The 244,520-nt window shown below is 37.5% G+C and overlaps 14 protein-coding genes, 1 long non-coding RNA gene and 1 other non-coding gene across 35 annotated transcripts; 8 read left to right on the top strand and 8 right to left on the bottom strand.

The window, feature by feature from the left end:
* Positions 1–5,099: 5,099 nt before the first annotated feature.
* Positions 5,100–44,959, bottom strand: LOC139980031 (L-aminoadipate-semialdehyde dehydrogenase-phosphopantetheinyl transferase-like). 3 transcript variants are annotated; one of them, XM_071991387.1, is made up of 6 exons: positions 44,769–44,959; positions 37,628–37,793; positions 33,870–34,089; positions 24,293–24,414; positions 22,047–22,268; positions 5,100–8,265 (listed from the first exon to the last, which is right to left on the bottom strand). In XM_071991387.1, the coding sequence occupies exons 1-6, from the start codon at positions 44,894–44,896 to the stop codon at positions 8,116–8,118; spliced, it is 1,008 nt and encodes a 335-aa protein (XP_071847488.1). In that variant the 5' UTR covers positions 44,897–44,959; the 3' UTR covers positions 5,100–8,115. The 3 variants fall into 3 exon arrangements, with proteins under 3 accessions (XP_071847488.1, XP_071847490.1, XP_071847489.1); XM_071991389.1 differs by having other exon boundaries at positions 44,749–44,907; XM_071991388.1 differs by lacking the exon at positions 44,769–44,959 and adding an exon at positions 38,564–41,875.
* On the top strand, positions 21,605–21,676 carry Trnac-aca (transfer RNA cysteine (anticodon ACA)). The gene has a single exon. It is a non-coding gene; the product is annotated as a tRNA-Cys (tRNA).
* Positions 44,960–47,999: 3,040 nt separating the features above from the next.
* On the top strand, positions 48,000–60,961 carry LOC139980030 (alpha-N-acetylgalactosaminidase-like). 5 transcript variants are annotated; one of them, XM_071991385.1, is made up of 8 exons: positions 48,000–48,116; positions 48,989–49,160; positions 54,177–54,351; positions 55,386–55,563; positions 55,726–55,808; positions 56,670–56,831; positions 58,307–58,504; positions 59,464–60,961. In XM_071991385.1, exons 2-8 carry the CDS (start codon positions 48,997–48,999, stop codon positions 59,758–59,760), a joined length of 1,257 nt encoding a protein of 418 aa, XP_071847486.1. In that variant the 5' UTR covers positions 48,000–48,116; positions 48,989–48,996; the 3' UTR covers positions 59,761–60,961. The 5 variants fall into 5 exon arrangements, with proteins under 5 accessions (XP_071847486.1, XP_071847487.1, XP_071847485.1 ...); XM_071991386.1 differs by having other exon boundaries at positions 48,066–48,121; XM_071991384.1 differs by having other exon boundaries at positions 48,077–48,191.
* A 430-nt stretch (positions 60,962–61,391) lies between these two features.
* On the bottom strand, positions 61,392–74,783 carry LOC139980029 (asparaginyl-tRNA synthetase-like). Of its 3 annotated transcripts, none has more exons than XM_071991380.1 (12): positions 74,669–74,783; positions 72,856–72,965; positions 71,928–72,048; positions 71,136–71,357; positions 70,633–70,730; positions 70,317–70,449; positions 69,433–69,531; positions 68,540–68,577; positions 63,878–63,944; positions 62,949–63,083; positions 62,681–62,805; positions 61,392–62,065 (listed from the first exon to the last, which is right to left on the bottom strand). In XM_071991380.1, exons 3-12 carry the CDS (start codon positions 71,970–71,972, stop codon positions 61,921–61,923), a joined length of 1,107 nt encoding a protein of 368 aa, XP_071847481.1. In that variant the 5' UTR covers positions 71,973–72,048; positions 72,856–72,965; positions 74,669–74,783; the 3' UTR covers positions 61,392–61,920. The 3 variants fall into 3 exon arrangements, with proteins under 3 accessions (XP_071847481.1, XP_071847479.1, XP_071847480.1); XM_071991378.1 differs by lacking the exon at positions 74,669–74,783 and adding an exon at positions 74,349–74,483; XM_071991379.1 differs by lacking the exons at positions 63,878–63,944; positions 68,540–68,577; positions 74,669–74,783 and adding an exon at positions 74,349–74,483.
* Positions 74,497–80,006, top strand: LOC139980027 (uncharacterized). Of its 2 annotated transcripts, none has more exons than XM_071991375.1 (2): positions 74,497–74,626; positions 76,453–80,006. In XM_071991375.1, the coding sequence occupies exons 1-2, from the start codon at positions 74,624–74,626 to the stop codon at positions 78,778–78,780; spliced, it is 2,331 nt and encodes a 776-aa protein (XP_071847476.1). In that variant the 5' UTR covers positions 74,497–74,623; the 3' UTR covers positions 78,781–80,006. The 2 variants fall into 2 exon arrangements, with proteins under 2 accessions (XP_071847476.1, XP_071847474.1); XM_071991373.1 differs by lacking the exon at positions 74,497–74,626 and adding an exon at positions 74,793–74,946.
* Positions 79,675–93,755, bottom strand: LOC139980028 (E3 ubiquitin-protein ligase RNF14-like). 2 transcript variants are annotated; one of them, XM_071991376.1, is made up of 7 exons: positions 93,559–93,755; positions 92,836–93,055; positions 91,769–91,917; positions 85,487–86,065; positions 84,644–84,872; positions 82,522–82,694; positions 79,675–82,103 (listed from the first exon to the last, which is right to left on the bottom strand). In XM_071991376.1, exons 2-7 carry the CDS (start codon positions 93,014–93,016, stop codon positions 81,849–81,851), a joined length of 1,566 nt encoding a protein of 521 aa, XP_071847477.1. In that variant the 5' UTR covers positions 93,017–93,055; positions 93,559–93,755; the 3' UTR covers positions 79,675–81,848. The 2 variants fall into 2 exon arrangements, with proteins under 2 accessions (XP_071847477.1, XP_071847478.1); XM_071991377.1 differs by having other exon boundaries at positions 92,836–93,051.
* Positions 93,756–96,454: 2,699 nt separating this feature from the next.
* Positions 96,455–117,430, bottom strand: LOC139979456 (uncharacterized). 2 transcript variants are annotated; one of them, XR_011797164.1, is made up of 6 exons: positions 117,025–117,430; positions 107,698–107,851; positions 107,093–107,299; positions 105,903–106,043; positions 97,167–103,986; positions 96,455–97,125 (listed from the first exon to the last, which is right to left on the bottom strand). XR_011797164.1 is itself a non-coding variant. In XM_071990254.1 (5 exons), the coding sequence occupies exons 1-5, from the start codon at positions 117,108–117,110 to the stop codon at positions 103,510–103,512; spliced, it is 1,065 nt and encodes a 354-aa protein (XP_071846355.1). In that variant the 5' UTR covers positions 117,111–117,430; the 3' UTR covers positions 96,455–103,509. The 2 variants fall into 2 exon arrangements, 1 of the variants encoding a protein (XP_071846355.1); XM_071990254.1 differs by having other exon boundaries at positions 96,455–103,986.
* A 7,989-nt stretch (positions 117,431–125,419) lies between these two features.
* LOC139980222 (E3 ubiquitin-protein ligase RNF14-like) lies at positions 125,420–134,365 on the top strand. The gene is made up of 8 exons (XM_071991729.1): positions 125,420–125,577; positions 126,290–126,507; positions 127,053–127,201; positions 128,174–128,384; positions 128,828–129,117; positions 130,517–130,745; positions 131,569–131,729; positions 132,818–134,365. Exons 2-8 carry the CDS (start codon positions 126,333–126,335, stop codon positions 132,986–132,988), a joined length of 1,386 nt encoding a protein of 461 aa, XP_071847830.1. The 5' UTR covers positions 125,420–125,577; positions 126,290–126,332; the 3' UTR covers positions 132,989–134,365.
* Positions 134,366–135,961: 1,596 nt separating this feature from the next.
* Positions 135,962–146,555, top strand: LOC139980223 (E3 ubiquitin-protein ligase RNF14-like). 2 transcript variants are annotated; one of them, XM_071991732.1, is made up of 9 exons: positions 135,965–136,117; positions 137,123–137,212; positions 137,692–137,909; positions 139,414–139,562; positions 140,534–140,744; positions 141,200–141,489; positions 142,936–143,164; positions 144,107–144,243; positions 144,754–146,555. In XM_071991732.1, the coding sequence occupies exons 3-9, from the start codon at positions 137,735–137,737 to the stop codon at positions 144,928–144,930; spliced, it is 1,368 nt and encodes a 455-aa protein (XP_071847833.1). In that variant the 5' UTR covers positions 135,965–136,117; positions 137,123–137,212; positions 137,692–137,734; the 3' UTR covers positions 144,931–146,555. The 2 variants fall into 2 exon arrangements, with proteins under 2 accessions (XP_071847831.1, XP_071847833.1); XM_071991730.1 differs by lacking the exon at positions 137,123–137,212 and having other exon boundaries at positions 135,962–136,117.
* On the bottom strand, positions 145,533–150,988 carry LOC139980220 (uncharacterized). Of its 3 annotated transcripts, none has more exons than XM_071991726.1 (2): positions 150,820–150,988; positions 145,533–149,232 (listed from the first exon to the last, which is right to left on the bottom strand). In XM_071991726.1, exons 1-2 carry the CDS (start codon positions 150,835–150,837, stop codon positions 147,118–147,120), a joined length of 2,133 nt encoding a protein of 710 aa, XP_071847827.1. In that variant the 5' UTR covers positions 150,838–150,988; the 3' UTR covers positions 145,533–147,117. The 3 variants fall into 3 exon arrangements, with proteins under 3 accessions (XP_071847827.1, XP_071847828.1, XP_071847826.1); XM_071991727.1 differs by having other exon boundaries at positions 150,829–150,988; XM_071991725.1 differs by lacking the exon at positions 150,820–150,988 and adding an exon at positions 149,508–150,036.
* A 319-nt stretch (positions 150,989–151,307) lies between these two features.
* On the bottom strand, positions 151,308–162,456 carry LOC139980219 (protein arginine N-methyltransferase 9-like). 2 transcript variants are annotated; one of them, XM_071991723.1, is made up of 11 exons: positions 162,320–162,450; positions 161,551–161,870; positions 161,109–161,342; positions 159,801–159,968; positions 159,049–159,160; positions 158,151–158,242; positions 156,805–157,009; positions 155,773–155,959; positions 154,382–155,033; positions 153,421–153,574; positions 151,308–152,871 (listed from the first exon to the last, which is right to left on the bottom strand). In XM_071991723.1, the coding sequence occupies exons 2-11, from the start codon at positions 161,847–161,849 to the stop codon at positions 152,509–152,511; spliced, it is 2,466 nt and encodes an 821-aa protein (XP_071847824.1). In that variant the 5' UTR covers positions 161,850–161,870; positions 162,320–162,450; the 3' UTR covers positions 151,308–152,508. The 2 variants fall into 2 exon arrangements, with proteins under 2 accessions (XP_071847824.1, XP_071847825.1); XM_071991724.1 differs by lacking the exon at positions 161,551–161,870 and having other exon boundaries at positions 162,320–162,456.
* Positions 162,457–162,610: 154 nt separating this feature from the next.
* LOC139980221 (mitochondria-eating protein-like) lies at positions 162,611–170,979 on the top strand. The gene is made up of 11 exons (XM_071991728.1): positions 162,611–162,920; positions 163,473–163,578; positions 163,858–164,092; positions 164,753–164,848; positions 165,950–166,084; positions 166,637–166,838; positions 167,182–167,340; positions 167,561–167,736; positions 168,201–168,330; positions 169,104–169,209; positions 170,184–170,979. Exons 1-11 carry the CDS (start codon positions 162,834–162,836, stop codon positions 170,252–170,254), a joined length of 1,503 nt encoding a protein of 500 aa, XP_071847829.1. The 5' UTR covers positions 162,611–162,833; the 3' UTR covers positions 170,255–170,979.
* A 21-nt stretch (positions 170,980–171,000) lies between these two features.
* LOC139980224 (telomeric repeat-binding factor 2-interacting protein 1-like) lies at positions 171,001–184,248 on the bottom strand. The gene is made up of 10 exons (XM_071991733.1): positions 184,088–184,248; positions 183,853–183,905; positions 182,676–182,786; positions 181,819–181,884; positions 180,630–180,738; positions 179,137–179,311; positions 178,592–178,648; positions 178,290–178,375; positions 176,538–176,652; positions 171,001–175,667 (listed from the first exon to the last, which is right to left on the bottom strand). Exons 1-10 carry the CDS (start codon positions 184,208–184,210, stop codon positions 175,528–175,530), a joined length of 1,035 nt encoding a protein of 344 aa, XP_071847834.1. The 5' UTR covers positions 184,211–184,248; the 3' UTR covers positions 171,001–175,527.
* A 2,583-nt stretch (positions 184,249–186,831) lies between these two features.
* LOC139979856 (acid-sensing ion channel 1C-like) lies at positions 186,832–215,098 on the top strand. Of its 3 annotated transcripts, none has more exons than XM_071991012.1 (11): positions 186,832–187,540; positions 194,918–195,092; positions 197,527–197,734; positions 199,090–199,293; positions 204,295–204,438; positions 205,108–205,206; positions 206,988–207,135; positions 209,357–209,437; positions 210,616–210,766; positions 212,240–212,331; positions 213,357–215,098. In XM_071991012.1, the coding sequence occupies exons 2-11, from the start codon at positions 194,974–194,976 to the stop codon at positions 213,473–213,475; spliced, it is 1,365 nt and encodes a 454-aa protein (XP_071847113.1). In that variant the 5' UTR covers positions 186,832–187,540; positions 194,918–194,973; the 3' UTR covers positions 213,476–215,098. The 3 variants fall into 3 exon arrangements, with proteins under 3 accessions (XP_071847113.1, XP_071847114.1, XP_071847112.1); XM_071991013.1 differs by having other exon boundaries at positions 186,833–187,540; positions 194,953–195,092; positions 209,381–209,437; XM_071991011.1 differs by having other exon boundaries at positions 186,836–187,540; positions 194,953–195,092.
* Positions 215,099–216,765: 1,667 nt separating this feature from the next.
* LOC139979421 (acid-sensing ion channel 1C-like) lies at positions 216,766–241,342 on the top strand. Of its 3 annotated transcripts, none has more exons than XM_071990191.1 (11): positions 216,767–217,094; positions 226,274–226,427; positions 228,005–228,209; positions 230,355–230,549; positions 231,146–231,283; positions 231,596–231,694; positions 233,000–233,150; positions 233,802–233,858; positions 235,410–235,560; positions 236,013–236,104; positions 239,154–241,341. In XM_071990191.1, the coding sequence occupies exons 2-11, from the start codon at positions 226,306–226,308 to the stop codon at positions 239,357–239,359; spliced, it is 1,416 nt and encodes a 471-aa protein (XP_071846292.1). In that variant the 5' UTR covers positions 216,767–217,094; positions 226,274–226,305; the 3' UTR covers positions 239,360–241,341. The 3 variants fall into 3 exon arrangements, with proteins under 3 accessions (XP_071846294.1, XP_071846292.1, XP_071846293.1); XM_071990192.1 differs by having other exon boundaries at positions 216,772–216,924; XM_071990193.1 differs by lacking the exon at positions 226,274–226,427 and having other exon boundaries at positions 216,766–217,094; positions 239,154–241,342.
* Positions 225,005–226,265, bottom strand: LOC139979425 (uncharacterized). The gene is made up of 2 exons (XR_011797153.1): positions 225,612–226,265; positions 225,005–225,524 (listed from the first exon to the last, which is right to left on the bottom strand). It is a non-coding gene; the product is annotated as an uncharacterized lncRNA (long non-coding RNA).
* Positions 241,343–244,520: the final 3,178 nt, after the last annotated feature.

Raw genomic sequence — 244,520 nt, 5'->3', positions numbered from 1 at the left:
AAATGAACAAAACCCGAAAACTCAATTATGACACGAATGAGTTTGACCTTTATATTAAAGAAACAAAACCGACGTTCATCAAAACTTGTCATTGTTTTCGAGTAAGGTAATTTCCTCAATACAATTAACAACAAAACAAAATAGTTAATGATAAGACTACGACACAATTGATCATTATACAATTAGCATAATCTCGTTTGTCAACGATGTTATTATGAATTCGATTTAATTCGAATGAGAAAGATGAGGCAAGAATTTAAAGGGAATGACTAATCATACCGTCAACGATGTGACGCCTAAGGCCAAATACACAAAAGAAAGAAGAAAAATAAAAACATGGTTTCTGAAAAAGGAAATAGGTCCCTTCTCTTACTGATTTTCCAGAGGCCGTTATGTTTAGGATGAGGGGCCTATCTGTCCTTCAAATCCTCCAGTAAGTTTTGGAAAAGCATTTACTGACGGAAATACGTTTATGCTCCAAAATTTTAATTTATTTATATCAACCTCATTTTGAGAGGGTAACTCACTCGGTTAGCCGAGGCTAATCTTTCCCGAGGCTCTTATCTTAAATATAATTATTATCAAAACACATAGATGTAAATGCAATTATAATTTTGAATGTAAGAACCAACATGTAAAATGATCACAAAAAGAATTAAGTAGATTACACGAAGCTAACTCTTATTGTTGTAAATATACAAGGTTATGTGCGTAACGTACGTACAATAAACTATATTGGTGTAGTATACAATGTTGCGAAAGGCATTGACTAACACTGAATATGTATAAACCTAGGCCAGTAGCCAGGAATACTCAGTTGAAGGGGCACTTTCAACTATAAGAAGTTCAAAGTACCCGTGTCCTGTAACGTGAAGATTCTTTTTTACAAGATGTTGGCGCCGTTGTCGGAACAGTTGCCCGCACAGCGGACGTGTATTACTCCTGCACCAGTTAGCTGTATCGGTAATATGGTACATATCCAGACCTGCTACGAAGGTTATCTGAACCGCCGGGGAGGAGGAGCACAGTCCCGTGTCCCGACGTGGCTACAGCGGGTGGGGCGGCAGGGGGGGGGGGTAGATATGCAACTTATACTCAACAGAAACCATTATGCAGGTTTCGATAGAGTGTATGACGCGCAATGACGTCAAACACACGTATGAGGACACTCAGTACGTAAGGATGACGCGCGTGTACTGACATCCCACCCCAGGCATGCAGATATCACCATGCCACACGAACGTACGGATAGATCGCACAAGTATAGGGATTACCAAGTACCCCATACATGGATGTACACTTTCAAATTCAAATCCGTAGTAACGTGACTAGTATTATAGTAGCCTACATTATTTAATCTATGCGAAATACTAATTCAACGTACAAAAGTATCGCACATGAGTAAAACATTAATCAGGTGCGTATCCAGGGGGGGGCGTTGGGGGCGCGCGCCCCCCGGGTAAGAAAAAGAGGAGAGAAAAAAAGGAGAAGAAAAAGGGAAAAAAGAGGGGAAAAAGAGGGGAGGAGAGGAAGGAAGGGAAAAGAAAAAGAAGAAAGAGAGAAGAAGGAGAAAAGGAGGGAGTAAAAGAAATACGCGAAGACACCGGGAAGAGAAAGAGGAACAGTGACATCATTACAGCGCTGAAGGGTAGCCATGCAGTGACGGATCAATGATTTCGTAAAAGTGTGCCTCACCCTACCCCTTACACCGACAACTCCATTTTTTTGACGTTTCCATTTTCCTCTCTCACTAATGATCTATATATATATATATATACTATATATGGTCTATCATAACGCGTGTGTAGAATTGTGCTATGAAACCAACTGTGGCTGGTCTCGAACTCGACCGTGTCGTCGGGGAACATGACGCATTTTGGGATGGGGGCGACCGCCCCCCCCCCCATTCAGCATTTTTTAAATGATATCGCTAAGTAATTTCAAAATAGAAAGTGCTTAGATGCAACTTACAAGGCCTGGGAAGTGTCATTTCCAGCGATCTGGGAGACATTTTCGGCCAAAATTTGCTTGTACGCTTCGCGCTAACAAATGATCCTGGGTAGTGCCATTTCCAGCGATCTGGGAGGCATTATCGGCCAAAATTTTCTTGTACGCTTCGCGCCAACCTATGGTGGCGCTACGCTTAGATAATTTGCCTACAGGCTTCGCCCCTCCCTTGGCAAATTCCTCGCTACACGCCTGTTCGAATTTGTAACGCAAACAGCAGATATCACATCATATCAGTGAGCATGAAAATGGCGTTCCAGGATGAAAAGCCTCAAAACTGTCCGACTTGCCTGAAAAAATAACCAAACATTTTCGCGCGCGAAGCGCGCGTTCAACGCGTCAATGTCAATATCATATAAGCAAGCATCGGTTATTACATCGCATGCCATCATGTACCGTACGGTCCGTTCAAATTGCGCAGTATACCGCGGGATGCTAATGTAAACAACGACATGTCTCATGTAGATGTATAAAAAGCATGGAGGTCCAATTATGTCAAAAGTTTCTTTTACATTAGTAATGGCGAATTAGGGGTTGCACCCCCGCCGCGCAGTGGCGGAGCGTCCATACGGTCAGGGGGCGGATGCGCCCCCTGACGGACTCAAATGGACTGCTGGCGCCTTTTTCAGCTCTTTACCACTTTTTACTTATTCTAGATTATTGACTTTTTTATTGCGCTCTCATCTACTTATTGACATTTGTCACATTTTGTTGGTGTAATTTGGCTATGACACCCTATTCTTCGTTTATCTGCAAATTAGCCAGGCCCTGAAAGGGTCATTTCCGGCGATCTAGGGAGTATCTTTACTCAAAATTGGTCTGTGCGCTACGCGCCAACCAGTGGTGGCGCTCCGCTTAGATAGTGTCGAAAGCGCCCCTACAGACCATTCTCGCCCCTCCTGACCAATACCCCTAGCTCCGCCATTGCCGCCTCGCCTCCTACGCCTATGTGTGTAGTGTTCGGTTTCGGAAATATCTGCTATTTTTTCATTTCCTTCAACCAAGTTTTATAATAGCCGTTATAAGAGGTTTAATATTTGTACACCAATAAATTAACTGTGTCTGAATTTTCGAAAATTTCTGACCAACATTCTGCATCACACTTCCCTCTACTCGTGCAATTTTGACCGGTCTGTTAGGGGTTGAAGGCAGGTAGTTTTTCTATATTGGTTGTCCATAGATGAAATTTTGTACAACATTATGGGTATGTTTTGAAGTGAGTTTATTCACGAGAAATGTGAATTTTCAAATTCTGAACAAATTTGGGGCTTAAAACCTTGAAAAGTGGGGCTGACGGGTATTGTGGGCCGCGACGTAGGATCACTGGCGGCTCCAAGGGGGGGCCAAGGGGGCCAAGGGGGCCATGGCCCCCCCCCAAAGGTGAGCCAAAAAGTGTTTCCGAACATCCGCTAAATCATATGATTGGAAATTAAAAAAATCGAGAGGAATAGCAGTGGTAGACTAGTCTAAACCTTTTCGTTTTCTGGTTTAAAATTAAATGCAGAGCTCCCAACTGACCCGCAATTCGCGGGAATTAGACCCGCATTCTAACACCCAAACCCGCTGACCCGCACAAGCGTCCGAAAAAAACCGCATTGTAATTGTCAAGTATACATAAAAAAATTGCATCAAATTTTGACTTAGCAACCATCATTTCCTTAGCATTTAGCATAATAGAGTATAAAACCTCCTTTACAGCATCATTTGAACCTCAAATTAGCCTATAATTCTTTTCATTGGGGCGAGCAGCGAACATTTTCATGCCACGGGAAAGAATGAATTATCACCTACTATTCAATTTATTGATGTTACACAAAAAAAAAATGCATATTTCTCAGAAAATTTGGGGTTACAAAAGCCTTTCTAAGTGCCACCATTTTACATGTAGGCATCACCAGGATTCCAAAAAAAATCAAAAGGGGAGGGGGACACCCCCTCTCCTTATACCCCTCCCCCAGGACGGCGATTCGTGGCATGGACCAGCATTTGCCTTCTCAAGAGTTGGGAGCTATGTAAATGTATGAGCATGAGGATTTACAGTTTAATACCATTTTGCAGTTACAGACTGGTTGTGAGAAATTTATAACCTATGAGAAATAAAATTTCTTGAGAAAGATGATCCAACTTTGTTTTATAAATATTTTAGAAAATTACACCTGGGAAACATTTTTTTTAGAAGTAAATTAACATCACCATTCTACACTTTTGTCGCACCAAATTGCATCTGAGGGCATTCAGCAATAGAAAACCCCCTCCCCTTAGACCCCTCCCCCATATCACTCTAATGCCACTTTGGCCCCTCCCAAACAAAGGCCCTGGATCCGCCAGTGCGTAGGATCACCTACAAAAGCAAAGACCCACAGGACATGCGATCAGGTCGAACATGACGTGTGCCGGGTTGACAATCTTCAAAAAGGTTATGGATGGAAAATAAAAACTATTAGGAAATACTTGGTTCTCAGGCCAAAAGTGTACATCTGGTTGGTCATTTCAAGCCCGAGAAGTGCCGTTTCCGGTGATCTGGGGGGGTATCAAAACCAGAAATTTTCTTGTACGCTGCGCGCCAACCGATGGTGGCGCTCCGCTTAGATAGTAATTCGCGCCCCCCGGGTTAGAAAATCCTGGATACGCGCCTGTTAATGGACCAGAAATTGAGTCATACAGGTTATCAGTATGGCCACGAAGTAGCCTAGAATGTCCCAAAAATGTTCACCCACGTTCAAACGTCACAGAGCATGTAGTTGCCGCCCACTAAGCGTTTTCCCTCAATGAGATTCTTCATTGCCTGTTTTAATCAGACTCCTGGTATATATCCTGGTACAGTGTGAAGTGTTTGAACCACCCAGGTATAAATTTTTGAAAACCTCTAGCAAGTTTTAACATGTTAAACTTAAGAGGAATTGATGAAGATTTTCAAAAAGTCTGACACCTGAAAGGTAAATCATCCCTTTAATTTAAGGGACCACATATACGAAAAGTTCGGCAAGATTGAGGGCGACAATATCTTCTTGGAACGAACGGTAATCTGTTTATCTTACGATAACTTCCTCTATCTTAGATTCAATAAAACAGACCATCAGACGAACACAAAATTTTCAATATTTTCTGTACCTGTATTTTATGCCAAAGTTGCTACAAAAGCTGTCCCGATTTTTGCTCTTAGTGCGACCTACATACAATCAAACCCTAATGAACTTTATAACATATAGGATACCTTGCGGAGTAACTTCTCTCCGTGAGAATAATCAATTGTTAACACCTTTAAGCTATGTCTATTGTTAATTCATAGTACATGTAAAGGTGTCATATCGATCAACCATATATGTAGCTAATTTGTTATCTATGATGTGATGTACAAACACAGCCAACATACTTAATCCCCTCCCCTCCCCACCCCCACCCCACCACCTCTCTCTCTTACCCCTCCCCCCTCCCTTCTTGACGATCATCAGTACCTTTGAAATACAAATAGGAAAATAGAAATGATAACATATAACATTTAAACCAAAGGAATTTTTCCCGCCTAAACTTCTAATAACTAAAAAAGGTGCCTAGAAGATAAATTTGTAACACATTTTGTAGAAAGCATCATTCCATTTGATGACGACATCCCAAATCTAAATAAAGAAATATGAAAACCAATTAAATGTCAGACAGAGTCTGGCTTAACGTGTCTAGGGCCTAGGGCATGTCAACTTATAACATTTAATTGGTTAAGGGCCATGTACAGTATGCCGCTCTCGATCGATAGATTAAACTTATATTTCATACGGAGATCAGCAAAATATGAATCAATTGAACGTCTACATGCAAAATAATTCTTCCGCTCATAAATTGATGAGACTTCCACACAAAACAGATCAAAATGTTATATTTTGTCAGCCAGTATCATAAAATGCTTAATAATCTTGATGGCCATAAAATAACTGCAATACGATTATCATAACTATAGAGTCTAACCACACTTAAAGCTGTTTCTATTCTTCTGCAAGTGTGCTCTACCAAAAAACTAAATTTATCACTGTGATTAAGAATTATTTCCATTTGCATTATTGGCATTTATTCATTTTGCATCAACATACTTTTCTGGAAACAGTGATAACCATGCAGTCTTTACTTCGAATGTCTGTCAATTCTAACAACAGCATAACTTTTTGATTCACATTCTTTAATAAGCGGTTATCATAACACTGACATAACTTTATCATTCACATTCTTGAATGAGCGGTTACCATTTCTAACCAAGACATAACTTAATCATTCACAATGTGATGTTTAGCCATACTATCACCAAGAGAGCTTTCTGATTGTATGAAACTTTGTATCATGTTAATTATTCTTTGTTCATCCATCCTACTACACCAACACACTGTGAATACTAGTAATATTACCAGCCATCAATGTATGTGTTTCTCCAATATATCGCCAACACACATTTATGATTACAGTGATTAATGGGCATATCATTCTATTCTAATATTCAATGACATGCTCATATTTCAATAAGTATAGTTTATTAAATCTACCAGTATGATATCGCTCCACTAATAGTAAATGAGGGTTGGGTCTTGTTAAAGATGAAAATTGCTCCATTCTTTCAAGCACCCACTAATCTGTCTCAAGAGAGTGATTAATTAACATTAAAATTTTAAACATAGTATCACAATATTGCACAAACAAATTTGAATTCAACTGATAACTGAAGATTCCACCAGTTCTATATCCCAACTTGACAACAAACTGAATAATGTTAATGTGATCTCTGAATTGGCCTTTTTTAGTAAAAATTACGTTTTTAGTAAAAACGTAAAATCTCATGACACATTTCAGGGATATAATTAAGTTTCCCTCTATAGAGTGCATTGAAACCCAAAACTTTTGATATACGACTGAATTTCTAAGACCAACATCTGGTGCGGAATCCAATCCTGTGTTATGGCAGTGATCCAGTGTACACACCATGTGATCCGTGACAAACTACTGTGCCATAGATGCTAAAATTAAATCTGAAATTAGAGTTTGATTCTCACTAGCAAGTTAACCATGACATGTGGGGGGAAGGGGGAAGGGGGGAGAGGAAAGAAAATGAGTAGATGGAAAGTTTGTTTGAATTTTGGTAGTTAACAGAAATAAGCAATTTGGTAAATACACTGTAAAAGCTCACAAGTAATTGTATCAAGTTTTTGGTTGCTTTAGCAAAAAATTGTATACTTTGAATAAATCTAAATATGTTCTTGATTCATTTCGCCATGTTACATATGACCCTTTTCTTGAAGGTAGCTAAAGCAATGAATCCTCCTAATTAATCTCTACATTGATATTTTACAGTGATTTTTCTTCCAATCAAGCTCATGCATAACTTCTCAGAGTTCAGTTTATCGCAAAATCAGTACAAACTAAGTTCCCAACCAAATTAAGAAATGCAACTGGTCACAATTTAATGTTTTCAGGGAAATACCATTTTAGTGGACTTCAAATTTTGTGCAGCAGTTTTGAAGGTTCTAAATTTTATCTTTGGCTATAAAATATCATGTGTTCCTGTGTACAAAGCTGCGATGCAACTTTTGCACAGTTTGATCATATTGCATAGCATTTTCCAGTGGGATACCAGATAAATTATACCCTGTTTAATTTCAAAGAGACTAGCAGTACATGGAAGGTGTAAAAGTTTGCAGTTATATGACCTACTTTAGCATGCATAGGAGGCAATTCTAATGTACTCTTAACTTGTTCCTTAGCAACCAACATTAAAAAAAACATATATCAAAATGGACAAAGATTTCTGACAGCAAATTAAAGGACACTTTTTATGATATAAAAGCACACAAATCCACAGACAAAAAACCCTGATTGACTTCTGAATAGAATCCACCTTGTATACTAGGGACCATCCACAGTCATAGAAAACAGAAAAATTGTATACGATATATATGTCTTCATCAGACTCAGCAAGGATAAGAGTAGGCCATTTTCAACATAAATGTCTCATGCAACACATTCAAGTTTAGTGATACCATATATGTTGACATCTCTGGAGCAGAATGTTAGTATATGTTTCTTATTTGGTCTTTGGCAATACCCCCCTCTATTCTTTGGCAATACCTCCCTCTATGACTTCCGGGCATTTGGCATTTCATCCTTTGCATCGAATGCCAGCCAGTAATCCAGGTCAGGTGGTGTCAGAGGCTGGGCTGATGCCAACAGTTCTTGCAAGGTTAATACTTTGAATGGAACTTCCTTCACCTTCTCTGTCAAGTTCTGTAAATTTCAAAGAAATATAAACAACGATTAATTGAAGAAAATCTTTAAATTGCTCTTGTTTACTCAGGGTTAATGATCAGAGTTGTTTTCTTTTCAATTAGAAAAACAGAAGTGATACTAGTTAGATTTGATAGCCACAATCTGGTCACCAATACTAATACTACTAGAGATGAACTTTGCTTTAAAAATGTAAAATATTGACCAAGGTGTAGTAATAGTCATACATAACCACTTGTCAATCATAAATAGTACCCTAATTCAATCTAATTAAGAGACCTTCATAATTACAACAAGATTGCCTGCTCCTTATTAGCCATTTCTTAAGCATTTAATCCAGAAATTAACAATACAGATCAATGCGTTTGTTCCAATTTTTTATCGAATCATTCTAGAAATGTTACAACTAGCTGTGTGCAGCCACACATCCATGTGGCGTCAGTTTCTCAAATCGACTGTCTAACCCAACGAGACCACTTCATACTAGACATGAACATAAAAAACAAATTAGTTATTCAGTACCGACTACGCAGACAGCCTTAACACCCAATCATGACAACAACAAAACTGCTTTTCCACATCCCACCACGATCTCTGACGAGACTTTTATACCAAATTTTGTGACTTAGTGATTTCTCTCGGTTGTCTGTGGAGGTGATAGGAGCTAAACACTAACATGTATAACTCCTCGATATGATTAAACTTTCCTTAAGGAGAATTGTTGATTTCGCTCACGGCTCATGACAAATTTCCCCACGTGATACCGACACTGCTCCATAAATTAACAGGAAGCAAAATTAAATTTTGATACATTGTAGGCATTTATTTTGCCTTCAAACCCTTCCGGTGACATACACATCATTCTACTCCTTCCCATATTCTGGATTCATCACTTACAGTCAGAAGTAGCTATAAACATGATCTTGTTTTTGTTGCATCTTCAAAGATTTGAGCAGACCAAATGTGGGAAGCACATTAATATGCAGAGGTAGTATAGTTACTCTCAGGCCCACCATCTGTGATGAAAAGGTCTTACAGATATACAACCTATGGGTCACACTTTATGTATCATGAGAGAGGCTCTATAGTGTGCCATCTTTGAAAGATAAAATTTCAAACTAGATTCTTGACCAGTATCCCTCAGCAATTAGTTAGTTCTGGTAACCACTCACCACCAATTCAGAGGTTAAGGGGTTTACTCAGTTGGCTGAGCACAGGCAGCCTTTCGTTCCAAAAATCAATTTTTGAAACACCCTTCTAGCCAAACATTCTTTATTCTTCCATAAATTTTGTTGATATTTTGATCATAAGGTCTTCTGTTTATCACTTTCATAAATTGTCTGGTATATTACTGAAAATGCTTCAACCTTTTACAGAACTTAAAGTGACAGGGGGCTAGGAGCACTTAATTGCCTCCTCAGTATTGTAAAACCGCTCTTAAGTTTCCCAGTTCTTTCAAAGTGCTCTTTATTTAAGAAATGATTTTTGTCCACAAAATTACAAACAATCGTATTTAGAAAGTGCACTGTAGTTGTAGGTTAAATATTGGAATTTGTGTTACTGAATAATCAAGGAATCCACTTAAATGGAAAGGTTTGAGGTTCCCCCAGTTCAAGTCAGTCGTATGTTCTACTGTCTTCCAGGTTTGTGCCCTCTGACCCCCTCCCCCTCCCACTCCCCCCTCCCCTCCCCTCCCCCTTACATTGAGCTTAAATTATCTGTAGGTAATTTGTACAAAAGTAGACTCAGCCAGCCACTTCTGTTCTTTACAATGATCTGTAGAAACCATCAAATAGTCTGTAAATCTGGACAAGCATGAATGCAGGATTTAAATTGCTTACCTAAAGAACAACCTGTACATTGACCTTTAAAATCTGCCATAATTTAACCTTATTCAACCTTATTCGCCATCGTCTTATTACTCAGCCTTCGCCCCGTCTCATAGACACGTCACCACTGAACAACACACCGAGTCCCAAATCTATGCATGTGCATCGGGCGGCCTGGCAAGTTTCAGAGAATAATAGTTTTCATAAGTCCTGCCTTAATGGTAAAATTCTGTACTTTTAAGTAGTACCAATTTGCTGCTAAAATGATTCTTCTCCTTGTAGCTTAAAGCAGTTTCTACCTAGTTGAATTCCCAAAGAATTCTGGGTAAATTGCCAACAAAGGTTACTGTCCTTTGATTCTAGTAAGTACAGGTCATCAAATTACAGAGACAAGCAGAAAAGGATGCAAAAAGAAAAAGGGAAATTGCAAAAGACGAAAAAAAAAACTAGCTCTCTTAATAAAATCCAATCACAGGAGGTGTGTCTTGATTTACTCTCAGGTTTATTGTTTCTCCAATTTTCCTCACTTCATTAATTAATAGACCTTGACCTTGTTCCTTGATTTAATTTCTCTCCTGGAGAAACAATAAAAACAAATCAAACAAAATTCAATGTCGGAACTGCCTCAGTTTGGTCTTTTGCAGTCAATTCTGCAATTCATAAAATATAAGGAAACAATCCGTTCCGTAAATGCTTAGGACTCTCTTTCTTTTTTTGTTATCTCTCTGATGAGAGTAATCAAAGGAAATTTGAGACCGTGGTAGTATTTTATAGTCGCCATACTTTCTGCTCTCGCTGGGAAATCAGTTATCATCCTGCCAACAAAATCCCGCAATCTAATCAGTTTAGGTCATATTTCCACTTTAATTGAATTAAATTTTTGATTTACAGTTTTCTTGTTGTCACCCAATTTGGTTTCCCTCTCTCTTTTTTTTATTATTCCATTTTCTTTCCTTTTCCTATTTTTTTTTCCTTTTAATCCTTTAACCACTCACAATTGCTGGATATGGCATATCTCCATGTATCTGATTGAGATTGAGAAACATGAAAATCTAGAACATACCGAGAGTGATCAACGGCACCATCTTTTTAAAGAGTGATAGCAGGAATTTCAAATGAATCATGATGGTTTTAATCCCCAGAGACAGCGGGATGCTGAATAATTCCATCTGTTCGTTATCTGATTTTTTATTCAGGAAATTAAACGTAGATATGATTAATTTTCTTCAGTTCCGTATGGTAACTCCACTGAACATTCTGTAATGAATTTACACAAAGTAATTTCCTATAGTGCTTTTCCATCTGTACTCATAGTGCAGGGAATTTAGTTGAGTTTACCTCCCTCAGATCATGAGACTTAATCCCAGCTGGAATCAGATCAATAGATACACTCCTGGTAGAGTTTTTGTTTCAAGGAAGGGAAAAAAAGTGTAATGGCATGAAAATCTCATTTACTGTTTGTTCACTTGATGGAGTTTGTTGAAGGTGAAATTATGACATTTAAAACATACGGGCAGCTAGTTTAAGAAATTGGGTTTTTATCAAAACTTTATTTTTCAGATGTTATTTGTGAATATTGGCAAATTGATAATCCTTCATTGTACAAAAATAGGTTGATAGAGATATTAAGCATGTGTATGGGTGTATGTACACATAAGTTGATTCTTCTGAGCTGTAGACCTTTTCACTGAATACAGCTTCCAAACTATTTAAGCATCTACTTAATTTCACTCCCCATCCCCTTTCCTTACTTACTTACTTAATCCCTTCTCCTCTCTTCAAAAACCAGGATTGTGATCTGTAGAATCTGATTTGAAGAGCAAATTTTATGCCTAAATGTGTCATATTTTGTATCTTTCATGCAAAACAGAGAAAGACCTCAGGATCATCCATTCATACATGACATGAATAATTTATCGGGTTAACAACACAGAAGGGAAAAAAAACTTACTGAAAGCTTTTCCAATTGAACGAAAAAATTTTTCCTACTAAATAGAAAAAGATGAAGTCATGTGATCAGTTCCTCACAAAATTCTGATTAGGCAGAAGAACTATGGGGTAGCCGCCTCATATTTATTTTCATTCTAATATGCCTGTGAATATTACTGCTACAAAATACATAACAGTACTAATCCAAAAAACATCTCCTCGAAACAGCAAAGAAAGAAATGAATAACATCTGTCTGTTCTTGTATGCTCGTTCATGAGTGTTAATAACACAATGATTCTGGCATGCATGGATGATTTTAAGGTGTCAAAATTAATTTGTTATGACATTGGAAGACAAGCAACCTAATATACATCTCGAATAGCATTTCAAAAATGTGTCAGTTGAGGTTGTCACTGGTTAAAAGACTTTTCCATAACTGTTTGAACAGGAGCTTCTTTCTGTGATAGATATGAAATTGTTATTAAGAGTTCATATTCTGTTGTAGTTGAAACCACTTCTGTGCACTTTAGTGGCGTTCATTTCGGTTGGAAACATTAAGTTTTTGCAAAATTGTACATCATTTGTTTAAACAAAAATTAAAAAATTAAACAGAGGCACAGATGAATATTGATAGCTACATTAGATCCCCTGAAGTAAACAATCGAGCAAATACAGATAATCAAGAAACGAGGCCCTAAATAGCATACAAAGTGGTATATTTATATTTCATTTTTCAGCATAGTCAGTTGTACAGTGATACCTGAGACCGAGTATGGACGATTAATACAAGGCATATTACACACTTATATTTGGGTAAACTGTACATAAAGATGGGGATATATATAATGATGGCTCCAGTGTATATTTAATCAGGATATTATTGTTCCTTTTACACATGTATTTATGTATGTATTTTAGATCCTCCTACAATCAGGAACTCGCGAAGAAGCCTCATTGGCTTATCAAAGCCGCATGCTGACCGAGGTCAGTCTCTTAGATTCATATTAATCGTCCATGATTATGAATTGTCAACAACTCTGTAACTGGACGACATACATTAATCTTGGAGTGACTCGAACTAGGGACCTTATGATTGGAAGGCACCGGCATTAACCACTGAGCTAACACTCCACTAGTTACATCAGTATTTGCTGTAAGAACAGCATTTTATTTCTTGAGATCTACGATTTGTTACAACACTCCGCATGTAAGCACCAGTATGCCAGTTAACCTTTCAGGATTTCATTTTATTATTTGAAGTTTGTCTAGCAGATTTGTAGTTGGTATTTAGCCTTAAGTTGTATAAATTATTATTGATCCCTATCTACAAAACTTGCTATATTTTGCATATAATTCATATAGCAACTTGACCATTTTGTTTAAAAAAAGCATTTTGTAATGTAAATATCAGATAATTTATCCCTGCCTATGGTGGAGAAAGGTTGGGGATAATTTGGTTGTTGGGGAGGGAAAGGGGGAATAGGTAAACTTCTGCTATACACTATAGCACTTATGTTAAAGGGTGTGAAGACTCGCGCAAAAAGAAACGTCTATAATGCCGGTAATTTGACCTAGTTTCGAATGAGGTGTAACAGAAGTGTTAAACACCACCATCGATCCCAGAAAGTACACACACAGTTTGCTACCGTCGGTAATTAGACACTAGTGTACAGTCAGTACAAGCAGCTGCGGTCAATACCCACAGCACAGTATACAAACGATACAGTGATGGACATCTCAGGTCCAGCTGAAGATAACAAGGTATCACGTTTCATTACTGTCTGCATTTTGTAGCGGCACGAACAAAACATCACTTGCAAGCAACAGAAAGTTAACTTTTTCAGAGGGCCGCACAAGGTTTGGGGCGAGTCTTCAATGCCTTTAAGTGTTCTCAATATTTCATACTGCATATGACTATGTTTAATTTTTTCATACATTTTGTTCCAGGAGAATGATGTATCAACCTGTAAAGGGTAAGGTTGATGGACACAGACTAATGAATCATGAGTACATACCAATACCAGATGGATGCAGTCCAGAGCTTCAGGAGCTACTACTGGTTTAAGTCAAACTTTGGAAAACAGAAAAGATATTTACAGCTAGAACAGTCTGATTTGGACCTTTGACCTCTAGGCTTGTAACCCTGAGTGGGGTCACTGATTTGAAACCTGTTCTAGCCACAAAATTCTTTGCTCGATCTTTTCCATAATTGTTTGCGACTTCCTAGCCAGTGTTTCATCACACATTTAATTGTTAAAAGTAAACATTGTTAAACATATTTCACTATTGTAAATTACCTTGATCTTGCACGTTATAAAACCATTGAAGTAAATTTTTGCTTTTCTTAATGCTATATAAGAAGTGTTGTATGCCCACATGTAGTAAATCATCACACACTAGCACTCACTGCACGTTAAAAGGCAGTTCTGAGTGGATGTTCACTGTAATTCAATCCTGAGATTCTATTTCAGAGACCCTGGAAGATTTGGAGTCATAATTAAACAATTTTCCGACGTAAGTGACACCAAAAATTGGCACAAGATGTATGTACCCCCCAGTAGAGTAATATAGAATGACCCACATACATACCATATAGCAGTCACACCGACAAATTTTTACCTATAACCACCACCCTCAAGGTCCTTGCTCAACAATTCCATTATTTAAAAATGCAAATTTGTACTTGCTTCAGTGGCACATTGGTCTATATACATCTGATACATGGGCTGTAATTTCATAGGTTTTTATGGGGTTGTGGTTGTTTGTTGTACAACTTACGGTTAGCATACAGGCTCGTCTGTACAGACTCAAAGTAACACACACAAAAAATACTGTTAATGCCTTACGCATTATCGGAAAACTGACACCAATCCTTTCAGAAGGGACAGAGTTTTCGGTATGTTACAGCTTGCTGATTTATAATAAACGCATTCTGGGAGATCATTGATTTTGGAGTTTCTTCATAACCTGTTGCAAAGAGCCTTCACCTACGAACCTTAACAGAAATTCTAGTTATGATGAGGTCCTTTGAATGCATTTAGTTCTCTAATTTGTGATTACATAGGCCAAACTGCAATCTTTCATACAGTGTTCTGACACTACAGGGTTACCTTATGTTTAGTTTATAAATAAACCCTAATTACCACCCAACAATACTAACAACCTGATTGCAGAGCTTGTCTGTTACTTGCATCTCTGTATGTATGTTTTAATTTCACTGTCTGTAAGAATTTCTAACTCTTTAATGTATGTCATTCATTCCCTTCTGAAGACTGGGAAGTAACTACTTCAGCATTCTCAACTTTCTTCAGTCCCATTAAACATACTCACCCCTGGGTGGCATTCACCTATTTCTCCAAACTTCAAAGAACATTTTTGATATGTTCATATAACCACAGTTCTTTCCTTTCGATTGATTGACTTTAATATAACTGTATGTCTGTGCTCTAGATTGATTGATTTCCATCTAACCGCATGTCTGTTCTCTTGATTGACTTTATAAAGTGAAAATCATCAACTTTGACTTATTTTCCAAACAACTGCTAAAATATTTACAAGACATTTCCATGAACTTGACTAATTTTCTAAAGCTACATCATTTGAAGTGAAAGTAATTATTTGCGATTACTCAGGCAGAAATGCCTCTCGCTGAGCAATGAACCGAATCAGACATTTTATTAAAAAAACGATTAAGTCTGATCAAGCGCGAAACAGTTTGCCCTCAACCTTTATGAAGTGACACACTTTTGTGTCAAAAGGAGTGTTAATAGCTTTAACAAAACAATCTGCAATTGTTTTTAAATAACTTAATGACTTGGCCATAAAAAAAAAGTTTCTATAGAATAGATCCATGACTATAACACTTGTCAATCAACTTACTTTCTGGCAACCTTCGGGGCTCTGTTCAAAATTTTAAGAACAGCTTAAATTCACTCAATGGTAATTACACTGAACAAAGCAGTTCAAAGCTGCTCAAAAAGGATTGAAAATAGATATAAAATGTAACCATTAAAGAGATCATCAAACAAACAATGCCTATGACTATAATGACTCCTATAAAATAAAAACTAGAATGTGAACTTTCTCAAAACTGGCAGGTTTAAATAAAATCATTTTCATCTGAGTGAGTCTCTTTATAGGGAATTTTCTACAGATTCTTTCATAGTTTTCAAAGTATAACTTTGCAGGTAATATGAAATAAATTAGCCTCTATTACTGCTATTTTTCTCCCCTAGTTCAGTAGTTTAATGTGCTACTTTCCAATGGATGGACTACCATAACAATTTCTCATTTATCCCATCTGGCCCATTTTCACACCAAAAAACATAATTTTTAAATTATGAAAAATACAAGATTGAACAAAAGCTCTTATTCCAAAACAGACTGCCAAGATATAAATGGAGTCTACTACATATCATACTAACGTAATTACATTTTGGTGATAGAGCTTTGCCTGGTATATGTTACCATATGACTTTCTTAATTCATCCAGCTGTTTTATCCTCTACGAGTATAACTAAGTTCCTCCTCCCATCACAATGCTCCCCCACCTCCCCCTCCCCCACCTCCCCCTCCCCCCGGCCCCATCTGCCACCTCCCGTTCATCCCATCCACTATCAGAAATGTATCACATTCCCAACTGGACCTCCTTCTTAATCACAAAATTTTGTCTGACATATCACGAGAGGAAAGAGGTGCAAGGTGATTAAATTTTTTTTCTTTTTTACGAATTAAAAACTTGCTTTTGTAGTGAAGGAGGACATGTATGTGTAAGCTGATACACTGCATTTTGTGTGCATTATTTCACTGGCTCTCTGAGGTCTTGTTTCTGGAAAATATGATATGGAGTGGGGATTTTATTTAAGAACTTGGGGTGGGGATGGGAGAGAAAAGAAGAGACAGGGAGGGAGAGAGGTGGAGAGAGAGGGAGACATGAGGGGAAGTAGTTGTAAAATATCAGGCCTCATTGTGTCTACTTAAGTGGAGAAGGAGGTACATATTTTTCAAATCAAGTTTGAGAAAATCCCCCTCTGCGTCTTCTCCAACAAACTAGAGACTATGAACTTACGATGAGAACTTTCCATTAACCATAGCGTTGTTATGTTTGACTTTGTCTAGAGAAGATGCACTGTGACCTGATCCTTATAAAAAGGATATCAGATACATTAGCCTAATGAACCATTCAGCTTCAACACAAAAGTACAATAATTAAGGAGTAAATGTAATCATGAGAGTTGTCAGCATTACTACTGCCATATTCAAAAGTCGTCAGTGCTATTTATTCAAAATATTTTCTTACCTATCAGACAAATTGGTAAATTTACAACCATACGAGCATAAAAAATATTAAAAAAACGTTCATTTAAAGTAATATTCCAGTCACCACCAGAATGACTTAAGTGACAAATCCATTATAATTGCTAGCTGAGTCATAGCACATCCCACAACTGACTGTAGAGCCTAGTGGCGATATAAACTTGACTACCGGCTTCCTCGCTTTTCACTAAGAGCAAAACGACAGATAGAAAGAAATATTTAAAAGCATCCCAGCATCTCTCTCTCTCTCAACTGTTAATGATACCCAAGACAATAGGAAAGAAAAGATGGGCTTAAAAGCACAAGGAGTATTTCCTTTCGATAAAAAGTTTGACATCACAATATTAATACAGCTATTCATAGAAGACAAAAATTACTGCTCAAGAAATATGCACAAACATGATTCTTTAGTAACACATGTGGACTTTATAACGTCAACTCTTTAAGGCTATGCATCGTCTTACAGACAAATCAGCTTTTGCCTGACAGCGGTGAAGGTATATATATATACATACATGTGTGTATCTGTTTTATAGCACTCCGTTGCTATAGCAACGATACATGACCACTAGAATCGATGGAAATAGAAATATACAATCCATCAATTTGCAGACAAGATGTAAACATCTAAAGCAAAAACAAAACGAGACATCGTGCATATTTTCAAAACATGCAAATATGAAAAATATTTCTTGTACGAATGTATCCTCTTACTAAAATACTGAATACTTCTACCAAAAGGTTATAGTGCGGATTAAAATTGGAAGGTCTGTGACTAATATCTTTGGGCACTTGTACTTTAAATCCCCTTTGATTCCCCCATCCAACTGTGTACTATCAAAGCAGCTTGGGTTTGGTGGACAAAGCTTTTGATCTACCGAGCTGTGATGTGACTGGAGATTCCATATTTTGTATGGGTGGGCTGGGTACTACACTTTTAAGGATTTTTTGTCCCTCCAGACAACCAGCTCTTACTTTTTGGTTCTGCTGAACAGCAAATTTAGTTGTCTGCAAAAATATAGCAAAATAACAAAGAATGAACAATATCTACAAGGTAGGAGATGTATAGAGTTTTGGTGAATAGAACCCCAGTGTGGGTCAGTAAAACTCCCATTCAGGTGGATAATAAACCTACCATTTTTTGGTTTATTTCAGTACCTCTAAAGTGAAGGAATAGAATATAGATTTTTTTTTTTTACCTATTTGGGGGTATTTTATTACAATGCAATTTGAATTTGATGTAAACAACTATTTGACCGCTGGGCAGCCTACAAAGCTATTCATGGTCGTTAAGACAATCATTAATAATGTGCCCTTAGGTTAGGTTACCTAAGGGGAGGGAATCCTTAATTGGTTCTCTCTTCAACTCATATCAGCATTTTGCTTTGGCTGAGTGGATAAAGGCGGTGGCATTTAAAGCAATGAAGGAGGTTCGGGGTTTTGATTCCCGGCCAAGTAATATTAAGGTGGGTTTTCCAATCTACGGTTTCCCCATCTGTAATGACTTTCTAAATTAAAAACATTCCAAATCTGAGTTAAAATGTTGAGTTGGTAGCCACCTGACGTGTCAGTTGTATTCCATAAGCCCTTGCGGGCTTCTCCCACATTTGTGGTCGCGTAAAAGCGTTGTAAAAATAAATGCTCCTTATTATTACTATTATTATTACCTTTCTTAAACAGTTGCCTTAACATGAAGACTGCATTTACTGGCTAACATGTAGGCACGTGTGCATTCTCCTATTTATTGATCTATTGATCTATTTATTGATCCCTCGATACATGGTTAACTGTCAGCATCAAAGCTGATCCCTTCATTTAGATATTAGTTATCTAGCCACTCTTCTCATTATCTGGGAAAAAATTTAAGGATCAGGAGCTCTGAGGAATGAACACTTTTAGGAATTTAAGCTTGTGTTTTATGGAAGGGGGTAGGGTAGGGGAGGTTGGGGCTACACTGAGGACCTTTAACATACCTCCAGCAGAGTTTGCCTTAGAAGTAGCTCTCTTCCCTATCATGTACGGTACAGATATCAACAAAGTATATGAGGATGCAACAATAATGGTAGCATCGGTCGCTATCGATATGACCTAGCTCTGTACCTGGCATAGAACAAATACCTAACAATTCAAACTGCAAACTTTAAATTATGGATTGCCTCACATAGCATCACATACATCAAATATTCATCTGAATTGAACAACTAACCCATGCATCAACAAGTACTCCCTGTAAGAAACTATGGGGTTAGCAACAAACAATACTGAGCATACAGTACTGAATATATCTTGGTTTTTGTTCGGGACCTCTACAAATAGACTCTCCTCTCTATGTTTCTGCTTCCATTTTTTTTCTTTCATCTTTCACATATTTTCAATTGATTTTATTTGGTGTTTTGCTGGTGAACATTCAAATCTGACAGCGAACACAGTTAACATACTTAAAGTCAGTACTTACAGGATGACAGAGGGAAAAGTTCACCAGAAAAGGTAGCGTACAACATTTTTCTTTTATCCTAGAATTTGGATTGCCATAGCAACTATCAGTTTTACATAATGAGAACGAGGCCATGACAGACAGAGTCATTGACTTCATAATAACCTATGTGATTTGTCACTTCTATTTGAGCAGAAACGCCATCAAAAGAGATAAAAGACAATAAAAGTCTCATTTAACATTTGTGATAAATTTTGCTGACCTATATCATAGCCAGATTAAATTACATTCAAGTTAGGACACTACACTGATAAGGCACTCTTCTCCAAGAGAGGGCAGCATGCAAGAATAGTACTAGGATGCTGGAATTCAATGTGTCTCGCAACTTGACACCGTATTATAAAATATACAAAGCATGTTAGCAGATCGAGATACAATGCACCAAAGAAGACAACTGTCACCACAAGAACAAAAAAGTATCAGGATTATTGGATGAAATGAAAAAAAAAAACTGCCGTACTTTCAGAATATGCTTATGAATTGCATTTATATCATAATAAGTTCCATCAATTTATTGCACAGAAAGCATGAGGGAGAGTGATGTCTGCTTGATAGAAAGAATCTAACACTCTCTGGGGAAATTTGAATGTTGTCAGTTTCATGAAGAAAATCAAGTCTAATTATAACCATGGCAACATCTTGTCTGGCCGATACCTTGAATATACCTGTACCCCTGTAATGCATGAACATCCCAACAGACAACTAGGGCTTCAAATACATACCTGGGTCTATGCAATTTATTTTCTACAGGACAGTATTAGTATCAACACTAACACATATTGAGTCACATTTAACCGTTCCAGCAAATAATGGGAATTTTATGACCGGGACCAGTTTACCCACAAAATCTTAAAAAAGGAAATTATACCTAAAATCCGTAAACAAAATGATTTGCTGTGAAAAGCAAAACCTTATACAAAAGAGTACAGAACATTCAAAACTTTGGAAGCAAAGATAGAAAATAGGCAGAGCATAAAAGATCATTAATGAATTTGGTAGGCTAGACATGATTGTAAAAATAGAATATTTATAGATTTATAAAAAATTTCTTTGCCATTGGGTATGAGTAGGGTTAATTTGCCATCATTTGTCATCAAATATTTTAAGCCCAAACTTTAAATATTGAATTTTCCTTTATTTGAAATATTTTAATTATTTATTTAATTCTAAAACATATTGCATGTTGACAACATTTTCTTGATTTTGCTAGTGTGCCTAGTAGACCGTGAAATCAAGTTTTGTGTGAAACTAACTTCAACTGTACGACAAACCCCTCAATATGTAGATGATAAGAGCCAGCAGGCAGACAATCAGACTATGACATAATCAAATGATTCACAAAATATCTCACTAACTTTCAGTTGGAGAACTTTTTCAAAACTTCAAAAGTATTTATCAGCACAACTTTGTGTTTAGATGTAATTATAGACCTAATTTATAGTCTAAATATGCATTCAACCAACCCACAGCCCCAATTAACCCGCATTCATAAAAATATTTCTCCACCTACAGCCCGTCCACAGAGGTTCATGCCCCTACCAAAATCATTTGGGTGGAAAAACATATATATATATATATATACATATATAGGAATATATATATATATATATATATATGAAATTGTAATGAGTTGGAAAATTCAGAATAGTGAAAAAACTTCCAGCCTCCACCGGGATTCGAACCCGGCCTCCCTATATAAATATATATATATATATATACAGTGGAATAACGACCTTCCTTACCGGTTTCGAACCTCTGGACATACAATCAGCGTCCATAGCCTAGTGGTTAGGGTGTCCGCGTACAGAGCGGAAGGCCCGGGTTCGAATCCCGGTGGAGGCTGGAAGTTTTTTCACTGTTCTTGATTTTCCAACTCATTACGATTTTCATTTATATATATATATATATATATATATATATATAAATATATATATATATATATATATATATATATATATATATATATATATATATATATATATATATATGTTCCACTCCCCCACCTTTGAAATCCTGTGTACGACACTGTGCGCAACTATGTAACAATATGACATTGTGAAGGCACACCTATTTGTGACATTGTTTAAGGGCTATGATTTCTCACAATTTTTAAAATTGTGGCAGTAAAATAACTATTACTTCCCCGGTTTACTACCCAGCCTACCTGTAGCCTAAGCTTTAATATGATACAAATTGTGTGTAATCTCCATACCTGTCTTATCCTTTCAAGACCAACAGCAACATAGTAGTTCTCACTAAGCCTCGTCTCCTGAAAGATCCATTTTGGTGATACCAGCATCCCATCTACATACAGCTCTGTGTCGGAGACGGTTTCGCCAACTTCTAATCTTTGTGATTTCACATGGAAGTCCAATCTAGCCAAATCAAATCCAAGTCCAAGTCCAATGGTCTTTATGTAGCTTTCTTTTAGGCACTATTGAAAGATAATGGCTCGTACAGTAGTTCTGTAATATTGAACACTCCATTACCATTACGAATTCAACCTGGTTATAGCCCTCACTTGGTTTATACCCGGAAAAAAACAGCAATTTACCAGGTATATCACATGATCAACGAAGTAACCAAAGCTGTCTTCCTTATTTTACTCCTCAAGCTCTTTTGTGAAAGTTTTTTTCTGCTGCAGCTGCTTCATTAGCTAAGAAAAGGCACACAGCTTTGGTTACTTTGTAGACCATGTGATGTTGAGAAGATCTCTGTTTCTCTCCGGGTATAATCCAAGCGAGGGCTAACCAGGTTGAACTCGCACTGAAAACCACCAAGTATTATGGATATATGTATCATCCTATCATGTCAGTCTAACAGATACCAATCCTGCCAACCTTACCAAATCCAATGCAGCCAGCACATCCTAGGCGCAACACAGAGCCATTTAAATGAGCAGGTTTGGCTGCCCGAACTGCCTGGGGGGGGGGGGTGGGGGAGTGGGCATAGTAACTAGCCTAAAGAAAAATTAGTTACCCATATAACACTAAATCTTATCCTCAACAAATTGGTGCCAATGAGAAGTAACAGTACTTTTCCATACCCTACAAGATGGAAATCACACTTCTTTTTTTCATTGATGCAATTAACCGACTGAGGTAATGGATTTCAATAGAAACTCGCTCTTTGTTGCTTTTCTTGGCTCTTATGTGGAAATAAATGACAGAAAACTGACTGGGAAATTATAAACAAACCTGATGAGAGCAAAGAAACTTTGGGCTAGGGTGTCACTCGACTCAGCTACCTCAGGTCAGTGGCGTAGGAAGGTTCTATTGAGTGTGGGGGCTGAAGACTGATGGCCGGCCTGGGGGAGGGGTCTAAGGGGAGGGGGTGTCCCTCTCCCCTTTGGATTTTTTTTGCATTTCCAGGTGGCCTCAGATGCAATTTGGTGTAATATAGCACACTTCAACCCACCCACTCCATTTTGTATATAATTTTGCATTTTCACCTAGCCTTAGATGCAATTTGGTACTCCAAATGAGATTTTTTTCTCATTTGGAAATGAAAAAGGGGTTTTCTGACTTGCGAAGCGGGGGGCGGAATGATACTTCCGCCCCTCCATATTTTTCACCCCCCAGCCCCCCCGGTTCCTACGCCCTTGCCTCAGGTTATATGTTCAAGCTGACTTAGTCAGATGTTGCCAGCTAAACCACATGCTATCCTGCAGCCCTAACCGAATCAAATGCTGTCAGCCTAACAGATAGTCTTCCTGTATAAAGGACATTATAAACAAACCAGACAATGTCTGCCTAACCATTTACCCATCCTCTTATATTAACAGATACTCACCTTGTCAGGCTGACTAGCTTCGCTACTATAAGTGTAATTCACACTAGCAATGTCGATATAACATTGAGATGTCAACATAAAGACCAATGTATCTTTAGTATTTTTTATTAAGCGTGGGCTGCAACATTGACATTCAACACCTTCATCCACCAGTTAGTGGAAAATGAACAATAAAAAGTAACTGATATATAAGATGCCATGATCAATATAGTCACATTCTGTTAGGAGAAGATGTTTATTTTTCTATTCCTATATGATAATCATGCTCTTTAAGTCTTTGATATCACTGTCAAGCTTGTCACACTGACTGACTCTACTATAGCCTACTGTATATATACAATTGCAAAATCTTGAGCTGTCAATCCTATCCATTTTGATATTAACAGCACTACATCCAACAAGACTCTGTTGATATCAAATTCATGTCACTTTTATCCTTTCAAAAATGCTTCGTTTCAACAAACGTTAACACATATATCTTTAAATTTGCATAATTATGCATATATTGTCACCCCAGTTCTGAAATTTTACATTGTTCATTTACATAATGCCACTGATCTATTAGCACTTCTGCATATCCAGCTATTTGTGCACTACAAGTTTATTTATCATGTGTAATTTACACTTTGTTGGTACAAAGAATTGGAAACAAGGCATTTTAATTACCCAGTGTCTAAAATACATCTCCAGTTGTTGTTGTTCTGTTCCAGCAGACTTAATCGTGCTCCACTCATAAGGATTAAACTTCCTCTTCATCAGATCAAAGTAATCTGGTAGACTACGGGATCCTGTGGAGAATATCGATATATTGACACATTGGGCAACACTTTTAAGCAGTTTGTGTGATATTGCAGCATAATATTCTATGCTTTGAACCCTTGAGAAACCTTGTTAATTCTCCAAATAAACATTGACACGTCCACTGGACTAAATCACACTTTCATGACAGATGCACCTGGCCAATAGCCTACTCTAAATATACTTTGGGGCTGAGGTTGTTATTTTCATTACTGTCAAGGACGTTTAAGAGGTAGTTTCGGCTTTATAGGGAAAGAAGAAATACTTTGTATGGTTAGCAAAGGCCATTGCACAAATAATTGGAGTGAATGAAGCAGGAAGTGTAATATGGAATTATAACAAACTGACGTATAATATTTTAGTAAATATGGTGTATGGTTAAGAAAACCAATCTGCTGGCACAGACCATTGTACTTGTCAAATGAGTGAATCTGGTGAAGAGTGAAGTATGGTTCAGAAAAACATTCCACTGGCACAGACCATTGTACTTGTCTAATGAGTGAATCTGGTAAAGAGTGAAGTATGGTTAAGAAAAACATTCCACTGGCACAGACCATTGTACTTGTCTAATGAGTGAATCTGGTGAAGAGTGAAGTATGGTTCAGAAAAACATTCCACTGGCACAGACCATTGTACTTGTCTAATGAGTGAATCTGGTGAAGAGTGAAGTATGGTTCAGAAAAACATTCCACTGGCACAGACCATTGTACTTGTCAAATGAGTGAATCTGGTGAAGAGTGAAGTATGGTTCAGAAAAACATTCCACTGGCACAGACCATTCTACTTGTCTAATGAGTGAATCTGGTGAAGAGTGAAGTATGGTTAAGAAAAACATTCCACTGGCACAGACCATTGTACTTGTCAATGAGTGAATCTGGTGAAGAGTGAAGTATGGTTCAGAAAAACATTCCACTGGCACAGACCATTCTACTTGTCAATGAGTGAATCTGGTGAAGAGTGAAGTATGGTTCAGAAAAACATTCCACTGGCACAGACCATTGTACTTGTCAAATGAGTGAATCTGGTGAAGAGTGAAGTATGGTTCAGAAAAACATTCCACTGGCACAGACCATTCTACTTGTCTAATGAGTGAATCTGGTGAAGAGTGAAGTATGGTTCAGAAAAACATTCCACTGGCACAGACCATTGTACTTGTCAAATGAGTGAATCTGGTGAAGAGTGAAGTATGGTTCAGAAAAACATTCCACTGGCACAGACCATTCTACTTGTCTAATGAGTGAATCTGGTGAAGAGTGAAGTATGGTTCAGAAAAACATTCCACTGGCACAGACCATTGTACTTGTCTAATGAGTGAATCTGGTGAAGAGTGAAGTATGGTTAAGAAAAACATTCCACTGGCACAGACCATTCTACTTGTCTAATGAGTGAATCTGGTGAAGAGTGAAGTATGGTTCAGAAAAACATTCCACTGGCACAGACCATTGTACTTGTCTAATGAGTGAATCTGGTGAAGAGTGAAGTATGGTTCAGAAAAACATTCCACTGGCACAGACCATTCTACTTGTCTAATGAGTGAATCTGGTGAAGAGTGAAGTATGGTTTAGAAAAAAAAAAAATTCCACTGGCACAGACCATTGTACTTGTCTAATGAGTGAATCTGGTGAAGAGTGAAGTATGGTTGAGAAAAACAATCCACTGGCACAGACCATTGTACTTGTCTAATGAGTGAATCTGGTGAAGAGTGAAGAATGGTTAAGAAAAACATTCCACTGGCACAGACCATTGTACTTGTCTAATGAGTGAACCTGGTGAAGAGTGAAGTATGGTTCAGAAAAACATTCCACTGGCACAGACCATTGTACTTGTCTAATGAGTGAACCTGGTGAAGAGTGAAGTATGGTTCAGAAAAACATTCCACTGGCACAGACCATTGTACTTGTCAAATGAGTGAATCTGGTTAAGAGTGAAGTATGGTTAAGAAAAACATTCCACTGGCACAGACCATTCTACTTGTCTAATGAGTGAATCTGGTGAAGAGTGAAGTATGGTTGAGAAAAACAATCCACTGGCACAGACCATTCTACTTGTCTAATGAGTGAATCTGGTGAAGAGTGAAGTATGGTTCAGAAAAACATTCCACTGGCACAGACCATTGTACTTGTCTAATGAGTGAATCTGGTGAAGAGTGAAGTATGGTTCAGAAAAACATTCCACTGGCACAGACCATTCTACTTGTCTAATGAGTGAACCTGGTGAAGAGTGAAGTATGGTTCAGAAAAACATTCCACTGGCACAGACCATTGTACTTGTCAAATGAGTGAATCTGGTTAAGAGTGAAGTATGGTTAAGAAAAACATTCCACTGGCACAGACCATTCTACTTGTCTAATGAGTGAATCTGGTGAAGAGTGAAGTATGGTTCAGAAAAACATTCCACTGGCACAGACCATTGTACTTGTCAATGAGTGAATCTGGTGAAGAGTGAAGTATGGTTCAGAAAACATTCCACTGGCACAGACCATTGTACTTGTCAATGAGTGAATCTGGTGAAGAGTGAAGTATGGTTCAGAAAAACATTCCACTGGCACAGACCATTCTACTTGTCTAATGAGTGAACCTGGTGAAGAGTGAAGTATGGTTAAGAAAAACATTCCACTGGCACAGACCATTGTACTTGTCTAATGAGTGAATCTGGTGAACAGTGAAGTATGGTTCAGAAAAACATTCCACTGGCACAGACCATTCTACTTGTCTAATGAGTGAACCTGGTGAAGAGTGAAGTATGGTTTAGAAAAACATTCCACTGGCACAGACCATTGTACTTGTCTAATGAGTGAATCTGGTGAAGAGTGAAGTATGGTTAAGAAAAACATTCCACTGGCACAGACCATTCTACTTGTCTAATGAGTGAATCTGGTGAAGAGTGAAGTATGGTTCAGAAAAACATTCCACTGGCACAGACCATTCTACTTGTCTAATGAGTGAATCTGGTGAAGAGTGAAGTATGGTTCAGAAAAACATTCCACTGGCACAGACCATTCTACTTGTCTAATGAGTGAACCTGGTGAAGAGTGAAGTATGGTTTAGAAAAACATTCCACTGGCACAGACCATTGTACTTGTCTAATGAGTGAATCTGGTGAAGAGTGAAGTATGGTTAAGAAAAACATTCCACTGGCACAGACCATTGTACTTGTCAAAGGAGTGAATCTGGTGAAGAGTGAAGTATGGTTCAGAAAAACATTCCACTGGCACAGACCATTGTACTTGTCAAATGAGTGAATCTGGTGAAGAGTGAAGTATGGTTAAGAAAAACATTCCACTGGCACAGACCATTCTACTGTCATATGAGTGAACCTGGTGAAGAGTGAAGTATGGTTAAGAAAAACATTCCACTGGCACAGACCATTGTACTTGTCTAATGAGTGAATCTGGTGAAGAGTGAAGTATGGTTCAGAAAAACATTCCACTGGCACAGACCATTGTACTTGTCAAATGAGTGAATCTGGTGAAGAGTGAAGTATGGTTCAGAAAAACATTCCACTGGCACAGACCATTGTACTTGTCAAATGAGTGAATCTGGTGAAGAGTGAAGTATGGTTCAGAAAAACATTCCACTGGCACAGACCATTCTACTTGTCTAATGAGTGAACCTGGTGAAGAGTGAAGTATGGTTCAGAAAAACATTCCACTGGCACAGACCATTCTACTTGTCTAATGAGTGAATCTGGTGAAGAGTGAAGTATGGTTAAGAAAAACATTCCACTGGTACAGACCATTGTACTGTCATATGACTGAATCTGGTTAAGAGTGAAGTATGGTTGAGAAAAACATTCCACTGGCACAGACCATTCTACTTGTCAAATGAGTGAATCTGGTGAAGAGTGAAGTATGGTTGAGAAAAACATTCCACTGGCACAGACCATTGTACTTGTCATATGAGTGAATCTGGTGAAGAGTGAAGTATGGTTGAGAAAAACAATCCACTGGCACAGACCATTGTACTTGTCTAATGAGTGAATCTGGTGAAGAGTGAAGTATGGTTAAGAAAAACATTCCACTGGCACAGACCATTGTACTTGTCAAATGAGTGAATCTGGTGAAGAGTGAAGTATGGTTCAGAAAAACATTCCACTGGCACAGACCATTGTACTTGTCTAATGAGTGAATCTGGTAAAGAGTGAAGTATGGTTAAGAAAAACATTCCACTGGCACAGACCATTGTACTTGTCTAATGAGTGAATCTGGTGAAGAGTGAAGTATGGTTCAGAAAAACATTCCACTGGCACAGACCATTGTACTTGTCTAATGAGTGAATCTGGTGAAGAGTGAAGTATGGTTCAGAAAAACATTCCACTGGCACAGACCATTGTACTTGTCAAATGAGTGAATCTGGTGAAGAGTGAAGTATGGTTCAGAAAAACATTCCACTGGCACAGACCATTCTACTTGTCTAATGAGTGAATCTGGTGAAGAGTGAAGTATGGTTAAGAAAAACATTCCACTGGCACAGACCATTGTACTTGTCAATGAGTGAATCTGGTGAAGAGTGAAGTATGGTTCAGAAAAACATTCCACTGGCACAGACCATTCTACTTGTCAATGAGTGAATCTGGTGAAGAGTGAAGTATGGTTCAGAAAAACATTCCACTGGCACAGACCATTGTACTTGTCAAATGAGTGAATCTGGTGAAGAGTGAAGTATGGTTCAGAAAAACATTCCACTGGCACAGACCATTCTACTTGTCTAATGAGTGAATCTGGTGAAGAGTGAAGTATGGTTCAGAAAAACATTCCACTGGCACAGACCATTGTACTTGTCAAATGAGTGAATCTGGTGAAGAGTGAAGTATGGTTCAGAAAAACATTCCACTGGCACAGACCATTCTACTTGTCTAATGAGTGAATCTGGTGAAGAGTGAAGTATGGTTCAGAAAAACATTCCACTGGCACAGACCATTGTACTTGTCTAATGAGTGAATCTGGTGAAGAGTGAAGTATGGTTAAGAAAAACATTCCACTGGCACAGACCATTGTACTTGTCTAATGAGTGAATCTGGTGAAGAGTGAAGTATGGTTCAGAAAAACATTCCACTGGCACAGACCATTGTACTTGTCTAATGAGTGAATCTGGTGAAGAGTGAAGTATGGTTCAGAAAAACATTCCACTGGCACAGACCATTCTACTTGTCTAATGAGTGAATCTGGTGAAGAGTGAAGTATGGTTTAGAAAAAAAAAAAATTCCACTGGCACAGACCATTGTACTTGTCTAATGAGTGAATCTGGTGAAGAGTGAAGTATGGTTGAGAAAAACAATCCACTGGCACAGACCATTGTACTTGTCTAATGAGTGAATCTGGTGAAGAGTGAAGAATGGTTAAGAAAAACATTCCACTGGCACAGACCATTGTACTTGTCTAATGAGTGAACCTGGTGAAGAGTGAAGTATGGTTCAGAAAAACATTCCACTGGCACAGACCATTGTACTTGTCTAATGAGTGAACCTGGTGAAGAGTGAAGTATGGTTCAGAAAAACATTCCACTGGCACAGACCATTGTACTTGTCAAATGAGTGAATCTGGTTAAGAGTGAAGTATGGTTAAGAAAAACATTCCACTGGCACAGACCATTCTACTTGTCTAATGAGTGAATCTGGTGAAGAGTGAAGTATGGTTGAGAAAAACAATCCACTGGCACAGACCATTCTACTTGTCTAATGAGTGAATCTGGTGAAGAGTGAAGTATGGTTCAGAAAAACATTCCACTGGCACAGACCATTGTACTTGTCTAATGAGTGAATCTGGTGAAGAGTGAAGTATGGTTCAGAAAAACATTCCACTGGCACAGACCATTCTACTTGTCTAATGAGTGAACCTGGTGAAGAGTGAAGTATGGTTCAGAAAAACATTCCACTGGCACAGACCATTGTACTTGTCAAATGAGTGAATCTGGTTAAGAGTGAAGTATGGTTAAGAAAAACATTCCACTGGCACAGACCATTCTACTTGTCTAATGAGTGAATCTGGTGAAGAGTGAAGTATGGTTCAGAAAAACATTCCACTGGCACAGACCATTGTACTTGTCAATGAGTGAATCTGGTGAAGAGTGAAGTATGGTTCAGAAAACATTCCACTGGCACAGACCATTGTACTTGTCAATGAGTGAATCTGGTGAAGAGTGAAGTATGGTTCAGAAAAACATTCCACTGGCACAGACCATTCTACTTGTCTAATGAGTGAACCTGGTGAAGAGTGAAGTATGGTTAAGAAAAACATTCCACTGGCACAGACCATTGTACTTGTCTAATGAGTGAATCTGGTGAACAGTGAAGTATGGTTCAGAAAAACATTCCACTGGCACAGACCATTCTACTTGTCTAATGAGTGAACCTGGTGAAGAGTGAAGTATGGTTTAGAAAAACATTCCACTGGCACAGACCATTGTACTTGTCTAATGAGTGAATCTGGTGAAGAGTGAAGTATGGTTAAGAAAAACATTCCACTGGCACAGACCATTCTACTTGTCTAATGAGTGAATCTGGTGAAGAGTGAAGTATGGTTCAGAAAAACATTCCACTGGCACAGACCATTCTACTTGTCTAATGAGTGAATCTGGTGAAGAGTGAAGTATGGTTCAGAAAAACATTCCACTGGCACAGACCATTCTACTTGTCTAATGAGTGAACCTGGTGAAGAGTGAAGTATGGTTTAGAAAAACATTCCACTGGCACAGACCATTGTACTTGTCTAATGAGTGAATCTGGTGAAGAGTGAAGTATGGTTAAGAAAAACATTCCACTGGCACAGACCATTGTACTTGTCAAAGGAGTGAATCTGGTGAAGAGTGAAGTATGGTTCAGAAAAACATTCCACTGGCACAGACCATTGTACTTGTCAAATGAGTGAATCTGGTGAAGAGTGAAGTATGGTTAAGAAAAACATTCCACTGGCACAGACCATTCTACTGTCATATGAGTGAACCTGGTGAAGAGTGAAGTATGGTTAAGAAAAACATTCCACTGGCACAGACCATTGTACTTGTCTAATGAGTGAATCTGGTGAAGAGTGAAGTATGGTTCAGAAAAACATTCCACTGGCACAGACCATTGTACTTGTCAAATGAGTGAATCTGGTGAAGAGTGAAGTATGGTTCAGAAAAACATTCCACTGGCACAGACCATTGTACTTGTCAAATGAGTGAATCTGGTGAAGAGTGAAGTATGGTTCAGAAAAACATTCCACTGGCACAGACCATTCTACTTGTCTAATGAGTGAACCTGGTGAAGAGTGAAGTATGGTTCAGAAAAACATTCCACTGGCACAGACCATTCTACTTGTCTAATGAGTGAATCTGGTGAAGAGTGAAGTATGGTTAAGAAAAACATTCCACTGGTACAGACCATTGTACTGTCATATGACTGAATCTGGTTAAGAGTGAAGTATGGTTGAGAAAAACATTCCACTGGCACAGACCATTCTACTTGTCAAATGAGTGAATCTGGTGAAGAGTGAAGTATGGTTGAGAAAAACATTCCACTGGCACAGACCATTGTACTTGTCATATGAGTGAATCTGGTGAAGAGTGAAGTATGGTTGAGAAAAACAATCCACTGGCACAGACCATTGTACTTGTCTAATGAGTGAATCTGGTGAAGAGTGAAGTATGGTTAAGAAAAACATTCCACTGGCACAGACCATTCTACTTGTCTAATGAGTGAACCTGGTGAAGAGTGAAGTATGGTTAAGAAAAACATTCCACTGGCACAGACCATTGTACTTGTCATATGAGTGAATCTGGTGAAGAGTGAAGAATGGTTAAGAAAAACATTCCACTGGCACAGACCATTCTACTTGTCTAATGAGTGAACCTGGTGAAGAGTGAAGTATGGTTAAGAAAAACATTCCACTGGCACAGACCATTGTACTTGTCTAATGAGTGAATCTGGTGAAGAGTGAAGAATGGTTAAGAAAAACATTCCACTGGCACAGACCATTCTACTGTCATATGAGTGAACCTGGTGAAGAGTGAAGAATGGTTAAGAAAAACATTCCACTGGCACAGACCATTGTACTTGTCATATGAGTGAACCTGGTGAAGAGTGAAGAATGGTTAAGAAAAACATTCCACTGGCACAGACCATTCTACTTGTCTAATGAGTGAACCTGGTGAAGAGTGAAGTATGGTTAAGAAAAACATTCCACTGGCACAGACCATTCTACTGTCATATGAGTGAACCTGGTGAAGAGTGAAGAATGGTTAAGAAAAACATTCCACTGGCACAGACCATTCTACTTGTCTAATGAGTGAACCTGGTGAAGAGTGAAGTATGGTTAAGAAAAACATTCCACTGGCACAGACCATTCTACTGTCATATGAGTGAACCTGGTGAAGAGTGAAGTATGGTTAAGAAAAACATTCCACTGGCACAGACCATTGTACTTGTCATATGAGTGAATCTGGTGAAGAGTGAAGAATGGTTAAAGAAAACATTCCACTGACACAGACCATTCTACTTGTCTAATGAGTGAATCTGGTGAAGAGTGAAGAATGGTTAAGAAAAACATTCCACTGGCACAGACCATTCTACTTGTCTAATGAGTGAACCTGGTGAAGAGTGAAGTATGGTTAAGAAAAACATTCCACTGGCACAGACCATTGTACTTGTCATATGAGTGAATCTGGTGAAGAGTGAAGTATGTTTAAGAAAAACATTCCACTGGCACAGACCATTGTACTGTCATATGACTGAACCTGGTGAAGAGTGAAGTATGGTTAAGAAAAACAATCCACTGGCACAGACCATTCTACTGTCATATGAGTGAACCTGGTGAAGAGTGAAGTATGGTTAAGAAAAACAATCCACTGGCGCAGACCATTCTACTGTCATATGAGTGAACCTGGTGAAGAGTGAAGTATGGTTAAGAAAAACAATCCACTGGCGCAGACCATTGTACTGTCATATGAGTGAATCTGGTTAAGAGTGAAGTATGGTTCAGAAAACCAATCCACTGGCACAGACCATTGTACTTGTCTAATGAGTGAATCTGGTGAAGAGTGAGGTACTGTATGGTTCAGAAATGCAACCAAGTGGCTTACATAGGGTCACAAATGCAACTAGCAGTTAGAAAGCAGCTTTGAAGTTCATTTTTGTGCAAAAAATAGTTTCAACAGTATTAAAATGTCAAAACCATTTGTTACACTGTTCTTGTTTCCAAAAAGAATGAATCAATGATTAATCAAACTATGCTCTAAACTGGAAAAGAAAAATGAAATTAAGCCTTTCAATTTGACTCATAAAAGGTGTTATTTTCACTATCTGATATGTAACAATTTCTCCCCAGCCATATCCAACATACTCACCACCCCCCCCCTCACCCACACATCGCCCCCTGCCTCATCCTCCCATCTTATGAAGGTTGGATGGTCTGATGGTCTTATGGCTGATATCACATATTTTCCTATTGTTCCTGCAATGCTCAGGTTACCTGGTCTTCTGACTTCCATGACATCAATTGCACAATTCACTTCCGGCTCTGCTGCTAGAACCACATAATCGCCTTGATGTGCTACATTGAAACTCAGAGCGTTGTTCGCTGCCAAGCCTTTTAAGACGGGTTTGCCTTTCTCTGTTCTCGTCAAGTTGAATGAGTTCCATGCAACACCTAACTCATCTGAGATAACTTTCCTCAGCATGCACCTTCCGACCTAATCAATCAACCAATAGGAAACAGACATTTTACACAAGATTACTATATGATGATTATATTATTATTAAGATTACTATGAACATGTAAACCAAATGTCTCTTTAGTCAAAGAGAAGAACCTACTGTATAATAAACTAACTGAAACAATCCTGTAGCCAGAGAACCACCCAGGCAAACAGACAGTGGAGGGAATTCTATACGTTCACTAACAAATGAAAAAATGCTGATATCTTCGAGAAATATGAGAAAGGATGGATGTACAATTCACTATCCCTTACCGAAATCCCAGATCTGGCTTTATATCTGGTTTAATCTGGCAAGATCAAGTTTTATCTGGCCATACAAAGCCAGATATAACTGGATATAGAGTCAATCAGGCACGTAGCCAGGAATGTGCCAAGGGAGGGGCGAAACTGCAGATTCGGCATTGTAAACTATCTAAGCGTAGCGCCACCATGGTTGGCGTGAAGCGTACAAGAAAATTTTGGCTGCAAACGCCTCCCAGATCGCTGGAAATGGCACTTCCCAGGCCTTGTAAGTTGCATCTTAGCATTTTCTCTTTTGAAAATACTAGCGATATCATAAAAACATTACAAAATTTTTTTTTAAATATGCTCAAGGGGGGGGGGCAGCTGCCCCCTTAGCCCCCCCTTGGCTACGCGCCTGGAGTCAATCCAGATATGCTGATCAAGTTTTATCTGGCCATATAAAGCCAGATATAACTGGATATAGAGTCAATCCAGATCAAGTTTTATCTGGCCATATAAAGCCAGATATAACTGGATATAGAGTCAATCCAGATATATGCAGATCAGGTTTTATCTGGCCATATGAAGCCAGATATAACTGGATAAAGAGTCAATCCAGATATGCAGATAAAGTTTTATCTGGCCATATAAAGCCAGATATAACTGGATATAGAGTCAATCCAGATATATGCAGATCAGGTTTTATCTGGCCATATGAAGCCAGATATAACTCGATATAGAGTCAATCCAGATATATGCAGATCAGGTTTTATCTGGCCATATGAAGCCAGATATAACTGGATATACAGTAGAGTCAATCCAGATATGCAGATCAAGTTTTATCTGGCCATATAAAGCCAGATATAACTGGATATACAGTAGAGTCAATCCAGATATGCAGATAAAGTTTTATCTGGCCATATAAAGCCAGATATAATTGGATATAGAGTCAATCCAGATATGCAGATCAAGTTTTATCTGGCCATATAAAGCCAGATATAACTGGATATACATTTAAGACTGTATGCTCTTACATAGTGTATTTTCATAGAGATTTACATTGCCCTATATTGTGGTACTGCACATGAATATATATTTCAATGGTAAATCACTTACAGTGCACACTTAGTCAAAGGGGGGGGGGGGGGTACTTTGACTAGGTTACTTGTTCTATCTGGGTTGCTAGGGTCTCAACCACAGGGTCTTAGCTGGGAAAAGGATGACTCAGAGGGTAATTAAGTGTGAAGCCTGCTTGTGAGCATAGGACATAGATGTGTATTGTTACTCTGGGAGTGAGATAGGAAAGGGAGTGTACACATGGTATTAGTAGAGAGCAGAAGGAAGTTTAATAGAAAGGATTGGTACATTAAGAGAAGGTGATGGAGATTCGTAAACAATAACCTTTTGATGTCAGGACATTAGCAAAGGATTCTATAGTGAACTGAACAGTCAGAAGTAAGGAAGAATTTTTGGAACGGATGGAAACAAGGAACATATTTTGGGACTGAACTTTGATACTGAATGGAACATTTATCGCCCTCCTGGAACTTATTTGTCAAAGCAAATATATTAAATAAAAGAATAGCACAACGCAATTTAGTATCAACATCTACATGTAGATATTGATACTAAATTGCGTTGTGCTATTCATTGCAGGAAAATATCCAGATGAAGTGCAATCTGGCCAACATATGGAAGCCATAAACTTCAACCATATAAAATTTTACATGGGCCATAAAAAATTTTATCTGGATATTCTTTATATCAACCAGATAAAGTTTTATCTAGCCCACATATGGATGCAATAAAATTTAACCATATACAACTTTATATGGGCCATATAAAATTTTATCTGGATTTTGCTTTATATCAACCATATAAAGTTTTATCTGGCCCAGATATAATAAGCAAATATTTATAGAGCGCTCTATGCAAATTAGGCCTCAAAGCGCTTAAACAAGTACACAAATATGCAAGTCAAATCAATGTAAATTTTGGAATAAATGAGTTTTTAAGAGACGCTTAAAACAGTCAACCGATGGTGCATTGCGAACTGAAGATGGTAGATTGTTCCAGAGATGAGGTGCAGCAGAGATGAAGGCTCTTTCTCCATAAAATTTTGTGTTTGGGGTATGGCTGGTGGCAAGAAGACACTTTGTAGACGAGCGAAGTTGGCGTTGAGGATGATACTGAGGAATTAAATTTGTAATGTAACCAGGGGCAAGGGAGTGTTGTGATTTGTACGTTAAGAGGAGGAGCTTATAAATTGACCGTTGTTTTACTGGAAGCCAATGGAGTGATTGAAGCACTGGAGATATGTGATCATGACGCGATGAACATGATATTAACAGATATGGATTCAATAAAATTCAACCATGCCTTAAATTGGACTCTCTACTCACTACATCTGGCTGAAACTCTGCTCTGGAAGGAATCATACATTCAAAAGACAAATGAGCCTTGTAAAGCAGCCTTCCATCGGTTAATTCCAGTTATTGTAGCTTCCTGCTTTGCTGATTAAACGAATGGAACTGACCAATGATATTGACCAATAAGTTTATGATTTGAACTAAAAGATTTCATTATTTGTTATAAAAATTCACAATATTCGAAATAAAGCCTTTTGCTATGAATGTTTCAAAAAGTTAACTAAGTCTATCCTTATATGCTTTCATATGACATATAGCTAGTCCACACTCCACATGCACTGCCTTAAAACACGAAAGAGACAATGGGAAAATGTCCCTGTCTTCTTGCCTAATATTTGCAATCCACCTCCACCCATAGGTGTAGGAGGCGGGGGGGTCTAGGGCTGCATCCCCCCACCAAAAATTTTTGTGAAAATTTGGGCGATATGATGAGAATTTTTCAGGCACCTACTGAAAGAAAAATAATTTGCAATGTGTTTTTCAATGGTTAAACTGATATTATTATCATTATTATTGTACTGACTTCCCCAATAATTCTAACCAATATGGAAGGGTAATAACACGGGAAATTATTGTATGTTATTTGCATGCGATGTAATAACCGAAGCATGCCTATATGATATGCACAATAAGATGTTGAATGCACGCGTAGCGCGCAAAAAGTGTTGGTTATATTATTCGGGGAAAGTCGTTACAGCCCCCACAAATCTAATTGGGCTCCTATGCCTATGCCTCCACCCCCTCATCTCCGCCTCCCCTTCCTCTTACCCTCTTACCCCACCTACTCCTCCTTTGAATCCAGACTGAATCCAGCTGTGTGCCAGAGACTGTCTTCATTCCCTACTATGTTAAGTTCTTACCATACTAGACTTTGCATCTCTTTGGAAGTAAAATTGTCCAATTCTTGTTTTTTCCTCCGGTTCAATACACTGCGACATTAGCAACCACTCAGACTGTGTTGGTTTCCAGGCCTTGGCATTGAAGGCCCATCGAATACTGGTCATAGCGCTGTCATTTCCAGCTGGGCTTTACATGACAAAAGAAAGAAAAATCTATATATTGACAAATATCAGCTGTAATTACAGTAGGTCAAAGGTCATCAGTACCAGCTACCTTTAAACTTCAGTGACCTTTTAGAGTTACCATTCCCACCCAAAGTGACCAACAAAATTGACCAACAAAATCCATAGAGCAAACCAGGGCGAAATTCCTAGTCTGAAAAAAAATCAGTTCATATGTAAATAAGACCCACATAACAATTCCAAGTTCCAAAGTAAATGCTGATAATTGTATCAAACTAAAAGTTTAGTCCTTCCAAGGAAAAACGGAAATACGACAAGTTATTTGTCTTTCACAACTTTCCTTTGTCTTGCGATACGTCTTGGAACCCAATGTGTGTTACAATTTATACTACAGACATACCTTGTTGTTTTCAACACAATACGATTTATGTATTACGAATGTGTCACTATCACCTCCGGCCCCCTGCCCCTTACTACAAACATTATACTGTATCACTTTCCTTGGTTTGACACTGTATGAGGCCAGAAGTCAACGATGCTTGTTGCTAATACCGTTCACGAAACGATAGACTATAAATACACTGATTTCATCTTTGGTATTAACCATAAACCTGACCTTTGTTTCTTGTATGCAAATCTCCACCACCTACAATTCAATCAGTCAAAGTTAGAAATTAAATTACATATTTATTATTGTAGCTCCATCTGCTTCATTTCACAGCCCGATTACCATTTAATTTTAATTGAAAAAGCAATGAAACACAATCGTCTTACCTCATTTTCCTTTCACAAACCAAGTAGGATCAATTTATGATTCATAAATTTGAACAGACTCAAATATACTAAGGCTATGAGCAAGACTGGAGTAGTAACGAATATATCAGATATATATATAAATTCACGAACTTGCAAGGTCTCTATATACAAGGTCAAGATGTTAATAGACAATAAAAAAACAGAAGCCATGTGCTGCGCTTAATAAAGACTTGTAATAGGATCTGAATTCCCTTTTATGATCTGCTTTACTAAACTCAACAAAAACTACACATATGGTGACTGTTGGATGCTTTAAGCTGTTCTTAATTATTTCGACTGGTACTGAGTTTGTTAAAGGTCCCATGAACTCTCTTATAGAATTAAAAAGACCATATGGTGTGCTGTTTGCCTATTCACCAGACAGGAAACTACCTAACCAGAAGAACTTGGATAACCTAAACATTACTCTATAGAGTAAGTAAGTAGAGTCAGTAAGTATGTAAAACTTAAGCTAGTGGCGCAGCCAAGGGGGTTGTGTGTGGGGGCGATAGCCAGTCGCCCTCCCACTGGGATTTTGGGTGTCGAAAAAACAATTACATGTGCGAAAAATATATCATTGGTATGAATGGTCTCGAATCTCCATGATGACCACTCATGAACGACCATTCGACCGCGGACCAGCAGTAGGCTATTATTCTAAGTCTGACAATACATGCGCAGGTGTGAGGTCCTGAAAATATAATTAAAATGGTTTGTCTTGCCATCCTTGTTTCAAATTTCATAGAAATGTATTCTCGTAGACCTAGCAATACATTTAAACTGACACAGTCCCATTGGACATTGGTGGTCATTGGTCATTGGTGGTTTAACATGCTGGCGTATGACGACTTTTGGTCAAATTTGCGCTAAGCTCATTATACAAACTCGGATCTGGACTATGCCTAATTAGTTACTTATTTAGATTATTAATAATGGCGTATTAGGAAATGCACCATTTTGTGGTATGTCTCCCAGGAAGGCAAGTCAAGAAACTCACATACAGTCGCGGCGGATAGCTTCCTTCGCCTATATGTCCGGGGACACTTTGGGACAACGTTCCTATAGGCCTATATCTGAGGCCCTGGGGTCATTCCTTGACAGACTTGGTGCAATATAATGTGCCCATTTTGAAGTAAATTTATTCACAGATTGTTAGTCATGGGTTTGAACAAATGAGGGGTATTCTATCCTGAATCATAGGGCAAAATGGGGCTGGGGTTTCCAGTTCGCCGCATCAATTGTCAACTTGTTCTGGGTTCTTATGTTCATGTCAATTGGAATCACTAATAACAGAAATAATCTACCAAAAATTAAGGCCGCATGAACTTGATTGCAGATTTCCTGAGTGAATAATTTGTAATTTTCTCCCAAAATAACGCAACTACCTGTAGATGGCTGCTGTCCAGCCTGGCAAGTGCCATCTCCAACGATCTGGCAGGTATTGAAATCTGAAATTTTCTTGATAAGCTGCGCACCAACCGATGGTGGCGCTCCGCTTTGGTAGTACTTGCTGCCAGTATACTCTAATCAATTACGTCCCCCTTCCCCCCCCCCCCCCACGTTTCAAACAGGGTTGGGTTTTGACCGGTCAAAACCTGTTTTGACCACAAAGCAGTTTAAACCTGATTTAAACCGGTCAAAACTAGGTTTAAACCGGTCAAAACTCAAAAATAATTCGGAAGCTCTCGACAAAGTTTTGCAGATGGTCTTGGTAGTGTGAAGTATAATGCATACCATTGGAGTGTTCATAATATCTGTACTAAGGTATTCTCTCTGCGGGGAAGGGGGCAGTATCAATGAAGTTCCTAGCATGTTTTTCTTCCATTTTCATCTAAAATCAAGACTTCAATTGATGTCAATTCCTCTTCTGGTAGCATACATCATTTCTGTAGTATTATCAACAGTTGCTTGTAGTGTGAATGATTTTGAGAGTGGCCACTGGCCAGCACTATTAAGTTGCTCAGAATATAAACTAATTTTTCTTTTTAACTTGTGACCCAAGTGGATGGCAGTTCAGGGGATTGAGGCAATGTGTTCATGGTAATGATTCATTAATGTGCTGGGCCCGGGCAATTCCGTAATTCTGGACAAACATTTCAGACAATTTTGGAAGGTATTGCTCAGTTGAAGACGATATGTTGGATTTTTGTTTTACTTGGCTGTAATATATCACCTGACTATGCCTATCAATCCATATCGAGGAATAATTCATCAACCTTACTTACAGGGGGCATGGGGTTCACTTAAGTGCTCAGTGTCGAACTCACTCAGTCTCGCATGAACTGCATTGTCAAGAACAGAAAAACTAATCTCAGATATCTGTTGGGTGTGAACAGTTTAGTTTTTAAGTCATGTATAATTAGTAAACACACTCAGTATTACACTACAGCATACAATTATCAGCATGGTTGCAATTCCAAGAAATCACCTTTATATGGTTGGTGTCAGATGTACAGGTACCCGTGCAAAATATTTGAACACCAACCAACAAATGTAGCGGGAATATGCCAAATGTAATTAACATGTTGATAATTAGTATCAGACATATTAGTTGTATCTTTTCACTAATTGAATGATGCAAGTTAAGTACTGTAGCTCAATTTGGAACAAGTGTTGAGAAACAGATGTTTTAAAGTTGGCATTTTTGGGAGATGTACTGTTCGTCCGACACCAATTGTACTTTTTGACCAAATTTCATTTTTTTTTTTGCCAATAGGGGGTTTATACCTATTAGCAGAATTGCACTGCACTGATAAATCAACAGAAGTCTTGACATGCCTTTTTTGAGCTGTAGTAAATTAGTTGTTCCAAGTTCAATTTCATTTTAACTTTAGACTGTAGATTGTACTTAGGAAGTTTCATGGCAATCAAAGTTCTTCAATTTATATGTGTCAGTAGGCCTACTTTTTAATAATACTGTATATCTGTATTCCACATGTGTCCTTTGAACATTGCTTGATTGGGGCCTTCTTGGTTTAGATACTTACAGTACTGTAGATGTAAATCTCTTTTGGGATGACAAACTTGTCAGTTTATGCACAAAATTAATTTTGACCAGTTTTGACCACTTTTGGGTGGTCAAAACCCCCGGTTTAAACCAGGTTTTAACTGGTTTAAACCGGGCGGTTTAAACTGCCCCGGTTAAAACCGGCCAAGCCTGGTTTCAAATCGGATTGATGCCCCTGCTTACAAGGCCTGGGAAGTGTCATTTCCGACAATCTAGGAGGCCTTTTTAACTAAAAATTTTTGTACGCTGCGCGCCAACCCATGGTGGCGCTCCACTCAGATAGTAACAAGACGCCCTCCCAGGAAATGGTCAAGCCCCATAGCGCCCCCCCCCCACTGCAAAAATCCTGGCTACACCACTGTTTATTGCTCCATAAAATCAGAAATTTTGATACTCGCACATTATAAGAAATACAAAAATATATATAAAACTATATTCATATTAAAATTAATAACTAAAGAACGTAAGATCAAGTTAACTTGTTAAGACAGAGAGCCTACCCATCCAAGGACTAGGCAACCACCTAACGATTCAAATTGCTGTTGTAAAGTTTTATTGCACGAGGGATAAATGAATAGCTGTGCCGGTTAGTCTTAAGTTGACGAAGACTTAGTCTTCCAATAACCCTATCTATTAATCTATCATTTGAGTTGAACATGAAATGGGTGACTACAGTCGTCCCAAACGGAGTTGAGCTTGGACAGTAGGAGACACTGGTAGACAAAATCAACAGCAGACTGAGACCCCCCTACTTATATTTCAGCTTTTTTAATGATGTTGTCAACACAATCCCTTTCTGTCTTACTAACGTTACCACCCCAACAAATGAGGCAGTATCTCCAAACCCCACAGATGGTAACATTATAGAACATATCTAAAATTTCTGTATGCACATTAAAAAGTGACATTTTTTCACACAATATCATCTCTAATTCAACTTTCTAACCAGGACGTCAACATGATCCGTCCAAGTCAATTTATTGTTGAAAATCACTCCCAGATATTAATAGGTAGACACACGTTCTTCTTCATTCTCTTTAATAATTACAGTCGGTGGTGGAATAACATTATGTTTAAAGTCGATGACCATTTCTTTTGTTTTAGAGACATTTAATTGTAAAAAGTTGGAGTCACAGTAGTCCATGAATGATTGCATTTGGCGGAGGTATGCCCTATCATCATTTCCATGAATGAGTCCAGCTATGGCGGTATCATCGGCAAACTTGATGAGAGGGCACCTCTTCGACAGAGATCTGCAATCAGACATGTATACTGAGAAAAGAAAAGGATCCAGGACAGCCCTTGAGGGGCCGATGTATGGGACATAATAGTATCTGAACGGCAGGTGGGACTAAGTTTCACAAACTGCAGTGTACAGATACGTCATAATCAATTTAATTAAACCATCAGGAATGTCCATTTTTAAGAGTTTAGATACTAAATTATGGGGTTGAATAGTATTAAAGGCAGAGGAAAAATTGAAAACATGACCCGTGCAGAATTACCAGAATGTTCTAAGTGAGAGTATAGCCTGTCAAGGATCACATGGATGGCATCTTCACAGCTGCGACCAGAATTGTATGCAAATTGTAAAGCTACTAAAGGATTAAAATGTTTTAAAAATAAACGCTCACATACCTTCATTGGCACGGACGTGATCGAGTGCTACAGGGCGCAAGTCATTCATACATGATATTACTGATTTTATAGGAATAGGTTAAGGTGACCATACTTACCTGACTGGAATCAGGGGCATTTACTGCGTGACTGATATGGGGAGGGGTCTAAGGGGAGGGGGTGTCCCCTTCCCGTTTGGAAAATTTTCAAGTGCCTAATTGGCTTAGATGTAAAATGGTGATACTTAGAGGCAGTTTTTAAATCAATTTTATTTTCAAAAATGTAGCTTTTTCTTAGATGAAATTTACTTACTTTACGAAAGATTGCTAGGCTAGATCGATCTAGCATATTCCACTTTACACTGGCCCACCTGAAATACTGGTTAGTTCTGTTCTGCGACTGCACACATGACTAAATTTTGTTTTTACAATCATTTTAATAATAATGTGGGATATTTTCAAAATTCCTGAACATTTTGACGAATCGGGGACATTTTCGGGGACACTTGTTCATCAGGGACAGCACACTGTAATCGGGGACTGTCCCCGAAAATCGGGGACATCTGGTCACCTTACAATAGGTAAAACACATGATTGTTTCCATAAATAAGGAATATGTTCAAACATAATATTGTTAGTGTTCTTCAAATCAGAATGGAAATGTTGCAAAACTTTGCATACTCCAACCTTCCATTATGTTAGCATAATAGTACTGTAGCAACTGTGCCAGCAGAACTGATAGTGCCAGCCGTGGGCGGCGATCCGTACTTCCGAGTGGGGGGATATGACGTTGTTGACTATCTAAGCGTAGCGCCACCATGAGTTGGCGCGAAGCGTACAAGAAAATTTTGGGATTTACAAACCCTCTAGATGGCCAGAAACGGCACTTGCCGAGGTTTCCAAGCGGCATATACCCAACTTTAAAATAGGGATTTCATGTCCGAAATATCTCATAATCAGGATCCAAAATACTTTTTTTTTAACTTCGGGTGTTATTTTGGGAAAATTGCTCCTGTCAATCTTGTTTCAGGCACTACGTTAGAATGTTCGAGAGCCGCCCACGGTGCCAGCCGCTCTCACGCAATACCAGCAAACAAGATCACATGTGATCAAGTGCACTTATGCAGTCACATGATGGATTCCAAATAAAGATGGAGCATTGAAGCATTATATACCACAGACTAATGCCTGTTCAACCTTGAGGTTGAGGAGTTTTCATTTCTAGGACCTGTCGAACACAACCAATGACTTGGCATCAACTCTGACGAAGGCTTAGACTTACACAGTTAGGGTGATGCTGTTCAATATACCACACACTCCCCTGGGGCCTACCGTAGGCCAAACTTAATCCAGTAAGCCTAAGTTAATGACTAGCCTAACTTTTAAATAGTGTTATGTGGCATTGTCCTAAGTTAGAGTATAGGCCTACTGACTAAATTTAGAACCGTAGGCAATTCCCCAAAGAACATAATGTTACAGCTAGTCTACAGGTCGACATGAATTGGTGAGCTTATTCAAGATGCAAGCTTAGTTAACCAAACCGTGGTAAAGCTGACTCTACTTCCAACTATCCGCTCGTAGTCGTACGTCCGCACACCAGCAAATGAAAGGTAGCAGACCACGGAAGTAATAAGTCACTTCCGTGTAGACAACAACAACAACAGAAACAGTACAAGAAAAGGTTGGCATATTATAGCCCCAACACTGGACACGAATTAAAAGTTTTCTTGTTATTGGTAACAAAACCTGTTTGAACGTAGCAGCCACTAAGAGCAGCCACTAACAGCAGCCAATAGTGTATACATCAACGTTACACGCCGTTGGCCACTGATGTTTGTACACTGTGACGAGCGCTGGGTACGCTGTGGCGGGAAAGTGGATCCCCAGCAGCCACTAAGGGCAGCCTAAATTAGCGGACAATAACAAGACTGCTACTTTTTCGTACCTGTTTTAAAGCGATAATAATTAACGCTATGAATACTGTAAAATGCCAATAATTGCACCATATGAGAGATGAGTTGTTGCTCTTTCATGTAATATAATTTTGGAATTTAATGGTGGACGAAATCTGCATCCATATTGAACTGAAACTTGTGATCCTACCAAATCTTGTGGAGAAAGGCGTAAATGGCGGCAATTTTTATACCATTTTTTTTTCTTTTTTTTTCAAATGTCTAAACAATTAATTTATGAGAATATGCAACAGTCAAGAGGGGTACAATGACGATGTTAAGTTATTCCTCTTACACGTGGTATGAAAAAACAGCCAGTAACACTTTGATTTATTGAAATTCGATGGCTACAAACCGTTCGACCCTGCAGGAGTGGGATGCAAATGGGAAAATTAGCTCGAAACGCGCGGTAATGTGTTATGATCCAAACGTATTATTATTTCAAAATCGGTTAATTTGAGTTATCGACGTAGTTAGGAGGTCCGGTTAGAATCAAATCAAAGAAAACAATTTCTTCTTTCACGTGTAATACCTACTATCGGTAACAAAGCCGATTTTTTTGACCAAAAGTGGCCTAAACGTTTTAAAATATTGATATTTTTTTTTTCTTCTTCAAAATCGATTAATTTTAGTTATGGCGCCTACTGGCATGTCTGGTTAGCACCACATTAAAGTAGACAGGTTCATCTTTCACGTGATATACCTCTACTATCGGTAACAAAAATGATTTCTTGACCAAAAATTCCCTTAAAGTTCTAACCCCGATACGGACATCTCTAAACGTGCTGAATATACGTTATGTGTAATGATCAGAAAAATGGTTAATTTTTATTTTTTTCAAAATCGATTAACTTTAGTTATGGAGCCTACCAGCATGTCCGGTTAGCACCACATTCAAGTAGACAGGTTCATCTTTCACGTGATATACCTCTACTATCGGTAACAAAAATGATTTCTTGACCAAAAGTGGCCTTAAAGTTCTAACCCCGATACGGACATCTCTAAACGCGCTGTATATACGTTATGTGTAATGATCAGAAAAATGGTTAATTTTTATTTTTTTCAAAATCGATGAACTTTAGTTATGGAGCCTACTGACATGTCCGGTTAGCACCACATTAAAGAAGACAGGTTCATCTTTCACGTGATGTACCTCTACTATCGGTAACAAAAATGATTTCTTGACCAAAATTGGCCTTAAAGTTTTAACCCCGATACGGACATCTCTAAACGCGCTGTATATACGTAATGTGTAATGATAAGAAAAATGGTTAATTTTTATTTTTTCAAAATCGATTAACTTTAGTTATGGAGCCTACTGGCATGTCCGGTTAGCACCACATTAAAGTAGACAGGTTCATCTTTCACGTGATATACCTCTACTATCGGTAACAAAAATAATTTCTTGACCAAAAGTGGCCTTAAAGTTTTAACCCCGATACGGACATCTCTAAACGCGCTGTATATACGTAATGTGTAATGATAAGAAAAATGGTTAATTTTTATTTTTTCAAAATCGATTAACTTTAGTTATGGAGCCTACTAGGATGTCCGAATAGGACCACATTAAAGTAGAAAGGTTCATCTTTCACGTGATGTACCTCTACTATCGGTAACAAAAATGATTTCTTGACCAAAAGTGGCCTTAAAGTTTTAACCCCGATACGGACATCTCTAAACGCGCTGTATATCTAATGTGTAATGATCAGAAAAATGATTTTTTTTTTTCCAAAATCGATTAACTTTAGTTATGGAGCCTACTAGGATGTCCGAATAGGACCACATTAAAGTAGAAAGGTTCATCTTTCACGTGGTATACCTCTACATACGGTAACAAAATAATTTCTTGACCAAAAGTGGCCTTAAAGTTTTAACCCTGATACGGACATCTCTAAACGCGCTGTATATACGTTATGTGTAATGATCCAAAAAATGATTAATTCCTGTGTGGGCAATTGGGCCTTTGAGGTTGCTGCATGGGTCCCGTTACAGTTAAAATATGAAGTCGTTGGTATTTTTGGATACCGCAATGTCCAATAGGGCCAACACCTCTAAACGAATTATGTTACATAACGTATATACAGCGCGTTTAGAGATTTCCGTATCGGGGTTGAAACTTTAAGGTCACTTTTGGTCAAGAAATCAGTTTTGTTACCGATAGTAGAGGTATATCACGTAAAAGAGGAACCTTTCTACTTTAATGTGGTGCTAACCGGACATCCTAGTAGGCTCCATAACTAAAGTTAATGGATTTTGAAGAAAGAAAAAAATCATTTTTTGGATCATTACACCTTAGATATACAGCGCGTTTAGAGATGTCCGTATCGGGGTTAAAACTTCAAGGCCACTTTTGGTCAAGAAATCATTTTTGTTACCGATAGTAGAGGTATACCACGTGAAAGAGGAACATTTCTACTTTAATGTGGTGCTAACCGGACATCCTAGTAGGCTCCATAACTAAAGTTAATCGATTTTGAAAAAAATAAAAATTAACCATTTTTCTGATCATTACACATTACGCATATACAGCGCGTTTAGAGATGTCCGTATCGGGGTTAAAACTTTATGGCCATTTTTGGTCAAGAAATCATTTTTGTTACCGATGGTAGAGGTATACCACGTGAAAGAAGTACCGTTCTACTTTAATGTGGTGCTATCCGGACATCCTAGTAGGCTCCATAACTAAAGTTAATCGATTTTGAAAAAAAAAATCATTTTTCTGATCATTACACATTACGTATATACAGCGCGTTTGGGGTTTTATTTTCGCCAATCTAGCGTTTTTTCGTCAACTGTCGCTGGTAACACTGGTTATAACAAACACACACGACCGCAGTTGTAGTACTGTGTGTCATGTCTTACTGTCCTTCTTTTCTTAGTGGCTGCTGTTAGTGTCTGCTCTTAGTGGCTGCTACCTTCAATGAGGCGTAAACAAACAAACGATAAGGTTTAATCAGGTGAGGTTAGTTAACACTCACGGGCAGTCAATCTAGCTACTGGGTTTGTCTAAAGACTGATTATATACTTACTGGGTAACAAGTAATGAGGAATATTTTAATAACGTAATTTCGTTCTCAGGTTACAGTTCTGTTGCCCAGGTCACACACATCCCATCCCAGGTGATTCCAACTGTTGGAGCTAGGCCCTAGCTCGGAACGTGCTCCTAACGTCAGGCCTAACAATTGCTACATAACAGTTATGTAGGCTAGCCTAACTTAGAACTAAGCCTACATAAACAACAAACATAAGGTCTAGGGACCTAAGCTATAACGATGTAAGTGTAATGAGTGGGCCTGTTCTCCTAACATTATACAAAGTGGCTATTCTTACGACTATTCGTAAGAATAATTTCCGATTACGCATGCGCAGTTGCTATTTTTATGACAGGAGTACTATTTTTACGACCAGGAGTAACAATAATTTTCGGTTAGTGTTAGGGTTAGGATTGGGGTTTAGGGTTAAAGTTAGGGTTAGGTTACCCCTACTACATGCGCAGTTGCTTTATTTACTTTACTGCGCTTGAATTCGCCTTTGTTGTAAGAATAGTTTATAAATAATTGTTACAACTAGTTGTAAGAATAGCCACGGCCAACATTATACGTGTAGTCCATGCTTAACATGACTTTGTTGGCTGTAACAATTCAGCAAGTTTGAGCATTTCATTTTACACAATGTTAAACGACTACAAATAATATGAAGTATTAAAGTTAAGACAAGGCTTATCTAGTATAGTTTATTGGTAACTATGTACAGCCTACAGGTGTCCCCCTGAGGCTATGTTCCATGATTCATCAGCTTCCATAAAGTTTACTGTATGTTTGTATTCCAGATTTCAAGATGTCTTTCAGAATGTTACTAAGTATTGTGTTAACCTTGATGGTCGCTAGGTTAACACTTAGTTTAGATAATGGTTTAGCAAGGCTACCACCGATGGGATTTCAAGCTTGGGTGAGATTCAGATGGCGAACTGATTGCGATCTGGACCCAAAGAATTGCTTGAGGTATGTTTTTCAGTTGAACTGTAGAGAGCATGATTTCCATCCCTGCCCAGATTCCTTTACTCTTAATAATACTCAGATCTGTAGAACAACTTGTGCCAAATATTGATGATAAACTGACCTTCTTATTGATGATAACTGACCTTCAAGCCACATGACCTTTGCAACAGCCTTATCATGTACACAGGCATTTTCTATCGCCTTAGATGTTCACCTCCACTCACCGTCGCTCTCCAGATAAATTTACTATGCACTAGTCTACTCTAACTCTAGGATATCCTACAGTATGGAAATGTATGGTATGACCAATATTTCCGTTCTAAAGCCTTTACAAGTTCTACAAAATAAAATTTTAAAAATTATCACATTCAACCACTGGCGTTTTCCTACTAATACTCTGCACAGTACTCTTGGTGTCCTCAAAGTCAATGATGTTCATATTTTCAAAATGTGTACTTTTGCTTACAAATACAGTACCGCCCAGATTAAATCGGCCGTGGCATCGTGTATCGTAACAAAATATGAGGAGTCTATCGTAATATCGTTTCCATTAGACCTATAGCAAATACCTAATGTAATATCGGGCGTCGCATCGTGGTCATAATATCGTGATGGTGTGTTAATCATTTCACTGGCACTTTATACTAATTGTAATGTTATCGTTTTAGTGTGAATTACTTTGCAGAAAGATCAATCGTTTCATCATGACTTGAAAGAATTGGGGAAGACTTCATTCCGCAGTAAATTACATCATCAATACAACGCTAGATTCATTTCAAATTCTGATCAAAAAGTTTAGTGTGTCACCAAAATTAAGTGTCAATCAACATACAAGTTTCATAATCGCAAAACTAGTACGATAGACCTAATGAACAAACTGTAATCGTCCAAACTCCTTCATACAAACTCCTTCTTTAAAAACAGAGCGATCACAAAATATTCTCTATTCAAAAAAAACATTCCGTTCTGAACTTCTTGTATGCATGAATATCAGCCTAGGCTTTAATTGCACTAGCAAATCGTCCCAAAATGCTAGGATAGGGTTAATATGCATTGTAACGCTGAATATGCCTAGCTTTTTCACCGTCCGGGGATAACAGCCTGATATTCATAAGGTTCTATATTCATAAGACCTGTTCATTGTTCATAAGGTTCATCCATAAGGATTCATTGTTCATAAGGTTCGCTATTCATAATGAGCAAAAGGTTCATTGTTCATAAGGTTCGTTATTCATAATGAAAAAAAAGGTTCGTTGTTCATAATTGGTAAAAGGGTTCGATATTCATAATGGTGAAAAGGTTCGTTGTTCATAATTGGTAAAAGGGTTCGATTATTCATAATAGTTCAAAGGGTTGGTAATCCATAATAGACAAAAAGGTTCGTTATTTAGCGGGGCTGACACCCCAGTAATCGATGGGATCATGATGTCAACCCGTATTGACGCGCACATTAAAAATTATACAAAATAGGTCATAACTTCTGTCAGAAGCTTTTTTACTTAAATTTCATGAAGTCATTTACTTGCATTTGGTCGGACAGTTTTGTATGGTAGCAAACTTATTTTCTAAAAATACTCTATGGTCAAGTTGATCACGAACCTCTTAGAATTTTCAAACAGTAATCAGTTCAGACATGTATGGTTTCACCAAATCCTCCATTACATGCAACAAAAGTATATTTTTTTTTTGAATATTTATGTGGTAATACTTGAAATTTTCATTTTGTTCAAACATGTGTTTAAGTATCATATAACGTAGTTAAATACACATTCGCCCAAAATGCAATGATAAGGTTTAGACCTAGTACTTCTTAAAAAATTGAGATTCCAATTACTAGTCAAAAATAATTTCTGAAGAAAAACCTTATGATATTTTTCACAAATATTGATGCTTAGATAAGTGCTTCCTCACAATCAACGAGCCGCCCCGAAATTCGCTCCGCTTACGTAAAACTTCTATGTAGTTTTTTACACACATAATTCCCATTAACATTGGTCACGGAACTTAAGTCATCGACATTCGAACTTGCCCAAGTTTCATTACATGGTGGTACATTTTCCGGCCATCTGGACGCAGAGTGTAAGTTTTTGTGTAATATGGAAATTATTAATGGTACTGTGCTCTGCGGTTAAAACTTAACCTAGTGCGACCTATTGCGACAAATTTTGTAAGCTGTTGTAGAAGAAAATTTTGTATCAAATTTAAAGTACTGTATGGTACTATAATTTACAAAAGATGGTTTTCCTTAGGTGGTAGGGAAACAGGGTGTTTCAAATAATAATAATATTCATCAGTTATTTTTTTTTATCTCTTTATTACGACGCTTAAGTGACCACAAATATGGGAGAAACCCGCACAGGCTTATGGATTACAACCTATTGCGACAAATTTTGCTAAGCTGTTGTAGAAGAAACTTTTGTATCAAATGTAAAGTACTGTATGGTACTATAATTTATAAAAGATGGTTTTCCTCAGGTGGTAGGGAAAAGGGGTATTTCGGTGAACTCAATCTCTTTGTAAAGTATTTGGATACTTAAAATGACCATGTACATGCAGTTTCTATTTCTCTTTAGTAAGCTCTACGAAGCATCTTTATCCTTTGTGGATCTTTATTGGAATAAATACGAAATGTATTTTTTGACGACAGTATTTAACGGTAAGCATTTTTTAAGTTGTTGACTGAGCTTCAAAATCCATTTTCAAAAAAGTTTGTTTTCATGAAGATCGACATATAGCTAGGGAAGGGAAATATTTATTTAACCACATCAACGAAAGTTGTTTAATTATCCAAATAAAATACATGTTTCTCGTACTGAGATCTGAAAAAAAAGGGCTGCCATTTTTCTTCTTTTCATGCGCTAATAAATACTGGTAGGAATATGTGGCAACCTTTACAAAATAATTTTTAAGGATAGTAAGATTTCTTGTAATCCGAATAGAGACTCAGGAATCAGGAAAAGGGAGGCCCCTTGCGCGGTCGAGAAACATGTTTTGTTTTAACCGGCCCTGCTTCAAAGTTGTTGGGTGGATTTTATTCCTTTTCATTCTGTTGGAACCAACGATATATTATATAAAAACTTCACACAAGAAAGGCTTAGTAATACTTTATTATTTCTTCAAAATGTTGCCAACTATTCAAAGTAAACTTATCCTCCGTGGAACATAACCTCTACAACTAACAAAAAAGTTGGGAAAAGAAACACTGAATAGAAACCCAATTAACCAAAAACAGTTGTTAACTAATATGTAAATGTTACTTAAGTTGTGAGCTGACTTCAACAAATTTTCAAGGCGAAACTCCTGTAAAGATCGATTCTCGCACAGTACCGTAGGAACTTCCTGATACACGATATTAGGATTGGTTCAGGTGTTTGACATGTCTATTTTGTATGAAAGAGCACAAAAGGACAAAAAGAACAGTGAAGAAACTACCATGATAGCATGCTCTGTTAAGGAGATAGTACACTTTGAAGATCAAAATTTCTTTGAAAATGACTGGTGTAGAAAGACTAACTGTGAGGGTGTGATGTCACATCCTCACTTCCTTAACATGTGTGAATATATTTCTTTAAAAATTATTTACATTTTTTAACACATTTGAAAATAATATAATCAAAAATTCTTCAGATGTTTAATCTCAAATACTTCCTTTGACAAATATGAGATCTCCTGACATATCTTTTGGTTGAAAGTCATGAAATCTCACAAAATACTTAGGAAAAAAAACAAAGACTTTTCAGGAATGTGAGGATGTGACATCACAGCTAGTCAGATTTCAGCAGTTTCTACACAATCTGATAAAACTTTACACTTGAATATCTCTTTAACCGAAAAAGATATTTGAACAGTTTTTTCACCATTGTGTTTCTTTTATTGTCCTCTTTGATATAACATAAACACGAATGACAATTGAACCAATCATTTAACGAAATAGCGTGCATAATAAAAACCCAAAGCCCAAACGAAGTTCCGAATCGTGACGCACTCAGCTTGAAATCACAATATTACGTATAAGCGTGAATGTAGCAGTCATGTTTGCTATCGGGAAGGCTTGGTATCATGATATAGCGTGTGATCGTGGTGTATCGTATATAGTTGTAGCGTTTACAAAACTTTACAGTATTCAGGTTTCACGATAGAAAACTATAAGGGCATCACAATACACGATGCCACGGCCTATTTAATCTGGGCGGTACTGTACGTTAACAATGCACTGCCTTATGTCTTTTTCGAAATATTGTACACTCAAGATTTGGGTCAGATATCCCAAACGTCACAAGAACAAATGCACTTTTCTCTGTCACTAGACACTGCTCTAAACATGGAAAGTTTCTGCTAAACAATTACTGTTGTAAAATATGGAATAATCTCCCAACTGGTATTAGACATTCGAAATCATGTGCTTCATTTAGGTATCGACTAAAGAGTTATCTAACTTCCAAGTACCGTGATTGATATTATTGTCAATTTTGTTTTGTACATTTTGTTTTTCTTTCTTACTTTGTTCTGTTATTTTCTTTCTTTTTCTTTAGGGTTACTAGCTTTGAGAAACATTTTGTTTTTTCTAGTTTCCTGTATATACCATTACTGCACTGTTTTTGTATGTATATATGTGAAATATATTAACTGAACTGAACTGGCTGTTTTGATTGTGTATATACTGTGCATCTTTATGTGATAGGTGTTGTTGTATTTTGCCCTGCCTCGTTTAATGCTGAAGATTAGTTTAGGAGCTATTCACGCTTTTATGTGTAGATACGTCTGTTTATCTCAGACTTCCATTTAAAATTGGATATGAAACAAAAAAATGCAATGATCTGCTCCTCATCCACACAGCATATTTTGTGTTTGACACAAAAAGAAATGTTAAATCATTCTGCAATAGAAACATGATGAGAGTACCAAAGGTTTCAGAAAACAATCAGCATTTTTTTACTTTTTCATTTTAACAAAACAAGATTAATGTGGCAACAGGCCCCCAAATATTTATATTTGCCATTTTCTCTTTCAAAAATGCAGTGAAGCTTTGATCCGCACAATGGCAGACCTGGTGGTAGAGAAAGGTTTCAAGGATGTTGGCTACGAGTATGTTAACATTGACGATTGTTGGATGGCCACGGAAAGAGATCCGTCTGGGAAATTGATCGCTGACCCCATACGGTTCCCAAATGGGATGAAAAGTTTAGCAGATTATGTAAGAAATTTCATCTCATTTTTTTACCTTGAAGCTTTATGGTTTTGATTTGTCTACAAATTAAGTTCTTCCCCATTAGGATTATGCATAGGATTACCCTGTTGATATCACTTCCTGATGCATCAGTAGTGAAAGTGGCTGATATTAGAGTCTAGTTGACAATGGTTGTCGCCCTACCTCACTCATTTGTCTGTGTTTTCTAGGTTAGAGCTAGAGTTGGTTTCAGTGCCATTTCGGATTAGCAGTGTTAGAATAATAAACATTGCTGTAAGTCTTGCAGAGAACCCTCCTGGATGTTGTGACTTCCATACTATTCACAGACATTGCAGAACTTTCTTGTAGCCAAAATTATGTTTTGAGGATGGCAAATTTCTTTCAGACATGAAATCACATGAAGACAAATGATTGTTGAAGTAAGAGCATTAGTGACCAATATTTGACATTTTCTAGCATAATTGTAATTTCGGATAAATGCTGATGATATTTGAAGCTTTGGATTCACTTGGACAATTTTGAATATTTATAATGATAATTGATTCCTGATTTATAGAGATTTATTGAACAGTTTGAAAACTTAGGTCATTTATCACCATTTGTAATTTTTTTTTGATCAAAATGGTATTGTGGTGTAGGAGGAATTACCGGATGAAGCCAAGAAAAGCATTGCCTTCCTCAGTCTGTGTTATATTGACACATTATTTGAAACCCGGTGTTCACTTAAAGATATAAATATTACAAAACGAAAGGTTATAAAACAAACTAAATTAAACAATACAAAGTAAATAGTGGTGTTTATATCTCTAATGCGTTATGAATAACTTCAGTCTAGCCATATTGGCACCATCATGCAATAATGTAGGCCTGTAGAATCCAGTATGTATTTTCCAATGACATAACCAAATCAAGCGAGGTTAATGTTCTTTGGGCTTATGATTAATTATTGTTTTATTTTCACTTTTGCTTCATAAGCTTCCTGACCTCCTGACTATAGTATACATTTAATTTATTTCTGTCCATACTGTTATTTTTGGTAGGTTCATTCCAAGGGACTCAAAATTGGAATCTATGAGTCGATGGGCTACCAGACTTGCCAAGGGTTTCCAGGGACATTCGAGCACATAGATGATGATGCAAAGACGTTTGCTGAATGGGGAATTGATTTTGTTAAGATGGATACCTGTCATACACCAAGAGGTCAGCTTGTCAGTGAAGGTATGTTGGTCTGCAATGTATGCATACGTTGAAATAGAAACTTTTTGCATAATCTCATTACATAAATTTGCATAAATGAGAAAGTCTTAAGGTTCAAAAGTTTCAAGAGATACATTGACTTGTATTTATAAAGAGTTTTTTTCTCTCTACATTATGTTGCAGGCTTCAAAAACTTTTCAAGGGCTCTTAATTCAACTGGACGGCCTATTGTGTTTTCCTGTGAATGGCCCCACGTTGGTCCTCATGTGAGCAAGTGTTCTTCCTAACATTTTGTTTCTGTACGGCACAATACTTTCAAACTGACTTATAAGTATGTGATTGGACACACCAACAGTTCTTCAGCAGTGATGAATAACACAGTAGCTGTTACCTTTCTGTCTGCACATTTTGCCCAAAATATTGAGAGTATGGAATTGGGAAAATGGGAAAATCCTTCCAAACTGTTTCTCTAAAAGACTAATGAATTAGCACAAATTTTGCCCAATATTGACATTCATCACCCTTCCAAAATAAAGTCATCCATATGGCACCTAACCTAACTGGGGATGTGGAGTAGGTCTGCCTGTAGTAAGAATGTTAACTTTAATAATGTTACGGGTATGGGCAAGGGTGGGCGGGAGAAACTGTGTCCTGGATGGGGGCACTGACTCTTTGAGCATAGAGGTCTCATGACCTGTATACTCTTGCTAACCTCGCAAGCCAACCAGTCTAGTAGCGGACTTTACTGAGTTTGATTCCTGCATCACATACCAGTGTTATTTGTACTGTATGTAATGCACAGACTCGTCAACCTACCCCCTACCATGCTGAAGAGATTTTCATTGGAATTAGACAATAGAATTAGACAATCTTCTATTCTCAAAGTAATCATTTTCACTAATATGTTCAATTTGGTCACGCAGCTTGTCTTAATGTGAAGATTGTTAGGTACAACATCTTTCTGTCATTTTTGTTACTCTGCCACAGTGCCACCTGAGTGTCACCTTTTAATAGCCATGAAAACTATTCCGCCATACCCCTAGAAGCTCAACTGGTGTCTGAAACGTTTAGATGTAAGTAATTAAAGACAGCTTCTCCACATTTTGCCCTCCATTTGATCTCTGCAGCCAGACTGGGATACCATGTTCAACTACTGTAACACCATAAGAAACGGTCGCGACGTGCAAGATTCATGGGATGCAGTGACGTCTATTATCGAAAACTTTGCCAAAAACCAAGTCATCTTTAAAAATGTATCTGGCCCTGGAAGGTACAATGACCCTGATCAGGTAAGAAATTTATTTCTTCAACAGAAACTTTTATTTTTTTATTTTTACATTACAGATATGGAGTGGAAGGGGTGATTCATTTCACTGTAGTTGTCATTAAATATTTAATATGTAATGTTTATTACCTACATAATGTCACCAAACATTGAAATCTCTCCCCCAAAGTGTACCCCTTCCCCTACTCTCTGTCAACTCATCACAGCTCCACTGCTCTCTCTTTTTTATGTAAAGCTTTGAAACATTGTTGATTAGTTTTGTTCACAGTTAAGGAATTTTGACCCGCCTGCATTTTTTGAGACATTTTCACTTTATAGAGCCAGTGCAGTAACTTCTCTGCATTAAAGACCAATGACATAATCTGCAGTATGCACTGTAACAAGCTCTTCAACGATATCATGTTGGGATTGCCAAAACCTGATGAGCAAAATGCAGGACACTTTCTGAATTGCACAGATGTCCCCCAATATAGTTGGGGCTGAGCTTAAAAAAAAAACCCTAGATGGCTGGAACTTACTTCCAGGCATTGTAAATGATTTTTAACTTTTTCAAAAAACATTGTTTTTATTAAGTTTGAACTGAAACAAAAAATGTGTCAAAAGATAAGAAAACAAGTTAAATTTCTTCGTATGATACACTTAAATTCTCGTAAAGGGGCCCTGAGTCTGTGATGTCACTGCCAGTCTGTAACAGCTGGCAACCTTTCATTTTGTTGGTATGTTGATGAACTCCACTAGCCGTATGTGCCATATGTTAATTTTCATAGATCGTTTCATTGTTTTTATCAAGTTTGAACTGAAACAAAAAATGTGTCAAAAGATAGGAAAACAAGTTAAATTTCTTCGTATGATACACTTAAATTCTCGTAAAGGGGCGCTGAGTCTGTGATGTCACTGCCAGTCTGTAACAGCTGGCAACCTTTCTTTTTGTTGGTATGTTGATGAACTCCACTAGCCGTATGTGCCATATGTTAATTTTCATAGATCGTTTCATTGTTTTTATCAAGTTTGAACTGAAACAAAAAATGTGTCAAAAGATAGGAAAACAAGTTAAATTTCTTCGTATGATACACTTAAATTCTCGTAAAGAGGCCCTGAGTCTGTGATGTCACTGCCAGTCTGTGACAGCTGGCAACCTTTCATTTTGTTGGTATGTTGATGAACTCCACTAGACGGATGTGCCATAAGTTATTTTTCATAGATCGTTTCATTGTTTTTATCAAGTTTGAACTGAAACAAAAAATGTGTCAAAAGATAGGAAAACAAGTTAAATTTCTTCGTATCATACACTTAAATTCTCGTAAAGAGGCCCTGAGTCTGTGATGTCACTGCCAGTCTGTAACAGCTGGCAACCTTTCATTTTGTTGGTATGTTGATGAACTCCACTAGACGGATGTGCCATATGTTATTTTTCATAGATCTATTAAATGTAACCATAATATCAAGTCTTTGTGGTTTCCTTTTTCATTCCAATTTTAGCTGATTATAGGTGACTATGCCCTGAGCTATGAACAATCCAAAACGCAGATGGCATTGTGGGCCATTATGGCAGCGCAACTGTTAATGTCAAACGATTTGAGAGATTTACCAGCGTGGGCCGAGGACATCTTAAAGAACAAAGAAATCATCGCAGTGGACCAGGATCCTCTCGGTATAATGGGGCAGAGAATTGTGAACGTGAGTAACTATGGAAACACATGATCTGCCAGTTGAGACATTTTGAAGAAACAATATAAATTAGATTTTTCAACAACTTACTCAACTGTAGTTTGGTGGCAGATTGAGGGAGGGGGCTCTTCTGAAATTGTTTTATGATTAATAAATTAGTTGCAAATATAATCTTGCTCAATAGCAGGTAAATTGTGAAAAAAAAAAACATATTGGCATGATTCATAGTTGGGCATCCATGACTTTTAACCGATGCAGTTGTATGTTCACATACAAGTCATGTTGTATGTTCACATACAAGTCAAGTATGTTCACATACAAGCCGATGTATGTTTACATACAAGTCAAGTAAGGATAGGCTATCCTGATACTATCAATTTCTGGTATGCTTTCATATTGGTTCTGGAATTAAACATAGAATGCTGCTTTGAAGGAGCTTAAACTATGTCCTAGTTTGATCTGGTGGGTCACAGTGAAATTGTCTACCCAATCCAAATGCTGAATCACTTAAGGATGTGCCTTCTCCCATGACAAGTACAGACATATGACATAACATGGGAAATTAAAGGCCACTGTGAAATTGTTGGATGGTATACCTGTAATTTGCATTATTGGCTTGAACAGGATTAAAAGCAGTGACATCATGATTTCAAGCCCTGCTGTTTACCAACTGTCCAATTGTTCAGTCCATAGTTGGTGGCAATCCCTTACTAACCATATCTTTCCTATGGGACACCAGTCAGAAACCACCAAGCTCCTTCCTTTAGGTGTAACCAATCATCATACACCAGGATTATCCATTGAAACATTACCAGGTTTATCCATTGAAATCCGAACCAGAAAAGTGGCAGGTGGATAAAAGGATTTCAAGAAACTTTTTGCTGATTGATAAATATTTTTTTCTGACAGATTTTTCATAGTTTCTTTCTTTCACAAGAAGCTATTTGTTTTTCTGTTTTTGTCCACAGGAGACCAGGATGCAGGTGTGGACAAAACCACTCGCAAACGGATCGTTTGCAGCAGTTTTCTTCTGCCCATTTCATGGCATACCGTATGACTACACAACTACACCCAGAAAACTTGGCTTTCATACAGGGACCATCTACAAGATAAGAGAGTTATTTGAGCACAAGGACCTGGGAACCTTTCAGACGGATGATAGCGTGACAGTTACCGTCAACCCATACGGTTCAGTAATGATCAGAGCCGATCCAGTTATGAGTAGCCACAAGCCTGGGACTCATTTCAAGATTAATCCACTTTAGGAAGTACCACCAATGTGGTGAAGTTCTAAACTTCACTGCTTTCTTATAATTTGGCACTTTTCACCTTATTTTTTATACTGTGAATTCTTAAAAAATTTGTCTATTACCAAAAAAAAGTGTGCCTTAAACTGTGACCTGACTGAAGTCAGAAACGTTAAGTGAAAGTATAACTTTCTTTATAGCAATCTGTCTTTCAATATTAAATGAGTCTACACATTCCTGCCATTTGTCCTTCTTTTGTTCTTGCTTGTTTGGATTTTTATGTTTTTGTTACTTTGAAAATAATTTTGAATTTGCCATTAAAAGGCAGTGTTATATTTTATATTTGTTACTTTGTAAACAATTTCCAATTTGCTATATGAAGGCAGTGGGATTTTGAGCTGCTTGGAAGGAAGTTGTCTCGGGTGAGAACATCATTTTCCTTATATTCTTATAGTTGTTTAACACTTTATAATCATGAAAAACTGATTGTCTGAAGTACCAAGCTTATTGCCTGTTGTGTTATTGGAGTTTGGAAAAATAATGGCAGAAATTATGATTTATGTTTATAATTCTATGTACTGGAAACTAATATATATCTAGTTTTATTTTTATTTAAGCAGAGCAAACTACTAGAATGTTAAGTGTTTTACAAATTGTCAGTAGTCATTGCAAAAATAATGTAATTTATTTTTGCATACAGAATCTTCAGTAGTTTGAGCATTTAATAATAAATGTTGAGGGAAAAACACATAGATATTAAAGCTGTACTAAAGAATGAAACAAAACACCATTTCTACTGTTTGTCAAAGAATTGAAATGCAAAGTAAGTTTGTAAATACAAGACCAAAAAATTGTCTCATTTTCCCTTATTGATGTGTCTGGCCTTCCAGTTTCCAGAATAAAATGTCCACAGACAAACTTTTGTGGTATTTCTTGAAATATTGAACATTATGTTACATCCAATAACAAAAGGTGTTTCTGATGTCTGTCACATGATGAAAGCAGCTGTATGTATGCCTAAACTTAACGGTTGATAGTTCAGGCATTCTGTGCTTATTTTCATAGTGTGCTCTGTCGAAATGTTTAATGTTTCATGTTGTAGAAGTAGAGACTGCTTTCATCATTTTGTCAGCAAAGTTAGTAACAAAGTCCAAAAGGCTGGGATATATTTTGCACTTGAAGCTTGTCGTGAAATAAATACAATTGATGTAAATCAAAATCACCTATTATATTTATTTCTTTTGTTGCAGTAACAAAACAATAGTCTTTGTTTATTTTTTGTTTCAGAAGTGATTGATTACCTTGTTGTTTATATACTTTATATCACACACTATACTGTGCCTTAACCTAGTCATTTTATCTGGCTTTAATATATATAGTGATACAACCTTAGCTGTGGTGTGGCTAACATGATGCAACAAATCTGTCTTTATTTTATGCTAGATTCCTAAATTACCCCCTAATGTAGCAGGCACAGATATGGGGATGACCCTCGCTCCTCCTCCTTTTGAACCCCCACCCAAAAAAAAGTAATAGTTACTACCACCTTTCATGTAGCCCTAATTATAGCCAAAATATGCCTCAAAATTCACCATCTTTCGCTCAAATACCAATTGCTTCTGGTTGAGGACCTCTACATGAGAAGAGTGATAAACGACCCTAGAGCCACACCCCGTTCCTTGGTAGGCTAAAATTATGCAAATCACGTACTGGATCCGCCCTTGGTAGGCTAACATTATGCAAATCACGTACTGGATCCGACCTTAGAAGGCTAAAATTATGCAAATAACGTACTGGATCCGCCCTTGGTAGACTAACATGAAGAATATAATGTACTTGCAGTAATGATTCAATGTTTTAAAGTTCCTGGCCTTTCTGGAAGGTTGGTTCGAAAAACCCCTTTGAAATTCAGATTTATAGCAAAAGGTGGGGCAATCTCCAAATCCAAAACTCAGAGTCAAATTCAGGAGGGCTGCATATATCCACAGGTAATTTGAAAAGTTCCGAGTCCAAACTTGTCATCTTGAATTCAAGCATCCAAGCTATTAGATATTGCAGCTTAAATCTCTCCAGCACTGTGGCCGTTTTGTTGTACAAAAAGGATGCTGCCCGACACAGAGTACCTATCGCTGCAGTTTCATTTTTAAAATAGTTTGTTTGCAAGTCTTCCGGCGATGCTTACAAGACACAAGAATGTGAGAACCTTGGGAATGGAATAACGTCTCTGATGTTGTCAACTCCCAACAGAAATAAAAGATACCTCTCGAAACCAAGTCCAAAACCTCCATGTGGGATACTCCCAAAGCTTCTTAGATCTAAATACCTAGACAGAAAAAAAAATATGGTCAAACAATCAGTGACATTAGAGGTAGGTGGCAGTTACAGCAAGTTTGCAAACAAACTCAAATATTTCAATGAAAGCTTTGGTAAAGTCATTATTCTACACAGAATTTCTCAGAAAAGGAAACTTCTCCAAGCCTCTCAAGCCTTAAATATCTTAGCCAAAAAGCGTTGCACCATTAAAATATTTTGCAGATTTTTTTGTGTCGTTTATTAAAACATAAGATAACTAATGTCACATAGTTGCAAAAATTAGAAATTCAGGATAAAAGTAAGTTAAACATTAAAAACCCTGGTTCCAAAGATTGTAGACCAATGGTGTGAAAGACATAATCAAGGCATTACCATCAAAATATAAACACCTGTGTCGTTTGCTTTTCTGGAAAATCATTAGCCATGAAGATTGAAATAAATCTATTCATTGTATCATGAGATTGTGTCACATACCCTCATTCAACTAATGCAACCCTCATAATTGTCTAAGTACTGTGAATGAAGACCTTGAAAAGTTTGAAGAGTATTACTTTATTGTCTGCTAAACGTAACTTAAAATGCAGCTTTAGAAACAGACAGAACAGAGTCTTCTGTCAAAACTTACCACTGATATTCTTTCTCAAGACCAAGAGATGCTAATTTGTGTTTTAGTAAATGCAAGCGATGTTCCCTGAGGCTGCCACCTATCAACTCTCCGACCCCTGGTACCAGAAGATCAACAGCTGCAACCTGAAAGAAGCATGGATATATGGTATGAATATATGAATATTTAACAGTATGTATGCACAAACATTAACGTTATTACTAATAATGGTAATATAATAATAATATAATCAATAAGAAACAAAACAATAAGATTTATAGATACTTGCCGTTTCATTTTTATCGTCATTGCTGAGAGCATAAAATGCTTTCAGACTTTGAGGATAGTCGATAACAAAGACTGGCCGATTCCCACAATGCATCACTATGTATTTCTCATGTTCAGACTGTAGATCGGCACCCCACTGATGGTAAAGGAGAATGAAATGCCCATGAAGTAGAACATAGAAAGAAATTAACAATAAATGTTGCACAATCTCTATAAACATGTTTATGCAACTTCTACTCATCCACATTATGTTCTTCACAGCTGTGCAATGGAACAAAGAAATGATTAGATTTAACACATCTTAGTAAAAGTAAGTAAATAAGTTAGTAAGTAGTATTTTATTAAATCTCATTGCAGGGTTGGTTTTTAACGTTAATCTTAAAGGTGTCCGAGCAACTTCCAAGTTATAAAAGGTTTGAAGACTCGCGCAAAAATCTAATGCCGGTAATCTGACCTAGTTTCGAATGAGGTGAAACAGAAGTGTTAGACACCACAATCGATCCCAGAAAATACGCACACAGCTTGCTACCTTCGGTAATTAGACACTAGTGTACAGTCAGTACATACAGCTGTGGTCAATACCCACAGCACAGTGTATAAACGATACAGCGATGGACATCTCAGGTCCAGCTAAAGATAACAAGGTATCACGTTTCATTACTGTCTGCATTTTGTAGCGACAACAGAAAACTTCACTTGCAAGCAACGGAAAGGGTCTCCTCTACTTGACCCACACTTTGAAACTCTCTCTATATCAAAAACAGAAACGAATATCACTGGTTTCAAAATGTGATTTATTACACATCACTGTTTAATAGCATATTTATAATTTAATTTAATTGATAGTGCCACTGAGAATTGCATACCATTGCCTTATTAACTGACAGATATCATAATTCATATTACCATTATATGTAAAATAATTCTCACCTTTGGCTCAAATTCCCAAGACTCTTTAGAATTTTGTAAAATATTAATTGCTTCTGCGTACGAAATTCTGAAAGCAGAGACAAAAGGGGATCAAGGTATGCAAATTTGGTATTCTTTTGATTTGTATACTTTCAGTGCTCTTTATATTCATTAACCTCCAGGTGAACAGCATTCACTACACTTTTAAATAGACAAATATGTCCTACTTCTGTAGGAGGAAACTTGCACAGGTAAGCAACACACTTCAAGTTTTTTGTGATTGCATTAGCATGTTTATTCCTTTTTTCCCTTCTTGGTGTGGGGGTGGGAGGGGGGAGAAGGGCAAGGTAACAGAGCATCTGTTACAATATCATAGGCAACAAGCTACAAGTAATTCTTTGATTGTGCATTTCCTTATGGTAGAGAATGTGACCTTTCAAACACAACTTAACTATTTAACCTCAGTTTAACTATTTATTCCTTGTTTCCTTTTTTCCCCTTCTTGGTGTGGGGGTGGAAGGGAGAAGGGCAAGGTAACAGAGCATCTGTTACAATATCATAGGCAACAAGCTACAAGTAATTCTTTGATTGTGCATTTCCTTATGGTAGAGAATGTGACCTTTCAAACACAACTTAACTATTTAACCTCAGTTTAACTATTTATTCCTTGTTTCATTTTTTCCCCTTCTTGGTGTGGGGTGGAAGGGAGAAGGGCAAGGTAACAGAGCATCTGTTACAATATCATAGGCAACAAGCTACCAGTAAATTCTTTGATTGTGCATTTCCTTATGGTAGAGAATGTGACCTTTCAAACACAACTTAACTATTTAACCTCAGTTGAACTATTTATTCCTTTTTTCCCTTCTTGGTGTGGGGGTGGAAGGGGGGAGGAAAAAGTAACAGAGAATATGTTACACTATCATAGGCAACAAGCTACCAGTGAATTTTTTGATTGTGCATTTCCCTATGGTAGAGAATGTGACCTTTCAAACATAACTAAACTATTTAACCTCAGTTAAACTATTTATTCCTTTTTTCCCTTCTTGGTGTGGGGGTGGAAGGGGGGAGGAAAAAGTAACAGAGAATATGTTACACTATCATAGGCAACAAGCTACCAGTAAATTCTTTGATTGTGCATTTCCTTATGGTAGAGAATGTGACCTTTCAAACACAACTTAACTATTTAACCTCAGTTGAACTATTTATTCCTTTTTTCCCTTCTTGGTGTGGGGGTGGAAGGGGGGAGGAAAAAGTAACAGAGAATATGTTACACTATCATAGGCAACAAGCTACCAGTGAATTTTTTGATTGTGCATTTCCCTATGGTAGAGAATGTGACCTTTCAAACATAACTAAACTATTTAACCTCAGTTAAACTATTTATTCCTTTTTTCCCTTCTTGGTGTGGGGGTGGAAGGGGGGAGGAAAAAGTAACAGAGAATATGTTACACTATCATAGGCAACAAGCTACCAGTGAATTATTTGATTGTGCATTTCCTTATGGTAGAGAATGTGACCTTTCAAACATAACAAAACTATTTAACCTCAGTTGAACTATTTATTCCTTTTTTCCCTTCTTGGTGTGGGGGGAGGGGGGAGGGGAAGGTAACAGAGCATCTGTTACAATATCAAAGGCAACAAGCTACCAGTGATTTTTTTATTGTGCATTTCCTTATGGTAGAGAATGTTGCCTTTCAAACACAACTTAACTATTTAAGCTCAGTTAACCTATTTATTCCCTTTTCCCCTTCTTGGTGTGGGGGTGGAAGGGAGAAGGGCAAGGTAACAGAGCATCTGTTACAATATCAAAGGCAACAAGCTACCAGTGAATTTTTTTATTGTGCATTTCCTTATGGTAGAGAATGTTGCCTTTCAAACACAACTTAACTATTTAAGCTCAGTTAACCTATTTATTCCCTTTTCCCCTTCTTGGTGTGGGGGTGGAAGGGGGAGGGGAAGGTAACAGAGCATCTGTTACAATATCAAAGGCAACAAGCTACCAGTGATTTTTTTATTGTGCATTTCCTTATGGTAGAGAATGTTGCCTTTCAAACACAACTTAACTATTTAAGCTCAGTTAACCTATTTATTCCCTTTTCCCCTTCTTGGTGTGGGGGTGGAAGGGAGAAGGGCAAGGTAACAGAGCATCTGTTACAATATCATAGGCAACAAGCTACCAGTAAATTCTTTGATTGTGCATTTCCTTATGGTAGAGAATGTGACCTTTCAAACACAACTTAACTATTTAACCTCAGTTGAACTATTTATTCCTTTTTTCCCTTCTTGGTGTGGGGGTGGAAGGGGGGAGGAAAAAGTAACAGAGAATATGTTACACTATCATAGGCAACAAGCTACCAGTGAATTTTTTGATTGTGCATTTCCCTATGGTAGAGAATGTGACCTTTCAAACATAACTAAACTATTTAACCTCAGTTAAACTATTTATTCCTTTTTTCCCTTCTTGGTGTGGGGGTGGAAGGGGGGAGGAAAAAGTAACAGAGAATATGTTACACTATCATAGGCAACAAGCTACCAGTGAATTATTTGATTGTGCATTCCTTATGGTAGAGAATGTGACCTTTCAAACATAACAAAACTATTTAACCTCAGTTGAACTATTTATTCCTTTTTTCCCTTCTTGGTGTGGGGGGAGGGGGGAGGGGAAGGTAACAGAGCATCTGTTACAATATCAAAGGCAACAAGCTACCAGTGATTTTTTTATTGTGCATTTCCTTATGGTAGAGAATGTTGCCTTTCAAACACAACTTAACTATTTAAGCTCAGTTAACCTATTTATTCCCTTTTCCCCTTCTTGGTGTGGGGGTGGAAGGGAGAAGGGCAAGGTAACAGAGCATCTGTTACAATATCAAAGGCAACAAGCTACCAGTGAATTTTTTTATTGTGCATTTACTTATGGTAGAGAATGTTGCCTTTCAAACACAACTTAACTATTTAAGCTCAGTTAACCTATTTATTCCCTTTTCCCCTTCTTGGTGTGGGGGTGGAAGGGGGAGGGGAAGGTAACAGAGCATCTGTTACAATATCAAAGGCAACAAGCTACCAGTGATTTTTTTATTGTGCATTTCCTTATGGTAGAGAATGTTGCCTTTCAAACACAACTTAACTATTTAAGCTCAGTTAACCTATTTATTCCCTTTTCCCCTTCTTGGTGTGGGGGTGGAAGGGAGAAGGGCAAGGTAACAGAGCATCTGTTACAATATCATAGGCAACAAGCTACCAGTAAATTCTTTGATTGTGCATTTCCTTATGGTAGAGAATGTGACCTTTCAAACACAACTTAACTATTTAACCTCAGTTGAACTATTTATTCCTTTTTTCCCTTCTTGGTGTGGGGGTGGAAGGGGGGAGGAAAAAGTAACAGAGAATATGTTACACTATCATAGGCAACAAGCTACCAGTGAATTTTTTGATTGTGCATTTCCCTATGGTAGAGAATGTGACCTTTCAAACATAACTAAACTATTTAACCTCAGTTAAACTATTTATTCCTTTTTTCCCTTCTTGGTGTGGGGGTGGAAGGGGGGAGGAAAAAGTAACAGAGAATATGTTACACTATCATAGGCAACAAGCTACCAGTGAATTATTTGATTGTGCATTTCCTTATGGTAGAGAATGTGACCTTTCAAACATAACAAAACTATTTAACCTCAGTTGAACTATTTATTCCTTTTTTCCCTTCTTGGTGTGGGGGGAGGGGGGAGGGGAAGGTAACAGAGCATCTGTTACAATATCAAAGGCAACAAGCTACCAGTGATTTTTTTATTGTGCATTTCCTTATGGTAGAGAATGTTGCCTTTCAAACACAACTTAACTATTTAAGCTCAGTTAACCTATTTATTCCCTTTTCCCCTTCTTGGTGTGGGGGTGGAAGGGAGAAGGGCAAGGTAACAGAGCATCTGTTACAATATCAAAGGCAACAAGCTACCAGTGAATTTTTTTATTGTGCATTTCCTTATGGTAGAGAATGTTGCCTTTCAAACACAACTTAACTATTTAAGCTCAGTTAACCTATTTATTCCCTTTTCCCCTTCTTGGTGTGGGGGTGGAAGGGGGAGGGGAAGGTAACAGAGCATCTGTTACAATATCAAAGGCAACAAGCTACCAGTGATTTTTTTATTGTGCATTTCCTTATGGTAGAGAATGTTGCCTTTCAAACACAACTTAACTATTTAAGCTCAGTTAACCTATTTATTCCCTTTTCCCCTTCTTGGTGTGGGGGTGGAAGGGAGAAGGGCAAGGTAACAGAGCATCTGTTACAATATCAAAGGCAACAAGCTACCAGTGAATTTTTTTATTGTGCATTTCCTTATGGTAGAGAATGTTGCCTTTCAAACACAACTTAACTATTTAACCTCAGTTAATCTATTTAAGCCCAAAAAGGTTTGATTTCTTCGGGTGTGCATATGAAATAAACGTAACTAAATATTGTCAAAACTAAAGACCTTATACAAGTACAAAAATTAAAACACAGCACATGGCTTCACATTGTTTTACATACTTGTTGAATACAGAAACAGGCTACAAAAATGAAATGACTAAGTTAAATTTGATATTTTGTAACTTCTGGGGAAACTATATTGAATAATCAAATCAAAAGGAAAGTACAGAATTAAGGGAAACATCTCAGACATGAACAAAACAAAGATGATGACATTGACTTACATAAGAAATGGTTGATTTATGCAGTTTTCAACTGTATCCTAAACCAAGAAACAAAATGGAGAGGGCAACCTGTTAAAAAGTTGTTACACCACGGTAAGCAAATTTATTCAAACCTCAATAAATATATATATATATATATATATATATATAAATATACAGCTTTAATAGTTGTGTTCGGTTCAAATTCTACTAATCTGTTATTTAAAAAGAGAAACCAACCAGCTGCAGTGTCAGTATGCATCAAAATATGAAAATTAGAAGTAAGAGATTATTGTTCAAAATGAATCTATAAACTGAGTGAGAATCTGATCAAAGGTTTTTCTGTTAATTGAGTGGTACAAACTATGACGTTTCAGTCTCACATTTAACCAGTTTAAATACTAGATATTTTGCCAATATTTCGGAGTAGTTGTACGTATAAGATGCTTCCAATTCAAATGCTATTTCTTAGTTAAATTCTAAGAAGATTTTGGCATCAGGGGATTAGCAACTATCACAAAAACTTCAGAAGAATGAAACAATCCAAGCCAGATTTGTGTAAGGGTTTTAATGTCTAAATTTCGAGAGAGAAAGAAACAAAGATATCTGGCAGTTTGATTGACTTTTTCATCTTTTTACCGACAGAAATGACAAGAACATGAATCAATATGCATCAGCAAAGTTGTCAATTCCACACTGGTTTGTACATGAACACCAAAGATACTGCCAAATATATATTTTTATGTAACCAACCATGTTGAAAATAGAAACTAATAGTGAGTAAGTGAAAAAACCTAGAAATTATCCCCAAAAGTTAAAACACCTTTTAGTAGTATAAACAACTCCATTTATAAAAAGGCAAATTAAGTTTGAATGCAAGGATGAAAATAAGCATATTGCTATGAAATATTTACCCTATGACCTTTAGCTATCCGATCATTGAATAACTGCACATCATCATTGCTTTGTGTGTAAACTTCATCTGTCACTGTCCTCAACATGGATTCCATGCACTGAAAGTAAAGACAACATAACAACACTTCTGTCTATACTGGTCAGTGAAGTAAAGAAATTCATACTCTTAAATTACTTATGATCCCAAGATTGGCTGTTGCCCAACCATTTCTTTAAGCTAATAAGATATAGATAATTATATCCAGAACAACACCATGTACCATGCACAGGTGTATGTGCACCTGTGCAGCTCCCATATGTTGAAACTGCATCCTGATTGTCATACATCTAATGTTGTTAATAGCATTAAAACTATCATTGCTTTCATGGGGATACAGCTCATAGTAGTGTTGAGTGCTTGGCCATTGCCTACCTACACTATGAACTTGTTTTACCAATAGAACAGCACAAAAGGTCAAAGGGCAGAGCAACCTAGAACTTCTAATAATGTGAGGCAGAATGAAAATTTGCATTACTGTTGAGTAAGATTTAGGTTTTAATTGGTCTTCAGTTTAAAGAGACCAGTTTCCGTCCTCCTGCTTAAAAGAAGCAATAATCCTGAATAAGTGGTTTCTTCAAACAACACTAAGCAAAGTAAATGTTCCCCCAAAAAATACAATGTTTTGTACAAAAGAAGAACTTCATCAATTAAACTTGATCTATATTGGCTGAGACAAATGTTCTGGACACAGTAACAGGCATGTGAATTCAATGGCACATTTCAGAACACAAGTACTAGAATTTGCAAGAAATGTTGAAAGTTTCATTCATCTTACCTCAATTCATTCTGAATTATTATTGAATATTATATATACTGATGCAAGTAAAGATGAAGACCCCTAACCTTTGTTAAGTCTGTTATATCTCTTGTGAAAGGTAGTTCTGCCTCCACCATTGAGAACTCTGCTAAATGTCTTCTACTTCTGGAATTCTCTGCCCTGAAGGCCGGGTTGAATGTGTACACTCTACCGTGAGAACTGTAGCAAAAGATGAGGAACACTCATGAAGAAACACAAAGCTAAAAATCATCCTAAGCTTAGGTCAAAGAGATACTTGTGTAATAACAGTTTGCAAAATATTAGAGTAATTTTATAGTTCAAGCTGGTATTTTTGAGATTGTCGAACTGTGTCAGTGTCATGATAGAGACAATAATACTTGCCAGCAAACTATTTCCAGGTGAAGCTGTCCAGAAACCGTCAAATACGCATCTTTGTCGAAAAAACCTTCGGTGGTCTCTGAAAGACTTTCATCATCCGGCTGAAATATTGTTCATAAATAGTAAATATTGACAAAAAATTAAGAGTTGACATAAATTGCTATTTTTTGGGGGGTAAGACACTCCAAATTTTGACAAGTTTCAGAGGTACCGGTACATATCTCAATTGATCAGTGCTAATGACAACTTTTAAATAAACTTGTACATTTAATTGCATGTCAAGATCATCCTGCAGTCCACACATTCACAACTTTCAAGAAGTAAAAATGCGGAAATAATGTTCGCAAAAACACAAACATTTAACCAATTTAGTGACGTGAATATTCAGAAATGCTAGTCACACCTAAAAATCTTAGTTACATTAATAATTTCAAGATACACAAACATTGGTCACACAGCTACGCACATTATTTACATTAAAGATGTCCACATGCTGAAACACTCACTGTTACTTTAAATAAATCCCCAGCACCTTCACAGTCATTGGACGTTAGCACAGGTGTCTGGACATTCAAAAATCCTTCCTCTGTGAAGAATTTGTGGAAGCCTACGGTAACAGCGTGGCGAATTCTCAACAAAGCACCAAAGGCATTTGTCCTGGACCTCAAATGAAGATATTGTCTGGTGTATTCCATTGTGTGCCTAGTCTTATGCTTCAAAGGATATGTCTGTAAATGCAGCACAGAAAGAAAAAAAAACAATAGAATTTTACATTCATATGGCATGCATAATGTGACTGCTATTATCCTTGCTTTCGCCATGTCTTGTGCCTATAAAGAACAGCTTCTTCTATCAGCAAACAAACAACACTAACACTATTAATGATTTTCAAGCTGTGGACATATCAAAGTTACACACAGTAATTTCTAACCAAACATCTTTGTTTTTGTTCAGGGCACTAGAATCATGTTTTCTTCTTTAATATATTCCATACACTTTCCAAGGAATTTTTTGCAATAAATGCAGGTTCCATTATTACAATCAGAAGATGTAACCACAAGACAGAGGCAATAAAAAGATGCCATAATTGTAACTGGCCACTTACAAAAGTGAGATAACAATGCTAGTGGAATTTGAGAGTCATGTTGCCTGACACAGAATTTTTAAACATAGTTTCCAATATACAAGTATATATGCCAAGCCTATAATGTTTATATCCTCTTCTTTGGGAAGGAGAGGGGTAGAGTGGGAGGATCTGGAAGGAGTGGGCAGTATATCGATAATGAACTTTGACTCACAGAATTGTCACAGGTACCGATTACTTCTATTGCAGTTGCTTGCATTTCAAATTTTTGCTGCACTGCATCTCTCTCCTTCAACTTTCCCTGTATATGCACAGATGAACCAAAGGTTACATCTCTGTTAGAAGGAAAACAAAATAAAAATGGAACGTAAAAGAGCAGCTGGAATTTTTTAAATCTTTCAAGTAAAACAAAACAATGAGCACCCTTCCAGGTGGATATGTGTGCTTTATAAACCTCTATTATTATTATTATTGTTATGTATACTTCTCTTTGTTTTTCATCCTTTTCTGTTCTTGTTCTGACAAAGTTTGTATATTAAGGTTTTCTAGATACTACTCTTACTACTAAATATTAAGTAAGTCATCTTCATTATTATCCTTTAAGTGCATATTCATTTCTTAGTGGGAGGGGAGTGGGACATTGGCCTAACACTTACCCCTCCACAGATGGCAACCCACAATGGATGCATCAATAATTTCCACCTATCAAATGAACCAAGTTCAACCATTTAACTATATTTAACATATAGTAACAAAATATTTCAGAAGTGTGCAGAGCTAACAGTATGATTCAAAGTTTGGATAATCTATTTCATATTTCAGTTGTCCATAGTATTCCTAAACTCCAATGTAACAACCAACATCAGTGGTTAAAAAAAAAAACTGACCTGTTTTGGGAATGTTTGGTAGCTTAGGTAATTTCATCTTATTTTGCACTTTCCCCTAATTTGGAATACTATATACAGTAAAACTGTACATTCTTGTATGATACTGCCATAATAGTGTATCCTTATGAGCAATATTCTTGAACCGAAATAAAGACTCTCAAATTTCAGAAAGTTGCAAGTTATGAATTTATTAAGGCAAAGGAATGAAGAACAATGAAATTAAACATATTATGGTGATGAAGATAATGATCTTACGTTGGCACTGTGTTTGTTGCTGCAACGACTTGCAAGTTTTTAATGCTAGATCCATCATTGACATCCAGAAAGGTAACATCTTTGTACTTCCTTATTCCTCTGATCCATCCCTTCCAAGAAAATAAGAAAATAAAAATAATATGGTGAAAACTTTACACATCCAACTTAAACAGACGCTTGAGAAGTTCATATTGTTTAGATAACATGGCTATGATATCTATGAAAGTAACTTTCATTTTTGGAATCTTATCAAGAAATATTCAAACATAACAGTTTGCCAGTTAAACATATGCATAACAAATGCTTTGAGAATTTACTCTTAGAAATGTATCACTTACACCAGGTTTTGCATACTTGCCAGACACTATTTACTACAATGTCAGGAGGGATAGAAATATGTCCATTGTTGACACATCTTGTGTGTTCATACATGCCTGAACAGACTGCAGATTAAATTAACTCAAGACACCTGCTAGGCCTACAGTGTAGGCCTGGGCTAATATAGGTCGATAACATAAACTTAGTCTTTGGCTTAGTCTAAGCCTCTTACTAGCTTAGGCCAGAGTATTCTTAATATTTTAGTGGTATCTGTAAGTGTAAAAGACCTGCCAACTCTTCTGGTGTTACTGTGAGTCTCACAGTTTATAAGTCAATCTCACATTCTGCAACTCTTTTGTGGTTATTTCCTGCCAAACTTTTGTTGTTAATTTGTTCTCAAACATGATCAGATATAGCTGTGTATATGTTTTTATCTCCACTGGAAAATGTGGGCAAAATCTAATTTGTTTTCAGAAAATAATTGTAAACATTGCCTAGGCTATATCATTTGTTCTGCAGTGCTTTAGTTGATATGATTGATTCACCCTACAGCAGAATGAAGTAACCAGGGTAGTAGCCCTTATTTGCCTGGCTGCCGGTTGAATAAACTGTTATATCTTTGCTTATTCGCCCAGCAGTGTTAGTCCTTACTCATCCAGCTGATGCATCTGCCTGCCGGGCGAATAACACATTGCATCCCTCTTATTTTGCTAGCTGCGAGGCAAACAGGTACAAATTTTACTATTAGTTGGATTCTTCCCAATCCTTCCTAGGCCTATGTAGGCCAAAGGTACTGCCTAAGTTAGGCCTACTGTATTGACTAATCTGCCAAATTGTGGAATGGAATTTTGTAAACCTTCATGTATCATATAAGACAGGTTGGAAACATTTTTTAGAGTTCTAGAACACTCTGAGAAAAAAACGATGGCACGATAGACCAAGAGGAGTAAAGTGTCACTGCTTACCTAATCACAATAAACAGTTCGATTAACACTGGGCCTTGGCCTATGTATATGAAGTAGGCCTAGAATTAAAACTAATACTAGTGTAGTGAAACCAGTACCACGTAACATTAGTGTTGATAATAACTTGACCCATATGTGCAGACAAACAAGGTTACTACTACTAGTCTATGCCTACAAAATGTATAAAAAACAATCAAAAGAAACCCTTACATTTATACCCTGATTCCCTTCGCATTTTCTGATTCCATATCTAACAATATCTTTAATAGATACATTAGAAGAAAATCGACGAGCGGCACGACAAAGATTTTGCACCTTTACGCCGATCATTGTCTCGCACGGAATTAAACATTGGCCGCTAATGTGACTTGTAAATGTTTTGTACACCCAAGCTAAAGAATCCAGTTTTTCCACAACGACCTTCCAAGAAGACATTGTCATTTCCCTTTAATGTCACGAAATAGTCGGCAAAGATTTTAAGAAAAATGGTAAGAAATATTTAAGATGTTGTTTTCTTAATTTAAGCTTACCAAATATTGCTAAAATAAATATGATCATAAATGAACATAACTTTTATTCATATAGCGAAACGTTTTTCACTTCCAGCTCTTCTATAGATAGTCTATGTACATTGTAAATTTTGATTCTGTGGAAGGGCTATTTTCGCGACAGAATTTAAAAGTGTACACATCCAGAACCATCAGTAATAGTAAAGATCCACCTTGGTGGAAATCTCTGGTAATATCAATCATGTGTAGGCTTAGACGTACGGTACATGGGAAGAGTGACGGAGTACCGGGGATTTGAAGTGAGATGTTTATACAAACGATTTAACTAAGACACTATGCTCATTGATAACAAATTAAGGACTGGATAATCTTTTTCAACTTTCAAACTTCTGATTGACAGGTTTTGAACATCAGTCCATAAGCATTTACTTAGCCTTTCATGCATTCAATTATACGAACAATCAATCTATTTATGGAAATTATGGCATTTGAAATCAGTTCAGACCAACCACTATCGTGTCGAAATTGCAAATTTGAACTAGAGCATTAAGGATTATCTACTGTACAGTAAACCCCTGCCAATTTGGGTCTTCTACACCACTATAAAATTTAGCAGACAAAGTACTGTAGGGCATTTGCTGATGACACTAAGATCTACATGGCAATGAAGATTGAAATGGACGCCAAGCTTATGCAGAAAGACCTACAGTAGATACCCTACAAAACTGGGAAAGAAATGGATGATGGAATTCCACCCCGAAAAATGTGAAGTCATTAGTATCAAATGCAACCAAAGATTTTTTGCCTACACCCTCCATGGTTTTGAACTTAAGCACGTCCAGTTTATCAAATATCTGGGAGTTCACATCACTCACGATTTAGGTTGGGATAAGCAGGTAGACTACCTCACCTCTAAAGCAACAGACGTCCTCAATTTCCTTTGTCGCAATATTAACATCAGAAATACCAGTGTCAAACAACAAGCTTACAAGGCACTAGTTAGGCCAATCCTGGAGTACAGCAACACTGTTTGGGACCCTTATATCAATAAACTGATACATAAAATTGAAATGGTTCAAAGACGTGGTGCAAGGTTTGCCCTCCATCGTTACCACCCCACTTCAAGTGTTGGGACGATGCTCCAAGATCTAGGTTGGAAACCTCTTGCTGAAAGACGTAGAATATCGAGGTTGACAATGTTCTACAAAATGCAGAACCAGTTGGTAGCCATTGATCCAGCACAATATCTTACTTCAAAGAACCATCAAGTTCAAACCAGATGTAAAAACACCCAAGCCTATCATAATCCACATTGTTCTAGAGACTATTATAGGATGTCTTTTTTCCCCGGTACTGTACGTGATTGGAACTATCTATCTGAGGAGTCTATTAGGGCCCAATCTGTTGAAGCTTTTAAAAACCTAATCCAGTTAGACTAATGTCCACATAGCCAACCTGTCAATCAAGTGCATGAGTCTTCAAAGTTGAAGTTAGCACTATACTGGAAGAAGAAGAAGAAGATTGTGTCATAACCTAAGTCTTATATGATGAAGAATACCATTAAGAGCTAATAAGTTAGTTAACAAAGACGGTGTCCTTTGCGGCAACAAGTTCACTACAAAGGGAATCTGTTTCATTGGAAAGCCTTCTCATTAGCACATCTGTGGTTAGACATTGGTTTTGTATCTGCAGAAAGTGTGGGATGAAGACCAGAGGCCAGGGAATTAAAATGTTCACAAAATAAATGTTATTTGCATATTGATTATGCATTAAATTGATTTTGTTGGTTTTCTATCTTTATTCAGATGGAAGATTGTTCACTAGATCAGCAGCTTGCATCAGACATTATTGAACAGTTGGCTGATGAAAATGTAGACCAGATTGAAATAACCATCGTGCAAGCTGAAGATGGTAGTTATGGAGACCAGAACCATCCATCAATTATTAACATTCAGTCAGCAGAAAATACTGAGACCTTGAATGTTCAAGGACAATCTGATCCTGAATCGTCTACTACAAGACTGAAAAAGAAGCCTGCGAGGTCATCTAAGAAGTATCGTAAAGAATGGGAAATGGTTCCAGAATACGAGTTATGGTTGACAGAGAGTACTAACGATGGCTATGCATTTTGTATGGTATGTGAATGCGACATTAGCGTAGACAAAGGGAAAGCCCAACTGACCCGTCACTCTATGCGTCAGAAGCACATAGAAAATGAGAAAGCCATGAGAAGAGGTGAAGCCAGCAGGATAAATAAAGAACTACAGGAGTTTATCCCAGTAGAGAGAATACAAGACAGTGCTGGTACCTCTGAAGAGAATAAGGGTGTTGCCTTGTTGGAAAAATTTCACCGTAGGGCAGAGAAGCCTGATCTTTCCCTGCAGACCCAGCTAGCTGAAGCTCAGATTGTAGCTTTCATTGTTGAATACAATCTCCCTCTTAGTCTTGTTGATCGTCTTGTCGCTATGATCAAGGATCTACCAGCCGTGGGAACTGCTATCAAGAAGATTCATCTTGGTAAACAAAAAGCCACAAACATGGTCAGACAAGGCTTTGCGCCTTTCTTTAAAGATATTCTGGTAGAAAAATTAAAAACGACTCTTTTCTCTGTGGTAATTGAGGAGGCTATAGACAAAGCTAAGAAGAGTAAACTTGCATCTATCTTTGTTTCTTTCTCTAATGAGGATTTGAAGATGGAAGTCGATCTCTTAGAATTTGTAGAATGCGATACTTCACATCACAACGTTTATGGTAAATTTAAGGACTGCATGAAGAAGATTGAGCTGGCAGGTGTCCCAATGAAGAATTGGATAGGATTTCGTAGTGACATTTCCAATGCCGAGGAAGACTCGCAGTCACTAAGTGGCATGATTAGGGAAGATTACCCGTGGGTGGTGTCGATAAAATGTCCGATTCACATGATCAAACTTTCCACCTCTACTGCCTGTGAGAGCCTGCCAAGCAATCTTGAAGATTTCCTACATATTATTCATCATCATTTTGTCACCTCATTGTCATCAATGACACAGGCTCCTTCTCTTGTGACTTTTGAAAAGTTCTACACATCCGATGTGGATAAGAGGCTCACACCCGGTCAGACGCTGTGGCTCTCAGATCAGAGCATAGTGAAACTAGTCGTGAGCAAGTGGCCTGAACTACAGGTTCACTTCACCAACGTTGTCATGGAGGAGTCCAACAATGGCCATGACCTAGTACTCGAAGTCTTACTCAGTCCCATCATGAGAGTCATGGCATTGTTCATGGACTACGTCCTGGGTGTCATCGACAATTTCTGTTCCATCTTTCAGAAAGAAGAGCCACTGTTTTATCACATAGAGAAAGAAGTGCAAGAACTGGTTTCGCTCCTCGCAAAGTCTTTCATGACTAAAGAATACCTGGATGTACAGACTGATTTTCTTAAACTTCAGGTGAACGAGGAAGATGCCTACTTGCCCCTCTCCCAAGTTTATATCGGTTACGAGGCCACAAGCGCTCTGACGTTGCACATGCAGGAACTCCAGTTAATGTTCGATGACTCAGATGTGGTTTTTGCTCTCAATTCAGCTCGAGAGTTTTATAAAGCACTCATAGTTCAGATCCAGTCCAGGTTTGATTTCACTCATCCAATCTATAAGTTTATCAATATCATCAATCCTGTTAACGCCTACAACACTGATCCTCCCTCACTGATGGAGTTCTTTGCTAATTTCCTGCACCCAGACTGGTCAAAGAGGTCGATGGAGGAAGAGTGGCGGTCAGTTTGTCTTCTCGGATTGCCCAGTGATGACATTTTGCTCTCACCGTCGTCTTTCTGGAAGTTTGTGCTGAGCAGAAAAACTCCGACCGGGATGAACAGATTCCAGCACCTCCACGAGATCCTACGTTTCTTTCTTTCATTACCGTATTCCAAGACTGCCTCCGACAAGATGGTGACACTCATGAGGGACGTCAGGACCAATTCGAGGAGGTATTTAAAGACAATCACCCTCTCAGCATGCCTGAGATCTCACTGTGGATTAAGGAGAGTTCCTAATGCTCTTATTAATCCTCACTTGAGGAAGAGACTGGAAAAGGTCAAGTCAAATGCAAAGTCTGGTGAATGCAATGACATGCCAATTTTAGAAGCTAGATAAATCACTTTGCATATGAATTTACATCTTGTTTTGTATTTCTTATTGAAGACTTCAAAGTAATATGGCTGACTTATCTACTGTATTGGGAGACAACAGTTTATATCACCAGTTTATGCACATTTGGTGCACTCAGCATTCAGCCATCCGGCTGTCTGTACAGTAGGTCTTTGATTTCCTAACCACAATCAAAAGGCATGTCAGCAATTATTGCAGTTGTGTTAATGTGATACCTTGAATTGTAAGACTAGTTGAATAATTCACAATGCAAAATTTGGATGAATGTGTACTTGGTGTGCGAGTACCCATTACTCAGTTCTCAATGGAGATGCGAGATAATTAGTCAAAATATATTATAAAAACAAGGGAACTCAACAAATACAACCATACATGGGTACTGAATTCCCCTAAATGAGTTTTCACTATTGGTTTTTGGTGAAAGTATACCATAGGTTTGTCAAAGGTTATGTGATGTTTTGATAATGTTAAATAATTGTTAGTCATTAGTTGTCAAACTTTTTCCTCACAACTTTTCCTTGCTACTTGTGGGAACATTTACAGTAGGAGAAGAATGAAGTGTTGAACACCTTTTTATAAACGTCTTCATCTTTCATTGAACCCCAAGCCAAAAGCTTCAGTACCTACTATAAAAACTATAAGAAATAAATTTATACTATGTTTCAATGTTTTATAAAGCTGATTGCCATTAATTGGATATGATGGATGAGGCTGATAAGCATTTCCGAGAATGTTCATGGTTGGAAACTTATCGACACCTGAATTTAATTTTCGCCAAGATCAACACTAGTCAGCTTTGCAGGATTTATCGCATGTAAAATGTTACTATTAAACCTTTGTGGAACCAAATGACAAATAAAGTACAAATATTGTATTGCCTTGTGATTACATGAATATATTCTCTCTTTAACATGTCTTAAAACCAACATAAAATAAATGACACCGAATACATCAGCGCAAATTTTACCTCTTGAATAATAATTAAATATTTCGAACAGTTCCAGTACTTTCTTAGAGCTGCATATTCAGTTGGGTTGACTTGTGTCATTCTATCCAAACGATGGAATAGTCACGTCCAATTAAATACCACTCATGTTAAGTAAGCGGTCCACCAGATTAGACTTATTAGATAGCTCCTAATAAATGAGGGATTAACGGTTAAGTCCTGTACAGAAAAGTTTGCATCAAATTGAATAAATGAGTAATCTTGATTCATTGCAAACCTTGTGCCTTATTTCTTTATACCATTCCAATTTTGGTATTAAACTAAAGTAAAAGATTTTTCTTCAGGTAACTAGATTATGACTTCAGTGACCTGGTCTTCCATTTAGCAGTTGAATATGGCACCATCAGATCGCAGAAATTCTACAGAAAATGCAGCTTTCATTCAAAATGGAGAAAGACATTGTGAGCCTTGATTACAGCTAATATTAGGATTCTGCTAAGGTTTACCTGTGTCTAAGCCCACCAGTTCGATTATACATTGCAACTTCATGTTAGGTTAACCAATGAACGGTTACCTTTTTTACGGATGCACCAGACATGTCCTCTTTTTTTCTTTTGCTTGGGTGGATTTAAATTATGTCCAAAGTTTTAGCTACTTCTGGCATGTAATTAATAATGTAATTAACAAAGAGGAAATCTTCCTTGACAGTGATTTGGCCATGATTTGGCAGTTCATTTGGCCATGAACCTACTAAACAATTTTCAGATAAAATATCCTTTACTCCACTTATCAATTCACCAACCTAAATCCAGCCTTTCAGTGCTGAGTAGTAGACTTCAGTAACATTATTGCAACTGTGCTTCTGTTCCCGAATATTGAATGTTGCAGCAAGGACAAGCATATCTTATAATGCTTTTGTTTATAAACTGCAAGTCATTGTATTAATGCATTGCAAAAATGCTTTGAAAATGCCACAGCTCTCAGTTCATAGACAAAGCCTGTAGTTTGGACTTATTGCGTATTTTATTCATGGTTGTGAAATGCAAGGCACGGCTCGATCAGGAATTTTCATTCTGACCATGTTCTTGTGAAACTAATCGAGAATGGTCAGAATGAAAATTATTGATCGAGCTCCTGAAGGTTCCACAATCGACAATTAATCACTCATAGGGCTTATAAAGTCATCAGTATTAACTACCAATCTTAGTATGATAATAATTTTCTAGAGGTTTCCAAAACACTTCCAAGGATGTGATTCTACAAATAAAATGATTTCCATACCTGGAGCAACCTGGCTCAATTAAAGTGAGATAATATTGTCATGGTTTGATGTAAAGGAAAATAAAATATATCTCTGCCAATTAACCAGATACCTCAAACATTCCCAAGAGTTGAAATGATCAATGCTTCAAGCTCACTTGTTTCCCGAAAGATGACAGAATCAAAATGATGAATGTGAAATTAGGAAACTCATGTCTTAATGATTCAACATTGTATGACAAACATACCTGGGTGTGGCCTTTTCGGAGAAATTGAACACTTTCACTTAAGGTTGGTCCTAAGGATACCGAAAACTCCAAGCATGTCTACAGCTGAAGAAGTATTCTACAGTTCCTACAAGTTTTGGTCTACAGACATGAGTGGTTAGCTGAGTCGCCACACCTTGCACACCTTTTATTTGTATAAATACTTCTTGTTACTGATATAATTTCTTTTAGTACAAACTGCCACCGTTAATTGACGATAACCAGAGAAAGTAAGTCATTGTCTTTCAGACGAGTTTCAGTGCTATCTAAACAATTCATCTCAAAGTCAGATCCTGGAAGTATTACTCTACTAAGATATTATGTTTGGCCTGAGGAGTTGGGGAGGGATAATGGTAAACTCGGTAGGCAGTGTACCACGTCAATTTACCATAAATGCTATTAATGGCTGATAATAAAGTTGTCCCAAAGGTGGGAGACATCCCCTCCCCTTCTCCCCCTTCCCCAGGCTGCACATTCCACCTTCAAAGTTATCACCACGATTCCTATTACAAAAATATGGTCAACATAATTTAATCTCATTCACACCTTCCCTTCCAACCTAACTGATAAAAGTCTGTCTCTCACAAGAGCTGAATCAACTGTTCTAAATTTTCTTCTACATCCAGCCAATTGTCACCCAAAAATTCATCATCCTCCTCCTCCTCATTGTCTTGCCTTCCCCCATTTTCGATCCCTTGAAATAAGAGATTGTGACACGGTGAGTTGATTGTTTGGAAATGAAGATATGGGTTAGCCTTGGAGAGTCTCTTCATGCACAACCAACAGAAGTAAGAGTGACACTTTGAGCATGTCATCTTGTTACAGCCATCAATTTTCTATCGGAAAGAAAGAATAGCAAAATGAGAACATATTATTAAAAGAGCAGCTTGCCATTGGTCACTAAGTTTATACAGTCTACTAGATTGATCATAAACCAAATCAATCTGAATAAAGAAATCTTAACAAAGCCTTCCAAAATGCTTAACATTAATTTATGTCAAATTTTATTTCCTAAATTTTTGTCAGTTGTCTTGGATACAAGGTACTGTAAATGTGCCGTTGCAACTGTAGATTAAATTGATTTGATAGGAATGCGAAAGTGAGATTTGTAAAATCTCAGGCTTTTCAACATCATGCAAGCAAACCTCACAGCGGATCGATGATGATGCTAGTGGGCCCGATGCTGCACTGGGCCCTCAGGGACTCTCGGATTTGTGCAACCACCAACCAACCACCAAGTAGTGATACACTCACCTGAATGCTGCTACCACAAGAAGGACAATTTTTGCTGTTCTTAAAAATCCACATTTCGCTGCAACTGTCTTCAAAGAGCCGTCTGAGGTTTTTCCTGCCATATTTCTTCTCCAGGAATTCTTTGGTTGCTTCATCACCATTATCATACTCCGCTTTCATTTTTCGAATGTCCTCTGGAACACAACAACAAAATATGTAATTTAACAATGTCCAATACTTCTGCTAAAAATATATCTGTGGAATGTATCCTAACAACAGAAAACTAGAGCAGCAATGCTGCAGAATCTGAATACATTGCACAGTGGAAGGGATATTCCAATAGCAAAAAATATACTGTATATTGCTTATAACAACCAGAAAGCCAATTGGCTGACTGATTCCTTGTCAAATTTCACATATCAACATTTAATGTTAACTGCAGACAAAGTTCTTGTACTTAATAAGGGTGGATCACTATACCAAGTATGAAGTGAATCCAAGTTATTCTGGCAACCTCAAGTAAGAAATAAAGCTGTTGTTGTACTCAATAGTATGGACCCACACATTAGGTATGTACATACAAGCTTTACTTTTGTTATTCATGTGTTTACAAAGTTCATAGAGTTTGACATATGTCGACCTTTGACCTTCACCAACTTCAATGAGTTACCTGTACTTACTAAGGGGGATCCACATAATAATTTTTAAAATTTTATCAAAATAAGGTTCATGTGATACTCAATTCTATCACAGAACTGACAGCAAATCTCATGAAATCTCATCATCATCATCTCATGATTCATTTTCCAGCCTTTTATCTAGTATAACATAGCAACAAACTAATGTAATGTAAAGATGGCCAACTTGCAAAACAAAAGGGAAAGTAGTACCTGCAGCAGCCTTTGACCGTACAAAAGCCTAGTCTTATATGATAAACAAACCTCAGAAATTACACTCCTTGTTATACAAAATGTCAATATTAAAATGTTCATTTCCTTCTCATCAACTGATATGAAACTTGTCTAATCAAGCTAAGGAACTGCAATGAGGAACCAAACTTAACATAGATAAGTTTACTACTATAGTGTACTGTACCTCAAAAGAACACCTGTTTACACTAAATTCAAATTGATACTCTGTCTACACATACAAGACTTCCACCATAGATCTGTCTAACACCAGTGTAAATGCATAGAGACCAACTGGGCTGAAATTGTTACTCTTCAGCAAGTTATTAGGATGATCACCGCATAAAGAGACCATTTTAAACAAACCAAAGTAGGTGTAAGGTGAGATTATGACAGCTATCATTGCTTTTGCATTTAGTCAGCAATCTTACCAAAGCAAAAACTAGAGTTTTAATCAAAACATTGAAGTTGGAATTTTATATTTCATTCGTAGTATTCCCACACAAATAGGTAATTAGATTACATTAGATTCAAACCTCAATATTTTTGTCACTCAAACACTTTGAGTACCACAAAATATTCAAATAATTTTGCAACTAAAACCTTAAACTTTAAGCTTGTCTTTCCAAAAGAAGGTTAATGAGTGATTAACAGATTAATATTTAATCCTCAACAGTTCACCGCTGATAAACTTTTCAAACTACCACTTTTCATTCATCACATATCAATTCCAAACTGAGAAAAGGTTAAATTTCACAAGTCAAGCTAATAACCTGCAATGTTATGCAAGTCTAGTATGAAACATAACTAAAATGTTGATCAAGGTCTACTCAAATAGCTGTTGTATGCATCCTACACTGTATTAGGGCTAATTTTAAATGGTCGACAGGCCATCCCAGAAGATCAAATCTCTGTTTGGACTAAAAAAATCAGCCATGGAAGTCGTCCAATGAACAACTTGTTATAAACACCAAATTGAGACTGCACTGTAACTAAAATCATTTGGACAAGTATTGGCAGACACTGAAATTACTGAAATAAGGTTGCATAAGAAAACACATGTAAACAATAAGGAATACTTCTGTGCAAGGCATGCTAACTTTTGCCACTATGTACCTTGTTCTGGGCAAACTTGTGCTTGCAGATAATTTTAAGTGCCAATCAAATTTAAGAAGGGAAGGGGGGGGCACTGGCTCAGCCATGAGTTTTGTCAGATAGCTTTCTGTCAGACTGACCTTTCTTGATACGACAGGGGGACACCCCATGGTAGGCCATGTTACAAAGAGTGCAGAAGGCCAGGTGACAGGTTGGACACACAGCCATTGTGCTGTCTTCTTCCTTCATAACAGGACTTTGACAGGCGTTGCGTGGACACCTGGTGACGTCCTCCATACCGTCCAAGGAGAGCTGCAGAAGAAGTCGATCGTACCTAGCGAAGAGTTCCTCACTCACAAGGGATCGTACCTGATGGAATAAAACAAGAGCCCACATTTTTTTCTTTCCGTCAGTAATACACAGCTACTGTGAGAGCTGCTCAGATTAATTTTGTCTCACTTAAAAGTTTTAAAGTTCTACTACAAGCACTTACCCAGTTAGAATCATTGTGGGTCTGATTTTAATCTTGAACTTAAAACACACTAATAAGTACTGTAGAAGACACATGAGTGAATTTACAAGACATCATACACAGACCGCATGATGTGAGAGGGAGTTGGAGGAACAAGTGGGTGGTATAATAGTAAACAACAGACTGAATAAAAACAATGGGATTTTTCAGACTAGATCTTAATGAGCAAGAAAACTCATTAACCAAATAACTGTTCCATACAATGTGACCACTAAATGATTCCCTGAAGTATAACTGAGAACTTACCAATAGCAGCTGTTTTACAAATTTTACAAGTTTTACAAGCTATTTCCTTGACACAAAGAGAAGACTGTGCTGTGAATTCTACCTCTGGGCTCCCACCAATCATAAGGTGGGCAGTGAATAGACAACAACAAATATAGTCAGGCTGTACATTATACTTAAAGACAAAACTTGTTTTAATACAGTAACAAAACTCATGTCTACTCACCTGAGTTTGAGATGCTTGAGAGTCACACTTCTGTTCGGGACATGTGAGAGCCTTGACATTTCCGTCGGTGATCTGCACGTTGAAATACTCTGTGATACAGAGTTTACAATACACATGTTCACAGTGGGGGAAACGGAGACACTCTGTGCCCATCTTCTCCTCAAAGCAAATTTGACAATGGTAGAAACCAACATCAAATGCATGCTGCTTCTCTTCAACATCATGATGAACCAAAGACTGGATTAGGTTTGTAAGAGATGCAACATCCTGGATGGCTCTACTGTCAGTACTTTCCATTGACACCGCGCCATCAGCCTCCACCCTGTGTACCCGTGCTTCACCATCTTCGGTACCAGAGGCATTGCCACCGTGAGCGTCAGGCGTTGTTTCCACTTTTCCGCCACTGAGCGATGCATTTCGAGCAAAGGTGCGGACATAGGAGTAGTCCAATTGAAGGTGGTTTTTAAGGTTCAAAAAAGTAAAGGTTTCATCTTGCAGGAATTGAATCCATTGAAACAAAATGACTTCACCTTTACTCTCCTCCCACAGCTCATCCAGATTACAGCACAGCTTTGTTATCTGTCAAGAATAGCATATCACAACATTAACAGGTCATACTTAGTCATAAGAATGGCATAAAACAACATTAACAGGTCATACTTAGTCATAAGAATAGCAGAAAACAACATTAACAAGTCATACATAGTCATAAGAATGGCATTAGACAACATTAACAGGTCATACATAGTCATAAGAATGGCATATCACAACATTAACAGGTCATACTTAGTCATAAGAATAGCATATCACAACATTAACAGGTCAGACATAGTCATAAGAATGGCATAAGACAACATTAACAGGTCATACATAGTCACAAGAATGGCATAGATTAGACAACATTAACAGGTCATACTTAGTCATAAGAATAGCATAAGACAACATTGACAGGTCATAAATAGTCATAACAATGGCATAAGACAACATTAACAGGTCATACATAGTCATAAGAATGGCATAAGACCACATTAACAGGTCAAACAACAAACATAATCATAAGACAACATTAACAGGTCATACATAGTCATATGAATGGCATAAGACAACATTAACAGGTCATACTTAGTCATAAGAATGGCATTTATAAGACAACATTAACAGGTCATACATAGTCATAAGAATGGCATAAGACAACATTAACAGGTCAAACAAAAACATAGTCGTAAGACAACATTAGCAGGTCATACATAGTCATAACAATGGCATAAGACAACATTAACAGGTCATACATAGTCATAAGAATGGCATAAGACAAAATTAACAGGTCATACTTAGTCATAAGATGGCATTAGACAACATTAACAGGTCAAACAACAAACATAGTCATAAGACAACATTAAAAGGTCATACATAGTCATAAGAATGGCATAAGACAACATTAACAGGTCAAACAACAAACATAGCCATAAGACAACATGAACAGGTCATACGTAGTCATAACAATGGCATAAGACAACATTAACAGGTCAAACAACAAACATAGTCGTAAGACAACATTAACAGGTCATACATAGTCATAAGAATGGCATAAGACAACATTAACAGGTCAAACAACAAACATAGTCGTAAGACAACATTAACAGGTCATACTTAGTCATAAGAATGGCATTAGACAACATTAACAGGTCAAACAACAAACATAGTCGTAAGACAACATTAACAGGTCATACATAGTCATAAGAATGGCATAAGACAACATTAACAGGTCATACTTAGTCATAAGAATGGCATATCACAACATTAACAGGTCATACTTAGTCATAAGATGGCATTAGACAACATTAACAGGTCAAACAACAAACATAGTCATAAGACAACATTAACAGGTCATACATAGTCATAAGAATGGCATAAGACAACATTAACAGGTCAAACAACAAACATAGTCGTAAGACAACATTAACAGGTCATACATAGTCATAAGAATGGCATTAGACAACATTAACAGGTCATACATAGTCATATTAAGAGGTCATACATAGTCATAATTGTGATATGCCATTATGACTATGTATGACCACATTAAGAGGTCATACATAGTCATAATGGCATATCACAACATTAAGAGGTCATACATAGTCATCATAATGGCATAAAACCACATTAACAGGTCATACATAGTCATAAGAATGGCATAAGACAACATTAACAGGTCAGACATAGTCATAAGAATGGCTTATCACAACATTAACAGGTCATACATAGTCATAAGAATGGCATAAGACAACATTAACAGGTCAAACAACAAACATAGCCATAAGACAACATGAACAGGTCATACGTAGTCATAACAATGGCATAAGACAACATTAACAGGTCAAACAACAAACATAGTCGTAAGACAACATTAACAGGTCATACATAGTCATAAGAATGGCATAAGACAACATTAACAGGTCAAACAACAAACATAGTCGTAAGACAACATTAACAGGTCATACTTAGTCATAAGAATGGCATTAGACAACATTAACAGGTCAAACAACAAACATAGTCGTAAGACAACATTAACAGGTCATACATAGTCATAAGAATGGCATAAGACAACATTAACAGGTCATACTTAGTCATAAGAATGGCATATCACAACATTAACAGGTCATACTTAGTCATAAGATGGCATTAGACAACATTAACAGGTCAAACAACAAACATAGTCATAAGACAACATTAACAGGTCATACATAGTCATAAGAATGGCATAAGACAACATTAACAGGTCAAACAACAAACATAGTCGTAAGACAACATTAACAGGTCATACATAGTCATAAGAATGGCATTAGACAACATTAACAGGTCATACATAGTCATATTAAGAGGTCATACATAGTCATAATTGTGATATGCCATTATGACTATGTATGACCACATTAAGAGGTCATACATAGTCATAATGGCATATCACAACATTAAGAGGTCATACATAGTCATCATAATGGCATAAAACCACATTAACAGGTCATACATAGTCATAAGAATGGCATAAGACAACATTAACAGGTCAGACATAGTCATAAGAATGGCTTATCACAACATTAACAGGTCATACATAGTCATAAGAGGGCAGGTCCAAGCTATTGTATCCCTAGAAGCCAAATTTCAAACTTTACTGAAGCACCCTAAATGTGGTGTCATGTTAAAGCTGAATTATTGAAGTTTCAGATTTTCATAATTTTTTTTAATTGTTTTGCCTATTCGAACAATTACAGCTGGCTAATTTGCATAAATTCAAATTGCAGTGTGACGTACGGGACATTTGGAATCCTATTTCCCTGCCAGCAATATGAATTTAGTGAATATAAGTTATGTGGGACATGATACACCCTTCCTTCCAATTATTTTGACATATTGTTTGGGGGTTCATCAATTAAATATGCTTATTAGCTAGTGTCCAAATACTGATGTCCCGTACGTCACAATTTTCAGCACTTTTTTTCAAGTTTTGATATGGACGAACAATTTTTTTTTGGTGATATTCTGTCAAGTTCTAATTAAGAACATTGTTCAACAAAATCCATCCCAAAAAAATTGAAATAATATTCACAGCAAATCTAATTATCAAAATTAAAAATGTGACGTACGGGACAAAATGTGACGTACGGGACATAGTGTGGGGGAAACCCTGTATTTATACATAATAAACATGCATGGGCTCCAATGGGGACCTCTACTGGAAACCTTCCAATGCTTACAAATTTATTTTGTTGAAAGATGGTAGCTTCAAATAAACTATTGACCGATGACCACCAACAGCCCAGGTGTTGTTCAATATACTATCGGGAAGTCAATTGTGTGTGTGTGTGGGATACAGAATCATCTACAATGCTTTTCAACATTTGCATTGAATGAGGACGACTTCAAGAATGTTGAGTTTGCATTTCAACATTTCCTAGGCCTATTGTGAAAGGTGACTATCATGACTGTGCAACAATGTTCTTGTGTCCTGAACTTAGATAGTAGACATTGAGATTTTTAGTTACAAGTATAGAGTTTTGCTCGCCCAATTTTTGCAGAGGACAATCACTCATGAGTTTGTTCAATAATCAGTATTACTGTAGGTCTATAGAGTTTTCTTTGTTGTACTAGTGTCATAGATGGACATTATGTGGCGTTACTGTGGAGATTTTGATATGTTTTGAATGGGATGGATCATATTTCAACTTCAGGGTCAATAGTGGGAGTATGATACAGTGTTGTACAGTATAAACCAAAACAGTTTTGCACCAAAACTTGCATCTTGAATCATTTGTGGTCTAACAAAGCTAGAATTGATGTTATGAGTATTTGGTCTGGTAACCAGTGTTAGGTCTATAGAGTTTTCTTTGTTGTACTAGTTTCATAGATGGACATTATGTGGACGTTACTGTGGACATTTTGGTATGTTTTGAATGGGATGGATCATATTTCAACTTCAGGGTCAATAGTGGGAGTATGATACAGTGTTGTACAGTATAAACCAAACAGTTTTGCACCAAAACTTTGCATCTTGAATCATTTGTGGTCTAACAAAGCTAGAATTGATGTTATGAGTATTTGGTCTGGTAACCAGTATTAGGTCTATAGAGTATGCTTTCTTGTACTAGTTTCATAGATGGACATTATGTGGACGTTACTGTGGACATTTTGGTATGTTTTGAATGGGATGGATCATATTTCAAATTCAGGGTCAATAGTGGGGAGTATGATACAGTGTTGTACAGTATATACCGAAACAGATATGCACTAAAACTTTACATCTTGAATCATTTGTGGTCTAACAAAGCTAGAATTGATGTTAAGAGTATTTGATGAATGTGTAGAGTAGATTTATACTTTACGCATTCCATGTTTAATGTAGTGGAATGATCTCACAAGTACAGTCACTGCTCTTTTCGATCCCAGAAAGAAGGAAATATGGCATGAAATTACCAATGACATTGTTCTGGCATATCCAAATTGTTTTTATGTAGAAATCAGCTTGTTATGGTATATTCAGGAATAAAAATATGAGTTTTGAAGTTTTCATAGTCAATTTTTATTTGGACAAATTGTCCCGTATGTCACATGTCCCGTACGTCACAGGACAATTTTCATTAGTGTAATCACTGAACTGGAATGGCTTCATATTTTTTTCTAATATGTTACAGCTTAGCCCTTGGAAGGTTAGGCTATTCACTAGTTATAACAGCTTGATCACTGCCCTCCTAATTTCAGAGCGATTTCAGCTTTGCTCTTTAGTAAAAAAAACACAAATTTCTCTGGTCCCGTACGTCACACTATACATTAATTAAGATGGGACCTAATTAAAGCAAGTGTAGGAAATCTTCATGAGTTTGCAATACAGTAGCAGCAATAACAAATATGAAAACCTGAAAAAGTTTCTGGAAAATAGATTTTTTTATAACTTTTAGACACATTTAAGTCTCTGAAATGTCCCGTACGTCACAGTGCAAATAGCTTGGACCTGCCCAAGAATAGTGTATCACAACATTAACAGGTCACACATAGTCATAAGAATGGCATTAGACCACATTAACAGGTCATACATAGTCATTAGAATAGCATATCACAACATTAACAGGTCACACATAGTCATAAGAATGGCATTAGATAACATTAACAGGTAATACATAGTTATAAGAATGGCATATCGCAACATTAACAGGTCATACATAGTCATAAGAATAGCATATCACAACATTAACAGGTCATACGTAGGCATAGTGTCTTTCCATTCCTTGCTACAGTAGGCAACCCTCCCATATCTTGGGACATTTGGTGTACTATTACATAGTTTGTCTTAACTCTTATCTCATCTCCTTACATGTCGATATACAAACAATTTGGGTAACAAGATAATGCAAGCAATTAGCAGTTTGTTCAGCCCAACTTCTCAGTCTGGTTCCAAACCCAAAATGGATGAATTTTCAAAGTGTCACTTTGCCTGTAATGTGATCTGGCACCTCTGTGATCATGTCCAGTTGTACATTTAACGTACATCAGATGCCACAAAATTATAAACCTGGTCTGGGGCAATACCCACATATCAAAACAATTTCATATCAAGAACCAAAGGTCACCTTAGTAGATTTGTTAGGATTAACATTGCTACAGTTCACAAAGCTCTATAATAAAGTGCACAAGGCATCCTGTAAAGCAATGTCTTCAAAATTTGTAAAAGAGGAGAAAAACTATAGACACTGAGAGAGTCAACACTTCCATGAAATTCAATGTACCAACCTGCCTTGGTGAAAGCCATTTACATGACAGAGTAAATTGAGGTGATTTGCATGATGGGTAATCAGCAGGATATTGGAAGTGCAGCATGACTGGGGGCAGGAATTCTAGAGGGAGCAGATGTACTTCATCCTTCTTGAATGGTCTGACTCCTGCAAAGAGAAAAGGATTATTCTTTCAAAGTATCAGCAAGGGAAGAAAGTCTTCACTAGTCTCTCTGTACTTGGGGAGTCGAGTTGACAATTAATTATCATGTGAAATTGCATTTCTTTCCAGTTTTGCGGGGAATGTACTGGAGATATGGCAGTCAATTTAGCGATGTTTATAGAAAAGATATGTAACAAGTCTAAAAAGATATGTGATTAAATCAATTTGCAGTATGTAAGATATGATTCAAGAATTTGTTAAACAAATTCTCAGCTCTTCATTGACACTTGACAGATACCAAAACTTTGAAGATTACCATCAAATGAAACATACTGCTTTAAAATTGAAAAAAATGTTGTTTCTTGTTCATAACACATACAATAAACTACTGAATGTACTGTACTAGTGGCATAGGAAGGAGCAACCTGGCCTGTGTAGCAATAGAAATGGGCCTCCAAAGGAGAGTCCACTTTCACCCAATCCCAGTCATCATTTGGGCTTGAGTGATAAAGTATATATTTGGCATCTTGAGATGCTCAGACAAGGCCGCACTCTCAGGCTTTCTCTGTTTAGGACAGGGTTGCATTTGAATTTTCTTTTTGGTGGATATCGGGAGAGAACTAAAAGACTGTACTGAACAGTGTTAAAGATGGACAAAAATATAATTAAAATTTAAAATGAATAAAATCTGATTTCAAAACTTGTCTTTAGTCAACTTGTGGTCATATTTCTTGGGTCCTCGACATCAGGTCCCAGTTTGCACCAGCCACGCCAGCCTAGTTATGCCACTGTACTGTCTAATTGACACTGATGTCAGAATCAAGTAATAGAATATTATTTCTACAGAAATCCTACTGCAGTTTGACATGAAATCACCAAAACAACTCTTCCAATCTTCAATCAACTTCGATTGTTCTCTGTACCTGCTTTCAGGGCAACACTGACACAAACTGGCCCATCTAACTGTACGTGGAAATTCTCTGGCAAAGTCACATTAACTACAAACTGCCCTCCCTTTTTATCATCTGCTGCTGTAAAGACTCGTTCTTCGTAGATACTGGACAGAGCTGTTATCTCATCTTCTTGGTCATCACTGTCGGACATATTGTAAGTCAGGGAATGTTTCTGTGTTACCTCATCTTCCTTAGAAAACAACAAAAGGTAATGCCAAAGATAGGAATATGACTGTTCAGGCTTCCTGAAAGTAACAAAACTATCTGATACTTGAAAGACTTTAAGCCTCAAGACAAGGCCTTATAGACTGAGTATCACTGGCAATCATAACACTCACACACTTCCAGCTTGCGAAGAACGACAGTACATTGTTTACTACTGTATATCCCTTTACACTGTACATCGAGTATCGATATAATAGTCTGTGAGATTCAAGAGTTGCTAGGTATTCTGTAATTAAGCAGAAGCTTACATCAACGGTTGTGCAATTATGTTGGTTAGGCCTAACTTAGCCCTTAGTTACCTAAGTTGCCCAAGTATGCTTAGCCTGGCGTAGCCTAACTGAACTTAGGCTTTGCCTAGTAAAGGCCTAACCTAGTAGCACTCACCGCACTGTCTGTACAGTGTTAGGCATGTTACATTGACAAACTAAATTTTGTTATGTAACCTTAGTTTGCTTTATATATAAATACCTTTGTCTCTAATTAGTTCTCTTCGTGCACTTTATGTTGGAGTAGAAGAGAAACATCAGGCAAAGCTCAAAAGTAAGGGCCAGTCTTTTTGTTGCTCTCTGCTAGTCCACGTATATCGTGCACATGACAATTGTCATAGCATTCCTACTGTAAGGACAGAATCTTGGCTAGCCTAAATTCAACCTTTGGTGTTAATATACATTTTGCGATAGCTATTACGCAAGAGATTGAAATCCGAAGACATTGACCTACGGAAGTCCGGAAAGAACTTGATAGAAGTAAACTTTTACTGCGTAAAAATTATAAGGAGGCATATAATTCTTGAAAATAATTTTGAGTATTCAAGGTGCTATCTTCTACTTTGCTTAAAAACAGTGCAATTACAGAGTTGTTAATCACACTGTACAATTACGTACGTCTTTCGACAAAACGTCAATTTTCAGATTTTTGACGTCATGACAATTTGGTATGATGTCGTCAAACGTCGATTGTCAACTTCTTGTCGTGTTGACGAGTTGTTGTGCATCATCAAAACGTCTCCTACGCTTCCGTAGAATGTCAGTCGAGATCCCGAGTATGGTGAAAAAAATGTTGGGTTGTGACTTGTCAAGTTACATTAAGATGACATTTTGACAAGATATATCACTTTCCGCTTGGGTACAAAATGGCAACATTCCTTGTTTTAATTATGTGTAGCGTTGCAGGCGGGTTCCGTGATTGGCTCCTTGTTGTCTTCTGCCAATCAGCAGCTTGAGGTCATTTGGGTAGTCAGCCTGGTTGGGTCGCTTGGATCTCATCCCAGCTAGCCCACATCTTCAGTCGAGTCAGTTTTCATTTTATGAAAATGAGAATATAGTATTCTGTTTCTATATATATTTTCACGGGCTTCCTACTTGACCTGACCCGCTGGGTCAGTGGCTGCCATGCCAGCTTCAACACGTTTTATCGTTCAGGATTTTGCATTGAGTGGTTTCTTCTAATTATCTTTTTAACAATGGACAGAAGCAAACATGTTCATTGCTAAATCGGGATTCGAACCAGTGATCTTTGCGTTACACGGAGAGAGGTCAATGGTTCAAATACCGTTCAACTGAAGCTATCAGTATCTTTGCTCCTTTTCCATTGCTTATAATTTCAGTCAGTTTTCAGTTCTTCATTTAGGCTTACCTGTATCATTTCATTTTAACGAAACTATACTCTTGTGATCTTGTCCTTTTATATTCAAATTCTCCCTGTTTTTGCTTTATTTGCAAGACTTTTGATATTCTCCGTGTTGTCATTTTCGATCTCTAGTTTGCCTAGGCAAAATTTTAGCTAAAATTTTGTGTCTGTCCATCTGACATTTCTTTGTTTTTATTCTACCTGTTTTTATTTGTGTCTACCTGTACTTACATATCTCTCCAAGCGATGGACCAACAGGGAGATGATCAGTTCTGGCTTATTGAATGACAAGAAGAAAAGATCATTCTGTAATTGGTAACACAACCGGCGGCCACCATACAAATCGCGATACTCTCATCGACAGTTCTACGTAGTCTCCGCCTTCGCCCTTCGGAATGGGAGAATTTCTTCAAATTGACGGTTGAGCTGCATCCCCATCACCCCAAATCCTCCCCTCCCACCCCCCACACACCTTTCGCATGAAAAAGCGACAAGTATACCGTAGCCATTTAAACATCCTAAGCCAGTCAACAGGTAAAGATGAAAGGCCGAACGTATTATGGAATTTGATGACAGCACCGGATTTTCCTGTAACATGCTTTTTGCAAAATATTGAGTGGTATGAGACGTTCTTAAAGGGCACAGGCCCCGACAGAGGGATCCCCCACTTTTGAAAGTATAGAGGCAGGAATATGTTTCTGCCCGCACACATCATTTTCCATTCCATATGATTTACTGTTACTCCTGCAAATCACTCTCTCTCTCTCTCTCTCTCTTGGACGATAACAATCGGCTATTGGATCATCTACATGATCACTAAATTCATTTAAATCAATTAATTAAATTCACAATTTTGCTAAAATTGTCTGCTTTGATAGCCTATTATCCACCACCCACCCCTGCTGGATCTACTGATCTTCGATTCCGTATGGGAACTTCCTTATTCTCCATATAGTCCCCATGGAGACTATTACATTCAATTTGGTAATTTGGAACCTTTTAATTAATTTTACTAATTGTTTCACCTAGTTCTAGTAATGTACATAGTTTTAACGCTTTCTTGATGTGCAATGATTTGAACATCTTATCTATCATGGTTTTCATATTTATTTATTTTTAGTTTGACATGTGTACTCCTTTTTATAAATATGCTATATTTATACTGGTTTCAATAAATGAAAAAAAAAAATGGGTTACACACGTTCGTCTATTAAAGACGTTGTGTCATAGCGACCTCTACTTCCAATTTTCGTACACCATAACTTCGACGATTATCAACGGGACCGTTGTAGCACCATTTTCACCGTGTAAATCATTGTTTTGAAAATTGTGCATTTATGTGAGAGATGGGGGTGGGTGGGGGGGGGGGTGTGAGGGAGGGAGACAGATGCACTGAGACAACTAATTTGAAAGTAACCAAATAAGATAACGATGTTAAATATAATTGGACTTGTCAATTTTAGGGTTTCTGTATATCGACTTCACTATTGACCCAGTTTCAGTTCATTACCTTTGTGAATCATTGAGGAATCCTGGTTACCCCCAAACTTTACCAATGTCCCCTACCCTTCCTTCATTCCCCAACCGCTTTAATCAATACAGAAGATAATTCACCCTTCCATCATCATATCTATGTACCACTGGTGCAGGTAGAGGCTTCCACCATCTAGTCGAGGCATCTGCTACATTATAAACAAGAGTACAAAACTGTCAGAAATAACAAAGAGGCATGGTATTCTGTTTCTGAATTCTATTTTAATTCTGACTCTTTCTAGAATCTTCACAGAGACAACAATGAACACACTTGAGGACAAACACCAATAGATACTATGTATACTTTCAACAGAACAGAAAACCCAACAGGTAAAGTACTAACATTTAATCAGTGGCACATAATCTAAACCTTCCATTTGAGACTAACAGATTTTATCTGTGTTATAAAATGTCCACATTTCCACCCAAATCTTTCTTCCCCATTTGATATTTTGTATGATCTATTTTGCCTATACATGGAAGGAAAGCAGTGTTGATTCCAAGTCATTTAAAGCACCATTAACCCAAAGAAAATTTAGAAATTGGTTCAAACGAGATTAAAGAATGTCATTGATCCTGAATATTCATCAGAGCTTAAATTGTTTCCAGCTCCTGATTGCTCTATGCCACCTCACCCCCCCACCCCCCAATCCCTCTCATCATTCCACTCCTCATCACACCTCTACCTAACTTCGGTGGTGTCGAGAGCTAGACCAAGAGACAGTTATGTCACCAGCCCCCCCCCCCACTCCAATTTTGAAGCCTTCAGTAATAATTTGGTATATTATTATGAAAACATACAATATTCATCATCCCACATTTTTGCTGGCACCCTAACCCATGCTTCCTGGGGGCTGCAGCCTGCCCTAACTCCTCCCCCTCACAACCCCCCCCCTCTCTTGCTCTCGTTAGGCCTTCCCCTCACAACCCCCCTCTCTTGCTCTTGTTAGGTAGGAGTGTCTAACTCCTTCAGGACCTCAATCGATTAATCTGCAGACTGTTAAAAAGTCTAGACCAAGGTGAATATCTTTTGTTGGGTTCTGACCCAGTTGAAATTATAACACTAGAACGAATAAATAATAATGATAGACCCTACTAATTGGGTCATGAGAACAAAACCACCAAGCTGTATATCCATACATGAAACTTCTCAAATATAAAAAAAAAAACAATTGGAAAAGAAAATCATGCTGACTGTACATTCAATATACAACATAACTTAGAGGAGTTTACAGTTTATATACAATATTTTACATATCGGTGTAGAGAAACAATGAACCAATGTATAAAAAAAAAAGACTAAAAAAGAAAAGAAATATATATCTATGTCTGTAGACATTATTCGGATATAAGTCAGTTAATTCCCAAGTATATGAAAGCTTTCATCGGTCAAAATATTTCATCACAGAGATAGATTCTCCCCCCGAGTCATTTATTAGCAAATTGAGACTTCCAATTAGGACAAGGACGAAGAGGTCAAGAGAAATACAGGACAAGAGTTCCAACTTACGAGCAGGTATAGTGTGCTTTCTATCTTACTAAGGTCAGCCCATCAAAGACAAGGTATTTTGAAATTAAATTCCTTGAGCTTTTGTTTATGTTGTTCTTTTAATATCAAAAAGTTGTGTAACTAATTAAACGGTTTGTTGACGATGATGATGATGTAACTTGTTGTTGATGCCTGTAAACACAGCCATTGTCTGTATGTATACATGTGTTAATATTTTGTACTACAATATGGAGTGTGTATATACCAGCTTGTATTGATAAGCAGTGTTGGTTAATTTAAATATATAGGTGTCTTTGTTTTATCATAATTTGACAGGTATGGTTTGATTCACTTACATCATAGAAACTGCTGGGCACGGAGGATATGTCCATTGAACGACCATTGTTTCAATAAATTAAGTATCTTGGTAATTTGAAGATATATCAGCATATAAGATCATGTCTTGAAATGAGTTGGAAGGGATGAACACAATTAAGTTACATGCTGTAACTTAAATCCGATAGGACATTTAGCTTGAATAGTTTCATTTCAAATAATACAGAACAACAAACTTACAGACCAAAACACAAAAAAGCTGCTTTAAGATAACAGATGGGCTAAGCACTCCAAGAAACCTCAACAAGAAGCAAAGATGGAACAGAAATGAAAAGAAACAACTGAAAATGACATTTCACTGAAGACTTCAGGTAATCGACTTAAGAGGAACATTACGCTTACTACCACATAAATCTACATACTAATTACTATCCTATCCTAAAGTCAATGCAACCCATAATCCTATTAATCACAATGAAAGAGATACTTATTGCCTCCAAACACCTGGAAATGTCACAACAAGCATTTTTTTCCCTCAAATTTTGCCCCTTTGCATTTTCTTATCGAATTACGTTTTCTCATTTTCACACATCAACATATTACTTCATTACAGTAGCACTAGGATGCTAGTGATAAGTCATCAAAATGGAGAACACATCGACTTCTCCAGCCTATGACTTAGAATTGCTAGTTAGGAACCATTCTTCAAGGCTTGTGGCATCTCTAGGTCACATATCTCTTGGTGATCATACAAATGAACAAATTAAGTCAATTTCGATACAAAGATCACATAAAGTGTTATGAACCGTCGTCATTGTTTGCAGTGGTAAATACATATGCATATATGTTAATTCACATACTAGCATACATAAGAGGCCTAGTCTTAGGACAAAGTGTTATATCAAACATCCATTATTTAGTTCCTGCTTCTTATTATTCTCTCAGAAATGCCGGACATGGAGGCCAGAATAAGCAGCAATTAGGTGGAATGATACATTTCTATGAAGTGGCAAGAGGTGTTTGAAAACAATTCATTACAGAAGCTAATAGTCATACCAACAGACCAAATAGGACAACAAAAGATAAATTAACAATGAAAGCAACAGTATGCCCTAATTAACTAAAACAAAAACAAAAAACATATTATCTGGTTAAATGTAACCCAAAAGTTGAATAATGAAAACAAAAAAACTGAAATGAATTCATTTTTGAACAGTTCTGAACACAATGTACATAATGGTATTAACAACCAAGCACGACAATGCGTCATTTCTGTACAAATTGATATAATTGCTTTCGATTCTGCAAAAATAAAACTATGTTGATAGAGACTTCCTGGCCATACATATACAACTGTAAATCTTTGGAAATAATTACTGTTTTTCTAGTTGTTCATATCTTATGATGAATACAACATAGCTAATATCCTATACAAACTATACACATCCAATTATTATCCTTTTTTTTGTGTCAAATTTTTAGTAAAACTTTAAAGTATCTTCAATATTTAGTCATGTAGCATTGAATCAGAATTCCAATCTTGGTGATATTTGACAAAAAATTATCATTCAAATGTGATAAACTTTGAAGCACATAAAACCCTGTCCAAGCTTTTCCATGCCAAGATCACAAAAGTGTCAAAGAGTAGGTTCCTGAAAGGCTGCAGCATCCTGCAGCCTTGCTAAGACAATACCTTTTGTTTGATACTGATTCAGCTTTGCTGCAGGAGAGGCTGCAGGAGAGGCTGCAGTCTTGCTTAGACAATACCCATTGTTTGATACTGATTCAGCTTTCCTGCAGGAGAGGCTGCAGCCATGCTAAGGCAATACTTATTGTTTGATAATCATTCAGCATTGCTGCAGGAGAGGCTGCAGCCTTGCTAAGACAATACCCATTGTTTGATACTGATTCAGCTTTCCTGCAGGAGAGGCTGCAGCCATGCTAAGACAATACCTATTGTTTGATACTGATTCAGCTTTGCTGCAGGAGAGGCTGCAGCCTTGCTAAGACAATACCCATTGTTTGATACTGATTCAGCTTTCCTGCAGGAGAGGCTGCAGCCATGCTAAGACAATACCTATTGTTTGATACTGATTCAGCTTTGCTGCAGGAGATGTTGCTGTTGCTACAGCTTCCTATCTGACAGTGCCTGAAGGAGGAACTAGTTAAGAATTCTACTCACATCTTGCACCCCAACCTTGAGTCGGATATTAGTATTAATTACATGCAAGCCCCAACTGAATGTTTGATCAAAATACATATCAAATTTAATTTGAAATGTAACTTGAACAGTTTAAGCCATTGAGCTGCATAGTACTTGGATCTTGGCTGGGCAATATCTCTGGATTCAATGCTACAAAAACACTGCATTTTAAGTTTATCTGGCCTTATAATTTTCAGGTGGATTAATTTCAAATATAGGTTACTATCTTTTAGTAATAACTGATATACTGTTGGCACACATGCAATTGTTCCTTATAACTTTGGGAACTATATAAAACAAACTCTAACTAAAATTCTCTATTTCGCTGACAAGATGTCAATGGGCAAGATCATTGTGATCAAACTGATGTTTTTGAAAGGAAAACCATAATAACCCACTCAAATAAACGAAGAGTTAAGGATGATAGGCTAGGTCTAAAGGAACCAGTCTAGCATGGGGCTATGAAAACTATCTCAACTGGACACCACTCAATGTGTTCTGGTTTGAACGTTAACAGCCGTTCTTCATTATTCATGTATGTATCACACAATTAATATAAATCGCAATGTCCAACTCATTCAGGGATTGAAAACTAACAGACTTGCTACTGGCAAAAAAACGGTCATTTCCTAAGCATGTTTCTCTGAACATCAAAATTACTTATTAAATGGTACAAACAAAAATCATATGGTACTGTTAGATTAGCAGACGGTCGATCGTATTATCTACGATAAGCTGCTTGTGGTATTCCCCCTTGCATGGCTTGAAACCTTCATCATTTAACCAAGGTGCATTAACTTCTTACGTTACACTAAAACAGACATATTTCTCCTATTTCTTAAATCTATTTATCTCTTAATGAAAATGTAAAAAAAAAAAAAAAAAATTAGTATTAATTTTGTTGGCATTTAATGCTGATGTCTACAAACCATTACTGTGAATCACCCAGCACTGGCTTTGCCACAATACTCTGCCCTTTTTTTATGATTTTTTTTTTTTCACATTTTTTTTTCTTTTTGTAGTTTCCATATAAAACAGGAACACAATTTTTAGTATTATTTTACAACCCCTATAGAGAGGAATGGAATGTTCTTACAGTTGGATACACCCACGAGATCATATATAGAAAAGACATTATTTGGCAGTAATGCTTTATAAATATGACGTACCTTGTTTACAGTTCACTTTATATTACAAAAGATACTAGAATTGACCAAAATCCATGACTATCATCATTACCCTGACAGAGATATGGAAAGGAAGGATTCTTCCACACCTTGACATGACTGTACCTTGTTGTAGGTTAAGCAATATCACACTACAGTACTATGACTGTATACTTAAGTGTAAACAGGTTGCAGAATAGAACATTTGAGCCTCAGGAAATTGACCCCCGATTTCTAGAATGAAACAATGCACTACTTCACTACTCTTCTAGATCACACAAGGGAGAATAAATGCTGATCAGAATCGCTGCTCGCAGTTAACAGTGATGGACACCTTATTTTCCATGTTATGTCAAAAAACACCTTATGCTTTATGAGAGGTCTTGTCAAAAATCATGAGTGTGTCACCAAGCAAAGAAAGTGAAAACATTCTCCTCCCATATACTACATATTGTCAGTTTATGTGGACACTCTCACAGAGATTGACCAGCAAGACCACTCACGAAGATGCTGACTAACTGAGGGTATGCACCTCAAACAAATGTTAACCTTTTGACCTCTGGTAGGAAATCAAAAGCATCCTCTTATTTGTACACATACAGGATATGAGTAGGAACTTCAGAAACCTTCCCACAGCTGTTAGCCGTTACACCTCGCAATCCATGGCTTCGATTCAATACTGAGTTAACCGGATGACTAAGAATTGACAACTTCCAATCATTAAGTCATCTAACAAAAATTATACTTGTCAATGACATAGCCCCACTACTACATATGGAGGGGGGGGGGGGGGGAAGCTGTGCACCAGAAAATCATTGACATGAATGTGCAGTACTACACCTGGTGACTGAAATGACCTAATTATGATCATGCCTTTAAGACAACCTAAAGGAAACCTAAAGAGGTGATATGTTATTCTAATTTTGTCTTATGGGATATCCTTGTTCTCACATTGCCATTGGTAATCATTTCAAGGAACCTACAAAGTGAGACAACAAAAGATTGGCTGATGTCACCAAACTTGAGTAAAAGATAGCCCTTACTCAGGCTGCTATGCAATAACAACAATGTCAACACACACGGTATTTTTTGTCTCTTTCAAAAGTTAAATATCACATAAATGTGTGTATGACATATCTTCAGGGTTTGGTATTATACTTTCAGTCTGGCAGTGATGTGTAACAAAGAAAGAAGACTAAAAACGGTCCTTACAATAAAAAACTTGGGAATTAAGCCACTAAGGAACATAGTGACTGTGGGGCTAAACTTAAACTGATTCCGTCCTTCCTTACTGGAACAACGCATGATGATGCATCAGCAATGAAATGCTAAACTAACAGCAGATTGGACACAATATGCCTACTTTATACTGAAAAACTGAAAATGTATCATGAAAGGCAATCAATTGCTCCTTGATGCCACCCTGCTACCCCCTTGCCTATATCATTCCATCAAACTCTTTTTGAATTTTATTAGCTCTATCTTTAACTCCCTCATCACTGACTGACAGTGGTAATGAGCTGACAATCACCGCCAATTTCCAGCTCTGTAATTAGAATGAACCGTGTCACCATATACGGTCTGGTTAAATCCCTGTCTTACTGTTAATATTGCACAATGCCACCATTTCCTATCACAGTTCTTTGTACACCTCTGATATGATGTTCATTTGTTTAGGGGCCATCTGCCACTTACATGTTTGTTTCTTTGAAACTAAACATTCAAGAAGAAGGGAAAGAAAGGGTATAAGGACCACATAACATGGTTTCAAAGTTGGATGGTCCACAAAAAGTGATCATTTTTTCATGGCAAAATGAAGATACAGGAAAACGGGAGAGTCGATCTGATGAGACTCCTTGAGCTCTACCAGCCATGCAAAAATTATAGGGTGCTGAATGAAGGGGAAGGGGGGAGAAAACAGCCCTTTTGAATAATACCCGTATCGCAAGTTGCTTCCAGACTTTAGGAAAAGCTGTTAGGACACCGACTGTACGGAAAGGATTTCATGAATAAGTAAAATATACAAAGGAAGGTCTACCTAAGATACGTGTGACCGCAGGTCATCATGACACAGTTATACTCGTCGGTCGAGTGGTCAACATGTGAAGCGGGTGAACCAGTTGGACTTTTATCCTCTGTCGGTCATTACCGGCATCGTGCACGCTAGCTTCTATATCCTCTACTTGACGGATCACTCTTATACTGCCCTCGGGTTCTCCCTCCTCCATCTCCCGTCTCTCGTCCTCTGGAGTTGGAGTAGGATTGGGCGTCTGGACCGGTGTGGCTCCCTCTACGTGTCTTATGGCTTTGTAGATGGTCTCTAGGTTTTGTCTGATAGCTGCCGTGGTGGTAGGTTGTGTACAGCTGACGATGGTGGCGGTGTTGTTCACACCGGCCGAACAACTCTCCAGGGCGGCTGCCGCAGCGGCCAGGGTTTGCTCCTCCAATTGGAGCCGTTCTCTTTCTTGAATTTCTTCCAGTCTGTATTCTCTGGTAGATTTGGTGGAATCTTCTACTACGACTTCCTCTTTGACTTGTATCTGTGCAAAGATAACAAAGATAATGGTCAACTCAAGATAAGAAACAAAAACATGGGTAAAGCTCACAAAATGTTTGAAGAGAGTTGGAAGACTGACACTAGTGATAAAGATAGTTGTCGAGAACGGCATTAGTTGTTGATAATAGCTTGTACACTGAAGCAGATAGACAATACTCTAAACTGTCATTCATTTGAAGGCTGGCTTGTATTAACATGTGCGTGGAGGGAGGCAAAGGATAAGGAGAGCTGTGAGTAACATGTTTGGAAGCTTCATCACAAACAAGTTGATGATTAATCCTTATTCTATGTTTTTGGTCCTAGTCTGGTGGAAAAAAAGTCACAGATAGTGCCTTGGGGTACACTGTCTTGACTTTAACGCCACAGTACAGCCCTGCCAACTAGTGGAAAATTAAACACCAACTGTAGCGTGTACATGCAGCTTTAAACAAGAATCTCACATACAAACGAACACACTCAAAGGGGCAATCTCTACAAAAGTTATCATTTGGCACTGTGCCATTCAACCGGAGAGATTCAACCTAATTGCCAGTCTCTGGGTGGCCATTTACTTTCCCCGTCACAGAGAGAAGCTAGCTCTAAAATTAGCATAAATTTGCGATTGTTAAGGAGACCTGATTCTAGGCTAAGAATTTCACTCAGTTTATCCATGATATAAGAACACTTTCATGACCTTCGAACTAGAACGCTCCATGATCCAGTAGAAGAACTTTTGACATTTCATTGTATGCTAAAATAAAATCGGCTGACTTTGACATTGTGTTATAAGAAATAGTTTGACAGCTTACACCGTCAAATGCTACCATTTTGTATTCCCACATTAATGAGAGTCTCTACAACCTTCCATTTCTGTGATTGAGGTGGTGGGGGGGGGGAGGGAGTGTTTAGGACCTGGTCATGGTATGGTGGCTTAGAGCGCAAGGCCCTCCCTGTGTAAAAGCTACACAAGCTAGTTTGCATTGTCACACACGATCAAAAATATAAGAGATAACTGTACATCAAGGGTAATCCTTCTTCTTTGTAGTTATGTCAAACTGAATGTAGGGCTAAGGCTTCTAAAGTACTAATTACTGGCCCTCTCTGTCATGAATATATTTTACATTATTTTCACTGAATAATGTACTTCTTACATGGGTGACAGCATATATACTTTTACAGTGAAACCTTTGAATGTCATATTAGTATGAAACAACACTACATCCGTCACAACGATGAAATGTTTATTCCTCGCTCATGTAAACTTACTTCCTTTAATCCAGACAGGGATATCCACTTAGGAGTCTACTAGGCTGCTAGTACTATATGCAACTGTTTCAGGGTTGCCCGAGCATAACCAAACCGTCTTGATTTATGATGTTCAACAAACTGTTTACTTATTAGTTTACATATGAGCGAACACAACCTGTTTTTGAATGCTTTTCAAAACACATTGTGTGCTTCAAAGGTGGTGTAACCCATTCCCGGTGATAAATGGTAATGCAAGATTTGAAAGATGTTTACAAATGGAAGGAAAAATTTCCCGAATTATATTCCATATACAGATAACCAACTGTTTTACGCGGTTGATTCCCATTCAGATTGCTCATTGACAAAAATCAGTTCACAAGTTAAACTTGTTTCAAGTTTGCCTAGGTATTGCTTTCATCATACTGTGAAATGTTTGCAATGTTCAAAAGTCTTAATACTTTTAAGGATTTGACCAACCCACCGGTCATTTCGACAAAATGTTGAGCGTGGTGCATTTTCTATTCACAAAAACAAAATACTTCTCGCCAACGGCATTGGCAAGCATATTTGTGAAGGCCTGATGGTTACTTTATACAACAGTTGCCATAGCTACTGATAAACAACTGTTTCTATCGTTACGAAGGCAATTTGCCAATGACTCCTCCTCCTCACCTGTCTCGTCAGCTGTTTGAGCTTCTCCGGGTAAAACTTTGCCTCTAAGACCCTGTTTTTATCCTCCAGCACTTTGCGATACTGACGTTCTCTGTCCAGCTGAGACCGCAATTCCAGTATGCTCTTCTGCATTTCTTCCATCTACACAAAAAACAGCAAAAAACAAGAAAAGTTTAGAAATTTTCTAATTCCCACCAAAGGTACTGAAAATAAAACCCAACAACTACGTACAATGGGTTGGGTAATAATCCAATAACAACATTTCACAGAATTCAATGCATACTGTAGGTGGTCTCATCTGTGACATCAAACAATGTTTATTTTCCTTTTATGACTCTTAGATGGAATGACAAACACATTTCACTCATCCTGAATATGCCCCAAATTTGATCCAGACTAATGCTCAATGAAAATGTATGCTTCAAAGTTCCACTTAGCCCATTCTGACAGCAACCTACAGTTGGCTACCATCATTTAAATATGCATTTTGGGGTTTGTTTCTAAATTTGTTTTATTCTGACCAAGCCCTGCCAGATTCTTGACAATAGCACACTACTCAAAAATACACAATTATGTTTCTTGATGATCAATTTTTCCCATAATAATTAATGCATACATTTTTCCATAGCAAGGTCTCCCCACCCCCCCTTCTTGACTTACTAATCCAATCCTCAGAGACGGCTAAATTATTGTTCAGGACAACCAAAAAAATACCTTGCTCAAGGGAGAAACAGTCAATTTGGTTGTTTGACCTTCGTTGATTATGTCCTGAGATAATTATCCAACCTTTCTGATCAGATATCATAAATTGAATACATCCACAAATACTCTGCCAAACGTCATATTTAATCAGCTCTATCTAGGCGGGCATTTTGTAAGTGTTATTACACTAAATCAAGTTATATTGAAGCCCTTGCATATATGACTACTGTATTTACTGAATAAAGCTACTTGTCCACACACATAAATTATGTCATTAGATAACCTGCAAAAGAATAATTTGAAACCACCCAGGATACCATGTGCTCCAATTCAAATATGTTTTCTCTGACCCAGTAGGCTGTAAGTTGAACTGGATTTGGATCAGCAAGGGGGAGCTTTTAAAGGCAGGAAATATTCCTGTAGATCCTTTACTTGCACTAGTTAGGATAATATGAAGATATAAATATATTTCACTAGTACGAACTTACGCTAGACTCTTCCATGCCCTCTGGACTTCCGATGCCCTCATCCATCATACTGTCGTTACGTTTCCGCTTCTTGACCCCCGGGGAGTCTGGATCCATCTCCCCACCCTTTCGAATCATTCTTTTCAAGCCAGCGATTTGATTTAGTAGCTGTGTCTTCTCCTGCTCCAGTCGGTAGATCAGGTTGGTCGTCTGCTGCAAGATTGCTGCCTGCATAGCAACGGAAAAAAACACAGAGCAATGAATACATAATTTACAAATTAAGTATTCCAATGATATCTCCAAAAAAAATGGTTTAATCATATCTAGAATCAAAATTACGAAAAGCATCTAAAATAGTTGCAATGTTTCGCAGATTGACGAGCGTTTTTTGCGCAGATTGAACCACATTTTTATAGCTAGAATTTAGTGTCTAACCTTCACCACTTAGGTAAAAACTGATCTTTGGCAATATAGAGACACATAGCAGCACCATCATGACTTGCTCACATCTTTAAACACTTAGGGTCGTTCCGAGAAGAACAATGGTCACTTCTCTGAATGACCTATGTGCTCTATGTGTCGTAACCAAGCATATAGGCTGAGATGCCTCGTATTAATCCACTCACCTTGCTTAATTTCTCTCCATCTGGTATCGGCAATAAGTTGCGAAGAGACTGGAAACCAGCATTGATGCTCTGCATACGCCTGCGTTCATTGCTGTTGGCGATTTCTCTGCGAACACGTTTTTCTTGCTCTTTTACATTTGGTGGTGAAGAGGACCTGCAAAATATGAAATAAACTTGATTGAAGACATTGTTATGACCAAGTTATTGTTAGATCCAGCATCTGAAGGAAACCCTATGGCAAATAAACATTCTTCCCCCTCCCCACCCCCCCTGCCTCTCCCCAATTTCATATATACAGTAGCGACAGTGCTGTTTCACTTTTAATAAAAGTTAAACATGTTGCTTTTTTGGACCAATAGCTTTGCACACCTAGCTATCAGCACACGTAACCTTCGGAGGGAAAGTCCCACCTTCTGTTGAACTAACGAAACTAAGTACAGAACGGCAAGTGAAAGCTTAGTTGAGACATGAAAGTTCACACATTTCCGAGAAGAACAATGTAAACTGAACCAAGGCGCGCACTGTGTACAAATCAGATCAAGATTATGAATTACATGTGAACTTCTTGTACAGACTGAATTCAATTCTTGCTTTCGATCTCCATCCTTTGGTTTATCATGAAAGTGTACATGAAGACACCTGAACAATCCACCAACTGTTCAATATAAAAATTCCAAATTTTGCAGTGACCTGTCCAAATATGATGAATTTAAACATGTATTATTTAACTGCTCTTATTTTAATTCCAGAATTCCCAGCGTACAACGCCGCAACTTAGAAGGCTACAAAAACAATCTAGCTGTTTAAGTTTACGAAAAGTTAATCAAGATCTTCCTTCATCTGGCCACCTTTGAGAAAATCGGAATCATTTCCATTTTACTTCACGTTGCGGTAAATGCCTTCTAATCAACTCAGATCTCAAAAGTCAAATAAAGTATTCCTACAAAGATCCTTGCTAGAATGCTAGTACTAAGTAGAGATACAGCTGTTAGCTTACAAGTAGCTCTCCAGTCTCTCTTCAACGCAAACCTCCCAACAGTATAGATCTTTCAAAGTAACAAAATGAACCACTTTTGAACCATTCATTGTTCGAGAAACATACAGCCAGAGTAAAGAACCCCTCAGTGGTTACTTGCCCTGACAGTATATGAAGAACAAGCTGTCAAAAAGTGGAATTATTCTAATATATTCTTTATAAATATCTTGCAGAATGTTATATGATGGAACTACTACTTGGGAAATCCTGATTCTTCTAAGTCATCTTTTGTTTAGGGAAGGATTATAAACACAAAACAGTCAACAAGATCATTATCAGTGACCCAATAGCTCTAGGAACCAGTTTACTCCCTGGAGATCATAGCAGTTATGTCAAGTTTGTCATTAACGCTATAACATGAAATCTGCCACCAGAATAAACATCCCATTTCTACCAGTTTGAAAATATTGTGACAATTTCTGTCACTACATCTACAGATGATCAGATAATGGTTGACCTATTGTTCAGGTCAACTGGTGGAAATTGATAAACTGACTTCAGCTTACTGCCTGTATTTAGTTGTCAGAAATCACCTTTTAATGGTACTTTGCAAATCTTCAACCTCTTGGTTAGCTGAAATTAGATATTTTCCTTCACTTTAAAGGTAGCCTCTATAGGCCCCAAATTATAGCACAATATAGTATAATTGCTAGAAGTTTTCAAGAGTACTTTCCCGGCAGTCTTTACTCTCCAAATTGTTCTCAGACATTTTTAAGGAACACACAAGATGACTGAATGACCCAGTGAGGAAAATTTCCTCGAAGGTTGAATATAATCAGTTTAAGAATTTTGACCATTTAAGGTGACCATATTCGAATATCTAGCATATCTGGGGCTAATACGGCATATTTATGTACAATAGGAGCACAAAAGGACAATGTCATGGCCACAGCCACAAAATACAAATGTTATAATTTTTTGGTGGATTCTACAATCCCTATGTAGTGATGATTCATAATATTTCATATTGGTAGCAGGTTTGCTTTACTGTGTGGGACCATGGATTTGACTTTGCATAGGTTTGTTTTATTGTATGGGACCATGGATTTGACTTTGCACATGTTTGTTTTACTGTGTGGAGCCATGGGTTTGACTTTGCACAGGTTTGTTCACTGTGTGGGGCCATGGATTTGACTTTGTACCTGGTTTGGTTTACTGTGTGGGGCCATGGATTTGACTTTGCACAGGGTTTGGTTTACTGTGTGGGGCCATGGATTTGACTTTGCACAGGGTTTGGTTTACTGTGTGGGGCCATGGGTTTGACTTTGCACAGGTTTGTTTTACTGTGTGGGGCCATGAGTTTGAGCTTGCACATACATTGTGTGTTAATGTAGCATTTGACAATGAGCCAACGAATTACTGGATTGATCTACCAATGAAGCAACTGTGTTAACTGTAGGTCATTCCCGGTTGAGGGATTTTACTGCATCAATTGAGTCAGAAGTTCAAGGTAGTAATCACATGATTAATACAAACATGTGCTTGGCACGATGTTAGCTGTGCTATCTGCGTGATGGTATCGATTCAAATGGTTGCCGACACATTATGATTTAGCCTCACATGATAAAAAATTGAGCGTTTCTATAAATAGATCTGTTTTCTCATATTGGGGTTTAAAATGACCTTCACAAAATATAACGATGCAAGTTAATCTTTTTTTTTTCCTTTTTGGATAGGAAAATAAGGGCTTTGTAAGGCCTTAACTTGGCAAGATAATTTTAGTACACAAGTGTGTAAATGTTGTTTCTACTTCCCGGAAATACACTACGACAAAAAGTGGTGACCACTGACCAACTGAATGATCACAATTCTTAAAAGCCAGACCCTCGACTTCGACTATAGATGACCCCGATATACTGATCTCATAACTGAAATTTTTCAACTGACAGCTTAAATCAATTCTTTTTTTTCCTTTGTATTTGCTTGCTTTGTTTCTATTTTCCTTTGTTAAGGGCTTAAAATTGTTTGTATTAGGCACTATATAAATGTTAATTATTATTATTATTGTTATTATAATTGCACAAAAGGCATAAGGTGCATACTGTAGGTCCGTGACATTGACAATTATACACAAAAATATTGTAAATATACAAATCAGGTACAATTTTGACTACCATAAAACACAAATTACCCTCACTACCAAGTTGAAAATTCATCATGGAAGGGACCCCTTGCGTACCCCCTCCTCGGTTTCTCCCAATCATTGGTGGTAATCCGGACTACACTCTGATACAACCTTGACAAAGTCAGGAGAGCCATCTGCAGGTTTTCACAGTACTGACAGTTACTCAAATGTCACCATCTTTTGATACTTCTTTTAAAAAAGGTCACCCAACAAACAGCCTGAGCAAGAAATTCACACAACCTCATCCACCACATCTAAACCCCCGTCCCGCCCTCACATTGACACTGTCACCATGGGATCATGGATGGCCATGATGGGGTGTTCATGATGGTGTCACGTCAGGTGAGTTGTCACAAGTCCCCTTTTTACCTTCTGCTACTGTACTGTATACAGAGCTAAATTAAACATCTCAAGTACTGTAGTAGTACTGTACTGTACTTAAGCAGGGTGTATCCCCTTGCTTGCAGTGTGTACACTACTAGTCCATTGACAACAACAGTGCATGCCACAAATTTATTCATGCACTGCACTTTTGTAGGTCTTATTGACCAGAAATACCAACCTTTGAAAAGAGGTATTATTGGCACAATGCTAAAGAAACTTGGCCAATAATCCATGGATTGACTGTGTGAAAAGGACTTCATGGAGAGTGGGTGTAATGTGGTTTCCATTAGCTGGAAATTGCCAAGGCAAGGTTAATTTCTGCAACAGCTGGGCTCATCAGACACACTTTACTGGACTTGTAGCTGTTCTTAGAAGCCAGAGAGCCATATTTCTTTTGGATATTAATTTATTTCCACCCTACTGTACCTTCCCCCTTCCTCACCCTGTGAAATCCCTAAACCTCTCTTCCCCAACCCAACAAAATAAGCTAATTCAGGTAAATTACCCGTGGTATTAAAGATGATCAGTATTACCCCACAATATGCTATTCAAGTCAAGTTCTGGTCACCCACGCTCAAATTTTAACATGCACTTTTAATGCCTAGCTAATGTAATGTGGTGCTATGTGTCAAGAATAATAGTCATATGTCCATGTATCTGAGATTTCTGCAATACATTCTATAAAACCTGGAAAGTTTTCCCCTTGAAATTAATATTATTCTGACATGGGAATGATTAGTGATAGTACATGAAAATAAGGGGACCGTCCCCAAAAATATGGGACGTATGGTCACCTCGCTGTAGTATACAGGGCCCGTAGAACTACTAAGTTCAAATCAGAAAACCACTTTCCAAATGAAATTTGGGTACCATCAAGCTATGTTCCTCATTGCATCACATTATAATCATGTTAATTCCAGGTGTAGTATACAGCTACTATAACCAAGAACAAGAATACAACACCATGTTTTAAGGTAAATGTACTATGTATGATACAAGTTAACCCTGCAAGATTTCAACCTATTGGAAAGAGCATGCACTCGAGTACAGGCAACATAATATCGTCTGAGACTGAATGACTTAAAATACTGTTCAAGTGTGTAACCTTGGTGTCATGAATGACACAGTGGTGGGCTTATTGTTTTTTGTTTTCAGTTGTTAGTTGGAGCAATCTGTGTAATAAGTGTAAATAAGTGAAAGAGTAAACAGACATTTTCTGGCCCAGCTGAGTACAGATAGCAGATTAGTAATGATTATTTAACTTTCAGTCTGTAGATATATCCCTTGTTAGTTGTTACTTGTTACCAGAGCCTGCGAGGTACAGTTATATTGCTTATATGGTTCAGCGTTGTAGCATTTAGAATAACAGTATATCGTGAGAAAGGGTAACAAAATAGTATATCCGTTTCTTTGTGTTTGTGTCTTCATTGTGAATTTGTGAAGACCTGACTCAGCAGTTGTTATAACATATTAAGCATTGAACCGCTTGGACCTGGAGACAATTTTATCCTGTCTTGAGGCTTAGGGACACCTGGTACAAATATTGCAGACCCATCATCTTTATATCCCTGACACAAGGAAAGAAGGGTCAGAAGTATGAAGTGTGCTGATTACCTACTGTACCTACAAAACAGGGAATCCTCAAAGGACATTCTAAACATTTGAACCGATTTCTTCAGGCAGCTTCATAATAACTCAAATACACCAGCAGCCGTTCTAATGCCTTTCCACAGTTGGAATATATCATCTAAGCTTTACTGCTCATTCAGCACACAAAGCCACATTAATTTGCTTGCTTTCAGTTTTGAGAAAATCTAATTTTCCCAGTCCCACCAGTTACTGTAGGCTGCTGATTGAGGTTCTCCTGTCCCTTCGACATTTGTTTTCATCCACACCTGCCTGGGCCAAATTAATCCACAATGTCAAAAATTATGTGTTGTCAATGTAATTACTGTAAATATCTAAATTGCACTGAGGTGACTGGGGAAAGTATAAACATTGCCAGCAAGTCAGTTGTTCAAGATCTTCACATAAATTTGCTTGCACTGACCAACACAAGTAATGTCCACTTTAAACTTTAATTGCTAGTAAGGTAAATTTCAAATCAGCTGCCTGGGTGATACTTGTTGACCTGTCCTAGATAAATAGTAGAAAAAAATAGCAGTGAAACCTTTTGACAGTGTAAATAATAAAAGGGACAAGGGAAATCATTTTACTCCTCTGCTCTATCTCTCTAAACATTGTTTCAGTTTAAAAATAAATAAACAAATAATATATCAATAAAAAATCCCTACAAACTTATAAAAAAAAGGGCCATTATTCCCAGGAGTTTTGTGTTTGAATTAAAATTACAAATACAGTACTGTACACGTACAGTGCTTAGTTCATTTGCCAAGCTTCCTTATCCAGCCAGTACCATTAAATACCAGATGTATGTATTCCATACTTGTTAGACCTCCGAGATCCAGGTGCGTTTAAAACCGAGTGGCTAATCATCAGTGCAGACGTATTGACATTTAAGCTCGATCAAACAACGAATGCTTTCTAAATTGGAAACTATTTTAGACTAGTAACACTTACAGCGGCAAACTAAAAATAAGAAGCTTCAACACCTCTTGAATTCAGTTTCAATAGCCAGGGTTTCCTCCTCCAGTACAGAACCAAAGAATGCTCCCAGAGAAGGTCTCCAATATCATGGAAACACTTGCAAGAACGTGCAAAACACTCAAATCACACGGAAATGGTAAAGGCTGGTCCCCAGGAAAACACACTTCATTTGGGGAAGGGTGGAGGGAAATAATCATGTGGAAAATTAAACTAAACAGCCTTAATAAATGTATCATTACTTTGGTCAAAAATGTTCAGAAGTGTAACATTTTTCTAATTGAGATCTTTTTCTCTCCATATAATTTAGTAAGTCTATTCAGTAATTTGTTTCAAATCAAACAATTTTCTTTCCTGGATATACAACCTGTATGCAAACTAGCTACATGTATCTTACACTGTACATATAACCCAACCCAACCCAACTACAACAGATGAAATCTCATTGTATGCTATTTACATTCAGCACCCAGCATAGTTTACAACAACAACATACTAGGAATTGGTTTGGCAATGTTATAGTAATGTAATATACCATATGATTTGTTCTGTGATTCACACCATAACAACTCAGTTTCCATATTTTGAGACCTTGATAAAATTTGTTTTTCTTTTTCCTTTTAAACTATACACTAACCCTTCCTTTGCAATGCCATTCAGTACTGCACTGTACACAGGCCGTCTATGTACTGTAGTATGTTACGTTTTACACACAGCTTGTACACTGGGGCTGTTTTGATCTGTGAATGTTATTTACATCAACTCACATATAAACCCTGTCTGTTATAATGGAACACTCTGTCTGTATTGATATGAATATTTATAGGCCCAGTGAAGTTGGCATGGTGCCAACTTCCTGGCAAGCTGCCAAAAGGTGAGGTTCTAATCATGCAGTTGTTTCCAGACTGTTCGATTGCAGGTACTGCCTTGGTTAAGTCATATGGATGTAACAGTTTCAAGTATATATATAGAAATGCCCACAATAGCAATAAATTTTACAACGTTGGCTAAAGTAAATTGTAAACAGTCTTCCAAAATTTGTCAACACAATGTAGCAATTTGCATTTGAAGACCAGTTGCAGCAGGTAATAATGAATATTGCATGTGCCTTAGGGACATCATTTAACACTTACAAATTTCATACCCCTTTTGACTTGATTAATGGATGCTCTTTCTTCTGTTACTGTTTCTTACACTACAGCTGAAGTGATACAATTGAAAAATACAGTCATATCTTAGGAAATGCTGAGATATTGAACAATTGTTTTGTAAATGTCAGCTGTCTCTCTTCATCTTCTTATTTTTTTTTTTTTTTGATCTATGAACTTGCAATTTACAAACTAAAGGCAGCCATTTCTAGGATTACTTCCTGAAAAACATTGATAAAGTCCAAATAAGTAAAGAGCTATGTATGCTTCTGTGCACTTCATACTGTACTATTGGGATTGCATCATATGGGACTGTCCCTATGAGTGGATGAAATCATCAGAATGTTTTCAATTGCTCATGCAAAATTGAGGATATAATCTGACACAATGGCTATTCCTGGCTTGAAGGATGGATAAACAAACTGCTGTCAAATTAATACAAGTTTTTAGACTCCAAATAATCCACTGGTTGACAAAGTACAAAGAAAGCAAAAAATACTTTGACACTTAGATGTGGGAATAAATGCAGACACCTTTTTGTGGTGTAAGCCATAGTTTCCAAAGGGCATAACTGCAGGGGCAGGGAGGGGGGGGGGGGGCGGAGGAGTCCACAGCTACAGACGAATACATTGGACAGATCTTGTCTACTCAACCTAAGGTATTAAACACAAAAAGGTCTGACAACTGATTGTTTCAAAGATAAATGTTTCTAATCATTCTAGATCTTATCATTTGTCTTTCTAAAGGATGAAATCAAAAAGCTTAGAAGACTGGTAATGGCTAGAAATTTTCTTTCCCCCATACACCCCCCCCCCCTCCCGAAATACTAATCCCAATTCTACTAGTCTAATAGACTATGGCAATTAAAAAGCACTTTTTGTTCAGCTTCCCAATACTGTATTTTTTACATTATTTAAAAGTTTCTAGAAAAATGTGAAATTGGGATTTGAAACACATTTTACAGCTCTATTGTGTAAAGTTAATTATCCATAACATCCAGAAAAATGTAAAGCCTGGACTCATAATCATGCATAGAGTGGACTACTGTGGTCTAAAATACATTTCATATTATGAACTAGCAAGCCAACAAGAATGTAATGGCTCTGCAAAATCTCCATGGACAAGAAACCACCATCCCGGATGTTTTGAATTTTGTGTTACTTGATAAACTTGTCTTGCAACAGCTGATATTTGGCGCGGTACGAAACGTTCCCGCGTTTACTCATAACATCGAGACGTCTATTCCGCTTCACTGTCTAGCTCATTTACATATTGCCCGCCTACGCATTTTTCTTCACTGGCTAACAACGAATTGTAAAGATTTAAATGGATCAAAAATTATTTTAAAAATATTGCACGAAAGAAGATGACACAAACTTCGTTGATGTATCACACATTTCCATTCCCACCATATTCAAATTACAAGAAATACGTTCATCCAGACGAACATCCCTTAAATAAGGTAAATCGGACGACCAGACAACCATGTGTGCACAATCGTAAACAAACCACGCCTGAAACGTATTCAGCATGCACAAAATAGACAGCCTTGTAAACGACGAAGCACACAGAAACGCTTCAAGATTATCGTTCATATCCCACATTTATTTAGCGTTTCATACTAAAAACATGCTGTAAATGAATGAAAATGAAATTTTACGCCTACTAAGAGTAAGTAATGCTGATGAGATAGGCTATTTGCAATGATTTGCTCACCAGGAGAAACACAACATTCGAATCAGCTGATCGAGGGTTGCTCGCTAACTATCATGACACGTGGTATACCTAGGCCAAGTGATTCGAGTATTATGTCGTTTTCTCCTTTACAGCAAAGAATTTTTATGAAATTTCCGCATCCTATTTCATTTAATTTATTGCAAATCTACCGTATTGTATAGGAGCATGGGAATATCTCTTAGAGAGAAGAAGAGTTGAGCAAGCTGCGAGCACAAACAAAGAACTATCCTACTGGAGTTAGACCTAGTAACGTTAACGTGAGTCCAACAAGAGACGTGTAAAACCTTCCTTACCTTTCTTGGGTTATAACAACTTCATTTGAAGCGTTCAGAGTCACCGGAATCATATCATGATCCATGCCAGGTATAAAGACAGCCATTGGGATAAATTACACTCAAGGAGTCCGACGATAGAAAGCTTGAAAGTGGAATAACTGTAGTGTTTTGTGATGATGAGCTAGAACACGGCGTGGTCAAAACACAAATTACGAGAACATGTGTGGCGGGAATCAGCTGTAACGATCAGCTGCTCACTAAGTCCGTTCTACGTAATGAATACTATTGTTACAGGATGAGAGGTGAAAGCTTCGAGACTTTCCGGAACCTACTTTAATAATTATTAGGCAAATATTTAATGCTCAGATCTCAAGATATACACCTTAAATACAAAATATATCAAGTTTATTTCCTGTTTAGTGGATCTATATTAGCTATAGGAACGATTATTTGTAGTAAGATGCTCTCAGTCTCATTAATCAGCTGACAGTATGTAATAGAGCAGGTGCGGGGAAATTCCAATAAGGGGACTTAAGAGAATTTTTTATTCAATCAACATAACAAATAAGCAATTCTACAACTATGTTTGTATGGTTTACAATAATTATGCTGATATATATCACTTGGCTATATTAAAATTCAAAAAGTGTAAAATAAAGGCAATTAGTACATAATGTAAAGAAATATTTATCAAAGCTTTGAAGATCAACGTAGTATTCTTCATGTTTGTGTTGCTAGTGATGCTTCATGAATGGTATGCTTTATCAACCAATCATATGCCATATTTTGCTTTCTCATGTCAATCATCTCTAAATTTAGCTCCAACGTAAGTGACTCACTGCAAAGAGGGTATATGTGATTGGTCAAACTGTGGAGGCGTTACGAATAAATTACTGCGGTATATAACTGTTCATACATCTACAGCTATATGCAAATTAGAGACTGTGTAGTAAACGGCGCAATTCCTGTTAATCGCTGGTGCAGAACGTATAAACAAAACACTGGCCTGGTAACCTCAAGAATGCACTCCAGTTTTCGTGATTTCCGGTTTGGAATGTGAGGTTTAGTAAGATCTTGAAATATCGAGAGCAGAGAGGGTGCTTTGCCCATCGGTTTCCGCGAAGGAAACTACTTTGTATGTTTCTTTAAATTGACCAATCGTCGATAAGACTTGAACAGTACTTTTGTCATCATAATTATGAAAAAGCAATGACTTTGTGCTTTGCCGTTTTTGTCCACCAAATTTGATTGGTACTTGACCCGGAGAGATATGAGCAGTCGATATCGATCAGCAGGACCCGCCCTTTTCTCGGATAACTGGACTAGTCTATAGCCCTGATCCATATTCAGTACCAGACTTTTCATACCCACACAACCAGACTCTTCCCTCTGATGTTTATACTCGTGAAAAGAGGGCTGGAGAAGGAGCCTAAACGGAATTCGTACCTGGACTCTCCCCGTAGTATGTCATGCAGACCCGTAGTCAGGAATTTAGTTGGTGGGCACATTTTTAGGAGGTGCACACTTCTCGTTGCATGTACTTCTACACACGGTGGTATCACATATAGGGGCACAGTGGTGGGCAAAGTGGAGGGGTACGAGCCTGCCGTCATGCGGTGTATACCAATCTGTTTACGCTATATATAATTCATTTGCAGACGTTAATTCAAGGGAGTCAGTGCGAGTCTTAAGAACCAAGACAGTGTAATAGTCGTGTCAATACACTATGAAGATGACATTACACACTATATCCATCAATACAAGCAAGTATAACACCAGGACCTCGACATGGCCGGAGATGGGGGAGAGGAGGGGAGGATGCCAACCTTAAAATACTTTTCATACCAAACCGATCGACAACAGGAGGGATGCCGTCGCAGGCGGAAACTTAATACATTGTCGCCCACTACCCCATCGCCCCACCCCCCCCCTTATCCAGGGTACCTGCATACCGTCTGTAAAGGTCATCGGTACATCCCCAAAATGTGCTGTAAAGGTAAATAATTATGATATGTGTTTTGACTGCAACACGCATATACCGCCGTATAACTTCACAAAGCATTCCTCCTTAATGCACCAAGATACCACATAGATATGTCCATATACAGGGAAATGGAGTGTTTGGATCACCAGGACAGTACACTTAAACGGCAGCAATTCTTAGCTATATTGTATACCCGGAATGTAGGAATAGCTGGGAAATTATGCAAAAACAGAACAATCTTTTCCACGAAAATGCGTAAAATACATAACACGGCCATGTTTCATGTATCGATCCTGACCTATTGATTATCGTCGCATTATGCAGTCTGTATTGTGCCAGGGATTTTAATTTACGAGCCATATTACGCGGCATGTCTATTGTTGGCTGTTTGTCTTTTCCAGCTTAAATGAACCATTTTCATAAGAAGAGATGGAAATCCACTGAACTGAACCTATAATTCATGTCAAATATGAATTTACGAAAGTTGATTGGATTGGTACAAATGACAATTGCAATATATGCGCAGTGAAGTAAGAAGAATGACACATCTGTGAATCGTGTATATGCAGTGAACATCCGAGGATAGAATTACATGTATCCATGTTATATCTCGGTATTCATATCTGCGTTGGGGGAAGGGGGGATGGAATGGGGGTGGGGATTAACTAGTGGCTGGTGAGTACTCAGTTGGGAAGCGCTCTCCACCACATGCGTACTTTGCAGAAATGTATTTCGGCGGTAGATTTTATTTTCATGAAAATGTACCAAAAACTTACATTCTTCGGGAAGAGAAGAAATAGTGCTACCTCCACGATTGGAACAATGCATAGCTTACAGCTTAATTCTCGGACCCCCTCCCCTCCCCTCCCGCCACTTTGGGACGGTGTCGGCAAAGGGTGTTTCTGAGAGATGCACTCCACGGAGGTGTTGGATCATTCAGCTTGATCCTTTGCATTCTCAAAACTAGTTTCAGACAATTAAAATGTTCCATTTTTGTTTCATATAGCCTATCCCATAATCCTTCGAAACATAAGTAAGCCTGGCCGAAAATCTAAGGAACAAAGCTAAACTTGGAGATAAAATACTCGTACTTCTGAGAACAAATCGTGACCATTTCTGCGTCCTACTTGGGCAGCCGTAGCATGTAACATTTTTCTGGCGCAGTTTCCAAACTGGCCTGACCAGCTTTCTGTCCCACTTTGATAGCTAGTACGCCCCCCCTAGTACGTCCCCCTAGTACGCCCCCTGTACTTATGTAGTCTGTGACATGAGGTACAGTGCCGGAGTAGTAGAAAAGTCCAGTGAGTCGTAGCCCCATGTTCAAGGGCCCTACAAGTTCAAGTGGCCTCCTTAAATACTTTCAGGCAAGAAATACTGCCGTCAATTTCCATTTTCGTGGTAAGAAATGGAGGGGAACATATGGTACCTTGGGGCTCCAAATGGTGTCATTCTGGCACAAATAGGGGGGGGGGCAGGTTGGACGGGCATTGTGATCCTTTCCCTTTCGAATAAAGGTGCCATGGTACAATGTACGCTTCACGAAATGTTACATGTCTTCATCAATAGTTACGGATTACGCTCGATATAGCCTATCATGGAAAATAAACGTCATAAAGTATTTATTGGTTGACTCGTACACGGCACCGTTCTATGGTAGCCCATAAACGGCAATCTCCAATGCGCATAGGCGTTTATGTTGACAGTGCATTACGCATGTACACTGTCCACAGGCGCATCCGTATACTTGACCATATACATGCACCACGGTGGGGCTTGATTTAATGATTCCAATATAATCCCTCGTCCAAAATTGGTACGGTCCTAACAAACTTGATTTACTACGAATCTTCTACCCCTCGCCCCCCCCCCCCCTTCTATACACACCCACACACAAATGCACCTCTGGAGAAGCAAAACGTTCCATGTCACTAATATGACAATCTAGTTTGGTTTCTATTTGTCCTAAGTGTTTTGATGGGGTTTATATTAAAGGTACCTTTGCTTATAAGAAAACCCTTTAAATTGTGTTTAACTTTATGATGTAGTAAAGGATAGCCTAACTGCATGTCAAGAAGTTGAAAGTATCATCTATTTCTGCCCTTCTAATGACATGCAATTACTTGACATGACAACATTTTCAAAATATGCGCAACCATGTGTCCCAAGTCACGTCGAGACGTGAGAATTGGGATCTGCGAGAGAGTTATCAGCATATATCAGTCGCAAGGAGTTTGCCACCAGTCAACGACCATTAGCCTCAGATCGACCTTTGCAATTTCATAATCACCAGCCAGCCGTCCAGTGGTGCGTAAATAGACGCGAGGTGTCCTCAGTTATCAAGATGAACATCTGATGACCTGATCGTGAACTTGGAATTATGAGAACCTTGTCATTTCATTACCAGGGATATATCTTTAATTGGATACCGTATATATATGGAGGCCTGAATATAAGTGAACTGTGTTCATTTATTTGACAAATATTTGTCATGTTAGTACGAAGAGCACATAATAATGTGATATAATTTTTGTGATGTAATATTTTGAAAAGGATCAGTTACTTTCTCTGTTTCTTTCTCGATTTTTTTTTTTTTTTGCACCTGGTACTGATGAAGTGGTGTACGGTTACTTGGCGAGCCATAAATAATAATATAAATGAATAGCATATATTAAAGTGCTGTTATCATGCAGTAAAGCATGCTCAAGAGCACTGCACAAAAGAACCAATATACCTGGGATATATATAAAATTACCAAACTTAAGAAAACCTAAAATAATAATAACAGCAATAAAAGGAAAAACTGATAGGGTTATAAACCACAATAAAGAACATAAAAATATAAATATACATAAAAATGGGCACAGTAATGTGTCTCAAATCGTTGGGAATCGACATATACCGATTTAATTCGGCATATCATCGATTTAAGATGGTAGATGTCGATTTAAAAGGACATACACAGATGTATTTGACATACCATCGATTTAAATTAGTATATGTCGATATAAACTGGTATATAAGTCGATATGTCGATTTAAAATGACATATACCGATTTAATTTAACATATCATCAATTTCAACTGGTATATGTCGATTTAAATTAACATATATTGATATATTTTACATATAGTTGGTATATGTCGATTTAAATCGATGATATGTCGAATTAAACTGGTATATGTCAATTTATATCGGTAATACAAGTCAATTTAAGCTGCTAGAAACTGGTATAAGTCGAAGAAATTGGTATATGTCACTTAAATGTCGATTCTCCACGAATTGAGACTTTCATGATGGCCCGCCATAGTAGGGTGTTGTATGGGATATCTTCAACAGCTTGCAGTGAACGGTTGCTATAAATTTGTACATGAAGTTGCAGCCTCTGGAATTGTGTCCATGGTATTTCAAGGTCACGGTTCAATGTATAGCCAATTGGCTAATTGGAAGTGTTCCATAACAAATCCATGTTTGGAGGAAGCTAACCATATTATCACCTTCACCTAAAAGGGATATTCCGGTGTCAGACAAGCGAGTTGTCAAAACAACTACCTGGTCAGACCATGGAGGTAAAACAGGTCTTTTTGACCTCCATGGTCAGACCAGTTCCCTGGTCAGACAACGGATATCAATTATTAAGGAGAAAATATTGCACATTATAGTTGAAAACCCCATCTCAATTTGAGAAAAATGGGTGATAAAATATAACTTGTTTGGACTGGCTAAGCCATGTATAGATTCTACAGGGAGTATGCATGGAGATGTGTGTGAGGTTTTCTCTTTAAAAGTATTACTTTTCTATATAATCTTTTTGTTGGTTTATCCTTTAACTGTGACTTATTGGGAATGTCTGCTTATAGCTGTCAATTGCTTTGTACGTTAGGGTTAGAGGTTAGGGTTATATAGTTGTTGTTGCTTTCTGTTGTTGTAAAAATATGATTTACTCCGTGAAGAAGTGAACAAACAATCATGCAAAACCATACAAGAAGCAAGTCACCCCACAATTGCCATGACGACATCATTTGCTCTGTCGTTGCCGGATGCATTCACTAAATATAACCAAATATTAAAATATTGGTATCATCGCCAGACTTATAATACATATATGAGGCAGTATCTGGTTTTGACAATTACAAAGGTTTTCCTGCTTTTTTAGTCAGGCAATCATGATTCCAACCACAAGAATATCCCTTTAAATAACAGAGACGAGAGACGATCAGAACATTTCTTGATTAATTTGCTAGTACATATAAATCAATGGATTAATAGTTCTGGACTGAGGTGCCAACGTCATCATCGATTTAGCCTTAAATGAAGGGATATATGAATGATCTCTCACAGGCTGAAATATTCCCAAAGTTTCAAATACCTATAACAATTTCATACCTTTCTTTCTAAAGTTTTATTTTGTATGTTTCTATTGTATTTCACAAGTTTGTGACAACCTTGTTGTTCCTTTATGTTCTACACAGTGACTGAAACAGGACGAGTTTGTTGAATGTGAACATTCTTGTATCTCAATATTTCAACATCTCAGTAGATACTGAGATATTAAGATCTTGTATCTCACTATTTAATATCTTAATGCACAAATATTAAGAGAAATTCACCTAAAATATATTAATATCTCGTCGGCACTTTAAAAGCTCCATATTGATGCACTACTAACTCGCTCCACTGCTAGTGACTAAGAAACATAACGGTTCCACTAAAACTGAAGTGGGACTGAGGGATAGTGGGAGGGGGAGGGAGACGTAAGATATATGTATTCCCCCCCCCCCTACGTCCATATACATGAACGGTGAATCGGTTATGCCACTTATACGCGCCATGGAGTTCCCGTTTATGGACGCCCATGAATGCACGTAGTCTCTGTGTCATGGACACCGTTTTATAATTCATCACAATAAAGAGACCCACAGACGCGTCAACAAACTGTCACACTTGTGTTCATGGAAGGAGGATCTAAATGGGTCACTGTTTGTGCAGTCGACACGGCTTCCAAAGGTTAAAGATTGAATGCAAAGTAACTATTGACTCACATTCCATTAAAGTCTTTGTCAATACAGGAATGCCTTTCGGAAATACTTGCCTTTTGATTATACCAAAACAAACATGGCATTGTCGCACGAACTTTGTCGGTACTTTTTATTACTGCTATGTGAACACAACACTATAAGGAAACCTACATACTTCGACAGACAAACCAAGTCACATGCTGTTGCTATACTTATCGTCAGTAAAATTTTCAAGTTGAGCTCCAGTAAAAAATATATTGTGAACTCGATTATACTGCAAGCCTGTACCTGTATTTTATTTCTTACATTGGCATTCGGTTGAATTCTTTTGGTAATCGCAATTTTAGGCTCTCGCCTAACTTGTGTTTTACTTAATTATGGACGAGACGCGTAATTTTTTCCTAGGACGAATAAGGGCATCGGCCAATCAAATCCCTGGATTCCTAACATGTGACGCTTTTTCATAAAACATGTTCTGAACCCTTTTTCCTAGTTTTGACCCCAGATTATGAACGACAATCCTTCATTTCCTAACAAGAGCTATCCCTAACCCACTTTCTAAACCCTAACTCTGATTTAAAACGAATTTGTAAATTCCTGAAAAATCTGAAACCCTTGTTCGTCCTAGGAATAAAAATTAGGCGGACGGGACTTACTCATTATTATATAGCCTATATAATGCTAATAAGAAACTTAGTGCAGTCATCTGTTGCTTCATTGAAGAAGAAGTCTGAAACTCCTGATATACTTACGTGACACCCGGGCCATTTACCTTCTCCACCTCTGCGATCGAAAATACCAAGCAACTTGCCCGAAACATCAAGTTGCCGTTGTGAGTATGGGTTGGTAGATTGTCGCCGAAATCAGCTTAGCAAAAAAAAAAAAAGAAAAGAAAAGAGAGAGGTAGAAAAATGGAAACCGACCCTAACCCCCCCCCTCCCTACACCCCTCCTACATATATGACTTCAGGAGTGCAAATAAGTAGTATGAATGAAAATTAATAATAATTTATTATTGCGTTGCGCAAATATTGGGCCTGCATTGCCCAAAAACTTAGACAGAAAATTTCGAATTCTAAACCTCCACAATATGTTATAGAATGTAGGTTCTGTCTGCTCCCTCCCTATGATATTACATTTTTCAGCCATTATTTGTCACCTTGGCAGCTTGGATCCAAAACACACATACACACACGAATAAAAAAATAGAATTTATACAGGTAAACAATAAAAGGCTTTTTTTAACTTGTAGTATTTGGCATTTAAAAAGCCAGCATTTCCAATCCTGGTTGTGATTGTGAGCACTTTGAGAATACAACCAGAGCCGTAGATATGAATGTTCACGCCCTCAATCCATTACTATAAATAGAAATTACATCAGATCAACTTACGACAAATTGCATCAGTTTTCGTAACTATGTATGTACACATACGATATAGCAGTGATATATATGTACCTTATTCTAACAGAAAAACCATTATTGTGATCATGACCAACAAGGAAAGCTACGAAAATAGGTGACAGTAAAACCAAGATAGAAAACAATCCTCGGTGGACGACGGCAAAAACAAGGTACTTTCTAGCATACTCCATAATGATCCATAATAATTTCCTGGTTGTGTTGTACTTGTACTTATAGCTGTACAACTTAGTTGTACTGTACTTGTAAGTTGTAGCCTACTTGCACAAGTTGCAGCCTGCCTTTGCGTTGAAACTAGGCTAAGCTTAACCTTCATATTATTATTGTAACTGAGTAGCTTTGCAGTTGGCACATCTTAGGCTTAGCTACATGGAGAATGTAACAGGTAATGACCTAGGCCTACACTGAGATATATGGCGTAGTGTCAATCGTAACATGTCCTTTGGCGTAGAGTAATTAGTATCAAGGCCTTGCCCATTACCTTTCAAAGGGGCTCATGATAGGCATACCCACTCGACTGGACAGGGGCAGGGGAGAGGCAAGAATCTGGGTTTGCAAAACAAATTCAATGATAGGCTTACTTAATGATTGCTTGGAGGTGAACAAACATGAAATTTGGAACATGCCATCTATTTCAATAAACATTGTTTCCCAAGCTAAATGTAGTGCATGGCATATATAAGCCTGTTTGCTTTCTGATTTGGACTTCTTTTTCTCTTCTACTTCACCCTCCAATCCTCTCATAACTCTTTGATTGAATTCACAGCCAATTTATAATTCTGTACCTTACCTTCAAATTAAGCACATGGTATGTTATTATCTTTGTTAGTATGTCCATTTTCCCCTACTTTTCTTTTACCACAGGTGAAAACCATTAAATCGATAACAGTTGTCAAGGATACGTGGTATGTCAGATACTGAAGCCAGAAATGACGAACTTCTTGCGCTCAACGGTATCTTTGACGAAAATGTGTTCAAATCAGACTTGGACAAAGGAGGAGAAATTCTCATCCACTGCAAACTTCCTGAAGATTTCCATCTTTTTCTCAGGAATGAAGAATCCAAGTTTGCATGTCAAGCAGGTGATGATCACATTTATTGTTACATCCATAAATCTTAATATCTTTTGACATATTTCATTGAAAGTAATACAAGTGTTAATTGTCACTAACAAAGGTATAGGTATTTGACCAAAATGAGTTACAAGGGGGAAAGAAAAATTCCAGATCAAGAATGTTTCAGGCTTCGCCAATAGTTTTTGTCATCAAACCAATTTCATAACATGAAAGAAAGAGTGGATGGTATAGTTTTTTATATTAAATACTGACTCTAGAGAAAAATTTATTGTAATTCTTACATTATTTTTTACTTAATCATATTTGCTATCCTTTTTCAAGCCAGATAAGTTCCCTGTCACTAGCTTTCATCATGATCATGTATTGACAGGAGTAATAATCAACAGTCTTGCTATTGGTAATCTTATCTAATTTAATCTAATCTAATCTTATCAAATCTAATCTATATTGTTTGTAAAAATTGTTCAATACATGGTGTAGTTCAAGTGGAAAAGGAAAAAAAAAAATTTCATAAGATTAACTTTCTTCATTCTTAACGTTTTCTGTTTTAGGAGCAAGGCTAGAGGAGAAGGAAGGGAAGGTACTGATACCTATCAGTTTCCTCCCGCCTCTTGTTTTGAGGTTCGACTACCCCGAGGATTACCCATCATGCTCTGCTCCTCATTACTCAATATCTTGCAGGTGGCTTTCTCAACAACAGGTACAGTTGTCAAAGACAGCCACTTGTACATACTTACAGGCAACCATTACAATGGGCCCCTAGAAACTAGCAATACAGAAATTAAAACGATAAACGTGATGGATTCCCTACAAGACCCACTATTAAAGAACAAAGGGATATACATGATGTGTGTGTGTGAATGCCAGAGAATAATGTTTTGTTCTCTTTTTGTGTAGCAGTCTTGAAGCTCTGAATTTTGTCTGTTGTGAAATACTGTTTCCCGTTTAAAACGAAACTGCTATGTATCGTCTGTACACTTTTGTAGCAATTTGACCATTTTGCGTAGCATATCCCGATGGAATACTGGATACATCATTCCCTGTATGTGTGTGAATGTGTTTGTGTAACACCTTGGCTTGTAAATACAATACCTTTCTCATTCCTTAGAAGCTATCATGCTGCAAATCAACTGCATGAGTTCATTTGAACCAGTAATTGGTTTTCGAAAAGGTAGCTTAGTCAAGAATATAATAGCATATCTTCCTACTCGAATGCATCAACAAAGAATGCATGACATTTTGTTTAAAGGTCTGCTGTATAGACCCCAACTATAGCACGCTGTTATGGAAAAGTTTCTTGAGATTATCATTACGTAATCGACCTGCCTTGGTCGTAAAATGACCTCTTTTACCAATTAGTCTGCAACGCCTGCCATATATTTGTTCTTGTACGAGGGTCTTTGTGTGAATGCTGTATGATTAGCTTAACTGTAGACATGAACTTATTTCCACACAGTGTTCACACAAAGAGCCTAATGGTGCTAAGAAGCTATGCAGGCTAATGTAGAGCCTGAGGTCGATTCACGACCGTGGCAGGTCGATTACGTAATCACAAAACTTTCCAAGCTATAGCCTGCTATAATTGGAGCCAATAAACCAGATCTTTAATGTTCCAAACATAACCAGCTGGTTTGGGTTCATTTCAAATTCAATTTGGTTCATCTTGTTACAGATTAACGTTATCAGACAGTCTCTGGATAATATCTGGAAGGATAACAAGGGAGAGGTCATTCTATTTCTTTGGGCAGATTATCTGGAGAATGAATCCCTAAATGACCTTGCGTTGACCGATGCAATGACCATAGAGTATGAGAAGGGTGAGCCACGGTTCAGCTTCAACCCTCAGTCTGGTGGAAATGGAGTGATTGTACCCAATGTTAAAGGTGAGGATTACACCCAACATGTTTTCACCCCTAACATCCTTGATAGAGACCAAAATTATCAGGATTCTTTTTGTCGGGTCATTTTCTAAAATGTATTCATATATAGACATATCTTTGTAATAAATAATTGATTTCCTGCTACATTAATGGATTAGGTGTAAGAAAAAATAATAACCTGTGTACAAGACAGGTTCCTTCAACCCTTCAAATAAATGTCCATAATGAAAAGAAAAAAATATTATTCCATTTCATTGAGTTTATGATAGCCAGAAAAACCAAAGTTAACAGGGTATGCTTTTATGTAGATTAAGTAACTACCCATTTTAGCCATCTATTCAGCACACATTTAACAGGGCTACAAACATTGTCTCTTTAACCATCTTCCAATTGTGATATATGAAATAAGTCTTTCAATTAAGTCTCTCTCTCTCTCTTGCTTACAGGATCTCACAGAGATCAGATATTTTATGCTTCTAGTCCAGAGTCCACCATCACAGAGATTGTGAACTTTGACCTTGCACACAAAGCAAAGATCTTTAAAGCAACTGTATTCTCATGTGGGATCTGTTACTCTGATGTTCAGGGCATTGACTGCGTGGCATTCATGCCATGTCAACATGTTTACTGTAAGGAGTGCATCACTGAGCACTTTTCAGTTAACATCAAAGAAGGAAGGGTACTTGGACTCTGCTGCCCTGAAACAGATTGTGAATCGATGGCAATACCCAGCCAGGTTAGTACAGGAATCAGGTTATACCTTGAGTTAGCAGACTTGCAGGGGATCTGTGACAATATTAGGGGGGGGGGGGTTAGGGCACAGGGATCCGTAGGGAGGCCACAGCACAATTGGGGTCTGTAATAGCCAGCCAACAATTTACTGACTAATATGTGCTCATGCTGGCTATTAATCCTGAGAGTGCCATCTCGGTCAAGGAATATTGACATTTTTCTAGGCCCCAGCCCAACGATGGTAAGAGTGAGGTCTTGGTGATACGCACTGTCTCTTGGGGGACCCGGGAGCATTTCTTCATTGTCCCTCAGGGTCTGTAGATGAGAGAAGGTTGAGTTTCTTTGCCATAGAAATATATACAACTTTATAGAGAATTCTGTAATCAGGACCTGACTTGTATTTCTGTTGTTATGAATCTTCTAAATTTAGATACTGTCTAGGCTGTCTATTAAGACAGTTAGAAAGGTTCAAACATTTCCAATAATTTAAAGGTTCAACACAAGTGTGAAGCTCTTGAGGTGTTGTATAAAGTAGACTCCACACTCTGTGTCTTAAGGTCTGACTGTGATTTGCCTCTGAATCGTAGAAAACAGTGATCAACAGTTATTAAAAAACAGACAAAAATAAACACATCCTGTCACAGATCTTTACTGATTCAGTGGGGTCTCTTGTTGACAGAAAATTAATGAATTTGGTTCTGCATAAATTTCTTCACACAATAAGTGTTCGATTGTATAAATTGTCTGTCTGTTCTGAAGTGAATTGCAGTCGGAAGCAAGGGAAAATGGGACACTGCTGGAAGAGCAAAAATTATGATTTGCTCGTTAATGGCTGTAACTTGTTGTATTTGTGTCAAAGTAAACAGAGATATACAGTTTGTTTGTGCTGTGACCTTCTATTTACTACAGTGGAATGGATAAGAGAGATGGCATGACTCATGAGAAGCAATGAAATATAGGATTTGGGTGGTTGTGGCTAAGAGCTATGAATAGTTAAATTACCTGCCAACCGAATCACTGATTTGCAATATAGGATTGTGGTAGGTTGTGGCTACAAACTCTGAATAGTAAAATTATCTGCCTATTTTCCATCTGGGGAGGATCACTGAGCTTCTAGTCATTAGGCTTTTCCCAATATCACATATAGCTGCTTCACAGTGTCGCATAATAACCATCCATGCCTATATATGGACAAAAATATTCTTAGTTCAATAAAAACTGTCAATTATAGGTTAGTATTTGTTTTGTGCACTTCAGGTGTGCATCTTGTATCTAATCACAGAAATGTTGCAAATTTTGCTCATTTAAAACAGATGATTGATTTGGCAAGATCAAGGAATTAATTACATGGGTGGATGATATGCAAACGAGTCATTATGAATATTCATTGTACATACATACAGGTACGGGACCTGGTTGATGAGAGCCTGTTTCAGAGGTACGATAGCTTGCTTCTCCAGACCTCATTGGATAGCATGGATGACATCTTCTACTGCCCTCGCCCTGGTTGTGGAGAAGCTGTTATAAAGGATGAAAGCGGTCACCTAGCAACCTGTTCCTTGTGCCGCTATGTCTTCTGCACACTTTGTGGCAAACCAAATCATGGGGTGTTTGACTGCCAGCGGGCCAAACGTAAGTAGATCTTGTGTTAGTATGGTTAGATTGGAATGAATCCAAATTCTCTACCTCACCACAGCTGCTTTTTGTGTACCATGAATAATGTATATCCTTTGCCATACATAGAGATATTAAATAGATGTTACTATAACAGATATGACCTTATGAGTAGGTGGTGGGCCACCTGTGATTCTTGTCTCATGTTTTCTATTTACAATGTCAGCTTCATAAATATTTTGGTGTTTCATCTCTTCTGTGTTCAAACTTGTTCAGACTTGACTGGAGCTAAAGTTTGAGTCTCTTTTCAAGATATCAACTGCACATTGAATTAAAGGTGGCAGTAGGCCTGTATAACCATTAAGTGTGTTAACCAGATACAACCATGTTTAACCAATGACCCATGAAGTGTGAAAAACATATGTAAACATGCCTTGCTACATTATTATTCTAATCTATGGCTTCACCTTACCGTGGGTAATTGCCATATTGGGTTAAGTCTTTCCTGAGATATTAGATCTGTGGAAGGGTCTTTCAAATTGTGGTTATTGATAAATATTAAAAGATGGTCACACTTTTCTCGACCCTAGTACTCTTTCATTCAGTTCCCCCTCAAGTAACAAAATTGTTTCATATTGTGCTACATACTGCACCCCCCTCCCCCCCCCCCCCCCGGCACTGGCTTCGATGGTGACACCCTTCTTATCCCGTATGATGGAGTCAATTAGCAGTCAGTCAAATTGCTTGTAAATGACAAACAGCTTTTGATGAATTTTATTCACAAATAATGTCTGGCCTAGATACATTTGATGTTAAAATTCAAGATCTGTTACTCTTACAGGAGAGATGATAGAACGGATGAAGAGAATGAAAAGGGAAGAGGCAGAGAGAATGGAGCAGGATGCAGAAGAATTCTTAAAGAGAGAGTTAGAAGAAATAGCCGGGGAAGAATACGTCTTGAAGAAGAGCAAAAGATGTCCAAGTTGTGGGTTCCATATTCAGGTATGGATATTATTGTTATCCTTACATGAGAGAACTTAACTGAATCACCACAAAGTCATGCTAAAAGTGATAAACATTTTCACTTTAAGGCACTATGTTGTTACCAAAAGGCATCTTTGTCAATGTTTTGATCTTACCAACCCCTGCAGTGTATACTGGCAGGGTAAAACATCTCAGAGCAACTTGCTTAAAGGATTGGTTCAGGTGTTTGACATGTCTATTTTGTATGAAAGAGCACAAAAAAACAAAAAGAACAGTGAAGAAACTACTATGATAGCATTCTGTTAAGGAGATATGACACTTTGAAGATATCAAAATTTCTTTGAAAACGACTGGTGTAGAAAGACTTAGGCCTACTGTGAGGGTGTGATGTCACATCCTCACTTCCTTAACATTTGTGAATATATTTCTTAAAAATTATTTACATTTTTTAACACATTTGAAAATAATATAATCAAAAATTCTTCAAATGTTTAATCTCAAATACTTCCTTTGACAAATATGAGATCTCCTGACATACCTTTTGGTTGAAAGTCATGAAATCTCACAAAATATTTAGAGAAAAAAACAAAGACTTTTCAGGAATGTGAGGATGTGACATCACAGCTAGTCAGATTTCAGCAGTTTCTACACAATCTGATAAAACTTTACACTTGAATATCTCTTTAACCGAAAAAGATATTTGAACAGTTTTTTTCACCATTGTATTTCTTTTATTGTCCTCCTTCATATAACATAAACATGTATGACAACTGAACCAATCCTTTAAATTGCAAACAGCAAGAAAACCTTGTAGGTGCCTGTAGCAACTTTAATTGTAGTTGACGATTCATACCCAGTTATAGTGTATTGTTTGGATATTGATACAAATGGAACTTAAATCAATGAATTGATACATATTTTGACACCTAAAATGATATAATTTGCAGCATTCCATTTTGTTTTGGTAACCAACATTCTGTGGTATAGTCTAATGTTCCTCATATAAACAGTACATTGGAGAGTCCAATGAATATTTTCTTTGGATTGAATTTCAAACTTAGCCAGAAAAGAGACAATGCCTATCATATACTTCCTTTATTTGACAGAAATCTGGTGGCTGCAACAAAATGACCTGCTGTCGGTGCAGGACCTACTTCTGTTGGGTTTGTACGCAATCCCTGAATAACAACCCCTATGACCACTTTGAAGACCCAAAATCCAAATGTTTCCATCACCTCTACTCAGATCTTCATGATGATGACGAATGGCTAGATTGAAAATAAAATTGCTTCCCTTTAGAGAATTTCCATGAATGCGGTTGTCCAGTTCCATCTTTCTCAACTTGAGATATGCAGACCACTAGTGGTTCTTTAAAACCTTCTGGGGTGGGGGGGGTCTTCTTGGTTTCACAGAGGATCAAAGGAACACAGTTTAAGTCTGTAAATGCTGAACAGGTCTGTCAACAGTTTACTGACTTAAATGCTCTCTCAAGAAAGGCAGAACAAGTTTGAGAGTGACCATCTCGGCACATTTTCCTGACCTCAGATCCAACCATGATGGAACTAAGGTCATTACTGATACTCCATATTTCTGGATGACTGTGAATATTGCGTGTAGGTGTTCTTGGATAATGGTCGAAAGAAGCTATGCAGCCAGAGGTCAAAGGTTATCATATCACATAGTTCTCAGGGTCATGAGGTCACAGGTTATTATATCACAGCATTCACAGGGTCATGAGGTCACAGGTTATCATATCACAGCATCCAAAGGGTCATGAGGTCATATAACTGTATTTGTAGTATGTTTAAGTAGAGTATGTAATATTCACTCCCAATATTTGTCTGCACATCCTCTTTGCTTCCTCTCGGGCACACCATGTAAGCCTGGAATCCCATGCATGACGTCACATCTACAGTGTGACATCACAAATGCCCTTCCTCTCATAGGCAGCATATTAATGTGAAATTCTTTTATCTCTTCCTTAAGACTTTGGGATGTCATTAGTAATGGCCAATGAAGCCATTTCTTTTCACCTCTTAATATAAAAATGTAACCAAACAAGAATAAAGAGAACAAGCTGGAACACAAGAAGGAAATGTGTGAAATTATGAAATTTTCTTGCCAGTAGGTTTGTTGTGAAAAGATTTGTAGTGTAAACAGGTTTCTGATCATACAGCAGTCTCACTGAGGTTAGTTAATGACTGTGAGTGAATTAGCTGGGCAAATGTGATTTTGATAAATTATCATAAACTTTAGCAAACATTTTGATGACATTTTCCTGATAAGTAAATTTGGAGCAAATAGATTACATAAAAGAAATTTCAATACATACTATGCTAATAATACACATTAATACAGGAGACGGTTACACTCTGGCATTGGACTAGGAAGCTTGTGTCTACATGTATGTTCTTTAGTACCCACGCTTTGGAACCTCCGGTATTTTTTAGTAGATAGAAAACTTCAAGGAGTGAACATCTGTAAAGAATTTCAATCTGATTAATATCATTGATATGCATTGATCTAAGGTCAATGCAATTAAATAGTTGTTACATTTACATATTTAAGCTAATTCAGATAACTAAATGTTATTATTATATTTGTGTACATGTGAGATGATTCAATAATAAGTAAAGAACTTAACAATACTCCAAGCATCACTCGTCTAGTTCTATGTTTGTGTTTCCTTGTTGTTCCCATCATATCCGAGTCAAACATTTGCCTGACAAAATAGCTTACAAAAAGCTTTTTGTCACACACCTGAAATGAACCTTGCTGAAGTCCAGTGACAAATATTTTGGTATGGAATTTCGGCCAGAGGGACAGAAGAATCAATTTGTAATCGTAGTTGCAATTTGTATCTCAGTCTATCTAGAATAAATAAAAGGAAAGCATTCAGGTAGGGCATGAGCAAGGGACAATTTGGTGTAGCAAAGCAAACTGCTATGCAAAAATGATCAAATTGCTACACAAGATATGCATCTATCATTGTTACTTTTTGTATACAAAACAAAGCTTCAATCGGCTGAAATCATTATTAAAAATGTTAATACTTTTGCAGGAAGGGTTTGGAGCCTTTATATGTTGATGTTTTCACAGTGCCAATAAAAGGGGGTGGAAGGGGTGTAGGATGGGCGTCTGTGCGTTCTGAGGGCAGTAAACCTTTTTATCCAATGCTAACCTATTTAAAATGTCCCCCTTTGTGAGCCGTGTCACATCTGCACTGCGTCTTTCTTTACGTTTTTCCGTCTCCTTCTCTGTTAGTGTACACCGTACACATCAGTTCCACTTTGAAGTTTGGCATATCCATCCAAATCGGCATGCAGCAAGTTTAACCTACCACCGATATTAATGCGTTTCAAAAATCTGGAAACTTTGGCCTTATCGTCAGTAAAATTTTCAAGTTGAGCTTCAGTAAAAAATATATTGTGAACTCGATAAAACTGCAAGCCTGTACCTGTATTTTTTTCTAACATTGGCAATGAGTTGAATTCTTTTGGTAACCGCAATTTTTAGCTCTCGCCTAAATTGTGTTTTACTTAATCATGGATGGGACTCACTCATTATTATATAGGCTAATGCAACTAAGAAACTTAGTGCAGTCATCTGTTGCTTCATTGAAGAAGAAGAAGTATGACACTCCTGATACTTGCGTCACACCCGGGCCATTTCAAGTTGCCGTTGTGAGTTTGGGTTGGTAGATTGTCGCCGAAATCAGCTTAGCCACAAAAAAAAAAAATAGGGAGGTAGAAGAATAGACCCTAACCCACATCCCTACCCCCCCCCCCTCCTCAATATATGACTTCAGGAGTGCAAATAAGTAGTAGGAATGACAATTAATGATAATTTATTATTGCGTTGCACAAATATTGGGCCGGCATTGTCCAAAAACTTAGAAAATTTCGAATTCTAAACCTCCACAAAATGTTATAGAATGTATATAGGTTCTGCCTGCTCCCTCCCTATGATATGACATTTTTTAAGCCATAATTTGTCAGCTTGAATCCTAAACACACATACACACACGAAACAAAAAATAGAAGTTATGCAGGTAAACAATAAAAGGCCTTTTTTAACTTGTAGTATTTGGCATTTAAAAAGCCAACATTTCCAATCCTGGTTGTGATTGTGAGCACTTTGAGAAGACAACCCGAGCCGTAGATATGAATGTTCACGCCCTCAATTTACATTACTATAAATAGAAATTACATCAGATCAACTTACGACAAATTGCATCAGTTTTCATAACTATGTATGTACACATACGATATAGCAGTGATATATATGTACCTTATTCTAACAGAAAAACCATTATTGTGATCATGACCAACAAGGAAAGCTACGAAAATAGGTGACAGTAAAACCAAGATAGAAAACAATCCTCGGTGGACGACGGCAAAAACAAGGTACTTTCTAGCATACTCCATAATGATCCATAATTATTTCCTGGTTGTGTTGTACTTGTACAACTACAAGTTGTAGCCTACTTGCAGCCTGCCTTTGTGTTGAAACTAGGCTAACCTTAAAGTTAAACTTTGTATCATTATTGGAACTGAGTAGCTTTGCAGTTGGCACATCTATAGGCCTAGCTACATGGAGAAAGTACAGTAACTGGTAATGACCTAGGCCTACTCTGAGATATATGTGCGCAGTGTCGATCATATCGTAACACGTCCTTCGGTGTAGGGTAATTAGTATCTAGGCCTAAGAACAAACTAAAACGAATGACCGAATGACAATTGACTTTGTACAGGGTTAATTATCATTTGCGAATGACACCGAATAACAACGAAGGACAGTGGTGAGAAGAGATAGAATGATTAACGGAGTGGAGTAAATGCGGTTATTGGCTTTCTGCGCAAAAATGATTGGAGGAAAATCGCATGTTACGAAGTTGCAAGGGGGGGGGGGGAGGCTATAAAAACAATAACAATAATTTTTTTACAGTTACAAATTTTTTTAATTCCCCTAAGTTCATGGGGTAAAATCCCACAGGGCAAGTCAAACATCTTGCTCAAGAATTTCCGAAAACATCGGTCACTGTCGCAAAATGTCAACTCGGATTTTTGCGATTTTAACCCCGATTTTTTGGGGGAAATTTCTGCCAGGGGGGCGCCACCTTGCCCTCCTTCCCTACGCCACTGTTACAGAGTAGCTCCATAACTGGCGCAAATTTTCTCCTTTACCAGTCCCTTTTGCAACCCCCCCCCATTAAAAAAAAAATCATTTTTTTTTCATAAAAATGTCCAATATAAGGTCTCTTACTGAAATTTTTAGCCGTTTCAAGATTATAATGTTGTTAGTTTCTAACAATTAGTATCAGAAAAATGACGTTAAATTTACTTTTTAAAATCAGACTTACAATTTTGCTTACTATAAGGTGCGTTTGTATCTTGTTTGTACTTTACTAGATCTGTTAGCCACGCACTTGGCGTCCACTTGGTTTGTGTGGCATTAATATACCCACGAAGTCTGAATTGTGATATCCGGTTGAAGCAAAGGTCTGTGCTGTCATTCACTGTCATTCGTTTTAGTCAACGCAATTTTTTAGTGTGTACAACATATATTGTCATTCATTATGTGTAATGCAATTGTCATTTGTTTTTAGTAACATCCTAGGCCTTGCCCATTACCTTTCAAAGGGGCTCATAATAAGCATACCCCACTCAACTGGCCAGGGAAGAGGCAAGAATCTGGGTTTGCATACAAATGTAATGATAGGCATGATCGCTTGGAGGCAAACAAACATGAAATTTGGAACATTGCTTCTCAAGCTAAATGCAGCATGGCATATAAGCCTGTTTGCTTTCTGATTTGGACTTCTTTTTCTCTTCTACTTCACCCTCCAATCCTCTCATAACTCTTTGATTGAATTCACAGCCAATTTATAATTCTGTACCATACCCTCAAATTAAGCACACATGGTATGTTATTATCTTTGTTAGTATGTCCATTTTCCCCTACTTTTCTTTTACCACAGGTGAAAACCATAAAATCGATAACAGTTGTCAAGGATACGTGGTATGTCAGATACTGAAGCCAGAAATGATGAACTTCTTGCTCTCAACGGTATCTTTGACGAAAATGTGTTCAAATCAGACTTGGACAAAGGAGGAGAAATTCTCATCCACTGCAAACTTCCTGAAGATTTCCATCTTTTTCTCAGGAATGAAGAATCCAAGTTTGCATGTCAAGCAGGTGATGATCACATTTATTGTTACATCCATAAATCTTAATATCTTTTGACATATTTCATTGAAAGCAATACAAGTGTTAATTGTCATTAACAAAGGTATGTATTTGACCAAAACGAGTTACAAGGGGGAAAGAAAAAATCCAGATCAAGAATGTTTCAGGCTTCCCCAATAGTTTTGTCATCAAACCAATTTCATAACATGAAAGAAAGAGTGGATGGTATAGTTCTTGGTACTAAATACTGACTCTAGAGAAAAATTTATGGTAACTCTTATGTTACCTTTTACTTTATTATATTTTGCTATCCTCGTTCAAGCCAGATAAATTTCCCTGTTAGCTTTCATCATGATCACGTATTGAAAGGAGTAATAATGAACAGTCTTGCTATTGGTAATCTAATTTAATCCAATCTTTTCTAATCTAATTTCCTGTCTCTAGCTTTCATCATGATCACATATTGAAAGCAGTGGCGGAGCGTCCATACAGTCAGGGGGGGGGGGTGGATGCCCTGTGACGGACTCAAATGGACTGCTGGCGCCCTTTTCAGCTTTTTACCACTTTTTACTTATTCGCAATTATTGTGCTCCTCTCATGTACCTATTGACATTTGTCACATTTTGTTGGTGTAATTTTCTGACAAAATGCTCTTACTGCGGTCTTTAATTAACGGCACTTCCATTGTTCGAAACTATTTCCAAGAACTGTACAGGGTTTTCGATCTATTTTTAGACGAAACCCCATGCGCAGTGGCTGAAATAGTAATACAACAAAGATGCCAAAGGGATTGTGATGAAGCACATGTACTTTCAACACCCATATAAACTTCTGAGTTGTCACAAGTGGCGATGACACCTATTTATTCTTCGTTTATCTGCAATTAGCAAGGCCCGGAAAGGGTCATTTCTGGCGATCTAGGGAGTATCTTTACTCAAAAACTTTCTGTACGCTCCGCACCAACCTGTGGTGGCGCTCTGCTTAAATAGTGTCGAAAGAGCCCCTACAGACCATTCTTGCCCCTCTGACCAATACCCCTAGCTCCGCCACTGATTGAAATGAGTAATAATCAACAGTCTTGCTCTTGGTAATTTGTAGTGCGTAAAGTAATGCTTATTTTGCTCTTCAAAGCTATCACAACCCTCCCAGTTTTAATTGTGTGTGATCAATTGCAGTATTTTATATTTTCAAGCTGAAGTTCATGTCTCAGATATAAAGATAAAGATATAATTGCCTACCCTGATTTTGGTTATTAAACATCTAAGATTCTAAGGTTCATGTTGTTTAACTATTCCTTAGAATTTTCCTTCTTTTCAAACATGGTTTTAGTCTGTTATAAGATTCTTTCCTCCAAATGACTAAATAGCTGTTACTATATTGTTTGTAACAATTGTTCAACACATGGTGTAGTTCAAGTGGAAAGGATAAAATAAAGAAATGTATTATACAACTTATACAACAAGCCACATTTCTTAAGATTAACTTTCCTCATTCTTAACTTTTTCTGTTTTAGGAGCAAGGCTAGAGGAGAAGGAAGGGAAGGTACTGATACCTATCAGTTTCCTCCCGCCTCTTGTTTTGAGGTTCGACTACCCCGAGGATTACCCATCATGCTCTGCTCCTCATTACTCAATATCTTGCAGGTGGCTTTCTCAACAACAGGTACAGTTGTCAAAGACAGCCACTTGTACATACTTACAGGCAACCATTACTATGGGCCCCAAGAAACTAGCAATACAGAAATTAAAACGATAAACGTGATGGATTCCCTACAAGACCCACTATAAAAGAACAAAGGAATCTTAACATGATGTGTGTGTGTGTGTATGTCAGAGAATAATGTATTGTTCTCTTTTTGTGTAGCAGTCTTGAAGCTCTGAATTTTGTCTCTTGTGAAATACTGTTTCCCGTTTAAAACGAAACTGCTATGTATCGTCTGTATACTTTTGTAGCAATTTGACCATTTTGCGTAGCATTTCTGATGGGACACTGGATACATCATTCCCTGTATGTGTGTGAATGTGTTTGTGTAACACCTTGGCTTGTAAATACAATACCTTTCTCATTCCTTAGAAGCTATCATGCTGCAGATCAACTACATGAGTTCATTTGAACCAGTATTTTGTTTTTGAAAAAGTAGCTCAGTCAGTCAAGAGTATAATTGCTTATCTTGCTACTCTAATGCAACAACAAAGACTGCAAGACATTTTGTTTAAAAGTCTGCTGTATAGACCCCAACTATAGCACACTATTATGGAAAAGTTTCTTGAGATTACGTAATTGACCTGCCTCGGTCGTAAAATGACCTCTTTTTACCAATTAGTCTGCAACGCCTGCCATATATTTTTCTTGTATGAGGGTCTTTGTGTGAATGCTGTATGATTAGCTACACTGTAGATTAGCATGTTTCCACACATTGTTCACATAAAGTGCCTAATGATGCTAAGAAGCTATGCAGGCTGATGTAGAGCCTAAGGTCGATTCACAACCATGGCAGGTTGATTACGTAATCACAAAACTTTCCCAGCTATAGCTTGCTATAATTGGAGCCAATAAAGCAGATCTTTAATGTTCCAAACATAACCAGCTGCTTTGAATTCATTTTAAATTCAACTGGGTTCATCTTGTTACAGATTAACGTTATCAGACAGTCTCTGGATAATATCTGGAAGGATAACAAGGGAGAGGTCATTCTATTTCTTTGGGCAGATTATCTGGAGAATGAATCCCTAAATGACCTTGAGTTGACCGATGCAATGACCATAGAGTATGAGAAGGTTGAGCCACTGTTCAGCTTCAACCCTCAGTCTGGTGGAAATGGAGTGATTGTACCCAACGTTAAAGGTGAGGAATTACACCCAAAATGTTTTCACCCCTAACATCCTTGATAGAGACCAAAATTATCAGGATTCTTTATGTCGGGTCATTCTCATAATGTATTCATATATAGACAAATCTTTGTATTAAATAATTAATTTCCTGCCCCACAAATGGATTAGGTGTAAGAAAAATAATAACCTGTGTACGAGACAGGTTCCTTCAAATTCCTTCAACCCTTCAAATAGATGTCCATAATGAAAAAAAAAAAAAAAATCACATTTCACTGAGTTTATGATAGCCAGAGAAACCGTAGCTAACAGGGTATGCTTTTACGTAGATTAAGTAACTACCCATTTTAGCCATCTATTCAGCACACATTTAACAGGGCTACAATCATTGCCTCTTTAACCTGCTTCTCATTGTGATATTTGAAATAAGTCTTTCAATTAAGTCTCTCTTTCTCTCTCTCTTGCTTACAGGATCTCACAGAGATCAGATATTTTATGCTTCTAGTCCAGAGTCCACCATCACAGAGATTGTGAACTTTGACCTTTCACACAAAGCAAAGATCTTTAAAACAACTGTCTTCTCATGTGGGATCTGTTACTCTGATGTTCAGGGCATTGACTGTGTGTCATTCATGCCATGTCAACATGTTTACTGTAAGGAGTGTGTCACTGAGCACTTTTCAGTTAACATCAAAGAAGGAAGGGTACTTGGACTCTGCTGCCCTGAAACAGATTGTGAATCGATGGCAATACCTGGCCAGGTTAGTACAGGAATCAGGTTATACCTTGAGTTAGCAGACTTGCAGGGGATCTGTGACAATATTAGGGGGGGGGGTTAGGGCACAGGGATCCGTAGGGAGGCCACAGCACAATTGGGGTCTGTAATAGCCAGTTACATCTGTCAACAATTTACTGACTAATATGTGCTCATGCTGGCTATTAATCCTGAGAGTGCCATCTCGGTCAAGGAATATTGACATTTTTCTAGGCCCCAGCCCAACGATGGTAAGAGTGAGGTCTTGGTGATACGCACTGTCTCTTGGGGGACCCGGGAGCATTTCTTCATTGTCCCTCAGGGTCTGTAGATGAGAGAAGGTTGAGTTTCTTTGCCATAGAAATATACAACTTTATAGAGAATTTTGTAATCAGGACCTGACTTGTATTTCTGTTGTTATGAATCTTCTAAATTTAGATACTGTCTAGGCTGTCTATTAAGACAGTTAGAAAGGTTCAAACATTTCCAATAATTTAAAGGTTCAACACAAGTGTGAAGCTCTTGAGGTGTTGTATAAAATAGACTCCACACTCTGTGTCTTAAGGACTGACTGTGATTTGCCTCTGAATCGTAGAAAACAGTGATCAACAGTTATTAAAAAACAGACAAAAATAAACACTTCCTGGAGATGCATCCTGTCACAGACCTTTACTGATTCAGTGGGGTCTCTTGTTGACAGAAAGTTAATGAATTTGGTTCTGCATAATTTTCTTCACACAATAAGTGTTCGATTGTATAAATTGTCTGTCTGTTCTGAAGTGAATTGCAGTCTGAAGCAAGGAAAAATGGGACACTGCTGGAAGAGCAAAAATTATGATTTGGTCGTAAATGGCTGTTGTATTTGTGTCAAAGTAAACAGAGATATACAGTTTGTTTGTGCTGTGACCTTGTATTAACTACAGTGGAATGGATAAGAGAGATGGCGTGACTCATGAGAAGCAATGAAATATAGGATTTAGGTGGTTGTGGCTAAGAGCTATGAATAGTTAAATTACCTGCCAACCGAATCACTGATGTGCAATATAGGATTGTGGTAGGTTGTGGCTACAAACTCTGAATAGTAAATTATCTGCCTGTTTTCCATCTGGGGGGATCACTGTGTGAGGCTAGAGGTTCTAGTCATTAGGCTTTTCTCAATATCACATGTAGCTGCTTCACAGTGTCGCATAATAACCATCCATGCCTATGTATAGACAAAAATATTCTTAGTTCAATAAAAGGTTCGAATAAGCAAATTTTAAAACTGCCAATTATAGGTTTGTATTTTTTTTTTTTTGTGCACTTCAGATGGGCATCTTGTATCTAATCACAGAAAGGTTGCAAATTTTGCTCATTTAAAACAGATGATTTATTTGGCAAGATCAAGGAATTAATTACATGGGTGGATGATATGCAAACGAGTCATTATGAATATTCATTGTCATACATACAGGTACGGGACATGGTTGATGACAGCCTGTTTCAGAGGTACGATAGCTTGCTACTCCAGACTTCATTGGATAGCATGGATGACATCTTCTACTGCCCTCGCCCTGGATGTGGAGAAGCTGTTATAAAGGATGAAAGCGGTCACCTAGCAACCTGTTCCTTGTGTCGCTATGTCTTCTGCACACTGTGTGGCAAACCAAATCATGGGGTGTTTGACTGCCAGCAGGCCAAACGTAAGTAGATCTTGTGTTAGTATGATTAGATTGGAATGATTCCAAATTCTCTACCTCACCATGGCTGTTTGTTGTGCATAAATGAATAATGTAAATCCTTTCCCATACATAGAGATATTAAATAGATCATACTATAACAGATATGACCTTATGAGTAGGTTGTGGGCCACCTGTGATTATTGTCTCATGTTTGTCTATTTACAATGCCAGATTCATAAATATTTTGGTGTTTCATCTCTTCTGTGTTCAAACTTGTTCAGACTTGACTGGAGCTAAAGTTTGAGACACCTTTCAAGATATCAACTGTACATTGAATTAAAGATGGCAGTAGGCCTATATAACCATTAAGTGTGTTAACCAGATACAACCATGTTTAACCAATGACCCATGGAGTGTAGAAACCATATGTAAACATGCCTTGCTAAATTATTAATCTAATCTATGGCATCACCTTACCGTGGGTAATTGCCATATTTGGTTAAGTCTTTCCTGAGCTCTAAGATCTGTGGAAGGGTCTTTCAAATTGTGGTTATTGATAAATATTAAATATTAAAAGATAGTACTCTTCCATTCAGTTCACCCTCAAGTAACAAAATTGTTATCTACTGTGCTACATACTACATACCACTCTCCCCCCCCCCCCCCTCGGCACTGGCTTCGATGGTGACACCCTTTTCTTATCCCGTATGATGGAGTCAATTAGCAATCAGTCAAATTGTTTATAAATGACAAACAGCTTTTGATGAATTTTATTCACAAATAATGTCTGGCCTAGATACATTTGACTTGGAAGTATTGTAAGAGTAGGCTGAGCAATGATATTCCTTTTGTAAAAGTAACAGTGTTTCTGGTAGTGTAGAACTGTATTTCTTAGTATGAAGCCATAGATGAATACACACATGGCCGGAAAATGTTAAAACTCAAGATCTGTTACTCTTACAGGAGAGAAGATAGAACTGATGAAGAGAATGAAAAGGGAAGAGGCAGAGAGAATGGATAGAGAGTTAGAAGAAATAGCCGGGGAAGCGTACGTCTTGAAGAAGAGCAAAAGATGCCCAAGTTGTGGGTTCCATATTCAGGTATGGATATTATTGTTATCCTTACATGAGAGAACTTAACTGAATCACCACAAAAGTCATGCTAAAAGTGCTAAACATTTTCACTTTAAGTCACCATGTTGTTACCAAAAGGCATCTTTATCAATGTTTTGATCTTACCAACCCCTGCAGTGTATATTAATAGGGTAAAACATCACAGAGCAACTTGCTTTTGCAAACAGCAAGGAAACCTTGTAGGTGCCTGTAGCAACTTTAATTGTAGTTGACGATTCATACCCAGTTATAGTGTAATGTTTGGATATTGATACAAATGGTTTAATCAATAAAATTGATACATACTTTGACACCTAAAATGATAAAATTTGCAGCATTCCATTTTGTTTTGGTAACCAACTTTCTGTGGTATAGTCTAATGTTCCTCATATAAACAGTACATTGGAGAGTCCAGTGAATACTTTCTTTGGATAGAATTTCAAACTTAGGGCTCCAGAAAAGAAACAATGCTTATCATATACTTCCTTTATTTGACAGAAATCTGGTGGCTGCAACAAAATGACCTGCTGTCGGTGCAGGACCTACTTCTGTTGGGTTTGTATGCAATCCCTGGATAACAACCCCTATGACCACTTTGAAGACCCAAAATCCAAATGTTTCCATCTACTCCACTCAGATCTTCATGATGATGACAAATGGCTAGATCGAAAATGAAATTGCTTCCCTTTAGAGAATTTCCATGAACATAATTGTCCAGTTCCAGCTTTCTCAACTTGAGATATGCAGACCACTAGTGGGTCTTTAAATCCTTCTGGGGTGGGTGTCTTCTGGGTTTCGCAGAGGATCAAAGGAACACAGTTTAAGTCTGTAAATGCTGAACAGGTCTGTCAACAGTTTACTGACTTAAATGCTCTCTCAAGAAAGGCAGAACAAGTTTGAGAGTGACCATCTCAGCACATTTTCCTGACCTCAGATCCAACCATGATGGAACTGAGATCATAACTGATACTCCCTATTTCTGGATGACTGAGAATATTGCGTGTAGGTGTTCTTCGATAATGGTCTAAAGAAGCTATGCAACCAGAGGTCAAAGGTTATCATATCACAGCATTCTCATGGTCATGAGGATGCAGGTTATTATATCAAAGCATTCACAGGGTCATGAGGTCATATGATTGTATGTGTAGTATATTTAAGTAGAGTATGTAATATTCACTGGTAATGTTTGAATTAGCCAATGAAGCCATTTCTTTTCACCTCTTAATATAAACATTTAACCAAACAAGAATAAAGAGAAAAAGCAGGAACACAAGAAGGAAATGTGTGAAATTATGAAATTTTCTTGCCAGTAGGTTTATTGTGAAAAGATTTGTAGTGTAAACAGGTTTCTGATCATACAGCAGTCTCACTGAGGTTAGTTAATGACTGTGAGTGAATTAGCTGGGCAAATGTGATTTTGATAAATTAACATGAACTTTGGCAAACATTTTGATTAGCATTCCTGATAAGTATATTTGGAGCAAAAGAGATTACGTAATAGTATACAAATAATGAATGGTTATGAGTGCAATAGTGCAAATATTTCATGAGTTGAAAGATGGAATGTTCCATTCAATGAATGAAATATTTGCACTATTGCACGAATGGAAACCATTCATTATTTGTTTTATACAACACCTTCAAAATTGGATATTTGTATTATAGGCCTACGTCCAGGCCTAGGCGTCTGCTATATATTTTGTGAGAGTAACACTACCGTCGGTGTGTGTAACTCACTGTTGTATTAAGATGGGTAAAATGCACTCATGCAACAGATTGTTTGGAACAGACAGGTTTCTCTGCTCTCTTACCATTGAAAAAAGTGCTACCAAGAAAAAGTATAACCCATGGTTCTATTTCATAGAGTGGAACAGAGCGGATTTTGCATGCAATCAATGAGCAATTGACCAATCAAATGACCAGAATACAATTAGGTGTTGTATAAAAAGTTCTATACATACTATGCTCATTAATACACATTCCATTGTATTGTAACTCTGACCTGATAGAAAATACAGAAGACAGTTACACTCTGGCCCTCGACTAGGAAACTCGTGTTTGTGTACGTTCGTTAGTACCCACGCTTTGGAACCTCCGGTATTTTTTAGTAAATAGAAAACTTCAAGGAGTGAACATCTGTAAAAATTTGTCAATCTGATTAATATGGTTTCATTGATCTAAGGTCAATGCAATTGAATAGTTGTTACATTTACATATTTAAGCTACTTCAGATAACTCAATTTTATTCTTATTTTTGTGTACATGTGTGATGATTCAATAAGTAAAGGAACTAAACCATACTCCAAGCATCACTCCTCTATTTCTATGTTTCCTTGTTCTTTCCGTCATATCTGAGTCAAACAAACATTTGCCTGACTAAATAGCTTATAAAAAGCTTTGTCACAAACCTGAAATGAACCTTGCTGAAGTCCAGTGACAAATATTTTGGTATGGAATTTCGGCCAGAGGGACAGAAGAATCAATTTATAATCGTAGTTGCAATTTGTACCTCAGTCTATCTACTGGGAAGAATACATAAAAGGAAAGCATTCAGCTAGAGCATGAGTAAGGGACAATTTGGTGTAGCAAAGCAAACTGCTACATAAAAATGATCAAATTGCTACACAAGATATGCATCTATCAATGTTAATTTTTGTATACAAAACAAAACTTCATTATTAAAAATGTTAATATTTTTGCGGGAAGGGTTTGGAGCCTTTATATGTTGATGTTTTCACAGTGCCAAAAAAGGGGGGGGGGGGGGGGTGGAAGGGGTTGGGATGGGCGCCTGTACGGCCTGAGGATAGTAAACCTTTTCATCCAATGCCAACCTATTTAACATGTCCCCCTTTATGAGCCGTGTCACATCTGCACTGCGTCTTTCTTTACGTTTTTCCGTCTCCTTCTCTGTTGGTGTACACCGTACATATCAGTTCCACTTTGAAGTTTGGCATATCCTTCCAAATCGGCATGCAGCAAGTTTAACCTACCACCGATATTAATGCGTTTCAAAAATCTGGAAACTTTGGCTCCCACAACGGAAGAAAAGGGAAGGGAGAGAAAAAAGAGAACTACCTGCTGGAGATTACTGAATTTGAAGTCGCCATTCGCTGTTCTTTGAGATAAAACATACCTCCAAAAGAGGAGAGGTGAATGAAGTATTTCTCTTTCCGATGGTAACTTCAGGTTGCTCACAGCTCGCCATTCTGATTCTATCTCGTTCTTGTTCCACTCTGGATGATCGTAATTTGCAAAAAATTCCGAGAGCGTTGCAGGTTTGAGGTCGAGGGCATTCTGGGGGTTGATGATACTCGCTAGATGAAAGATTGGGTGACTAAAATCAAACCTGGACTGAATTTCCACAACTATATCTTTGTAAAAGTTCTGACATAATTCCAAGAGCTCCAAGACTTCCGAACTTTCGTACGAAAGCTGAGATTGAGAGATGAGAGCTGCCAGAGTCGAGGAAGCTTCCAAACCGAGATAAACTTGGGATAGAGGAAGAAAGTCTGTTGCCAGTAGTGGAAAGTCCATTATGTCCGAGATGGACTGCACCACATCCCTCCTCATAAAAGACAAGGTAAGTTTACGTATTAGTTCTACCGTTTCTCTTTGGAGCTGAAAGAAAAATGGTTCCTCCATCTGGAAGGTTTTGTTATAAGTGCTGATTGTACAAAGCACATGCTCAACAAATTGGAAGAGAACTTTCATAAGTGAATCCTGCAGTATTTTACAGATAGTATCATTTTCAACATCATTCACACTGTCTGTAATCAACTTGGAAAAGTAAGAGTTCAAAGTGTCCCACTGATTGACAATTTGTTTAATGAAGTTATGAACAGACAGCCAACAATCTTGACCAGGGACAAGTACCTTGTCTTCCTTCAACCGACAAAATTCTTGAAACTCTAAAAGAGGCGCAAGTTGGTTCGGGTTAGTTTTGAAGTGGGCATGGAGGAGTTTACAAACGTTTTCAAGTTTTGTAGGGAGTCTCCCACAGGCTGAGGAAGCTGCAAGGTGAGTCATGTGACATGGTGATCTGATGGGGATAACCCAGGGGTAATATTCATTGATTAAAATAGCTAGATGGTGTGTTGTTTCATAAAGGTCATTGGTGGTGTCAATAAGGAATCCAACCCAATTTTTTGGAGGAACACCAGCTTCTTCCATTTCTGTGAGAGTAGCTCGTAGTTTATCAAAAAGACTTTCCACAGAGTTCCCTTGGACTTCAAAGATGTCTAACACGTCCACTTGTAATTGCAGTTTCTTGTCGCAAAAGGTGATGCACACAACCAAGTGTCTGTTGTCATGTTTATCATGAGCAACATCCAGAACCACAGAAAACACAACATTTTTCAGTTTTTCAAACACATTCTGTTTGAAGTAACAAGAGAAACCTTGGGTAACCATACTAGTAGCTTTCTCTGGCGAGAGCATCAGTCTTTGGACTGGGTCTCCTATGGAAGGTAACATCTGTACCATGCCGGAGAGTGGATCCGTTAAACTCAGTGGCAAATTGTTTTCCACCAAAAAAAATATCAACTGAGCCTCTGCATGTTGAACTTGTTGTCCCAGAAATTTACAAGATGATTTCACCACTGCTGCTGCCGTTGGTTGTGATTTCAGCGGTTTCCTATGCCAAAGCCTCTCATTTTTCCGATGTTTTATTCTTTGGCAATGTCTACTGAGCTGAGTTTTACCTTTATCAATGTTGATATCAACATTGCAGTATAGGCAGTGGGCTCTACGTGTTTTGGGGTTCCTGGTCAACCATGCCTGATATTCGGGTATTCTCTCCCACTTAGGTATGTACTTCTGTTTGTACCTGTTACTTTGTGCCACTTCACCTTCATCTGCAAATGTTTTCTTTCTTCTCTGTCTTCGCAGTCTCGTCTCAATGACTGAATCACCATTGATAGTACTCTTCTCTTGGGGTGCATGCACACTGGGCTCATTGTCTCCTTCTGTATTCTCCATCTGAGCAAAAAAACAACAGGTTTCCTAAGATTATCAAATCGAAATTTAATACAAATGAACAAAATACTGTAAATATGAGGAAAACGGTAAGTCAAATCAAATAGTACAACTACATTATCCATTTTTACATCAACGTGACTTGGTTACACTTTTTAAAGGCATTGAAGACTCGCCCCAAACCGCGTGCCGCTATCTGAAAAAGTTAACTTTCAGTTGCTTGCAAGTTAATTCTCTGCTTGTCTCTACAAAATGCAGACAGTAATGAAGCTTAATACCTTGTTATCTTTAGCTGGACCTGAGATTTCCATCGCTGTATCGTTTGTACAGTGCTGTGAGTATTGACCGCAGCTGACAGCTGTATGTACTGACTGTACACAAGTGTCTAATTACCGAAGGTTGCAAGCTGCGTGCATATTTTCTGGGATTGATGGTGGTGTGTAACACTTCTGTTACACATCATTCGAAACTAGGTCAGATTACCGGCATTAGACGTTCTTTTTGCGCGAGTCTTCACACCCTTTAAAAAAAGCACAAGCAAAATTGGCAGAGCACCATTTTGTAGAAAGGCCTATGGTATGCAACCAACTACCTATTATAAGTAAACAATGTTGCCTAAATTTAAATGAACTGAAAATATCAGCACAGTAAATGAGTCTTTGTAATTTATATCACTTGGCGGATGTTACACTCACGCAACATGTGGATGATGAGTGCTAGAGTTCAGAAGTGACCCATTCACAGAACTTATATATTATTAATGTAAGGCCATGGCTATTCTTACGACCAGGCGTAACAATTATTTATAAACTAGTCATACGACATCGGCGAATTCATGCGCAGTAAAGAAAGAAAAAAAACAACTACGCATGTAGTACGGGTAACCCTAAACGGAAATTATTGTTCCTACTGGTTGTAAAAATAGTACTCCTGGTCGTAAAAATAGCCACGTTAAAGCAACTGCGCATGCGTAACCGGAAATTATTGTTACGACTAGTCATAAAAATAGCCACTTTGTTAATGTAAACAACTAATGGACTTTATTCATAAAGGGTATGTATGTACAGTATCTGCATGATAAGACTAACATGCAGAGAAACAATGGGGCACAAATATTGTTGCATCTACTGTAGCCTAGGCCTAGAATGGAAATGTCATGTTTGTATGAGAACTGTAACAATATTGGATCCCAAAGGCTAGGTCTACGAAGTATGATCTTGGACTGAGTTAATTTTCCACATGAATGTCCATCAGAATGCTTTGAAATTTAGTCTAAAATAATAAATACCATCAAAAAAATAGGCCCACTTGAAGTATATGTTAACTAGCCTAGCCCTTACTTGGCTACGCAGATTAATAATACTAGAACCCGCAAAAGTGGCATGAAACTTGTAAGTTACACTACTCTATAACTAGTTATATAGAGACATTGTCACCGTAGTGCAGGGTACTATTAATCTTAGTACAACTTACAAGCATAGATTGGTATTGATACTGTACTAATACTACGTTAACAAACTTTACAACTTACTGCGAAGTTGTGAACCAGACTATAAACATTCATCATGATAGAAAGACAAAACATCTTACCTCATTTACCTGTTCCATTGTCGTAGTTCATCTTTTCATGTAGTGGTTAAAGTTACACAGTTAGGGCTTTTCTTTCGCTAAGGTTCTTCCATGAACGACCAGCGATCGGCCATATCGCGATCCGCGAAAGCGTACGATAGCGATAGCCCAGCCGAATCGCGAAGTAAACGTTGAAGCTAGAAGAAAGCTCACCTTCACAGTGAGCACCAGATTCATACTTGGATCCAGGTGGTCCTAAACTGCTTTTGGACTGAGTCGGAATTACAATTACACAGTAAAAAGGAGTTTATACTTGCAAGGAGTGAAGTCAAACTAATCATCACTTCTAATTGTACACTTGTAATTCAAAAATTTACATGAGAAACAGTCAAGAAACCTGTATGTTAATACACACTCAGAGGTATGGGGAACAAGGTCGGGCTGGTTATGCCATCCCTCTTTGCACTTTTTCCCTTATTTATATTATGTAAATGAATGTGCACTATTCTGTATCCCGTATTTGTATGTACCCCGTAAATGTCCCCAGGGCTGCAGCCCCAACACCTCTCCCTCTCATCAGGCATGGCTGGATCTATTACACTCAAGCAAGGTGTGTTTTAGTTTATACCTTTGTAATACCAGCATGGTTTATACTTCATATCATGCTATGGAAAAGCTGTAATGGCATGGTAGTACAGCCTGCAAGCATAATCTTAAAGGTACATTTAACAGACCAAGTTCTGACTTTGTTTTTTGTGGATTTATTTCTCTCTTTCCATTAATTTGATTATAATTACACAATTGGCATGTCAAAAAGTATTACAAAATGACTGTGAAAACCTCACAGCCGTGTCAGAAGACTCTGAATGCCGTTGTGTGTTTATGACACACCACCAAATATCTCCAACTGCCAGGTCAAAGGTGAAATTGGAAATATCCCAAAGGACACTATGCCAATGAGTGCCTGCCATAACAAGACTGTTGGAAATGTTAAATCATGTCTTTTAACAGTTAAAGCAATTAAGGAAGCTCTTAAGTTATAGTTTATCTTTGATTATGGGAAACTATGAACTGAACCACTCGGTCCCACAGTCTTATATGACAATTTTCCTAAGTGATCGGGTACAAAAACTGTGAACCGTTCAGAATAATGAAGTCATTAGGACTTATATATAATAGTCCGGTTCTTATCTGCATGATTATTTTCTTCTGAAGTACTTCCATATATAACCATCCATAATTAATGCTATTGTAAGGCTGATTTTTTATAGTTCCAGGTATAAGTTGGTAACGGTAAGCTGGGCCTTTCACTAATAACGTTAAACCGAGCGTAAACATGAAATTCTTCATAAATAGTCTTCAAAAGCGGATATTTGATTATAAGTTCCTTTTCATTATCTCTTGGTTTATAAACTCAACAATGAATACAACTATAACTTTGGATGGTTAAAATACACAAGCATAAATGCTGATTATAAATATAAATTACGGAGCCCTCTGTTATAATCTATGATGCCACCAGGTCTATTCCTTCTCCAGCAATGACTTAATTCCCAATTCACAATCACGTTTACTCCGTTCCAAGTCGGTAAGTAATAAGTATCTTCCATGTTTAAATCACTATAGCTTATAAGCAGTCAACCATCTGTCCATTAGGCATGAAAGTCATTCAATAAACTCAACCAAACAGTCATTTCTTGAAGTTGTTCATCAGTATTTTCTGACAACAAATGACAAGGAGTTGTTCCTGAAGTGAGCTGTAACTTGAATTTTATCTCCAGGTTGAACCAGGACCTCCTTGTCTATCACAAAAGCAGCTTGCATCCAGTGGTTGTCTTCATCAAGAGTATTTAGGCACACTCCACTCGACATCGTCATCTCAAACCAGTAAACTATCGCACTTATTCTTCCAGAGGCTGTGGCTTCTAACGTGAACTCTCTGTCCTGTATAAACACTTCCATGGGATTTTTACACTTCACAAGTTGATTGATGTCGATGCTAAATGTTGTAAAGGGATCTGATAATGCTCTGTGAGGCAGCGTGGGAAGATAGACGTCAAGTTGTGTATACGTCTGAAAGAAAGATAAAATATAAGGACTTCTTGAGTTATCTATGTTAATGTTTAAGTAATTCATAATTCATCAATGCAAACTAAAGTATATTCATTACATAATAAACATTTGTATTCATTTAAATGACAATAGACAGTCACACTTTCTTAGTACCTGACCAACCAGAAATCATCATTAAACATATTAAACAATCACAAACTCAACATATTTTAACTTCCTTAACTCATTTATTCCATCTCACACTTAGTCAGTGAAATTCCATATCCCCCCACCCCCACCCTTTCCCAAACCATCTGGATCTCAGGATGGTCAAGTCTAGCCATGGGACAAATTTCTCTAGCCTACAAGATTTTCAAAACCCCATTAACATTGCAAGTGGCACCTTATAATATTTATCTAGCATTTAAGCTAACTGAACAAATGAATTTCACTGAAATGCCAGACAGGAAAAAACATGAAATTTGTTCACAAAAAGAAACCACATTTTCCCCACGAACCGTGAGAGACATGAATAAGTCAGAAAGCCCATACATTCACCTTATGGCTTACCTTGAATTTGTTAATCTTCTCAACATTGACTCCTAAAGTTGGGTCACTTCCTATCACTCTGGTGTTCCTAACTAATTCCTCTGATTCCACACAGACAGCATGAACTTTCAAACATCCTGGAATCGTGAATACACTGCCATGAGAACTCCTCGTACTTAAGGTGGAGAGGAATTAAATGAGTAATTTAAAACAAGAATCCGCTGAATCTGTAGTGTATTAAAATAGTTCTAATTTGCATAATATATCCACGTCACCATTGCTTTGATGTTACTTTGACTGTGCATATAATACATCAGTACACATGTTAACTCCAAGCAGACCACACGTGTATGTGTTCTCTCTTATACTTATAGTTGTGTTAGTATAGTAAAGCCCTAGTGAGACACAACAGAATCTTTTTCAAAAAACAAAACATGGTTAAAATCCATAAATACCACATCACAAACAGACACATGAGCATATCTAAAGATGGCCAATAGTTTCATCCGGATGGTCGAGGGTGTCTGCCCATAATTGTGATTAATGATTTTGAGTTTACTGTGAATATCAGTTTATGCTATATTTCTGTTACAGCCCAGTTCATTATACTAGTAGATAAGCTAGATGCAAGTGTTATTTTATTTTGCCTAGGACATCTATGGGTATCCTGAGATGTTTTGCCTGTATGGGTTTTCATAATAATAGATATACTGCAATCCATTCAAGACTGAAAGTTAGAGAAAGATATATTAATTCTTTCTTGTTTGCCTTAAGGTTGTGTGTTTCAGTTTTGTTTTACTGGAGGAGGGTAGGAGGCAATAGGCAAGGGATAGTAAGCATCATGATGGGGGGGGGGGGGGATGGGGGACTCCATTGCATTATGTACTGTGCTTATAGCCCTCTGGCCATGAAAAATGATAGTGTATTTCACCAAGTGAAATGTTATTTCTAATTTCAACTAATGACAGATTCATGAGCTTACCCATAGACATAAATATCTTCCAGTGCATTTGCTTTAAGGATTCCTCCAGTTTCGACTGGATCGGCAATGATGATGCTCACATCCTCCAGCGTACTGATCTCTGTACTCTCCAAGGTGCATCTTTTAAAATATTGCAAGTCTTCCTCTCTGCTTTTAAATATTTCCTCCACAAGATCTTCTCCATCCGACTGAGAGATAATTCCCACTAACTGGTTTTTTAATATGTCCATCGATTTAAGGGCAAAGAATGATATTCCCATGCCAGATAAATCCAAAACTGTCAGCTTTGAATTTGGATTCGATATTCTGACTGACAACTTTTCTTCTACCGATTTGTCTCCTTGTGTTGCCATGCTGGTTAGAGTTTGCATAGACTCTCTTAGATGGTTTAGATATTTTCCATCATTCAGAATTGCTAATTTATTACTTGAAATGTTTAGAGAGATCTCCATTCTCGAGTCTGCATCAGTCACTCTATACTTTGACTTTAAGTCTTCTTGTTCCGTTGTCTTTGGTTTACTTAGAGATTTAGAATATTCTTGCCGCTTAGATTTGATATCCTTGACTCTGAAAGACATCCATGTTGGGTGGCATCTACATACTATATCTACCATATCTTCTTGAGTAACTTCCAAGACAGTTCTATTCTTATCTAATGAACAAAGTGGAGAAATTAAAAGGTCAATTCTGAATTTACAAGTTCAAACACTGACATGAAGGAATGGGCCCAAGTGATCGATGTTTTATTAAGTAGCAATAGGTAAGTAGGGAAAGCGGAACAATAGGGAGTGAGTAAAACCCAAATATTGATCATTTTAACAAACACAGGAATTGTCATAAGTCAGAACAATGGATACAAGTGGGTAATTGTTCCACCCATTTGAGTGTGTAAGGGTTTTGGGTACGTTGTAACATGAACACTCATAGCATGGATAAAAGCTGACAGTGAAAAATGGGAAAACTCTGGTGTAAACAGGATCGGATCGATACCAATAAAGAGGAAAAATTGGCACATGGATGGCGTTTGACCTAAATTAAATCTTATAGGTAGAACACAATAAGAGCTGGTCATTGGGAAAGGAGTTATTAAACGAAGTAAGTAATGACCGCTGCTAAGAGGACCGACAAACATCAAGGTAATATCAATGCTTACTCTGCATTCACACCCAACTTATAGCAGGCTAAATTTACATCTCAGAAAACTTTTTCTGGAATGTGGATATGATCAAGAATATTATTAATTTTGCATATAAACTTGATATTAATGGGAGACTGTGAATTAGTGATTAATTATTCGACCAGCATTTGCAAAACTGGTACAGTTAAAAGTTCTTTCATGAATATATAAAGAGACTTTCTTATCTCCATAGATACTGTTGTTATTGTAATACCTTGAAACTGTTCAGCACAGATGGGATAAACAGCTTGCTCCCAGCAGCTCCCAGAGGCAGGAGATGAGCTTAGACTGCTCTCTTCATCAAGATGGAGGTCAAACCAAGAAATAATTGCATCCGGCCGACCAGAGCAGATGATAGGCAATGATAAGACACTATCTGTCTGATGATCTTGATCAAGAACCTATAAATAATTGTCATACATGAATATTCACATAAAATGAACTCACAAAAAAGAAAAAGAAAAGAAAGGGAGAACACTGACATAGATCATGTTAAACAAATTGAAAACACTTTAAAGGGTTAGTGAAGCTTATCAAAAGTAATTGCTGTTAGCAGTTTCATACCACTTTTAACTTTGGAGACCATGAGCTATTAAATCATAGGCTCATCCATCAAAGTGGCTGGGCTACTGAGACTAACAGATGAACATGTCACTTAACTTTCAGCAACATTTCAAGATACTTGCTTGATAGAACTTAAACTTTCTTATGACACATTAACCAGTCACTCAGTAATAGTACCTGCTTTACTTGAACCGATTTAATTTACAATCCCTGATGTCCTCAGCATGCATCCATGAGTTTTAAAACTTAAAGAATCGGAAGGATTGAACTAATAATTATTTCAACTATGCCTAACACTTTCATAAGTCATCCAATAAAATGACAATTCCCAAGTAAATCTATGAATGGTAAAATACATTGCAATAATTCAGTAGAGGAAAATAGTTTAGGTGGTTTTTAAACTCAATTTATGTGAACTCACTAAAGTCAATTGATATCCAGGCCGATTGTTTCCCTTCAACTAAAAAGATCGACAACATACTTCAAAAATATTTGATTTATAATCCCCCAAACATCATACAGAATATTGTTGAGACAAGATGCAGGTTAGCAGTAACACTACGAGTATCATCAATTGATGTCTGTCTCTTCTGAAAAATCTGAGCACACATTTAAGGACAACCCTTATCAAAGCTGAATGCTGTTCTACAAATAATAATGAATGTCCTTACTAACGTCTTACCTCTGACTGACAAAAGTTAAATTTATAGACTAAGGAGGGTGAAGTGAGAGGTTTCCAGCCACCTGGTAGTTGAGAGAGATTCTCTGAGGAATATGGCTCCGTATCACCATCAATGATAGAAGATGATGATGATACATCAAGGGTCGCCTGAACACTCTTACTGGTAACATTCACCCCACGAAGAATATCAACTGCATTCACCTTCCTAAAAGGAAAAGTACACAGGTTGAAGAAAAACGTAAATGGTGCCAATGATTCTCAGAATAGGAGCAATTTGAAGGATTTCACTGGTCTCTCACTAGTCAAGTTAACAAGGAGATGAAAAAACTGTTAGCAAACTGCTTATCTAAGAACTGCAATAAGTAAACGCTAGAAGGCCTGACATTTCGATCCTAGCAGGATCTTCACAGAGAAGATTTATATAGATGGAGAACTTTTACATAGTCCGAGATAACAAAAGACTGTTTTTCATTTAATCCATTCCTGTTCTTTTCCCATTCAATGTGTAGTAACTTGTTCTAGAAGCTGCAGAAGGCAATTGTAAATTATAACCTGCTTCAACCACAACCCCTATCACCTTCTCCCCTGTCACCCCAATATGTATATGTCCATTCCCAAGTCTCAGAAATAAAAGAGAACATGTACGCAACCATTCTCATCAATAGAAATGCTTTCATTATTGTGTTACAGACTTGAAGTGAGTCCATTTATGAAACTCACATGTGATTGTACTCGCTCTTGTAGAATTGTACTCACACCCGTACACATGTTGGAAATCTTGTATAGATCCTAGCACAAGATTAATTACTCACACTCACCCTCAGAGCCATGTACTCACATCCTTTCTTCTCATAACAAGCGGACTTGTCCTCTTACTGTTGTACTCAAGCTACGAGTCTGTTGCGTTTCTAGTTCAAAGAACGCAATTATGTTTTCATTGTATTTAACTATTCCCACCTATGCTGCTTCATGACTTCAACTGTTTTCTCATTGTTTTAAACTATTCCCACTTATGTTACTACGTGACCACAACTTAAATAATAACTGTTTCTCCTTGATTTTGACTATACCCACCTACTGTTTGGGGCTTGTGATAACAAGTTACATAAATAACATTCCTCAATGCGGTTTAACTATGTCCACGTATGTTGCATGTGATTTGCCTATACCCACCTATGTTGCTCCATTTGATTTAACTGTACCCACCTATCCACCTATGTTGCTTCATGTGATTTATCAATACTTACCTATGTTGCTTGATGTGATTTAACTATACCAACCTATGTTGCTTCATGTGATTTAACTTTACCCACCTATGTTGCAACATGTGATTTAACTATACCCACCTATGTTGCTTCATGATGTAATCACTTTCAATAAGTTGAATGAAAACACTAGCACCAGCTGGAATGATTTGCTTCTGTGGTAAATTATTATCCTGCAGAAAACAGACACAAAATAAGCAAATATATTCATTATCTTGGAAAAGTCTACTACAGTTACAGAGATTCAAGATAATTGGTTTAACTACTGATATAACTCAGAAGAACAAACCATCTGTTACTTAAAATGCAGCTTCCTCTTTGAGGAATGTATCTGTTTAAGTTATCCAAACTGGGAGTATGTAAATGAAATGCAAATGCTTTGTGGAAAAATATTAGAAATATTGCAATAGTATAGTTAAAGCATCAACTGTGTCAAGGATAAAAAGGGAAATTGACTCAATCCACCAATGATTAATAATTATAGCTTAAAATAACTGCTTGCATTTAATTTCTAAAATTATACATAACTTATCTTTTTTAACTCAAGGTCCATTTATTTTCATTTCAGTAATTCATGCATTGTTTTCAGTGTAGGTTGGAGTATGGTATACCAACTTCAATTGTTCTTTACTCGTTGCATCCGAAGCAGTATCCTTGCATTGTAGGAACTGAATGCTTGGAATATATTCTCATTTCATCAGGCAGTAAAAAAGTAACACCTTTAGAGTGACGAAGGCCTAACAGAATTTTGAGAATTGTTTTGAACAGAAATGTATATTTTGACATATCAAAACATCTACAAACAAAACATTCTGTGCTTGTAGGTATCATACAGCAGGCAATAAAGACCACCAGCTGTTTTGGAATTCAATAAATTAATACAGACTTGCACCAAATACAGCTCTTTTACAATATGAGCTGGTGTCAGAAGGCAACTAGCTACTTCATGAGTAGATATATCTTTAATGACCTTCCTAACCTCTCTACTTTTATTTTCTTCGAGTAGATGGCTCCAGGCATGTTGAAGGGTTGGTATGATTTCCTCACCAAGGAGACCGGCATCTGCAATTTCAGTGACAACCAACGAGAACCTGAAATTGATGATATTTATATCCATCAATTATCTACATCTATATCTGAACTGTCGTTATAGTGTAACAAATTCATGAAATTTATTATCAAGTTTTTCAGTCTAATCATCAATGGGCAACTATCATAGTCATATATCAGAGCTGGACTTAACATGTACTGTATATCAATACCACAGATACATTACATATTGTAGATATTCATAGCATATTGTAGTTATTCATAGCATATTGTAGTTATTCATAGCATCTTGTAGTTATTCATAGCATATTGTAGTTATTCATAGCATATTGTAGTTATTCATAGCATATTGTAGTTATTCATAGCATATTGTAGTTATTCATAGCATATTGTAGTTATTCATAGCATATTGTAGTTATTCATAGCATATTTCAAGTACCGATGCTTCATTAGTGAACCAATTAATTTCCACTATAATTGTATAAAGCATGTGAATACGTTAACAACAGTTATCCCATTCACTGCACCCCTCCCCCTCTCCTCAAATAAAGTACCACCTAGGACAGGCTATATCGGGTTTATGGGGCCAAAAAATATTACAGCAAATTATTTCAAAGATTTTTTCAAAATATACAGATTGTAGTCTGTTACAGTGACACTCTCTACATTCCACATTATTACCTGTCTTGACTGGAAGATGCTGGTTCCATATCGGTTGACTTCAAATTCTTCATCTCTATGTGCTCGTCCATATTATTCTGTGTAATTATAGCCTGGGCAAGATCACACATTGCTGTACTCATCTCACAGGCAGTTACTCTGCTGGCTCCAGCCTTGATGGCAAGCATGCTGGAACAAAGCAATAATAAAATAAAATAATGTATACTATTAATTCATTAATCATTTGTTTATAAATGTGACCCTCAGTACTTCCATTTATCAAATCCCAAACTCCATTCAAATTTGACTATCCGTTTCATTGTCAACAACAGGCGAACAAATAATCATTCTGTGAGTCTGAACTCTACCCATCTGAACTGGTGGTTAAAAGATGATATAACTGTAGGCGTCAAAAAGGACCGAGTCTTCTACGGAAGGTTGCTCTTTATTTATTCCGTATCCACGTCTCATTTTCTTTGTTTAGGCACAAAATAAATATACATATATATATATATTAATCATATTGATATGTTGTAGACTGACAAAAAACCAATTCCATCAGTCCAGGTTGTATTAATAGTACAATTTAAATTGTTTTGAGAAATGACCTTCGAAGCAGATGAGGTGCATCAGTTAAATTGACTGGACTCTTTATTCTAATATAAGGGCAATTAGGTCAATTCCTCAGATGCAACATAAAATTCAATGGGACAACATAAGACTTTTAAATGATTTGTTTTATAAATTTTATAATTTCGTTAAGGAAATATGGTATCTGAACATCATCAATGGATGATCTGTTGTTTTTATGAGAGTAAAAGAACATGCTTTGGTTAAATAGGAAATGATTTCACAGTGGATTAACATTAACATTAAGGCATGCACTGAGGAGATGATGTCATCAACATTTTAAACCAAGCAAGGAGTATTTCAGAGATTTAGCATATTTTAAAGGTGAATATCTTAAAAACCAGACTGTCTAGAGTAACATACATATAGCTTGTGCTGTTAAAGAATTTATTTTTTATCTTGTACTTTAGCATATCAAGTTCCATCTAAAGTCATCTCTTAATGGTTCTTATTGGCAACTATATGTTAGTATCGTCCATGAAAATCAGCCTACTGTAGGTGTTTAGTGACATTAATAGGCATAGTTTGAAAATGAAACAATGAAACATCACACACTAAATATTGTGGGACTCAAGAGCAGGTAAAATTGTTGTGATTATGCAGATGCCTTAGTTAGGTTGATTATTAATCAGTATTAAGTGTAAATATTACATGCTTTGATAAGAATGATACAGAATTTCTAAACTCTTGAAGAGTTACCTCAATAAACCAGTACCAGAACCAATGTCCAAGACTTTCTGATGTCCCTTTCTAACTGCCCGTTGCAAAGCATCATAGTACCCCTGGTTCCTTTTACGATCATTCAACATTCGAAAATGCCATCTTTCAACCAATGAGGAGGAGGCGTTCTGTAAGTCCCACAACCAATCTGGTTGCGCCTTGACCTGGACAGCTTTATGGAGGAGTGTCACAGCTTCTTCTGGGTGACCAGATCTGTATGAAATTTTATAAACCATCTAATGAATTCAAATATAGCCTGCATATATACACATACATAAAAATGTCATTTTTCAAGTGGATCTAAGATAAATTGACAGCCTGTTGCACCATTTTGAAGAAAGAACATTCATATCAATGTTTGCAAGGTTGTCAAATTATAGCAAAAGCAAAGTTGACAAGTTGCATCAAACCTAAAACTTACTGGAAAAGAAATTTTCCTGTAGAATGCAGAGTACTACCACTCTCAGGCCAGACTTCACAGGCTTGCTCATAGCACCAAACAGCATTCTCGGTTCTACTTAACGAGACCAGTTCTGTTGTCCAAGACTTCAGACAATCGACAAATCTTTCTTCCACATTGCTTTTCTCTTTCAAAGTTGGCTTTAGTGTTAAGGCAAGCAGGAAATGAGCAAACCCTTTCCCATAATTGTGTGCAGCAACCAAATCATACGCAGTATGCAGAGCTGTATCAGCTTGTTGGTACTGAGTTGCATCCTGCATTGCAACCTTAGCAATGTCTGCCTGTAAAAGCAAGAACAGTTATATAAACTTTGGGCACACAATGACCTTCCCATCAGGCTTAAGTTCTTGCCAAGAACCTTGTAGACAGTGATGCACTGCTAATTTTGGTGCTGGAGTTGTCACATGGTTATGATGTTAAATATTGAAGCATTTAATTAAGGTCATATTTACATAAAATATGGTTGTAATTTGTAAATCAAACAGGTGCTAGCCTAGAGTAGTCCTTTGGTATTATTAGTCAGAGTTATACTAAGTCAATGTTGTACAATTAGTGTACAACAGCATGTCAGCAACCTGACTTAGGCCCTAGGTCTTACAATTACATTAATACAACTATATAGCTACATAACATAGGGGAGGCTACGTGTCTAATTTTTAAACTCTGTCCCTACTTTCTAAATTCTGCTACCTTTGAAACGCGAATCAGACTTAATTATGTTTAACCTCACCAATGTGTGTGAAAGCCCCTTTAGTTTGTTTACATGTTCGGATCAGTGTGTATTGTTGACCTCAAGTACACCAGCGAGTCTGAGCAGTTCATACATAGTTGACTTCTCGATAGGTAGCATTTGCATGCATGCATGTCATGTTCACTCGAGTACTCCAGTGCAGTCACTAGCAAGATGTGTTGACTTTGTCTAATGCGCATGCGTGGCGTCCCCGGACCACGGCAACAGTAAACTAACTAAAGTAACTTTACCGTGTGTACCTATTCAGCTACTCGTATTACCCTCTGTGTGTGGGACCTTTGCTTACATGACGCGGCGCACTATTCTGTTTTACCTCCATGATATAACTAACTTGCTTCACTCTAGACTTTTCGAGAACGGCCAGCCAATTACCAATCCCTTCCCCCAAAGAACTGAAATCATTTTGGGATTGTGCACTCAATTGGTTTGAAGAACTCCCTGTTTGAATCAACTCAATTTGCTGCAGGGGTTTGACTGAGTGCAAATCGTAAAAATGGCAGAGACGTTAAGAAGGCTCTCGGAAGCTGGTGCATTCAGGCTAATGCAAGACAAGGTTGAGAAATGGAATGATAATTATAAGGTATGAATTTACTTCTTAAGTAATAACGTTATTAGGCGTACACAGATTTAGCCTACCAAATTGTTGGAAGTGCCTATTATGTGGAAAAATTTCTGGCATAAAGTCTGCTTAGTTGTAGATACGGGTCACACTAATTAGCGTCAACAGGCCGATTTCACGACAACTCACGACAACTCAAGACAACAAGTTTAAAATACTATCAAATACAATTGATGTTATCAGAGTATATCTGGAAACACGTTTAAAACTGACTGGAACCAGCGTGCATACATATTTTTCACGGGAAAAAATGTTTTTGTCGTAAAATTCAACTTTTTCATATACCAACATACCAACACCAACATATTTGATGGTATTTTAAACTTGTTGTCTTGAGTTGTCGTGAGTTGTTGTGAAATCGGCCTGTTGACGCTAATAAGTGTGACCGGTAGATACTTTTACTAGTTTATTTGTTTCACTAACAGGACTAACTCTTACTGTCTTAGTCTTACTCTTCTTAGTGTTATGATAGCAATTTTTATGAATTTTACCGTTATTATTTATCCTCAACAGCTTAATACTACGGACAAAAACATATCGTCTTGTGTGGAACTGATAGAGTTGATATCTCGGCTTCAAGGGCAGATGTTTTCTCTTCTTAACTTGTGTGCCATGGAAGGTACGGTAATAATAAATAAATTGCATATGATTCACTGGTTTTGCAATCATCTTTCATTGAGCAAATTAATGTAACTCTTTTGATACTATTCCCAACAATTATATTTTAAGTGGCGTTTCAAAATATAAATAATTTTTTTTATAATTATTAAATTGTGGGCCACAAGCAAGAAACTTACCTTCAAGGAGTTACTTTTGGAAAGTATAGGTTTAGCACTACAATTTAGGTCCAGTTGATTAATAATTTCCATCTTTTTTTTATATTTTGTTACATGTGTAGGTGGTGAATATGCTGGTTGTGATGCCCTGAAGAAACGACTTCTTCCCTGGTTGTCCAATGGGTTTGTTGCATCCTCAGGGCGTCTGTCTGCTGACACCAGCTTAAGCATCATTGCTGAGTCCACAGAGAAGGAGAGGCAGCTGGAAATTCTGCAGGAGGACTATGAGAAGCAGCTGGATGTTATGGAATCAGACTTGAACAAGTCTAAAAGCCTTGCAGATGATCTCAGTTCAGAGTAAGAGTTAAAACTCCAAAACAATACATTTCTGAATGAATATAAAGGATATAGCAAAACTGGTTAATTAATTAATTAAATGACAAAGCCATTAGTCTAGGCTCAACTGTTATGGGTAGCAGGTTTGACTAGTTTTATTTTGCAAAATTACCTCGTCTTGGTGGGAAACCTGTATGGGAGAGGAGTGGTTATAAGAGTGCAGTGATAATTTGCCATCAGCATTGTTAACTTTAAAGTCTGAAGTCTGACTCTGTAGACTTTGAAGTCTGTTTGAAGAAAAGTTCCTACTCAACCTTCCAATTCTATTTGTATTAATAGTGTAGTTATAATCTCACATCATGGTTTTATTTCTGAATATGTAAGTTGCATGGATCCCAAGATAGTATGTAAGATTTCTGACATTCATCAAACCTTTTTAGAGAATGATGTTTTACATTTTTTTAAACATGCATATATATATATGTCATTTTAATACTGTAATTTGAAGATATTTCCTAAGTTGCATCCCTGCTTACCTGTCTCATCACAACCTTAGCACTCTTGCTCAACTGTGCCTAGAGCCATCTGGCATTATAGAAATATTAGTTACCAGTTAAACTCTGTTGTCATTCTGATGCATACTGCATTAGGCTCATAATGATTATTTCCTCTCCTTGATAGACTTGATAGAGCTCATGCACAGCTGAATGCAGAGAGGGAGTTGTCTGTCGAGGATAGTCTGACTAAAGACGATCAAGTGATATCTCTTCAAGCAAGGTCAGTATCGATCACAAATGTCTTAAAGGTAGTCAGTATAGGCCCCAAATTATAGCAGGCTATAATTGCTAGAAGTTTTCAAAAAGTGCTTTCCTTGAGGTCTTTACTCTCCAAATTGTTCTCAGACATTTTTAAGGAACACACAAGGTTATTGAATGTCCAATGAGGACAATTTCCTCCATGGTTGTAATAAATACAGTTTAAGAATTTTTACCAAAGTTGACCATATTTGAATATCTAGCATATTTGGGACCAATACAGCATAACTTTAAGATAGCACAAGACTAATGCATACATTGCGATATTTCTTTCATGTATTAAAGCAGCATTTTGCGTCCTTTTCTATGATTTTCCTCAACCTCACTGACTCCACTATGCCATATAACGACATATATAACTAGCTTCTATTTAAATTTATATCTATTTATATCTATTTAAATTTATATCTATTTAAATCTGACTTCAAATGGTGGCATTAAAGTCGAAAAATTTGCAACTTTCAACTTTGTTTTTCTCAAAGATATTTCCGTTAGAACCCAAGAAACCTCGCCAATAATATGAACATTTAAACACTACGAATGTCATTGACCAATAGGCCTATGTAATACAACACCATGCTTGTGTACAGTCTATAAGGTAGTTGTACCAGGGAGTTCCATACATCTCCCTGGTTGTACCAACGCAAAGTCTTGAATCTATTTTTAGCAACGGCTCATAACTAAACCTGCATCTCTGATTGGTTGAATTTAAACTAGTGGGTTTTGGGGGAACTGTATGCGATTAATTTTAACTGTGGAATTTGTCATGGACACTCTTCTCATTATCTGCAAATATCCTTGATTACTCGCCAATTAACGTTGTAGGCAGGGAAAAACTTGGCTATTTTCTTAGTTTGCTGTTTTGTGATTGATATATGTAAAAAAATCGATGGACATGTCAAAAAAGTAGAAAACGGCGACCAAACGCAAAATGCTGCTTTAAGTTATAATAATAAGACTTAGAACAAGAATGATGACAATCTGCTATGACAAATGATAGCGCTTATTTCATCTGTGTGTTACTAATTTAAGGAAAAGTCAATCTTAAATTGTTTATGCGCAGGATTGGAGCTTTGCAGGATGAAGTCAACTTTTATAAAAACCAATCTGGTGTAATAAGTGACTATGAAATTGAGAGAAGACGACTCCAAGATGAAATAAGTCTACTGCGAGAGGAGAAGGCCATTATGAACGGCACGTAAGTGTTTGTAATTGTCCAAATATACTAAACTTAACCAGCTGTGATAACCTTCAATTGTATGGCAATTAAAATGGAAGAAGTTGGTTTTGCTGTCAGTTCAAATAATAACTTTCAAGAAATAATGAATGAGCACTACATTGATTGGTGAGTTTGTTGTTTGGTTGTAAAGTTAGTGTAAAAGTAAGTTGGCCTGACGTTTCGATCCTAGCAGGTTGTAAAGTTACTACCTTGCCTGGATGGTCTCCTAACATTTATGAGAATTCCACTGAATGGCTATGACACCAACAACTACTTGACCAATTGCATTTCCCCTTCCCCCTGCCCCACAATTTCCTCCACAATGAAGAGCCTTATTTGACTTGCAAACATTTTCTAAATATCTTCAGATTTTGGTCTAATCTTTAGGATTTTGTCGAAAATCTCTAGCTTCACTTTGGGGAAGAGGAGGTACAGTAGGGTGTGTTGGCAGGTCTCATATACATGTTATGATAGCAACTTCATTGATCTCAGAATTATAATTTGTATATTTTGTCTAATTTTTTTTGAAAGGAATGACTTCATTGTAACTACCAGTCCTTCTTCCAAGCTGAGCTCTCTCAGCACAGATGTCTTTCAGCGAGTCAGACAAGCTTCTCTGGTCAGCAGGTTTGGGGATCTCTTCGCCAGGGATCGTATGGACGGCATGGATGTTCTTTATAACCACTGCGATGATCATGAACTCAACCAGAAGATTGTCTTTACATGTGTTCAGGTATTAATCTAACCAGACCCTAGAGTTACCAGGCTGAGAACGGTGATTTACATGTGTATCGAAAATGTACTGAAGGAGTTAAACCCCCAAAATAATGTCATGTCATGTTAATGCAAATGTTTTTTATCAATTTTTCTTCATACATGAAGTATAGAGCATAAGCAAAGTTCCATCAGTTTCACTGAGAAGCTAAGTAAAAGGTCATTCTTTCTTTAACCTATCATTGAGGAGAAAACAGTTGTGCAATACTGTACTTTATTCACAAGTTTGTGCTTCCTATCAGTAAAACCTTGAAACACCATAAGAAACAGTGAAACATTTGGTATTTTCTAACGTTCTGCAGGAGGCTTTCCATGCGGCTAAGTCGGCTTTCAACCGCTATCGTACTAAAGTCTTCTCAGCTCTACAAGACACTCATACTGGACCCGAGAGCCTGTCTGATGCTGTCCAGAAATACATCAACAAGAACGGACAGCTACTTGATGTTCACAGTATTGTTGAGGTTGGTTGAAGAAGCATGATCACTATTACTTTATACTATACGGTAGAAGTTTCAAGTGCTTAGTTTGGTTTTGTCTGTATCTTGTTGAAGTCTGACCACATCTCACAGACTATTACTTAACTTAGAAATGGTTACAAGCTTCACTAACATTGGTTGATTTCTTTGGTTGTTTTTGTGATTAAAGCTGTAGTCACATTTCATCCATTGTGTTTATCTGCAGGACGTTCTAGCAGCAATGAACAGACATCCTGTAATCTCGTTCCCAGCGGAGGTTAATTTTAGAATCTTGACTCTGTTTATACGAGAAACAGTCAAAGTGGCCTGGTCCATGACTGCTCTGCCTTCACCAATCAACATTGCACCTGCTAGGGAAGGAGAACTATTCTCAGAGAAGAGGTGATTATGCTGATGATATGCTGTTTTATTTTCCTCTTTTATACACTCACTGTAAAATATTGACTTCTAAGCAACTTGACACAATTTTGCATCAAGTTCAAAATATCCTTACTGTTATATTTTCTAATAATTTGATTAATATTTAGATGAGCCTAGATTGCATTTCATTGGATTAGATTAGAATACATCAGATTACATTACGTTACACTACATTATGTTACATTACACAACATTTTTACAATACATTGCATACAATATATGACAATACATAACACTTCATTTCATTACACGTCATTACAATACTTTACACTACATAACACTTCATCACACTACTCTTCACTTTATTACACAACATTTACATTACCTGTCACCAGTAGTAGTGGATCCATTGAAAGATTAGATATGCAATAAGTTAGAAGAGAAAGCAGGTAGCTTCTTTCATAAAGTATTTCTTTGTGTCACAGATATCGGCGCACCCGTGATTCCGAGTATACAGCACCTCTGGTTGCATACTACATTTGGCCTGCTCTGGTGAATGCTAAGGGTGATGTTTTACTGAAGGGAGAGGCAGTTACAAGACGAGGTGGAGCACTGGTAAGATGATTGGATTTGGCTTTAGAGAGAGAAGATGTGGTGTTGTAAATATAAATTTGCGTTGTTTCCAATTTTACGAAAAAATGATGTCTAGGCTAGAGCAGACTATGCAGGAGGATCAGCATGAAATAATGTCATCAATAATCATATTTTGATGATATTGCTGGAGTTTTGTAGATAAATGCCCAGTCAGTTTTCTTTAGCATTATCCATATAATCCTGAGTATGTTGATAAGGCCACAACTTCTTCATGAACAGTAGATTTTGCAAAAAGGATGACGCTGGTAAAAATCTGTAAGTCAACATAATAAACGTTGTTATTGCAGATGACTATGGCAGTGAATTCCCCAACAGATTCATTGTAAATGACCATGGCAGTGAAGTTCCTAAATATCATGCATATGCCTGGCTGTTAGTCATATGCACTGCACCCTGGAAGTTAACTGATACAGGCCAATAAAATGCAATCATTTTCTCATTGTCTGTTCTTTGAAGTAGCAACAGATCTACAAATACTCATTCAGGGTTCATTCCAAGAGAGTGATCCAGGTGGCCTCCTCTGTTGAAATTGTTTTGACACAAAAAATTAGCTGCAAACATAATTTTACTCTTAACAAGGTAAACAGTCGATCATTTTAGCATTCTGCTCTTGTGCATACCTTCCTTTTTATCTGGTAGTAATTTTGGTATCTAGAGATACTTATCTCCCAGCTTCCTTTCCTGAGAAATCTTAGAAGCCATGCTTACGTAGTTTGTGACTTTTGTTTACCCAGGCCTCTCCTCGTCGTAGTCGCAGTCCATCCAGAGCTGTCACCCCTTCTCGCAGTCGTTCACCCAGTCCGAGACGTAGCATGATGGCCAGTCCTATGAGCCCAGCAGGTAACTGACCTCTCGTTTCGTGACTATTTTTGAATTATTATTAGTTTGTTGCAAACTATAGAAAATTGTTTGTATTTGAATCATTGAATCAAAATATTGCAATTTTTCTGTTTATCTGAACATTATTAGTCTTTGATACAATAACATATTTAAGACAGGTTAAGAAACCTCCTCTTGTCAGGATATCTACAAGTAGGGATAAAGAGGATGGAATTTACCATTTGTGCCAGTAATGCTAGATTTAACATGCAATTTGTTTTTATATTAACAGACACAAATCCAAAAACCAATATTGATCAATCATTATTGATCTATGTATTGGAGATAATTGTCAAGAGTACCTCCTGGAAATAGTAACCAAAAAATCTTATATTATTGGGATGATAAGACAGATTTAGCTATGCAAGGCTGAACAAATTTAAGTATGAGATCATCAAGCCGGAAGTTCAATTTTTGCCTTCATTTGTTACAATGCTTATCTTTGGTAACAGAGATGAGTTTTGCAAATGCTGAATCTGACTTCCTGAAATTCTTGACAATGTCTCCCTTAAGGGGATATCTCCATCCCAAAACAGAGCAAGATTTTGCTTAGCTGTTTCAGTTCTTCAGATAGATCTCTGCTATTTAAGCTAATGGGTTGGGTTTGTCTCCCTTAAACTACACATTAAGTGAGAACTGTGACTCCAAGTCTCCTTAGCCTGAATGATAACATCTTGTTTATACCGATTTTGGTCAGTTTTTAGTACATCTATATAAGTTGTACTTAGATTGCTTAATAAGTCGTTGTGGCCTGCAGAGGAGTCTAAGTTGGGTGGGGTTCTCCCTAAGTTCTTATTTATTGAAACTATGTAAAATTCATCTAAATTATGATTTACGAGAAAGCTGATCAAACTATGAGTACATGTCGGGAATTCCTGACGTATGGTAAGCATAATTCTGGATAATTTATTCAGTATGATTTTTTTATCTTCCAGGATCTCGTCCAGGTAGCAGTCTTTCTCCTCGTCCCGGAAGCGCTGCCTCATCTTTGCTCTCTCTGTACTAGCTGGAAGTAGCAACCTCTGAAACTCATTAAACAAGCTACAACTAAACTCATTATTAGAGCAATACTATTGTCTATAGGTTCTGTTCAATTTATAACAAGACAGCATTGAGACTTGTTAATAGTTAATAATTGACAACTATTTGTGCAGCATAAAAAATAACTTTCATTTTCATTTTCATCCTGGATAATACATTGAATGAGGCTGTACGGTTTGGTTTGCAAGTATGTAGCTATAAAGTTTGGGTTATTGATTTATTTTACGTAAGTGTTATGTGTGCGTTCTGAGCAAAACACAAAGGCTGTCTCGGTTTGTAGTTAAACCTTGGAAGGGAAGAAAGTCAATTTGTTACTCACTGAACTTATATAAATAAAATTTGTGGAGTGCTAACTATAGAGTTTTGAGATTTAATATTTTGGCGATTTGAAATTGTGTGCTATTAGTACAAAAGATTACAAAACTGCTTGGAGTCAAGATATCATATTTACTGGTGTGTCAAACAGGACTTATATGATAAATGCCCTTGTGAAGACCGACTGCTACAACAAGCTCAGAATATTCCATTGCATTCTAGCATTTTTAGCAGGGGAAGATCATGTGCTCACTCAAAATTAGATGAGCCCTATGATACTTGTCACCTTAAAACACAGTTGTATCATCTAGTTCAAATCAATTTGGCTGGTAGTAAAGTTTCAAGTGACACCTAGTTAACTGATTTGAATTTTTCTTGTTTTGGGGGGGGGGGGGGGGGAAGACAGTTCTTGTGTTGATTTGATACATTTTTGGTACTATATCAATACAAAAACCTCATAACAATGTAAGTTTTGTATTATATAACAAAATTACTAAAAGGTCTAACTGTTGAAAATTACCTGATTGATTTTTCTATGTGATAAATACGTATTAAAATAATCAAATGGATTGTTCGCTTAAATTAGTCACTAATGAATTTCATTAGCTGAAAGTTGAAAATGTTGATCATTTTAGATCACTTGTAAATTATTTTGAGCAGTATTTGTTGGTAAAAATTATCAGGAATTTAAAAATAGCTGCTGGGATCAAATAGATGAAGTTATTTCATATAGACAAAATTCATTTTTTATGATGAAAAGTCTTTGAATTGTCTTCCAAATGTTCGCTGCAGGTTTTGTCGTATAATAAGCAGCTGTACTTTTTCACCTTGAACTGTGCAAAGATTTTCCTTCTTCTTTCTCTCTCTTTACAACTGTCTTCTGACGTGAATATTAATTACATTTATTATTTCATATTGATGTTACAATGAGTTTGATTTATTTAAAAACTTTAGTCTTGTCTTGCAAACAGGGTATTCATTAAAATTATTGCAAATTGATATCTAAAATACTGTTCTTTTCTTGATGTTTCTCAGGAATGAAGTATTGTATTGAATAATAAGTGCCTTTCTTTATATCATATTAGTTTTTAAGATGATGACTGTCGTAAAATATCCAGTTTAGTTTTTCCACCTTGCACTATCACTTGAATTCCTAATTTACATCTTTTGTTTTCGTATTTAATTCTTTTACCTTCTTTCTTAGTTGTAAGTTTGTTACGATTTATCCTGTGTGCTTTTTGTTCTGTTAATGGTTCATACCCATATAATAATATAGTCCTTTAATAATATAGGAATAATTTAGTCCTTTTATTTCATGGCAGTGTTGTAGGCTCTGAATTTTTGTCTCTTATATAAAATATTGTAGTTCCTGTGTCAAAAAGTACAAATACTATATAAAGTACAAAAACTATTGTCCAGCAACTTGACCATTTTGCAATGCGAGACAGGATAACAATTGTTTACTGAAAGGCCATCAATATTGTCCCCAAATGTGCTAGAATGTTAGGTTATGATCAGTCATAAACAGACACACATTGTTGCCACCCTCCGAGCCCCCCCCCCCCCCCCCCCCGTCTCTCTCTCTCTCTGGTATATAATTCATGTTACTGTCTAATTAAACAGTTATCATTGTCTATGCACGATCTGGAGGGTAAGAACCAAGTACAATTTTTTTTTGAGTATTTTTCTCAGTTTTTGGGATGTTCAAATTGGGGCCTGTATGGATGATCTATAAGGACCTAATCTTACTATTACAATAATTGCTATTTTAATGAGAAATATGAATGAAATTGTATATAAACATGATTAATTAATTTCATTATGATTAGTAATTTCTTATAAATAATTGTGTGCCAAATGAGTAGTGAGATATTAACCTGTGTATTAAAAAAACATTGTAGCAATTGAAGTGTGTGTATTATTTTAACCATATATTTAAAGACACATATTGCATTTTGGACTTTTCAAGTGCAAAAAAGTGAGATCAGTTAATGAAAATAAATTGTGTTATTTTGAAAACAAAGCAGAAATTGGAGACATTATAGTCATTAAAGAACAGCATATGATATTATCTCTCCCGAAATGGTATGCACTTTTCTTAATATTGATATTTTCATCATATGTGTTGAAAGAGAAAAATATGTAAATGCAAAAAAGTCTGGTGCTTTAGACTCAGGCTCATAATTAGAAATTTGCATAGGTAATATTGGCTAAAGTTAAGGTCAAACAATGCACAGAAGCTGGAATATATCACAGGTCTCGATATAAGATATTTTTCCCAACTGAAGTTATGATGTTCTTGCATTTTGCGACATACTCGCATTAGGAATGTCACTTTAAAAATACTTTATTGGAATTGAGAATGATTTACTTTAGAAGAAATGTGTTTACCACTTAAATTGATACAAAATGCAATTTTTTTTTTCATTTTTTTCTTTTAGTTGAAGAATTTTATCTATATATTATATGCTATGTTTGAGGTGAATCCTTTGTTTACGATGAATTTATATCGTGTGGTGATGTTGATTATTGATAAAGTATTGATTATTAATAAAGTATTACATGTGTGGAAGTGAAAACAAAAAGTGCTTGTCTTTATTTAAAGAAACAGAAGAATGTTTACTTGGCTATTACTGTAAGGTTAAAGACCAGCTGATTTAGTCCATTCTGGAGCAAGAAGAAATACATAACATTCAAAAAGTGTATTTAAGTAGTTATTTAAAGCAGCATTTTGCGTTTGGTCTCCGTTTTCTATTTTTTGACATGTCCATCAAGTTTTTTACATATATCAATCACAAAACAGCAAACTAAGATATCAGCCAAGTTTTTCCCTGCCAACATCGTTAATTGGCAAGTAACTAAGGATATTTGCAGAGAATGAGAAAAGTATCCACGACAAAATTCCACATTTAAAATTATTGCATACAGTACCCCAAACCCACTAGTTTGAATTCAACCAATCAGAGATGCACGTTTAGTTATGAGCCATTGCTAAAAATAGATTCAAGATTGCGTTGGTACAACCAGGGAGTTGTTATGGAACTCCCTGGTACAACTGCCATATAGACTGTACACAAATCAAGCTTGGTGTTGGATTACAAATTGGTCAATGGCGTTCGTAGTGTTTAAATATTCATATTATGGGCGAGGTTAATTGGGATCCCAACGGAAAATATCTTGGAGAAAAACAAAGTTGAAAGTTGCAAATTTTTCGACTTTTATTCCACCATTTGAAGTAAGATTTAAATAGATAAGCTAGTTATGTATGTCCTTATGGCATAGTGGAGTCAGTGAGGTTGAGAAATATCATAGAAAAGGACGCAAAATGCTGCTTTAAATTTAAAATGAAACACAACAAGCTACTTTGAAACTTTCATGTATTTTATCTCCTCCAGTGATCATGTACTTGAAATATATGGAAAACTTATAAAACATTCATCAATATAAATTGCAATTAGTATAGCTACAGTAAATGAACGACAGGTGTGTTAACCGCCCTCTACATGCCAAAGATGTTGACCCATAAATGCATAAACAGAGATTTTGAAGTTTAGTATAAGCCAATATTTTCTGACCTGAAATTGCCCTATTTTTATTTTGGAATGTTTGCTTTTTCTTATTCTGTGCTACCTTTAATTTTCATAACAATGTATGAACTGTTTTGCCTAATTTGATAATTTAAACTGGAAAATATCTATTCTAAACAGAAACAATTTTTTTTAGATATGAATCTAGCAGACAATGTTTGGTAAGTTCTCATAGTGGAAGAAAATATCAGCAAATTGTATTTATCAGAAAATTAAACCGTTTTAATTTTTACTCCAGGTGTTGATATAATTAAAAGCACATAAAATACAAAATCATTAGCCAAAGCTTGCCTCCCCCAATGGTAACCCCCCACCCCCCAATGGTAAGCCCCAAGCCCCCCCCCAATGGTAAGCCCACTAGGGGATTTTAGGGTGTTTTCCTTTCACAAATTTTGACACCAATTACATCTTGTATAAACCGCACTGTATCTAAAGCTTGAATGTCTTCATACTGTTTTGTAACGGCACAGTAACTTACTGTTATCAAGATAATGCAAAGGAAAAAAAAACGATCTTTTGCAACAGTAGGAAATAGTACAATGCATTGACAACTTTATAAAGGACAAACCAGGCTGGACTTCAACCTTTGGATGCCCCAACATTTATTACAATCTCAATGCACCATTATATTTGACAGATGCCCTATTTCAAAATTCAAAAATAAGATCTCCATCAAAACATTAAAAAATATATTTCAGATTAAAACAGTATGCCTTTCTACCCCCCTGACAAAGCTCATGCCACGATGACATTTGACTTTTCAAATCAGCCTCTAAATGAGACATAGATGAATAAAATAAACTCCACTCAACAATCTGACATTCCACTCAAAATGTAACTTGCCAATAAAACAATCATTTTCCTATTCCAACAAGTACTTTATAAAGTTTAAAATAGACCAACTTTGAAGAAACAAGTTCCATAGGTAGAAGTCTGCCTTAACTACTACACATGGCAACTCTTGGCAGTTTACAACAATTAGGTGATTGCCTACCCTTGGCAACTACGTTATCTGCAAACCAGTCCACGACAGAATTACTCCAAAGTTTGGCTAGTTATGAACAATGTCAATGCTGTCACAACCCAGAGAGCATGTAATTGATATAAAATGCCTGCCACACACATCAGAGACTAAAGCAACAGCTCAGATATCAACTTGTGACTTTCTTTCACAAGGAACCTTTCTTTCAGAAACTCTATTAAAAGCTTGCTGATAGCTGGATTATAGTTGTCCAATCTTTTTCCTCTCTATGACAGATGCCCCTGCTCTCTTTCAGCAAAGTACAGAAAGCTGCTCTCCAATAAGCAAACTGCTTCCTTCAAAATTCACTGAAAGCTATCTTGGACTTGCATGCCAACCAGCAAGAAAAACTTTCCTTAATACGACAGATTCTTTGCCGTACTTTGAACAGAGTTCGACAAAACTCCCTCCTTTCAAGAGTAGCTTGTCATCGTCGTGGGACCAAATTTTTGTATCTAAAGGAAAAGGGAGGAAAATGTCAGAGAGAAATATTAATTAGAGCAATAAAGCAGGAAAACATGTCTCTTCATGAAAGATGAAATCATAATTTCATTGAAACTTAACTTTGTGGTCTGGAATATTGGCAATGGCAGCATATGTTTATAATTCAAAATGGCAGACTATGGTCATTAAATTCTCACAGTATTTCCCCGAGCAAAATTTCTAGGAGAGTCTCTAAATTTTCATATATTACAAATTTTAGTTTGTTTAATGCTCAGTAGGTTTGATAAAATTGTTAACAAAAACAATGTAAAACTGCTTTAATTATGTAAACCTTTCCACCAAATTCTCTTCATATTCACTCAATTAACTAAGTAATGCATTGTTTAACTCCTATGAGCTGATGCTTCGAAGCATCAGCACTCCCTACAAAGGACTTTTTCTTTATATCCACATCCCCCACATTTCCCTTCCATCACCTTCCTTATCCTCCCCTCCCCCTCTCCCTTTCCTGAACAAATAATAGAACATGGTTTGATTCAGCTGGAAATCACTTGATAATAAGTGAACATTAACTTCATTTCTGAGCTTGAGATGGGTTAATACGCCTTTAATCAGGTTAAATATAAACAACATTTGTTACGAAACGCATAACAGTCACACAATCAAATGTGACATATCTGTCGGAAAATCTTGAAGAGGAAAGTATAAGTCAATTTCCTATTAATTCAAGTTTGAAAGGTAAGCCGGACTTGTTGGAGGAATCCAACATCTGTTGTGACATGAGCGCATCCAAACAAGCGACGTATTTCTTGTTCATAAGTGAAAGATTAACAGGAGATGTCGTTTGGTAAAATGCAAACAGCTGTTTGAACTTCTCTTACCGGGGGAGAGCGTCTTCTTTTCTAACAAGTGCTCTGTTCTGTCTAAGTCGCCACTGTTAATGTGCAAGGCTGTGGCAATGGCTTTCTTTGACAAGCTGAACTTTTCACACCAAAACTACAAAGAGATAAACAGACAGAAGGATTTTGTCATTTATTAAATAGAAAAAATAGAAACCGAAAAAGACATGCTGTGATGTTTAATTCTTGCAGGAGGATAAAATTACACATTAGTTGCAAGAAGAAAAATAGCAAGAGAATGATGTAACATGGTCCTTGTCTTCCACATTATGTGAAGTGTGCTTGTGGAGGTGCCCTGCACCTCCTCTGTTAGTAGATGAAAGAATTTAAAAACTGAAAAATTGACAGCCATGAATGTGGGAGTACACCTGGCTTATTAGAATTCTCAAACATAGAACATGATAAATTGCACAAATTAATACTTCAAATAAGAGGGGGATTTTTTTTTTAAATAAGTAAAAAAATAATGTAATATTGTCCAAAAAGTCTTCACAGTGTAGTTGAGTGGAACGGGTGGTAACTGAGTCAAGGGGTATCAAGTCATGTTTACTATTTCAAAATAGATGTTGAAGGACAATTATTTTTTCTCATCTTCATTAATTAAATCCTTGGGTACTTCTCCTTTAGTTAATGTTTTCACAAAATGAACAGATGAAATGACTTGAAATTAAATTGTGGTAAAGATGAGACTACTTTTGTGGTGACCATATTAAACCAGATACATTTTGATACATATAAAACAAAAAATGCTAGGCCTAGGAAATTGAAAATAATTTTTCTTCCACAAGAAAGAAACATTAATACTTTATTACATTGAAAAAAAAACATGAATCACAGTTATTATTCATCAAATATGCTAATTAGTTAATAATTATCCAGAGGAAACCATTTTGATTGGTTGACTTGTTTTTGAATGCTTGGTTTCATTATTGCATTATAAAAACTTGAATGCTCTCCTTTTCATTATAAAGTTTTTTTGTGGGTGGGTATCCAACCATCCATTACATTTGCTGTTTTAATGATACATACAGAGGAGGTCAAATAAATTTTAAGTTAAAAGAGTGAAAGTTTAAGCAAAAGAATGACTCCATACTTGAGGTAAGTCAGAGAGGCAACTTGTCAAAGATCATAAAAATGCAAAGCCAAGACTGCCACTGAAGTCTTTACAAGTAAAGCAACAGCAGAAAAATGACTGGCTAAACATTCTTTACTCTTTCCAAATATAAATCCTTTAATATGAAGACCTCCCTCCCCCCCCCACATTCCCTTTTTCCCCACCAAAACTTATGAACCCCACTAGCTCCCAGACTCCACTTAGGTAGTGTGGGATAAGTCCTGTCAATCCACTATCGACCAGCTGTGAGGCAGTATTGTAAAGAAAATTCAAAACTGAAAAAGCTTGTTGAAGCTTTTTCCATTCAGAGACTTATGATAACTATAGAATTATGATAATATATAAGTGAAATGGAATTCAACTGACCTAACTAGCAATGGTTTGCAGATACCTAAATGGCTATTTGTGTCACCTTTAACTCTAAATTAGATATTTCTAGCTGCTCCAAACTTCTTGTCTTTACAACAATGAGCAGATAGCAATCGATCAAGCCAATGTGCCTGAGACATATATGAAGAAATCATCACTGGTTAAGTATCTGATAAACAGGATTATTTATATCTGACAATTCTAGCCAATCCAAGAACCAAAATGAATAATATTTTGCTGTTTTTAAATACCTGAATCTGTTCGATGAGTTGCTTCTCTATGCCATCAGTATCCTCACTATCCTCCACATCCAAATCTTCAACTGGATCTTCCATTTCTAAGAAAAAAACAGACCCTCAATAAATCAATCAATCCATTAACCAGTCAATCAACCAACCAATCAATCAATCATTCAATCAACCAACTAGTCAAATCAATAAATTGACCAATAAATCATTCAGTAAATTCAGTTGAAGCACCTTATGGCGGAAACAGCTATTAACGAGACAAATCGTATCATATTTTACTCTTTGCAAGAGGTAAATTATCTTACCTTTCAAAAATTCATAAATTATTCCTTGCCTGTCTGCAATTACCGGTTTTGACAAACCTAGAGTAGGAAAAGAAAACTTTTGTTAATTTGTAACAGTAATACTTTCAATGGATATAAGTATCTCAACATTGGTTGCATAAAACACAAAGCACTGTTTTCAAGATATATTCACACTGTTTTATTCAGTGACCTCAATTTCCACCTGCAACATCTTGGCAACCCCCCAGTGGCAGATTTTGTGGATGATGGAATTTGTCTATGGGAGGATATATCCCCCTCTCCTTTGAGTTGTATATATATTTAAGGGCACTTGGCTACAATAATGGTTTATACATTTTGGGACATTTCAAGTAAGTTATGATCAACATTTTCCCCTTTCGTTTTCGCCCAAAAAACGGCAAAACTTTTTTCTTCTTCTGAATGCTTTTTTGGGCAACCCTTTAAAATGTTGTTAACACCAGGGTTCTAAATAACAGTCAATAACAACAACAGTTCATAAACCTTAGGAAGAATCAATGAAAGTGATGGAATTATAAGAAACATACTTTTCTGATTTGATCTCCGCCTCTTTGGGTTATTAACCTCTTCTGTCATCCGTTTCCTCTTTGAGTTTCTCATCTCCTGTTGCCGTTCTCTCTCTAGCTCTACATACTCAGGCAGATGGTCGTGAAGAAAGCTTAAGAAGTGGTCCTTCATTGATTGCCACGAATGAGCTGTGATCTATATGAGGTTGATAAAGCCAGGGATTACTTTAAAAGTGAGTGTTTTCTGTTATTAGAATGATTCAGGGTTTCCATCCCTGTTTTCACGGCAAAGCAGTTTCTTCTGACAATATCTTTAACATCTCACAAAGCAAAACAAGATGTTTTCAGTTTACTACTGAAGAGGTCTGTTTTTGGAGGGAAATTTAGAATTTGCTGCAATTTGACACTGCTTTGTCATGGCAGTGTCTTCTGCCTAGTGGGTTTCTAGAAGGTGAACTGAATCCAGAATACTGCTCTAAGAAGCGGCATTTTACATTCCAATTGCAGTTAATTCCAGCAAGAACATGTTCTGGTTTGATATTGTCATAGTTGTATAAAACTTGACACGATTCTTAAACCTTAAAACCAAACGCTACTCTAAATTTACTCTATATTTTTGTTGGAAATGTCTCTTGGTGACAACCATGTGCACAAAGATTATAGCAACTTGGTCAATCTGCACCTAACATTGAAACAGATATTGTACAGCATACCTAAACAAGACATTCCATTAGTTTTGTGACTGTTCTTCGTAGCCAGTGAAATAGGAGCAACATGGATCCTACTCTTGATTTAAGATTACATTCCATGACTTTTCATAAGAAAAAAATTCTAAAACTGTTTTCACAGAAATGTCTGCACTTTTGAGCAAAGTTGCAGGAGAAACCAAAGACTCAGGGTAAAAAAACTTTCTGAATTCATTCTATTTCTATATCTTCCGAGGTGTAAAAAATTGATTTTCAATCGCCAAGACTATTTTCAGACGTGTTATCCATCACAGTGTGATCCCTGTGTTGTATAGATACCATACCACAACTAGACTGGTGCACATCCGCCCGAAAGGTTAACAGTCAAGAAAAGTCTCTAAATGGACCTACTTAAGGTGACATTTTCAGCATATTTTCAGTCATCATCATCATCATTACTTATCCTTGTATATTGGAAAGGATGGAGTAAAATAAACTACTGCTGATGAAAAATTCAGCAAAAATGAAGTTGTCTTTAGCGAACCAAGATGATTCCACAACAACAGCTGGCAAATGGGTTTGGAAGTACTGTGCTAAACATTCACCTCTTCCACCTCAAAATGCAAACAGACATGATGGGTAAATTTGTATACGTGCCATGACAATCCAAGCCATCAGCTATGCTATGTTGGGTAGGACATGTCAGTTAAATACTTATGTATCATTGCTCTATGTGAAGTTAGTGTGTAAGTCAATGGAACAATTAATTGTGGTATGATTAATTATGCAAACATTAAAAGTAAAAACATGAAATCTAGAGGAATTAACCTTCATTAATTCCATTCTCTTCCAAAGAACATTACCGCCGTAGTTTGCGGGATGTTTGGCTATGTACTGGAGAATAGCTCTGTCTTCTTCTTCTGTGTACTTCATCCTCCTTGAGATATGAAAAATGAAAAATGACAAAAAGCATTTTACTAAATCCATTGAATAAAACAAAAAAACATTAGGCACTGGGGCTATGGGATAGGTCAATTTTTTTTATGGACTTCTAGATTAGGACCTGCTGAAACCATTTTTTGGGGGTTCGGATGGCCATTATAATTCTTTTCGATGTCTACTTGTCAATGCACACACCTGACCACAAATATACACTCCTCACGTGAAGCATGGTGTCGTAAATATGAAGTTATGTACATATTATTACATATTAATTGTTTATGCAATATATACGGAACACACATACATGGAGCTTACATTATTATGGGTGCATTTTGGATATCTTCCTAAAAGGTTACTTATGTAATTGAAACTTCCGTTCCATATGCTAATTCGAATCCGTGTATAAAAAGAAACAGAGACAGGGATATTCCTGTGGCACATGCCACACTGTTGGTTGACAACAACAGCTTAATATATCTTGTGCCTTACTTAAGATATGTTTGATTGAACGGAATCTATTTTCGCTGGATAAACCCTTGTTTCTTCCTTGTGGTGGATCACATTTGTTTTTCTGTGATGTTATAAAGGCAAATGCCTGGCAATAGCTTTACTTTCCTATTATATTCTACTTGTTGAATTATCCTTGAAATGTGATACATTGAGAACAGCGGCTAGCTGCCAAGCTTCTCTGCATTTAGAGTTTCAAGTTTTCTAAAAAATAATATTTTCCTTTGTGTATAAGTGAGTTAAATATTAGAAAGAATGTTAAAAACATTTTTTAGCTTAATCTCCATGACGATATAAGTCATTCTACTGTTGCCAGATGCATTCACAAAATACCAACAGATATTAAAAAATTGTATCTTTGCCACACAAAATCCTATGAGGATGTTGTTTTGACCTAAGGATGCCAAAAATGTCCATAATTTTTTATTGAGCCATCAATTTCAGCTACCGGAATAACTTTCAAAGCTATTTTGTCAACACTTTTAGCAATTTTTGGCAAGCTTAAATTTCTGGCCACTTGAAAAAGGTTGATTATCCTTCTGACAAGTGTTGAGCTGACTTAACTTACCCCGTGCCAGTCACATTAACCAATACATTGGACGTTTCTCCTGGTGACGGTGACCTTGTGTGTGACCTGCATGTTCACCACAGGGATGAAAAGAAAACAAATTTTAGAGAAAGTGGCACAGTGTTGTTAACATAGTGTTAATTGTGTTGCTTTATTAATGTCCAAAATTACTTTGTTTGCATAGAAGCTAAACTGAACCACTGAAAGGTTTTTAAGCTGTTCGCACACTGTCTGGCTGAACGTGACCTGACCCAACTTGACTGTCGCAACAAAGAACATTGCGGATAGGATGTTAGCGTGTGTGTAACTAAGATTGATCAAGATTCAGCTACTTTAGTCGCATCGGCTTCAGTCAGAGAAACTCAACATGTAACTTTTTCAGTCTTCTTCAGTCAGATGGAGAGTGGCAGGCTTTCCAGCACCATGTTTGTTTCGTGTACAGTTTAAGCATCACACAGTACAGCACACTGTACAGCATCTGTACTGTACAGTATCTGTACAGCACTGTGCAGTATCTGCACAGTACTGTACAGTACTCTTCTTATACTGTGCAAAAATGTGAGCCTGATTTAAGTTTCATATATAAAGCTATTTTAAAAACAAATGAACTAGCAGCCCAATCTGACCACAAAGGTAACTTAGCAAATATTATAAATGCAGAAATCACAATTTGCCAGAAGATGACCACATAACATCGCAGTACAACTTATTGCTTTAAATACAAATTGGGAGCTACCGTGGGGCAACTGGGAGGGTTGGCATGTCTAATAAATGCTACAGGAAGGATACACTGGCATCTAATGTTTCCACGGGCCAGAAGAGGGCAATGGCAGACAACTGCTAAATGTTATACATACTTGCAAAGGTAATCCTTTGTATTAAGGAGTTGGCCTTGGCTGAGACAATCATGCACAAACTGAGCTTGCACATATCCATCACCTGTTGCAATGTCATCATCAGCAGCAATCCTGTAAATGATTGTAATTAATTCATAATAAAAATGATCCTAACTAAAGGAATCTCTATATCAACACATTCAATACTACTGTACCTGCCATCTAGCATTTCACAATATTTTGTGCTTTGCTATTATAAATCTACTACATACTATATGGTAATAATTCCCTTTGTATTGTTTGATGTTCTTTCGGCCAATTTTTGACCTTCTTTAAAAATATCACTGGCTTTTATTCAAATACTCTGATGGGAAATTATTAAAACCTAAATTGTGAAAGTTGTGAGTTTTAAGTGAGAGACGTCACAGGCTGCAATCCTTACAACAGTGTATTCTTTACTTACAGGAGATCAAGTGAAGGGTAGTTCTGGCATAATTGTTTACAAAAAGAGAAATGGGTCATGTTATTCACACTGCACACCACCAATAAGAAGCAGTACCCTCTATTTAACCAGTTGCTGTACAAATTAAATAATTAAATTTAGATTAAAGGATAGTTGAGGGGCTCGGTAGGTTACATGTTTATGATGGCACCTAAAAATAAAAGAGTGTTGATTTTCACCACCACACTGTTTTAATTTCCACTACATTTATTTCCCACAAACAATTTTGAAATTCTTCGAAGGACTACTTGTTATTCACTCTAGTTTCAGAGAATGTAACAGGAGTACAGGTAGAAATAGTGTACTCTGTACTGTGATTGGTTGTTTAAGTGCCAGGTACTTTAGATAGTGAGGTAATACATTGATGTTCATCAGGCTAAGTTCTTGGCGAAAGGCAATAGGAATGTTACTAAACACTGAATAATTGAAACAGTGTTTTTATCACAAATAGGTAGCAGTCATACAAACTTTCCTTACTTGAAAGAACCAAGAAGAAGATGTTGGGTCATTTATAACACATATGGCCATTTAAACTCAATAAAAAGAGTAGCAGCATGACAGTGACTCCCACTATTGTCAAAATAACTGACTCACTGTAGGGGCCTACAGTAGTCCTGATCAAGAAATTGTGACTTGCTCAATATCTTATTTTTCTTGAGTTTTTATCATATTTTAAGTACTAAAATTTCTACCTACCTGATGACATCATCACCTTGTCTTGCTTTGCTTGTAACCAGTCCCCCAGCGTTCTGTTGAATATGGAATTTAGAAAGAGAGATTACAAAATTGAAACAGGACAGAAGGACACAGTTACTCATTTCGTGTAACTGGTTATTGTTCAAAGTATACTTGGAATGGATAGTGATGCTACGGTCGTTTTCCAAATTAAGCCATTCTATTCGTTTCCACATGTTTTCAGAAAAATAAGTACCTCAATGAGCGGCCGTAATCGAGATTTAGTCTCCGATGGTCTTATGAAGAATGTTAATGCATCGCCGTCATCTGAGATGAAAATAAATTTCGGTTCGCTTTCTTTTGAACCGTCTGCCGCCATTTGACTTCACAGGTGTCATCATAGAATTACAAGAGCCCTTGAATTCGACCTCATCAACTTTCCCCTAGCCACTGTGTGCGACTCTACGAGACTCAACAGTCCAACAAACATTCGTAAGTCGTTGCTTGACTATAAATAAATACCCTTCCCAAAGTAAGATATAAACATAAGTCGATTTCATATGTATAGTTTAATTTGGAATAATTCTAAGACCAAAATAGGCCTTCATTTTGTATGATATCAAATGATATGATATTATCGAGCCTATGCTTAATTGAATTTATGTTTCTTCTTTTATTTACTATTAAAATGTTTATTTTTCTGTAATGGAGATGGTATTACACGCTGCATCCACAATATTAATGCTTTTAACATGACATAATGATGACACTGATTTCATTGTCAACATTGTTAACATTATAACTTTAAGATATGAAAATAAGACAAAGAATTTTTTTAAAGGTTCAGATCCTTGAGGCACTGCGACATCACAGATTAACTTTTAAAACATTGTCAAATTGACAGCTTTCAGACACAAATTTTAAACTAGGATATCTTCCAATCGGTACAAGATTTTTCTTAGTGGTTTGGGAAAGTTGTTCACTACAAAGGTCTCTGTGATATAAATTAAAGATGATGGTTTGGGCTTGTGTCCTTAGCATGCATCACATGCACACACAAATTATTTGTAACTGTTAAAATAAGCATTGATATAATTGTGTACGAACCATTCCTCCAACTAAGGAAGGTAAATACACTGCGGTATTTGTTTATTTATATAATGATTTGATGTTTACTTATATCTACTGGAGTTGATTTCTGAAGATTCATGAACGACATTTCTTCTTCTTCTTTTGTTGTCGTTGTTGCTTAGAGCAATATATGTATAAGATATACGTAGTTATGAGTATGCCTGTTTGATGCAATACAATGTTATACAATCTTCTGCAGATCATATTTAGCAAAGGACTGGACGGTTTTAATGCTCTGTGAATGTTACAATCCTTTAAAAAAAAACTCACATAAACTTAAGTATATATAGCAAACATGCATAACATCAGAAATATACTGCCTTAACATGAAACGAACCGAACAGTCCACATTAAGTTGGAGGTGATCTTGTTCTCAGATTACTGCCATTGGAATAGGTCCAAGGGCGGCGGAACCGGGGGGGGCACAGGGGGCACGTGCCCCCCCCCCACTTTTCCTCAGGTTAAAAATGTGCCCTTTTTCTACATAAAAATTGAGGTGTCCCAAGTTAGCAATTAGAGGCCAGGGAACCAGAATGAACACTCGGGAAGGGCCGTTTCCGGCCATCTGAGGGGTTCGTAAAACCAAAAAATTTCTAGTACGCTCCGCGCCAACTGATGGTGGCGCTCCGCTCAGATAGTCGTGCATACAACTTTCCAAATCCTGGCTACGCCCCTGACTCTTAATGAATTACTGTTGGTCAAACTCAGAGCTATTTCGAATGGCAAAAATTTGTTAAGATATTAACAAGAAATAAACTCTAATTCGGAAGATTCCTACATTGGCAACTAGCATGATTTCACCTCATTCTGTCTCAAAAGAAAACTTGTTCCTTGTTTCCCAATTTGTTCATTGGATATTGCAGAGCTATATGCATATTTTCCTTGAGGGGGGGGGGGGGGGGGCTTGATGGAGTGATGTGTATACGCAAATAAGATAATACAATAAGAGTTATAAAGGGTACTTAATATAAGGCTGCATCAGTCGAATCGAATTTCTGCAAAGTGCCCTTTGATGTCGGTGCCCCCCCCCCCAGATTAAAAGTGCTTCCGCCGCCCTTGAATAGGTCATTACACATTTATTACGGAATAGCTCCATGATATTGCATTCGTGCATCGGCATATTCTACCCCTTCCCGTCCCCTCCCGTCCCTACCCTCCCCGTTCCCCTACCCCACCCCCTGTAAGTTAATCCCATATGCCAACCTGATAAGAATATCTTCCTCCACTCGTGTACATCTGTGTGGCGTCCTTTAACTAAACAACACACGGATCTTTATAATGTTTCACTTGGCTTATTTCACCCACCAGTCCATTTAACATCACGGACATTACATTTCAAACTCGGTGCGAGAAAATGATCAGTACAATGAACTAATTACAGTGCATTGCTAACTTCCTCAAAGCGTTTCACTTGCGTCATACAGTAAACTGCACTGAACCTAGAAATGTTTCTGATGCAATTTTACCTCAACATATTAATATCATTTCACTTTTACTTTTATCCAAAAAGAGATCATTATTGAACATACATATAAGCTATCGGTGTTTATACTGGCTGTTAATCAAAGTGGAAGAGGGGGGGTTAGTACACGGAAGGGGTGAGGGGGGATGGAAGTGAAGGACCCGGATACGTTTTCAAGTACAAATTAAAGTACCTGGTTTAGCCGAACAAGGGTTTAGAAAGAGGTACAAATACCTGTCATATCGTCTGCATAATATTCGAAATGATTGATATATTTATGCATTGTAGGATTCTTTCGCGAGTGGGAGGATAACCGGGGAGGGGAGAGGGGGCGGGGAGGGTGTATTATTTAAGAAGTAATTTATGTTATGCATGCACACTGAGGTTCACCTGTTTATTACAGGGTCTTCTGCGGAATCTACATATTAGATGGGCCCATGCGGAGACTGGTTTGGTACGGTAATTATGCCCGATGCCATTTTGCCGTAACTTTGTACCACGGCAATGGCTTAAGTTGTGATCTACTCAATGCATACATAAAAAGCACATGAAAATAATCAGGCCATTTAATTTCGTACAAGAATGTTTTTATTGGAATTAGGGCGGTGTAGGCTAATCGTTAAATTACAGACGAGCATTTGACACAGATCAATGTGATGAGCCGATACTCATTATCACCCTCGGTTCATCGTGTTAACGAAGGTGATAAATAGTTTTATAGTCACTCGCGTTCACTGACTATGCTGTCGATAGTTTATGAGCAGATGCCGTGCGTTAGTGCAGTCAATAATATATCTCCACCTTTCTGTCATCTTGTTTCGGCAAGGTCCTTATATTTATCGCCTGCTGTGTTTTTTTCTTAACAGTATTATCACATCGCGCATTACCGACTTCTAATCGCTCAATGTCTTGTCTTAAATTTGCTGGTACGGCTTCAAGACATCTGTGGGGCATTGTAAATGCCGTAACAAAATTAGCACCATTGTAGTTCTTATATTAGACAGTAGACGTGCTGCCGATATAACACTTTCGTTTGTAATTTGGAGAAATTTCTTCTCGGTTGTCAAAACAGGATCCTTACGGCTTCAATGTAGTTAGCATTTTCTGAATCGACAAGTAAGTAAATATGTTTCATTTAGATCGGTTTTATCTTTCGAGATCACCACATCAGTGTTTAGTATATGTTGTCACAGTGTGACCGTTATAGCGTATCCTACGTAGATATGTTTATATAAAGATGTACAGTATACTCTATCATAGTTCTGCGATATTTCCCATGGTTTATGTATTATGTAAAAATCACATTTCTATATTATCGCTATAGTAGGCACATTTAATTAACATCTGTTGACAGTCCGTTACTTTATGAAACAAATGTGAGTTAATTTTCCGGTAATATGATATATACTTTTAGTCGATATACAGAGACTGATTTTTGTGTGTGAACTTTCTTGAAAAATAGATTCAATTTACAGCAGAACGGATAGCAGCCTTGCAATGAGTAATTTACCGTGTTTCTTTACTTGAGCCAGAAGCTGGTGGGGCGGGAAGGGATGGAGGGAGGGGCGGGGGGGGGGGGGGAGTGAATAGAACTGAGATACCATTAGGAAAGTATTACTCTCTAGTTCATGTATGCATGAAGCACCTTAACGACGGACTCGATCATGCATTTTACTACGGTAATGCCCTGAGAGTACAGAATAACAATTTATGACATTTCGTTAACATGCAAAAGTTGACAAACAATAAACATGATATAGTTTAGACACAAACAAGGCAATATATTTACTACATGTATACAGGGACGTCGCTAGAGGGGGGGGTGTGGGGGGTGTCTCACCCCCCCAATCTTGGTAAAAATGACGATAGTTGGGAAATTTGAGTGCGACAGTCGGAATTTCCGACTGTCGGAATTTCCGACTGTCGACAGCTTCAATTCGGAATTTCCGACTGTCGCACTCTAATTTTTCTGACTGTCGCACTCTTATTTTCATATGTTCTTGTAATTTGTGAGTGGCATAAAATTTTCGATCAAAATTGACCTTTAATCAGTCATATTTACCACGATTTCCTCGTCACATTGAGAAATTGTATCTCGCGATCCTTATACTCCACCATACAAAACTTTTTATGATTTTGAATACTCTAAAAAAAATACAACGTTCGCCAGCTTCAATTCGGATAATTTATGTATTCATTTTGCTATTGGGTGGGTCGACCCTGTTCGCTAGCTTCAAGTAAGTTCAGGATATACAGGGACGTAGCCAGGGAGAGCAGGGGAGCGACTGCTCCCCCCTTTCAGTGTCGCAAAATATGTTTAAAAACTGTTGTTATTACACTGCTAATACACGGCGATAACAATATTTGTTTTTACGCCACTGCACATCTGGCTGTCTTAAAAAATATGAAAGTTTATATTGTCCATCAGTTAAGTTCGTCAAATGTATTTCTGGTATATTATGTAAAAGAACATGTAAAAGAATTCGAACAGGAAACAAAATCTGCTGATAATATGATATCATATGATAATGATGAAACTGGCAACAAATTGCACCAGATCGCATCTAAGGACCTTCAATTGTTCAAAAATATCTCAAAGGGGAGGGGGAGACCCCTCCCCTTAGACCCCTCCCCTTAGACCCCTCCCCCATATCAATCGCAAAAGGTGCTCCCTCTTTCAAACTATTGGCTACGTCGTTGGGGTATATACATTGTCTCTACGGTATACAATTAAAACACCAATGCTAATCTACGGAAGCTTAAAAGTGCCATCAACATAAGCAAAAACTTTGCCCCATAAGGTACAAATGTATCGAAAAAAGTTCGGAACATAAGTGCAGTCGCGAGAGATAGGGTGTCTGACTGACACTGACCGTATCGTTGACGATTAGTGCGGGGGGGGGGGGGGGTACAAGGCAGCAGTCGGAATTTTCTGGCTCCAAAACCCATCCAGTTGGAATTTCAGCCACTACACCCCCCCCAATCATCAGGCCTTAGCTACGTCCCTGCATGTATAATGCTTAACCATGGTCACTGTCACACCGTATTATCACCAGCATTATATCTCTTCAATTTAAGTAAGTCCGTTCAGTTCAGTCAATTTGTCTGTATAGATTGCCATGCTTCAGTGCGTTTATAGTTTAGTTGTTATGTTTGTTTTATCAACCCATTTTCCGAACCCAACAGGTACATTATAAGGTCTCCTTATAAAGGTATATGCGCTTGCTAAGTAATAATTTGAGACAGTAGAAGATCCACAATTTCTCCGGTTTTGGCTATTCGGTCCATGTTTGTTTTTTCATGCATTGTAAGGTCCCAACCTTATTTCCAGTCTACCGCCTGCATTATGGGCTTCCCTAATTTAGTGCGCTGTAAATTGTAGCATATACTGTTGCATTGTAAATCTACTATGCCATTGAAAATATGCGTTTGCTAAATGTGCAATAGCCCGTGGTACGAGTATGAGGTTAACATTTACAGCAAGCCTATACTGACAACCGCACATTCCTTACATAATGTGATAACGGACAAACAAAATTTAAAAAAACATCAATACATAATAATGATGATGATGATGGTCGATGGCCGATGGTCGATGGTCGATAGTGATGGTGATAATGATGATGACGATGGCGACGATGACGACGACGACGACGGCGATGACGATGATTATTACTACAAACGGCGTTGAATTGAAAGTTTTCGAGAGGATGGTCCGCGGATCGCCCATTGACAAACTCTGCTCTAAGCCTTCATTCAGTGAAAGCTTAGATGATTGTAGAAATAATTTATATCTTTTTTTGTGCGATGAAGGATTTAATCCAGAATTGTTATTGTTACCGCATCATTAAACAATGAAGTATATATGCAATTAACGCTATCAGCCGTTTCCAAATATCGCGCATACGTGGGAGGTTATGCTTATACATGTAGGCCTATGCGATCCGACCAAACCCGAATAATATACTTTGTTCCGTGGATACATTCTTGGTCATGACGCATGCTGCACTATGCGGGGCACTACTATAGATACCGACTTCTCCTTACCGTTAACCGTCTGCACATGTAATATCAATGTATTAGTTATTAGTAGCTATGGAGCACTGCAGGCATGATTACACGTATATACCTGATCACTCCCGATCAATGACTACAGCCAATGCTTATTAACAGAGGCAGTGCCTGTATAGGCTGCAGCAGGCCCGTAACCGGAGTTCGATTTTCTGTGGGGTGGGGCGGGGGAGAGAGCACATGAATTGGTTGATGTCCATCGCGTTATAGGGGGTCTAGAGACATTTGTGTTAGATAAAAGTGCTTAGATGTAAAATACTGCTAACTTTTCTATCATTTTATCTACATCTCTGCCAGTGTATACGACTTTGTGTATGCGTGTTATAAAATGTAAGCCATTTTAGGTGTAAAGAGAGTCTGAAGAAGTCCACATGGCCCACCCACCCTCAATTTTATTGTCTATCGTTCAATCCTTTATATATCCTTGAGAAAGGTAAGACCACCACATAATTTGTATATACGAAAGCTTAATAAATAAATCGAACTATATCGTATCCCGGTGCTCCCCCTCCCCTCCACCCGTGGCTAGGACCCTGATCCGAAGTTCATGAAAATGAAATTTGCACACCCACGTGATTTAACCACACAGGGGGAATAATTGAATCGAGTCATACGGATATATAAATTTTTGTGTTTTTAGTTTTTGTAGCATCCATATTATGACAATCATATAGATATAAAGACATTGATGTACATATGTCATTGAACAGCGATGCCTACGTAACACACGGTACTTTAACCCACGAGGAATTTAATATAAACATACCATCGTTATTGCCCGCATATATTCTTCCACTCATGCTGAACACACTTTTCGAATCTTCTGACATATATGTTTGATGGCTGAGTATCCGTACTTTCATAATCATCGGTATAGGCTACGTGTTACTCATATAGAGAACCATATGTCCATCATGCATAGTATATAACACGAATTAGATTTATTTCCGGTATCATGAGTACAAAAGAATATGGACGAGTCCCTATATATCGTGGTATTATTAAAGTATATGCTTTCATTTAAATGAAAAGGAAAATAAACAGGTCTCAATATGGAAATTTCATACAAAATATTTGTTGCTCACTACGCTTATCTAAAGCAGGCCTAACAAAAGTGGTATTGTGTTGGGGTGGAATGGGGTGGGGTTGGGTGGGGTGAGTTATACACTACCGTGCCTCGGTGCCTGGTGGGTTAAGGACGAATCTAACTGCAGGAACTAATTCCGTCTACCAGAAATAAGAATCTTCAAACGCCTATATGAATGCATATATAGACCAATATGAATGCCCAAGACTGATCCATAGGCGGACCGGTGACATACAGTAAATGTCCCCGAGGCTTCACCTGGCCCCCCTGACCTCACCTGACCCTCTTGACGCCTCTTAAATGTCATATATTAATGTAAGTCATCTAATAAGGCAGGTACAGTTTTAATAGTTTTCCTTGATTTGTTCATATTTATAGGATTGGTGTACAGTAATTCAGGTATATAAAGTTTACCTGTGTTAGATCAATATATACTGCAGTGTACGATTTTATCAAATATTCTTCGGTATATGACTTCGTATATCTATCTTACTGCACACAAATTTAACGAGTACCGTACGTTTCAAACATGACCCGTTTGAAGCGAATTTTCCTCCAGATATCTGGTAAAATTCAATTACATGCATCTAACATACATCTAACATACATCTAACATACATAACTGACGATTTAGAATAAGAAAACAAAGAGCCGCTCAAAAAGTGTCTCATTTGCTAACCGTTTTATATATAGGCCAATACGGAGCATTCTCACAAGGAAGCAGAACATTGCAAACTTAACTTGAATTAATAACACGAATAAGTGCATTAATGCATATGGTATATATGTATCCTATATAGACTGACTTAATAATTAATCATTTTCTTCATTTCATATTTTGTTGAACTTTTCCAACTCGAGACTTTTATAGTATCCCTAAATGAAGGCACCTATATGAATATAAGAACATTCTCTACTCTTGAAGATCCTTTCTTATTCCCTAAGTGATTTCATAATTGCTGCAAAACAGCTGAAGCAACGTAACGGACACATTCAACGCCAAGATTGCTTGTTTTCATATATATAGCCTATACATTTGCACCGACAATTTGTATATCTGCACATGTAATGCACTATATTAGTACTTTGACTATACCAGCACATCATATCCTATCTCCTGTTCTATTGGTAGCCATAATTGACACCCATGCACTCTTTGCTTGTACAGTACATCGTAGTTGTTGCTTAAAGACTCTCTTAACCGGTGGTTTTATTGGTATTTAATTGGCAATATGTATACGGTACGGGATCTGCTGCTATATCACTATAGCGCTTCTTAATTCTCACCATCACCCAAGTAAAATATTCCACTATATCATTCCGCGTTATTGCCACAACGTATGTTAGATACAATGATAATATCTAGGCCTATCTATTTGACCTTACGATACATAGTGGAACATTATTAATCCAATAAACTGGCGTTACACATCATTTATTTCAAGAAGTACTTATGTATACCTCACATCACTTTTGTTTGGTTTTGTTCGCTAATGTCATCATTGCAGTTTATATATAAAGTTGGAGATTGCCGTTCAGTTCCAAAATGATATCATTGCATCACATCGTCTCACCTGAATCAGCCATGCTGATAATATTATGCAATGCCCACGAAAGAGCTATGAAGCATTTATTCTTATACCCACAATGCAGCTGAAACAATACTAATGATAGCAACAACCTAAGCTCTGATTCCAATATGCCCATGCCAATTAACCTGCTGGATTTATTACTATATTTGTGGACGTGCTGTAGGCCTACAGATCTAAAAGCTTATTGTTGCTCATGAATGTGTACACTAGACGACCGTTAAACAAAACTTGACAAGAAGATTACTTTTTATCGTTCACTCTTCGGTCATAGCCTAATTTAATTGACAATGGCATCGAAATAAAATTGAGGAAAAAAGAAAAAAAAAGAAACAACGTACCGAAGGTATACACAAATACTTTGACTGTGTAACAAAGCCTCATGGTCGTATTGAGTAGCAAACTGACGTGTACATGACATTGTCATTGTAATTAATGCAAGAAGAAGGGATAATGTTGACATTACAGTTTTACAGTCTATTGATTATATGCTTTCATCTTTGTCAGATTGTATTGTAAAGTATGATTTTGACTTACTCAATCATTTGTTATGTAGTGTTTAAGTGTAAATTGCATGATGGGATAGGTAAACGGTTGGAACGAATCCAAATAATTTAGCTGGTTTAACTTTATATGGTGTTTGCCATGCATGATGTGCGGTACATTACACTATATGTTTAAACATATAAAGTAAATATAAATATGCAGAGAAGTATATTTGCTGTTGTCTCCGGTCTGTTTGCCACTTCCATTCGATCAGTTCTATTTGAATGTGGAAAAGTGTATAAAAGCCACCTCTATCTTGGTCTAAATACAAAGCATGAGATGACCTCTAACATATATAGGCCAGGTATCATAATTGTCCCCTGCCGGGTCCGGCATGGCCCTCGACGCCACTGTCTTAATATACAGAAATGAAGCGATTATTTCTGGATTGATTATGATAAGTTACCAACAGTGAGTTTATTGGTGCGTCTGCCTTAGTCCAAATGGATTCATAGTTCCCGTATAAGCTATTATATACAAATAAGCATATTAACTGGTCCTCAGTTTTTTCTTATGCTTGAATGTTAAGTAATAAACACTCATGTATGAAACACCTTTAGACTCTACTGTCCTCCCCTCACCCTCCCCTCTCCCCGTCCTCCATCAAAACAGTTTTCCTACTTCGGACTAACATTGTTTACATAAACCCATGTCATTACTTGAAAATAATTTGCACTCGTTAAGGGCCACCTTCCAGGAAAGTACCTTGGGTTAAACTGTTATGATATTTAGGATGCTAAATTACTGAGGACCTTTATATTGTATTCAATTGCGTGTTGAAACCATCCTCATGTAAACGCCACTGTTTGTTATTTCCTCCTTTTTCCCCCTTCTTCTTTACAATGAGTAAATATATGCAGTGTGCCTTTGAGGTGAGTTCACTGCACTATTCCTTTCATGGGCTGTTAGATAAATGACTCGAGTTTCTCTTTTCATTCTTTTGTGAGTACATTAAAATGTCATCAATCGACACACGAAAAAATCATAAACACATCATTTGACGGTTAAACATTTATTAGATACAGCAGGGGTTGTCCTTTATTAACTTAATGTCTTGACTACATGTACATGAATACATGTTTTGGTTTCTGGATATTTGCATACACATATATATATATATATATATATAGACCTATACATATATAATAGAGCCTATAGTAACTTTTTAATCACAATTCTCCTCTCCTGCACACCGTGTAGGTCTATTGACATCTGTGTATACATTTGTCCTGAAGGTATCTACCGATATTCATCTCATGGAAATTCAGGAACCACAGACGAAACGATACGAATCAATCATAGTTAAATTTGCTGACGAAACCACACTACATGGCATCCGTTACGTGACGAACAGCCGTTTGCATAAGGCGAGAAGGTAACTTGATGATAATATAGTTTTCAAATATATATATAAATATATATATATATATATACATATATATATATACATATATATATATATATATTTATATATATATATTAATTATGATGATGGTGGTGGTGGTGGTGATGATGATGATGATGTTGTGCTCTGGCATGGAAAATATGTCACCGGGCTCATTTCTGGAAGTTTTTTGTTTTTTAAGTAAATCTAACATTAAAGTGAGAATAAATGGTTATTTATCACATATTTCCCCGAGCTCCTGAATTGACCGAGACTCGGGGCGAATATTTTTTCCCCAAACAGGTTTGCAATTACAGAGTTTACAGTCAATCAGATTGCTCGTTACGTCAGCACCAATAATGAACATCGCTTGGAAGTTCGAAGACATACACTGAATAACACACGGACACTAATTAAGTTTAGTGACGGGGTTTCCCTTCAAACGACCTAACTTTACTTTTATTTCTTGGATCACATGTTAACCTTACTTATGACACATACGCTACATTCCATTGGGTTCGTGTTTAAGTTATCTAAGATTCGTGAGCAGTTCTATTGAAATCGGAATTCGTTTCGTGGAATGGGTGCGCTAATATAAACTTCATGACGTGAGTTCACGCGTCTTCAATGAATATACGCAAAACGATAGTCTGCAGTATGATACATTTCCGTCACTGCACTGTGTACACAGTTATAATACATATAGATCTACAGCACATGTTTGATGCACCATGTCAGGGGCGGATGCAGGATTTTTGACGGGGGGGGGGGGGTCTGACTGGTCCAGCCGCGCCTGATCGAAAGACTATCTAAGCGGAGCGCCACCATCGGTTGGCGCGGAGCGTACCATAAAATTTTTGGCTTTACAAACCCCCCCAGATGGCCGGAAACGGCACTTCCCGAGTATTCTAAGCTGCATGTACCTAGCCTGAAAATATGGATCTCATGTCTGCAATTTCTCAATTGATGAGAAAAAACAATCTATGAAATATGGTAATACATATCAGATGAGTTGAGATGATACAAAAATCATAATGCCTTTAGCCACCAATCCCTCTCCCGTTCCGTCACCACTGTTTGATGCAGGGCGGGATCCAGGATTCTGGAAGGGTGAGGGGTTTGGCCTCCAGTGATCCTAGGGTCTAAGGGGAGTGGGTTTCCCTCTATCCATTGTGAAATTCTTGGATATTTAAGTACAACAGGGAACCCCCTTCAATTTAGCCATTCAAAGCACCTACAAAAACTCACTCGAAATGTATCTGCATCAGTACGAGGTAGCTAGTTTTATTGATGATCTATTCATGGTAGATTGGAGAGAACAAACGCCGTGGATGTTTCTCAATGAACTTTCGGACCACTTCGTCAGTGTCGATAGGAGTGTTATAATACGTGTTCATGAGAACAAGAGCTGTGAGACGTTCCTTGCCCATTGTTGATCGGAGAACAGTTTTATGCCTTCTCACCGCAGAAAACGATTTCTCATGAAGAATTCGTTGGCGCATCCTAATCAGCCTACCGCTCTGCCACCTCACCGCCCAAAACAATTCGAACACCACCTCAATTTTGAAACTTTTCGGTCTGAAAATTGAGGTTTTTAGGCATTTTTTGCACGTGTAGCACGCGTGCACACTATAGTTCATTTGACCGAAAAGACACACCTGGCTGACTTGTAAGCCCTAACCGCCCTTCTGACGTCCTACATGTTTAAAATTGGCGTTTAATTTAATTATTTTTTCTCTCTCTCATTTTTTCTCTCTCTTTTTTTTCCCTCTTTTTTTCTGTCTCTTTTTTTTCTCTTTTTTTTGGCCAAGAGCAGGGGGGTCCGGACCCCCTGGACCCCCCTGGATCCGCGCCTGCATGTACGAAACTTTCACTGTGTGATGTAGTCGATTATAATGCCTTCACAGAAAACTTCGATCAAACATCGATAGTAGATCATACAATCATAACAAACTAGTGTGTTAATTATGTCTAAACCAATTCCAAACATACGAAAAGCTTCGGGTGACTTTGAACGGTTATATCTTCGTTGCCTCGAATGGATGCAGACATTTTGGCACCCTCGAAGTGAATGTTTCTATGGTGATGACGTAACTTTTCCGACCAATCATGAACGACTATTTACACACAATTGCAAACCTGTTTGGGGCTAAAAAATCGCTACCCGGGGTCGTATCCCCCTGCAGACTACCTTTTCTCGCCAGGCCTGGTCCTTATCTATACCTCAAAATCTTAGCGGTCATGATTATGTACATGTGCAGTCACCATGATATATCAAGCCATCAGCTACCAAACTCCGTGTTGGGTAGGTAAAGGATATGCCAATTGTAAAATTCTGTGCTTCAGCCAGCTTGAAAACTGACGAATTAATGTGTGTTTATATATTTAAGCCAACAGAGTAATAAATTGTTGAATTGTTTTGCAGGTTACTATGGTTCATTCTATTGATATCTATGGCCATTTGGCTCGTTTTTGGCATTATGTCTGGCATCAGAAAGTACTTCACTTATCCTGTTTCCACGGTTGTCGAGTTTAACTACGTGAAAACCATCGACTTTCCAGCTGTCACCTTTTGTAATTATAATCAATTTCGAAGATCTAAACTGGAGACTTATGATCCTGTATTTCAACAGGTGAGTCAAATATCATGATAAATTTGAAACTAACAAGCGCGTTGAAAGTGGTGTCGTCTGCACAGTCGGGAGGAAAAATGGATTTACATTCCCCCCCCCCCCTTCTTCCATGTATAACGTTATGCTATACAGCTCCTTGTGTAATGAACACTGCACTGTATCAAATTCTCGGTCCCTCTTCGAGTCTATATCTATAGGCTATGACGGATGCGAAATCGGTTGTGTCATACATCATATGTATATATTTCTTAAAGGAAACACACAAACCCAAATATTATAATATCTATATAGGATAAAGATAACCGCTATGATCAATTTAAGGCTGTCACAAAAGAGCTAAGAAAAAATATTATTCCATTCGGAAGATATCACATATTTAATGTGCATGACGCGATAGGCTCTTGACTTGATCAAATCTAAATATTGATATCATTGAGCCACATGTGCTTTGTATTACAATGTTTATGTGGGTTTTATAAATGCTGAATCTATTGGTTACTGAAAGTCTAAACACGACCTGATAATGGAATCGGTTTCAGTGCCAACATTTGCCATTCTATCTCGAAAATATGAAAAAAGAAACAACTTGAGAGAAAGTAACAGGTTTAAGAACCTTTAATGGCTTTATAAATGACATATACTAGAATCACAGAATGATAACTCCCTGGCAAGACTTGCAAACTATAGGACATTTCCCAGGCGAAGATGTTTGCGGGGAGTTGTTCTTTACAAAACTCTATGTTACCTTGCGAAATATGATGGTTGTGTATGTCTCCAAAGTTAATCATCTTAGCCTATACGTTAGCACAAACTTTCTCAACTTAGTACCGAGATATCCCTCGAAATTATTAACGTATTACTAGTATATTTAGTTCCCTTTTTGAAATGCTAAATGTGATGTTTATATATGTTTAGCGAAGACCTTTTAAGTATTACTTATTTACTATATTTAGTTATATAGTTTAGGTTATATATGTATGTATATTAGATCCTCCTGCAAGCAGGAACTCGCGAAGAAGCCTAATTGGCTTATCAAGGCCGCAAGCTGACCGAAGTCAGTCTCTCACATTCATATTTAACGTCCATGATTATGAATTGTCAATTGTCAACAACTCTGTAACTGGACGACATACATTAATCTGGGAGTGACTCGAACCGGGGACCTTATGATTGAAAGGCACCGGTGTAAACCACTGAGCTAACACTCCACTCCATATATAACTGTTGTATCCTATCATTGTGTCGTATTTGTACTTTCAAATGTTCAAATGTTGTTCATATGTATTTTTTAATTATATGTACCTTCTTTGACCAATTCAGTGTCTTCTGCTTCTCTTCTTGCTCGTTCTCTGTAGATTCTACTGGCTCTCGTCGTCAAGCAAGGCGTTGATATTGACTGGGACTACCATGATTCTCTGTACAATGATAATCATTGGAATATGACCGAGGTGGCCGTCACATCAGGTCATCAACTAGAGGATATGTTACTGTCTTGTACATGGAACAGAGGAGAAGCATGTGGACCCCAGAACTTTACTACTACTATCACTGATTTCGGGGTTGGTATCAAATAGTTACGTCTATCGAGGAAGAAAAAAAAAACACGCCCCACCCCGCCCACCGCCTTTCATGAAGAAAACGCCTGTGCTGATAATAATTCTTCTGTAAACAGGGGTAAAGGATCCATGATTTTAAAGGGGAGGGATATGGCCCTGTTGTCGTTGTGGTCGACTCCCATGTAGGGTTGGGACGGTCCGAGCCTCCTCACAAAGAATATTTCTATAGAATTGTAGACGTGCAATGGTACATGTGCTAAGAACTTCTTTTCATTTTGTTTATGCAGTCGATAAGGGGGTGGAGTATACCGACCCCCATTTCTCTGTTAACTATAATTCTATAAAGATGTCGACATTTGACGATCAATTCCGATTTATAGTTTATCCATAAAATGCAAACTAAAATTGTCACGATTCTCAGGAAAATAATCGATCTGACATTCTCAAGATTAGTAAGAAACTGGTACACAATTCAACCCGGAATTTCCTCTATTCTGATGAAAGGGGAGGGGGGGGGGGTCGGGAGGGCATTGTGAGGGGTACTTAACACAGTTCTAAGTGGAGGTGTCATAGTCTGTACAAATGATAGGTTATGATATAACCGTCATAAGTAGAATCCGTAAATTATTCAATCAAAGGCAGACGAGTAACTACAAATTCCTCTCGTTTCTTGTCTGTTTTCTGGATTGTAGCGAATGAAACTATAGTGTGTGTTCCCGGAAGGTTACAGGATATATATACAGCGTGCTGTCTCTTCTGAGTGCCAATCCCGCGTCAGAGAAATAGACAAACAAAATAAAGGGGGAAAGTCAAAACGAAAACAAACAAAGCAAAATGTCTAAATAGTGATTGATATGATATATTTTGCTGGATATTGGTCCTTAGTCGATAGAACATACAATGGATCTTACACGTGATCTTACACCCAATGTACATGGCTTGGTCAGTTTGTACTGTGAATAAGAGACAACCGTTAATCAGTATAAACTGAAGTGTGTTATAACACTGTAACACATGTTATACATGTCAGCAGCTGCTACTGTGTACTCAATGTACATGGCTTGATCAGTTTGTACTGTGAATAAGAGACAACCGTTAATCAGTATAAACTGAAGTGTGTTATAACACTGTAACACATGTTATACATGTCAGCAGATGCTACTGTGTACTCAATGTACATGGCTTGATCAGTTTGTACTGTGAATAAGAGACAACCGTTAATCAGTATAAACTGAAGTGTGTTATAACACTGTAACACATGTTATACATGTCAGCAGATGCTACTGTGTACTCAATGTACATGGCTTGATCAGTTTGTACTGTGAATAAGAGACAACCGTTAATCAGTATAAACTGAAGTGTGTTATAACACTGTAACACATGTTATACATGTCAGCAGATGCTACTGTGTACTCAATGTACATGGCTTGATCAGTTTGTACTGTGAATAAGAGACAACCGTTAATCAGTATAAACTGAAGTGTGTTACAACACAGTAACATATGTTAGACTAGTCACCAGATACTACTGTGAAAAAAAAACTACTAACAGACGAATTCATTATTCAAGGGCTGTTTCAACCATAGTCTTGGCAAAGTCATTTATAACACTCTTTTGCTCGCGTGCAAACTATATACCTGCTTCAGAGTCAGTTTCTGCCTATCATGAATGTGCTGGCACATTGTATTATACATTCCCTATGATCTGTTCCTAGTATCAATCGAAGCGTTGCAGGGGGGCTTTCTCTAGGCAGTACAGCAAATAGATACAGGAAAATAGCTTTGTGAAAAAGAAAGGTACACTAGGCTGTTCATACTAGGTCTTAACAAGACTATTTCAACTAATGACTGGTTAGGAGTCTAAACAAATATAGGTTTGAAAAGTAAGTATATTGTAAAGATGGTTCGAATTGCAGATTTAAAGCGTTTGGCAGTAAAGTGTCATCCACTGTGGACGAAATTGTTGGTGAAAACCTTTAGAGTAGTAGTCTGGTTAATTCAGTCAATCACGTATATGATTGTGTGCTACGTATTTTCTGTTTGTAAGTCCTCAGTAGCAACTGCCCATAAATGTAACATATGTTAAGAAATTATAACACAGATCAGTTTTAACTGATTAACGGGTACTCACCTTTACCAGTTTTTAACTGATAAAACCATCAGTATAGGCTGGATATTAAAGGGTGTGAAGACTCGCGCAAAAAGAAACGTCTAATGCCGGTAATCTGACCTAACTTCGAATGAGGTGTAATAGAAGTGTTAGACACCACCATCGTTCCCAGAAAATACACACACAGCTTGCTACCGTCGGTAATTATAGACACTAGTGTACAGTCAGTACATACAGCTGCGGTCAATTCCCACAGTCAGTGTACAAACGATACAGCAATGGACATCTCAGGTCCGGCTAAAGATAACAAGGTATCACGTTTCATTACTGTCTGCATTTTGTAGCGACACGAACAAAATGTCACTTGCAAGCAACAGAAAGTTAACTTTATAAAGATGGCGGCATGCTGTTTGGGGCGAGTCTTCAATGCCTTTAAGGACACTGGTTTTTTATCCATTAATTGTCCTTGCTCTTTCTAAACAAACAAAGACATAACACACACAAAAAAGCCCTATATTATAAGTATCCAAGCGAGACAATTTGATTGGTTTTGACTATCTTTGATTCTGCCTATACACAGTGTCTGATCTTTAAGTATTTTCAATTATCCAAATGCACATTAGAAGGCGCCATGCTTCATAAGTCAAATGAACTGAAACTTGCATGTCTGGAATTTAAAGACCTTTAGAAAGCAACATTTGATGAAGGTCTTTAATCGAGATTTCGCGAGCTTTATCATTTCACCTTCATCAATATCTTTATTTAACAGATTAAAGTACTACGGACGCCTATAGCCAATTTGCCCCATATGCAATACATTTTGTTGTGTGTGATAATCTTATTCAAAATCTGTTAAAGCTTTTGAAAAGATCTTTTCGTTTCCAAGAGATACACATTTGAAGTTTTGATCAATCTGGGAAACTCATTTAAATATGTGCAAACTATGACGTAGAGTGTTGAGTATCAACATGTCTTATTTAGCCCTTCACAAGTTAACCCCTAACTATACAAACCCACATATATCATATGAATAATGTCATAATGTGATGTTCTTATTTTCAAAGAAGACAATAAAATATTTCAAAAATTCGCCCTAGGCCACGAATCTGTGGGCAGTGTCTTTTAAACGAAGGTTGTGAAAACAAATGGATAACATAACAGAAAATAAGGCAGTCACTCCCTTTACATCACCAATGTGCATAATTAGATAATGTTTACTCATAAATAAAACACTATATATAGAAAAGACTTGTAAAATATTCAATCTTAGATGGATGTTGATGGGAGTTGCAGCTGCAGTAGTACATATCGTGCCACGTAACCCTCTCCCCTGCATGGGAGCCTCTACTGGGGCCGAATGCTCCCGTTTGGGGGGGGGGGGCTCCCGTTTTTTTTTGGGCAGCCTTCGCCACATTGTACTGGCTCCAGTTTATTCATTTATTTTTATTAAATATTTTTATATATTTTTCGGGAGCCTTCGTCACCTTGTACTGGGAGTCTCCCGTTTTGGGAATAAATTATCCCCTGAAGCCTCCACCAAATTAATAAAGAGAAGCCATAATTTGTTACCAAACCAGCAATAGTTGCAAGACCTACCAATGCGTTTAACATCAAATGCGTTTAACATGCGTTTAACATACTGCAGAGGGGAATGTATATACACGTACACGCTATATCATCCTAGCGCTATACCGTTTCTAACATAAGTCGCATATAGTACCAAACCAGCAATAGTTGCAAGAACTGCCAATGCACTAATTAATATCCAGAATGTACTTTCCTTCGTGAACTGTCCCAAATAACTTACGTAACTGTCAAGCGGCACTAAACTAAAACGCTTATCGTATGGAGTGTTAGATGTAAAGAAGATACCGTGCATCGGTGCCAATGTAAGTCAAGATGAAAGAGATTGAAGCAAAACGAGTTGTAACGCGACTAGATGATATATGTCATCGTTATGTTATATATATATATATATATATATATATATATATATATATATATATATATATATATATATATTTAGAGTTGGTTGGTTGGCGTCTATCTTGGCGCAGAGTGATATATGTCCGGGGGACAGAGCGGAATATGTTGAGACTAGTGGAATACTGTAACTCGGAGTTTCACGCGTTGAGCGATGATCGCTATATATAAAGTAATAGTTATATATATGTAAGAGTAATATACATATTTATATAATTATATAATATATATATTTACTAAAGCCCGGGTCACATCCGCGCGATTCAACACGCGATTCAACTCGCAACTAAAATCACGCGCATCAGAAAAGTTGCTTCTGAGAAGTTGCGCTGATTAGGACATTGCTCTATTGCAAATCAACCCAAATCGACGGCGCAACTTTTATTGCGCAACAAGTTGATTACGCGATTCAACCTTCAATTGTATTGCGAGTTGAATCGCGTGTTGAATCGCGCAGATGTGACCCGGGCTTTAGAGTAATATATATATTTATATATATATAACTCTTTATAACTCTTACAAGCTAAAACGAAGGCTTCCGAAACAGCCCGAAACAGGAGACGGCCCCGAAAAAAACGGATACCTGCGGCTTCCAGAGGGATATTCCCAACATAACGATGACATCATATTATATCGTAATCACAAAAAAACGTGAGTCCCCGAAACGGCTCCCCAAAAACGGGAGACTCCCTGTACAAGGTGGCGAAGGCTCCCCAAAAAACGGGAGCCCCCGAAAAACCGGGGCTTTCGGCTCCCAGTCGAGGCTACGGGGGGGGGGGGGGTTGAAGTGGCACGATATATACTACCCTTGTATATATCAAGAAGAATATTAGCTACACTATAGCGGCTCAGTTGATTAATTCTTGTTCGAAACCGAGATGCTCGTATTAATTATTTTATTTTTCAACATAGATTTGTTTCACTTTCAACGGAGATAGGGATTCTGGGAGAAGGCTGACGGTTAGTCAGGCGGGAGCTTCCCAGGGATTGCGGCTTAGGTTATCGGCAGAACAGGATGAGTATTATTGGGGATACTACACTGCGGCTGGATTTAAGGTAAGGCAAGGGGAGGGGAGGGGACGGGGAGAGTGTTGGGAAAGGTGGTAATAGTCATAAGGATATTTATTGATTGTTGTAGGAACTTATTTCGAAAGTAAAGTAATTTTAGAGAAGTAGAAAAAGCGCCTTTTTGCTTTCTCTCAACTTATTGGTCGATTTAAAGTATATCTCCTGATGCAGAAAGTTGTAAAATATTAGGAATCCATAATTATAACAAAGTGATAACAAATTAATGACGAAATAAAGGCATTATGCACTGCTTTTCGTGACCTTCGAAATGGTGTGGCAAGCACAGCCAGCTAACCGCTTTCATTGTAAAAAAAATTAGAAATTAGAAATTAATCGCAATCATGTATCACATGTTTCAATAAACAGCTACCTTTATTTGGTCAACAACTTATATTTTATCTAGTGTCTTTTTAACGGTAATTTCGCATTACTTGATTGTGCTGTTACTAACCACAATTACATTTTATAACCAGAACCACATTCGATATGAAATCATCGTCAAATATCTATATACTTATGGAAACTTTTGACCAATACAAACTCACTGAAAGTTTAATGGGCCAAATGGGGTGGAAGGGGAGGGGAGAGGGTCATGAATACAGCAAAGATTTAATTCATTAAATGATTCTTACACATATTTCACGTTCTACGTTCCAGTTATTCGTGCACCCACAAGGGGAATTCCCTCTCGTGGACCAACTCGGCGTTTCATTTTCTCCGGGTTTCGAGACCTCCTTTAGAATTAGTGATGTCATTGTAAGTATATAGGGCAACGGTTTACATATTATTTGTTACATCCTTATTCATGCTATGTTATTATTTGTCTCACATTACAGCCGTTTCGTTTACCTATTGTACAATTACTACCTTTGACGTGTACCCCATGAATTCACTCGCTAACGGGAAGGGGTAATGGAAGTGGGTACAAGTTAATAGGAGTGGAGAGGGCAGGAGAGTACATGGGAGTGGGTATACGCGGAGCTGGGTTCTCCTTGCATACCAAGAACGTTCATGAAATGGACCATAATAAAGTGTGACCACTCAGTATCCAAGACTTCTTTGTTTTGAGGCTATTTTCACTTTCGTTTCGATGACATGTTGATTGTGTACGGTGTGAGATAACTTAGTAATTAATTAAAAATATGACCTGTGTTTTTATTTTGAAGATTAATATCAAATATTATGATGTCATCGGAGGCGGACTCAGGATTTTAAGTAAAATGAGGGGTGTGGCCTTGCGGTCTTTGAAACCTTCTACCATGTAAGGAGGGGGTGGGAGGGGGAGGGGAGGGTGGCTAAGACTGGTCCTACAATTGTAGCCGGAAAAAATATATATTCTGTGGCATATTTAGGTTATAAATTGTAAGGTTTATAAATAGGTCCACATGCATGGATGTGCTTATATAACCCTTTTTGTGTCTCTGTGTGTGTTTCCTGTTGAAAAGAGGGTGCATAGCACTGGATCTGCGCCAGATCCAGGTCATGTTATAATAAAAACAAATTAAATATGTATCTCTTTCGAGATCCGGCTTAAGGAATCAAAACTGATTTCGAGTTGGTTAGCCTCATATTGAAAGAGAACTTACTTCCAGCTGTGTTTCTCTCAGGTGGGTGCCTCCTTCAGTTTCCATCATATTCTCGTAATTCGATGCAGAGCTGATATAGGAACACCCGTCTTTATATACCTGTACTCACCTTCATCACATTGAACTTTTTCCGTCAATGAACTATCATCCTTTTTTCTTTCGCTTTCTTTCATCGCTGTGGTGCCTTCATCAGGAGAGTGTCTTCTATAACAAACATAACAATTAGGTATTTCTCTAACGTCACAATACATGTCGTTCATCAAGCATTACACTTAGAAATATTATAGCTTAACATATGTTGACAAGAAGATGGATATAAAGGACAAACCACAGAAGGCATGAACATTCCAGTGGTGTGACCCAGCTGTCTTTGTTTGTCATTTGTACTGTGTTCTTCGGTTACCGATATATGCATATTAATGTTATCTATTATTACAGGTCCCAACGTCTTTCTTTTAAGTTTATATATATATATAAATATATATATATATATATATATATATAAATGTATAATATATATATATATATATATATATTTATATATAAATATATATATATATATATAGATATTGAAATAAAGCTAAAGGCGGCAACAGTTTACAAACTTAACAACTTCAATCCATCGAGCTCTCTCCTTCCCCTGAGACCCTCAAATCAACTCTGAAGACTCATCTGTTTCTAGAACTCAACAACCTCTAATTGATATTTATCTTGTGCTATATTATTCTTTGTCTCTTATTTGCTTTGCCTTTTATCACTGTGTAAGTTTTACTGGGTCACTGCCCCACGTGTGCGATGCACATAGCTTGCATGACAACACGTCAAAAAATAGTAATTCGGTCAACGGTCGACAAGTAACGCAACGTTATGTGTTGAAGAAAACTATCAAGTTATGAAAATGATAATTAAAAGGAAAACATCTCTTCCTTTTTCATTTTTTTTTCATTGCAGAGCAAAAGTTTGCCAACACCATACAAGTCTAACTGTTCCGACGCCAAACTCCAGTACTCTCTTAACTATTCTACGGAAGCTTGTTGGTTCGAATGTGAGGCTAAGATTGTAACAGAATTTTGTGGTTGTCGCTATTATAAGTACCCAGGTAATTTGCTTTTTAAGTATTAAGTTTTTAGTAAAAATTAAGATCGCCACAAGTTTATTCGCACAACTGTCCAAAAACAACCCGTTTGCGCTAACCGATAGCATTCTATGTGACCTCCATTCACCATCCGCCCCCACCCCTCGCTCTCTCACCCCTCCCCAACGATTCTTAAATTCCTGTTGCTGTCTCAGTTTCTCATTACCGTCTCGTTTATGTAAATGCTGTTAAGAGTTAGCTAGAGAATACGCATGAGACAGATGAGAATATTACAGCCAATAGGCGTAGGAGGCGGGGACTTAGGAGGTGGGGCTGGGGGCTGCAGCCCCCAACCAAATTTTTTGTGAAAATTCTGGCAATATGCTAAGAATTTCTTTTGAAGAAAACTAAATTGCAATGGGTTTTTCAATGGTTAAATTTATATTATTATTATCAGTATTATTACTTCCCCCAAAATGATAACTAATATGGAAGGCTAATAACACGACAATTGATTGTATGTAATTGGCATGCGATGTAATAACCGATGCATGCATATATATGATATGTACATTAAGATGTTGAACGCGCGGTGCGCGCAAAAAAATGTTGTTTATATTTTTCGGGCAAGTCGTTACAGCCCCCCCCCCCCCAAATCAAATTGGGCTCCTACGCCTACGTTACAGCCTGTTGCTGCACACAACTTGTTCTCTCTACAAGAGTATAACAGAGACTGAGGATAAACTGTACAGTAACAGAACAGTACAGTACAGCACAGTACAGTACAGTAACAGAACAGTAGGCTACAGTAACAGAAAACAAGATTACTTTAAGGTAGGACACTAACAATACAACCTGATTAACCTAACAATAGTCCGAAGCAGAGCTGTAACAAAAGGCACTTAACTGATCCACAAACTGCATTCCTTCTTACTACACATACAATAGAGCTACGAACTTAAAGGTACATATACAAGATTAAATAGAATGTGAGACTACACTTACCAACAAATGTATGCAAAGAATGACTTCATATTGCTTCAGTTGGAATGGCAAAAAGGAACTTTTTTTACAACTCTCGGAAATTGTCCACTTTCTTCTTCTTAAATCTTTTATTAGAGTATTACTTACTGTACTGTCAAAACAAGCGAGATTGTTCGAATATCAGATCATTGAAAAATGACAGATTAGGTTAAAATTGATTGGAAAAGAATTAGCTGTCTGGTTGCTGGCAGTTGGGTGGGTATGTTCATACAGCTTAGTGCACCCTCGTGACCGTGACTCAAAGAAGATCACGCGCACAAATCGGAATATATAGTAATTATTATTGCAAGAAAGAAAAAAAGCACTACGAAATTATGAATTGTTAAAGATGTATTTCACTCTTCAGGTTGCACCACTCTAACGTATCCATGTAAAATTATAATAAAAATAAAATAACTAGAAAAAATGCTTAACGGGAGATTACAATGTCAGACAATGAAACACTATAGAAAAATATTTAAAAAAAAAAACCAATTTGATCCCATCTCCATATCCCTCCTAAATCGAGAATTTGATGAATAAATGTAACTAATTTTAATTGACTTACCCTCGATTCTACCAGGAAGTGGTTCACTTTATGTGGTATGCGAATGTCATCAGGCCAGATGTAAGGCGCGGGTGTAGAGGGCTGCACAAGCCCCTCCCCATTTTTTAAACCCCACGCAAGAAACATAAAGGCACTATTAGCACAACCTTACATCATCATCATTATCATCACCATCACTATATTAATCGCCATCATCAGCATCACCACAATAATCGCCATCGTCACCACCATCATCACCATCATCATCATCACCATCGTCATCATCATCGTCGTCGTCGTCACAATTACCATCATCACCATCATCATCATCATCATCATCATGATGATCACCATCAACATCACCACCATCATTACCATCGTCATCACCACCATCACCATCATGATCACCATCGTCATCATCATCATCATGATCACCATCAACATCACCACCATCATCATCATCATCACCATCATCATCACCACCATCACCATCATGATCACCATCGTCATCATCATCATCATGATCATCATCATCACCATCATCATCATCGTCATCATCATCACCATCATCATCATCATCGTCATCATCATCATCATCGTCATCATCATCATCATCATTGTGTATTTTGAAACAGCTTTACTAACACCGTTTCTCTGTATGGATTCTTTTCCAAGACAAAATTATCTTTCCACTACTAGGTCCTGTACCTCTATGCAGTCCCAGGCAAATTGTACAGTGTGTTCTACCAGCGCAAGGTAAGTAACTGTTTATACAAATTAATCATTTCAATTAAAGAAATGTCCCGGCTGAATAAATTTTCAAAAAGTAATATTGCGCTTAATAGTTACCTTCTTCTGCTCGCTCAATTCTCATCTATGCGAATGGGTGTTGTTTGTCTAAGCAGTTAATACTTGACAAGAAATATGCTGTTTGTGCCAAGAAAGATGTTAGTAAACTCTCAGTGCTAGAGAGAAATGTGCTGTTTTGTTTTTAACATTGAAATCGCTGTTATTATGTTCTATATAGATTAAAATGAGTTCATATCACAGCCTTCCATTTACACGATTGTAAAATGTAAAAACAAACAACATAACTCGTTATAATTGTATAATCCTACTTAATCGAGACCAAAGGGGAATAAGAACCTCTAAAACAATAGCAAACAGTTCAAGTCATTTGGTTTTTGAATTATTCGTTGATTGTCTGTCATTCCATGTTACTAATAAATTTCAAAGTATTACATACAAAATCACTTTCACTGACTATCAAACGAGTTTTGCAAGAAAATGTTGAAAGCAAATATGATGACAAATAAAAATTTGAAATGAAAATAAAAATTGTCAATTCCTTGGTTGTTAACTTTATATCAACTCTAGTCTGATTATTTTCCCCCAAACTTAGATTGCAATTCATAAACTTGAGACATATTCTATAGCATTTGTGACACCATATTACATATTTAATGCTTCCATTATATTCAAAACAAAATGTCGCCCCCAAACTTGTTTATTATGGTCATATCCGTATGCGAGCCAGCAAATCAAGCTTTCGATGTGTGTTTATACATCATGGTTTAGAAAGATACCTGCATTTGACTATATATAGACAAGATAATATAACGCATCATTTTCATATGAATTTAGTACTGAAAAGTATTAATTTCTTGAAACACAGCCAAGAATGAGTGGTTTATATAAAGGAGGCCGTCAGTAAGTCAAATAGGTAAAGATTGGAGGTTGTTCACCGGACAGTATATGACGTCATTGCGAACAAATTAAATCAAGAATTAACTGTATAAGATCGCACATTGCTTTATCGTACATGGCAGCTGTATCGCTTTACGCGGACCTCTGCCAAACAGACGCTCTTGAATATACTCTATTTACATTCAGACATTGATACACTGGTCTGTGTTTATTTTTCTCTTTGGCAGATTCTTTTAGCGTTTTGAATATTCAGTGCGATTGTCCAGTGTCTTGTATGCATGAATCCTATGACATCAAGATATCGTTAGCTCTCTGGCCTTCAGACTTTGAAACGGAGGAAGTATCCAAATATTATAATCACACGAAAGAGTTTATACGGTAAGCAGTCTCAGTCATGTACGTCAAATCTCAGAATATTTTGCAATTTTGTTAAAGATGAACGGGTAAGGGGTGGGTTTATTGGGGGGCGGGGGGTGGGCGCGAAGGATTAATTTTTAATCACAGATCAGAGCACTCGAACAACGGTAATCACAAAACAATAACTTTGTTGTGACAGCCGTACAACTAGAAGTATATTGTTTCACATACGGCGTTCCTTATATACGGTTCATTTTTTTTTAAATTCTTCTTGGATGGCGTCAGGCAAATTAAGCGGTATGTTTGTATGAAACAAAAGCATGATAAGTGAACGTATATATATTTCTGTGTTTATTGCGAATTTGTATAGTTTTTGTTTTACTTTCTTCTGTCCTTCCTCTTTTTTTGGTCATAACATACACTTTCTAAATATACGGAATTCGCTTTAAAGCAACTTTGATCATGACGTCATTTTCTCGGTTCAGACAGACACTGTTGACTTCTCAGTGTATTCCCACTTAATTAGGCCCTCTTTATGCTAAACACTAGGCCCCCCTCACCCCCTCACCCCCCCCCCAAACAACCGTCTCTCTGTAAAAACATATATGGTAACAGTGGAGAGGAAACGGTACAGGGAGTATAGTAATTCAGTCAGTGTGTTATATGAGTGTAAGACAATGGACCGACAGAGTAAATCATATTGTATTAATTATAGATACTTCGTAAACTAGCCTATAGGCTGAGACCTACTTGCTACAACAAGGTTATCCATCATTGAGCTACATTTGTTTGTATACCACTGTCAACTTTGCGGTTTTAACTTTAAATCTTTATTTATTCAAAAGAGCTAACATCATTTGTAATTGGTATATTTTTATGTGCACTAACTACCATGTTACTAATGAACGGGGGAAAATAGGTATGTTCTAATTATATAGCGAATTTCACATTTCTTAAACTTGTAAGTCCAGCGTCTTTAACTGTTTAATATTTTTGCGTTGATCCTGATAAACGCGTGCAAACAGTCGATCTCCTATACTAAAGTCACATGACAATGCTGATATATATTACACGTTTTGAATCGCTGCATGAATGAATTTCACAACCAAGAATGACGACAAGAAACAAACAAAATACAAAATCGATGGAATTGAAATCTCAGATCTGCTCTCTGTGTTTTAAAAGGCAATTTCCTGACAAACAAAATTGATTTTTGAAAATGAAACCTTTAATTTAGATTGAGTGCTTTGTGTCAACTTCTTAAATGACACCCCCCCCCCCCTGTATTGTGCTTTGTCATGGTGGAAGACAATACAATATAATACATTTATAGATACATAACATAAGACTTACATCATGACACTGTGAAATTTAGTGATTATGGTCAAACTTTCTTCAATTTTCGAGTCTTGATTTTTCGGTAAAAAAAGAATTGAGTAAAATCATAGGTCATTGTAATATTCTTTGTCTTTTCTTTTGTTATATATATGTTAGATCGAATTATCTGGAGGTGAATATATTTTTCGACATTCTCGGATATCAGCAGATTCTACAAGTACCTAGTTATGATTTCCTTGCACTTCAAAGTAAGTCAATAATATGACAGTTATTATTCTGTTTTTAAAAGTAATTCGAAGCTTCATTTTAACAATGATTCACGAAACACGTAAGGCAGTACTGCACATACAGAAATTAAATGCAAGAGCAAAAACAGCCTAATAGCGGTACGAAGTGTGGGAGAAGGGATGGGGTGTGGGGAGGGAGCTGGAGAGGGGAGAGGTGTAGGCCGGGAGGGGTTGTGGCAAACATATTTAAAGAGGAGAAAACAGCTTTTACTCATTGGTCAAATAATCAAAATGATATGCACAAATTCTAGCTTCTCATCATATACATTTTTGGTTACTGTAAATACGAAAGGAATGAATCAGATCTTCCATGTATATTTAACAATTGTGTTGTACTCATAAACTCATCTGTACTCATAATTTCATTTATACTGATTTGTGCTCTCTCAATCACTCACGCACTTATATATATATATTGTATACTCATCAATTCAATTTTTACTCACATAATATGTTGTTCATATAGACTCTTTGGTACTCACTTTACTTCATACATTTATTCACATCCTCAAGAATACTCTCACATACTCATGAGTACTCTAATCAAATATACACAATTGTACTCATTCTCATACTTGTACTCATTCTCACATAATATGTTGTTCATAGACTCTTTGGTACTCACTTTACTTCATACATTTATTCACATCCTCGAGAATACTCTCACATACTCATGGGTACCTACATACTCACCTCTAATCACATGCACACAATTGTACTCATTCTCACACTTTGACACACTGATTTTTTTGTACTCACTCATGCACTCCCACGGGTTCTTACATGTTTGTAGGCTACTCACCATATTCATTTTTGCTCACATACACACTGTAGAATTTACGCTCACACTTTGACTCTCTGGTATTCAGAGTTGTACCACCCACGCATTAACTTGTACTCATGTGTTCATCTGCATTCATATTTAAATACTCATTTCTATACATTATCGTCATAAAGTGACTGATTTTCTGTTCTTTAAATTTCAGGTGACATAGGGGCATACATGGGCCTATTAGGTGGCGCTAGCGTTATAACTATCTTCGAATTTCTAGACTGCTTATTAGCGACAATATCTCGACGTCGAAGACCAGTAGACTTAAACTGAAAGGTCGAATAACTGAAAGTCAAATAAACTAGAAAATTGAAGAGAGAAAGAGGTGGAGAGAGAGTGGTGGAGAGGGGTGGAGGAGGAGGGGGGGGGGGAGCTGTACATACTGCAGCTGTAAAAAACAAAAATATTGTTGGTAAATATATAAAAGTTTATATCAAAGGCGGAATGAAACGAAACCAGAGGACACAAGTAAAATAGACAGATGGACAGACACGTAAATTATTGGAACATTGACTAATGAAGAGGGTAAAATATACACAGAGAAAGAGGACAGTGAGATGAAAGGAAGCAGCAGATGAAAGGGTTACATGAGATGACAGAGGTGCTGGAGACTGAAACTCTACAGCAGGATGTAACAAGGAGATTTGGCAAACGGGTGAAAATTGTGAGAAGACAAATAGAAGAAAAGAGCATAAGAGTGTGGAAGGACAGGGTTGTTGCTGAGAGAGAGGGAAGGGGGGGGGGGGTTGATGGGAGATGGGTGGAGAGAGGTTGAGAGAACGAGAGGGAAAAGGAAGGGAAGGGGTTAGGGAGGGAATTTGTAGGTCGGGAAGGGAAAGTGGGCATAGTCATTCTTGATGGTTGAGACCCCGAGGTTGAATGATACGAATCCATTGCTTCTACAATCGTTCTTTGCTAGAAGCACTGTGTCTTATGTCACCAAACATAAGACACATATGCTAGTTTAGTACGCTGTGAAGGTACTACACTGTCTTACTACACACTGCTATGCTCTGATATATTGTTACCAATCCCATGTCCTACCCCCCACCTCCACTGAATCCCCAATCTCACTATGACCCTCACACGAAGTTTGCATAAAGAACATACGGAGGATTATTCATAAAATTGATGAACCTGAGAACACCCATTGCTTCGTTGTCGAATTTAACACAAAAAAATGCCATTTTTATGCAAATGCCTTGCTGAACACCATATATAGCCTTCTCCAACTCTTAGTACGTACCTAAACGCTCTAGGTAAAATCTTCCATTCTGCAAAGTGACTTCCAAGGATTCTCCTAAGAATTTTGTTTTAAAGAAGTTTCCACTTAAAACGGTATATCTCTATCAAAGAATATGTTTCCAGTAAGAATCATCAGTCTAATACCGGTCGGTCAGTAGCGCCATCAACTTAAACAAGTTGGAAATGAGCGGGACATTTATTTTATTTTCACAATAAATAAGAAATATATATTTGCCATGTAACAATAATGGCATTATATCGGACATGTGTATATTTCGGGATACGCTTATAGTGACTTAAAATAATCCATAACCTTCTTTACGGTATAGTTTATCATCAATCGACCATTTCCGTATTATTTATCGTTTTACTTTTGATTACTTTATTTATATTTATTATTATTTTTTTTTTTTTTTTTTGGGGGGGGGGGGTATTCTTTGCGAGTGGAAAATGCCCTTCAGCTCGTGATCACATTGAGTTAGGTAGAAAACTTGGGACGAATAGTAAAACGTGTGAGGTGAACATTTCTGTCATCATTCTGAGTGGGTCGCACGCTATTTGCAAGTTTGAATTAATATTAGAACCTTCAAATACATCTTTATTTATATTTTTATTGTTAATGATAAAAATAAAACCCAACCCTGCAAACATGTTTCTCTCATTTTGTTTTTATTTTGTGTTTAAATATTGCATATTCGGTGTTTCATATAACAGCAATCCGCTTTAGAACATTGAATTCAGCTATAGGGAAGGAGAACAAAAAAAAAGGAGATTACACAGTGCATATATAATATATAGCCTATATGTGCGTGTGTGTAAGTCAGGACGGGGAATGTGGTGCGTGTGGGTGGGGCGGGGTATAGGGTAGTCTACGGTGAGTGTCATCATCATAAGATTCTCCTGAGATATTTAACTACATATCTGGAATTTTCAACATCAAAAATATCGGTTTTAAGAAACGAAGAAGGGCAAATTTATCATTCCCTCAAACCCTTTTGTATGATTTTCGTATAGTTATGTACGTAATTCAAAATAAAATGCATACCCATCCATGATTGTATGTGTTAAAGAGGTGCTACAAATACAACCCACCCACCACCCCCCCCTTCCCCCACACCGCAGGCACGAATTTACCCAATAGGCAGAGTAGGCACTTTAGGGCCTACGAAGAAATGGGGGCTTACGAAAATACCACATTGTGTAATCAAACACACGCAATGCCAACGTCACACGCACACATACACGATAATGTATATGTAAGGCTGTACATCGCACGCGGTTGTGTATTGGTCACCCTGGACCAAAGAACTATAAAACTGAAGCGCATTGCAGCGCAGACGGATAGCTGGGCCTATTATTCTGTCGAAATTAAGCTTGGAACCTGCATTATCGTCATGAGCATCGCCTGAAAAGTTACCTGTGAAATTGAATGTTGCTCTCACGGTTGTACCGATTGGTGCAGCCAAAAGCTGAGCAAGAAATAACCATTTTAGTGCATTAGAAGGTTTCTCAGTTGTTCACTTTCATTGGATTTAATTATGTTACGCGCCGTTTCCGGACAAGACTTTTTGCCCAACAGCGCATGACGTAATCAAAACTGTCTCGGCTTCACTGATCGTCCAACTACGTCATTCTCCCCTTCCCTACTTCTATGCCATGAACACAGTTTTTCTTTCTTTCTCTAATTTGGCTGCCGTCCAACTTTCCTATTGTTTTGCTTTCATATCAGCAAGTTTACAGTATAGGTACCTTTGAAAGCTAACATAAATAACATATCGGATGGATATAAGAGAAAGCGTGAATCGGGTGACTCAGGATACGAGCGTGAGTCGGGATACGAGTATCATTTTCCGCAATCAAGGAGGTATTTACCCAATTAAAACTAGCCAAAACAATTCTTCGTATGGTACTACGCACCAACCCATGTAGTGACGCTTCGCTTAGATATAGTGTTGAGGAATTTTAACTTCCAAGACTTCGCAGGCCTAGTGCCTAATATACCCTTAATCCTGGTACCCCCCCCCCCCCCATCCAACCTTTTAGTGTTTTCGGGAATTATGTATATCCGCCATATTCATGATTCTCGAGTCCCCAATTGACAAACCGTGACGAAGCAAACCTTTTAGTTCGGCTTCCAGCGGTTTACTTCTTTCTTCAAACTTTCCTATTGTGATCTGGTTTTTATTGATATATGAAACTTGTAGTCATGCGGGAATGCAAAAGGTCACAGGAAGTATGTGTATAGATATAGTATAACACGTCGTGCTCTGCGTACATGATATACGATACACTTAAGCCTACATACAAATACATAAAGGCCTATATATAGATATATATGTAGACCGTACAAGACTATACTATATACACAGAACGGCTAACACTGTACATCATAATTTGATATAAGCGAGGGCTAATAAACTAATCAATCATTTTCCACAGTTTATGCAGAGTATTGCGATATTAAGTGTTAAAATCAAGTAAGTTCACTCTTGCGGAATCAGTTTTAATGGAGCGGTCGGTCGATCGCTCATCTATGTATGAACCTCTGTGTTGATCACTGAATGGTGTTGGCGACAACTGACTTTGCTGCAGTACGTGTTTTGGTATAGGCCTACTTCGTCCCAACAGTACATTGGTTCAACCACCGGTAGGTACCCAACATTTTATATAGCCTACATGCAGGTTAACCCGGGTGTAGTATAGATTAAATAACTATAGCCTACATGTGTGTAAGGGTACCCGTAAGGGTAGTCGCCACTCGCTAGTCTCTGAAGCTTGCCGCAACGCAAGACGGGTGACCATGGGCATGCCGGGAATCGAGCCGATGAGGTGGAGGGGGGGAGACCCGATGGGGGGGGGGGGCGAGACGGTAACTTGTTGTTTGTGTGATTTAAAATGGAATGCCACTGCCGTAAGAACAAAACATGTTACGTTATCTGTAAACCAATGTGGCGGAGGGAAAGGGGTGGTTTACTTAATTGTAACATCATTGATTGAAATTGAAATGCTACTGAATACTTTAGAAATGCATATAACTGACCCTCTGTGATATCTGTCATTAAAACTTTATTTTTCGCTGGGAATGTATAGACATATTCTTCCAAATCAGTGGTATATTCATACGCTATTGGATGGTATATATTATACCCGTCAAGCGCTCTGTGGTGCAAACCGTATATGCCTCTTCCTAGAGAGTTACTGACAGTTTAACCTAATAAAGAACACAGAAACATGTCTCATATATAAACATGCAGTTACCTTCTGTGCTTGATTCACTTATTTAGGTTTGTTGGCAAACGTGACGATGTCTAATTTAATCGTTCCTGTATGGTATACATACTGAAGTACATTAATCTTTACTGTAACTACTGATTTCGTTAGTCTATGCCACTAACAATCAGGCCACTGAATGCCAGTGCATGCTTGCAGCAATAAATACTCGTCACCCGGCCATTGCATTCCGGTATATACGTGATACTATATGATATGATATAATGGTTTTGTGTAGTACACGAACTGACCTAGCCTTAGTCTCACGTATATGGCAAGCCATGTGGGACAAACACCGCATAATATATCCGCGTATTAATTCGAATATACATGTGTTGTAGCCTACATGTGTAAAGTTTCGCTTTTTGAAGCGATCTCGCGAGCCCGCCAAAACATTTATCGTTGGTATATGTACACAGCAAGAGCGGAAATGTTTTTTCGTGTATTTTCTAATAATCCGTGCATATATTGGATTTAATCCCCATATGTATTTTATTTAATACGTGTATATATTCGAATTAATACGTGTATATATTCGAATTAATACGTGTATATATTCGAATTAATACGTGTATATATATTAGAATTAATACGCGGATATATTTAAGCCATATGTTTGGCTAAAAATATATACGCGTATATATTCCAATTAATACGCGTATAAATTCCAATTAATACGCGGATATATTATGCAGTGTTTGTCCTATATGGCTTGCCATACACGTATGCCTACTAAATGTAGGCCTAATCATATTTTACACTTAAAGATACGTTCCAGAAATTTAGTAAGTGCCGACTAAAAATAATACTGTTAGGCCTATGTAGAACAATTGCACAATTATGCAAACATCACTATCTCTAAATATCGACAATTCTTGAATTAGCAAGGCTATATCCAGTCACTAAAGTACACGGCGCATATTAAGTTTGTACTGTGCCGGGACTATAGATACATATAGTATAGGCAATATACTGACTTTATTTATTTTTCTTACACTAAAATGTCAAGCACGTGATTGTCAACGCTAAAATGTTTGAAGTGGTCAATTCTTCTGTGTCTTATAATGCTATTTGATATATTGAAGCGGGTTCTGCGGTCTGCTTTATAGTAACAAAATGCATACTAGATAGACCACATTCATGCTGATAAGGAAATAAAATTTGTTCGCAATGGCACGATGCTGCGTGGCTTAAAGATAGACAGTAAAACTGTAGAAAGACATGTAGGTTATACAATACTCTTATACACAAAATTCTATATTAGTCAGTTATTTAAAAAAAAAAAAAAAAGAAACTCAAAATCAATCGACAGACTCAAAAAGATTTATCGAATTTTGTACAATCTTTGCAGGTTAAGGCCAAATATGTTATGTGTATCTCCGTGCTATATATACCCACACGTCTGCGTGCAGCTCCGTAGCTACCGAGTACATAATGTGAAATGGGTCGAGTTTATGAACGTTATCAATGCCAACAGAATATCATAATGCGTCATTCGGCGGATGTCTGCAAAACGAATATACAAGTATAGGCTCCATTAATGGTCTACCCCACATTTAAAAGGTACGGTTCCGGACAAACAGTCAGTAAAAATAATTCTCTTCTTTTTTCTCACAAACCTAATTTTATGCTGATATTAATTTTGGACGTGTTTATATTGCTTTTGACATGTTGATACAATTTCGACATTTTTAGATAATGACATTTCTATGTTCAAAACTAGCGCGTGAAAACGTTCAAAATAGGCGCGCCTTTACGTTCATAGCTATGGTTAAATTAGCCTACAATATCGACCACTGGTTTTTCTTTTATTGGTCTTCAGTATGACCACACTAACTCGTCATAGTTATAACATACTATAACATGCTAATACATGTATCGACATACATGCATATAAACGGATATCAAAAAGCTGTTCTTGTTGTTAGAAGGTGCATTATATCAACAGAGGTAACGTGGAAACGCGGAAGTTGGAAATTGATTTGGAACATGATATAAAATATATAATAAACAGCGATGTCTTTTACTGTTATTTTATTTCAGTGTCTACTGCCATGCACTGATTTACGTTGATAAATTATGATCGTGGAAGAATTACTTCTAAACAGGTGCGTCAACGGTCAATCCCAACTGAAAAGTGAGGGGGGGGGGGTATAAATGACTGATCATGGATACAAATGAAGGAGTGTCGCGACAAAGCCTTGATCGGGTGGGCTCCAGGGGAGAAGTCCCACAAGGGTCCAGGGGGCGGACTCACATCTAGAATCTTCAAGTTTGCTTCTGTTTGGTCCCTGAATTGATATGTCAGTCATAAACATATTTTACAATAGTCACATCTGACAAGTGATTAAACTTAACTTCAGTAAGACTTATCTATTTAACATCCGGGTGTAACGTAGGCCCTTTAAGACGATTAATAAAATTGACACTTAAACCAAAAATGGAAATATTCTTATACTTTGCACACACGAATAAAATAATCTTGTTTCACATATGTTTACAACATGCACACATATGGTATTATATATGTACATTTAAAAAGCAAACATATACCGTCCAAATGTTACATCGGGATGCTTTTGACGTGCGAATATACCAGGGCCTTTTTAAAGGTATTTATAGCGGGTGGGCCATTTCCCAGAAGGGACCATCATGACACTATCTAAGCAAAAATGCCTCCCAGATTGTCGAAAATGGCATTTCCCAGGTCTTGTTAGTTGCATCTAAACATTCTTATTTTGAGATGCACGTTTTAGAAATTTACACTTCCCCCCCCCCCAAAAAAAAAGCTTAATTAGAAAAATCACTTTGTAGAAGAATAGGACGTCACGTTATTGTATAAGCTCCGCTTTATTGATTGTTTTACACAGGTAATTGAATATATAAAGCACGCTAGGGCATTCCCATGCATGGTGGCAGTAGGCTATATGCCGAGGGGAAGCCAAATGGGGACTTCAGGTTTTGGATTTTGTACGGTTACCATTATTTGTTTTACGTGCCAAAAAGGGATCAACTAGGGGGGGGGGGTAGGGGAGGGTCGCAAATGAGCTGAGTGGGTGGGCCGGATGTGGGACTGTGCCTTAATATTCTTAGTTAGAACATTTGGGTACTGATATATGGCTAACAATGAAACTGATAGGCCTGTCTAAAACATATAGGGGAAATTATTACATTTATGAACAGTAGTTTCACATTAGACTGTTGCACTGTTCACGCAGGTTAAATCATGAGCTTTCTACATTTATTGTTTATGCTAACAAAACTCGTGAAAACCAAAAAAAGCAGGCACGGTGATCACCTCCGCGATCGTGCATACTTAGTACGTGATGAGAATTAGCCTTCTGCATGGCTAAAGATCATGTTTAGCATTATACTCCCCTTCTAGGGGAATTGTGCTACACACCTGAAGATAATCACACACTCACAGTCTTCATGCACGGAGACTGGAGTTGAGAGCGGATCAGTCGTTTGGTTTTTCGTGCCCATGTCCTTTCTTGTGAGACTTTTCTTAGAAACTACCTTGTGTTCTTTTCGAACGCCATTCCTACAAAACGTGCCCAGAGTCTTGACGTTATACACTACTGACTAATGACATCAGAATAAATGATATGAACACTATATTACTAAATGAAATAGTGGATACTGTCCAGGCATTCACATTATCGCAGGCCTACTTTAATCTAGGAAGTAGAACTCTCGGAGGTGGGGGGGGGGGGGTAGATACCCCCTCCCGCAGGCTACGGTCCATGTACTTAGCATCAGTTAACTTAAGCACATATAAAATATTTTGTGAACATATGTTCGTAGCAACTAAAGTAGAAAATTGAGGTCAACTGGGTACCATGGTTATAACAACAACATGACTTGCAGCTTAGCATCCAGGCTTAGCAGATAGCCTCAGCGATTAATGGGCGCGGTTCCTCATTTAAATTACGCTTTAAATAAAATCCGTAATCCTTATTTCAATGCAGTTGAAATCAAGGGCGTAGGAACCGGGGGGGGGCTGGGGGACGCCAGCCCCCCCAGTGAAAAATGTGGAGGGGCGGAAGTATCATTCCGCCCCCCCCCCCCGCTTCGCAAGTCCGAAAACCCCTTTTTCATTTCCAAATGAGAAAAAATATCTCATTTGGAGCACCAAATTGCATCTAAGGCCAGGTGAAAATACAAAATTAAGTTTACAAAATGGAGTGGGTGTTGAAGTGTGCTATATTGCACCAAATTGCATCTGAGGCCACCTGGAAATGCAAAAAATTCCAAAGGGGAGGGGGACACCCCCTCCCCTTAGACCCTTCCCCCAGGCGGGCCATCAGTCTTCAGCCCCCCACTCAAAAATACCTTCCTACGCCACTGGTTGAAATGGCCTCTCTTTCATAGGCGGGTTGAGCACATGAGAATAAAACATTAATAACTACTTATCTCATAGCACAATGTTTGAGCTCCCTTTATGAGATACACGAGTCATTATGAACCTGATAGGCCTAGCGACTACACGAGTCAGTCACTAACCCCGGGTAAGGGGGTGGACATTGACATTGTGTCCCTCAACCCTTCCGAAAGTGGGGGACGTGTCCCCCTGTCCGCAATGGTTGACGCCCCTGCTTCTATACACATCTTGTTATATTAATGATTGACAGAAGGCCACACTATCCCCTCCCCCACTACCCCCTCCCCACTACCCCTCCCCTACTACCCACTACCCCCTCCCACACTACCCCTCCCCCACTACCCCTCCCCTCTATCTCCACATACGTATATCTTGACCATGCGCTCTCTACCATACACATGAAAAGGAAAAACGAAATTCTTCAGTGAGATTTATTCACAGAATTTAACTCTTTACTTATTCGTATACAAGTTTAGAAGCTACTAGTATTTAGAATCTACATAAGCTCAAAATTCGGAAATAAATATATATGTTGATATGGATCCAGCAGCATATGTTTGCTCTCTTCAAACTGAGCGCGAGGAACCAATCCAATCTGTCATAAACTCATATAAAGTGTGACGGAAATTTCATCAATCATAATGTATTATGGCGCAATCCCTCACAGTACACCGTTGATAATGTATGAAATGGAAACGAACGAGTGGCTGTTAATAGTCGTACGTTTATACTGTCAAAAATTAATAAATAAGTAATCAATGAATATCTATATATATATATATATATATATATATATATATGTATATATATATATATGAAAATCGTAATGAGTTGGAAAATCAAGAACAGTGAAAAAACTTCCAGCCTCCACCGGGATTCGAACCCGGGCCTCCCGCTTTGTACGCGGACACCCTAACCTACTAGGCCATGGACGCTGATTGTATGTCCAGAGATTCTAAACCGGTAAGGAAGGTCGTAATTCCACTGTAGGCGTTTGTAACCTGTATCGATATATATATATATATATATATATATATATATATATATATATATATATATATATATATATATATATATATATATATATATATATATATATATATATATATATATATATATATATATATATATATATATATATATATATATATATTATTATTATTAGAGAAAAGCAGAGAAATAAGATATGACTCATAATTGACAAATAAGGAGTAATGATTTAGAAAATATATTAGAATTTTCGGTCCCCCTGGGACCTTTGTCAGCAATACTTGGCAGTCGAATGAAAGTATTGCTGACGAAGGTCCCAGGGGTACCGAAAATTCCAATATATTTTCTAAATCATTACTCCTTATTTGTCAATTATGAGTCATCTCTTATTTCTCTGGTTTTCTCTAATCATATTTTCTTTTGAAGTAAACGTGGATTTTCGTTATATATATATATATATATATATATATATATATATATATATATATATATATATATATATATATATATATGTATATATATATATATATATATATATATATATATATATATATATATATATAGGAATAACGGAACAACTGTTAAACAACTATGCTGCATTTAGAGAAAGGCTGGATCTCTAGTGAGATACAATAATTGAATTAGGTAAGTGATTGGAAGTAAAACAGCCAATGTTTGGTTTTTGCATTCGACGCATTTGCTCCTCTTAAGTCGATTTTGATTCACGCACTAAAAAACTGTCACAACACCTCCTAAACAGACAGTATTTTCGGGGTACTATTGAAAATGCCATCAAAAAGGCTAAAAGCAAACCCCGTACCGAAACATTGACGTACAAAACTCGTCAAACCAGTTCCAAAAGGGTACCATTGGTTACTGAATTCCACCCTGGTCTCCCACCACTGGCTAATATCATTCAGAAGAATTTTCACCTACTTCAAGGCACCGAACGCCTGAAATCAGTATTCCCAGAATTACCTGTCATCGCTTTTAAAAGACCCAGCAACCTACGGGATATCTTAGTTCGGGCATCCTTTCGGGATGACACCCCATTAGGGGAAAGCAAAACAAACTACAAGATCATCGCCCTGTACACAATATTGCAAAACGTGCTTACTTGTCGATTCGACCGGGGCCTTTCAGAGCAACCAAACCAAACGCACGTTCCAAATTCGGCACAAAATTAACTGCCTATCCAAAAATGTCATTTACCTCATCTACTGCAATATTTGTAACTTACAATACATTGGAGAGTCAAAAACACTCTTAGAATGAGAATGACACAACATAGATCGGCGATCAAAACAAAAAAGATCTACCAACCTGTTGCAAATCACTTCAATCTCCAAAATCATTCAATTGAGAATTTGCGTGTTATTGCCATTGACCAGAACGATTCTTGGACAGATAAATCTAGGAAAGCGAAAGAAAATTTCTGGGAACTAAACCTAAAGACCACGGTACCATTCGGTTTAAACATCAGAAACGATTTGCCGTCCCAGATAAACCAAAACAATTCCTTTACAATTACGACGGAATCGGATTAAAATAATCCAACGCGGATTAAAATAATCCGAATTTCTAAAACTTCTGCTCAATTCACCAGAAATCAGTAAGTCGCTTTGCCTTTACAATCATGCCGACATCTTCTCTATAAAACAGTTTCAATTCCTGCTACTCCTTGTCACTTTCGGTGATCATGCACTGAAGAAGAGCTAGTTTTGCTCGAAAGCTCTGCAAAAACCAAACATTGGCTGTTTTACTTCCAATCACCTATATATATATATATATATATATATATATATATATATATTATATATATATATATATATATATATATATATATATATTTTATATATATATATATTTTATATATATATATATATATATAAAGCGGGAGGCCCGGGTTCGAATCACTGTTCTAAATTTTCCAACTCATTACGTTTTCAATTATATATTATATATATATATTATATATATATATATATATATATATATATATATATATATATATATATATATATATATATATAGCTAACTAGTTTCCTCCACCAGCTTTTCTTCACTAGCTTCCTTCACTACCTCCATTCACTAGCTTTCCTTCAATAGCGTTCTATCAATAGTTTCCTTCACTACCTTAATTCCGTCACTAGCTTTCCTTCACTAGCTCTAGCTCCTTCGCTAGCTTCCATTCATTAGCTTCCTTCATTAGCTCTCCTTCACTAGCTTCCTTCACTACCTTAATTCCTTCACTAGCTTTCCTTCACTAGCTTTCCTTCACTAGCGTCCTTCACTACCTTCCTCCACTAGCTTTCCTTCAATAACTTTCCTTCAATAGCTTTCCTTCGCTACCTTCCTTCACAACCTTCCTTCACTAGCTTTCCTTTAATAGCTTTCCTTCAATAGCTTTTCTTCACAAGCTTCCTTCACTACCTTCCTTCACTAGCTTTCCTTCAATAGCTTTCCTTCACTACCTTAATTTCTTCTTCTAGCTTTCCTTCACTAGCTTTCCTTCACTACCGTCCTTCACTAGCTTTCCTTCAATAGCTTTCTTTCAATAGCTTTCCTTCACTACCTTAATTCCGTCACTAGCTTTCCTTCACTAGCTCTAGCTCCTTCGCTAGCTTCCATTCATTAGCTTCCTTCATTAGTTTCCCTTCACTAGCTTCCTTCACTACCTTAATTCCTTCACTAGCTTTCCTTCACTAGCTTTCCTTCACTAGCGTCCTTCACTACCTTCCTCCACTAGCTTTCCTTCAATAACTTTCCTTCAATAGCTTTCCTTCGCTACCTCCCTTCACAACCTTCCTTCACTAGCTTTCCTTTCATAGCTTTTCTTCACAAGCTTCCTTCACTACCTTCCTTCACTAGCTTTGCTTCAATAGCTTTCTTTCAATAGCTTTCCTTCACTACCTTAATTCCTTCACTAGCTTTCCTTCACTAGCTTTCCTTCACTAGCGTCCTTCGCTATACCGTCCTTCACTAGCTTTCCTCTGGAGTATCAGAACGATGAATATTAATGAAACAACTCTTACAAAACTCTCAGAGAATTTCCAAAAGCTTTTAGTTTGTTTGTTTACCATTTTAAAGCATTGCCGTAGTTTTATACCAAATTTTGAGGCCATGATACGATGCCACTTTAATCCATTAATGTTTAAACTTATCTTACGTGAATTGTCTAGATTGCAGCTGTTCACATGAAAGTAACGGCCTCATGAACGACCGGGGACCACAACGCAATGAGGTGACCAAATCCAGGGCAAGCCGATTTGCTGAAGAAACAACTCTACATGGCGTACGATACGTAGCAAATGGGCGTATACATCATGCTAGAAGGTATACTGTCTTACCCCTAACCCTGCAAGAATCGTTTGTCGGGACCCCCTAACTTTACGATACATAACGAATGGGCATGTACTTAGTGCTAGAAGGTATACTGTCTCACCACTAACCCTGCAAGAATCGTTTGTCGGGACCACCCCCCCCCTAACTTTACGATATAGCGAATGTGCATATACATCGTGCTAGAAGGCATATAGTCTCACCACTAACCCTGCAAGAATCGTTGTCGGGACCACCCCCCTTACTTTACGATATAGCGAATGGACATATACATCGTGCTAGAAGGTATACTGTCTCACCCCTAACCCTGCAAGAATCGTTTGTCGGGACCACCCTCCCCCCTAACTTTACGATATAGCGAATGTGCATATACATCGTGCTAGAAGGCATATAGTCTCACCACTAACCCTGCAAGAATCGTTGTCGGGACCACCCCTAACCTTACGATGCATAGCGAATGGACATATACATCGTGCTAGAAGGTATACTGTCTTACCCCTAACCCTGCAAGAATCGTTTGACGGACACCCCCCTCCTTCCTTTACTTTACGATACATGTATCGAATGGGCATGTACATCGTGCTAAAAGGTATATATGTCTCACCCCTAACACTACAAGAATCGTTGTCGGAACAACCCCCCTCCCCCCTAACTTTAAGATATAGCGAATGGGCATATACATAGTGCTAGAAGGTAAACTGTCTTACCCCTAACCCTGCAAGAATTGTTTGACGGATCCCCCCCCCCCCTCCCCTGACTGTACGATATAGCGAATGGGCTTGTACATCGTGCTATAATGTATGCTGTCTTACCCCTTACACTACAAGAAACGGGTTGTCAGGACGCCCCCCCCCCCCCGCCCCTTTACTGCACGGTACGTAGCGAACGGTCATCTACACCGTGTTAGAAGGTTCCAACTCCACTTCCCCTACCCGACAAGAAACGGTTGTCAGGGAGCCCCGCCCCTTATATAATCTAATACTCGGACCACAGTGTTATTCTAACTTGCCAATGTATAATTTCGTAGGTTGCCATGGAATCAACCGAATATTCGTTTCTATACCTGCATTATTACCATTTTATAACCATTATTCATATACAGCTATTTCTGCTCTCATTCTCGGGTTACCATGTAACCGGGGCCCAGTTGCTCTCAATATTTAATTATCTTAACTTAAAACTGTTCTTTTTTTTTACGTCTATGGGAAAACATATCCTATGATTCTTTTTAGTGTGTTCATCTATCTTACATAAAGATACAGGTATTTTAAAAAACATGAAAAAGTAAATATTCACCACCGACAAAATTTGACAATAATAAAAGAAAAAATTCAAACGAATGCTCAGTCTGGTTATTTTGAAACGAAGACATTTTTTTTCTGTAATGGAAGTAAAAAAAAAAGGGAAAACGAACAATTAAAGTACCCAATTTATAGTAACAATAACGAAACATGATTGTCAACATTCTGTTGCCGAGTTTAATTATAAACTTGGAGATACAGTATTAACGAATTAGTTTAAAATTATTTTATATTATTTATCTCTCTTTTTTAAATTATTTTGATTTACAGAATATGCTGGCTGATTTTGCTGGTGTGCTTGGCTGTCTGGCTCGCTTATGGAATTGTCAACGGATTGACCAAATACTTTTCGTATCCAATTTCTACAGCCGTTATGTTCAACTATGTCAATAATCTAGAATTCCCTGCCGTCACAATTTGTAATTACAACCAATTTCGAAAATCACATTTGCAGAATTATACTCTTTTGCGAGAAGTAAGTAAAAATTACATTTTCATAGCACAAATAGCATGAACATCAAATTCTTACGCAGGACCTTTTGTTCGGTAAAGATTTTTCTGTCGAATTCCTTAAAATTAAACAATTCATTTTAACGACATTTTAAACCTTTTTTTGGTGAGTGGGGTCAGTAGGGGTAAGGCTGGGGTGCGGGTAGGGAGAGAAGACAGAGAGAGAGGGGTGGAGAGAGGAGGAGAGAGGTGGAGAGAGAGAGAAAGAGCTTGGGGGTTCCACCTGAAATGTAAATTATAGTGTTGGAAATTTCTCTCCATAATTTATGGACGATGTACTACTAACTATATATCGTCATACTGATATCAATTCAATAGATACATTTACACATCATACGCACCCCTTTAAGCAGTGTACACCCACCCTAGTCCACCTCATTCCCAATCACGTACATAACCACCTCTTGTACAGTTGCTTCATTTATATCAGCGATACCCTATGTTACATTTCCATCGCCACAAAGTTGCCATATATAGTGACATAATACTCATTTTTAATAATCATTTTATTCTTATATAGCACCTTAAATAAAATATGATCTCGAAGCACTTGACCATTAAGTATAAAGTTGATACAGCGGTAAAATAAAATATTAAAACAGCGATAAAAATTGTCGACGTTGACAAGTTGTACAGAAAGTGCTTGAGAGAATATATAAATGACTAAAACAATAATAAAAACAACATGACAAGATCCCTATAATGCACGAATGCAAAATGTTTCCAAAAAAGGTGTGTTTTAGAAGTGATTTAAACACAATTAATGATGGTGCTGTCCTAATGTCATTTAGTTAGTGCATTCTAGAGATCTGGTGCAAAGTAAGCAAACAATCGTACACCAAAAGTTTTCTGGACGAAGCTGCTAGGCTCCAGCCGGACCTCCACAGACTGTTCCTGTTCCTCTGTCCGGTACGATTGGCAATCTGCCAATGCCCGGGAAGAGCCGCACGACTGACCATAGTGCTGAGATTTATATCGAGAAGCAGTGCCATTTATAATCTTGTATGTAATGACTAGAGACTTGAATTCAATCCGTGCGGAGACAGGTAGCCAGTGAAGATCAACCAGTATATGGGAGTGATGAGTTTGAGCTTCCTAGTACCTGTGACCATACGTGCTGCCGAGTATATGAATTTTCTATGCACACTACACACACACCACTGACACTGCCGCAGACAAGAAGCTATGCAGGAATTTCGTCAAGGCCACCGCTCTAGTAACCCAAACCCGTTTATTGCTTACTAGCCGTAAATACGGGATTGCTAATAGAAATTACGAGACAACAGCGACGAACCAGTTGAGGGCAGTATTAATATTATATTTTGAATCGGGTGGTGTGAAGGACCATGGAGGTACAGAATTTACGAGCGATCCCACCTTTAAAGACGTGCAAGTTGCTGGTGCTCAAGTTCCATACAGTTAACTATTACAATAATTGAGGTGTGATGTAACAAATGCACGAATCAATCTCTCTGTGCTGTTGTGGTATAAAAGCTAACGAGTTAAACCGATACGGTACAACGAGTATGTTGCAGACTGGCACATTGTTGAAACATGACCAGAGATGGAAAAGTTCATCGAAATGCACTCCTAAATTTTCGGACAACGGAGACTGGTTTAACATGAGTCATATACCGACTCTGAAATTGGTTATGATGTTTTTTTCTTTCTTATCCTTTCTGAATTTACTGTGGAAATAAACCACTTCTGTTTTCCTATCGTTTAGTACTAAATCGATTTTCTGCCATCCATACACGGATATTATCAATGCATATTTCAAGTATGAATGTCCAGTCTGAAAGAGTTTTACACGGAAAGTAAAGTTGCGTGTCTTTTTGCGAAAGCATTAAAATCTAGTTCATTGGCTACAATAATGATATCTTCGAGACGAGACATGGGGCGGGTGGTGTAGGGATCTACGAATGTTTGGTCCAGTTAGTGACCAAGGTTTATCGGCTATTTTGCCCGCTAACTTCGAACTGTTTATTTTTCGGATGTGGCTATACGTCGCATGTTCATCGCAGGAGGCTTATCAAATAGCAAGAAAAGTCCAGTATTACCTGCATGCTTGCATCTTTTCTATTAAATACATGTTTTTTTTTACTTCTAGGTTCTAACATCTCTGTCCACCAGTGATTCAGTTGATATTGACTGGGATCTCCACGATATGGATGACTACTTGAACATGACGGAGGTGGCCATAAAACTGGCCCACCAGCTAGATGATATGTTAATAGAATGCACATGGAACCAGGAAGAAACATGTGGAGCGCACAACTTTACCACCGTCATTACCGATTTCGGGGTATGAAACAAGTTTCCATGGAAACCCGATTCCAATTGCGCAAACGCTAAAAGAAATCTTGCTGCCTGTTAAATGACCTAAAACTCTATTATTTCATGAAATATAGGAGCCCGAGGAGTGATTTATATAAGCTTGGCACAATCATTTGCCGAAGGAATATCCTCTTAATTCTTTCCCTTATAGTTTATTGGGGTTTGTTCTCCATTATATATAAGGTATTATTAAAAGTCCTACTTGTTTACTGAAATACTGCCAGATATTAATCGATAGTTGAAGATGATAGTATAAAGGAACTGGCGGCGGTCTACATACGTGGTAATACAAAAGTACCTTTATATTAACATGATGTATTCTAATATCATTATCATCTCCTGTGGCCCTTTTGGCGTTCCGTGTCTTGCCTAGATACGAATAGTCTATAAGCGGTGAAGAAACGTCAAGATATACATTTATGTCAGAGGAGCCTTCTATTGTTTAAATCTTCAAAGAAAGTGGACTTTAGAGGAATATTTTCAATATTATTTTTTCCCTCAGAATTGTCATTTTATAACCCCCCAATTCATAATAGGAGGTGTTTTGGTTTCTTCCATACGCAGGTGTGCTATACCTTTAACTCGATTTCTAATTCGGAGTTAATGATTACCGAAGCTGGAAGTTCTCAAGGGCTGCGATTGAGACTATCGGCGGAGCAGTACGACTATTTCTGGGGTTATTACACGGGTGCTGGCTTTAAGGTATTCATTCATTTCACGTCAAGAGTTCCTACAACTGAATCCAAAGAAATGAAATCTTACAGGAGGAGAGGCAGGGGGAATATAGTGCGTCATTGAGCAAACTTTTCTGGTAGTGGAATTATTTGTAAAGATGAACATGCGGGAGGGGATGTGCCTTGGAAAGTAGAGGGGAGGTTAGACGAGTGGGAGGAGAAGAGTGATGGTGGGTATATGTATACAGGGGTAACGTGTTGTGGTAATGGAGGTATTTAACTTCCTTTAAGTATGTATGCTTATTTGTACCTTTCTTTTGTTCATGTCTTTTCCTGTTAGATCTTCGTACATCCTAAAGGACAATTCCCTCTAGTCGGTCAGTTCGGTATCTCTGCTTCCCCGGGTTTCAAGACATCTGTCAGAATAAGTTATATCACTGTAAGTATAGTGTGCGTTATATACACATATAATGTAAGTTATATCATTGTAAGTATAATGTGTGTTATGTACACATATAATGTAAGTTATATCACTGTAAGTATAGTGTGTGTTATGTACACATATCATGTAAGTTATATCACTGTAAGTATAATGTGTGTTATGTACACATATAATGTAAGTTATATCACTGTAAGTATAATGTGTGTTATGTACACATATAATGTAAGTTATATCACTGTAAGTATAGTGTGTGTTATGTACACATATCATGTAAGTTATATCACTGTAAGTATAATGTGTGTTATGTACACATATAATGTAAGTTATATCACTGTAAGTATAATGTGTGTTATGTACAAATATAATGTAAGTTATATCACTGTAAGTATAATGTGTGTTATGTACATATATAGGCTAATGTAAGTTATATCAATATAAGTAGCATATAAAGTGTGGTATATGTTCACATATAATGTAAGTTACATCAATGTAGGTCTAGCGTGGGGTATAAATCAATTATATATTTGATATTACTGTGAGTTTAATAATAGTTATAATCAGCAGTTATTTTTACGACGCTTAATTAGTTACCACAAATGTGACCACAAATATATCCTCCCCATATACCCCCCCCCCCCCCTCCCAGGCCATAGCATCCTTCACTGGAGGGTTACCCGGACCGAGATGATGACGTTGAAAATTGGGGTCACCAAGCAAAATGTGTGATTATATGCAAATGTAGAGTAATAATTACGTAATATCACTTAAGTGTCTAGTATAGACCGTGTAAGAGTGTGGGTTCTGTTCTGCCCTATAAAGCCGTACGCGGATGAGCAATACAGTATGCAGAAACGCTGACAGTGCAGGGACGTGTTGATGTTACAAAGTAGATAACATAATGTGTACCTACAATCAATGTCGAATCAATGAATTCATGTTGACGATGTTCCGTCGCTCCGTTTGTTGTAAATTTATGTTAAATATGTAAGGTTTCTCAAGTAATTTTCTGAAGGGACAAGGCAAAAGACCTGGTTAGGGCCACTATAGTCAGATTAACAATCTACAGGCTAGGCCGAGGTATATGGATATACTATTCTTAGTGGCCTAATCACTCGTATCCTCGATTAATGAAATATTTGTTTGTGTGTTTTTCTTCTTCGTTTTTTCGGGGGCTAGACTGAAATAGACTTCAACATTTTTCGCGAGCCGAACTGAGAAGCCCTGATATATGAATTAAGGAGACTATTAGTGGTATTTAAAAGTAAATCTTAAGTTGCAATTTTGTATTTTCATTCCTTGCAGAGCACAAACTTGCCCTATCCGTTTAGTTCTAATTGTGTCGGCGATAAGAAACTCGAACACTCAATCAGTTATTCTGCTGAAGCCTGCTTTTATGAATGCCAAGCTGACTGTATCACAAAGTATTGTGGATGTCGATACTATCAGTTCCCAGGTATGCAGGCCACAATTCATACATATAGTTCATCACAGTTATATAGGCATACATTTATTGGAATATTCTAAGAAAAATTGCATATTTATTGACGAGAGCAAGCATTTCCCTTCCAAATATCTTTGAAAAAGGAGAGAGAGAACATATATACGGTCTCGTAAGGATACGATCGAGTGAAGATGTTAATGTGTAATTTATTACAAAACTATTGAATGCATATGTAACAGATTATGCAAATACAGGTTATGCATATTCAAGATATGTAGCAGATTACTATGAACTATTACTCTCACGAAAAACTCATCTTTCTCCATCACATCCTTTCTACAATAAATATAATATACCGTATATCCCAAATCCAGAAAAATACCCCCCCCCCCCCTTCGTTTTTGCCTTGACAAATCTCCACTCGTGTTCCCGAGACTCCTCACCTTTTCTGATACCTCCTCACCCACCCACCCACCCACCCACACCTCCCCTTCCCCTCACGCATTCACACTCAATTACACTCTCCACATATGCCCATATTATGTTTTTCAGTCAAGCAATCACATAATAACTGAATTTCCTTCATTACCCAACTACGGTAAACTTTCTCACTGCAGCTTCAGTGTTGTTTCCTATAAGCTTTCTTTTCTTCGGTACTGACAGGTACTGAAGAACTCTGCAATTTAAGGGAAATTCTGGAATGTGTTTTCCCAGCAATAAGTAAGTTGCATTTTCTTCCAAGTTAAGCAAAATGTTGCAAGATAATGCCTTTATTAATAGTTGTAAAATAGTAATATTCTGCATATATTTAGATCGATGAAGCGTTAAAACTTAAAAGTTTAAAACCCAATACTGAATATATATGCAGTGCCCCTTGATGCATATTAAAATCTGGCGCTGTACTTGTTACGTCATTCCTTATAAACGCTCAAGATGGCGTGACGTCATGGATTGGTAAACATACAACAATGAGAATAATACGTATATATATGTGTATGGATATACGCTTAGTCCGTTCAAAAGCTGCAGAAATCAAAGGTCTGCAGTATTACTCCTATCCTAAACAATCAGCCTTGGTAGGCACTCAACGTTCTCAAAGATTTAGGTATTGAGGTATACCCTTGTATAATATAACACACGTAGTACACCTCAATCTATGAAAACAAGATTTTTAAACTTAATAACCTCACCAACAAAAATGTATACTTTTGAAAAGTTTTATATCTATTTTAGCAGGCTAAACTTAGGGACTAATAATATGTGTAAGTCTCGACATTTTGTCTGAGATCATGATGTTTCCCCTTGTAGGGCAATCGTAATACACTCCTCACGATCATTACACAGTCACAGTCTTGATGTAAAGGGGGCTGGGGTTGAGAGCGGATCAGTCGTTCTGTTGTTTGGTTTTTCGTGCCCAGGTTCATTCTAAAGAGGAAAGAAATGTTAAAAGTTCGTTCGTGAAACGGGACACAAAAATTCAAAACTGTAACGGTAGGAGGCTATTTACATGTTTTGTTCTCTCAAGTGACAAGCATGGTAGCCCAAGCTAACATCTAACATATTGATGGTAGGATACCTGGTAAGCATATATAATAGTGGTTAGGTTTCAACTTGTAAGCATTTTTTTCTTTCTTTGTGAGACATATACGCTTGTCTCATATAACACACATACACCTCAATGTGTGAAAATATAATTTCAAACTTAATAACCTTAAAAAAAAAAAATCCTTTTGAAAACTTGTATATCTATTTTAGTCGAAGTAAACTTGGGGACTCAAAAATCGTCATTGTAATGGTATCAATTATTGTTGATACAAATTGCATCCAGGATAGACCAAACCAACAACTATCACATGGAGGGTATGGAACTCCATGACTTTTTTTCTTGTCTTTTCTTGTTTTCCCCCTGACGGCCTTGGAAAGTGACCAATTTGGTATGAATAGATAAACATTAATTGTGGCACGCAATTTTTAGAATATAATTTAACAGGTCAACAGAGAATTTTGTTGACATAATTTGACACCATAAATTTCAATAGCTTTTATACTGAAGTGAAGTACTATAGGGTATTACATATAGCACGTTGCAGCAGGGTGTTGTTATGGGACTCCCTCATGACTACAGTGCATGTCACAACTTTTAGAAATCAGTGTATTGGTCATCTTTTTCTTCTTTATCCATTGCATATATTAACATATTATATTGTCTTATTGCGTGATGATGCAATGTGAAGATTACGATCTTTGTTACTTCGGTCACTATCATATTAGATAACATCACGGATCTATGCTCATCGTGTGAGTGTTCCCTTCCTTGCAAGGAGGAGGCGTATGAGATGAAAATATCGTTCACTCTATGGCCTTCAGATTTCGAAGCAACCTACATAGCAAATAATTTAAATAAGACAACAGATTTCTTGCGGTAAGCTTAATATATATTTGATATATCTAATTTAATACATATTTTGGATTTTTTCTATAGGGCAAGGACGAAACAAAAACTAGAAAATAAATATGAAGATCCTTAGATGATCTAAAAGCATTAAAACATTTGAAATCATCAATTATGCATAAAAGTTTACAATATTTTTATTTCATGTTTTGCCTTAAAATGAAACGTTACATTTAAAACACAAACAGCTGGTTTAATATTTTACATTACGTCATGAATTAAAAAAAGAAGAAAAAAAAAGAAACATATATCATTCGTTGCCTACGAAAATGCTTAACTGACAAACTTCACTCTATGTTGTTCAGGACAATATGTATTAAATTACCCCCTCCTCTACCCCCCCCCCCCCTCTTAAAATCGAACGCTTGAAATTTTAAGTCAAATTTCTGTCTTTATTAAAATTTTCTCTTTTGATTCCTCAGATCAAATTTTCTCGAATTGAACTTATTTTTCGATGTTCTTGGGATTGAAGAACTGTCACAAACCCCGAGTTATGATTACTTCGCCCTACAGAGTAAGTTCTTCACTCACCTCCACCCCTCTCCTCTCCCGGTTCATACATAATGATTCTTTTACAATTTAAACTGACCTCCCTTTTTGTAGAACAATGGTCACAAATATCATCGGACGTTCTAGAAGATAAATCAAATGATATTAATCTTTTTACGGATTAAAATTTAAGCCATAGCGAATTGAAATTGGAGAGTAACTTTGGAACAAGTTATACTTTATGTGCGTCACTTTTCCTACACAGTTGAAATAATTGAGTCATATGTTGATTTATAAGTGTGATATTAGCGGCATACAAGTATTTCTTGGCTTTGTTTCTTTAAATTCATACCCTCATGACCAATCATACGCCATTAAAATCGTAGCGTTAGTGAATCGTCACAACATAGAATTCTATCAAAAGTTTAGGATCGAATGTTTTCAATCTGTACAATTTTAGAGAGTTTCCTTCAGGACTGAGAAAGTCACGAATGACAAAAGGTATGGCATGTGTGTTTTAAAGTAGGGGTGAAAGGCCCAAGGAACGGTGGGGGGGGATGTGGAAGGAAAGTTAAAAAATGATAGGGGACGCTACTTAAGTGAACACATGTTCGAGATGCCATCTTGTGCAAGTCTTTTAACTAACATACATGTATATTATACTTATGTGACAAGTGAACGAAATTTGAAAATCTTGAAGTTAATTTTGCTACTAGTCCATTCTTTCATTTTAAGACAATCTATTTGAGCGTTTCCACTCATTCTATCTTTACATTATTTCTAAATAGAAATATCTCTGACTCTCATCTCGAGTCCACCTCTCAAGTGACTTAAAATCCATCACATCTTGTAACTCCATTCATCCAAAAAACCATCCACTCTACTGCCCTTCTGTATATTGAACGCCGAAACGGTCATCGGATATGCATGTGTTCAGAGAGATATACCCATGCCGTATAAGATCATGGGTCCATACTGGTTTACTCATTTGTCGGTAACGTGCCTTAATGTGTAGCTGGTATGGATATGTGCCGCTGTTGTTAACGAATCATGTATTTACACAGCAACATAATGCATATATCATGTATCTTACCTTGTATACAGATCAGCATAGTATTTGTTAGTTTTTCTGTTTTCTTTAGCTGTTAGCTTTCTGCAGTTAGCGCGGGGTATGCGCAGTGTGCAATATTCAATATCTTAGGGTTCTGCAATACGTCTTATACAATGACGCTCTAACCTTGCTCAAGTTTGTAAAATGATACCGAGTATATATGTCCATTAATAGTAGCAACACATTATATTTACATCAGCCATATATCAGTGAATATATATAGCGTCCGCCTGAACATGGATAGGCTTTCGGAACTTCATGCATTTTGGCGTTTCATAATTTGCTAGTGATAATTAAAGGGCTGTGTAGCGGCGCTTGCATGGCTATACATTTCCACCCTCTGCAGCCATATGCCTTCTTCATACCTTGCAACGTTCCTTTAAACGGCATGCAGGACAATGTTAATAAAGGATAGTTGAAGTTAATATTTGATATGTGCATCCATTTTGCAAATTCTGTAAACCTTAGTAATTCCAACCTCAAATATTATGAATAAAGTTTACACTTGATATGTGCATCAAAATTAGTGCAAGAACCTTAGTGCTATAACAATGGTCAAATGAAAAGATGGAACTAGAAATCAAAGATTCTTTTGAGTTGCTTATATTTCTGGTTAAAAACAGCTGTCATGATTCTTTTGTTCCAGTGTGTATTTTATGCTAAACAGTAAGTAGCTACGTCCATTATTTAACTCCTAAGGGCTGTGGCTTTCTCTCAAAACTTAAGCATGTTTTACCCAAGAGAATTTTGCGTTCGTTATATCTTACTTTAATCGCACCACAGTTTACATACTGCATACTAGTATTGTCTGGTACCAGTCACACATGCTGAAAAAAAACTCTTTGTTCTTCAAAAAAGAGCAATTAGACACGTTTTATTTGTCAATTGCAATGAACATAGAAGTAAACTTTTCAAAGATCTTAACATCCGCAAGCTCCCTGATTTAATAAATGTATATGTAGTCACATTTGCCTATAGAGCTATTTATGGACAGGTCCCACCTGCTTTCGACAATTTCCTTGTTCACAACCATGCCATTCACAATTAGAACACACGACACATACAAAGTTTACGCCCTAATCGCATTCACACCAATGTAGGAAAATATAGCCATCGACCAGTGGCGGAGCGTCGATATAGTCAGGGGGCGGATGTCCCCCCTCCCCCCCCCTGACGGACTCATATGGACCGTTGGCGCCCTTTGCAGCTTTTCACCACTTTTTACTTATTCGCGATTATTGACTTTTTTATTGCGCTCTCATCTACCTATTGACATTTGTCACATTTTGTTGGTGTAATTTTCTGACAAAATGGCGATGACACCTATTTATTCTTCGTTTATCTGAAAATTAGCAAGGCCCGGAAAGGGTCATTTCCGGCGATCTAGGGAGTATCTTTACTCAAAAAATTTCTGTACGCTCCGCGCCAACCTGTGGTGGCGCTCTGCTTAGATAGTGTCGAAAGCGCCCCTACAGAACATTCTCGCCCCCCTGACCAATACCCCTAGCTCCGCCACTGCCATCGACATCGTACAAGCATCAGATAGAATTCTTTGCTTCTTAATATCAGGTCACACTGCCTTTTCGAAATTCGTTTAAATACAAATTAAAGAGATTTTACTTCAACTTATACTGAGATTGAGGTTCCTCTTTCCTTCATTTCTTTTGCCTCTCTTTGTCTTAGTTCTTTTCTTCATTCTTTTTTGTAAGTTATTTGTGTACTCTATGTAAAGGGAGTGTAACACTAGATAAGCCCACAGGGATTTCTTGATGCACTTCCTTTCACATTCCATAACTCTCATTATTCGCTACATTTGTTGTATATATGTTGTGAAAAAAAACAAATAAACTAAACGAAACGAAATTATTATATTATAGCAAACCATTGTAATTCCTCATTTCGGTTTTATTCCTTTCCATTTGTCTTCCATTTTTATCCATCCTTGTGGTTCTTTCAATTTCAGGTGACATTGGCGCATATATGGGTCTATTCGGTGGAGCTAGCATCGTAACCATTTTCGAATTCATAGATTGTATATTGGCGACAGTATCTCGACGCCGAAGGAAAGGAATTGTCCAAGAGAATGTCGGTGACGTCATCAAGCCCCATGGTAAACATCAGGTCTCGTCGAATCGAACGGATGAGAACATTGCTATGGATAATAAATAACCCTAGAGTTCAACGGAAACATTAGCTGAGAAGTCTTAAAGTGGCTTGTGTTTCAGGCATAATATGTATCATATACATCCATGTTTCATCATTTATATTACTTATGTTTAGCCTTATGCTTGTAGAGAACCCAGGGCTGGAATATTGTGAAAGCTGCAATTTACGTTTAGTTGTAAGCTTGTATCACTCCCTTCATGTCGTGAATCTAGGGCCCTCCACGTTCTGTGCCCCCCTCCCCCCCCCTAAGCAGGCGCAATGACCCCCAAGGTCAAGGAGCCTCCATGCACATTCCTCGTACAGGCAAGATATATCAACTATATATTTTTGTATCGGCAAAACTCATAAGATGGGGCGGGGGAGGGGCTGGGGTGGGAGGGGAGATTATATTGTGCTATTTGGCACCAAAGGGTGTGAATCCGGCACTAGTCGTACTCTCTGGCAATCGGGTTACAACCAGTTGACATAAGAGATATATGTGGTTACAACCAGTTGGATAATAGGATCATTCTGGTTACACTTGTAACCAGGGTGTTGACTGGATAACATTGTTTTATTTTCATATGTCATTCCATCTCTCTTTTATAATTCTGTCTTATTTCTAACTTTTTTTCCTATTAACGCGTTTCTTTTTAAGTTTCTCTCATTAAACCTTGTTCTTGGTTAATTGACCTCGTCTACTTGGCCTGTTTTGTATCGTCAACCTGTCACACGAAAGGAGATTATGGGATGGGTGACTGGGAAATAAGGAAATCGTGGGATAGGAGAGGATAACGTGTAAGCACGAAAGGCAACATACAGAAACGCTGTACTCAAAGCCTTAGACTTCGTTGGTACAAATCTTTGGCCAGCGACCGTTAGGCCATGGCTTCTCAAAAAGGCTGCTGTGACTAAAATCATAGAGTCTGCACTGTTTGTCAAGGTACTGAGAATAAAATTATCAAAGGAATATGAAATTTATACTTGGTACCGTACTATATTCAATTAGTAAATGTTCATAACATTATGTAGTTAACATGTCTTTTAATGTTAAAACATGTCGTGTTTGATACAGAAATTGGTAACCACTCATACAATAGTCCATTTACCTGAAGCTTATAGGTTAGTCCATTATGTTGGTAGGGGTATGGTAAGTTGGCTTTTAATTAAAAGAAAATAAGGAAAGGAAATATATATTTAACGAAAATAACTGCTTGCATGGCAGAAGACGTAAAAGAAACATTTATATTTTATGTATTATGATATAAAGTTCTTCTTTGGCTACTCAAAAATGTATATAACATGCCAACCTTACCCATTACGCGAGTAGAACCCTTGTGACAAATTTTACGCGTTACAGGTAGGACCTTTGCAATGTCATCTGAAAATTATTCAGGTCGCACATCCGGAGTCTATGCATATCAAATTCTTCACTATACCTCCCTAATTACCTTTCGGGGAAACATTCCATACCGTAGTTTTGGTTTTATCATTCTGTCGACATACTGTACATTCTTTTACGAGGAAACCGACACATTTATCCTTTTATAGCTTTTATTCGCTAAAGCCATTTCAAGGGAGAGCATCATCTTCACAAAATGTTATTTTCATTAGCAGAGCCCATAATCGTGGCTATATTACTTAAAACCCAGAAGAGAGAAACGCATATTCAAAGACTGTACTAACTTTGAGATCGACTCTGAGGAGATCGTTGACGCCTACTTTCTGGAAGTAGAGAGGAATCCTGTTAACAATTTACTTAATTAAGCGGTTAATTACACCATTTGTGGGTGTGTGTTTGTTTGTGTTTTAATCGGATATGTTTAATGTTTTGTTTTATATCTTTGGGGAAAACTTGGTATTAATTAAGGATTCTCCTGGGAGTAAATTAGTTGTAAGTCAGTTCTATATTTTTATTTCATTATTTTACTTTAATAACGCTCGTTGCAAGTTAAGAGAAACGAGTTAATTATATCGTTGCAAGATATAAAGTAGAGAACAGGTTTAGTGTTTGTTTTAGTCTTCTTGTGTCACTGGCATCCGCCCCCTATAGCCCCCCCCCCCACCAGATCATACAGTGAAAAGTTAGACAAGTTCACATGTAACTGACACGGATCAAAGTCACCTGGGCTCTATTTCATAAATGATTCGGAATTATAATAATTGCTCCTAAGACGATAATTGTTATTAACTTGAGGAACAATTTTCTTTCTTACTATTTCATAAATCAATTTAAGAAGAATGCATAACTATTTCTGTACTGAAATCGTTCCTAGCTTTAAAAATAATCTTCAGTACACCTAAAAAAGTGTGTCATGTGAATTTGGCGGTTAAAAAAGTCCCCAAAACATTGCCAGTTTTACATGTTTCAGTATGTGTGAGTTAGCTTGTATATCAAATATGGCTATGTATATGGCTATTTGGGCTGCCTGAGAGGGAACACCGACGTATTCTACGTAGGGAGAGAATAGTTAGAGACAGAGCTAACCCCACTGGATCTTTTGACTGACCAAAAAATGTATGCAAAGTATATCGTGTCAGCAGACTTGCATGCCAGCTGAACATAATAGATTTGCTGCAGGAGCAACTATACAGCATGCTACAAGGCGAGGGCAAGCACCACCACCAATCCTGCAGGTTTTTTATTGCATTGCGGTTCTTATGGCATTGGTCTCTGACAGATGACCCAGGTGCTTAGCCCAATGATGTTAGATTGCCAACAGCATGTCGAGCTAGCAGGCCAGTGACAAATGCTCTCTGCGGACTGCAGTCGATTCATAAAATGTCCAACAACCCCTGATGGATTGCAACGAAACCAGAGGGCCTTCATGGCTGTGCGAGGATTTCCACATGTTGTAGAAGCGATAGATGGCACCCATATTAGAGTCCATGGTGTGATTCTTGGACCTACTGAGTATGTCTATGTGAATCGCAAAGGTAGGTTTATGCCTAATGTATTTCTATTTCTTCGAGCTTATCTAAACTAGTGACAGACCCACCTTAAGGGTTGACCCTGGGTTACCTTTCCACTACGTTTGAACAAATTCGGCCCACTCGTTTAGGCGTTATTGACAAAATTGTACACACACAAATGACTCACACAAGCAATGACACAAACACCCAGCCACACAATGACCCACACACCAACCCACACAAACACAGTTTTACCTCTCCCACAGTCATGGATTTCTGGTCACCCTAGGGTACCCCACCATGGGTGACCCTCCGAATGGTAGTTACGCAGGAAAATTAACTGTTACCATGGCAACTGTTGCCAGGAATGAAAAATCAACGATGCAATAAGTTACAAGAACAAAAAGATGAGCAGTGATTCTTATTGTTTAAGTGGTCTCTTTCAAAATAGGTCCCACTTACTCGTCAAATTTTGTAAAAATTCAATAACTGAAACAAAAATTATTTCATGGAATATATGGTGCCCATAGGATAACAAAACTTTCATGAGCAAACTCACCAAACACTATGCCAAAGAAAATCAATAAATGTGATGATATTACTTGTAAAGCAATTTCCTTTGTACATTTGTTTATTATCATTATATATGTTTACCGCATCAGTTTGCAACTAGTCTGTGATGCTAAGTATAGAATCCTGTGGTGGCTGCAGGGTGGCCTGGCAGCACACACGACAGCCGCATCTTACAAGAGAGTCGTTGAATTGCAAGTAAAATTAATTGTAGCCTATCGTCCTAAGTCCTAAGCAGTGAGGCGTATTCATAAGGCTCAGTAATCGGCATGTTCTGGGTTCGATACCCGGCTGGGTGATATTAAGTTGGGTTTTTTATTCAAGAACAATCTACAATTTTCCCGTCTGAATTGGGTTTCCAAATTGAAAAAGATTCCAAATTTGAGTTAAAATGCTTAATTGGAAGCCACCCGACGTGTAAGTTGTAATCCATAAACCCCTGGCTGGTTTCTCCCACATTTGTGGTCGCTTAAGCGTCGTAAATATAACTGCTGATTATTATATTATTATAAATTGAATTGCAAGTGAAATTAACTGTAACCTATCGTTCTAAGTTCAATTGCAAGTGAAATTAATTGTAGCTTATCATCTTAAGCTGGATTGCAAGTGGAATTGATTATTCCCTTATCGTCCTAAGTTGAATTGCAAGGGGAATTTATTGTAGCCTATCGTCCTAAGTTGAATTGCAGGTGAAATTCATAGTATAGCCTATTATAAATCCGCCAAAGAGGCCGCTGAAAGTAAAGTCACTTACGTTGTTTTGATTGCCCACGTAGATAACTTACTCAGGGCCTGGTATTCCGAGCATCATACAACGATGGTATCTTCATCGCGTGTACGAAGTGTTAAATTCAACTTATATATTTCTTTCGGCCGCAAATGAGAGGTACATTAAAGGGCGTCGGTATGATCCGAAATTGAAATTTGCTAGAAGGTTGTTAAAGGTTGTTCTAGAGAGTAAAGCAGTATCGAAATTTTGCACCTGCTAAGTTATGTAATAGGCAAATGCTTTCAAAATGCCATCCTATTATTTGCCCAACCATTCTGTTTTGCTATGTAACTCAAGTTTATATTGAGTTAAAGAATAGTGTGTTTCTACATACAGTTGTGAGTTGTAAACTGTTCTTAGAGAAAGGTTGAGTGGGAAATCAATGTAAGACAGAACACAACTTGTAAAAGGACTGAGAAAAAGAGAAAGAGATATGGAGAGATGAGCAACGAAATAAAAAGAGAACTAGCAAATCTCCTTTTGAGTTTAATTTCACTTTGTCTGGTGAACAAAAGTACAATCTGGAAGTAGGCCCATATAGCCAGGTAGGGTAAACGGCAGTGGCGGAGCTAGGGGTATTGGTCAGGAGGGGCGAGAATGGTCTGTAGGGGCGCTTTCGACACTATTTAAGCGGAGCGCCACCACAGGTTGGCGCGTAGCGGAAAGAAATTTTTTGAGTAAAGATACTCCCTAGATCGCCGGAAATGACCTTCTCCGGGCCTGGCTAATTTACAGATAAACGAAGACTAAATAGGTGTCATCGCCAAATTACACCAACAAAATGTGACAAATGTCAATATGTTGATGAGAGCGCAAGAAAAAATTCAATAATCGCGAATAAGTAAAAAAGTGGTAAAAAGCTGAAAAGGGCGCCAGCAGTCCATTTGAGTCCGTCAGGGGGTCATTCGCCCCCTGACTGTATGGACGCTCCGC

This window comes from Apostichopus japonicus, chromosome 14 (genome assembly GCF_037975245.1).
Source record: "Apostichopus japonicus isolate 1M-3 chromosome 14, ASM3797524v1, whole genome shotgun sequence".
Taxonomy (NCBI): Eukaryota; Metazoa; Echinodermata; class Holothuroidea; order Aspidochirotida; family Stichopodidae; genus Apostichopus; species Apostichopus japonicus.
The sequence above is the reverse complement of the archived record's forward strand: the minus strand, read 5'-3'. Positions and strand labels throughout refer to the sequence as shown.

Excerpts from the sequence above, each read along its gene's own strand:
- LOC139980221 (XM_071991728.1), top strand. The coding sequence starts at position 162,834 with ATGGCAGAGACGTTAAGAAGGCTCTCGGAAGCTGGTGCATTCAGGCTA. Across the intron at positions 162,921-163,472 it reads AATGGAATGATAATTATAAG|CTTAATACTACGGACAAAAA; the intron begins GTATGAATTTAC and ends TATCCTCAACAG. Across the intron at positions 164,849-165,949 it reads GTGATATCTCTTCAAGCAAG|GATTGGAGCTTTGCAGGATG; the intron begins GTCAGTATCGAT and ends GTTTATGCGCAG.
- LOC139980224 (XM_071991733.1), bottom strand. The coding sequence starts at position 184,210 with ATGGCGGCAGACGGTTCAAAAGAAAGCGAACCGAAATTTATTTTCATC. Across the intron at positions 180,739-181,818 it reads GTTAATGTGACTGGCACGGG|GAGGATGAAGTACACAGAAG; the intron begins GTAAGTTAAGTC and ends TCATATCTCAAG. Across the intron at positions 176,653-178,289 it reads AACTCATCGAACAGATTCAG|TTTTGGTGTGAAAAGTTCAG; the intron begins GTATTTAAAAAC and ends ATCTCTTTGTAG.
- LOC139980031 (XM_071991387.1), bottom strand. The coding sequence starts at position 44,896 with ATGCCAACCTTTTCTTGTACTGTTTCTGTTGTTGTTGTTGTCTACACG. Across the intron at positions 37,794-44,768 it reads CTACGAGCGGATAGTTGGAA|CCCAGCTGGAAATGACAGCG; the intron begins GTAGAGTCAGCT and ends TGTCATGTAAAG. Across the intron at positions 34,090-37,627 it reads GAGATGCAAAGTCTAGTATG|GTCGGAAGGTGCATGCTGAG; the intron begins GTAAGAACTTAA and ends TTGATTGATTAG.
- LOC139980028 (XM_071991376.1), bottom strand. The coding sequence starts at position 93,016 with ATGTCCGACAGTGATGACCAAGAAGATGAGATAACAGCTCTGTCCAGT. Across the intron at positions 86,066-91,768 it reads AATGGCTTTCACCAAGGCAG|ATAACAAAGCTGTGCTGTAA; the intron begins GTTGGTACATTG and ends TATTCTTGACAG. Across the intron at positions 84,873-85,486 it reads CTCAAGCATCTCAAACTCAG|GTACGATCCCTTGTGAGTGA; the intron begins GTGAGTAGACAT and ends TTATTCCATCAG.
- LOC139980222 (XM_071991729.1), top strand. The coding sequence starts at position 126,333 with ATGTCAGATACTGAAGCCAGAAATGACGAACTTCTTGCGCTCAACGGT. Across the intron at positions 126,508-127,052 it reads CAAGTTTGCATGTCAAGCAG|GAGCAAGGCTAGAGGAGAAG; the intron begins GTGATGATCACA and ends TTTCTGTTTTAG. Across the intron at positions 130,746-131,568 it reads TGACTGCCAGCGGGCCAAAC|GAGAGATGATAGAACGGATG; the intron begins GTAAGTAGATCT and ends TTACTCTTACAG.
- LOC139980030 (XM_071991385.1), top strand. The coding sequence starts at position 48,997 with ATGTCTTTCAGAATGTTACTAAGTATTGTGTTAACCTTGATGGTCGCT. Across the intron at positions 54,352-55,385 it reads TGAAAAGTTTAGCAGATTAT|GTTCATTCCAAGGGACTCAA; the intron begins GTAAGAAATTTC and ends TATTTTTGGTAG. Across the intron at positions 55,564-55,725 it reads AGGTCAGCTTGTCAGTGAAG|GCTTCAAAAACTTTTCAAGG; the intron begins GTATGTTGGTCT and ends ATTATGTTGCAG.
- LOC139979856 (XM_071991012.1), top strand. The coding sequence starts at position 194,974 with ATGGAAATTCAGGAACCACAGACGAAACGATACGAATCAATCATAGTT. Across the intron at positions 207,136-209,356 it reads TCGCTATTATAAGTACCCAG|ACAAAATTATCTTTCCACTA; the intron begins GTAATTTGCTTT and ends TTCTTTTCCAAG. Across the intron at positions 210,767-212,239 it reads CACACGAAAGAGTTTATACG|ATCGAATTATCTGGAGGTGA; the intron begins GTAAGCAGTCTC and ends TATATATGTTAG.
- LOC139980220 (XM_071991725.1), bottom strand. The coding sequence starts at position 149,540 with ATGGAAATCTCAGGTCCAGCTAAAGATAACAAG. Across the intron at positions 149,233-149,507 it reads GTCCAGCTAAAGATAACAAG|ATGGAGAATACAGAAGGAGA; the intron begins GTATTAAGCTTC and ends TTTTTTGCTCAG.
- LOC139980223 (XM_071991730.1), top strand. The coding sequence starts at position 137,735 with ATGTCAGATACTGAAGCCAGAAATGATGAACTTCTTGCTCTCAACGGT. Across the intron at positions 140,745-141,199 it reads GATTGTACCCAACGTTAAAG|GATCTCACAGAGATCAGATA; the intron begins GTGAGGAATTAC and ends TCTTGCTTACAG. Across the intron at positions 143,165-144,106 it reads TGACTGCCAGCAGGCCAAAC|GAGAGAAGATAGAACTGATG; the intron begins GTAAGTAGATCT and ends TTACTCTTACAG.
- LOC139979421 (XM_071990191.1), top strand. The coding sequence starts at position 226,306 with ATGAACGACCGGGGACCACAACGCAATGAGGTGACCAAATCCAGGGCA. Across the intron at positions 231,695-232,999 it reads TCAGAATAAGTTATATCACT|AGCACAAACTTGCCCTATCC; the intron begins GTAAGTATAGTG and ends CATTCCTTGCAG. Across the intron at positions 233,151-233,801 it reads TCGATACTATCAGTTCCCAG|GTACTGAAGAACTCTGCAAT; the intron begins GTATGCAGGCCA and ends CGGTACTGACAG.
- LOC139980027 (XM_071991373.1), top strand. The coding sequence starts at position 74,914 with ATGGGAAGAGTGACGGAGTACCGGGGATTTGAA. Across the intron at positions 74,947-76,452 it reads CGGAGTACCGGGGATTTGAA|ATGGAAGATTGTTCACTAGA; the intron begins GTGAGATGTTTA and ends ATCTTTATTCAG.
- LOC139979456 (XM_071990254.1), bottom strand. The coding sequence starts at position 117,110 with ATGGCTGTCTTTATACCTGGCATGGATCATGATATGATTCCGGTGACT. Across the intron at positions 107,852-117,024 it reads GTTGTTATAACCCAAGAAAG|GTCCTCTTCACCACCAAATG; the intron begins GTAAGGAAGGTT and ends CATATTTTGCAG. Across the intron at positions 103,987-105,902 it reads TCAAACAGCTGACGAGACAG|ATACAAGTCAAAGAGGAAGT; the intron begins GTGAGGAGGAGG and ends ATCTTTGCACAG.
- LOC139980219 (XM_071991723.1), bottom strand. The coding sequence starts at position 161,849 with ATGCAGGATGCAACTCAGTACCAACAAGCTGATACAGCTCTGCATACT. Across the intron at positions 159,161-159,800 it reads GCATCTTCCAGTCAAGACAG|GTTCTCGTTGGTTGTCACTG; the intron begins GTAATAATGTGG and ends CATCAATTTCAG. Across the intron at positions 155,960-156,804 it reads TTAACTTTTGTCAGTCAGAG|GTTCTTGATCAAGATCATCA; the intron begins GTAAGACGTTAG and ends AATTATTTATAG.
- LOC139980029 (XM_071991378.1), bottom strand. The coding sequence starts at position 74,468 with ATGATCGGCGTAAAGGTGCAAAATCTTTGTCGTGCCGCTCGTCGATTT. Across the intron at positions 63,084-63,877 it reads CTTGGGAATTTGAGCCAAAG|TGGGGTGCCGATCTACAGTC; the intron begins GTGAGAATTATT and ends CTTTACCATCAG. Across the intron at positions 62,806-62,948 it reads ATGACGATAAAAATGAAACG|GTTGCAGCTGTTGATCTTCT; the intron begins GCAAGTATCTAT and ends TGCTTCTTTCAG.